This window comes from Liolophura sinensis, chromosome 8, assembly GCF_032854445.1.
Source record: "Liolophura sinensis isolate JHLJ2023 chromosome 8, CUHK_Ljap_v2, whole genome shotgun sequence".
Classification (NCBI taxonomy): Eukaryota; Metazoa; Mollusca; class Polyplacophora; order Chitonida; family Chitonidae; genus Liolophura; species Liolophura sinensis.
Genome location: NC_088302.1, coordinates 56,320,513 through 56,608,870, shown reverse-complemented (window position 1 = coordinate 56,608,870; position 288,358 = coordinate 56,320,513). Strand labels below are relative to the sequence as shown.

Here is a 288,358-nt window from a genome sequence, read left to right as displayed (position 1 = left end):
CAATAAGACGTCAAATCTACAGTCGTGTGCATAACAGCAATCACAATAAGACGTCAAATCTTTATTCTTCTTAGCTCAGCTCCATCCAGCTTATCAAGACGACTGGACTATTGGGTAGCACTGACTAACTCTATAAGGGATGGTATTTTATTCAAACTTCAACATTTCTACAAAGTCAGTCGGTGTCAGCAGTTCAAATTTTTTTCCTTTGAAAACTCCTGAATTCGTTGAATGTATACTGTACGAGGGGGTACCTCTTTTCCATCAAGGTCTTCAGCCCACAGCTTTTTAGCGAAGCCATCCCATTGTTTATTTATAATCCCTGTACTCATGAGAGTTTACAGCGATAAGACCCTGTAAGGAGAACACTGATGGATGTTTTAGGGCCTTTAGCTCAGTATAATGTGGAATATCTTCTGAGAAATTGGTGGTTTAAACCATTCATCAGTTCATCAATGATGAAATGTCAAAAAGCCCAACAATCACAGTGACACACCAACACACTTGGGTGTTGTTATACCTTCTTCTAAACAATATTTTTTTCGAAATGACGGCGATAAACACTGGGAAAAGCAGTGCACCCCGTGTCGTACCAGACAAATAAGAGACAACGACCGCCGCCGTACCAGACAAACAATAGACAGACCGCTTCCCGTCAAACGGGGCAAACAGGAGTCAGAACAGTTCCAGCCGTACCCGACAAACAGGAAACAGAACACCTACCGCAGTACGACACAAACAAGAGACAGGACACTTCCCGCCGTACCAGACAAACAGGAAGCAGAGCTTCTCCAGCAATACCACACAAACAAGAGACAGAGCCCCTCCAGCAATACCATACTAAAAAGAAACAGAACACCTCCAGCAGTACCACACAAACAAGAGACAGAGCACATTCCGTCATACCACACAAACAAGAGACAGAACACCTCCCGCAGTACCACACAAACAAGAGAAAGGACACCTCCGGCAGTACCACACAAACAACAGACAGAAAACCTCTCGCAGTACCACACAAACAAGAGAAAGAGCATTTCCCGCAGTACCAGACAAACAAAAGATAGAGCACCTCCCGCAGTACCAGATAGACAAGAGACAGATCACCTCCCTCTGTACCAGACAAACAGACGACAGAACACTTCTCATAGTACCAGACAAACAAGACACACACAGGGTAGATTCTTAACCAGTGTAGAGGCAGAGCACCTCCAGCCTTACCAGAAAAACAAGACAAATACAAAACAGATCACTTACCACTGTACAAGACAAACAAGAGACAGGGCACCTCCAGCCGCACAAAACAAACAATAGATAGAGACACCTCCCAAACAATCGAGGGCTAGTTCAGAACTCTCACCCTTACTGACCAAGGTTCAGTGGTAATTGATGAGAACTGCAGTGCTTTCTGGCGCTACTATCGTTCTCATTCGTTAATGAATAATACATCTGTATCACTGAATAAAACAACAACCAATCGATATATCAATCAATCAAACAATCAATCAACCACACTACTAATTAATCCGTCACACATCAAAATGACATGAAGTATATCTTGTTTACTCTTGATTTCCAGTCTTGCACAACAAACCATTTTGACCATTCAGCGTGACTAATGACCATGTATTCAATCAGAACCATCTAACCTCTCTCTTCTGTGGTTCAGATTTGTACGTGAGTATTACTTGAGGAATTCCGACCCTGGTACATACACACTTCTGCTAGGTACTGTAGCTAGCATGGGGGGCATACGTCCGGACACGTGACCAGTCGGGGGGCTAGCTGACATGAACCTGCAGTGTGTGTAAAAGCTGTGCTCGCCTTTCAGTAATGTCCCTTTATTGGGTCTGCTTGTCCACTATGACAGAGGCCATTGGTCACTTATAGCATTTTCCGGTTTTTTCGTCCATCATCGAGAAATTGCGGGCGTCTTTACTTTCCCATGATACTGGAGAGCTCGCACTTGGGTTCATGGGAATGGAACCCTGCTCGTGTAACGTTCTTACATATTTTCACATATTTTCGAATACAAACTTCTACCAGCAGTTAAACAGAATGTCTACGGCTGTGGAATTTGCGCCGTAATCCTATATCAAGATTATTTCATTCATTTCATGAAAAGCTAATAAATACTGAAATGAAATATACTTTACCAGTCAAAAAAGGCATGCAGAGAAAATGGAAAACAGCTGAACATAACGTTTGCGTAAAACTTGAGGACAACGAGAAGACTGGGTGCCAGTTTCGACTTGGGTGACGGCCAAACAACAGGCGTGTGGTTCAATCGATACCCTCTAACAATAATCGATACCCTCTAACCTCACTCATCTTTACATCTGTCACATCGTGATGCCCATCCGTTAACCGCAGTGGGATAAAACCTCTTTAGCCCACAGACCCGAGATGCTCATCCGGTCACCGTCCATTATCAGCGACCTCTGAACTAAAGCCGACTAAAACATCTCATACATCACACACGAGCTTTAGGCTGAAATATGCAGACATAAAATTTACCCTACTTTTTTACACACCAGACTTAGTTAGCTTATATGACAGATGTAGAGAAATATGTTAGATTTTTCATTGTGGGAGGCAATGTTGTTGTTTTAGGTTATTATTCACTTTGTATTTTAGAACAAAGATTTATAATCCTTCACAAGAGAAACCGAATGTGTGATTTTAAGCAATGCTTTCAAAAGAAAACGCCCGAGCCTGATTTGTCTGTTATCGGCTTGGTATACGACTTCGAGCCTGAATGTGCAATAGAACTGCTGTGTTATACGTTACATACAGGTATAAGATCTTGAAAGGAACCGCTCATTTTCTTGTTGACCTTTTGAAGTTCTCTAACGTCATGCCTTTATACAACATATGTATTGTGTATTTATGTATTATTTTGTTTATGTGATTGGTAGTCAACGCCAAATCCATGGATGTTTTATATTTACAACGATAGTCAGAGTGCCAGTTTTATGTTGTGGAGGAAACCTGTGGTAAACCACCGACCTTTGGCAAGTGACGTAGGCACGTAGATGTAAGCACGGTCGATCGCTTGTTGCCGCCAAGACCGTGAGAAATTCGCGATGGAGCATTATTTGTCTGCTGACGGAGTTGAATCCAAACCTCGTGCGTCTCTGTGACTGGAACTCAAGCATCTTTACCCATTCGGTCACTTCCTGCTTCCAGACACATGAAGTGAGGTCGATTGTTACCACATATTGGACACTCATTCACTAGTATAGTTGACAGAGCACCTGTATACCTTCCGGAAAAGCAGAGTTCCCGAAAATTAATTAAGTCATCAGTTATATCGCCAAAACTTTGTTTCCTAAGACCAATTTTTTGCCTAATTAAAATCTCTTGTGAACCTTCGTACATAATTTATACAGCATAATTACAGTGATATCTACATGTATACATATTCAGTTTGTCAGTGACAAGTGTAATGGCTTCGCCGATCAAGTATGATGAAGTGAGGTGATACTCTGGCATCCATCAAATAAGGGATTGTGAGCTCGACTAATCAAGTAAACATCAGGGATTCATTATCGTCCCACAAGGCTTTTTGTGAAATTACAATTTGCAAATTGTTTCAGGAAAGGTGATACATCAACAGCTGTAAGTAGATGGCTTAGCTAACCTGAGAAGAGATAAACGACCAGCGATTAACCGGCGCATTGTAGCATTTGTCTTCCTCGCATCCATTCTGTCTCACAAATCTCTTGTCTCACACGCCATTCCCTCCCATTATGCCCCTGATATTCAGCCTCTATTAACATAAGCGTCCTAATGATACGCACATACCTAATCTGAAATACCTCTAGCAACATCGTTTTATGAGACTAAATGTAATTATAAGAAATGTTCTGACTTTATATCGTTGTCTGTAGCACGTAACTTTTACCCGGTTGAGTATAATATTGATATTTTTAAAATAGACATATTCCAAATTCTCATCTGAAATAGTAATAGAATTCCACATATGTACAAGATACTGGAGCCCGGAGGTGTAGAACTTGATGGATAAGTAGAGCTCTTGATACGTGTATACCATATGCGATGTGCCAATCTCTGCGGTTAACAAAGTGCCTAGATATCACAACCTGTGAAACTTGCGTGGCTTTCCACAGGTACTGACATGTAAGTAGTCTTTATATGATGGTAAACTAAGGACGGGGTATTATAGTTCATTTTGTTCTTCATAAATGACGATAAAATCCTATCTGGAGAATATTAACATTTAGCCTATAGTGACACTGCACATTCGTTTTACAGAATAATTCATGCCTTCATCATAACAGTCTACAAGATCAAGCTAGTCGATTCTAGTTCAATCACTTATCCATTCATGTCAGTGACGTATCATGACGAATTTCAGAATACGTTAAACGATAGTGGACGGAATGTGGTGGAAACCACCGACCTTCTCTGTGTTTCTGGCAAACCCCAGAGGTTATAGCGTTACAGATATAACCTTCTCTCTGGTCTTGAGAAACCTCCAGAGGTTATAGCGTCACAGACACAACCTGGAGCTAACCACCGACTTCTTCTATGTTCCTGACAAACCACCACATGCTATAGTGTCAAAGACACAACCTGGAGGAAACCACCGACCTTCTCCATGTTCCTGACAAACCACCACATGTTGTACTTCCGCAGACACAACCTGGAGGAAACCACAGACATTTTCTGTGTTCCTGACAAACGTCCACTTGTTATGGTGCCACAGACACAACCTGGAGGAAACCACCGACCTTATCTATGTTCCTGACAAACCTCCAGATCTTACAACGCCACTGTCAAAACAGTCGGAAGTGGTTATGAACATTTGATCTCGTGGGTCCAAGGTTAGTTATGTGAACTGAGGCGGTTTTGGTAGCTTGTCAAGACCCGATCCCACAACACCTAGGATTGGGGAAGCATGTATGCACCTTTTACCAGTACTGCTACTGAAAAATAGAAACAGTTGTTAGTATCTTGTATCTGGAGTAGAGCATGGGCACGCCGTCAAAATTTCTCCCATAATTAAATTAGTCTCAAACGAATGAATATTTGGATGGAGAAATTCTCCTTTATAAATTAGCGGCTGACCCTTCATCGTGACCCTAACGGAAGCAGCAAATCATCCTGTTCCAATCATCGCCAAACATGGTGCTATGAGGAGGCGACCTTCACTCCACCTAACAGAGTAGTATTTGTCGACGTCGACCCACGACGGACTTGTTTGAATTCGCTAATGGAGAAATGATTGTCCTGGGTAGTCCCTCTAAGAACAGAGATAGAGTTTTCACCAGTAAAAGTTAAGCCCGCAAGTATCTGCTAATCCCCGTCTGAGCACAGAAAGCTCGCAAGTATGGTGAGGTGAGCGATTTCCCCGCCAATGTTTGGAGAGTCTGCTGTATACCCAGCTGAGCTTCTCTCCTCACCATTTCCATTATTTAGGGGAAATTCAGCCGAAAGTCTGACGATACAGCCCTCACAATCCACTAACCTTATAAGAAGGCACGTTTGTGCTATCACGTGACGCAAAATAACCTTGAATTCAGCTTCTATATACATGCTTTTCCTAAGATATTTAGGATATAGCTAACTTCCGTAGAGATTCTCACGCGCACGGAAGCTTAAATAAAATAACAACTTGATCCTCCAAATGTAGAAGGAAAAAAGGCTGATTCCTGAATTCTTGTGAGCTTTGATTGCAAACGTCTATTTTGGCGTCCAGTGCACATAATTTCAGTCCTTGTCACATACAATATGCTCTGTGTTTCGATTATTTCCTTAGTTGAAAGCGCAGGTTTTCAATCAATATCTATTTTCAATCTTATTAAATACGGATGGAACTTAAAAGACGAAATACCCTCGAGATCATTCACTTATTCACAACGCTTCATTTGAAGTAATACGGGGGATAGGCATACCAGTGCCTGGGCTGTGTTTGTTTCATTCAATGGAAATCAAGAAATCAAATATATGCACCTCGGTTGCATGCTATAAAACAACATATTGTCTGCCGCCTAGTGAAGTTACTTGTGACAATTCTTCTCTATCTAGTAACCCTTTAAGTGTGTAACTTACATGGTGGTTCAAGGTCTGTTTCATCGATCCAATCAGCGGACAGTTCATGCATTTTCGACATGATAGGTTGACTGTCTAAGCCAGTCACCTCCCGACCATTCACGGGAGTTGAACTCTCCCACAGTCAAGCGGAACTGTCATCACTGCATATTGATCGGAGACATAATCAACGAATCTTATAGTAATCCCTTTCGCCTGTCAAGAAAGTGCGACTGTATAATTAACCAAATCTTGATCATTTCAATATCCGGCGGAATTAGACGCCTTTGACTGGCTGCAGATGACATGTTCGACGAATCATGTGACCAGTCTGGAAAATGTAGTCTATCCAAAATTCAAAAGGTGTACTCTGTATCATTCTAAAATTTGTATTTTTACTCTGTATTAACCAACAGGAAAAAGATGTGTTTGCAGAATCCGTACATCTTTGTTTGAGGCCTGTGTGATGTCATGAATCGAAACAGAAAAGTTTAAGATCACATTTTGCAGACGGTATATATTCGTTAACATAAATATCGATAATTATGTTCATGATCAGCCATCCGCGAAATCTGGCTTGCTGTTGTTTGTCTGAATTCTGTAACTCAGGATACCTCAAGAAACCTTGTAAGCTGTCTGGTTGGACCAGTTATAGCGTATCTATAGATATCTCCACACGGATATATGCATTAACAGCCATATTTAGCCTAGTTATTTATTTGTTTCATTATAGTTAATATCCTGCTCGAAAATAACTTAGCTATCAGATGGTTCAACTTGCTTTGTGTATGGCGGTGACTTGGGTCGGATACAAGAACAAACTCTGCCTCACACAACCTGACTAAACTTCCTGATTTTAAATTCATTGACTGATTGATTGATTGATTGATTGATTTATTGATTGCCGATGATGTAAAAGTAGGTGTTAATGCAGTAGTGTTACCCATCTTAGATACACATTGTCGTTCTCTGATGCTTTGTCAGGCCGCGCGTGTAGGGGATCAATCAAAGATTGTTAACTATATGTACCGTACATAAAACAGAACCCAAGGCAGGGTTTGAACCCGCATTTGGTTTGTCTTGTGACTATAGGAATCCCAAAACACTACATGTCGTAGATGCTTCACCCAGTAAAAAGACTATTACAACAGCTACAAAAACTGACCGTATGTACAACACAGACGCAGAACAATGATCTGTGTTTTAACGTCATAAATATGAATTTTGTGTCCTCAAGCAGAAAGTGATCGGGATGCGATCGATGCAGGAATATGTAACGTGTGTGTTGTTTTTGTATGACGTGCTGATGTCTTCCGGTACAGTGACTTTGGTTTCCCGGGAGGCGGTTTATTTCCCCTGAGTACGCGGTTATCACTGAAGATGTGTGAAAAAGCCGTTATCACACAATCCCATGCTGGCTTTGATCTGTTCGCTTACCCCACACCTTTAGCCTCTGTGTTTACGATCAATACTTTGTAACGATTCATTGTACCACTGTAGGCGGTTGATTCACTTGGATGCATTTACAACAGTTTTATTTGTTTCCAAATGTCACAAAATCCTTTCAACCAGTACAGCTATTGCTATTTGCTTACAAACTTCCCTGTTTTCCCTCTCCTCTTGACGTAATATTACTTCTCATTTGTTCTCGCCCCTTTTTAATTCTATTTAACCAAGGTTCACTTCCTGGGTAAATGGTAAATCAATTACTTGTAGCGTAGTAGTTAATGCAATGATGCGATTCATCTAATCGTGGGAAAACCAAATTGTGTCGTAAAGAGGATTTGGAGTTTTAGAGAAACATACATTTTAAAAAAATATTACCGGGAAGAAAAAATCGATTAAATGAAGACGTAAAGCACACGGACAACCACTAGATCCGGGGCCACACACACGGACGACCACTAGACCCGAAGCCACACACGCACTACTATCAAATCCGCAGCCACACACACGGACGACCACTAGACCCAGAGCCGCACACGCACACTACTATCAAATCCACAGCCACACACAAGGACGACCACTAGACCCAGAGCCACACACACGGACGACCACTAGACCCAGAGCCACACACGCACTACTATCAAATCCGCAGCCACACACACGGACGACCACTAGACCCAGAGCCACACACGCACACTACTATCAAATCGGCAGCCACACACAAGGACGACCACTAGACCCGAAGCCACACATGCATTACTATCAAATCCGCAGCCACACACCCGGACGACCACTAGACCCAGAGCCACACACACACACTACTATCAAATCCGCAGCCACACACAAGGACGACCACTAGATCCAGAGCCACACACGCACTACTATCAAATCCGCAGCCACACACACGGACGACCACTAGACCCAGAGGCACACACGCACACTACTATCAAATCGGCAGCCACACACACGGACGACCACTAGACCCAGAGCCATACATGCATTACCATCAAATCCGCAGCCACACACCCGGACGACCACTAGACCCAGAGCCACACAAGCACTACTATCAAATCCGTAGCCACACACACGAACGACCACTAGACACGGAACCACACACGCGGACGACTACTAGACCCGGATCAACACACACGGACGACTACTAGTCTGGGATTCACACAAAAGGACGATTATCAGACCCGAAACCTCACACACGGACGACTAATAGACTGTAACCACATACACGGACGACTACTAGACCGGAACCACAAAAGGGGATATAGCAGACAGAACCCCAACTGACTTGATTTTAACCTTGTCACTATGACGGACGAGGAGAAAGGCATGTGGATATTTGAGGAGCAGAATGCCACTGGGGCAAGGGGGACCAAGTATCATGTCTTTAGGCGAGGGGACAGGGACAGCGTATATGGAAGTGCTGCAAAACTGGGAATCAGTGCGTGAGACATTTGTATACCAGCCATCAACCAAGATGGACGTTCCAGGTCAATAATCGCAAGGCCAATTCCCAAAACGACGTTTAACACAAACCACTAAAAAACTATAAGAAAGTATATAGAGTATACTTTATCCGATGTAGACCGCGTTCTGTAGTAGTACCTGGAGGGATATATACCAAAATACGATGTTAAACACAAAACAACTTTGTACACGGTACGGAACAGTAAACTCATCCATGACGTCATTTCTCAACAAATGAAGCAAAATATACATAAAATAAAGGGGTTATTAAGAGATAAAAAATATGACAATATGACACAGTCTGACCAATTCCAGTAACAAACCCGACGATAACTGTATTACTTACAGATATATCCAACTGGCATTACACATGCAGAACACTTTCGTGTTAATATTGTTTTCCTCACTGATCAATGGTAAATAAAGATAAATAAATGATAAACACGCTACAGATCGTGCATGGTTGAAAACGGCGGCGGATAGGCAGAACCCATGTCCACCCTTCTTCGCCCTTTTCACCTTGCCGTAAATCCGCCTTTAACTCTGTTTTTCGGTAACGATCATACTTGACGACGTACTGGCGGTGGGCATCCACAGTTATGACCGGATCACAGTCCTTTGGGAGTCTGACTACCGAAATAAAACCACTAACGTCTCAGTCATGGAGTGGATGTGAATTTATTGACCCAAGAAAATAAAGTAAATCTCATTTGGGTTTTATACCAGACGACTTCAATACGGCGCTGCCCCCGAATAAACCAGATTGTGACATCTGCTCCAATAATGACATCTTCAGAGGACTAGATTTGGCTCATCCATGTGTGACCCGAGCTTACCAGAATGACAAAACATTGGCCATCCCCTAATGAAAACGGCGCTATGTTTGAACGTGGACTGACGTTCAATATCCGGGCATTACATTGCTATCGGGTTAGCAATGAACAGTGTGTGGTACGAGCCAGACAAAGCTCTAGTATTACCTTCAAACAACCCGATAACCACAGAATCACGGTTACTGTTCCTTGACACGTTACTGTTCCTTGATACGTTACTGTTCCTTGAGACGTTGCTGTTCCTTGACACGTTACTGTTCCATGACACGTTACTGTTCTTTGACACGTTACTGTTTCATGACACGTTACTGTTTCATGACACATTACTGTTCCATGACACGTTTCTGTTCCTTAACACGTCTCATCTTTTGGCCAGACAACCACACACTGTACATTATATGTGGAACGTAAGGCTACCCGGGCTTTGTAGAGGTTATTTCACTACCCTGACCCGCTTCCAAACTGGCCTCGGCAATTAACATTATATAAGCCTTATTACTCACTTAAAGTAGTTACACCTCGCGAATGGAATATGTTGGCTCAATAAATTACACGTTTGCTGTGACGTCACACTATTGTCTGAGCATTTGATTATTATTTTAAAATGTACGCTCGGGAGTTTGTGGTTTTGTGGTGACGACTTTTTATCACTTCAGTGCGCTTTCATTTGGTGTAGAGCTGGACTCGAACCCACGCACACAGGGATCTGAAACAATGCAATATCCCACAGAGATTTTCGGGAATACCTTGCCGTCTTCCTCTTTTAGACGACTTTAAACGTTTGCCGTGACGTCAGTCCTTTGCTTTACACCAAACTGCATAATGCACCAATCTTTGCAGGGGACAGTCATCAGGCACCACCTACAATACACACTCACACAGAGCCTGTATGTAACAGCAGAGTGACAACTAAAAGTTACCAATCTGTGGCTGTCATTGTGACGAAAGAAATACGACCTGTTTCCTCATTATTTGTGGCACTACGCCAACTTTGGTTGTTTGAGTTAATTGCTTTGCTATCTGAAATTGTTGTCTACAAATTCTGGAACGTATGGATACGTTTGATTTGATTTGATTGGTGTTTTAGGCCGTACTCAAGCATATCTCACTTTTACAACGGTGGCCAGCATTATGGTGGGGGGAAACCGGGCAGAGAACGGGAGAAACCCACGACCATCCGCAGGCTGCTGGTAGACCTTCCCACTTACGGCCGGAGAGGAAGCCAGCATGAGCTGGACTTGAACTCACAGCGACTGCATTGGTGAGAAGCTTCTGGGTTATTACGCTGCTCTAGCGGGCTAACCAACTGAGCCACGGAGGCCCCTGTATGGATATAAGGTAAATTCTAACTATAAGTATAAATTCTAACGACATGTTACAAACGGCCTTCGTAGAATTATGACCAGTCCAAAAAATCCACTGAGGAACAGATCTGTTTTATTGATGTACTTTATTGCGTGCCAGAGGTCATTCACATTTTTAAGAAATGCACCGATGATGGGATTTGCGCCATTACCACACTGGGTCAAGAATAATGATTCCCGTCCGAGGTACTGCCCATAATCTTACACACCCAGTGTATGCCCATGCTGTAACCTTTATAGAGTACAACCGACTGGACCTCCACTAGTTAAAAACTAATGCTGTTGCACTAAAACTTCATGTAACACCGTCACGAAAGATCAATTTCAATTTCAAGTGTAATTTTCATTTATGCAATTAAATGCGGCTGAGTTGACAGAAAAGAGCATTCATTGACGCTAACTGTGATGTAACGCTTTATTGTTATTTGTTTGAAATGACACCGAGCAATTCTTGAAAAATAATCGATAGTTGTTACATTACTACAAACACGTTTAAGTAGGAGAAACAACTCGGAACAGTCGATTCTTGAAAAAGAAGCATCATCTGTTCCCCCTCGTTTCCCACTACTTAAAACAACACATTCCTCTCCCTTATTCAAATCTTGTCTAAAGTCGTTCGTATTATAGTTATTATTCCCAAAGTTCCTAACCCTGAGGTCGTCAAGGGTTAAACTTATACATATTAGCTTATTATTATTTACTTATCTAACTATTTTATTCGCCTATGTATGATAGTATCACGGCTTTAGACTACACTTATTTAAGGATATTACAGGCTCAATTCCCGCAACTTACATTTATATTGTCTGTGAATATGTATGCTGCATGTATTTGTGAATAAATGTTGTATTGTGTTGTATTGCATTGTATTGTGTCGTGTTGTATTGTACTGTATATATTCCGCAAAAATAGATATTCTGTCGTCTTTGTGTTACTTAACGTGGAATACCTTCACAGTTCTCTGTAACAAAGATTTAGTTGACGAACTGCCATGGGTAATCTGCTTTCTGAACGCAACCTAGTGCATTGCTGTTTTCTCCGAAAACACGAGTGTAGAAATGAGGTCACCCAGTTCCCTTGTGGAATGTTAAGTGTGCACAAAACCAAAGAACATGCAACTCTCTTGAAACCGTTCGGGTGAAAACAGAAGAAAGGGTCCTTTCCTTGCGTCCCTGTTGATTATAGCGGAAGTACATACAGTAAGGTTAATGAGCTGTGAACTACACAGAGAAACTAACGTGACGTCCACGATCAGGCGTGGTAATGATTTCTCTGTCTGGTGAAGAAAAACAAACGTGAAAAATTGAACACAAACACGAAAACCGGATCCAAACATGAAACTCGCAACACTATAAATAAATGTATCTCAAACTAAAATCTGGTGCATGTCTTTCTCAAGATAAAAAAAGGATCTGTTCCTGACATCAGCAAAAACACTATACATGCACCAAATGATACGAAATGTCCGGAATTACACAATATACCAAATGTCCGGAATTATGTATATACCAAATGTCCGCAATTATATGCAATGCACCTTATGTCCGGAAAACTAGAATTTACCAAATGTCTGCAATCAGTCATGTTTCTCTGTAAGTTTTTATAAGTAATGTCTAAATCATTTAAACAGATATCCATTATGTACATTTAAATATATATCCATGGTGTACATTTAAACAGATATCCATGGTGTACATTTAAACATATATCCATGCTGTATAATGGTCAGAACGGACAATGCGCTGACCACCTCTCGGTTCGGATAAACCACTGCTCACATGGCTGGAACAACGCGTTCGTCTGGCGCTCAGTAAAACAGTGCGTGGTAAGGAGCAATTTGGCTGAACTTATCAGTGTATAATGTATACAATGAGAAAATAAAAAGTGTGCTGATTTTTATATTCATATATGCACCTCCTTTATTTCCCGAATGTGTTTAAGTATCGCGGCAACGTTGTCATGTTGCCAAGTAGGTGCTATGATCATTCCGACACGGTATGAAATCCATAAATTGAATTAGTTCAGGCTGGCTAATTGACTGATTAAACGTGGACTACACCTCGTGGGAGCGGATCTGTGACGAGGCAACAGCTGGGGATGAATACCTTGCCTTCATCACGTCACCATTATACACGGAGTCGTACTTCTGCCCAAGTGGACAACTGTTCATTGCAGGCGTTTTCTTACAAGACCTTGCCACAAGACGGATTGTTTCAATTTTGACATTGTAAATTATCCTTACTTGGACAGCAATATACCGAAGGATCCTGCATATGGACTGTACACATCTCGCCTTTCAGCATTTGTTAGATCCCTTGTGTTATGATTACTAGAACTAGATCATTCGCCTAGAACATGCCTTGCGTCTTTGCAACATCATTGAAAACTGTTGACTGCTTCTCTTTACATGATTCCATCCTATTTTCGTACTTCATATACTTTCTTAGTTCTTCGGTGGTTTGTGTTTAACGTCGTTTTGGGAATTGGCCAAGCGATTATTGACCACAAAAGTCCAATTTTGGTTGACAGCTGGTATACGAATGTTTGTTTCGACGCATAGATTCATACCACTTTTTAAAATTTCACTTTTACATTTAATCCATTGCAAGAAAACATGGAGATGTTGTAATCTCATGAGACGTTTTTGTGTTATAAAAGTGTCATAAGATTTATTTCATTTATTTCATTGGTATTTTACGCGGCCATCATTATGGTGGGAGGAAAAAGCGTCGTAAGACAATTTGTAACCCATATAATAATCTTGAATTTTAGTTACATGTATATTCTCATTCGGTTAACTGTAAAGAACAATTTGTGGCACAAGTTAGGACGTTTTGAATGTTACGCAGGTAGAACAACACTTTCGTTACCATACCTTGTTGTCAACATACCGCATTGTCATTCTAAATAGTATCGCGTGCCTGATGTAATGCTGGACACCTGCAAACAAAAATGTGTCACTGTGGCCGTCAAAGGATTTTTTAATCATAACAAAAACTTTTATAAATAAACCCACAAAGAGAATTTGGGGCCTCCGTGGCCGAGGAGGTTAGTCAAGAGCCCTCCACCAATGCGGTCGCTGTCAGTTCATTTCCAGCTCAAGCCGGCTTCCTTTTCGGCCGTATGTGGGAAGGTCCTCCAACAACCTGTGCATGGTCGTGGTTTTCCTCCAAGCTCTGCCCGGTTCCCCCCCGCCACAGCACATCTGTGCACAGTGCCCTACATGTATGAATGTCACCACAGCAGCTCTATGCACAGTGCCCTACATATATGAATGTCACCACAGCAGCTCTATGCACAGTGCCTTACAAGTGTACATGTCACCACAGCAGCTCTGTGCACATTGCCCTACATGTGTGAATGTCACCACAGCAGCTCTATGCACAGTGCCCTACATGTATGAATGGCACCACAGCAGCTCTATGTAAAGTGCCCTACATGTATGAATGTCACCACAGCAGCTCTATGCACATTGCCCTACATGTGTGAATGTCATCACATCAGCTCTATGCACAGTGCCCTACATGTATGAATGTCACCACAGCAGCTCTATGCACAGTGCTCTACATGTGTGAATGTCACCACAGCAGTTCAGTGCATAGTGCCTTACATGTGTGAATGTCACCACAGCAGCTCTATGCACAGTGCCCTACATGTATGAATGGCACCACAGCAGCTCTATGTAAAGTGCCCTACATGTATGAATGTCACCACAGCAGCTCTATGCACATTGCCCTACATGTGTGAATGTCATCACATCAGCTCTATGCACAGTGCCCTACATGTATGAATGTCACCACAGCAGCTCTATGCACAGTGCTCTACATGTGTGAATGTCACCACAGCAGTTCAGTGCATAGTGCCCTACATGTGTGAATGTCACCACAGCAGCTCTATACACAGTGCCCTACATGTATGAATGTCACCACAGCAGCTCTATGCACAGTGCCCTACATGTGTGAATGTCACCACAGCAGTTTGCATAGTGCCCTACATGTATGAATGTCACCACAGCAGCTCTATACACAGTGCCCTACATGTATGAATGGCACCACAGCAGCTCATTGCACAGTGCCCTACATGTATGAATGTCATCACAGCAGCTCTCTGCACAGTGCCCTACATGTATGAATGTTACCACAGCAGCTCAGTGCATAGTGCCCTACATGTATGAATGTCACCACAGCAGCCCTGTGCACATTGCCCTACATGTATGAATGGCACCACAGCAGCTCTATGTAAAGTGCCCTACATGTATGAATGTCACCACAGCAGCCCTGTGCACAGTGCCCTACATGTGTGAATGTCACCACATCAGCCCTATGCACATTGCCCTACATGTATGAATGTCACCACAGCAGCTATATGCACAGTGCCCTTCATGTATGAATTTCACCACAGCAGCTCTATGCACAGTGCCTTACATATATGAATGTCACCACAGCAGCTCTATGCACAGTCCCTACATGTGTGAATGGCACCACAGCAGCTTTATGCACATTGTCGTACATGTGTGAATGTCACCACAGCAGCTCTCTGCACAGTGCCCTACATATACGAATGGCACCACAGCAGCTCATTGCATAGTGCCCTACATATGCGAATGTCATCACAGCAGCTCAGTGCATAGTGCCCTACATAAGTGAATGTAATCACAGCAGCTCTGTGCATAGTGCCCTACATAAGTGAATGTCATCACAGCAGCTCTATACACAGTGCCCTACATATACGAATGGCACCACAGCAGCTCAGTGCATAGTGCCCTACATGTGTGAATGTCACTACAGCAGCTCATTGCACAGTGCCCTACATATGCGAATGTCATCACAGCAGCTCTGTGTATAGTGCCCTACATATGCGAATGTCATCACAGCAGCTCTGTGTATAGTGCCCTACATATGCGAATGTCATCACAGCAGCTCTGTGCATAGTGCCCTACATAAGTGAATGTAATCACAGCAGCTCTGTGCATAGTGCCCTACATAAGTGAATGTCATCACAGCAGCTCTGTGCATAGTGCCCTACATATATGAATGTCATCACAGCAGCTCTATACACAGTGCCCTACATATACGAATGGCACCACAGCAGCTCAGTGCATAGTGCCCTACATGTGTGAATGTCACTACAGCAGCTCATTGCACAGTGCCCTACATATGCGAATGTCATCACAGCAGCTCTGTGTATAGTGCCCTACTTATGCGAATGTCATCACAGCAGCTCTGTGCATAGTGCCCTACATAAGTGAATGTCATCACAGCAGCTCTATACACAGTGCCCTACATATACGAATGGCACCACAGCAGCTCAGTGCATAGTGCCCTACATGTGTGAATGTCACTACAGCAGCTCATTGCACAGTGCCCTACATATGCGAATGTCATCACAGCAGCTCTGTGTATAGTGCCCTACATATGCGAATGTCATCACAGCAGCTCTGTGCATAGTGCCCTACATAAGTGAATGTCATCACAGCAGCTCTGTGCATAGTGCCCTACATAAGTGAATGTAATCACAGCAGCTCTGTGCATAGTGCCCTACATAAGTGAATGTAATCACAGCAGCTCAATGCATAGTGCTCACATGTGTGAATGTCTTCAAGCTTCCACCAAGAGTTGTAGGGTAACTGACCTGATTCAGCTCATTCCAAGCTCTCGCCACTCAGTTACATATGACGACTTACCAGTATGTTCAGGAACTCGACTTCACCGTCCGCTGATATGACTCTGTCTGTAAGAGGAAGTCCGTCAGATTATTAGCAAGAATCTGTGGTTTTGCTCGAAGCTCGAAGGAATATGAGCTTCTTCATCGACTGATGCGATTGTATCTTAGAACACAATTAATCCTCATTAGGCCTTCAACAATATTCAGATGTAATAAACCAAGCAAAATCACTATTCCTGTTTTCACAACATAACAACATGCAATTAATGCCATTCAGTCCCTAAGAAATTGGCCAAATATGCATAGAGGGGTTTCTCGCTTTTGCTGGCATTAATTTCAATAAGAGTAGTGCACATAACAACAACATAAAGCTACAGTCAGAGCTCAGACGAGAGGAAGTCAGGTTTCGGGCTGTGTTAACTTTGTTGTAAAAGCACAGGTAAGATGGAGGCGCTGATTTATTTCAGTGTATCCTGGAAGCTTGATGCTTGATGATTTGCTTGTCATAACCTTAACCACGTGGTCATTGTTCAAAGCTGATGGGCTTATTTCCCTTTGTCATGGATTCATTAACTTTGTTAATTTACATCTTGATGGGTTTCTGGCTGTAAGTATAAAAGGTCAGTTAGATCTGGCTAAGATAAGAGCTTTTTTCACGGTAATTTGCTACCACAGACAATCACAGGGAAAGAAAGGTTAAAACCATGATGCCGCGTGGTAAAAGATAAGTAACTAAAGCAATACTGCCTTTGATGCCTCCGTACAGAATTTGACCACAGGAGACAGACGGGGCATAAAACGAAGAGAGCAAAGATTGCACTGGGAGAAGTTTTGTCATAAAAAAGGCTACAAGACATTCGTGCATCGATCTTGTCAAAGGCTTATCAAACTGTAAACTGGCTTTTCATAGGTTGTCTTGGTCAAGTCATCATCAAACCCACCGTCTGCTAATAATCATACCAGTCCGCATACTGACACAAAACTATTCACAATTATGACCGGATCACGTCCCTTTGGGACTGTCACCGGATCACGTCTTTTGGGACTGTCACCGCCGTGAACTTACACGAACTTACACGGAGCGTATCATTCTATCTTGTGTTTTTTAATAAATAATAATAATATATTTTATTTCAAACTGATTCCAGATACATAGTATATTGCCATATATAAATATATACGAATAAGTTAACTTGTGATGTAGGAAAGACAATAATTACTAGATTCCGTGCAGATGCCGCATTCACTCTGCTTGGAGAAGGGAGCACACGCTCAGGTCAGAATTTCTTAGAAACTCAATAGCATATTGTTCAGATGGTCGAGACGGCACGGAAAACTGAAAATAAATCTTCGAATCAGCTGACCAAAGGACACAATACAATTGATAACAAACATTTGGCTTGCGCTACAGTCACGTCTATAGTTCACCAACCATCTAATAGAGTTGTAGTACTATATTACACGTATAGTAAATTTGCACCAAAATCGGAACAGTACAGATTTGAGCTAAAACTGCGAAAAAGTGTTTTTCAACTAAGATTGTACAATGACAAAATTTTCTCAGCAGCATATTAGCTCTCACCCACAATTTCCTTCTCTGGGCTTCAGTATCACAATTATCACAATGCTCATAGGTAAAAAGTGTTGTAATTAATTTGTGTACGGTACAATTATCAATGTACTAAGCGGCATAAGACTCACATTCATTTAAGAGCAGTTGTAGAGATTAGCGGATGGACAAACTAGACACATATCATCAGCGTTAGCTCTGGTTAGCTGAGTATCTACCTCATGTGGGTGTCTGCAATATTACAGGCGACATGAACACTGGTTAGCTGAGTATCTACCTCATGAAGGTGCCTGCAATATTACAGCCGACATTAGCACTGGTTAACTGAGTAGCAAACCCATGGAGGTGCCTGCAATGTTACAGCCGACATTAGCACTGGTTAACTGAGTATCAAACTCATTTGGGTGCCTGCAATATTACAGCTAAGATTAAAATTGGTTAGCTGAGTATCAAACTCATGGAGGTGCCTGCAATGTTACAGTCGACATTAGTACTGGTTAGCTGAGTATCTAACTCATGAAGGTGTCCTCAATATTACAGGCAACATTAGTACTAGTTAGCTGAGTGTCTAACTCATGGAGGTGCCTGCAATATTACAGCTGAAATTAAAACTGGTTAACTGTATATCAAACTCATGAACATGTCTGCAATATTACAGCCGACATTAGTACTAGTTAGCTGAGTATCTAACTCATGAAGGTGCCTGCAATATTACAGCCGACATTAGCACCGATTAGCTGAGTATCAAACTCATGGAGGTGCCAGCAATATTACAGCCGACATTAACACTGGTTAGCTGAGTATCTAACTCATGGGGGTGCCTGCAATATTACAGCCGACATCAGTACTGGTTAGCTGAGTATCAAACTCATGAAGGTGTCGGCAATATTACAGCCGACATTAACACTGGTTAGCTGAGTATCTAACTCATTTGGGTGCCTGCAATATTACAGCTGAAATTAAAACTGGTTAGCTGAGTATCAAACTCATGAAGGTGTCGGCAATATTACAGCCGACATTAGCACTGGTTAGCTGAGTATGTAACTCATGGAGATGCCTGCAACATTACAGCCGACATCAGCACCGTTTAGCTGAGTATCAAACTCATGGAGGTGCCTGCAACATTACAGCCGACATTAACACTGGTTAGCTGAGTATCAAACTCATAAACGTGTCTGCAGTATTACAGGCGACATGAACACTGGTTAACTGAGTATCAAACTCATGAAGGTGCCTGCAATATTACAGCTGAGATTAAAACTGGTTAGCTGAGTATCAAACTCATGAAGGTGCCTGCAACATTACAGCCGACATTAGCACTGGTTAACTGAGTATCAAACTCATGGAGGTGCCTGCAATATTACAGCTGAGATTAAAACTGGTTAGCTGATTATCAAACTCATGGAGGGGTCTGCAATATTACAGTCGACATTAGTACTGGTTAGCTGAGTAGCAAACTCATGGAGGTGCCTGCAATATTACAGTCGAAATTATCACTGATTAGCTGAATATCAAACTCATGGAGGTGTCTGCAATATACCAGCCGACGTTAGAACTGGTTAGCTGGATGTCTAACTCACGGGGATGCCTGCAATTTTACAAGCGACATTAGTACTGGTTAGCTGAGTACCTAACTCAAGGAGGTGCCAGCAATATTACAGCCGATATTAGTGCTGATTACCTGAGTCTCTAACTCATGGAGGTACCTGCAATATTTACAGCTGCCATTAGCACTGGTTAGCTGAGTAACAAACTCATAGGGGTGCCTGCAATATTACAGCCGACATTAGCCCTAGTTAGGTAAGTATCTAACTCATGGAGGTAGATAGATAACAAACAGGGGTAGAGAACTCCACCCTGACGGACGCCATTAAATACACTGAAAAAAGGGCGTAAACACAGAGCCCCAGGTCACTGTAAACTGATGAGTAATACACCAACAATATAGGCAGATAAATCTCTTTCGATGAGTTTTTTAAAGAAGTAAAGTGATTTACTCCGTTAAAAACTTTCGACTCACCCATAAAGCACACATAGACTGAACTCACGTTTATAAAATAAAAATTATAATTGTAAAATTAATTTTCTTTAAAACATAAATACACTGATCAATTGGGTGTCCGGGCTTGAAACCAAACTGCGAATCATACGTGTACAAGAGGGGTTCACAAACACCAAAAATCTTGACATAGCAGTTGCAATGGCTATAGGCCCATAGTTATCACGCTGGGTCATATCACAATGGTGCCTATAGGCCCATAGTTATCACGCTTGGTGATATCGCTAGATTTATTCTTAACAAGGGGAACAAAAGTCACTAACTGAGGAGGTAACCTGCCACGACTTAACATCAAATTAATAAAAAGACATAAATGAATATATATTTTGTCACTCCTGTGCTTTATATGTTCCGCATTAAGGCCTTCTATTCCCGGGTTTTAGATCGCTGATGATATCACGAATGAGAGAAGGCGATACTAGTGGCGAAAAATGTCCATGGTTCGATATAGACGACAAATAGTTTAGCACCGTATATTTGTGCCTGTTGCTATTAACAGAGTTCAGTAGAGTTTCATATTAAGTTTTCCACAGATTTACAATATCCGTTTCGTCCAACACCATGATCAATGTTTCCGGGTAACAGAATAGCTTTAATGTTTGCCCTACGAATTTCTTTACAAAAATCATCATTACCATAATTAGAGAAGGCTTCGACCATTTTGTCAGCACGAATAGATTGCTCCTCTGTTTTGACAGGCTCTGAGAGCGTATTTCAATTGACGTCTGGTGCTTTGCATGTAGTCACTAACCGGGCCGCTACGAGCACTACCTGTTTCTCTCCAAAGCCAAAATGCTGTACGTGTAGAGATCCGTGATTAGCAGAGTGACTATTTCAATTCAAGAAATTTGTGTATAAATCGCATTAGTCGTTTTGATAGCAGACGAAATCATTCCTGCAGATGAACCAGATGAAGTTTCTGAAGCACCTCACTCGGATCACAAGCCACAAGCCAGATTTCTGAAGAGCCACGGTCCGAATCCACAAATCCCTTTCTGACTTAAGTCAAAATTTAAAGACTCTGTACGAAGTTTAGTTTTCTGTACTGGAAGTTCAAATTTGGACACATTTGTGTTACGGTAACATTGATGAGGCTTAGAAAATTTTAATTTCTAAACTCAAAAACAAGCTTTCAAATCGTGTTTCAAATTTTGACGTAAATCAGAAATGGCTGTGTGGAATCGGCCCCGAATGTCTCACATTGGTTTGGAATCCGAGCTTATCACAATTGCAAAACCTCAATCATTTTCTGACATTTAACAATGGCAGATGATCCATCAGTTTCACCTATTTGATCTGATGTATGATCGTCAAAAAGATTATCTTTGGTACCAGTAAAATAGTTTGTTGTGAAAATTAACTTTTAGGGCCATCTCTTCTTTTCAAATGTTTTCCAGTCGATTCCTAATGTTAATTCGCCGAAAGAAAACCTAAAAAATTCTGTTCGAACAAAAACAAATTTCAGACAAGAATGCCTTTGGTCAGCATGACGAATTGTCGGAAATCTTAAGGAAAGGGGTCATGGATGGATTACGAGGGGTCCAATCCTTGAGTAGCTGAAATAACAGTATAGAAGGCAGCTATAAAGATCAGATATTATTTAGGTATTATTATTCATCACAGCACAGATAAGTACCATGTAAATTTAAAATAAAATGCATCCAACATAGAGTGTTTATAGATTGCGTACACCGTTTGGCACACTGTCCGTATCATCATTACGTAACACGAACAGGAATGTTCAGGATTCTTTAGGAAAACCCAGGAAACTGGGTAAATGATTTATCTGATAGCTTTATCCAGATGTTGGCTGGGTTCAAATATCATTAGGTGATTTACGAACCAAGTAAGGAAAAACTGATTGAGAAAGCGTTGTAAAGTGGCCGGAGTACATCTGGTACAAACTGATTCTAGTCCTACACTTCTACCAAGGGATACACATTGTCAGCGTGCCACAGAACTGAACAACAATTACCTTTGCTAAATCTAAATCAAACTGATAACAATTATGTTTGCTAAATCTGAACCAAACTGATAACAATTATCAAACTGATAACAATTATCTTTGCTAAATCTAAACCAAACCCAACAACAATTATCTTTTGTTAATCTAAACCAAACTGAACAACAATTATCTTTTGCTAAATCTACCAAACTGATAAAAATTATCTTTGCTAAATCTAAATCAAACTGATAACAATTTAATTAATTCACAGCAGCCAAACCAACAATGAAGTGATTAGGAATGATAACTGTATGACTGGGTGGTCAAAATGAAGGCCGGCACCACATCAATCTAGACTCATCATCCATAGAAGAACGTGTCACAGAGATTCTCCAGAATGTCCTCATTTACAACAATATCATTTGCACATGTTATAACAGGGGGAAAACACTGCCATTCGCTCGTAAAGATGAAGTTTTGCCTATCAATCGCTTCACAAACTCAATCCTGGAGACTATTTGAGATCAAATAAATATGTCCACTGAACCTGAAATTTGGCCCTTTGGCGGCATTATGTTTACTGAACGATGGTTGCCATTAGACAGCAAAAAGTATATTTATCAGCGTTTTCCCCTCATCAATCTTATCACGTTCCGTTATCCGAGAAAAGACAGAGCTCTGTGGCAGTTATTTACAGAAAGTTATGTGGGAGCTGTGTGTAGTGTTTCACGGCTTCCCGCTCATAAGATCCAGTCCAATGAATTTTTGTCATCTTTTATACAATTATAAACAACGTAAATATGGCCAAACCTACCATTGTTTATTCCACAAACATGATTTTGAAGCTCTTTTTTCGGCTAGGGGGTCACGTAAGCAAAACTTCAAGGGTCTTTGTTCGGAAATAAAATGAACAGAAGGGATTAATGATTCATATTCACAAGGTGATCGGATTTCAAAGAAAAGAAAATGTCAGGGATTCTTGACACCATATCGCCTGTGTCTGAAGCGTTATTGCTCAGTTTACTAATTTAATAAAAGGTCAAGGCCCTAGTGTTAATATTGCGTTGATCAGATAAATCTTCTACCTATGTATTCAAACTTCAACCAGTAGTTTAAGATTTGGTGGTCTGCTTAAAATGATTCCAAATCCTCAATTAAAGCTTTAGAATTGATGAAGAGAATAGAGTATTTATGTATCAGCTAGGATTACACAGTGATGAACATCTTTCAGAGTGGACTTTGTGGAGCGTTTAGTTCCCCTGCGAGTAGATTCCACGGGGATGAACACCTTCAGTGGACTTTGTGTAGCGTTCAGTTCACGTGTGAGAAGATTACACAGTGATGAACGCCTTCAGTGGACTTTGTTTAGCGTTCAGTTCAAGTGTGAGTAGATTACACAGTGATGAACAATTTGAGTGACTTTGTCCAGCGTTCAGATCAGGTGTGAGTAGATTACACAGTGATGAACACCTTCAGTGGACTTTGTCTAGCGTTCAGTTCACGTGTGGGAAGATTACACAGTGATGAACGCCTTCAGTGGACTTTGTCTAGCGTTCAGTTCACGTGTGAGTAGATTACACAGTGATGAACAATTTGAGTGACTTTGTCCAGCGTTCAGTTCACGTGTGAGTAGATTACACAGTGATGAACACCTTCAGTGGACTTTGTCTAGCGTTCAGTTCACGTGTGAGAAGATTACACAGTGATGAACACCTTCAGTGGACTTTGTCTAGCGTTCAGTTCACGTGTGAGTAGATTACACAGTGATGAACACCTTCAGTGGACTTTGTCTAGCGTTCAGTTCACGTGTGAGTAGATTACACAGTGATGAACAATTTGAGTGACTTTGTCCAGCGTTCAGATCAGGTGTGAGTAGATTACACAGTGATGAACACCTTCAGTGGACTTTGTCTAGCGTTCAGTTCACGTGTGGGAAGATTACACAGTGATGAACGCCTTCAGTGGACTTTGTCTAGCGTTCAGTTCACGTGTGAGTAGATTACACAGTGATGAACAATTTGAGTGACTTTGTCCAGCGTTCAGTTCACGTGTGAGAAGATTACACAGTGATGAACGCCTTCAGTGGACTTTGTTTAGCGTTCAGTTCACGTGTGAGTAGATTACACAGTGATGAACAATTTGAGTGACTTTGTCCAGCGTTCAGATCAGGTGTGAGTAGATTACACAGTGATGAACACCTTCAGTGGACTTTGTCTAGCGTTCAGTTCACGTGTGAGAAGATTACACAGTGATGAACGCCTTCAGTGGACTTTGTCTAGCGTTCAGTTCACGTGTGAGTAGATTACACAGTGATGAACAATTTGAGTGACTTTGTCCAGCGTTCAGTTCACGTGTGAGTAGATTACACAGTGATGAACACCTTCAGTGGACTTTGTCTAGCGTTCAGTTCACGTGTGAGAAGATTACACAGTGATGAACACCTTCAGTGGACTTTGTCTAGCGTTCAGTTCACGTGTGAGTAGATTACACAGTGATGAACACCTTCAGTGGACTTTGTCTAGCGTTCAGTTCACGTGTGAGTAGATTACACAGTGATGAACAATTTGAGTGACTTTGTCCAGCGTTCAGATCAGGTGTGAGTAGATTACACAGTGATGAACACCTCGGATCTGTCACAGATCTGACATGCACCATGAATTTGTTTGATGTCACAGGCCTGACAGATGTCACGGATCTGTGGTATATAAAGGATCTGAGGTGTGCAACGAACCCGACGCTTGGTGACGCGAATCCGAGTGTTCACACGGATCTGACGGGCTCCATACTTCTCAAGGTGTCACATTTCTGACGGGTGTCACAGATCTGACAGTACAATACTGGTTAACTAATGTACGTCGGCCGAGTAGCTTGTAAAGTAGCTGTTCCTGTGTTTATGTCATCTTCTGAGCATCGACTAGTGCATTGTGTTTGACAGAATTATCCCTCTTGAAACTTTGTACAAACGGACCGGTGTACATGTATAACGTTTTAAGTTACAAAAAGGCTCATTGTTATTACATTGAATCCTGCGTCATGAAAAAAAAAAACGGAAATCGATCAGAGAATTGTTCAATCCACACTACATAATGTTAGTATGTAATTACAACCTGTTGATATCTGCCGGCCTGATTACTTTGGATTACCCTGGGGGCGGGTTATTTCCTCTGAGTACACATCCTAGCGGTGATCCTAGCAGCTGTGAAGATGAAACAGTTGTCTGATTCAAACTCTCGGGCTTTTTTGACTTGTTGCATCTTAGCCGTGGATTTACGGGCTTTATAGTGTTGATTGATTGCATCACTTCAGACGGTTCATACACCTGACTGAATTTTCATCGGTTTGACTTGTTGCGAAAATATCACATCGCTACATGCAGCTGAGCTGATTAATGGTCATTAATCACTGATGTCCTGTTATACGAAGCCTTATCAGAGTTCCTGTTACTCGAAATGTTATGAGTGTTCCTGTTACACAAAATCTTATGAGGGTTCCTGTTTCACAAATCTTACCAGGGTTCCTGCTGCACGAAATGCTATCATTGTTCATGCTACACGAAATGCTATCAATGTTTCTGTTTCACAAATGTTACCAGAGTTCCTGTTGCTCGAAATGCTATCAGTGTTCCTGTTACCCAAAATCTCATGACTGTTCCTGTTTCACAAATGTTATCAATGTTCCTGCTACACGAAATGCTGTCACTGATCGTGCTACACGAAATGCTGTCAGTGTTCCTGCTCCACGAAATGCTTTCAGTGTTCCTGATATACAAAATGCTATCAGTGTTCCTGCTACACGAAATGCTTTCAGTGTTCCTGCTAAACTGAATGTCATCGGTGTTCCTGTTACACGAAATGCTATCAGTGTTCCAGCTACACGAAACACAATTAGTGTTCCTGCTGTACGAAATGCTATCACTGTTCTTGCTACACGAAATGCTACCACTGTTCCTGCCACACGAAATGCTATCAGTGTTCCTTCTACATGAAATGTTATCAGTGTTTCTTCTACACGAAATGTTATCAGTGTTCCAGCTATACGAAAAACAATTAGTGTTCCTGCTGTGTGAAAAATGCTATCAGTGCTCCTGCTATCAGTGCTCCTGCATGACCACAGAGGCATGAGTCATCACGACATGCTATCAGTGCTCCTGCATTGACACAGAGGCAGGAGTCATCACGACGAACACATGAACCATAACGACAGACTCATGAGCCATGAAGACATGTACATACGTCTCGACGACACATGCAGAATTCATGAAAACACAAATATGAGCCATCAAGATAAACGCACAAGTCATGAAAACAGACAAACGCTTTTCTTGGAGTATATCCCTGTAAGTGTTGCAAAATGCTTTCACTCCTTACATTAAGATGCCAATCAGAATTGTTTGCCCGCCACTATTTCTACCGATAACTACACACTGTTTGAATCGATTTCAAAAGCCTTGCGACACTGAAATGTTATGTACGATATCAGAGTGGCTGTATGGTAGCTATGAAAAAGGGTAGGTTTACCATGAGTTCTTAAATTTATAAAAAAATCTTACATTTGCCATCAAGGCTGTGAGTGTGGTCTGACCTTTATCGGTGTATACCTCCGCGTGCGAATCACCCGACCATCTGTTAAGATTACCCATCACATGGGCAGTATATGCTAACATACAATCGTCACGACGGACGTATTATCACTGTAGACGAGACACCTTTCCTTCGTCTTTGTTTGCATTTACAAGAAATCAGCTTGTCAGCTTTGTGTGAAATCGGCGATTTGGGATAATTAGGCACCACAAAGACTGCAATAGCTCAGTTAAAAAATCCAGACCAGTTGTAAAATCGATACAGTTAACAAGGTATAGGGCACCACGATGTTTAATATTCAAATCGATCAGAACTTAACGACTAGAAAACAGATGATAGAGAAAAGTTATTGCAGATCACAGACTGAGCCCAACTTTGTCATAAAACTGGTACCGTTATAGGTGATAAGCCGGCTTTGGGCAGAAAAATTACCTGTGATTTTTCCACCACGTGAACTACTCGACGGCCGTCTGCCAAGGCCATCCCTCGTCATATACTGCCAAAGGGTTACCCAAAATTATCATTGGACCAGCTTTGTATACGAATCTCACTCCAGTGAATTAAAGCCACCGAAGCTTAAATCTTGGGTTTTGTGTGCTAAGGGAAGTGCGAGTTTATTAACTCAAGTAAATCAAACTCGTCCCAACACCAGACGGTCTCGTTTCCGGGAACCTGACATAAAAGCTCTTCTGAATTACCTAATTCTTGGCATGTAGACGGACAATATAGACGTAAACGAACCAGTGAAAGACGAATCCACTTTTTGTATTGGTCTGGACGTCTAGCTTTGCAGTATAACCGAATTTAAGTCACTTTCTGATTAAAACGACGCCACATTTGAATTTGGCTAGTCGTTCATTGTTCGGTGTTTGGTGGGTGCATGTGTTAGCAGACAAACACGTGGTAACGGAATGGCCTTCAGAGCACCACAGGCTCACACCTACCCTTTGTGGCAGGAACGGCCACTGTGCCCTATTTGCCAGCTTCACTGTTACCACGTCTTCTTCTTCTTCCCCAAGACCGTCGATTTCACCCCGCTTTGTCATACACTAGTACCCAGACTGTCTTTCTAAACTGAATTGATTGGAGAAGTACACTGCAAGCATATCTTCCCTGTAACTAAACACGGGTTCTATCAATAGCTCAGCACACCATAGAAATGGTTTACAGTCGGTCTTAGGTTATTTGTTCTCCGAACAAAAGTCTCCAGGAAAGGATCAATGGAAATGCACAGTTACCGTGGACAAAGTTTGTTTGTAACTACCATTGTTCATAGTAGTTATATTCAACATAACTTGCCACTGTTTGAGACCGCTTCGATGGCCTTTAATGGATAGAGCGCCCTCTACGATGTCGGGAGACCTAGGAAAAAACCCGGGCCAGATCGTACCAGAGACTTTAAAATTGGCGTGTCCTACTTGTTGCTGTCTCGCTTGGCGCTCAGCACTGACAGGTTAGGATGTGTACAGAGCGTAATGACACATAACTCTTTTTACACTGAACGTAATGGCACATAACTCATTTTGTACACAGCGTAATGACACATAACTCATTTTGCACACAGCGAAATGAAAAACATATAACAGAAAGAAACTTCTCCAAACTTAATAAATATCGCTACTGGTAACAGTTTCAAAACAATATATTAGAACCATACATAGCCCAACTTGCACACTACTGTCATTGATTTTAGTAGCCTACCTGAAAAAAATCTCTACCCCACTGAAGACATATCACAGAAACAGTAAAACTTATATTACACTGTTGTGGGGTCGTTTCGACAACAAAGAAAGAAAACAAACATCTTTGTTGTACCTAATCATACCACGCCACATTTGGATAAGGCGCAAACCAAATGTCTCCAATCCCTTTATATTTCTGTACAGGTCTGGACAATCAAGGTCGTCAAGGTCGAGGTATCAGACGGTCTAGGAGCAGCCGGTGTACCGGAAGAACGTTCTCTTCGGGACAGGAATTTGGGACAGGCGTTTAGTCACGTGAGCAAATAAGACATGACAAGGAACACTTCCGCTGGGCTTTTCTCTATGCAAACCTACACCATTGTACAGCGTATGGATTTAGAGTAGAGAACGTGTCGACTGGTTTCGTATTCATTTATGCATGTGTTTTGTTCCCCTGAATATGTTTTATGATGGCGCCAACGTTGTCATGGTGACAAGAAAATGTAATGTTCCTCCCAACTAAGAATATAATACTCCCCATGAGATCAACTCATACTGGATAATTGCTTAAATCAACATGAAATTACCATGATGCCGTGGAGCATGTATTCTAACAGCTAACCATGTATGTGTACCTCTTCTCCGACACATACCGTGTCATTACATGGAAGTTCTGATGTTTGCCAGTCTGTTCGTGTGGTAGACGCTCAGCATAGAAAGAAAAAATAGAACAACGACGACAGTGCAATAGACGTTCAGCATAGAAAGAAAAACCAGAACAACAACGACAGTGTAACAGACGATAAGCATAGAAAGAAAAACTAGAACAACCACGACAGTGTGATAGACCCTCAGCATAGAGGGTAAAACTAGAACAAAGACGACAGTGTGATAGACATACAGCATAAAAAGAAAAACTAGAACAACGACGACAGTGTGGTAGACGTTCAGCATAGAGAGTAAAACTGGAACAACGACGACAGTGTGATAGACGTTCAGCATAGAGAGTAAACCCAAAACAACGACGACAGTGTGATAGACGTTCAGCATAGAGAATAAAACCAGAACAACGACGACAGTGTGATAGACGTTCAGCATAGAAAGTAAAACTGGAACAACGACGACAGTGTGATAGACGTTCAGCATAGAGAGTAAAACTAGAACAACGACGACAGTGTGGTAGACGTTCAGCATAGAGAGTAAAACTAGAACAACGACAACAGTGTGGTAGACGTTCCACAAAGAGAGTAAAACTACAACAACGACGAAAGTGTGGTAGACATTCAGCATAGAAAGTAAAACTAGAACAACGACGACAGTGTGATAGACGTTCAGCATAGAGAGTAAAACTGGAACAACGACGAGAGTGTGGTAGACGTTCAGCATACAGAGTAAAACTGGAACAACAACGACAATGTTATAGACGTTCAGAATAGTAAAAAAACTAGAACAAAGACGACAGTGTGATAGACGTTCAGCATAGAAAGAAAAACCAGAACAATGACGACAGTGTAATACACGTTCAGCATAGAAAAAAAACTAGAACAACGACGACAGTGTCATAGACGTTCAGCATAGAGAGTAAAACTCGAACAATGACGACAGTGTGATAGACGTTCAGCATAGAGAGTAAAACCAAAACAACGACGCTAGTGTGATAGACGTTCAGCATAGAAGCAAAACTAGAACAACGACGACAGTGTGGTAGACGTTCAGCATAGAGAATAAAACTAGAACAAAGACGACAGTGTGATAGACGTTCAGCATAGAGAGTAAACCCAAAACAACGACGACAGTGTGATAGACGTTCAGCATAGAGAATAAAACTAGAACAACGACGACAGTGTGATAGACGTTCAGCATAGAGAGTAAACCCAAAACAACGACGACAGTGTAATAGACGTTCAGCATAGAGAGTAAAACTAGAACAACGACGACACTGTGGTAGACGTTCAGCATAGAGAGTAAAACTGGAACAACCACGACAGCGTGATAGACGTTCAACATAGAGAGTAAAACCAGAACAACGACGAGTGTGGTAGACGTTCAGCATAGAGAGTAAAACTACAACAACGACAACAGTGTGATAGACGTTCAGCATAGAAAGAAAAACTAGAACAACGACGACATAGACGTACAGCATAGAAACAAAAACTAAGACAACGACGACAGTATGGTAGACGTTCAGCAAAGAGAGTAAAACTGGAACAACGACGCCAGTGTGGTAGACGTTCAGCATAGAGTGTAAAACCAAAACAACAATGACAGTGTGATAGACGTTTACCACGTGTGAAAGACCGTCAGCACAGAAAAAAAAACTAGAACAATGACGACAGTGTGGTAGACGTTCAGCATACAGTAAAACTGGAACAACGACGACAGTGTGATAGACGTTCAGCAAAGAGAATAAAACTAAAACAACGACGACAGTGTTATAGACGTTCAGCATAGAAAAAAAACTAGAACAACGACGACAGTGTAATAGACGTTCAGCATAGAAAGTAAAACTAGAACAACGACGAGAGTGTGGTAGACATACAGCATAGAAAGAAAAACTGGAATAACGAAGCCATTGTGATAGACGTTCAACATAGAGAGTAAAACTACAACAACGACGACAATGTCGTAGACGTTCAACATAGAGAGTAAAACTAGAACAACGACGACAGTGTGATAGACGTTCAGCACAGAGTAAAACTGGAACATCGACGACAGTGTGATAGACGTTCAGCATAAAGAGTAAAACTAGAACAACGACGACAGTGTGATAGACGTTCAGCATACAGAGTAAAACTGGAACAACGACGACAATGTGATAGACCTTCAGCACAGAAAAAAATTAGAACAACGACGACAGTGTGACAGACGTTCTGCATAGAGAGTAAAACTGGAACAACGATCCCAGTTTCATAGACGTTCATCATAGAGAGTAATACTTGAACAACGACGACAGTGTGGTAGACTTTCAGCATGGAGAGAAAAACTAGAACAACGACGAAAGTGTGGTAGACGTTCAGCATAGAGAGTAAAACTGGAACAACGACCACAGTGTGGTAGACGTTCAGCATAGAAAGAATAACTGGAACAACGACGACAGTGTGATAGACGTTTAGCATTAACAGTAAAACTAGAACAACTACGACAGTGTGATAGACGTTCAGCATAGAAAGAAAAACTAGAACATTAGACATACAGCATAGAGAGTAAAACCAGAACAACGACGCCATTGTGATAGACGTTCAGCATAGGGAGTAAAACTGGAACAACGACGACAGTGTGATAGACGTTCAGCATAGAAAGTAAAACTAGAACAACGACGACATAGATGTACAACATAGAAAGAAAAACTAGAACAACCATGACAGTGTGGTAGACGTTCAGCATAGAAAGAAAAACTAGAACAACGACGACAGTGTGATAAACGTACAACATAGAAAGAAAAACTAGAACAAAGACGACAGTATGATAGACATACAGCATAGAGAGTAAAACTAGAACAACGACGACAGTGTGATAGACGTACAGCAGAGAGAATAAATCCAAAACAACGACAGTGTGATAGACGTACAACATAAAGAGTAAAACCAAAATATAAGCGTCAAGTCCGACATTCATATACCATTTGTAGTGCGTAAAGGGCGTTTCAAGTCGATAATCGCAAGATCCATTTCCAAAACAACGTTTAACACTAACTCCCAAAGACAAAGGTATATAAGAAATTATACAAATAAGAAATAAAGCCGGTAACACACAAGAGAGAAGCGGTCATCAGTTTTCAATGATGCTGGGCAGACAATGAATATTCCAGGCATGAATTCCATATCAAAGTTCAAATTCATAGTCCGTGAATGAGTTCCATGTCAAATAACAATTAAACAAGTATCTCAGTCGCGCTTTAATTGCAACTGTTCATAAAAGGCATCATGCTGATATAATTAGCATGACTACCTTTACGGCCCCTAGCCCCAGGTTAAGCGGTATTAGATACAGTTTGAAAATGAAGAGCGTTACAGACCCTAACCGATCAGAATGTGATTCAAAAGTAACGGACGATTACGTCTTTCCCGTTAATATGTAAAGATCTCATGCTACAAGAGGCGCCATGTATGATGTTACACATGACATACAAGATAGACGGTTACACTAGGCAACCAGCGCCATCTATGTTGTTAAATACCATGTACGTGATAGATATGTACATAGGGGTAACAGCGCCGTCTATGTGGTAGATCACAATGCAGATCGCCAGAGATTCTGAACGCTCTGTCCATACCTGCCAACAAGAGTGTTATACTCGTTGTAAAATTTGAGAAACTTAGAATGAAAGCGTTTGATGGAGTATCCTTGACAAACTAGTTTTTGAACTAGCAACTTGTGAAGCAGATTAAAGTCATCACAATTAACGCAAGATCTGACAAAAGCTACAAGGCGAGATATGTATACGCCATATGCAGGACCCTTTGTTATATTGCTATCTAAATAAGGATAATTTACAATATTAAAATTGAAATTATCCCTTTTGTCGTAAAGGCGGCGTGAAAGGAGGCCTTGTTCGTCTTTGTAGAGATATAGATCCAAATAAGATGTACCATCAGGACTATCTGTTGTCTCCTTTAAATCCAATGAAGGCGGATTGATTTCCTGCACCGCTTCAGCAATATGGGGGTTATTTAACGCCAGTAGATCATCAATATACCGCTTGGTAAATGAAAAGGATCGAGTTTTAAAGATATTACTTTTAAGTAATTTCTGCATATAGTCGTATTCATATGAAAACAGGTATAGGCCTGCCAAAAGAGGCGCACAATTGGTACCCATTGGAATACTTATGTACTGTTGGTAAATGGTATCTCCGAATTTCACATAGATGTTATTGATGAGAAATTCAAGTAATTCAATAAATAATGTAACATCCCATGAGTGGTAACCTTTATAAAGAGCAGAACTAAAGAAAGCCTTATTGCTTCTGACGTTAATGCAACGGTGACTTGTTTTAGTAAATACCGAGACAATTAACGACGATATTCTTTCAATACGATCTTTGTGAGGAATCGTAGTATAGAGTAGAGAAATCCCATGTGGATACGCCTTTGTACGGTATATGCATATGAGCATCGAGTTCTTCTGTAAGACGTTTGGAGTTAAGAATCCACATGCAGTTGACACCTGACTTTTTGTTATGGCACAACAATACTTATTCCAAAATGACTTTACTTCTTGTAACGCTCTCGTAAGTAGGGTTGACAAGAGTTTGGTGGTACAACTTCTTGAACCTGCAATAAATCGAGCCTTGTATGGGGATTTATGCATTTTAGGAATCCAGTAAAGTTGTGGTATTTTTGTGTGACGGGTAGGTATATTTATGCGCCTTTCTTTAAGAAAGGTTTTGTGTTTGTTAAATAGTTCCTCCAGAGTACATGTAGTAGCAGAATACGTGGATGTCGTTGTAGATGCTCTTGAACAAGAATTTGATAATAATAATTCTTGCAAATAAAGATGACATTATTAGGAGCCTTGTCTGCTACAGTGATGACAAATTTACTATGAAGGTCAACGAGTGTTTCTTGCACAGTGGGATCCTTCAGAACCTGTTTAGCTTTAGGTAGAGCATCAATGTCTAGAAGGTGTATAGTTAAACTAACTTTCCTTTTGACAATCTCAAGCCAATCGTTAAGTACCGAAGAATCCACTTTCTCTCGTTTTGACCATTTTTTAACATACTCGTCAAGTGCCGAGATGATATTTTTTTGTTTGATCTAATGTTAACATTTCTCTTTTCTCTATACTTAGGACCCCTCACAAAGAGATTCCTTAGATCATGATTCTTAATAATATTAAGGTCAACAGTCAGGACATGTTTACATTTGTCGTAGGTAAAAACTGAGGATTCACAATCACAGTTATAGCCGCCAGAAGTATACGTCGCCAAATCGAACTTCTTGATGGCCTGGGAATAATTGAAAATTTTGGAAGCGATAGGCTTTGTATACTCATAGGATATGCAAGGTGGCTATTGGATATTAAAATAATTAGGCACAGCATTGCGAACGTCAGGTTCATTAAAGATGCGTGGTAGGTTAATTAAATCAAGGCCACTGTCTATATACTTTTTCTTCAGAAAGAGCCGATCGTGTTGAGTTTCAGTTGTAGTTACAGGGCGATTCAATCGAAAATACGATATGTCTTGACACAGACGTACAAGGTGAGGTGGAACATTAAAATTGTGTATGTTATTGGATACGTCTTGAACTACCTGTTTTAGCAAGCTCAATGGCAGTGCATATAATACTGTGCGTAGAGCATGCATGCTATTGGTGTCATACGACAATCCTACTAAATAGCTAACGCTAACGTGTTTGTGAATAATGTTTCTGTTGAACTTCCTCCTACCATGACTGCGAGGTCTACGTTTATGGTATTTGAATAAATTTGTTACATTGGAGTCATATGGTTGGCTAGATGTTACATTGCCGATTCCCATAACGTTATCATTCAACCCATATGGGAAGACTGAACCAATCTCTAGCATCCAGAAAAGCTCACAGTCACGGATTTTACGTTCAAATTCGACATCTGTCTCATTTGTTGATGGATAAACCGATTCTACTATTTGAATGCTGAAATGGTCCCAGTCATGGTCGGAGGCAGAGAAATGCTTGCCTAGCAATTGTTTCTTGCGCACGGACTTACGGTGCCCGTTCACCCGTAGATGTAGTTTCTGGGTGGTCTTCCCAACATACGGCTGACCACACTTCTTGCATGTTACCAAGTAAATAAAGCTGGAGGCAATACAACTTAAGTTACCGTAGGAATTAACAGAATAACATTTACCAGTCAGTGAGGAAATAAAAGTGGCGGATGTATCAAATGATGGACATGTAAGACAATTGGTATGTCCACATTTGGAAATAGTTAAATGTTTGCTTTGGGAATTCAGTGTCAAACAATCGTTCAGTTGGATAGAACACGGTTTGGTGGAAATACCATGTTTAATGGTCTCAAATATATCCGGTATTTGGATGGAAATGGGTCTTAGTGCAAACGAATCATTCATTGACTCGCCCTGGGAACATGCACCACTATTCCCAGCGTTAGTCCTATACATATTGTTGTTGTTCACAGTTATTGGTATAATTGTGGAGAGGCCTCGCATCGGGGTCAAAAAACAGAATCGAGGCATGCACAGGTTATAAATATAAGCGTAAATAAAACAACCACGATAGACATGCAGCATAGAGAGTAAAACTGGAACAACGACGACAGTGTGGTAGACGTTCAGCATAGAGAGTAAAACTACAACAACGACGACAGTGTGATAGATGTACAGCATACAGACTAAAACCAGACCAACGACGACAATGTGATCGACGTACATCATAGTCTAGGACCAAAACAACGACGACAGTGTGATAGACGTACAACATACAGACTAAAACCAGAACAACGACGACAGTGTGATAGACGTACATCATAGTGTAGGACCAGAACAACGACGGCAGTGTGATAGGCATACAGCATATAGAATAAACCAGAACAACGAACCCAGTGTGATAGACGTTCAGCATAGAGAGTAAAACTACAACAACGACGACAGTGTGATGGATGTACAGTATACAGACTAAAACTAGACCAACGACGACAGTGTGATAGACGTCCATCATAGTGTAGGACCAGAACAACGACGACGGTGTGATAGACGTACAACATACAGACTAAAACCAGGACAACGACGACAGTGAGATAGACGTACAACATACAGACTAAAACCAGACCAACGTCGACAGTGTGATAGACGTACATCATAGTGTAGGACCAGAACAACGACGGCAGTGTGACAGACGAACAACATATAGACCAAACCAGAACAACGACGCCAGTGTAATAGACGTACAGCATAGAGACAAAAATCAGAACAACGACGACAGTGTGATAAACGTTCAGCATAGAGAGTAAATTCAGAACAACAACGACCATGTGATAGACCTTCAGGACAGAGAGTAAAATCAGAACAACGGCAACAGTGTGATAGATGTTCAGCATAGAGAGTAAAACCAGAACAACGACGACAGTGTGATAGACGTTCAGCATAGAAAATAAATCCAGAACAACGACGACAGTGTGATAGACATACAGTATAGAGACTAAAACCAGAAAAACGACGACAGTGTGATAGACGTACAGCATAGAGAGTAAAACCAGACCAACGACTACAGTGTGACAGACGTACATCATAGTGTAGGACCAGAACAACGACGACAGTGTGACAGACGTACAGCATAGAGAGTAAAACCAGAACAACGACGACATTGTGATAGACGTACAGCATAGAGACTAAATCCGGAACAACGACGCCAGTGTGACAGACGTTCGGCATACAGGCTAAAACCAGAACCACCACAACAGTGTCATAGACGTTCAGCATAGAGAGTAAAACCAGAACAACGACGACAGTGTTATAGACGTACAGCATACAAACTAAAACCAGAACAACGATGACAGTATGATAGACGTACAACATACAGACTATACGTCATAGACGTTCAGCACAGAGAGTAAAAGCAGAACAACGACGACAGTGTGATAGACGTACATCACAGTGTAGGGTAAGAACAACGACGACAGTGTGATAGACGTTCAGCATAGAGAGTAAAAGGAGAACAACAATGAGAGTGTGACAGACGTTCACCATACAGACTAAAAGCAGAACAACGACCACAGTGTGATAGACGTAGAGCATAGAGAATAAAACCAGAACAACGACGACAGTGTGATAGACGTACATATTATCTGGCATAGAGAGTAAAACCAGAACAACGACGACAGTGTAATAGACGTAAAGCATAGAGAGTAAAGCCAGAACAAGGACAACAGTGTGATAGACGTACAGCATAGAGAGTAAAACCAGAACAACGACGACAGTGTGATAATTGGCACATTAATGGCTACACATTATGGGTGAATTACGTCCTCTTGTCAGTTTGTCTCAGTTGATGTTGTATGACATGTATTCGTGGTCATGTTTAATCTGCGACAAAAGAATTTCTGAAGTATGTTTTCATTATGTGTACTGGAACATCAAATTATTTTATTAGGAATCCAATATGGTTGCGAGTGCAAGTCATGTCTACCTCACCTTTTAGGAGTTCTCGTCTTTGTGCCCCTTTCTCAGCGAGGACACAATCACTGTAGCGCGTTTGGTTGAACGCCTTAACTATGTATACTTGAGGTTGAACGTCCATGTACTGACGAAAAGAAAGGTACATTTTGACAGCTGTAATAGAAGATGTTTTGGCGATGAGCTTTCTCATCCCATGAAAACCTTAGGATGGATGCAGAATGAACACTACCAGTCCGAATTCTGGCTTTTCAGTCCAAAAAAAATGTTTTCAGGAACAACATTTATGTTCTACTAAAGCATCATTTATTTGTTTACACATAGTGATGTCGTGAATCAGATCACTGCCTTTACTATAATATACGTTTGTATTTACAAGACGTTGTCTGCTGTATTTGAGATTAGGAGTCAGCGATTAAGGGCAATTAGGCGCCACAAACACTGCAATAGCTCAGGTAAAAAAATCCAACAGAGTGGTAAAATCGATACAGCTGACAAGGTAGGGGGCACCACAATGTTTAATATCCAAATCGATCAGAATTAACGACTAGAAAACAGATAATAATAAAATACAAGGGCTGAGCGCAGATTGAGCTAAACTTTGTCACAAAAATGTGATGGGTATGGAGGACTATGGAGGCCATCATCAAATCATCCTACAGTATCGTTACATCGTCCGACGATTAAATGAAGCGATGGAAAGATAGTGCGGATCGATGGGACGATATTGTGAAGCCAAGGATTAGTAGTGCCGAGCAGAGATGGAACGATATTGTTCATATCATCGTGTTTACTACATCTTGATAGAGGGTTTCCAAAAATTATATCAGTTTTCTTTGAAAACATAACCACCGAAGCCTAAATCTTCGGTTTTGTGTGCTACCAGAAGCTACTTATTCTTGGTTACTTTCTGGAGAGTGCACTGGGGAATTAATCAGCGCAGGAACCAAGTTCGGTTCGTACTGATAATCTGTAAATTGAGCTTACGACAAAACCGTAACACGCCTTTGTATCAAGTGACCACGTCCATGTCGTTCTTCCTCAGATGCCGCCATCAGACCTTCGTCAAATACCCAGGCCATCTTCTGAAAATTAACTGATAAGATATTCCGTCGCTTTTGTGTAACTAAACACGGGTCCCATTCATGCTTCCGCACTTAATTAACACAAATGGTTTACAGTTGGTCTTAGGTCATTTATTCTCCGACCACATCTGATAGCCTGGAATCTCTTGAAATGGCTACGGGAGAAATAGGACAATTAATCTGGGCTTCCTTACTTTTGGAGTTTACAGAACAAAACCAGTGTCCTGGAAGTTAAGGGCGTGGAACGTTAAAAATCTTTACACGAATATATGGATAACAGCTTCTTCTTAGCTATGGTTTGTTGTACATGTAGGTGTTAGCACGTGGCACATGATGTTTGTAGCTACACCGAAACGTCGCTGTAAACAAAACACGACGAGATGTTACCCGTCTCACTTCATCATGCTATCTTCTTAAAGTTTTAAAAGTCACTATAGCAAGTCGTTAAAAGTTTTGGTAAAAGAGGCTTCTACCTGAATTTGAGAAATGATTTGTGATTACCGTATGAAAAAGCAGAGAGTATCTTCCTTAAAATCAACTTTACTCGGCCTTATCATTTTTTGAACAAGATGCTAGAATCTAATATAATAATAATGTTGCAGACTACGCAACACTATTTCTCATTGTTGCACCTAAAACTGAAAGTTTCAAAGCCATTCATGACTTGAAATATATTGTGTATCAGGCATATACATCAGGGCCGCAGCAAAACAGACGAAACCCCTACTCTTGAATGTATAATGACAGAAAAAATGTCTGTCTTGCCACCAATAAATTAAAAGCACGGAACGTCTGCAATGGAGATCACTGAGAATCCAAAAATATAAGATCATCGCCATTCCCGAGTCATGATAGACAAAAGTCGACAACATAGCGTGGCCATTACCACAACCAGGAAAACAATATATTGCAGAAATAGGTTTTTCTAACAATACAAAAAAATCGAAAAGTCATCAGCCATGTAAGTAAGACGTTCTAGATACGAGGGGGTTATTCTAATGTCTGGAATCCAGTTATGGTTCTTTGTATGTCTTGAGAGAAAGGTCATTGTCAACGTGGTCCAAACGCTTCTGTGGTGTACCGGAAGTGCCCGGAATGATCGACTAATCACGTGACAGCCAACACACGTTCGTCTAACTGTTCAGTCACGTGAGCACGGATATCGTGACTAGGAACACTTTCACTCACCTTTGCCCGACTAACACCGTGTAGATTTGGATGGGAGAATATAGGTTGATTTCCTATTCATTTACGCATTTGTTTTGTTCGCTTGAATATATAGCGGCAAGATTGACATGGTTGCCTCCGAGGGTGATGATTTCATGCCAACACAGCATAAAATGCATAAATTAAATTACTTGAGTCTGGTTAAATAGACTGCCTAACCTTGCTGAAGTTGACATGATGTCGTTTTGGGGGTGAGATGGGAGGGTTGGGAGTCCTCCAGCCTCTGATGGAACAGTGGCTGGTGAGGAATGTATACCTCATCCAGAGGACTCTTATGCCTTTACCTGAGGAGGTATATGATCTGTTTCCACGGCTTTGTTAAGTATACTGTTTACGTTGCTTAATCTAGAAGCTGTAGGGTCCTCCATAAAATAACAGACTATGAGAAAACAAAGTAATTTACACAATTTACGTCTAATACGTGACGCTCAAAACCTTATGAGGCGTATTGCACATTCGTGGTAAAGGTTGTAAAACTGGAGGTTTGTCAGCCTGTAATAAGTAACCAAGCTGGCATGCTTAAAAAAGCATTTGATCGATGTGGGTCATCTATATCGTGGCTGATACAGGAGGATGTAAGACTTAAAGGTTCATAATTAATACTTGTCCGAGGAGGAGCAGAGAAACAGTCGTCAGCGTGTAATGAATTTGAGAGAGACATGGGTTCAACTGATATAAAATTGCCATCGAACTTGTGTGTGATTAATGTCTGAGTAAAATACAAGCAGATTATATCTTGGCACTTTAACGGCTACTCGCTATATGCACATTGTCTGACATGTCTAACAGGCAACGATGCTGATGCAACTTCTATATAACTTAACTTGTGGACTTAAAAGACATAAATAGTGTCTAGTTAAGAAATAATCATACATACCGGCGCAGTAGAGCTCTTTGCACTGGCAGTTGATGAAATAAAATCTGACTGTTTCTTTCACAAGAATACATTTCAGAAAATTCTCTTAAGCCCTGCAGAATATATAGAGACTTGACATCACTATCAATGACAAGGGATAAATCAAGGCATCAGCCGTGATGCTGTCAATATAATGGATTGATTTAGCCTACTGAGTGACTGACTTAATGGTGTTTACCGACGTGCCGGGTACTGAAGAATATTTTACTTACAAATACGACGCTTGACAGTCTCGAGAGTGGAGAGAACCGGTTTGCCTGGGGTAATTCACAGGCGCTTGACAAAGAATCTTTCTCAACAAATTATGAGCAATATTCGGAAGAGCACCTAGAGGAGATCTGGCGCCCACACGATCCAGTGTCGCGTTAGCGTTCCTTCCTGGTCCAAATCTTGTCTGAATCTAGATCAAATCTCACACAGTGCGTTGAATCTATTGCCATAATGTTTTCCTGTAATCAGAACAATACGCCGTCTCCTCGATGACGTTGACGTTTGTGTTCTAACTGATTTTGTGGTCTACACCAGCTTAGACTAGATTCGGACGAGATTCGGAAAACAACGTGACATCCTGACAAGGTAAAGGCGCCATTTAATCGACCATGTACGAGATCCTGTAAATCTCGAAACCAAATCTTGATGACCATTAGCCTCAGTTTGTACCCTAAATTTTGACCGAATCTCGCCAGAATGTCGCTTTTTCTTAAGATACTAGGGTCACGAAAAGGTGCCAGTTCTCGAGAGCCCGAGATTTACACGAGATTCTCGAGTCCGTGTCGTGGAATCTCGACAGCATGTCGCGCTGTCATCCTGCTAACACAAAATGTAAACAAATGTCGTGATGTCCTCAAATATCGCTGTCCTGGGTTTAGATTAAAGTTCTGACAAAAGCATGACTATATAGCATCCATATAGTTCCCCCACAATGTAAAGGGCAGAGCGTTTTGAATGACACGTGGTATGTATGCAGCGATAATCTGACGGTTGGAATAACCCTTTGTCCAGTCTGTCCATCATTATTTTGTTAACTCACAAGCAAGCTTCATTCCGCCCTAAATTGGGCTCGGACTAAAACAGTGTTTTTCTTTTTGCCTTGAGAATGCACGATGGACTCCATAAAATCAATATCTGCTGTTGAGTATGGAAAAACAAGGCAAAAAAGTTTTAACACACCAACACTTCATTCATTACAAAACAAATGCGCTGCTAAATATGCACAAGGAGATGTATCTGTGTTGATCCTAAGCCTGTGAGCCGAAAGCCGGAGGTGTCATGCATGTAGGAGCCTATCAAGCGACTCGAGTGAATATTGAAAGGATGGATGCATCCTTATGTACAGAAATATCGCCAGGATTTATTTTATAGATGTATCAGTATAGGCCTAGCTATCATGCCTTCACTCACTGATTACAGAGTTTGAGACAGACACACAGCACCTACTCATGAAGTAAATAATAAATTCTGCAGTGGGTTCTGATCTGTGTCAAGCATACAAAAAAAAAATACAAACAAAAAGAAAAAAACATGCAATCAGCTCATTCCCCTTTAGTAGGACACCGCAAAGGTGATACATGCAAAGGTAATGTCAAGGTGACACTGAAAAAACTCTAGAAGGTGGCGTGCACTAAACAAAGGGGTGTAATCAATGGCGTGGGAAGGTTCTCCCATTCCACTAGAATCGATACTATCAGTTCTCCAGAGTTGTTGACAAAATCAACAACCCACCCTACACCGGTTCAGTGTTGTAGCACGTACGCTGGAAATCAAGTTATACATAGTCAATATCGATCCTCGATAACTGGGGATTTAATGAATAAAAAATATATTAATGGAAGGTCATTAAGATTCTCATTACCTCAACAGATCATAATCATAATCATAATCATAATGTTCAATAAAACAGGACAAAACAGGACATATCAAAAGATAAGTATTTGAGCACACTCTTATATAAACAACTGACAGCAATGTGGAAAAATTCCCTTTTTGAATTCGGTTTGGAAAAAGTCTTTGTATGGGTAAGTGACATTGACAGTGACTCAGCAGCGTGTTCAACTTCTGGCACTCATTTGAGAAATAACAGATGCACACAATACATTCATTAATAATATACGTTTTTATTATGCAGATAGCTTTACACCCTCTTATATCATCACAAATGTCCTCTGTACGCACATATAAATACATATGTCTATACTTAAACAAAACAAGCAATTTTATCACATCAGGCTACTTTTTGGATACACGTGTGTCCAATGTACAACTTAGCAGTGACTGCTAAGGTAAACAACGTGTCAATTTGGAAAATATTTTTAACTTTCATTTTAAACCCACATGCTGATTTCATAGATAATATAACCCAGGGCCCAAGTTAGGCAGATGCATGCTGAGGAGCTTGTAGGAAGAAGTCAAAAACAGTGGACTTCTACAACCCCTTTCACTCTATATACACATACCACTGACAAATCACCCCCCTTTCAGGTTCACAAATTTACAAAGCCCTGCCATGACAACTGCAAAATCAGGGAAATAAAATCTCCACTTTGCACTTCAAAGTAGTAATAAATAAACCTGAATTGAAGCTTAATTCTGTGATGGCATCCATCGTCAAACACATTACATATATATGTATGTCAAACTTACTGCTACATACAAAACACATTACACATATATGTATATGGCTGCTTTTAACATGAACTTGACTTTCTCCCACTTTCTTTCAAGGGTTTGTGGACGATGCAAAGCAGAGGGGAAAATGAGAGGTCTTCTGTAGATGTAAGGCTGGGTCAGTTCTATGGGCGTGTGGACGAGGCAAAGCAGAGGGGAAAATGAGAGGTCTTCTGTAGATGTAAGGCCGGGGTCAGTTCTATGGGCGTGTGGACGATGCAAAGCAGAGGGGAAAATGAGAGGTCTTCTGTAGATGTAAGGCTGGGTCAGTTCTATGGGTGTGTGGACGAGGCAAAGCAGTGGGAAAATGAGAGGTCCTTCTGTAAATGTAAGGCTGGGTCAGTTCTGTGGGCGTGTGGACGAGGCAAAGCAGTGGGGAAATGAGAGGTCTTCTGTAGATGTAAGGCTGGGTCAGTTCCGTGTGCGTGTGGACGAGGCAAAGCAGAGGGGAAATGAGAGGTCTTCTGTAGATGTAAGGCTGGGTCAGTTCTATGGGCATGTGGACGAGGCAAAGCAGTGGGGAAATGAGAGGTCTTCTGTAGATGTAAGGCTGGGTCAGTTCTATGGGCGTGTGGACGACGCAAAGCAGAGGGGAAAATGAGAGGTCTTCTGTAGATGTAAGGCTGGGTCAGTTCTATGGGCGTGTGGACGATGCAAAGCAGAGGGGAAAATGAGAGGTCTTCTGTAGATGTAAGGCTGGGTCAGTTCTGTGGGCGTGTGGACGAGGCAAAGCAGTGGGGAAATGAGAGGTCTTCTGTAGATGTAAGGCTGGGTCAGTTCTGTGGGCGTGTGGACGAGGCAAAGCAGTGGGGAAAATGAGAGGTCTTCTGTAGATGTAAGGCTGGGTCAGTTCTATGGCCGTGTGGACGAGGCAAAGCAGTGGGGAAATGAGAGGTCTTCTGTAGATGTAAGGCTGGGTCAGTTCTATGGGCGTGTGGACGATGCAAAGCAGAGGGGAAAATGAGAGGTCTTCTGTAGATGTAAGGCTGGGTCAGTTCTGTGGGCGTGTGGACGAGGCAAAGCAGTGGGGAAATGAGAGGTCTTCTGTAGATGTAAGGCTGGGTCAGTTCTATGGGCGTGTGGACGATGCAAAGCAGAGGGGAAAATGAGAGGTCTTCTGTAGATGTAAGGCTGGGTCAGTTCTATGGGCGTGTGGACGATGCAAAGCAGAGGGGAAAATGAGAGGTCTTCTGTAGATGTAAGGCTGGGTCAGTTCTATGGCCGTGTGGACGAGGCAAAGCAGTGGGGAAAATGAGAGGTCTTCTGTAGATGTAAGGCTGGGTCAGTTCTATGGGCGTGTGGACGAGGCAAAGCAGTGGGGAAAATGAGAGGTCTTCTGTAGATGTAAGGCTGGGTCAGTTCTGTGGGCGTGTGGACGAGGCAAAGCAGTGGGGAAATGAGAGGTCTTCTGTAGATGTAAGGCTGGGTCAGTTCTGTGGGCGTGTGGACGAGGCAAAGCAGAGGGGAAATGAGAGGTCTTCTGTAGATGTAAGGCTGGGTCAGTTCTATGGGCGTGTGGACGAGGCAAAGCAGTGGGGAAATGAGCGGTCTTCTGTAGATGTAAGGCTGGGTCAGTTCTATGGGCGTGTGGACGATGCAAAGCAGAGGGGAAAATGAGAGGTCTTCTGTAGATGTAAGGCTGGGTCAGTTCTATGGGCGTGTGGACGATGCAAAGCAGAGGGGAAAATGAGAGGTCTTCTGTAGATGTAAGGCTGGGTCAGTTCTATGGGCGTGTGGACGATGCAAAGCAGAGGGGAAAATGAGAGGTCTTCTGTAGATGTAAGGTTGGGTCAGTTCTATGGGCGTGTGGACGAGGCAAAGCAGTGGGGAAATGAGAGGTCTTCTGTAGATGTAAGACTGGGTCAGTTCTATGGGCGTGTGGACGATGCAAAGCAGAGGGGAAAATGAGAGGTCTTCTGTAGATGTAAGGCTGGGTCAGTTCTATGGGCGTGTGGACGAGGCAAAGCAGAGGGGAAAATGAGAGGTCTTCTGTAGATGTAAGGCTAGGTCAGTTCTACGGGCGTGTGGACGAGGCAAAGCAGAGGGGAAAATGAGAGGTCTTCTGTAGATGTAAGGCTGGGTCAGTTCTATGGGCGTGTGGATGAGGCAAAGCAGTGGGGAAATGAGAGGTCTTCTGTAGATGTAAGGCTGGGACAGTTCTATGGGCGTGTGGACGAGGCAAAGCAGTGGGGAAATGAGAGGTCTTCTGTAGATGTAAGGCTGGGTCAGTTCTGTGGGCGTGTGGACGAGGCAAAGCAGTGGAAAGTGAGAGGTCATCAATAAAGGTAAGGTTGCATAAAGGAACTCATGATTATTGTTGCCATGGTCACAGAAACAATGACACAAATTCTCCGTTCATGAAAAGAAATAAGAGACGAGATTGATTTCAGAAGTGAAAGCTTCAAGTGAAGTGAAATTTCCACTAATTTTAAAGATTTTAAAGTTATCTTAGCACTGACACAACCTCAATCACACACCATGTACAGCCAGACCCTGAAGCCTACACATGCCCCAACTGACAGTCAAAATACTGAATGACTACCATGGATGTATGTTGTGCAAAACTAGAAGTTAAATAAACATATGTAAGCAACAGTGTGACAAAACAGTTCTCAAAAAAAATCTCGTTTTACTAAGCTCCTAATTTTCCACACAAGAACTCTACAACGTCATGTGTGTCCACTGTGGAATGTTACATATCTAAACAAAGTAGTCATAAGCTGAACAAAAGCGGATCATTGTGTGTCCTAACTAGATTGTCTGCAAACTCTTGAATCACATATTTACGATGGGATAGTTTGGGTTACAATTCTAGGCTCAAGTTGGAAATGCTCTATGAAACATGCCCCAGACAAGTAAGTTAAGACATGCACAGTTCCCAAATACCTATGCACCTTCTATTCAAACAGCAAACAGCAAGGCGATAACCCCTTGAAATATTACCTCATATACACACACAGCTAAATTAACTTGAAAAATCAACAGTTGACAGAACTTCACTATCCTCACCACAGCATGGTTCACATTTTCATCTCTTTGTGAAGTTTTGTGAAACGCAAATTATCTACACCTATCTACATGTGTAGGATATTGTACAAGTATGTACCTGTAAAGAAGCTGATTTATCACAATGCCATGATGTGGCCTGGTTATTAAAAATATTCCCAACATATAAAATAGACATAGATATTGTTAGTTCCCATGTGACCTTTAGTTCTAATCAAGCACCAAGTATGTAACACAGCCACGAGTACAAATTTTACCTGGCATGAAGTATGAATGAGTTCTAGACAGTCTGTTACAATAGTGACACTCTTAGCCATCCAAACCTACTACACTAAGAAATGGTATATAAAGAAATCCAATAGCAGATGTTTAATAGTTTACTGAAAATTCAAGCATGATTGTAACAACAACATACAAAATGCATGGCTATCTCAGAAAATTAAAGGAAAGAACCGCTCAAAATTGAAGTACGCATCACTAAATAGAACATTTAAATCTAGGCATGAATATACTTTCATATATTTTTTAACATTTTTGTGAAAAGAATTAAAGGCATTCAAACATTTGAATTTTAAGATGGGCTTTATGGACCATAACATTAATGGTTAGGAACTCTGACATCACGAGGTTTTCCCAACTCTAATCACGATACTGAATGGTGGAATAACTCCTTTTTACAGATGAGTAAAAGATTACTGAAATAATGTTGCCAAATATTCCTTTCTTCTGATGAACATCAGGAAAAAATGGTGATGTGACGTCAGAGTTCCTTGATACTGTCAGTTTGGCTCATAAAGCCCACCATACTACTCAAGTATTAAAATGTCTTTCAACACTCTTAAAAAACTGTGAAAAAATAAGTGGAAGTAGTTTTACCCATAATTTTCAGTTGTTTGTACGATGAACCTTCTTCACATTTTAACATTCTTTTACTTTAAAAGAAAAAAAACATCTTACTGCCACATCCCTCATTTTGAGACTAAATTACCTTTGTATAAACTGAATATATTCAGGAGTTCCATACTGGACATCATGGCTCAAAGATGCCATTTATACAGGTATGATCCACAAAGATTATCACAACACAACACAAGGCTGTTCAATCATATAATAATAAAATGCAATTTTTGTAAATCAATATTTCACAAAAAGCTGTTAATATCTTTGACTGTAATACCACTGACAACTGACAACAGATACCTTCAATATACTAAAAATCTTCTGACATGCAACTGCTTTCTGTTATTTGAATTCTTCATTTGTATTCCAAACGTATTTATCTACACACTGTGAGATCTATTCTTGACATTGCTTTCAACTGTGCTGACATGAACCTTTTGATTTTGGATATCCTGATGTTGTAGCCGAATTCATATCATCAACATCATAGAGATGTGACAGCCAGGAAGGCCAAGTTTTCATACACACTTCCACATTAAACAAACTACACCACAGACTTTTGGCCAAAAATTCATCAGTTTCACAAAACATTAGCTTTGTCATATGTGCTTGTTAACACTTGGTAATAAAGTTTTAATGAAAAAGTCTCTTGTAAAGCCTACTGAACATCAGATTTGATGGTATTTCTCAGGCTACAAGTAATATGTACAGCTTTCTATGCTGGTCTCCCAGCAACAGCCTTTGGTCCAAAATAACATTACACTGTTCCCACATCTTTACCATTTTATCTGTGTTTTCTGTCATGAGATTTCATCCACAGCTACTTACACATGTTTTGTGTGTGTTTATATCGGGCCAGTAGATTTCTACTCACAAACATCTGATATTAAACTATTCCATCACCTCTCATGTACTTAATAATATCCAAACGGCTTACACAATCTCACCAGACACAGATTGTCACTAAATACTGCAGCATTCCCTTCGTAATGCTATATTTTCAACACGGTTGTACATCACTGTTACATTCTCATAGGGTCCACACTAAAATACACTCGAAATGAAGCAAGCGAAATCTCATACATGTGTTTAACTGCTTTGGGATTACATATATGATAGTTTTCAACACTACAGGTTTTACCAGCGTTTAACTTTAATGACTATTTCAGTTTTCAACACTTACTGAAAGTGTCTTTACCAAAAGACACCAGACTTTTCACTATATGGTCTCCAGCCCAAACAATTGGAAATACAGATTTGTGTCCAAAATTTATACAAGGTGTCCATCCACTGCTCACCTGTGATGTATAGTAGAATCTCCACTTCCAATTCCAAAGTTCAAAGTTCACCTAATTCGGTATGTACATGCATTTTCAATGTAAAACAAAAAGGTCCATTTCTTGTTCAGAGTTCAAGTCCATTTAGTTCCTTGTACAGTGCACATGTGTCCTTTCAATATAAAAATAATTTTCTACTTCTTATCCCAAATAAAAAATTTTTGGCTCTTTGGCCAAAATTTAAAATTTCTGGCTTTGTTGCAACTAGTAGCCAGGGAGACACATACATGACAAACAGGAAGAACACTGCCTTATAAAACCCACGAGTTCAGACTACTAACAAAACAACATGTGCCATGATGGCTGTTCACAAACATGATTCATACACGTCCACTGGTGGATGTTTTTGTACATATATATATATATATATATATACACATTTTGTATGTGTGTATATATATATATATATATATATATATATATATATATATATATATAGACCAACATGTGGGCTTCTGTATAGGTCTACCATTATGTTTCTACCCAGACACAAGGGTCATCTGTGAGAAAAAGCCTGCACATAGCACTTAAAACCTACACTGAGGCTAAAGTCCCAGAACAGTTAGAATGCTCATAAGCTTTTGCTTTCCCCCTAAAACATCTCACACAGTGACATAGCTCAGTGATATGCACACATATATCACATGTATGCCACATTAGAGCAAGTATTTCAGTGGTGATCTACAGCCTTTAATGTAAACACAGATGAAAGTCAGTATGAAATGAAGCATACCCTTGTCCACGATGTTTGGGTTTCCACAGAATCCTATGATTAGCAGAAAGATTCAACTTCCCAGCTGTCTTATATAAAAATATAGATTTTTAATTTTTTACAATTTGGTTTCATTATTACTGGTGAGTGGCAATCACCATAGCAGTGTACTTGAATGTGTTGACGAATATACAGCTTATCATCAGGAAGTCTGTTAGCATTGTGAACATGGCGTTCTGTTGTCTGTCATCCATTAGACCATAGTACTTGAGGGGTTTTGGTCATTTGACTAAGCTGATGGACTCTCATATACAGTCCCGTCACCCGAATCTTCACATCCGCAGCTACACATACATGTACAAGGGAGAAGCTGGTTCCTCAGCCATGCCCTGGTCTCGTCGACTGTGGGTAGTTATCTGGACTGTCATGGTACTCAGATTCCAGGTCCTCATCTCGCCTGTGCGAGTCCGACCCCAGCAGAGTTTGCGTGTCGTCAAGCCGCCTAGGCAGCAGACTACCATTCACACTGGAACTCGACTGCTGGTCGTCTTTTCGAGCTTTCGGAAGATTTGCTAAAGACAGGTTTATGTCCTTGAAGCCATTGAGCAAAAAAATGCCAGCAATGATGGTGAGAAAACCACAGAGGTTTCCTACAATATCAAGCGCCTTCATCGTGTACCATTCTTTGAAGAGAATGAGGGAGGCTACCATCACAGAGGAGGTAAAGAACACGTAATAGATGGGTGTCACCACAGACGTGTTGAATATGTCTAAGGCCTTGTTGAGGTAGTTAAGTTGGATGAGAATACAGCTGATGACGACTAAGAGAAGCACCCAGGTCAGCCAGTTTGTCAGTTCACTGTGCCCACTAAACGTCTGTTTCAGTGCCACCCCCAGTCCCTTACAGCCCATCACAGTGAATGAGCCGAGGACAGAGCAGATTGTTACGTAGACCAGCACATTGCTGCTACCGTGATGAGGGGCCACGCAAAATATCAGCCCTATCGCGGAGACCACCACAAACAATCCAAACAGAATGAATGCTGAAACATTGAAAACATAATATTATAGCTTCACTATAGCCTCTGGGAGTCCTGCAGATCAAACACCTGAATCTCCAAGAGAAGACAACACTCGACCAAATGTATATATGTAGCAAAAGAGTATCGTGCCCTAAAAACCTACATTTTCATTATTCTGAATTTAGGTAAAATGGAAATCGATTTTTTGTATAATCCAAGAATGAACCCGTTTCTGCTGTGATGTCAAGCGATCACCGTTTTGAAATTTCTGCTACATGAGAATAGGGTATACGACACAACATCAAGTTTCCTGTTTTCTCTTGTACATCACTTCCAATGGCCTCATAAGGCCAGGCAAATTTTTACTGATGTTTCATCGAAAGAAAAAAACTATGTTCAATGTTGCAGGAGGGTATGAAAATAAAATGTGAAAACCAACTAATTTGTGGAAAATATAGACTATCAATACCTAACAATAACTTTTTCCGCTTGTAGACATATTTACATGATCGGAAGCCTTGAAAAGCAGGAAATTCACAAAACCATCAAAATTGGACATAATAAAAAGCCAGTAAAAAAAACAAAACAAAATTGGTGACAAAAACTGATTTATAGAGTTTCCGATCACTTGTCACTGATTTATACAGTTTCCAAGCGCTTGTCACTGATTTATACAGTTTCCCAGCACTTGTCACTGATTTACAGAAGTTCTGAGCACTTATCACTGATTTATACAGTTTCCCAGCACTTGTCACTGATTTACAGAAGTTCTGAGCACTTTTTACTGATTTATACAGTTTCCCAGCACTTGTCACTGATTTATACAGTTTCCCAGCACTTGTCAATGATTTATACAGTTTCCCAGCACTTGTCACTGATTTATACAGTTTCCCAGCACTTGTCAATGATTTATATAGTTTCCCAGCACTTGTCAATGATTTATACAGTTTCCCAGCACTTGTCACTGATTTATAGTTTCCCAGCACTTGTCAATGATTTATACAGTTTCCCAGCACTTGTCAATGATTTATACAGTTCCCAAGCACTTGTCAAGGATTTATACAGTTTCCCAGCACTTGTCAAGGATTTATACAGTTTCCCAGCACTTGTCACTGATTTATACAGTTTCCCAACACTTGTCAATGATTTATACATTTTCCCAGCACTTGTCAATGATTTATACAGTTTCCCAGCACTTGTCAATAATGTACACACATGAACGCTATATAATGCTGTTACCTGCTTCCTGTATCATGCTGAGTAGCTCCTCCATACTGGACACCTCCTGCTCTCTCGGGGAATGGATGACCATGACAGTAGAGCCTATGATGCACAACAAACAACCCATCTTACCCAGCAGGTTCAGTCTCTCCTTCAAGACACGAGAAGCCAGCATTGCACTGCAAAAAAAAAAAAAATCATTTTTTATTTCACCATTGTTTAACACCATACTCAACAGTGAGGCATAAGAAGAGTGTGATAGGAGAACAGTGAAGCATGATAACAATGAGGCATGAGAAAAGTGAGGCATGAGACGCATGATAACAGCGAGGCATGAGAAGAGTGAGGCATGACAACAGTGAGCCATGAGAACAGTGTGGCATGAGAACAGTGTGAAATGAGAACGTGACAGGAGAGCAGGGTGACATGGGAACAGTTTACATGAGAACTGTGACACGACAATAGTGTGTCCATTGGCAGGGTGCCTGGAGTAAAGCAAAACACACCATTGCGACAAAAAACCACAGCTGAACCAGAGATGTACTTTATCACTCCACCTCACTGTTCAGGTATGATAAAGGATCTTTCCTTTTGTCAAAAAGCACAGACACTTAAAAATAGACGCTGCTCAAGAAATCCTCAGCTTAAATATATTGGTCACAATGATGGGTGCAACACTGAGGGATACTACCTGTGCTTGCAGGGCAAATTTAATTCATGAGTTTTCTTCATGGTTACTTTGAGTCAGCAATAAACTCCACCTGTACATGTATTTTAAAGCTATATGTTTGTGTTAGTTAATTTTTCCTTGTTTCATTATTAATCACCATGACAAAGGAGCTGGATTTAAATGATTTTAATTGTTCACACTTAAAATAACACTTTGCTAAAGTGCATCGACAGAATGGGTAATGTCAGCCAGGTGTGCAAGGCAACATATGAATTTTTTTAAACTGAACAGAGGGAGGTCTGACCTAGGCCTGTGTCTGATGACCTGATAACCTGTAGTAGACAAAAGGTAAAAAACTGTCAATTTGGAACAGAACTTCTGAGTTTTGAAAGCCTTTCTGATGGTGATCTTTTAGACCAACATCTCTTCTGCACTTGAAGTGTTTGGACAAATGGGTTATTACCTGACAAGAACACTGAGAGCTCCAAGGGGGGTGACCAACGTAGCTGGGGCAAAGGCATAGGCGGTGAAGTTGGCAAACTCTCCAACAATCACTGCAAAGGGAGACAACCGAGTTATCAACAGTTGAAACTGTAACCAGATGTTGCATGCATTTTGTCCATATAATACCTCTTAAATCAAACTTTCAATCATTGTACACAGCACTTTATTTCATGAAATCTTTACTTGAGCTGTTTCGTGTGTAACCGTCTAACCAACTTACTCAGGATCATCCCGGCCCACCACAACCACTCTCGCAGATATCCATATCCACCAGCTCCTGTAACATCAAAGGCATTTCCATTCAGTTCCATTTTTTTATCTACCTTACAGTGTCTCTCTGATTTTCGTGTGTGGTGAAAATCCTATCCTTACTTTTGAGAGCAAAATAAAATTTGGATGTACATATCCCAAGCTCTCCACCATACATGTAACTCACCAGCTCGGGTTGACTGCTGTTTAGCAAGCTTTAGCAACCCTTTCTTCTTGAAGATAAAACTAGAGCCAATGAAGAGACTGGAGCTAACAGCTAACGATACACCAATGTAGAATTCCTTGGTACTGTTGCCATCTCCTGCCATGGTGGTGTTGGTGGTATTGGCCGCTTCACCCGGGACACCAGTTGTATTACTGACAATCATAGGGTAATGATCCACCTGCCAACAAACAGACGTAATGAACATACACATATGTGAAGTTCCCACAGAAAAATAATTCAAAAGAAATTTAGTGATGTAAGCTGCTGCCAAACTTTGTTCAATCTCCTAGTTCTGTTATACAGCAAAACAAGAGAACGATCTAATTCTCCTCTTTAACGACTTCTACTCGAACTCAGTGAATTGTGCAAAACCAACATTTGACTGCTAAAATAACTTTTACTTGTAATTTAAAAATAGTTAAAATTTAGAATTTATAATTCAATTAAGGCCTTTAGGCATTTTACAAACATTTTGTGGGAACACAACAACTGTAAATCTTCCAGTGTTAGAACATGCAGACTTGCCTTTCACAGCAACGTGGACAGACACATACCCAGCAGAGAGCCAGGAAGTGGAACACAACCCCATACAGTTAATTAATGTATACAGAACATGTACAGGTAGGTCAAGCCTAGCACCTGTCTTTATACTTGAACAGTGCATGTACCTCCAACACTGCCAGTGTACAGTGACTCCTAAACACACACTGTGTTCACTGTACTTTTTACACACTATACCTACAGTTCGTGTCTGGGAATAGCCACCAGTGAACTTCACAACCTTATGCTTCCAGTACACACCATTCAGAGTGAATTTCCTGTACCCGTGCTTGTACATGAATCCCTTCAATGTGGCTCTTGTTATATAGTGAAGTGTAGAACTGAGATCTGTTCCGGAATTCCCCAGATCACACATATACCTATCTTACATATACCTAGCCATACACAAACTAACCAGGATTTGTACAGCAGATGAACCATTAAACTCACGGAAGTGTAACTTTCACATCTTTAACATACAGATACTAGAAAATGTTGATAATTAACCGAGGGTAGCCAAACCATAATGAAGAGAAACCAACAACCTGTGAAATGAGTTTAAAACACAAGAATATACTAAACTGATGTATGACTTTGCATACATGTAAACTCATGTTAAAGCCGATATTCAAACATACATAACAAGGAATTCAGAGAATACTGGTAACTCCTCTGATTTAAGCAGTTCGCAAACCTGCATAATGTTAATGCCATGTGATATGTTGAAATATTGACCTCTAAACCAAAATAAAGTAGAATGATTGACACTGTCATACACAGATATTATTACCATAAGCACAAGGATTGCAGAGCAGTGACTTTGCATGTTATGGAGTAGCAAATCATTGCAGTGGTAAATCACACTGTGGGGAAGTTCACGTACCAATTTACCACAGAGGTCTTTGATATGCAAATCACGAACAGCATCTGACAATCCGTGTACTATCTGTGTACCACTGCAACCTTACCACTGGCCAAAAACCTAAACCAAACTAACACCGCCACCCACAACATCTGATCCCCCTCTCATAATGCTTCTCCTTACTTCATACAGGCCAGCTAAAAAGTCCATCTCTTCCTTTTTTTTTTAACTTTCACTGTACATGATATCTGTATGGATGAACAGATTCTTATTCACATCAAGGGACCTTAATGAAATGCATTGATGTGGGTTTTATTTCATAACATGACAAACTGGTCCAAGGCCATTATATTTCATAACATGACTAACTAGTCCAACGCCATTATATTTCATAACATGACTAACTGGTCCAAGGCCATTATATTTCATAACATGACTAACTGGTCCAACGCCATTATATTTCATAACATGACTAACTGGTCCAAGGCCATTATATTCCATAACATGACTAACTGGTCCAAGGCCATTATATTCCATAACATGACTAACTGGTCCAAGGCCATTATATCCCAGGACACTGACAAAAGATACCTGTCCACAACAGCACCACAGGCCAGGACACAGACAGAAGATACCTGTCCACAACAGCACCATAGGCCAGGACACTGACAGAAGATACCTGTCCACAACAGCACCATGGGCCAGCACACTGACAAAAGACACCTGTTCACAAAAGCACCATAGGCCAGCACACTGACAGAAGATACCTGTCCACAACACCACCATAGGCCAGGACACTGACAGGAGCTACCTGTTCACAACAGCACCATAGGCCAGCACACTGACAAAAGATACCTGTCCACGACACCACCATGGGCCAGGACACTGACAAAAGATACCTGTCCACAACAGCACCATAGGCCAGCACACTGACAGAAGATGCCTGTCCACAACAGCACCATAGGCCAGGACACTGACAGAAGATACCTGTCCACAACAGCACCATGGGCCAGAACACTGACAAAAGACACCTGTTCACAAAAGCACCATAGGCCAGCACACTGACAGAAGATACCTGTCCACAACACCACCATAGGCCAGGACACTGACAGAAGCTACCTGTTCACAACAGCACCATAGGCCAGCACACTGACAAAAGATACCTGTCCACGACACCACCATAGGCCAGGACACTGACAAAAGATACCTGTCCACAACAGCACCATAGGCCAGGACACTGACAGAAGATGCCTGTCCACAACAGCACCATAGGCCAGGACACTGACAGAAGATACCTGTCCACAACACCACCATAGGTCAGCACACTGAAAGAAGCTACCTGTCTACAACACCACCATAGGCCAGAACACTGACAGAAGCTACCTGTCTACAACAGCACCACAGGCCAGCACACTGACAAAAGATACCTGTCCACAACAGCACCACAGGTCAGGACACTGACAGAAGATACCTGTTCACAAAAGCACCATAGGCCAGCACACTGACAGAAGATACTTGTCCACAACAGCACCATAGGCCAGGGCACTGACAGAAGATACCTGTCCACAACAGCACCATAGGCCAGGACACTGACAGAAGATAGGGGCCTACCTGTCCACAACACCACCATGGGCCAGGACACTGACAGAAGATACCTGTCCACAACAGCACCATAGGCCAGCACACTGACAGAAGCTACCTGTTCACAACAGCACCATAGGCCAGCACAATGACAAAAAATACCTGTCCACGACACCGCCACAGGCCAGCACACTGACAGAAGATACCTGTCCACAACAGCACCATGGGCCAGGACACTGACAAAAGACACCTGTTCACAAAAGCACCACAGGCCAGCACACTGACAGAAGATACCTGTCCACAACACCACCATAGGCCAGGACACTGACAGAAGCTACCTGTCCACAACAGCACCATTGGCCAGGACACTGACAAAAAAGATACCTGTCCACAACAGCACCATAGGCCAGCACAATGACAAAAGATACCTGTCCACAACAGCACCATAGGCCAGCACACTGACAAAAAATACCTGTCCACAACAGCACCATGGGTCAGGCCACTGACAGAAGCTACCTCTCCACAACAGCACCATAGGCCAGCACAATGACAAAAGATACCTGTGTACAACAGCACCATAGGCCAGGACACTGATAGAAGATACCTGTCCACAACAGCACCATAGGCCAGCACACTGACAGAAGATACAGTACCTGTCCACAACAGCACCATAGGCCAGGACACTGACAAAAGATACCTGTCTACAACAGCACCACAGGCCAGCACACTGACAAAAGATACCTGTCCACAACAGCGCCACAGGCCAGGACACTGACAGAAGATACCTGTTCACGACAGCACCATAGGCCAGGACACTGACAGAAGATACCTGTCCACGACAGCACCATAGGCCAGGACACTGACAGAAGATACCTGTTCACAACAACACCATAGGCCAGGACACTGACAGAAGATACCTGTTCACGACAGCACCATAGGCCAGGACACTGACAGAAGATACCTGTCAACGGCAGCACCACAGGCCAGGACACTGACAGAAGATACCTGTTCACAACAGCACCATAGGCCAGGACACTGACAGAAGATACCTGTCCACGACAGCACCATAGGCCAGGACACTGACAAAAGATACCTGTTCACGACAGCACCATAGGTCAGGACACAGACAAAAGATACCTGTTCACGACAGCACCATGGGCCAGGACACTGACAGAAGATACCTGTCCACAACAGCACCATAGGCCAGCACACTGACAGAAGATGCCTGTCCACAACAGCACCATGGGCCAGGACACTGACAGAAGATGCCTGTCCACAACAGCACCATAGGCCAGGACACTGACAGAAGATACCTGTTCACGACAGCACCATGGGCCAGCACACTGACAGAAGATACCTGTCCACGACAGCACCATAGGCCAGCACACTGACAGAAGACACCTGTTCACGACACCACCATAGGCCAGGACACTGACAGAAGATACATGTACCTGTCCACGACAACACCATAGGTCAGGACACTGACAAAAGATACCTGTCCACGGCAGCACCATAGGCCAGGACACTGACAGAAGATACCTGTTCACGACAGCACCATGGGCCAGCACACTGACAAAAGATACCTGTCCACGACAGCAACATAGGCCAGGACACTGACAGAAGATACCTGTTCACGACAGCACCATACGCCAGGACACTGACAGAAGATACCTGTTCACGACAACACCATAGGCATTAAGTCATCATCAATCATTCATTCATCCTGTATATCAGCAATCTGGTTTTTTTCATTGAAAAAGAAATTTATATTGTTACAAGAATATATTATAAGATCTGACTGTGACTTTCATCTCATTTATTCAAGAGCAGTGACAATTTTGCCAGGGTTGACTGCACAACATTTAAAACGACCAGCCCATAAACAATGCACATGTGTCCTGTAATGGTTCTGAAAAAAAACACTGCCAATGGTCATGCACAAGCTTATTCACGATATCACCATTACTTAGAGGTACACTTCAATGTCCAGCTGCAATGTTTATACAGCATTGAAAAAATACCTATTTTACACTGTACACAAGAATATTTCACTTAAATATGACGATGGCCAGAATTATGTTTGGAGGAACCTATGCTGCTGGGAGGTATGGCAGTTACATGTAATTGGTGAGGTACACCTGTGCTAACTGAGCACGACCATTACTCCCCAATGGGCATGAATGTAATCATACATCACATGTCAGGTGCTGGGCAGCTAACACACGAGTACCTCTCCAATCAGCATGGATACAATCACACACCACTGGTCAAGTAGTGATCTGCTAGCATGAGAGAACCTCACCAAATACCTGCCATACTCTCCAATCAGCATGGATACAATCACACACCACTGGTCAAGTAGTGATCAGCTAGCATGAGAGAACCTCACCAAATACCTGCCATACTCCACAATCAGTATGAATGCAGTCACTTCACTGGTCAGGTAGTGGTCAGTTAGCACAGGTGTACATGTACCTCACCAAATACATGTACCTGCCATACTCCTCAATTAGCACAGCCACATCACTGGTCAGGTAGTGGTCAGTTAGCATGAATACCTCACCAAATACCTGCCATACTCTCCAATCAGCATGGATACAATCATATCACTGGTCAGGTAGCCATCAGTTAGCAAAATTGTGCAGAATACAGGTAAAAGTAACAACTGTGATGTGTTGACTGTTAGGAATCAAGGTATTTATGGGTTGTCAAATATCAGTAACAAGATTAATTAGGGGAAGATTATTACCAAACCCTGAGACCCAGAACTAATGACAGGTGAGACTACGAGGAGATCAATACAACCATAAAGCAGGTACATGTAAACCGGCAATTTCCATTCAGCTGTACATAATAGGCATTAAAGACTTAATGTGTATAACACCTGTTCTGTTACAAATATGAGCACATTTGATAATCTGTATACACATAAGAAGATAAACTTACAGAGGCCAAGTTGAATGTTACCAGACTATGAATTATGTTTATTTACTTACTTATTTATTTTAATGGTGTTTTACACGGTTTCCACCCAGCATAATGCTGGCTGCCTTCGTATAAGTGAAATATTCTTGAGTACGGCGTAAAACATCAATCAAATAAATAAATAATGGCATTTTAAGCTGTTGTCAAAAATATTTTACTCTGACATACGATGGCTGAGGACATTATGCTGGCAACAAACCTGCAGAAAAAATGCAGTAATACAACAAATCATGCAGTGTTAGCAAACACCATTCATGTACACATTATATATATATATATATATATATATATATATATATACACAATGGCGTATGTACATACTACATACATACTACATATATACATGTACACTTACCCTAAATATACATGTCACAGGGGGAAACAAAGACCATACTTGGACCAGAACAGAACTTGGAACAGGACAGGATTATTATCATGTGACAACATGTATACAGACATGGCCAAGGTTAGAGAATTATAAAGATACATACACATGTGTAGCATGATGCTGATGAGCACTAGCTGTGTGCAGTTACATTATATAGTCAAAAGTGCATGTACATACTGTTCACTACATGTGTGCATGTAGATGATGTACTGTGTGCAGGTCGATGATGTGAAGTGTGCATGTAGATGATATGCTGTTTGTATGTACAGATGATGTACAGTGTGTATGTACAGATGATGTACAGTGTGTATGTACAGATGATGTACTGTGTGCAGGTAGATGATATGCTGTGTGCAGGTAGATGATATGCTGTTTGTATGTACAGATGATGTACTGTGTGCATGTAGATGATATGCTGTTTGTATGTACAGATGATGTACCTGTGTGCATGTAGATGATATGCTGTTTGTATGTACAGATGATGTACTGTGGTGCATGTAGATGATATGCTGTTTGTATGTACAGATGATGTACTGTGTGCATGTAGATGATATGCTGTTTGTATGTACAGAATGTGATGTGTGCACGTAGATGATGTGATGTGTGCACGTTACATGATGTGCTGTGTGCACGTACATGATGTGATGTGTGCATGTAGATGATGAGATGTGTGCACATAGATGATGTGATGTGTGCATGTACATGATGTGATGTGTGCACGTAGATGATGTGATGTGTACATGTAGATGATGAGATGTGTGGCACATAGATGATGTGATGTGTGCATGTACATGATGTGATGTGTTGCACGTACATGATGTGATGTGTGCATGTAGATGATGTGATGTGTGCACATAGATGATGTGATGTGTGCATGTAGATGATGTGATGTGTGCACGTAGATGATGTGATGTGTGCAGGTAGATGATGTGATGTGTGCATGTAGATGATGAGATGTGTGCACATAGATGATGTGATGTGTGCACGTAGATGATGTGATGTGTGCATGTAGATGATGTGATGTGTTGCATGTAGATGATGTGATGTGTACACGTAGATGATGTGCTGTGTGCATGTAGATTGATGTGATGTGTGCACGTAGATGATGTGCTGTGTGCATGTAGAAAATAATCTGCATGCATGTATACTGACAAGGCTATACATTTTCATGTAGAGTTGTGAACAGCTTCAAGTTGTCCAAATACACAGCACTGAGTGCAGCTACATGTAGGAATGCTAGTGCATGTGCATATATTATGAGTATACCGTGTACCAAGTACATACATGGACGTGAACAAGAAACAAAATACTTCTGATATAAACTGTAAAAAAACATGCATTACTGAAAAAAGCAGGCTGCTGAAACAGGTTTTTGAACTTTACACACTGTTTTTTTTTTAACACAAATTAACAAAGTAGGTAAGGACACATATGGCCATAAAGAGATAAAAATTTCTTTGTATTAGTTGAACATCTGACAGAATCTTTCCACAGAGAGCCTAAAGTCTCCCAGATGTTTATAACCTGTCATCGTGCGTGTAGTTGTAGTTACATTCTAACCTAGTAGTACAACACTTCCACACTAAACACTCAGTAAGGGAGCAATCTGAAAATTTACCTTGAAAAATCTTCCTGGCTTTGTTTTAAGAATTGTACTTGATGTACATATAATTGGTATTACCAGTATTCCAAGATTAAACATAGCTACAGGCAAATACGCAGACAAAGGTGTAGTCCAAATACTCAGATGACTATTTGGGTGTGCGGGTTTTGCCATGAGTCTGTCTCCCAGCACTCCTACATGCATATGAGAGGCCTGCCTGGGTTAGGCTGTCTGCAGGCTAAATGGCCACACAAAAAGCAATCTCTCTCTGGCTTGAAACACAATAAGCTACATTCATGCCAATATTTCTCTTCCAACAAGCAGTCTTTTCAAAGTCAGACACCCACCTGACTCATCATTATTGTGCTGCAAATCTGAACAAGACCATTTCACTAGTGCGTTTCTGCCAGCCACTTTAGTGACACACATGTAGTACACATATGACCACTCCAATTTTGCTGTCGAAGTTCACAACAATCATTGGCCATGTGAACAAGTGAGTTCAGGAAGAGCATTGGTGCAAATGGGAAATGATGTAGCACTGCGTGTGCATGGGTGCAGTGTGTGGTGCTCAGCACGATAAGTATATTTATGATGATATTTTCATCTTTCCACATCAGACAGCAGCAGACAGATTTTGTATAGGAGTGTTTTTCCAATCCTGAGGATGACCCTTCTCCCATCGATACAAATCGTCTTAGCATCTGTATCTGGAACTAAGGCAGACACATTCTGAGTGGGGGAGAGGACGAGAGAAAATGAAAATATGTGTGCACTTGACAGTCAAGTAGATGATGATATACAAGAAGAAGACCAAGTTTCCCAAGAATAAAGCTATTTCCATGTGAGTTATATACATGTACATGTACATCCACTGACCCTTCCACCAGGCTGTAAGACGAGTGTGATCTTACCTTGGTTGAAGCCTTAACTGAGTGAACATCTGTGAGATAGCGCCTGCACCTGTGGGTGCCATGACAGTGGTCACTGTAGTGTCAAGGCGTAGCTGCAGGTAAGTATACACTATACAGCCTACTAACACTACTGCAAACCACTAGCACCTGTCTATTACTGGCAGAACAACAGCGGGCAGCCTTCTAAAAGCAAAGTTAAAAGTAAAGGTGTTTAATATCACATGCAAACACATACATGTTCTAGTCACACAATGCCAAGTGAATTTTAATTTGGCATAACTAGATACATGTATGTACACGGTTTTGTCTCCAGCTTGGGGTCTACTTCTTCTAGTGAGGCACTACACAGTAAATACATTAAAACCTGTAAATCTTACAGGGGCCTTGGGCATGTAGAGCTTTTGAAGTGTCAAATGTCACCAGCTGTCATCCTAAATGGTTAGGTTTTACTCAGGTGACATTAATACAGTGTATCTAAGTAGAGTAGAGGACCATAAAGTTGCACATGTTGCCAGATTCTGAGAGTCTTACTGCTGTTTTTGAGGTTTGTTTTGAGGGTTGGATGATAAAAAAAGCACCAAAAGTCATATTTTAAAACATTCATTGACTTTTAAAAAGCAATTGTTTCTTGGAAATTTTAGTGTCATTTGCCACATATGTATACATGTATATGTAATATATATAAACTGACTTGTACATGTAACAGGTAACAGGTACATGTGACTGAGTAATCTGCACTACGGTATAATTCTGGGCATATTTGCTACTGGAAACCCGGGTTAGATCAATACAGGTTTTTTTTTTTAAAACACGAACAGGTCCTGTTTATATAGCATATAACAGTAACACATGATATTTGATTATCTGTTTGATAGATGCCTCACTGTCCCATTAAGAATGAATGCACTGTACAATTACACTCATATACATGTACATGGCACATTCAAGGTGTAAAGGTAACCATGTACATATGTGTGGGAAGATCTGCATATCCCAGGTATTGACCCCTAACTAAAGGTACCTACCAGATAAATTCTAGCTTAAAGGAGCACTACAACACTTTCAATTTCTGCTAAAGTTGTTATCAGCAAGCTTCTCCTGTTATTATATTTGTAAGATTGTGGCAGTTTTTTTTTGAGAAAATAATTCAATTTTAAAAGTATCTTTAATATACATCAGTACAATAGGGCCACCCAGAATAACTCCTTTTAAGATCACTACTCTGTTTAAAAGGTATGAATGCATGCTTGGAGTTTAACAATGTATTTAACAATTTTCCAGTCGAAAGACGAACAATATTGTGTCTTCTTGTGGCAGGGTGAGTCCAAGCTGCTGAAGTGCTACTGCCACTAAAGCATCATGCTGAAGACGCCAAACACAACACCCCTCCCAGTCACATTATTCTGACACCGGGCCAACCAGTCAGGTTTACTCTAATCTCTCACTGCTGAAAGCCAAGCGAGGCAGCAGCAAGTACCATTTTTAAAGTCTTTGGTAAGACCCGACCTGGGTTTGATAAAGGCGTGTTTATAGGAGTAAGCTGTGGTTGGGTGGTGAGAAAATTGCTAAGTTTGCAAACTTTCTGAGTCAAAACAGCATGAGCTGGTTGAAGATTTTAATTTTGTAAACCTACATGTACTTGGAATGCCCGTGATAAATGTTTTATATTTTTTTTAAATCCAATAATTTAAAAAACCTGGCTCTAATAAAATAGAAGACAGCTTCGTCAAACTCAAATATATACATATATAGTCTATAATGAACTGAAACACAATGGCTTCATTTAAGATCTCTCGAAATCTCTGCGACTCACCAAGGGTGATATTGTTTTTTCTTACATTTTGTTGACATAACCTACATGTACATAGTGCATGCTTTAATAGGTGAGGTCCCACTTCTCGTAGTTTCTCAAAAACTAATATCGCATTAAGCCACAGTTGCTGTTGTGTAACAAGGGAGGTAATTTGGGGAAGACATGATCCCAATTTAACTTGTTTGTCGCTAATCTCTCTTGTTTTATTTTTTAAGAACTTTGTATCATTATCTGCAAATACTAACACATACCCTCAAGGGACAATCATAGTACAGCATAGGTCCCACAATTACAGCCCACGTACTAACATGTACCCTCTAGGGACAACCATAGTACAGCATAGGTCCCACTGTTACAGCCCACATACTAACACGTACCCTCTAGGGACAATCAAAGTACAGCATAGGTCCCACTGTCACAGCCCACATACTAACACGTACCCTCTAGGGACAATCATAGTACAGCATAGGTCCCACAATTACAGCCCACATTCTAACACGTACCCTCTAGGGAGAACCATAGTACAGCATAGGACCCACTGTCACAGTCCACATACTAACACATACCCTATAGGGACAACCATAGTACAGAATAGGCCCCACTGTCACAGCCCACATACTAACACGTACCCTCTAGGGAGAACCATAGTACAGCATAGGACCCACTGTCACAGTCCACATACTAACACATACCCTCTAGGGACAACCATAGTACAGAATAGGCCCCACTGTCACAGCCCACATACTAACACGTACCCTCTAGGGACAACCATAGTACAGCATAAGTCCCACAATTACAGCCCACATACTAACACGTACCCTCTAGGGAGAACCATAGTACAGCATAGGCCCCACTGTCACAGCCCACATACTAACACGTACCCTCTCGGGACAACCATAGTACAGCATACATGTAGGTCCCACAAGTACAGCCCACATACTAACACGTACCCTCTAGGGAGAACCATAGTACAGCATAGGTCCCACAATTACAGCCCACATACTAACACGTACCCTCTAGGGAGAACCATAGTACAGCATAGGCCCCACTGTCACAGCCCACATACTAACACGTACCCTCTAGGGACAATCAAAGTACAGCATAGGTCCCACTGTTCATATATCCCTAGTTTTAACAACTTCTGTCAAATACCTTGTTTTCCATGACACCATACTGTTCATATTTTCCCTGCAGATAGTGTGACTGAAGTTCAGAAACAGAGACTGTATCCTGTGTGATTTGGACCCAGTGTTATCCTACATCATTACCAGGTGAGATAGGGTTACCTGGTTATCATTCAACTGAACTCTGCACAATGTGCCCAGAGCACCAGATGGCTAAGCTAAACATGTCTGGGTACTAACATGTGCCTACTAGCGTTGTCACACACTGAGCATACATGTACCTACATGCTACAACTGCCTTGCTAATTAGACAACCTTTCCTTAATTTAATAATCCTTTACAGTGTATAATAGTGATTCACAGCAGTGTGAGTGAGTGAGTGCTGGGGGTTTAACGTCATACTCAACAATTTTTCAGCCATATGGCGACGACACAGCAGTGTCCATTCATTGATATCATCCTGACTTTAAAAACTGACCACTTCAAAATGACACATTTTAAACATTTTAACACATTCTTACATTTTTTTAAATGCTTTGGAGCCTGTCCAACTTTTCCAATCATGTAGCAAAAAGGCTGGTTGAATTGCCTAAGGGGAGTTGACCAATCTCCAGTTGTTTGTGATCCAACCCAAAACTGTACTAATCCCCATCAATACAGTAGTACTGATATCAATACAATAAATCATATGTAATCTCACATCTGAGATTATTTAAATTTTCAAATCAAAAAGTTATTATTTCTATCACTTGTGCAGCCAAACAAGAAAGTGTCATTGTTTTAGGACTGGCCTGCGTCCTCGTCCAAAAACATTGGACACTTTCTTTTTTTACTGCAGTTATCACCGAATATACGCAGTGAATGACTTCATCTTCTTTTTAAGTAGAATTTTGCCATTGTTTTTCGTTGTTTATACTTTGTAGTTGCTAAGTGTAACTAGATCTGTCAGAGGAGGTAAGTAATTTGCCCTTAAGTTAAACATGTACATATAGACCGCACGGCTTCATGTTGATGACGTAATATAATTTGTTTTCATACGTTTAAACTGTGTGCCATGCCAATCTATCCTAACTGCGGTTGGAACAACTCTTCTGAGCGCTATGATGTTACGCTTTAACAACAGTGTTTAGTTGCGTGAAAAAATTCACTGCATGTACATGATATATGCAGTTCACGTCTCTATTCTCTGTGTCGTTGACATTTGGCAGATGTGTTAGAATACATGATACAAGTAGCTAAGGGTAGAAATTGCAAATATGCATCAGAGTGCATAATATGTATGCATAAAACATAGCAAATTTAAATTTCTGCAAAGAATTTTAACAAAATCTGATATGCCACATTTATTTCATACAAATGTGCCCATTTTGCTTTCCTATAAGGTTGCAATACAGGCAGTTAGCAGTAAGCGGAAGCAGGGGGAGTACAAGGTCATGCTTGTGAGACAAGATATTCTTCCATGGATATTATAAAGAATCAATCTTCTTCTATGCATGTATGAACAGCAAATGATTTCTTCACCACACAAATGTATGAGTTAACGTTTCGAGAGTTGACCGTGTAACATTTTGGTGACATCCCCTTATGTCATGTTGTCCCTTTACGACAATCGAAGACTAAGCAGTGCAATTTAAAATATACACAATAATCAATATTATCTGTAATCGAAAGCTTTCTTAAGATATAGTTCAGAGGATATGAAGGTATTTCAGTAAATTAAAGTGAGTATTTGTGGATAAGTTGCTAACTTGACATTGTATATGCAAGTCCATGTCAAAATGCACTGATTAGTCTTTAAGTTCATGTTGTGTATGGAAATTGATAATGTCATAGCACTCATGGACATCACCACAATGTTGTAACATGAAATTTTGACATTCCTGTATTTTAAAACTGCGATGATTAAAACTATGTGTTTAATACACAGGACTCCATTTCAGTTCATACTGAACAGTCATTCATCAATATTTCCCCTTTGCTACTTTATCACAAACAACGGTGTACAATTCTGACAGTTTTAAGATGTTATATACTTGCCATCTGTTCAACAGATCTGGGCAAAATAGTTAATACTCACAACATGAACAGGCTACATGTGGATGGAGACATACATGTATCTCTCTTGTAGTTACCTAGCAGGTGCATGTTAAATATACCTCACACCAGGCCAGATAGAGCAAAAGCATAAAGTACATGATTGCACATGAACAGAAAGGACAGCTATAAACTTCTTCTGAAGTCTATACACATTTATATGAGATGGACACAGTATTAATGTACTACTGCTTAGCCTTGCATGTCTCATTACCCTGTTCTCTACAGTACAAATGGATTGCTAGTGCGATCCATCAATATTCTCTTTAAGCTAGTACATGTAGTAGTCAAGTCACCAAATGAAATTCACACCTGCCCAAGCTATGAGAAAGCTATACTGGTGATAAGTCTGTCCTCATCTTACCCTGGACCAACATCACAGATCCTCCAACAAAACACATCTCCTAAATTCCCAACAGACCACTTTACAATCTAACATATGAAGTGAGTCAGGAGCTTAAGGAAAATTAACAGCATGACCTCTTTTATTCCCCAATATCTATGTTACAGTTCCATTCAGAAGCAACACCTGTAAAAATTCCCACACCTGCAGTACGGTACAGAAAACGAAAGACCTCTAACTGCCAACCGTGAATCTCTGACCTAAAACTCAAGACAAGGTGGGTGTGCAAAGAGAGCCACGCCCTAGACGAATGGAATGGGTATATAGCCTAATGAATGCATACCAATGATACAATGCCTAACAGAGGTCAACTCTTAAAACCCAAGGTATCTTACCTATCAGCAGTTAAAGCCTTTGCAGGGTTTCCTACATGTACCTGAGCTTTTCCCAACAGGCAATCCCTAGCCAAGGGGATCACACTTTTGTTGGACAAATTCCAACTAGCTCTTGTGACGACCATACTGACCATTTCTGGTCCACCAGCCAGTAAAACTTTAAGCTGACTACCATATTTAAAATTTATTGCCTTTGCATCCATCAGCAGAGAGCAGAGTGAACTGTTTTTCACAACATGGATGTTTTATTTAAGTGTCATGCACAGCGGATGATGCTTATCTCTCAAGAACAGGCATAAGCATGGCAAAAATGCAGCTTAGCAAAACGTCTCCATTGTGGATAATAAGCATGTAAAGCTGTGCGAAGTTATCTGCATTTTCGTCCAATTACTTTAAACATCAGGGTTCAGGGCATTGTCCTTGTCCTGATGCATATTTCCAGGATTGGATAGACTTGCAGCATGACACCTGGCTTATCACAGCACCTCTTCTAAGTTCTTCTCGAAAATTCGGACTAAATTCATCCCACCTTAGTTCATCAGGTTATGCTGCTGTTGTTGTTGTTGTACTCAGGCAAGTTGACACTTGTACACCTGCCGTCGACGTTTGATGTCATGATACATTTACTTACCGTGTTCCAGTCTGGTTCGGAGATATCATGTCCGACTTTTGTCACCATGTACCTCAAGTATCCACAAATTTCTAAGCCGTATGAATTCGTTTCTTCTACAACTTATCTGCGAGGAAGTTGATCACTCACAGGTGAAAGTAAAAAGTAAATGCCGATACATAGGTATGACGTCATACTCAATGTGCTTCCGCTTCAAAGTGCCCGGATAGAAACAACAACAACAACACCTTGGTTTATGAATTAGATTACTGCAAGTGAAATAAGGTAAAAGTCATCATGAATATCAAACCGATGCCGAAACGCAAAGAAGGAGGCCCGTCAGAGGCTGCATTTGATCTCGAGCAGCAATTCATTCTGCGCCTACCCCCGGTGAGAAGTTGATATTGTTCTATAAATTCGAATGAGCAACAACAACAAAACATAAGCCATAGCGTAACCCTTCGTGGCCTATAGAAACTGAGTTCTGGTGAAAGGGATGTGTTAATTCAGCAAACAAGGGGAGTTGGCCCACTTTTTTTAGATCATCCTTTAGGAAAATGAGATTTTTCAATGAATTGATATCACTTTATCACGTACAGCAATGTAGCAAAATTCTCTGGCTAGCCTTAACAGCCTAGCCCTACCACCTCGCTATGCAGTTTAACCTGCTTTAAAGTTATGCTCTGACTGTTCATACATGTATTCTTACTAAAAAACCCCAGCTTGTTTGGTGGCCTGCCCTGTTAAATAGAACCCGTAGATATCGTACCCCCTATCATGTCACTATATAACCACTTTATAGGCCCAGAATCAGCAGTATGAATTTTGCGTAAGAGTAATATCAGATAAGTAAGGAACCAAGGCCATCTCAAAGAAATATGTTGTTGTGCATTTGCGTTGTCTTTATTTTTGTGGTGTTTCCAAAGTTATGTGGAATATGCAAATTAAACAGTGAGATATTATTAGCACTCAGTGGTTCAGTTCAGGTTACCAGTAGATGTACATGTGAAATGGTTGGGAAAATGTGGCTGCAGCCATTTAGTTTAATTTCCACCTATCTTTCGAAAAAACTGTAAAGTTATCTTTTTTGTTGTCTTTTTTTATGATGAATTTCATATATCCATATTCCAGGGCCCAGCAGCAGCTTTAAGGAAAGATGTCCAGTCAGGATCAATGTCTCTCAAAGATAAACTGTCCATTGAGCTTCACCCAGACAACAGAATAGGCGTTGTTCGGTATGGAGCAGACCTTTTCAATACAAAGGTATGAATACATATATGGTGCAAAGTAACAATAATTGAATGCCTTTGGATAACATACCCTAAATGACCTGAGATTTCAGCCACAAAAGTGCATTTTTAGAGGCAAATAAAAGTCACAAAATGTTATTTTTGGTGCTGAAACTTACAGTTTTCCCATAGAATATCATCCCATGTTCCAAGCAAACCTCAAAACACCTTTCTAAAATCCATAGAGCTCTCAGAATGAGGAAAAATAGGCAAGTCAGTCATGGACGAAATTTATGGTCATATAGGATACTATCCGCAATACTTTGATGTCTTGGTTCCTTGCTAGCTGAGTGGTCTACTGGCTTCTTCCAGAAATCCTGAAGCTCTTGACTGATTGGATTGTGATATTGAAGAAAGCTGTCCAGCTTCATCTCTGCATCAGGAGCTTTGTAAAATAACTGGGATGATGGTGAAAGAGTAAATGGAATAATTACTGACCATCAGCAAAATAAGTAGGGACAAGTCATGTTCTGACCAGTTTCTACTTTGTTATTTTTATCCATGATACAAGTTAGTTTTTTCTGTGATGCCAGTAAACTTATTTAATAATACGCAAATATTTACTCTAAATTTATAAGGAGTTACAATGGGATGGCACAGAATTACCTTCCTTGATGTCACTCTCTCATTTTGAAAGGTGTGTTTCTAGTAGTGAGCTGTGGTTAGGTGAGACCTCAGAAAATGGCTAATGACAAGTTTCAAAGTGAAAGTGGCAGAAACTAGTTGAGGACCTACCTTTGAGACAGATTTGAAATTTGTAAACTGATTTGGAAAGCCCAGAATAAACCTTATGATTTTTCAATCTATTCAGAGGTAATTTAAAAATCCTGACCTTTATTAAATACAGTAAACAGCTTCAGATAACATCATCATATACATATACTCTACCTAAGCGAAAACATCGACTTCAGATAAGATCTTTCGACATTTCTGCGACTCTCAAAGGCTGATATCATGTTTCTTTTTTTTTTTTTTTACATATTTTGCCAAAGAAATAGTTGTCACTGTCGTCACATAACCTACATACTACAAAAACTAATCTCATGTAACTAGTATGTCATAGTCACTGTTATGTAACAGGGGAGGTAATTCAGAGCAGGTCTCTTTAAAGTACTGTAAAATAAAGAAAAGAAAGCTTGACACTGTAAGTGTGCTGTAAGAAAGATCAGGGTCATTCTCCTGATTAAAGTTGTTTTCATGAACATGGAGTAAGAACATTCATTATTTATTGTACAACTGGAATATTTCTGAGGAGCCTAGCAGATCCTTTGTTGTTTACATGTACATGTTGATGACAGTGATGCATACATTTTTCCTGTAATATGTGAACAGCCATTTCATGAGATTTTATGGTTACAAAATCACCATTTCATGTAAATTTACTCTTGGCAGTTGCTATAACATGCTAGTTCTTACATCTGTAACATTGTGTGTTTTTATTTTAGCTGGTTGACCTGCCTTGTATCATCGAGACAGCAAAGACAGTTGACAAAAAGACTTTCTACAAAACTGGAGATTTATGTCAGGTACCTGTCTACACATAGAAGCTGCTTGGTATCGGTATAACATCTTTCCCCCTGGACTGTGTTGTTATAAAGCAGGTGTATATGTGTACCATGTCTTCCCTCGTTGGAAACATGTATTTCCTTCATGTAGCAGTGTGTCTTGACAGTCTCTTCTTGTCCACAATCTAGATATATAGCTTTGAACGAACCTTTCATAATGCATTTAATAATTCAATATTTACATATCAAGTCATTTAAGGTCTTTCAACTGTTCTTATGTGTGAGGGAAAACTGATTATGACAAATATTATGCAAGTTAATACATTGTTATATTTAAGGAAACATTTGAGATGATACAATGCATATGTTTGGAACAGATGATGGTGTGCACTACTGAAGAGGAAACACAGGAAATAGAGGAGAAAGAAAGCCCAAAGAAAAAGGACAGCAAAGACAAGAAGTACATATGGAACCATGGAAGTATGTTCAGGTTTTGTAGTTACATATATGGGTAGCGTGATAGGGACAGTGTACCAGTTTTCATCAAGTAAAACACCAACTGGGATGACCTTGATGATGACTTCTGAATCCTGTGTCCCTATCAGTCTAGGTTAATTCACATACCTGAAGGCTGTGCTTTGCTAATTTTGACCTAGATTATCCTTTTTTATGGGAAAACTGGTGAAAAATTACTACATTTAACCCATTCTGCCTTCTAAGGTGCCATTTGAAATCATAAAATGTCACTGGCGTTCAGCACTTGGATCAGGGCCTGATGTAATGTAGTTCAGCACTTGGATCAGGGCCTGATGTAATGTAGTTCAGCACTTGGATCAGGGCCTGATGTAATGTAGTTCAGCACTTGGATCAGGCCCTGATGTAATGTAGTTCAGCAGTGGATCAGGGCCTGATGTAATGTAGTTCAGCACTTGGATCAGGGCCTGATGTAATGTAGTTCAGCACTTGGATCAGGGCCTGATGTAATGTAGTTCAGCACTTGGATCAGGGCCTGATGTAATGTAGTTCAGCAGTGGATCAGGACCTGATGTAATGTAGTTCAGCACTTGGATCAGGGACTGATGTAATGTAGTTCAGCAGTGGATCAGGGCTTGATGTAATGTAGTTCAGCACTTGGATCAGGGCCTGATGTAGTGTAGTTCAGCACTTGGATCAGGGCCTGATGTAATGTAGTTCAGCACTTGGATCAGGGCCTGATGTAATGTAGTTCAGCAGTGGATCAGGGCCTGATGTAATGGAGTTCAGCACTTGGATCAGGGCCTGATGTAATGTAGTTCAGCACTTGGATCAGGGCCTGATGTAATGTAGTTCAGCACTTGGATCAGGGCCTGATGTAATGTAGTTCAGCAGTGGATCAGGGCCTGATGTAATGTAGTTCAGCACTTGGATCAGGGCCTGATGTAATGTAGTTCAGCAGTGGATCAGGACCTGATGTAATGTAGTTCAGCACTTGGATCAGGGCCTGATGTAATGTAGTTCAGCACTTGGATCAGGGCCTGATGTAATGTAGTTCAGCACTTGGATCAGGGCCTGATGTAATGTAGTTCAGCACTTGGATCAGGGCCTGATGTAATGTAGTTCAGCACTTGGATCAGGGCCTGATGTAATGTAGTTCAGCAGCGAAATCTGAACTTGAAGAATTACATTTTCCTACATGTTTAAATGTAATAGATTTATATTATGGTCAACAGATGTTCAGGTTGATTGGAAGACATCTGTGACCTCTGTACTGATTGGATAAAATGGCATGCATAGAATTAAATGTTAAAAAATCAAATTCTTCTCTTACAGTAACAGCTCCTCTGAAAAATGTAAGGAAACGTCGATTCAGGAAAACATTAAAGAAGAAAGTGAATGTGAGTATTAAAATCTGTGGTGTCTAAATGAAGGAAATAAGACACAGCTTATACGTGTGTTCCATAACATAGAAAACCTGGCACCTAAGTAATGCCCATCTACGTGTACAATCCCCTTACTTTTGTCTTTTCTCAAACTCAGCTTTTTACATTGTAGTACTCATTGAAGTGTGTGACCCCATGTTGTGTACTTGTCGTTGCTAGCAGTTTTAAGTTGTGCTATGTTGAGCTCTACTTCCATGTACTTAGTTTTTTTTTATATGAACAGGTAACACTATTAATGTCTTGACATTAAAGGTAGTTACCTCCCTTCAACATTAAAATGCTAACCGTGTTGGTCAGCCATGCTGTTATTACATGAACTTATGTTCAGCGTGGACATTTTCCTCCTTACATCTGCCCACATGGCCTGTGTGTCACCAACAGTTAATGGTTACAAGTTTGAAATTTTACCTTCCGTTTTGGAAGTTCCAGAATAAAAACCTTCTGTAGCAGGAGCCATATGTTTGTCGCAGGCAGCTGTCAGACATTTTTTGTAAGATCTGGCCATACATGAACAGCGTTGTCCTTTCAGTATATGGAGCAGCCTGACATTGAGAAGGAAGTGAAGAGACTTTTTCGTATGGACGCGGAGGCTATTGATGTGAAGTGGGAGGTAATCACAGAGGATGATAAGCCTCTGAATGACTCGAGTGGTCAGCCACAGACTGTGGTTGAGGCGTCTGGATCCACTAGCGATGACCGCCCACTCCAGCGTACCGACACCAGCACAACACTGGACATGTGTAAGATGTTTGGTGACTCTCATCTCAGAAACTCTATGCAGATGTGTCTAAACTGTGTCTATAGCCAGATATGGGACAAGTTTCAGTTGGTTTTATCTTTATTTGCTGTTCCTACACACAAGTACATGTTTTACATTTAGCATGGACCAAAATAAGCAGGTGATTTCTTGTTCCCACACAAACAGAATGTAACATTTTACTAATTCTCCAATATTCCATGTCAGCTTTGTTTTCCCCATGACTATACTTAAAGTGGATGCTAATCTAGACAGGTTTTATTGTCATTATAATAATTTTTTTAAAACTATACTATTTTAGTATTATATGTAATACATTTACTACAGTGTCACTAAAATATATGTTGGACATATTTAATAAATTTCTCATTTGATTTGTTCTGCAGTGGACCAGGACATGATCCTGCCAGAGCTGAGCAGTTCTGAGGATGAGGAAGACAAAGATGTCAACATCATGGATTCAGGGGAAGATGATACCAACATCACATCACAGGGACTAGCTGAGTCCTCACATCAAGGCTTCACCTTGTCTGATCAGGGGGCCTCACAGAGTCAGGACTACATGCTATCAGGAGATACAGGTACGTGTAACTAGATAGCACACCTGCCATACATTACATCACACGGACTAGCTGAATCCTCACACCAAGGCTTCACCTTGTCTGTTCAGAAGAGTCTGGACTACTTGCTATCAGGAGATACAGGTAACTAGATAACACACCTGCTATACATCACATCACAGGGACTAGCAGAGTCCTCACATCAAGGCTTCACCCTGTCTGATCAAGGTTAGGACTGCATGCTACAGGAGATACAGGTAACTAGATAACTCACCTGTCATACATCACATCACAGGGACTAGCTCTCCTCGCATCAAGGCTTCACCCTGTCTGATTAAGGTTAGGACTGCAGGCTATCACTGGATACAGGTAACTAGATAACACACCTGTCATACATCACATCACAGGGACTGGCTGAGTCCTCATATCAAGGCTTCACCTTGTCTGATTAGGGGGCCTCACAGAGTCAGGTCTACATGCTATCAGGAGATACAGGTACGTGTAACTAGATAACACACCTGCAATACATCACATCACATGGACTAGCTGAGTCCTCACACCAAGGTTTCACCCTGTCTGATCAGGGGGCCTCACAGAGTCAGGACTGCATGCTATCAGGGGATACAGGTACGTGTAACTAGTTAGCACACCTGCCATACATCACATGACATGGACTAGCTGAGTCCTCATATCAAGGCTTCACCTTGTCTGATTAGGGGGCCTCACAGAGTCAGGTCTACATGCTATCAGGAGATACAGGTACGTGTAACTAGATAACACACCTGCCATACATCACATCACATGGACTAGCTGAGTCCTCACATCAAGGCTTCACCCTGTCTGATCATAGTCAGGACTGCATGCTACAGGAGATACAGGTAACTAGATTACACCTGTCATACATAACATCACAGGGACTAGCTGAGTCCTCACACCAAGGTTTCACCGTGTCTGATCGGGGGGCCTCACAGAGTCAGGACTGCATTCTATCAGGGGATACAGGTAACTAGATGACACACCTGTCATACATCACATCACAGGGACTAGCAGAGTCCTCACATCAAGGCTTCACCCTGTCTGATCAGAGTTAGGACTACATGCTATCAGGGGATACAGGTAACTAGATAACACACCTGTCATACATCACATCACAGGGACTAGCAGAGTCCTCATATCAAGGCTTCACCTTGTCTGATTAGGGGGCCTCACAGAGTCAGGTCTACATGCTATCAGGAGATACAGGTACGTGTAACTAGATAACACACCTGCCATACATCACATCACATGGACTAGCTGAGTCCTCACATCAAGGCTTCAACCTGTCTGATCAGGGTTAGGACTACATGCTATCAGGGAATACAGGTAACCAGATAACACACCTGTCATACATCACATCACAGGGATTAGCTGAGTCATCACATCAAGGCTTCACCCTGTCTGATCAGGGGGCCTCTCAGAGTCAGGAGTACATGCTATCATGAGATACACGTAACTAGATCTCATTGTTTTTTCTTTTACCAGGGACTTTGAAGGCTCGATTGTCGGAGTTACAGGAGCAGATTGAAGACTTGAGAGAACGAAGGCAGACACAGGAGGACCAGGCTGCTACCACTGATGACCCCATTGCCATGGTAACCAATCAGTTAGCTCAGTATGCTGTTGAAGTTTGCGAGTAGTTCTATCCTTTTACCATCTATACATTAAACTGTATGTAGCATAAACGTACAAGTCGATGGCCTCGATGCAAGGCTCTGGAATAGCCTACAAACAGCTGTACCTTGTGGGTAGCAAAAAACACGAGTTGTCCGGCTCTGCACATCCGTGAAGACATACTCTAGGCAGGTTTGAAATGAGACTTCAGCATGTTTTTGTACACTTTGTTTTAGGACTACAAGTTCTTGGAAGTGTGATAATAAAAGAGTCACAAACAGTTCACAGCCATTGCAGGCAATTGTTACATCTATGTTTTAATAGTGGTGTGTGGACTTTGGCGATAAAGGTGAAAACTGTTTGTTTTCTAGAGCTAAAAAAAGTCCTACTGTATATTTTGGGCAAGTATTATTGATCACATTTACTATAACATAGGTGTCTGAAAGAAAGTTCACAATCAAATGATGGAGAAATTTGAGAAGTTTCTAAATGAAAGAGATATTATTTGTGCCTTTGGAGCACAATGAGGTAAATGATCGGTAAATTAATGTCAACAAAGGTTGTGTAGCATTTTTTATAAGTGACAAGATATAGTAGGGCTGTTTTTACCTTTAACAGCAAAATAGTGTGAACAAGAAACTCTCCTGTTGAATTCCCCTGGTTACATGTAGCTTATATGTGGACCAGATTGGAATGGTGACAGAGACGATGGTGGTCATATGCTGAGTGAGTTACTGTTCTATGATTTCAGGACCAGTTCCAGGCTGTTATTGACAGCCTTCTACAGCAAGAAAATGAGAAGGAAAAGGAGGTAAAAGATCTCACCATTAAGTTTTTGTACTTTCCCCTTCATTCTTTGACCTTTTTAGTACTTTGTACCCTTTGAAGGAAAGTATTTACCTCACAAAACAACCATATATATCAAGTGAATACATGATTTGGTGAATTCATCAGATCTTTCCATTCATATTTTCTGATCTTGCATTTAAGTTATATTTTGAATCTTTAATTGTTTTTTTTTTAAATCAATATAAAATCAGTAAAACCATTATTTACATCCATCATATTTTCCTTTTCTTTAACAGTACAACATACTGATGTCAGTGTTAGGCTGATGTGGCTGTGGGGTGCAGGGAGTTGTCTCCCCTACTATAATCAACTTAGCCAGATGTGCATGGCTCTCGGTTGTGAGCTGGTGATGGAGGAGGTGTGGTGGCCCCTCATTCAGGATAGCCACTATTTACATACGAGACACGCTGGGATGGATGTCTGATGTGAAGCAGCAGAGGGGCTCAGAGCAGACGGCTAATTCCGCCCTGTGGTTAGTGATCAGTTCATCTCCAGTATCCCAGAGGAGTGAATATCCTGGGTACCTGAGGACCAGTCTGGTGACAAGTCCGTGATATAACTGCTGTACAACACAAAATAACCATGGACAAGCTCATCTCACATATAAGATACTTACAGGAAGCGGGAGAGTGTTGAGGAGTGTACAAATGTCAGTGCTAAATAAAATGATTTAAATTGTATATTTTTTCATTTGTGAAAGAAAAATTGCCTGCACTGACTTACTATTACTGCAAAGTACGGTAATACCAACATTTGAAATGGCTCCACCCAGTGATTTTCATGATATTGATGTCAGTTGTTCTGGTTCAGGTTACAATAGGCTGTGTCACACCATGTAAGACTGAAGCCACATTTCTCTCTTTAAGTTAAGATGGAAGTAACTTTTAAATTCACAACATAAGCATGCATGACAGTTAAGTGAAGTGGTTTACTAGGTGAGAAGCGTATGTTGCTTGTCAGTAGAGTGTGAATGAGATACAAGTGATACGTAAGCTGTAACCTCACATGCGCAATCACTCATGTGATAAAATAACTCTTAAAGTTATCAGTTAGCCAGAAACCTTGAAGCAGCAGGCCATAGGTTATCAGTCAGCCTGTAATCTTAAACAAACAGATCTGGTGAACCTGGCCATGCAGACTCAGCCCATCTTCTGTATATTAAATGGCCACGTAGGTGTCAAGGCTTATGCTAACATATCATGCCATCAGGATTTCAAAACCAACTGTTGCACAAGTGTCATAACAGCTGAATCAAAAATGCCTTCTTGAGCTTGTTTCTTAGTCCATTAAAACAACTTTTGGAATCACAGAACCAACCTCTCACTTCCATTTTCAGTGAGCGGCCTATGACCTCATTGGTCAAGAGACTAGTATTGGAGTGAGCTAGCACTTTAAAGTACTTTTTCTGATGTGACGTGATAATATTCCTTATCTGACCATGAACCAGGCCGATATGACATCGAGTAAGGCAGTTATGCTGGAACGATGTCATGCATGTTTGCAAGTATGATGTCATTTGTGGCTATAGGTCAGTAATGAGGAACACCAAGTGCTCTTGGATGACCAGGCAAATATGGAAATGACAGAAAACTTTCGTTTCCATATTATCCTCCGAAACAACAGCAGTTTAAATGCAATGCTATTTTTTTACAATTTAAGAAAAGACTTCTGACTATCTTGATCCTTATCATTTAACTATGCTTTTTATGACATACATGTATTGACATTAAAGTAGCCCTTTAACCATTTGAGCCATAGTATTACAGCATGCAATGTACACAAAATACCATTATCTGCTGGATGGCAGGATAAAGAGCAAATTGATGACACCCTGATGTATGCATAGAGAGCAAGTGCAAATGTAATGGCAATATATCTAAATTTGAACAGTTACCTCCCTTGGTACAGGTAACCCGTACGACACCATCCTGACCAGTGCTAGAGCTACATCCACCCAGTCACTGTGTATGGGACACTGAACAGTGCTTGAGCTATGCTCACCCAGTCACAGTGTATGGACACTGAACAGCGCTTGAGCTATGCTCACCCAGTCACAGTGTATGGACACTGAACAGTGCTTGAACTATGCTCACCCAGTCACAGTGTATGCACATTGAACACTGCTTGAGCTAAGCTCACCCAGTCACAGTGTATGGACATTGAACAGTGCTTGAGCTATGCTCACCCAGTCACAGTGCATGGACACTGAACAGTGCTTGAGCTATGCTCACCCAGTCACAGTGTATGGACACTGCTATGCATAACCAGTGCTCGTGGTATGTCCATCCAGTCACAGTGTACAGCCACTGACCAGTGTTTGAGGTATGCCCATCCAGTCACAGTGTACAGCCACTGGCCAGTGTTTGAGGTATGCCCATCCAGTCACAGTGTACAGCCACTGGCCAGTGTTTGAGGTATGCCCATCCAGTCACAGTGTACAGCCACTGGCCAGTGTTTGAGGTTTGCCCATCCAGTCACAGTGTACAGACACTGACCAGTGTTTGAGGTTTGCCCATCCAGTCACAGTGTACACCCACTGGCCAGTGTTTGAGGTATGCCCATCCAGTCACAGTGTACAGACACTGGCCAGTGTTTGAGGTTTGCCCATCCAGTCACAGTGTACAGCCACTGGCCAGTGTTTGAGGTATGCCCATCCAGTCACAGTGTACAGACACTGACCAGTGTTTGAGGTATGCCCATCCAGTCACAGTGTACAGACACTGGCCAGTGTTTGAGGTATGCCCATCCAGTCACAGTGTACAGCCACTGGCCAGTGTTTGAGGTATGCCCATCCAGTCACAATGTACAGACACTACTCTGACCAGTGTTTGAGGTATGTCCATCCAGTCACAGTGTACAGACACTGCTCTGACCAGTGTTTGAGGTATGTCCATCCAGTCACAGTGTACAGACACTACTCTGCATAACCAGTGCCCTGGGTATATTTATTCTCAACCTTGTTGAGTACACTGGGCCATCTGAACCAAAACATCCTTGTTTGACACAGCCTGGCCCTATCATAAAATGTAAAGTCTCGATTGGTAGGAAAGTCTTATTCTGCCTGATAAAAGAGGAAATTTTAAAAAATTAAGAAAAAAAAAAAAAATTCTAACAAAATTCTAATCAACAGTATGGACTTATTCATCTTGAAAGGTCAGTTGAATTACCCCCAATGAACTTAGTTCTAATACTGGGCGTGACATCATTTTGAGCTTGACCTATCCTATGCTGAGCACAAGAGTATCAAATTAACTGACAATTAGCCTTGGCTACAACCTGACTGACTTGAATCAAACTTCTGAGGTGAAAAATCTGCCTGCAGCTCAATGGCTCAGGAGCCTCTCACCAATGCAGTCAGCGTGAGTTCAAGTCCAGCTCATGCTGTCTACCCTCTCCCGGTCTGCCAGCAGCCAGTGGATAGTTGTGGGTTTCTCCCAGGCTCTGCCTGCTTTCCTCCCACCATAATGCTGACCGCCGTCCTATAAATGAAATATTCTTGAGTATGGCGTAAAACACCAATCAAACCAAAAAAAAAAAATGGAAAAATCTCCGCTATCAGCCTGTGTAATGCAGACAGAGCTCTGTATGAACTGATGTACTTGTATGTTCACACACAGGGGTGAGGGCTTGGGGGGAGGGGAGCTGTGTCAAGCTCATCATTCAGAAAATCTACGAAACCTGTATAGACACAAAAAAAAAACACACCAATAATTATGTGCTGGCGCCAACATGCTGTTTATTACACAGCCTATATGCACAACATGAAATTCTGCAATAGTGAATTCAGATGATACAATACATTAAAATAACACAATTTTATTAACTGATGTAAAAACAAATAGGAATTCCTGAGCGTGTTACATCAAAACATTTACAACTCCGTCAAGACGGTCACTCATTAGGTTGATAAGCCGAGGTAAAACAGCCTGGTCTGAAGTTTGAGATCTCAAAACGATACACCCAACTACCTCAATAACTTCACACATTTTTTTTTTTAAACCACAAAATTAACCTCTAGGTAGATCTGTACCCGTCAATTTCACACAGATGGCACAATGCTGATCTAAAACACAATTTACATCTGGGAAAGGTTACCCTGACAGCAAGTCCAAAACATGACAATTAGAAATGGGAGAATATATACACAAATGTACTTATTATATATTGCATGTGAAAAATACATTGGAATCATGTACACAGTACAAGTACTTCATACAGTACATGTTCTTCATACAGTACATGTCCTTTATACAGTAGTGTACAAATAATACATGTAATTGGGTGGTGTTTAGACGGTTTCTTCAACACCCTGATGAACTGCAACAAAATAAGAATTTGCCTTCATGTATTCATGTCATATGTGAAAACACAACTGAAAATAACTCAGAAATTATGACCAAGGATAGTTAACTGGTTGATCTCAGTATATGGTAATAAATAGTCACGTTGTAAAGCTTACATACATGTACATGTAATAACACAAATACACACAGCTGTCAACCTGCCCTAGTTATCAAGGTTCACAGGCAGTTTATCGCCCAACACCCACAACTTTCCGATAAATCCTTCACCCATATTATGCCCTTAATACAGCAGGCTGATGGATATGAACACTTGTGCAGGACAGCTTCATATGCTGTCTGTGGAGAACAGAAAATCCTGAGAGAAGGCCTTGTTACATTACAGCCTTGATCTAAGTTAACTTCCAACTTGCAACATAATATATCTCCCATTAAATAAAGGCATGTAGTCCATATTAAATGTGATGACAGCCTGGAAAGTTCAGTTATTGCATTGAAGATTGACAGGCAAATGTCAGAAACTGCATAAAAATCTTTTTATTTTGTTGAACTTACAGCCTGCAAAGCCACAAGAAACAAAAGCTAATGGTTGACATAAAATATACATGTATTAAAAACTTACGTGGTTAAAAAGACATGTTTAAAAAAAAAAATGGAAAACAGTTACTGTTTGAAGGATTAACTCAACATACCCAAACATCTGAACTGATAAAACATGCTGAGCGATATAGTTGTTTAACTTATTTTCCTTACTTGCAGAAATATAGGCTTGCATAAATATTCAATAGGCTTACCTGTTACAAATTAGCTCGCATGTTATTGTTAGGTTTAGCTATGTGACAACAGTTAATTGTTGGACAAAAGGAGGTGAGACGTTAATGAACAAAGATGCCCAGAGGTTTTTCAATATAACTGTCACCTGATGAGAAAGATGTCCAACACACCACTAAACTTAACTTGTCCATAGAACAAATATAACATATCATTATGATACACAATGACAACATATAATAAATGTTAACAAGTGTGTGACAATGTCTCTATGACTGACATCTGATCATTAGTGATCAATTTCTTGCGCAGCTCCATTTTCCAGTGTTGAAATAAGCTCTTCAAAGTCTGTCACATACCACTTGGCTTTGGACTGCACTTTCTCTCGAATCACATTTCCACCAAACCCGATGAATGCATCAGCTGGTGGGCACGCTTCCAAATCTGTGGCCCCATCACCAATCATCACTAACTTCTTATACCCACATTTGTCTTTAAGCCGTTTTATAACAGCAGCTTTTCCCCCTGATTCAGATGTAGGTTGTGTTTCATCGAATCCAGCATACTCACCATCCATGAAAAACCGCAGTTTATTGGCGTGAATATGTGAGCTTGGAATCTCCAGTTCCTCAGCAGCACGTTCAATCACACTTTGGAATCCGCCTGATACGAGGTAAATGGGTACATTCCTACTCTGTAAGAGCTGCACCAGTTCTCTCACCCCCGGGGTAAGGTTAGGAGGATGGTCTATCATGAAGTTAGCTAGCTGGTCTCTTGTGGGGCGTATAATGTTCAGGCGTTGTGTCAGTGCTCTGCGGAAGGTCATCGCACCGCCCATAGCAGCCTTTGTACACTCGGCCACTTGTCTTCCCACCCCACAGTAATTTGCCAGTTCATCAATGGCTTCGTCGGTACATACAGTAGAGTCCACGTCAAAACAAACAGCATCGGCCTCACACCAAATCCTCTGGGTTTCCTCAAAATTCGCCATGACTACGACAGTGTACTGTTTACTGTTTGGCATGTGTCAAACTCAATGTCTTGCACAGGTCTCTCCTTGCAACAAAGCTTTCGCTTGCAAACTCCTTCCCTTGCTCGCTTCCCGGCTCCTTCCTTTATCAACGTCCGAAATGATGAAATGACGAAGGTGCTGGTGATGGGACCCATAAGTACACCAGCACCGGAGTGGAAAATTGTCGCATGAAAACTGCACGTGTTCACCTCTCGGGGAAAATTTTCAGACTGGCCTGATGGTGTTATCTCCCTTTGCTTGGTAACGCTGCACAGCCCAGCTGATCGAAAGCGGCAGTCGGAAACATTTGGTACTAAGATAAGCCCTATTATGTTTGTATCAGACGTCGAGGGTTTCCGAAGTATTTTGTTACACGCGTCCTTGTCGTGATACCGCTGCACTTGGCCTTCTGCAGGGTTATTTTTATCCAGGCCAAGTTGTAAGTGGATGGAAAGTGTTTCAGAACATGCTGCCTAACTGTTTAAATGCGATGCATCGGTAGTTCACAGCTGATATGTAAATGCGCATTTAAAACTGAAGAGAACTCAGACACTGTAAGTTTCCGTTTTGGAAATTTTGCTTCTAATGTGTCATGTCCACTTGACAGAGTTCCCGTCTTCGGCTCGGCTGAGCGTAGCGATAGATTTTGGTGCTTCATTATGGTTTTCTCTCTGTTGTATGCCACATGCAAATGTTATAATGTGCTATAAAGCTTCAGTGACTATTTGATAAAAGTCTCTTTTATGCTCAGTAGATTTGCTTTACGGAGTGGCTATTTTTTTTTGGAAGTTGTGGAGATAGTGTTGTTGTTGCACATCGTATAACTATGCCACAAACATCAGTTACAGGATTGATCATAAAACTATGATTGAATATGCATATAATTTTATTATCAATCCAGTATCAGGTGCATGTGAATTATTATGCATGCATTGCTTATAACATAAGCAATCATCGTGGTCATCTTTGATTGTAATATTTATTTATAATTGTTTACGAGTTAGTATTTATTTGATTGTTTTTCACCTTCGTTATGCCGGTCAGTTTTATTGGTGGAGGAGACTAGAGTGCCAGGGCCCAGCATCTCAAAGCGTTTGTAGATTGGAGTCAAAATACCATTCGTTAAACTTGATATGTTCCTTTCTGTTATTTTAGCTGAAATTAGTTTTACTATAACTTATCCAGAATTTACGTTGTCAAGCAATATTTTGACCTTATTATGTAAGAAATAACACTTTTGTAGTGATTTGTAATTTTGACTTCAGTTTAAGATCTCTTCGTGATCCTGGCCCTGATATAAACCATAGATCAGTGGCAAGATACTGATGAACATTCCCACGTATATAGATATATGAAGCTCACATTGGTGGTCTTCAACAAAGAGTACACTGTGCAAACAGCCACATGGGAGTGATCAACTCTTACGGGACTTATTTTCACTTCCACATGTAGGGTGAGAGCATGGAGATCAATCTACAAATTCTCTTGCCAAGGACAGGACTAAACAGGCTTTTCAGTGTCCTAGTGATCGGAACACAGTTTAAAGAGCTACTCCAGTGTGAAGAACCATACATGTCTTAAAAGCAGGTTTAAGTGATAAGGATAAAGATAATCTGAATTGCTTTGCTAAATTGTAAAAACTAAATGCATTGTATTAAACCTGCTGTAGTTAGTTTCGAAGTGTAATAATACTTGGCGTCACCCATTGCAGACGTATAGCCACAAATGACCTCAGACATGTACTTTAAAGTGCACATGTCACACCAGCATAACTGGCTTACTTGACTTCCATCTGCCTGATTCATCGTCACATAAGGAATATTATCATGTTACATCAAGAAAATTTTATGAAAAACTGTTCATGATTTTGTTTTTGAGGACCCTTCACTTGTGGGGGTTGTATAGTGCTATTTATTGTTATTCTTTCTGAACTGCACTTTTTGAACTGTGGACTTTTATATCATCGTAACATTTAATGTGCAAAGACAGCGCAGTGCATCAATTTGTCGGACACTTTGATTGGACATGCTTTAAAACAGTCAATCCAAACTACCCTTCTAGTGATTCTCCTTCAATACCAATTCCGGTGTCAAAATGGATTTATTTATTTATTTATTTGATTGGTGTTTTACGCCGTATTCAAGAATATTTCACTTATACAACGGCGGCCAGCATTATGGTGGGTGGAAACCGGGCAGAGCCCCGGGGGATACCCATGACCATCCGCAGGTTGCTGGCAGACCTTCCCACATGCGACAGGAGAGGAAGCCAGCATGAGCTGGACATGAACTCACAGCGACCACATTGGTGAGAGACTCCTAGGTCATTACGCTGCGCTAGCGCGCTAACCAACTGAGCCACGGAGGCCCGTATCAAAATGGAAAGTGGAGTGTCATGTCAACTCAAAAGTCAATTCTCGACTTTGTTGGCAATGGAAACAGTTCTTGGGAGAATGTCCTTCACATTTTATTGAACATTGTTATAGCGTTGTCAGCCTATTGCAATCCACCTCTGGAAAACAACACGATGGCCAGAAAGTGATTTGCAAAACTTAAAATGGGTGGAAAGAAAAAAAGATTAAAGGATTAACTATGCAAAGATTTTATTGGTACAGGTTACCTTTTTATTCATCATTGTCTTAAAGGCATGAGTAAAACACCTGGGCATGAAAACTTACCTGGAGCCCTGGGGCTACAGTAGCACTTTAGGCATTGTAACCACTCATGATTATTCTCCCATCCCATTGGCTGATTACACATGGAACAACTAAAGGATTTCCCTGTGTGGGTCACACCAGGATGTGAACTTGGAAGTCCAGAGCTGTACCGAGCCTAACAGAAATTTCCACGAGCTCTGTAAAGATGCTCCATTTCCACATGTGCATTAACATGAAGACTTTGCATTCCACTAGTTATATGACATACACGCTATGCTCAGTTTCTCATTAAAGTGAAAATCTGTGAGCATCATACGCTGCAGAGTTTGCAGTTACGTGCCAGACTCTAAGCAGTCAGTGACTGTTATGTATGAACTTGAAGTGAAATTAAGCCCCACTCTAATAAATACATTTGTAGATCAGTGGATGGGGTCCTGTAGCAATTTGCTACCCTTCATACTTCTTCCATTTCCCTGGTGGGAGCAAGCTGTGATCTAGTGGTTAAAGGTGCTTAGCTTTCAGTCGTTTTGACACACATGGTGCAGATGGCCCTTTGCAGGGAATTAGTACTGTTCTCTGTCCAGAGTACTGAACAAGGTTGTTTGCCCTCGTGTGGCTGTTGACCGTTAGCCTAATTCTTTGTTACCACTTGTCTGTTACCAATATTATGTACATAGGCCTATCTGTCACATGTGGGTAAGTTTGTCTGCGACTTTCTAAAGGTCAGTGGATTATGCCTGCCACTCCAGGTTCCTCCCCCTTTAAAAGTGACCGCCATTGTATAATCAAAGTATTTAGTACCCAATGTAGCAAACATTTGGGAATCACAACTATTTAGTTTCCTTACAACTCCTGTTTATGTCTTTTACCTTTTCAAAGAAAAAAAAATTGAGCGTCTGATAAGCTTACTAATCACTGGTACTCTAATGAGCAGTGTGACTCACCTGTGACTGATATTGCAGTCATAGAAATGGCTTATTATCATGGCTTTTTGATTAATGAAATGATTAAGATTTCTAAAGTACAAAAATATGGATACTGAAAATCTTGATATGGAAGAAATTCTCATGAATGTTTTGTACATTTCAGAATGGAGGGATGTCCGAGGACGGAGTGCCAACATCAAGGACAAAGGATGATGTGGGACAGCTGTTGTGTGAGGCCATCGAGGCGGGGAGAGTTGAGGAAGTGGAGGAACTGCTGAATCAGGGGGCGGATGTCAACAAGACATACAATGAGCTCACACCTTTAGCGCGCTCCTGTGCCCTCACACCTGTTGGTAACCTCAAGGTGGTGAAGAAACTGCTGGATTTTGGGGCAGATGTTCACATACCTGATCCCGACGGGAAAACAGCCGTTCATCATCTGTGTGGAAGCGGGAACCGCAACAATGACTTGGTGGACATTTTAGAACTTCTCCTACAGAAAGGTGCCGATGTTGATGCGAAGGACCACATTGGCAGAACTGGCTTGTTTTATGCATGCGAAGTGGACGACGTGAAAGCTGTCCAGCATCTCATCCAGTCAGGATGTGACGTAAATGTACAGACAGTGTGCGGTGAGTCAGCCATGAAAGTGGCCTGCCGTAATGCCGAGTTCTGGTTTTACTGGCATGGACGAGACTTAGAGACCAGTCGACATCCTGACCCTAAATTCTTCCCCCCAGTACAGATCACCAAACTTTTGCTCCAGGGTGGTGTTGATCCCAAGGAAGCGACTTTCTTGCCAACAGCTGTACAGTTTGGCTATAGCAGCCTGGTGTTAGAACTGCTGGCCTTAGGCATGGATGTGAATCTGTTAGATGATAGCAAGCGGACTCCACTGGGATGTGCATGCTCTTCAAACGTTGCCAATTATTCTGTGGTGAAAATGTTACTGAACCATGGTGCAGACGTCAACAAGGCAGGAGGATGGAAAAAACAGAAACCCATCATCCTGGCATACGTGCACAACTCCGTGGAGAAAATACGCCTGCTGCTTTCTTATGGGGCTTTTGTCACATCTGAGGAATTTACCGAACTTGTTAGTCTGAGTTTGTCAAAAAGTATTCTGGAGAACCCCGAGGTGATAGGACCGTGGAGTAGAGAGCTGATGGCATGGCGGTTGCTCATAGCGGCAGGTTTCCATCCTCTGACCGACCACGGACTGTTAGCCTACAAAATCCAACAGTTAAGCATATGCAGTAGTTACAAACACATATCTCCGTGGATTGACACGCTTTTATTTCCACTGAGAACATTGAAAGATTGTTGTCGCATAGCTGTGCGAAGACAACTTAATCCCAGCATTGATGATAAGATTCCGCAGCTTCCTTTGCCAAATGCCCTGAAGGATTTTCTTATTTTTAAGGAATTTTCAGTTGACACCAAATGATATACAGGTACACAGACAGATGTTGATGGTATTTGGTATACAGCGTATGTTGCTGACTGTAATATACAGTTCTGGTCTAATCTGCATTATTGCTACTTTGTGTTTAATCAGTATTAGACAGTACCCTCAGAGTGGATTGATGGAGAAGCTCTACACAAGAATTACCTATTTTATACCTGTACATTGTATATCATTCAGACTGTCACCAGCTTTGCCATTTCCCTTCTGGAGCAGAGTTCTGTAAAATGGAGTCTATTTTGTTAAATGTTAAGTGCATTCACAAAGGCATTTATAATCACGTGAAGTAATAAATGAATTGAGGGGCCTCTGTGGCTCAGTTGGTTAGCACGCTAGCGCAGCGTAATGACCCAGGAACCTCTCACCAATGTGGTCTCTGTGAGTTCATGTCCAGCTCATGCTGGCTTCATAATGCTGGCCCCCATCATATAAGTGAAATATTCTTGAGTACGGCGTAAAACACCAATCAAATAAATAAATAATTGAAAATAAATGAATTGAAGCACGTGAAAACCGTTGTCGTACATAAAGTAAATGTCTTGTACTGCTAATCAAAGAGAATTGATTGCCTCTGATAAGGAGAACCTGTATGATGTTACACAAACTTACAGCATTGTGCAAAATTATCAGTGATGTCAATGAGCACTACACGTATATGGGACAAATGTGTTTTTGTGAACTTGATGGGTCACTTTCTGAAAACTGTATTGATCAGACTTTGGTAACTTTTTAGATAGATAATATGATCTTGTGGCTCTACGGATAATCTTTGGCCCACATTGTCTACCAAAAAGTTTGAAGAATATGACTTACATGTTCCAGTGTAAATGGTCCTTGCCTGCTGCATGTACTAGGAGTGAGGGATTAAGAGCTAACAACGCAGACAAGATGAACGACCAAGAGCACCGCTGATTCACGAGTTCTAGTAATTTATGAAAAATAATGGTAGAGTCTACTCATACAGAATTGTTCAAGTATATTTTGTTGCATGTACATGCAGTACCAAAGTTAATAATCCCTGTGATTTAAAACTATCCATGTTCAGATGTATACTTTTTTGTGAATTTTTGTCTTTTATTGTTTACAACTACAGTGTCTAATCATCTAACTGAATACATGTATGCTTTAAATGAAAGCCAGAATGAATAATAGTAACTATGGTCTTTTCAGAATTTTGTTGTTAGCAAAATACTTATTACTTTCAACTTGGTGTACAATACAACAAAGAAATAACTTATTTAAAGGATATGTGGCTGTGAACTGAAGTTTCAGTAAACTTGATAAGAACACAAGCAAATTGTGTTACTGCAATGAAGTTGTTCCAAAGCATGGCCAGTCACATGCCAGAACATATTTACCATTTTACAGTTTGGGAATATGTTTTTCTACATTATGCTGCCAAGACCAAGGTTCTCCAGACTGGGAAACAGTTGCATTTGTGATTGAGCTTTTGTGTGGCTAGATCATATCATCCATCAATGGCTTCCTCTAGTCAGGTAGTTTTCTGAAACTGTAAAATGGGATTGTACTGTTGACATGCTTCAGGTAGCATGTTTCTCTGCCAAGATATGCCATACATATTGTCTGGTTTTCCTTTGTCCTCCGCCTTGATTCTGTGGAGAGTAATGAGCTGGGGCTTGCTGACAACACATACTGAAGACATGCCCTAAATGACCTTAAATTACGCCCACAAAAGTGCATTTTTAGACGCAAATAAATATCACAAAATACTATGTTTTGGTGCTATACCGATTTTCAAGTAGAATATCATCCCACGTTCCAAGCAAACCTCAAAACGTGTGGCTGAACTTAATAGACCCGTGAGAATCCGAAAAAATGCGCAAGTTAATCATGGATGAAATTTATGATGATCTTGATGCAACATTGTAAGTTTTATTAAACAGGCTGTTAAACAGACCGCTCTGACTGAGTTGAGAAAATGTCTGCTCTAGGGCAGTCAATTTCCATGAATTTCGGTTAAATTTATTTATTGTGAAGTTCAGGAACCTTTGAGGGGAGAGTGATATGAGCAGTCGCCTGTCTCCCTGTTCCACCCCACAGTAAGCAAGGAAAAGTTTAGACCGCACATTAATCACATCCATTAAATCAGCTTAATTAGTGATGCATGTGTGTATCAGATGAACAGAACAATGGATGGATTCAACACATCCGGTGTCCCACCACCTGTTCTCGTGACAATGTTACTTCTCATTACCGGTGAAAGCAATTGTGACATTTGAAAGATTAAAAATTTGTACCGATTATGTGGGACATCCGGTTGACCTGTTTGCAACAATACAGCTTATGACTGGTCAACTGCGTGTTCTTGATCGACAGTTCAGAACGGTCTTTTCTTATTGGTCCATCTTGTATCCAAGATACTGCAGCCATGTTCCAGTGCTGGGAAGGAACGTTAAGGAGCATGCATGTTGCCATGGTGATATTTCGCAGACAATCACACTTTATTATTTGATAATTCAGGCATGGGATTGACAGGAAATTCTGTCAGACCACGTAAATAACACATGCTTGTATGAGTTATTATAACCCAAATATGTTGCTATTAAATACTGCAAAAAGTTACATTTGCTTGTTATTGCTTCTTTCGGTGGGGGTGGGGGGATTTACCTGTGAATTCTTTTGTTGTCATTTCATATCTTAGATATGAGCTGTGATACATACATGTACATGTGTCTAAATAGTTAATTTTCCTGGTTTTATGTGAATTAGGCTGCATTCGGCCAAGGGTTTTATGGATGTAGTTCACATAGACTGGCTCTGAAGTTTTAGGAGTGTGGCACGTGGTGGCTACAGCTGTGTTTGGTGAACTACATCAAGCCTGTACGGATTCTACTGGGTGATGATCATAGTCACTGCTAGCTGTGTCTGGTGTACTGAATGAAGCCTGTACTGATTCTACTGGGTGATGATCATAGTCACTGCTAGCTGTGTCTGGTGTACTGAATGAAGCTTGTACTGATTCTACTGGGTGATGATCATAGCCACTGCTAGCTGTGTCTGGTGTACTGAATGAAACCTGTACTGATTCTACTGGGTGATGATCATAGTCACTGCTAGCTGTGTCTGGTGTACTGAATGAAGCTTGTACTGATTCTACTGGGTGATGATCATAGCCACTGCTAGCTGTGTTTGGTGAACTGCATCAAGCCTGTACGGATTCTACTGGGTGATGATCATAGTCACTGCTAGCTGTGTCTGGTGTACTGAATGAAGCCTGTACTGATTCTACTGGGTGATGATCATAGTCACTGCTAGCTGTGTCTGGTGTACTGAATGAAGCCTGTACTGATTCTACTGGGTGATGATCATAGCCACTGCTAGCTGTGTCTGGTGTACTGAATGAAGCCTGTACTGATTCTACTGGGTGATGATCATAGCCACTGCTAGCTGTGTCTGGTGTACTGCATCAAGCCTGTACGGATTCTACTGGGTGATGATCATAGTCACTGCTAGCTGTGTCTGGTGTACTGAATGAAGCCTGTACTGATTCTACTGGGTGATGATCATAGCCACTGCTAGCTGTGTCTGGTGTACTGAATGAAGCTTGTACTGATTCTACTGGGTGATGATCATAGCCACTGCTAGCTGTGTTTGGTGAACTGCATCAAGCCTGTACTGATTCTACTGGGTGATGATCATAGTCACTGCTAGCTGTGTCTGGTGTACTGAATGAAGCCTGTACTGATTCTACTGGGTGATGATCATAGTCACTGCTAGCTGTGTCTGGTGTACTGAATGAAGCCTGTACTGATTCTACTGGGTGATGATCATAGCCACTGCTAGCTGTGTCTGGTGTACTGAATGAAGCCTGTACTGATTCTACTGGGTGATGATCATAGCCACTGCTAGCTGTGTCTGGTGTACTGCATCAAGCCTGTACGGATTCTACTGGGTGATGATCATAGCCACTGCTAGCTGTGTCTGGTGTACTGCATCAAGCCTGTACGGATTCTACTGGGTGATGATCATAGCCACTGCTAGCTGTGTTTGGTGTACTGAATGAAGCTTGTACTGATTCTACTGGGTGATGATCATAGCCACTGCTAGCTGTGTCTGGTGTACTGCATCAAGCCTGTACGGATTCTACTGGGTGATGATCATAGTCACTGCTAGCTGTGTCTGGTGTACTGAATGAAGCCTGTACTGATTCTACTGGGTGATGATCATAGTCACTGCTAGCTGTGTCTGGTGTACTGAATGAAGCCTGTACTGATTCTCCTGGGTGATGATCATAGCCACTGCTAGCTGTGTCTGGTGTACTGAATGAAGTCTGTACTGATTCTCCTAGGTGATGATCATAGCCACTGCTAGCTGTGTCTGGTGTACTGCATCAAGCCTGTACGGATTCTACTGGGTGATGATCATAGCCACTGCTAGCTGTGTCTGGTGTACTGAATGAAGCTTGTACTGATTCTACTGGGTGATGATCATAGCCACTGCTAGCTGTGTTTGGTGAACTGCATCAAGCCTGTACGGATTCTACTGGGTGATGATCATAGTCACTGCTAGCTGTGTCTGGTGTACTGAATGAAGCCTGTACTGATTCTACTGGGTGATGATCATAGTCACTGCTAGCTGTGTCTGGTGTACTGAATGAAGCTTGTACTGATTCTACTGGGTGATGATCATAGCCACTGCTAGCTGTGTTTGGTGAACTGCATCAAGCCTGTACGGATTCTACTGGGTGATGATCATAGTCACTGCTAGCTGTGTCTGGTGTACTGAATGAAGCCTGTACTGATTCTACTGGGTGATGATCATAGCCACTGCTAGCTGTGTTTGGTGAACTGCATCAAGCCTGTACTGATTCTACTGGGTGATGATCATAGTCACTGCTAGCTGTGTCTGGTGTACTGAATGAAGCCTGTACTGATTCTACAGGGTGATGATCAGAGCCACTGCTGGCTTAGCAAAGCCACTACACACGTGGTGGCTACAACTGTATCTGGTGTACTGAATGAAGCCTGTACGGATTCTACTGGGTGATGATCATAGCCACTGCTAGCTGTATCTGGTGTACTAAATGAAACCTGTACTGATTCTACAGGGTGATGATCAGAGCCACTGCTGGCTTAGCAAAGCCACTACACACGTGGTGGCTACAACTGTATCTGGTGTACTGAATGAAGCCTGTACGGATTTTCTTGGGTGATGATCATAGCCACTGCTGGCTTAGCAAAGCCACTACACACAAGAATCTACAACAAGCTCCATGCAGTGACAATGTCATGCATGTAACTGGCATTTCTTCTTCTTTGATGTTTCGAAGGTTGTTACACATTGTGTTTGTTTGCTCTCATAAGAGTATTTCACTTATGTCATGACAGCCAGCATTATGGTTTGAGCAAACTGAGAATAGCCCGGGGGAAACCCACGACCAAGGCTGCTGGCAAACCTTCCCATGATGGGCCATGTGGTGACCATTATATGCAAATGACATAACACTGGTGTAAATAGACTTAGCAATAAAGTGGCACCGCATCACACCAACAGGAGTTCTCTGTTTTCACACAGCTTTTATTCCTGCGTTCTGATGGTAAGTCCTGTAAAACTGGATCATTTCCTCACTAATACGAGGTTTGACCGTCTCCAAGGATTTTATGAAATGTTCAGCTTTGATCACAGAACTGTGAATGTCTTCCTGAAGAGCAAACATGGCCGCCTCATGGCAAACTGCAGTCACCTGGCAAAAGATGGGAGACATTTAGGAAAAGAGAAAGGCTTGCTCCTTCGTCATAAATGCACTCATTACATTCAACATCAACGGTGTGCAAGCCACATAACACTTTACAAGCTTGTGGCTTTCATCATGCCTAACATAACTACTGTGAAAGTGGTTTCATCTCTTTGAAAAAGAACTTTTTGATCAGCTGCATTCTGGAACATCCAGAGAAATACCAATAAGCCTGATAGTGAACTATTACTGATTTGCTACATATCGTATCTTCATTAGAATCTGAAATGTACATGTACTTATTTATTGGAATGCTTTCTTGTACATGTATGCCACGGTCAAACCTATTTCATGACATAAAGCATTCAGGCCGGAGGGGACGAAACAGAGACTTCATGTGAACACATTCTGTCACAAAATTATTTGGTGAACATGGTACACCTATACTCAGCCCCAGTACACAACACACATGTATGTTTATAGTGAAGTAATCATGTCCACAACAACATGTCCTTAACTTCTGATGACACCAGCCCGGGTTTTGTATTCATCCATTTCCCAGCTTTAGCCTCCCTTACCTGTATTTCTCTACATGTACAGGTATTGCTAGACGCCCTCACCTCAGCCCCCGAGTACCGCTCAGTCTGGCTGACCAGATCCTCCACACAGACATCCTCAGCCACAGGCATTTTCCTGAACAGTATGCTAAAGATGGCTCTCCTCGTGTCTTTGTCAGGTAAAGGCACGTACAGAATTCTGTCCAGTCGTCCTGGTCTGAGCAAGGCCTGTCAACGTGAAAATGGATTTATCACATGTACTGGCAGGGTGCTGGAGTTATGGCATAAAGATTTCAGCATAAATCTAAACATTTCACACAGGTGCAGCATCCCAACAGGTCACCTTATTCCCTTACGTCTAAAGGCAAAGAATACCATGGGTCGATTCCACCAAGACATTCCGGCTTGAAGGATACATGAAAAGGAATTCTAAAGCAAATTTCTATGCAAAATCAAGAAAATTATGCCCCGGAACATTTGTTAAAAAAATTTCATTTGGGGGTATTTTTGTACCTGCAAATGACCACTCCATATGATGCATATTTTCTGCCAACGGTTGAATTTTTGCAGACAGTGTGTTGTGCCCCGAGCCCAGTGAACTGTGTAGCTACAGTTTGTGCAAAGAGACATGTATACAGATACTGCATGGCTTCTCTGGGCCAGCTTTGCGCCCCTACACCTGCCCACATTGTTTCCCACACCCGCTTCCCCATTCCGTCTGTCCCCAACAGAGTTCTTTTTAAAAAAAGGATCATTGGTGACGTCACCGCTGCAAGCTACCTAATTTCCAGATTCACCAAGCGGCCTTAAGAAAACTGTACTTTGAACCCATATTTACCCCTCACAGCAAAAGCTGAAAAATTTGTTTGTACTATTGTATGTTATTACATAGGATAATCTGCACATTAAAAAAAAACCAAAGTGTTTCATGTATCCTACAGGTCCAAATTTAAAATGCGATCTTAAAGCTTATTTTTCAGCTTAAGAAATTAGATTTTGTCCAACTTGACAATGTTACCTTAAGTTACAGGTGTCTGTTTCAGACACGTGTACGTTTCAACTCCCAGTGAGAGCAATAAGCAATGTGAAGAGGTTTCAAGTTTGGACTGAAGTCTTAAACAGCTTTGCCACTTTAAAGCCGGCTATAGCCCACCCATCCTGTGATGATTGGTAAAAAGGTTGCTATACAGTAATAAGGTGAGAAGTCTGCCCCAAAACCCCCAGACCTCACCTTGTCAATCATGTCAGGCCTATTGGTGGCAGCAACAACTGTGACGTCTTGAATTACCTCTACTCCATCCATCTCTGTCAGCAGCTGAGCTAATACTCTCTCCCCCACATTACTGCCACCTGAGGAACTAAACACACACGTAGATTCTACAGGTATGGTGTTCACTGGTGATTTACATCATATTCATCAATACTGCACTGATATGATGACAGACAGGTCTGGATGGAGAATGCATGGGCTTAGAGAACACATGAGCTGAGGGAACACATAAGCTGGGTGAAAACATGGGTTGAGAGAATACATGGGCTGGGAGAACACATGGGTTGAGAGAACACACGAGCTGGGTGAACACAGGGGCTGGGTGAAAACATGGGCTGAGAGAACACATGGGCTGGGTGAACACATGGGCTGAGAAAACACACGGGCTGAATGAACACATGGGCTGAGAGAACACATCAGCTGGGTGAACACATCGACTGGGTGAACTTGGGCTGAGAGAACACATGAGCTGAGAGAACACATCAGCTGGGTGAACACATGGGCTGAGAAAACACATGGGCTGGTTGAACACATGGGCTGGGTGAGCACATGGGCTGAGACAACACATGGGCTGAGAGAACACATGGGCTGGGTGAAAACATGGGCTGGGTGAACACATGGGTTGAGAGAACACATGAGCTGGGTGAACAAATGGGCTGAGAGAACACATGGACTGGGTGAACACATGGGCTGACAGAGGACACATGGGTTGGGTGAACACACGGGCTGAGAGAGGGCACATGAGCTGGGTGAACACATGGGTTGAGAGAACACATGGGCTGAGTGAGCACCTAGGCTGGGAGAGCTGAATCATGCAGCTGACTTAAGACCCTTCTAATCACAGGTGAGGTGTGATCAGCCAACAAACATGCACCTACAGAAAAGTAATCCATGGAATCCCAATGAGTTAAAAGGAAATGGGAAATAAAAGGAGTTTTTTGTTACAGTATCAACCTTATTAGACACTTTTGTATGTGTAGCGTGTTACTCAAACTTCAATCGTTGTACTTGTAGGAGTGCCAAGTACCTTCCTCTTTCTATTGCCAAGGCATCAATTTCATCAAAGAAGACAATGGATGGCGCAGCATTTCGAGCTTTTCTGAAGACCTCTCTGACAGCTCTCTCAGACTCCCCTACCCACTTGCTGAACAGCTCTGGGCCCTGAAACAGTGCCCTAAAAATTGATTTTCACAACAAATTTGTATTTTCCATACATGATTTGTGAAAGCTTGTGCAAATTAATAATTGTTAAACCAAAATTTGCAATCCAACAGCAGAAGTAGCCAGTAAAATGTTCAGAATACTGTAATCTACAGATTTATTGCAGTTTGTCTGTACTTGCCTTAACAGCTATAAAGTTGAGCCCACTCTCTGTGGCCAGTGCCTTGGCTATCATGGTCTTGGAGCAGCCAGGTGGGCCATACATGAGAACCCCTCGGGGCGGACTGATGCCCAGCCTGCTGAAAGCCTCAGGATGCTTCAAAGGCCACTCTATAGCTTGTTTCAGTTTCAGCTTGACCTCTTCCTGACCCCCAATATCATCCCAGCTGATCTGGAGGCAAAACAATAATGAATGAGCCAAAATAACACACATAGAAAAGCCTGTTGTCAAATCATGGAGTAAAACAAAACGAGCGGAGAAGACGCAAAATTGTGTTGATAAATATATTTATTTATTTGATTGGTGTTTCACGCTGTACTCAAGAATATTTCACTTATACGACAGTGGCCAGCATTATGGTGGGAGGAAACCAGACAGAGCCTGGGGGAAACCCATGACCATCCGCAGACCTTGCCACATACAGCCGGAGAGGAAGCCAGCATGAGCTGGACATGAACTCACAGCGACCACATTGGTGAGAGGCTCCTGGGTCATTACGCTGCGCGAGCGCGCTAACCAACTGAGCCACGGAGGCCCCTCAATTCATTTATTACTTCATGTGATTATAAATGCCTTTGTGAATGCACTTAACATTTAACAAAATAGACTCCATTTTACAGAACTCTGCTCCAGAAGGGAAATGGCAAAGCTGGTGACAGTCTGAATGATATACAATGTACTGGTATAAAATAGGTAATTCTTGTGTAGAGCTTCTCCATCAATCCACTCTGAGGGTACTCTGTAATACTGATTAAACATAAAGTAGCAATAATGCAGATTAGACCAGAACTGTCTATTACAGTCAGCAACATACGCTGTATACCAAATACCATCAACATCTGTCTGTGTACCTGTATATCATTTGGTGTCAACTGAATTCCTTAAAAACAAGAAAATCCTTCAGGGCATTTGGCAAAGGAAGCTGCGGAATCTTATCATCAATGCTGGGATCAAGTTGTCTTCGCACAGCTGCGCTAACCAACTGGGCCACGGAGGCCCCTTGTTGATAAATATCCAAATTTACACAAAACGTGTATAGGTTTCAGATTTGGATGGATGCATAGAATACATATTACAATTACAAATGTTCCTCTCTGTCCTGCTACGTACTAAACCTTGCAGTTTTATTCCATGAGACATGACCATAACCACAATTAATCCACAAGCTTCATACATTGTACAGATCCTTTACTAGCTGACTCATGAATAGGTTTACTTCAACAGAAAATCCACGCATTCATGTACAAAAAAAAATGAACTTCACTTCAATGTTTAAAATGCCTGAACACAACAACACTCCTTTGTCTCAGGAATTATTTACAGGGTCATAACTCTTCCAACAAGAATCCCAAACCATCCAATTTCTTTGGAACACTGTGCTTCCAAACCTGAAATTCATTTTTAGTTATGTGACAGAAAACACTGAGAAGGGACATAAATAAGACAAATTTACAGGTAAATGGACAGATGTTTGAATGTTCAGATCAAAGAGTGGCCGCTAAATCCGAGTGTGACAGTCATCCAAACACTCACACACCTATCCACATTTTACACAGCACCCCTATTACCTTTGCTACATCTAGTTGGACCTCCCTCATAGCACTGGGCTTGACAACTGTCATGGCATGGTGTAAGTCCTCTACAGTGACCTGGACACTGGTCAGGGCTAGACCTTCAGTCAATCGCTGCTTCACAGCATGAAGAGAACCTGTAGCAGAGTTAGCACGTCCTGTGTCACACTTGTCATGGGTGGTCAACACATTATATTTAACTGTTCATATTATAACTGGATGTTAATGTGTACCAGCCTCTTGGAACTGATCAGGAACATGTTACGTGCCTCTTACGCCTGATCATGAACATGTCACGTGCCTCTTACGCCTGATCAGGAACATGTTACGCACTCCTCAGGCCTGATCAGGAACATGTCACGTGCCTCTTAGGCCTGATCAGGAACATGTTACGCACTCCTTAGGCCTGATCAGGAACATGTTACGTGCCTCTTGGGCCTGATCAGGAACATGTTACCAACCTCAGGCCTGATCAGGAACATGTTACCAGCCTCTTAGGCCTGATCAGGAACATGTTACTAGCCTCTTAAGCCTGATCAGGAACATGTTACGTGCCCCTTAGGCCTGATCAGGAACATGTTACCAGCCTCAGGCCTGATCAGGAACACGTTACGTGCCCCTTAGGCCTGATCAGGAACATGTTACGCGCCTCTTATGCCTGATCAGGAACATGTTACGCACTCCTTAGGCCTGATCAGGAACATGTTACGCGCCTCTTAGGCCTGATCAGGAACATGTTATGCACCTCTTAGGCCTGATCAGGAACATGTTACGCACTCCTTAGGCCTGATCAGGAACATGTTACGCACTCCTTAGGCCTGATCAGGAACATGTTACGTGCCTCTTAGGCCTGATCAAGAACATGTTACGCGCCTCTTAGGCCTGATCAGGAACATGTTACGCACCTCATAGGCCTGATCAGGAACATGTTACCAACCTCTTAGGCCTGATCAGGAACATGTTACGCACCTCTTAGGCCTGATCAGGAATATGTTACATGCCCCTTAGGCCTAATCAGGAACATGTTACCAGCCCCTTAGGCCTGATCAGGAACATGTTACGTGCCTCTTGGGCCTGATCAGGAACATGTTACGCACTCCTTAGGCCTGATCAGGAACATGTTACATGCCTCTTAGGCCTGATCAGGAACATGTTACGCGCCTCTTAGGCCTGATCAGGAACATGTTACGCACTCCTTAGGCCTGATCAGGAACATGTTACGTGCCTCTTATGCCTGATCAGGAACATGTTACGCACTCCTTAGGCCTGATCAGAAACATGTTACGCACTCCTTAGGCCTGATCAGGAACATGTTACGCGCTTCTTAGGCCTGATCAGGAACATGTTACATGTCCCTTAGGCCTGATCAGGAACATGTTACGCACTCCTCAGGCCTGATCAGGAACATGTTACGCGCCTCTTAGGCCTGATCAGGAACATGTTACGCGCCTCTTAGGCCTGATCAGGAACATGTTACGCGCCTCTTACGCCTGATCAGGAATATGTTACATGCCTCTTAGGCCTGATCAAGAACATGTTACGCGCCTCTTACCCCTGATCATGAACATGTTACGCGCCTCTTACCCCTGATCAGGAACATGTTACGTGCCTCTTACGCCTGATCAGGAACATGTTACGCGCCTCTTACGCCTGATCAGGAATATGTTACATGCCTCTTAGGCCTGATCAAGAACATGTTACGCGCCTCTTAGGCCTGATCAGGAACATGTTACATGCCTCTTAGGCCTGATCAGGAACATGTTACATGCCTCTTAGGCCTGATCAGGAACATGTTACGCGCCTCTTACGCCTGATCAGGAACATGTTACATGCCCCTTAGGCCTGATCAGGAACATGTTACGCGCCTCTTACGCCTGATCAGGAATATGTTACGTGCCTCTTAGGCCTGATCAAGAATATGTTACATGCCTCTTACCCCTGATCAAGAACATGTTACGCGCCTCTTAGGCCTGATCAGGAACATGTTACGCGCCTCTTAGGCCTGATCAGGAACATGTTACGCACTCGTTAGGCCTGATCAGGAACATGTTACGCACCTCTTAGGCCTGATCAGGAACATGTTACGTGCCTCTTGGGCCTGATCAGGAACATGTTACGCGCCTCTTACGCCTGATCAAGAACATGTTACGCGCCTCTTAGGCCTGATCAGGAACATGTTACGCACCTCTTACGCCTGATCAGGAACATGTTACACACTCCTTAGGCCTGATCAGGAACATGTTACGCGCCTCTTACCCCTGATCAAGAACATGTTACGCGCCTCTTACCCCTGATCAAGAACATGTTACGCGCCTGTTACGCCTGATCAGGAACATGTTACGCCAAACAAAGTACACTGGATACATTTATATATTCATTAGCTTGTTGTTCATCACATTACTCAAAAGTATTTCACTTAAATGATGACTCTCAGTTGTATGGGTGGTGAAAACCAGAGTGCCCAAGATAAAACCATAGAACTTAGGCAAGTTACTGATCAACTTCTCCATGGATGATACACAAGTACAGACAACTACACCATTTTGGTGCAAGACAACCTGTCTTCAACAAACTGTGAGACTGCTCAAGGGGTTGGTAATGCTAGGGTGCCTGTTTCACCACTTAACCATGACCTCCTCCCACCTGACAGCATGAGAGTTGTTTGTGTGGCAGATTTCACACCTGCTATCAGAACTTATAGCACTACCTGTGCTGACTGAAGTAGTTTAGGTAGTAGCTGTCCTGCTTTTTGCCTTACTGCACACAAACACTTTCCTCTGTCAATAGTTTGTCTGACTCAATACCAGATTTAACTTCAAACCAAGTCTTCAATGTTGTACCAGTGTTTTAAATATGAACTAAAACTGCTGCTGTTATACTCTGACTGTGGACAGCAGCACTGGCTTCATATAAAATATGACTTGATACCATAATTGACTAATACACTTTCAAACAACTAGGCTAAACGTCCAACTCAAATATTGTGAACTTACAAGTTTGATCACTCAAACATTACCCTTTATGACAGATAGTTCATCCCAGTTGTGTCATGTCTTAGCACTTTATTAGGGTCTCTACATGACAATATCTTACAGCTTTCAACAATATCTTGGGCATGGTCTCCTTGATGCTAATCATGTGCACTGTTGACATACCCTGTGTTTACGTCACGTGGAAGCCACCAGACACGACGCACCACCCAGTAACATTATACTGTACAGGTGGTAGCAAAGTCACAGGTGGTAGCAAAGTCACAGGTGGTAGCAAAGTCACAGATTTAACAATGTTAGGAATGACTCACCACGGGATTAAACCCTGGACTGACCATTTACAAGGTGGAAACTCTAATCATGCCACAGCAGCTACTTAGTGTCGTAGAATCAGGCTGAATGCCGTCAGCTTGATGTACGGTTTTATGTACCTTTCTCGATGTAAGGTTTAATGTACCTTTCTCAAGTCTTGAGGCAACACGACACAACAACAAAGAATCTTATTTTCAAAGGATAAAAGAAAAAATGTTCTGTCAAAACTTTAAAATTATGTACTTAGTTATTTAATTGTACGTTAACGCCTTACTCAAGCACTGGAGGAAACAAGGCTGAGGCTGGGAAAAATCAACCACCTCACAAAGGCATGTGTAAAAATTCCCAACTCATAGCTGCAATCAAACTAATGAGAGCTGCTTTTGAATCGGCAACCTCACTGGTAAAGGGCTAGGGAACTTACAACAGAAGTCATAAGTATGAAGGGTGAGGTGTGTTAAGTGAAAACCCACCTTCCTTACAGACAGCTGCTAAATCAGCCCCTACAAAGCCATGAGCACGTTCACTTAGAGACTTGATGTCAGCATCACTCAGACTGTTTGGTATGAGTTCTAACTGTTTGGTCAAAATCTGAAAAAACAATTACAACAGCAATTCTCTATTAACAATCACAGAAATGAAGGACTGAATTATTGATTGATTGTTATTTAACATTGCTCCAGAATTGTTCATGTACATGATGACAGTCAAGTGTTAGGATAGAGTTCTCTTTAGTGAACCACAACTCTTGGTACCTGACAAACTGCCTCACATGAAGTCACTGGCTAAACACAGCTTGAACACACAAACTCATTGCCCAAGGGCTTAATAGCTGCAGTAAAACTGTGCTTTAACCAACCATGGCAGCGAGCCCTCATTTTGAATCAAAACACAAACTACTAAAACCTTACGTCCAACCTTTCTGCGGCTGTAGGTATCCCTATCTCAACCTCCCGGTCAAAACGGCCCGGTCTACGGAGAGCTGGGTCTAACGAGTCTGGCCGATTGGTCACTGCCAAGACGAGGGTGAACGATTGGCTTCTTGTCTGGAAAATGATAGGTGGAAAATATACCTAGTACAGTAGTAATTATTATTCTAACTGTTTCTTTCATGTGGAACGATTTATCTGATTTCTGTAATCTGACTTCATACAAAATTAATTAGTTGCAATTTGGTAAGTAATGTAGCTACCACTCTCTTCCCCACTTCATTACGTGTGGTGTCTCTCTTACCAGACAGCATCTACCTCATCCACCACAATGTTTTGTTCTTGTCCACTCTGACACACCAGAAACTCTCCACTCACATTATCTATCCCATCCATCAGAGTCAGTAGTGTAGCTACCACTCTCTTCTCCACTTCATTATGTGAGGTGTCTCTCTTACCAGACAGCATCTACCTCATCCACCACAATGTTTTGTTCTTGTCCACTCTGACACACCAGAAACTCTCCACTCACATTATCTATCCCATCCATCAGAGTCAGCAGTGTAGCTACCACTCTCTTCTCCACTTCATTATGTGAGGTGTCTCTCCTACCACATAAAGCATCTACCTCATCTATCACAATCAGACTAGGGGATCTGCAAAGATAAATAAGACTGACTCCATGATTAGTTGGTTGATTAATTGAACAATCAGTAGATTTAGCAGTTGAAAATGATCCATATTCTTGGCACAGCCATGAAAGTCAATTGTATTTCACCTGAAGTTTAGCAGTCTTTGCTTCATTTTCACCGATTCATCTCACTCTCTGGGCAACTTGAGCTACAATCAGGAAAACTTAAGTGATGGCATCGAATGTTCATTTTAAGGCCTTTATGATCTTGTGAAAGTTAATTTTTACATACCTGTACTACCCGTCCCTGTACTATGCATACCTGTACTACATGTCCCTGTACTAGGCATACCTGTACTACACACACCAGTACTACCCATACCTGTACTACCCGTCCCTGTACTACCCGTCCCTTTACTACGCATACCAGTACTACGCCTACCTGCACTACCCGTCCCTGTACTACCCATCCCTGTACTACCCATCCCAGTACTACGCATACCAGTACAACCCATCCCTGTACTACGCATACCTGTACTACGCATCCCTGTACTACGCATACCTATGCTACCCGTCCCTGTACTAGGCATACCTGTACTACCCATCCCAGTACTACGCATACCAGTACTACCCATCCCTGTACTACGCATACCTGTACTACCCGTCCCTGTACTATTCATACCTGTACTACACGTCCCTGTACTAGGCATACCTGTACTACCCATCCCTGTACTACGCATACCTGTACTACCCGTCCCTGTACTACCCGTCCCTGTACTACGCCTACCTGTACTACCCATCCCTGTACTACGCATACCTGTACTACCCATCCCTGTACTACACATACCTGTACTACCCATCCCTGTACCACGCATACCTGTACTACCCATCCCTGTACTACGCATACCTGTACTACCCGTCCCTGTACTACGCATACCTGTACTACCCGTCCCTATACTACCCACCCCTGAACTAGGCATACCTGTCCTTAGCAGACTTGAACACCCCTCTCAGCTTGGCTTCCCGTCCCTGTACTACCCGTCCCTGTAGGCCTACTATCCGTCCCTGTACTACCCATCCTTGTACTATGCATACCTGTACTACACGTCCCTGTACTAGGCATACCTGTACTACCCGTCCCTGTACTACACATACCTGTACTACCCATCCCTGTACTAGGCATACCTGTCCTTAGCAGACTTGAACACCCCTCTCAGCTTGGCTTCCCGTCCCTGTACTACCCATCCCTGTAGGCCTACTATCCGTCGCTGTACTACCCATCCCTGTACTACACATACCTGTACTACACGTCCCTGTAATAGGCATACCTGTACTACCCGTCCCTGTACTACGCATACCTGTACCACCCATCCCTGTACTAGGCATACCTGTCCTTAGCAGACTTGAACACCCCTCTCAGCTTGGCTTCTGTCTCACCATAAAACCTGCACAAACAAGTTACATATAAGAATTTAGAATAAAAATACCTCCCACAAGGCTGTTTCTATAAGAATTCTACAGAAAGAGTAAAATACCGCCCACAAGGCTGTTTCTATAAGAATTCTACAAAAAGAGTATAATACCTCCCACAAGGCTGTTTCTATAAGAATTCCAAAGCAAGATTAAAATACCTCCCACAAGACTGCTTCAATAAGAATTCAAGAGTAAAATACCTCCCACAAGGCTGTTTCTATAAGAATTCTACAGAAACAGTAAAATACCTCCCACAAGGCTGTTTCTATAAGAATTCTACAGAAACAGTAAAATACCTCCCACAAGGCTGTTTCTATAAGAATTCCAGAGCAAGAGTATAATACCTCCCACAAGGCTGTTTCTATAAGAATTCCAAAGCAAGAGTAAAATACCTCCCACAAGGCTATTTCTATAAGAATTCTACAGAAACAGTAAAATACCTCCAACAAGGCTGTTTCTATAAGAATTCCAGAGCAAGAGTAAAATACCTCCCACAAGGCTGTTTCTATGAGAATTCCAAAGCAAGAGTAAAATACCTCCCACAAGGCTGTTTCTATAAGAATTCTACAGAAAGAGTAAAATACCTCCCACAAGGCTGCTTCTATAAGAATTCCAGAGCAAGAGTATAATACCTCCCACAAGGCTGTTTCTATAAGAATTCTACAGAAACAGTAAAATACCTCCCACAAGGCTGCTTCTATAAGAATTCCAGAGCAAGAGTAAAATACCTCCCACAAGGCTGTTTCTATAAGAATTCCAGAGCAAGAGTAAAATGACAAGGCATACAAACATTCAATTGGAGGGCCTTGCAAATAGAGTTTCAGTTGGTTACTATTAAAATATCATATTAATATGATACACTGATTCAACTGTGTACTGAAAATAATCACACAAAACAAGGAAGCAAGAAATACAAGTACTGATAAATTGAAAAACCTTGGGATTTACCAGGCTCTTGGCTAGTTTTGATTGATTAGTGTTTAATGCCATACTCAAGAATCTTTCTCTCATATGATGGCAGTCAGGTATATGAATAGAGGAAACTTGGGGCTAACCACCAATTCTGTAACATACATGGTTTAAAGATCGTCAGACAGAATAAACAAACCTAGCAGCGCTGCTGAAGGTACAAAAATACTGACCAAGTGTTAAGAATCAAAGGACAACCAAGTGTTAAGAAGTACAGTTTCAAGGCCACAATGCGGACTTACTTGCTCCAAAGCTCTGGTCCACTGACCATGATGACGTGAGCCTGGATCTCACTGGCCACAGCATGGGCTAGCAGACTCTTCCCTGTCCCTGGGGATCCAAATAGCAGGAGGCCTTTCGGCTGGGGTAACCCTAAAACACATCACACATTAACATCCTTTTCCCTGGGGGTCCACATGGCAGGAGGCCTTTAGGTTGGGGTAACCCTAAAATGGTTTATTCGCAACTGACCTACTTTCTGAACATGCCTATTCGCATTTCGCCTAACTGGTGGATTAGGAACGGATTAACCCGACACGGCGCCGTTAGCGTCTTAGATTGAGTGACACATTTAACGATGTTCAGTGGATTACAGTGACACTTGGTGTATCTAATCACTCACAGAACATAACTATGCTTTCCATGGTCTAGAAAATTCATTTCACGTCTTTCTGTACGATGGCACGGGCAGCTACAGAGATCAGCTGTATAGCTTCCCAACAAGGTGGACGTCTTCCTGTCCAGAATGGTGATGCCCACAGACTTAACCACAGTAAAGATAACTGGATAGGATGGAAATGTACGGTAAACGGCCGAGAAACAACCTCATCTACAAAATCGGTCGAGATCATATCCATGTATCAAACAGTTTTACTGTTGGTGTGAGTAAGGTCGTGCAGATTGTTCAGAAAAGAGTCTTTGAACAGATAGCACCAATACCAACCATATATAGAGAAGAACAAGTGAATCTCCCAACAGACAAAGCGGTAGACCAGTCTGAAATAGCCCGCAACCTCTGTGACTTGTAAGTAAACTTAAAAAATAAAATATAACACACATTTCACAATTGTGTTCTGCTAGTGGCATATGTGTAATCCTGGGGTTAACCCAACTGATACCTGGTGAGAGCCTCTAATCCATGTAGACTGCTTGGGTTAACCCAACTGGATACCTGGTGAGAGCCTCTAATCCATGTAGACTGCTTGGGTTAACCCAACTGATACCGGGTGAGAGCCTCTATCCATGTAGACTGCTTGGGTTAACCCAACTGATACCTGGTGAGAGCCTCTAATCCATGTAGACTGCTTGGGTTTAACCCAACTGATACCTGGTGAGAGCCTCTAATCCATGTAGACTGCTTGGGTTAACCCAACTGATACCGGGTGAGAGCCTCTAATCCATGTAGACTGCTATTCGCACAATCGATTTTATGTAGGCGAAATGCAAAGTAGGCGAAATGCGAAGACACCCCTAAAACACATCACATATTAACATCCTGTCTCTGAGGGGCAAACAGCAGCAGGAGACCTTAGGCTGGGGTGTCCCTAGAATATATCTCACATATGATGCTTTTCATGCCAAAGCTTCAGTTTTTCTGATAAAAATATTCATCAAACCTCACAAAAAAACTTTGATGTGACCCCATAAGGCCGATGAATCAATAAATATCAAGCAAAGTGTCTCACGTGAAAAAACGCTGAAAAACCGCCCAGGCTGTTAGGTGAAATACAGTAGAATAGTAAATCTAAAAGCGATCTTGACATTACCAACAGTCACTTACCATAAGATTGATCTCGACATTACTAACAGTCACTTACCATAAGATTTAAACAACTGGGGGCATTTTATTGGTAATTCAATCATTTCCCGAATGCTTTCGATTTGTTTGGACAACCCCCCAATACTGCCAAAGTTGACTTTGTTCACCCCCGGCTTGACATCTTCAGGTGAACACTCATCCTCTTGCCATTTGTACACAGTTGTTGGAAGTAGTTTATAAAATGCCTTATGAAAAGTACTTTGACTCCTCAACACACCAGGAGTCCTGAAACTGTCTTGATCTGGTGAGGTAATTCCTTCAACTGCTTGAAACTCAGGAGAATTCAGGTTCTCAGAAATCTTTAGTGTTTCCAAATCACTGGCCAAGCTCTGTTCTGGAGAAGTGCAGGGGTTGTCTCCCACTGCCTCATATGCTGATTTGCATGTAAACGTTTTCTTGTCTCTCGAAACTGCAGTCACGTGACCCACCATCAACTCAATCTGCTGTCCGTAATAAGACATGTTGATCAGGGTTCTGTCACAAATAATCTGTCCACCTGTCAACACAGTATGGTAGACATGCAGAAAAACAGAGTAAAACTCACAAGTACATGTGGTACCATACAGTTCATTGTTCGTTAACGGTAGCTAACATTGCTCTCAACATTATTTCTGTCAGCTCGCAGAACTGTTATGATGATTGATTGTTGGTGTTTTACTCAAGAATATTTCACTTATTTGATGGCGGCCAGCATTATGGTGGGAGGAAATCGGACAGAGCCCAGGAGAAACCCATGACCATCCACAAGTTGCTGACAGGTCTTCCATGTACAACCGGAGAGGAAGTCAGCAAAGAGCTAGACTCAAACTCCAGACAAGTTAAGTGTCAAGCTACAAGGTACATGTACCAAGATTATCAAGTTTACATTCTTGGGCAATTCTTAATTTTGGATTAGTACATGTGCACTACCATGTATTGTAGTGTGATCTACATTAGTACATATGCACTACCATATATTGTACAGTGATCTACATATATATTTCTTTTAATCCTTTCACCACTGTTTAGCACTGTTTGGTTAAACCACTACACACTCACACCTATAGCAGTACAGGAGTGACAATCAGATTGCTCAAATGATGAACCCTATCAGCGTTACATTAGTTGCCTTAATTGTGTGAGAGTATTGTAACTATCAGGATTACTGAGGGTGAATTCAACCAACAGTCAAGTCATCGTAGCAAGTATTACCCATTATTAGGATTTACATAAAAATATCACTTACTCAGCTTGTGTTGAAAGTAGCCCAACAGTTCAGCTCTGTCTGCAGTCTCCATTTCTTCCCTAAAAACTCAAAATTAACTATACTTTGGGAATCCAATAAAGGTGGGGTGTCCATAAATAAACAGCAGGTGCCTTTACTTCCTGTTAAATACTTGTACATAAGATACACGATCACGTAAAACAGTTTATCTGCAATAATCTGCCCCTTGTCATCATATGGTACTTCGGAACATCATTCAAGAAATGTAACCCATGGTATTCCAATTAGATATTAATGAGCAGAATTGTCAATTAATTTATGCATTAGAAGACAGCACTGTCCTCACTTCATCTTCTGAGACAACAGGACAGGTGCAGAAGAATGTTAACTCCCACTGACTTACCTGATCATGATTTGCACCTCAGCTGCATCAGCCACATGTTTGTTCAACGCCTGGACACTGACCAGAGATTCAGGCTGTACCCCGACCTGAAGCATAAGACTCTGGGGAAGTCCGAGAGAGGCTGGGTGCAGTGAGGCACACGGCCATAACACTCTCACATAATCACCATGCACCACAGCTGGCTGGCCTACACACAGACCTAACAGCCTCATAGTAGAGGGGTGAACTGCCACAACATCATTCTTCAGAGAGCTCTTCAATTCTGTCAAATATATTACCACAAATCTTGAAATCTTTCACATCATGATATTCCAGCAATATCAGACTGCACATTCACACAATTGTGTAATTCTACTGTTAACTATTTCAAATATTTTAGTCAAGTCACCTTAAGCGTATTTTAATCAAGACATCAATGCAAATGATGTATGTATGTATGCTTTGGGTTTTACATCATACTTAACAATTTAAGACACCAGACATGACACCCAACCAGTCACATTATACAGACACTGGGCCAACTAGTCCTGTTTCCTTGCCCTAATCTCTCAGTGTTAAGTACCAAGCAAGGCAGCAACAAGTACCATTTTTAAAGTCTTTGGAATGACCTGACCCAGGTTTGACAATCAATTGCAAATGAAGTGATGACAAAATAACAAAGGGACACTGGCCTCATCACCTCAGCAACCTCTACTTTCTCGGCAGCAGTATAGTCATATTCTTTGTTGGGGCTAACCCAAATGGAATCCTATAAGGAGAAATAGGGTACCGATACCAGGGGGTCAGTGGGGAATTTTGTTTGTTATTCTGCCAAATAAAAAAGACAGGGACTTTATAAAAAAATTAATAATAAGAGATAAATAAAAAAGTAATTCAATCAACAGCCCAATAAAAAATTTACAGTACGGTAGGACCCTTTTGTGGAGGATAATTCAGTTTTACCCCAAAAACAAACATTTTACACGATGGCACCGAGATCAGAAAGATGTTCTGTGTGCTGAATTAGCTGGCTTGTAGGCAGATTATACTACTGTCTCATAAAAATTAAGGCTTGTAAGCCTTAATTTGGGTTGTTTCCATTATCATAGACAGCACATGTATCATCCATTTTGAAGTGAGTTTGGACTACCCTTAACAGAAGAAAAATAATGTCATTTCACTGATCAAGATGTCCTGTATTGATTTTAATGCGCCAGGAACAGACCGACTGTACTTTTAAGATGAAGTTAATTTAATCTCTGAAGTGCAGGCTACCAGTCAAGTAGTTAGGATAGCCGAAGCAAATTAAGAGCTATGGATATGTTTACTGAATAATTATCAATAAGCTTCAAGAATAATGACAAAACCTTTATGAATGGGTTCTAAAAATTATTTCGAATGGTCGCACTTGAAAATATTTCCTGCTTTCATTCACAATATTTCCCTACTGTGTGGCACATGTTCCAGGCCTACAATCTATAAGAAAGTGAATACCAAGTGGTGCTGTCAATGGGGAGACAACTCCGTGCAATATTCCATCTGAAATAAATCCATGATCAATCGAGTCCTCAAAACGGTTACTCGTGCACCAAACGACATGTTTAGTTGTGTCTTTTGTGCTAACAACACGTTTGCACTTGAGACACTCGTGCCATTCCGATCGCCCACTTTTCATTTTGGCAGGCATTTCGTGGTTCACCGGAGCAACATTCTTGAAGTGCAGACAGTTACTCGATATCGCCATGTGCGTAAGGATCTCGCGAGAACTAATGTCAAATTGTATCAAGATGAGACTATTTACTTAGTTTTAAAGCACAAAACACTAATATTGTACATAGTTTTGACATTAAGGGTGTTTTGTACCTAAGTCTATTGATATTAGCGAAAAAATATGCTTTTTTTTAACTCCATTTGGTTTATACCATGTGACATTCCTCGAGATTTCATCGTCCATTTGTTGAGAACCGTGATGAGATGTTTTCAGCAAGATAGATCAAAAACGTGATTTTCTACATAGTTATAGCGATGTCATCATCGTGTTAGGTATAATTAAGTGTACAGACGATATTTTTGTTCTGTATAAATGATTTACATAAATTGAAACGATAGAACCACTGCAACCGCGTTGCAATGAACTTAGGAAATTGAAAATACTGCACCCTGGGAAGTAATGCAACAACAACAACACAAGATTCTGTGAATGCGAAATATTTAAATGATTTGTATACAGTAAGATGTTAATTGAAAACCTTGAAGCGTTGAAAATATGGCTAAAGAAGACTCTAACCCCAATGTAAGTATGTTAGAATAATATAGAATATGTGGTAATATGGAAACAGGGGAGTCGAAAGGGTTGCGTTGTTGCTTCGGTTGCTCCGTCACCACATCAGTTGCACCGTCACCACATCAGTTGCACAGATTAATTTGCGTTGTGAATTTATGTTTAGAAGAACAATCAGTTATGTATTTTGTGTAGATGTATATTGACTGTAACCTGTGCACTACTCGTTAAGTACTGGGTACTGCCACTAGTCAAGTACTGGGTGTTGCCTCAAGTTAAGCACTGGGTACTGTTCCAGAACAAAGTGTGCCTTTAAATCAACTGTAAAACAGCTTTTCTTTTGAAATTTGAGTAGAAAAGGATCCTTCCAGTCACTCAAACTTGTTTAAATCAATATCAGACTGGTTATATGCAGAAATCTGATCAAGTGTTGACATTTGTGTGGTCAAAATCATGGTGATCCAAAGATCGTGATTGAAGACCAGGCAGAAAATGTGGAGAGTGAGGCTGGGACCACTTTCACAGCAAACCAGCATGCGATATTTATTTATCGTACATTTGTCGTACGATATTTTGTACATCACATTAATGTACTTATTTGTGCGATATCATACAAGTACAACGTCTTTGTGAAAGTGGCTGAGATACACAGCAACAAGCCTTGACTGAACCTCCAGTGTTAACTTTTCTATCTCGACTGGCTGGGAAAATTGTTCTTTGTATTCTACAGCAATGATGATGGATGAAGCCATTGTTAATCTTGTAATTTAAAGGAAAAGAAAATTTAAATATCAATCAAATAGCATGGAAAAGAGCATGCATTTTCTTGCAGGTGCATGCCATAAAAAATTCTAATATGTATCTCAAGGTGATAAATTATAAATATAGTCCTTGTCAACATCCGCTGTGGGCGACTCCATTTTGCCTAAGAACTAGTCCTGAAGTCTTCTGTGTTAGGAGGAAAATTGTCGTCAGAAACTGCCAAAGTGCAGTTCGTACATTTCCGGTAGAACTCTTCTCCCCAGAAGGTAGTGAACAGTACAGTTCGTTTTCCACTTGACGATCGCTAAACTGGAATGTTGGACCTAGGTTCCGGGTTTACACGAACAAGCAGGCAGTTTTAATAGTCTCATTGGCTGACAGTCAACAACCCCAGCATAAATTACAGGGTGTTAAAGATGGAGGATGCGATGGACTCAGTGATTTATACCAGCTTTGCCGTATTCAGGCTTTACATGTATGGCAAGGAAAAGTCGCAAAATTATGCAGCAGGCACCACCAGATAGAAAAAATTGCGTTCTTTTCAGCCTATAGGGTCCTGTTTTTAAGTTTTCTCCGTTAAGACTGGTAGTGTGGTCCTGATTTGGTAGGGTGATTTCCATGTATGTTGGCGTGCAGTTCGGAGATTTTCATGCACCCGAGACTCACCATGATTGCATAAAGTTAATTCGGTCATCTGTTCTTCTATTTTGTAAAGTGATATATAAACAGTCATACAGTTACTGGTATCGAAAACACAGTGTAATACACACGAGGCATTTAGTAGAATCTGTTGCAAATGAGTATTTGTTGTTAATGAGTATTGATTCTGTTTTACAGATGTGACGCTGACCCTAACACACTGTCTCAGTATGTAGTTGCGCTGTTAAAGAAGAACAAACCAGACACAGATCTCAAGGATTTTTGTCAAGACCAACTTGAAGTATTCCTTCAGCAGAGTAAGTTTCACATCCAAGTTTAGAACCTGGTGATATCCACCAAGGTAATGACAGGTTAGGTCTTCGTTGAGGAGCAATGATTACCACAAGTTCTAACTGATGTCATGATATCCCTCCCCCCCCCCCTATGAACTTGACTGCCCATTAGAGTAAAAAAAAAATTCCTGACTGTCATAAGAAGAATACTCTTTAGTACTGCGCAGTGTTGAGTACAGCAGCAGCTCTTATTCTTCACAGTCCTGGCTTTGAGAGGTTAGTAATCACTCACACTCTTGTTGTTTTCACCTGGTCCTGGGGTCATGAAACAATCTTAGACTAATGTCAAAATTTTATTCATAAAATTTGGAATTTTCATCTCCTTGTTTTACCTGAAATTAGTTGTACAATAACTTACCCAGAATTTACATTGTCATGCAGTATTTTGACCTGGTTTCATCAAAAATAACAATTTTAAAGTGATTTTAAATTTTGACTTAAGTCTAAGATGGCTTTATGATCCAGGAACCTGAAGTCCAGTCAAGATGCGTGATACTCGACATAAAATAAGTTACTTGTACATGTATATCATTATATAAAACTGTTTGAATTACTCGCTGTGATGAGTGATTAACTGTTCTCCAGCTATTTTCTCAAGGCCAGGACTGCCAGGTGGCACGTAAATCAATATTTGGGTTTTATTTGAGTGATTTTCAAGAGTCCTGTATTGCCTTGTCATTATTGGAGTTGTCATAGACGATGTTTGAAATAATCAAATTTGTGAAGTTGTACTGCGTTAAACAACACTAAATGAATAGTGGTTTTTGAAAACTTTGTATCTGAATAATTTTTTCATGAATTGTCAGTTCTGCTCTCCTTGTGAAAAAATATTAATGATAAGCTATCATTTTTGAAAACTTTCATGAGGACCACTTGCTCTGGCTGTAAGTTCTTAGTGAATCAGAACTAAGAAGGTTATGTTCTATATTTCAGAGACAAAAGCTTTTGTGGAAACACTATTTGAGACCTTGACATCACAGTCCTATCTCGCATTAACCCCAGCTGTAGCCCCACCCCCTCCAACATCAGCTCCGCCTCCATTGCCTCCATCAAATACAAATTCAGCTACATCAGTTTTGACACCAGTCAGTCAAAACCAACTGAGCAATCAGCAATCTTCTGCAGCTTCTACAGACAAAAGGAAGAAATCCTCAGAAGAGGTGGGTAACGTTTCTGAGATCATTGTGCCTTCTCTGTTGTTTTGTTTGCAATCTCAGCTGTGTTTCATCTCTTTTTACATTGACATGTATCTTTGTTTCTACTTTGCCTGTTAACATCCTGGTTATTTTACTATTCTCCATTAAAATGTGTTTAGCAAGTATAGTGATGGGAAAGACAATTGTTTCCTTTATTCCCGGTTTATGCTGTCACTACCAGCCACTATTGAATTGTTTCCATGTATTTACAGATTTCTGAGGATGGAAGTAAAAGTGTATACAGACGCCGTTCTCGTAGTCCTAATAGGAATCGAGGAAGAGACGGGTAAGAAAATTTGTCCACTAGGGTGCACTCCATAATGCATTACTCTTAACATAGCTTGTATATAAGATAGATGAGAATGCTCACTGATTTTCAAGTTAACTTCTCCCAAGTAGGTTCTGAAACCTCATTCCACAATTGAAAACACAGCAAGGTGTTTTGAAGGGAAATATGGATTGATAAATTTGAAACCTTAATGATGCGCTAAGGAACATCTCCAGAATGATCATAATTATGGTGTCATTACAGGTGTTTTGAGGCAGAGATAACTTACTGTACATTGTAGATTAGATTGGTTTTTTGTTGGGTTCTTTTGGTATATAATTTGTGCCTGGTCCAAATAAGTAATTTAGTAAGGTTACACGGGATTGTGTACAACAATTGTGTTCAATTTAATGACCAGATTCAGCCATATTGTACCGTTATCATTTTGTCAGCGACCGAGATGATCGCAGAAGACGTTTTGATGAACGAGGAAGATACCCCGCTGACAGACGGTATGGTCGGGACGAACCAGTTCGCAGAAGGTCGAGAAGCCGGTCACGGGACAGATCACCAAGAAATTGCTCACGAGGCCCGACAAGTCGGCTACGTGGGCGATCAAGAGACAGGTCAAGAAGTCCCAACTGGAGAAGGTCACGATCCAGAAGCAGATCCATGACCCCACCTAGATCCCCTCCAGGTAAGTCCTTGTCAGTCCACCCTGAAATTTGATACACTGTAATCATTCTATGTAACCCAACCTAGATCCCACCCTGGTATGTCCTAGTAAATCCACCCTGAAATTTCATACACTGTAATAATTCTATGTGACCCCACCTAGATGCCTTGTTAGTCCACCCTGAAATTTCATACACTGTAATCATTTTACGTGACCCCACCTAGATCCCCTCCTGGTAAGTCCTTGCCAGTCCACCCTGAAATTTCACGCATTGTAATCATTCTTCGTGACCCCACCTAGATCCCCACCTGATATGTGTTAGTAAATCCACGCTGAAATTTCATACACTGTAATCATTCTGTATGTAATTTTGACTGGCCAAGTGCATCACATTAAGACACAACCCCATTAAGGCCAGTTATTCTGTATGTAATTTTGACTGGCCAAGTGCATCACATTAAGACACAACTCCATTAAGGCCAGTTATTCTGTATGTAATTTTGACTGGCCAAGTGCATCACATTAAGACACAACCCCATGAAGGCCAGTTATTCTGTATGTAATTTTGACTGGCCAAGTGCATCACATTAAGACACAACTCCATTAAGGCCAGTTATTCTGTATGTAATTTTGACTGGCCAAGTGCATCACATTAAAACACAACCCCATTAAGGCCAGTTATTCTGTATGTAATTTTGACTGGCCAAGTGCATCACATTAAGACACAACCCCATTAACGCCAGTTATTCTGTATGTAATTTTGACTGGCCAAGTGCATCACATTAAGACACAACCCCATGAAGGCCAGTTATTCTGTATGTAATTTTGACTGGCCAAGTGCAATCACATTCAGACACAACTCCATTAAGGCCAGGTTATTCTGTGTGTAATTTTGACTGGCCACGTGCATCACATTAAGACACAACCCCTTGAAGGCAGTTATTCTGTATGTAATTTTGACTGGCCAAGTGCATCACATTAAGACACAACCCCATGAAGGCCAGTTATTCTGTATGTAATTTTGACTGGCCAAGTGCGTCACATTAAGACACAACCCCATGAAGGCCAGTTATTCTGTGTGTAATTTTGACTGGCCAAGTGCATCACATTAAGACACAACTCCATTAAGGCCAGTTATTCTGTGTGTAATTTTGACTGGCCAAGTGCATCACATTAAGACACAACTCCATTAAGGCCAGTTATTCTGTGTGTAATTTTGACTGGCCAAGTGCATCACATTAAGACACAACCCATTAAGACATGTTTAAATCGTACCGAGATTTTGCACATGCTATAGATAGAATTGTATGTGGACAGCCTTTTTTTTTTTTTTTTTTCGCTTATGTGCTGTGTTCTACAACATTTCTTACATTGCACCCTAATTTCTCAACCATTTTGCATATTAAAGAGCAACTTTCAGTGCAATTTGTGCTCATTTTAATTGGGTTTTGAGACAAAACACAATTGGTTGGATTGACTAGTTTCAGGTCTTCACAAAAGTATAATTGTATCTGAATAATGCTGTCAGAATATGTTTTGAATAAACACCTTGTGAGGTTGAAGAATGACAGTAGATACACAATCTTGTCTGTAAGGATTACAGGACTTTAAATAACACCCAGCTGATTGGTAAAGCTCTGATAGCGAGGTTACACCCTGGATTTAGCTTGAAACGATAGAAAAATTATGGAACCTTTAGTAGACACCTGAAAGAGGAGCCTCGCATGAGGAATGTCCCATGTCGCCTACTTAGGCAAGGAAGTCACTTTAGGAGTGTTCTTCTTCTAGAGAGGTGAATGTTACGGATTGTGGTTGGGTTTTGTGAATTGACAGAAGCTGTGTTTCTGACGTTCACCACGTTTGTGTTTTTAGTGGGCCATGTTGACATTGACAGCCGTGGCTCTACCCCAGTGCAGGACAATGGCAAGTACTCGAGTGAGCCAGAGCCTACCCCTATGTCTATCCCCAGTGCTATCAGTGTTGTGTCTCGCACAGTGGACAACCGCTATGACTGGAACTCTCACGGTCGACGCAACACGCCCCCGCCTCCCAGACCCAGGTGCAAAGATTATGACGGTAAGAAGCATGGGCGTAAAATGTAACCTTTCTAAACTGCGTAAATGGTTTGTCTTAATATCTGACAGTACTGAATAGGCTATGCTGGAGATTTTTGTTAAAAAATAAATTTTGGCTAACAAAATCAGATTTTCTGTAATTTGCCAAGAATATCTCAAATTATTGCCTCTTTATAAATATTAGTCTCGTACCCGTACTATTTACATTGCTAAAATGATTCTTTAGTAAGGAAAAGCTATAGTGTAACCCACTTTTTAAATTTTAGGAATTCTATTTCCAATTTTGAACTGTAACTGTGCACAGTGAGGCTGATATTTTGTGAAAGATTCTAAAATAACAGGCAAAATTTGATTGGATTTTGAAAAAATCTCACTTTTAGCCTCTTTGATAGAAATCAAGAGGTAAATTGGATCACAGTTGGAGTAGTTTCTCTCCAGGAATGCGCTTCTCTTTTACTTTAATACGTAAGCCATTACTCATCTCCAGTAAGTAATTCATTATACCCTACATACATGTCTTCTTGACACCTGTCCAAACGTGGAAGATACAGTCAGGGTTTCATAGAAGTCAGTTGGACGAGCCGGTATTCCATCTGTCATAAAAAAAACTCAATACATGTAGATGGTTATATTTATTCAATTCGAGGTTGTTTTTTGATAGAAATATTCAAAATTTTACATAAACTCAGTTTGGACATATCCAAAGCTCTGCGAAGCAACCTGTTCGCATTACGAGTTATCTCCCTTTCATGGAAATCTTCATGCCAGTCTGTGTTGATTTAAGATTTAAGAAGGCAAGACAATTTTTGGAAATGAAGGGGCATATGAAATCAAATATGAGACACAGTAAGCATCTTTGGCCTGTGCCAAAGTGATCCACTCGAATAATTTGATCTACTTCGGCTTCCGATCACTCTGTTTTTGGCATTGGCAAGTGACTGCATGTGACGTCAGGTTGCACTAATATCTTCAGCTTTTTTCAAGGCAAGCATGCAGTTTGCTTCCAGGTTTCGTTTTCGGGAGTCTGAAATTTGATAACTGGCTTAGCAGCCAAATTAAAACCTCCTTTGTCATATATGAATATTTACCGGAGACATTGATTCACTGCTGTTTTGATCAACGACTGAACATGGGAGATGTGTACCAGACAGGACTTCAGGCCGTTGAGATCCAGCCGTATTCGTCGTGGAAAAAGTGACAGCAGTGTATTTTTTCTCTCTAAATATGTAGCCTCTCTAAAGATCATTATAGTAAACACTCATGCAGTAATTCACTATTTGTGGGTCTTTTAATTTTCTCATTGTCGGTGGCTGATTTTCACAGTAAATTTCATGTGATTAGTATCCTGTCAACAAGTTAAATCAGACTTCATTTTGAACTGCTTTTGTTGATTAAAATCTATGTTTATTTTATATAAGTACATATACATATATATATATAAAGTAATGATAATATATCTAGAGAATTTAGATAATGCACTAAACATTCACCTGAATGCACTATTCAGGTTTCTAGTACACATGTAAGGTGTTGCATGATTTTGTGAAATGTTTTTTCTTTTTTTTTTCGATCGTTTTGAGCATACATGTCCTTTACAGCCTGAGAATGACAAGCACATATTCCATAAGCCATTAATGTTAACCATTCTGTATGGATTCTTGGCTATTAAGTATTGTTTAAAAGTGATGTCAAGACCTATTGCTCATATTGTGAGTTTGTCAGTCTAGACTGTTGCTAGAGGTTATAAGTTTTTTGGGCAGGCCTTACACTTCACTGGACTGGTATCCTGAAATACATGTAACAATAACTGCAAAGTGCGCCGATTATCAGTTTGCAGTGTCAACGAGGAGGCCAACTTGAGTTTATATATAGTCAGTCATTACTTTAATTACTTGAGATTATCAGTTTGCAGTGTCAACGAGGAGGCCATCTTGAGTTTATATATAGGCAGTGATTACTTTAATTACTTGAGATTATCAGTTTGCAGTGTCAACGAGGAGGCCAACTTGAGTTTATATATAGTCAGTCATTACTTTAATTACTTGAGATTATCAGTTTGCAGTGTCAACGAGGAGGCCAACTTGAGTTCATATATAGTCAGTGATTACTTTAATTACTTGAGATTATCAGTTTGCAGTGTCAACGAGGAGGCCAACTTGAGTTTATATATAGTCAGTCATTACTTTAATTACTTGAGATTATCAGTTTGCAGTGTCAACGAGGAGGCCAACTTGAGTTCATATATAGTCAGTGATTACTTTAATTACTTGAGATTATCAGTTTGCAGTGTCAACGAGGAGGCCAACTTGAGTTTATATATAGTCAGTCATTACTTTAATTACTTGAGATTATCAGTTTGCAGTGTCAACGAGGAGGCCAACGTGAGTTTATATATAGTCAGTCATTACTTTAATTACTTGAGATTATCAGTTTGCAGTGTCAACGAGGAGGCCAACTTGAGTTCATATATAGGCAGTGATTACTTTAATTACTTGAGTATTTTAATCAATGAAGGATATTATTGTACAAAATATTCAATTTTAGCCCCTCAAATGGTGGGTCAAAACACAAAAAAATTTAATGTCAGTTGAATAAAAAACTCAATTTCGCCAGAAAGTGGTGGTCGGCTACGTGGAAAAATGACTTCTATGAACCCCTGATACAGTACATATTCTATTGGAGTATATGTGATGATACATTAACATCGAGAAGATGTATAGAGCCTGTATGTTTTCTGTGGCTGGCAGAGAAGGGATTCTGTATGAGGGGTGACCTGTGTCCATTTGATCACGGACTGGATCCTGTTATTGTGGAGGACATCAACATTCCACCAGTTTTACCTTTCAACCCTACAGGTACGTCTCAATACATTCCACCGGTTTTACCTTTCAACCCTACAGGTATGTCTCAATAGACATGAAGCCTTAAATTGCTACGTTAGTTCAAAGACTAACCTTTTGGGAAAGTGCTTAAGTGATATGAAGCAAACTCCATGGAGCAGACATTATACCGTGTTCCAAAAGGGTTTACAAAGGATTATTGTAATCCAACAACTCAGACTATCTTGATCTTAATCATCAAACCATACACTGCTTTTAAGACAGTGAATTTTTCACACTGATGTAGCTCTTCATTGCTGTGTGTAGTTCATCTCTAATATTTCCACTTGATCATTGAATGGGGTGTGTATTATTCAAAACTAATATTGCTTATTGATTGTAACAAAGTAATAAAAATCTAAATTGACAGTCATGTTGTAGATGATTTGGCCAATGAGAATGTCCCACTTTCAGTCTTCCAAACAATAGCTCAGGAACTAGCTCTGAGATCGGTTGACCATGTTCCTAGCTTAGTGTCAACAGTAACTGCTCTGGATCATTACATTCACTCACTTGGAACTCAGCCCTGTCGCATGTGCTGTCCTCAAAGTGGACACTACAAAAACAGGTGTTCAGTGATCTTGAAGTAATTCTGAATTCACTTCACTTCACTTCATTATGTGTGAATAATAAAGACCATAACATCACAATTAACAAAACTGTAACCAACACATTCATTGAATAGCATCAGAACATGTAAGCTGCCATATTTGAATTATGTAACTACGTTGCTATGGTGGACTCTGCTGCTTTTCCCATAATTAAGACCCTCTTGTTTGTTCTCAACAGCTGATTATAGTGCATTCTGTTCATTATTAACAGACAAATCGAAACAAAAAGTCCCAAAACAAGTTGTCAGTCACTTTTGTAATGGTGTAAACACTTTGTTTCTGTCCAATTGCTCCACAAGTTTATCTTTTTCCTAACAATGCCGAGGAAAGCCAATTCAAATCGAAAATGACAGTTAGCAAAGGTTGGCTTGCTGACGATGGAACATTTGTGATAATTGCGACATTGTGGTCTTTGTTATTCACACAAATAATTGTGTGATATGAAGTAAGAATTACGACACAAGCAAAAAGACAGAGTTCCAGGCTAATGAATGGAAGTGTAGAGATGTGCATTTCTGAAAGCTACGCTGGGAAGAATGAAACAGATCTCAGAACTACTCAGGAACCACCTATTTCCCATTTTGAATATCGGGATCATTTTATTTATGTGGTGCATAAGAGGTCCATGCTACTGCCTATGACCCTGACAATAAATGGCTAAGATCTGGAATTCATCACTTTTTATCTCTTATCGGGTATAGTTGTAACTGTTCTCTATTGCCTTAAAATATGAAGCACAAAGGGGGACTGCATTGTCAACAAGTCCTCTATTCAGAACGGTATATGTGGTTGATGATTGTGGCTTCGCATTCACAGTATTACTTATATTTACTACTTTGTAAACAGCAATAGTTTCATGTGTTTCTGTTGTGAGTGACTTGTACTGGATATCTAATCTGCAGGCCCTCCCCCACCGCCTCCACCTGGTATGTCAGGGATGCCCCCTGGAATCCCCCCACCAAGGCTACCAGGCCCTCGTGTCATGGGCCCGAGACCACCCCCAGGTCCTCCCCAGGGTCCACCTCCCCATAGGCCTAATAGACCCATCAGGCCACCACGTAAGTACCTACTGCGGCTAAACTTTGTAAATTTGTGGTTCACAATAAAATCAGCCTGTTAGGTACATTTTTGTGGTACATGTAACTGTGCTTTGAGAATTAATTTTAGACGTCTTCTTATAAAAAAATTTCATTTCACTTAAGCTGTATTAACTTTTGTCTTGCCCATCTGCTACACTGACTGTGACAAACTGCCTGCTGTTTATTTCAGAGCCCTACCAGCCTGAGGGTTATAACCCAGAAGCTCCGGCCATCAATCCTCCCCGCAGTAGCTTTTGGATGGGTCCTAGAGGGCCACGCCCATCTTCCTTCCACCCCCAGCCTCCTGCCCCTCCCAGTACTAGGGGAAGGGATTTGGTCAGGGTGCAGACTGTACCAGAGGCTCCTCCTAAAAATGAGGGTATGTGTTAAGCATGTGTCTACTCATTGTTTACTTTTGCTTTAAGGATGTGTGCGTATATATCTGTATGACATCTTAGCATTGGTCACCGTGAAGAATAGAGGTAACAGTTAAGTGTATGTGTTCATCCTGAAGAGTAGATGCAACAGTACAGTGTTTGTGCACATTTCATAGAATAGATGCAACAGTTAATTGTATGTGTTCATCCTGAAGAGTAGATGCAACAGTACAGTGTTTGTGCAAATTTCATAGAATAGATGCAACAGTTAAGTGTATGTGTTCATCCTGAAGAGTAGATGCAACAGTACAGTGTTTGTGCAAATTTCATAGAATAGATGCAACAGTTAAGTGTATGTGTTCATCCTGAAGAGTAGATGCAACAGTACAGTGTTTGTGCACATTTCATAGAATAGATGCAACAGTTAATTGTATGTTTTCATCCTGAAGAGTAGATGCAACAGTACAGTGTATGTGCCCATTCCAAAGAATAGATATAACTGTACAGCGTACTTGCCCATTCCAAAGAATACTGTAAATGCTTTTTTATTCGCGGATTTGTTAAGAAGACACATTCACGGGAATCAACTTCCGCGGATCTTAATAGAATTTTTGGACAACTGAGGAACAAAAATCAGTCTTCAATACAGAAACATCAAGTAACGATGTTATCATTTAAACTAGTTTGTACCTGTGAGATGTGACAAATATTCTATACAGTACAGTGACCTGATCAGACAAAGAAAGTTGATCCTCCTAAGCTTTTAATCTTTTTAAAGCTGTTAATGTTTAGAAGACGAAGCCCTTACCTGCTGTGGGCAAATATTTGTGTCACTCACTTGGGAAAAAAAAAAGGATTAAATGTGATATAAACAAGACCCACTGTTTAATTCTCATGCATCAGCAGTGTGAATGAAACTTTGAGTGAACTGTGTATCGGGCGCGTCGGAAAGGTTATCTGACTGGAAGGCATGTACTGTCGTTAAAAAAAAAATGTATGTCTCTAACCACAGCAATAAAACAACAACAACAACTTTGTAATGTGGCAATACTTAGACGGAGCTAAGCCTTCCTAAAAGAAAGCAAGAATAACTGACGATCAATTAAGCTGGATTTGTGAAAGCCCGAATACATTTTACTTAGGTGTTTCTAATTAATGTGTTTCAAAAAGTATTAGAACTGTATTGCTTATTAATGAATTTATAACTAACATATGCTACATTAATAAATTACTTACATGGGTTTTATATTTGATGGCACTTATTTTCGCGGAAATGTGCTTGCCCTGAAAGCCATTTACAGTACATGTAGATGTAACACTTAATAGTATGTGCCCATTGTAAAGAATAGACGTAACAGTTAAGTGTATGTGCCCATTCCAAAGAATTGATGTAACAGTTAAGTGTATGTGGCCATCCTGAAGAACAGATGTAACAGTTCAGTGTATGGGCCCACCCCAAAGAAGAGATGTAACAGTTAATAGTATGTGCCCATCCTAAAGAATAGATGTAACAGTTAAGTGTATGTGCCCATTCCAAAGAATTGATGTAACAGTTAAGTGTATGTGGCCATCCTGAAGAACAGATGTAACAGTTCAGTGTATGGGCCCACCCCAAAGAAGAGATGTAACAGTTAATAGTATGTGCCCATCCTAAAGAATAGACATAACAGTTAAGTGTATGTTGCCCATTCCAAAGAATAGATGGAACAGTTCCGTGTATGGGCCCCACCCCAAAGAAGAGATGTAACAGTTAATAGTATGTGCCCATCCTAAAGAATAGACATAACAGTTAAGTGTATGTGCCCATTCCAAAGAATAGACGTAACAGTTAAGTGTATGTTGCTCATTCCAAAGAATAGATGGAACAGTTCAGTGTATGGGCCCCACCCCAAAGAAGAAATGTAACAGTTAATAGTATGTGCCCATTCCAAAGAATAGATGGAACAGTTCAGTGTATGGGCCCCACCCCAAAGAAGAGATCTAACAGTTAATAGTATGTGCCCATCCTAAAGAATAGACGTAACAGTTAAGTGTATGTGCCCGTTCCAAAGAATACGTGTAACAGTATGGTGTATGTGCCCACCCCAAGGAAGAGATGTAACAGTTAATAGTATGTGCCCATCCCAAAGAATAGATGCAACAGTTAATAGTATATGCCCATTCCAAAGAATAGATGTAACAGTACGGTGTATGTGCCCATTCCAAAGAATAGATGCACCAGTACAGTGGAGGCGCACACTGCAAAGAACAGACATAACTGTTAATAGTATGTGCCCATTCCAAAGAATAGATGCAACAGTTAATCCTATTTGTGCCCATCCTGAAGAATAGAAATTACTTCAAGGATTTACTTCATGGATCACATGCATGTTGTTTCCTCTAGGATTGACCGGCCCGGATAGCACAGTTGGTAGAGCGTCCGCTTCGGGACCAGTAGATCCAGGATCAATCCTTGATCGAGTCACACCTAAGACTTTAAAAGAGGAAGTTGTAACTTCCTCGCTTGGCCTTCAGTATGAAGGGGATAGTGCAACGACTGGTTGACCCGTATCAGTATAATGGCTCGGGCGGGACGGCTTACTTGCCTTCGGTAAGTCGTCTCAGTGAAGTAGCACTAAATAAAAGAGCGGTGGAAATCCGTCCTGCAACAAGGAGGCACATTACACGTACATGCACCCTAATGATTCCTTCGTCGTCATATGACTGAAAAATTGTTGAGTACGACGTTAAACCCCAAGCACTCACTCACTCCTCTAGGATTGTATACAAAATTTCTAAATGTTTATTTTCAGTGCTGGATACTTAAGTTAAAAACCAGTGTCATAAGATTACTATATTTTGTGAGTGAAATGCCAGGCTAATACATATCATCATCACAACCAGAGTGGAGCTGCTTGCTTTTTCTTTATATTTCAGCTGTGTGGATACGAGCTGATTTTTTAGTTGTGCTATGTGTTGTTTTGTGCAGATTCCGCTGGGATTCAGGTGCCAGGTTACAATGAGAATGGTCAAAATAACAGAACCGTCGTTGCTCCCAAACGGCCTTATCAGAAGTTTTCCCAGTCCCCGCCCCACTCTACTGCTGAGCCGGCTCCTCCAGGATCTCAGCCCTCCATGAACAAGTACCCGAGGCCAGCGCCAGAGCATCAAAAACGACACTTTGATTATAACAGATTAGGAAGTAAGTCTATTGTTCACCATGCAGCAGTAAAACCAGTCAATAAATAAAAAGGAGCAACCATAACATTGATGATGAAGATGTCAGCTTGGCATCCATTAATACATGTATAACCTTGCAGTACTCACACTTGTTGTAAGTTTGATGTACACGTTCTTGCTACTAACTCGTTTGAATTTTCGTCAAATTTCCAAGCAAAGCTGACTTTTTTTGTCGCAAAGAACTTGAGCTGAGGTAAAGCGGGAAAATGAAAATGTGGAGGACAATTTTTGCTTTCCTCTAACGCTTTGTATTGGCCTATACTTTATACATTTAATCGTGTCAGCTGTCCCATGATTGTATTGTACTTGTTTACATCATTGTGGCTGGCTGCCAATGCAATGCTTGTGCTGACAGGGCAATCAACTCCTGCGTGTACACTCAAGATGGATAACAATAGATATTGGAACTACAGTATAGCTCAGGCTAAAAGTCAGTTGTTTACCACTCGTATCGCGCTCTGAGATACTGAATAAATCTCCAGTGGCGCATGACAAACTCTCTACTGGGCTGTGTCGGAAACCTGCTGAGGCGTGCAGGATTATCATCAGAAGGTGTGAATATAGTTCTGTGCACGGGCATAGGCCTATCCTAGTTTGCAAGCCAAGGTGGTTCCCGTGTTTCAGCTATTTGAACATATACTAGCTGTGAAAAGCGGAAAATTTATCTTTCAATATCTAACAAAATCAGTTCATCAACTAGATTAAGGGAGTAAATATCCGATCAAAGTCTGATTGGTGTCTACGGCCCGCACACTAATTTCGTTATACATTTATATTTTACCATATAGAACGATGTGACAGATATTTTATAGTAAACTGGCCAAATTTTTGCATAAATTTCACAAACCAATGCAAATAAAGCATCTGCAATAGCACGCGCTTCTCACCTAGGACCTCGCTCAAACACAGCAAACACCGGAAGACAGCAGTCTAGTGTGGTCGTGCCCCTGTCTGATCCTTCACGCGCATGTCTTACCATTTGTCACGTTTGTATAAAGGTGACATCTAAATAACATCAGGGGCCTCCGTGGCTCAGTCGGTTAGCGCGCTAGCGCAGCGTAATGACCCAGGAGCCTCTCACCAATGCGGTCGCTGTGAGTTCAAGTCCAGCTCATGCTGGCTTCCTCTCCGGCCGTAAGTGGGAAGGTCTGTCAGCAACCTGTGGATGGTCGTGGGTTTCCCCCGGGCTGTGCCCGGTTTCCACCCACCATAATGCTGGCCGCCGTCGTATAAGTGAAATATTCTTGAGTACGGCGTAAAACACCAATCAAAAAAAAAAAAAAAAAAAAAAAAATCTAAATAACATCATGTATTCATATCACTGCAAGGATCGTGTCAGCCTTTCAGTGAATGTTACTTCTGGTGGATGGACATGTGAGATGAGCCCCAATTACCAGTGTTTTCAACAATTAACCCCAAAATGGCTGGTGTATTTTTTTTTCAATCTGACTGGTGTGTTTACGAAGTTTTCATGATTAGCCTACATCACTGATTGTCTATACAAGACTTCCTCAGTTGCTGACCAGATTGCCACCAGGGGAGTTGTACAGAAGAGGGATTTACACAAATACAGTGAATGTGGCCCCAGCAGCCAGTTTTGAGACATTAATTTATTCCTGCTGTTTATAGTTCTCAAGACCACATGGTGTATGTCAGTTAATAAAGTTTAACATTTGTGAGAATTATTTACTTATTCAAATACAACTTGCCTATTGTTCTTCAATTCTGAAGTGTCATTGTTGGACAGTAAGCCTGTGTGGGGTCTTCTTCCAGGTCTCTGCATGACATTTCTGTATATTCAGTAAGCCTGGGTGGGTCCTTCTTCCAGGTCTCTGCATGAAATTTCTGTATATTCAGTAAGGCTGCCTGGGTTCTTCTGCCAGGTCTCTGCATGACACCTCCGTATATTCAGTAAGCCTGCGTGGGTTCTTCTTCCAGGTCTCTGCATGACACTTCCGTATATTCAGTAAGCCTGCGTGGGTTCTTCTTCCAGGTCTCTGCATGACACTTCCGTATGTTCAGTAAGCCTGCGTGGGCTCTTCTGCCAGGTCTCTGCATGACACTTTCAAATATTTTATGTCAGCATGGACTCACTCATAAATCACTATTTAAATGAAGATTGCCACTTTGCGATCAAAAACACTCAAATCACACTAAAAAACACTGACTGTCTCTACAAGCTCTCCACAAGATGTCTATGATGACACTAATCTCCTGCCTGTTTTTGACTTTTAGCCTGAGCTGTACTGTGTATACTACTGGCTAGTCATCTTAGCAAGTGAGACCAGAGTCTATGATTTGGTTTTTAAGAGTGTGATGGTGTACATTATTACATTATGACTTAAAGAAGATCAGCCTGTCTGTTCCATGATTTGCAGATGTTTTTCTCGTTCATGTGTTACAGGTTACAGACAGTCTGGCTACAATTCTGATAATGCTACTTTAGAAGTCAGGAAAGTTCCTCCTGAATTCAATACCATTGCCAAGCTCAATGAGCATTTTGGCAAATTCGGTACCCTTGTCAATATACAGGTAGGTCTTCACTGTAACCTAACCAACTCGAAACCAAGGTGACTGAAGTACAGTAATACAGATGTAATTGACAATGTGTTTATTTAACCCTAGCCTTTGAGTCTAAATTCCACAAATTCCACAGTCTCCACTATTCTGGGGACTTGAATGACCGTTCTTCTTGTGAATTATTCTTGAGTGTAACATTGAAAACTAATCAAGAAACTGAATTTTCTGTCCCAAAGATAGGTTGAGTAACAGGACATATTTCTTAATTTCTGACATTTCTGAGAACAATAAATTATATTAAAATCCGCACTCAACCCCTGCATGACAAGCCCCCTGAGTGTGTCACTGTGCTTTTGGCCTGTAGGTTCGCCATGAGGATGCCCCCGATGCAGCACTAATCACATTCTCGAGCAATGCCGAGGCTAACAGCGCTTACCGCAGCAGTGAACCGGTCTTCAACAACAGATTCATCAAACTCTTCTGGCATAAGCCCGCACAGGCTGTGAGTAAACTCTCTTCATTTCTGATTGTTACTTCATCACAGGTTTATCTTTTGAGTTAGATTTGTGAAGCAGCTATGCAGTGCCGGTATGTGTAAGGTCATCGCGTGTTTATCTTTCTGTCAGATTTGCTGTAAATGTCCATAAATTTGTCTGGCCATTCTTCAATAAATTCTTTCGAGCCGATGCGTTGATAGCACAAAAAAATGTTTACAGCTTGTTCTTGGTCCAGTAGGAAACGGTTTAAAATTTTCAGTTTGACCTTTCTTGTGGTCAGAATTCTGATCTTGCTTGACAAGGTTATGTTGACTGTCTTTGACCTACTTTATCGAGTTTGAATATAGATTTGGCTTGTCACCAATATATCAATCAAAAATACGGAGCCAGAACAGTGAAACTTTATGATTGGTGGGTGGTCCCCAAAACCTTATCAGATAGGGAACTAGAAGCTGGACTTTCAAGACAAAGTAGATTCTAAGTAGAAGTGTTTCATGTGTTTATTAGTGATAACAGTGTTTATTTTGTGTACACAGGGGACTGGTGGTAGCCAGCCTGGGGGAAGCACTGTTAGCAGTACTGGAGAAGATCAGAGAATACCTGTCAAGACCAGGCTAGGCATCCCGTCTCCTGATAAACTTCAACTCAACAACTTAATCCCCAAAACTAGTCAACCATCAGATAAGGTAAAGTATCAAATTTGTTGTGGTGTAATAAATTCTCAGTTTCTGTTTTTTGTCATTTTCTTATTTGACTGTCAATGGGATTCAGTGGTGTCTGTACTAAATGGAGCCTGTACTAAATAATAGCACATTATTGCCAAATAAAACATGTTGCAATTGTTTCCTTGAAATTAAAATGTTTTCTGGAATATCTTGTTAGTGTAACATTGAAGCTAGTAGAAAGTGCTGTAACTGTTGGTGATTTTGTCACTAATATTAACATTGGCTTTTGATGAATCCTGTTAAGCCAGCTGCTCTCTCTCTCCCCACAGTCCCTCCTTTATGCCTCATCCGGTGGAACATTAACCAAGACTGTGTTTAACCCTGCTGCCCTCAAGACAAAGTCTGCCACAGCCACACTCAGCCCAGCCACACTGGAGGCCAACAAGAAGTCTCTGCTAGAAGAGCAACAGAAAAAGGTATACCCTGTTTCGTCATATTTTTGGGACACTTGACCTGCTCTTTGTAGGGACCGTCCCCATAAATCATTTTCTTCGCATTCAGTTAAAATGAATGCAACGAACGAACACTCAAACAATGGGGGTCGAGTTCGTTTGTTTTTTTTCCTTGGAGCCAATTATTGGAAACAGCCAAAAAGGAAACAGGCTTGGCAAAAGTAGTCCCGCTAGTAAAGCAAAGAATGTCGACTACAACAATGACACGCTTCAGTGATCAGAACTGTCAGGATTCCACCCAGCTGCATTAATCAAGTAAATCTTTTCCACATGACCCGTTGACAGGGCAGTAAATTAAATACCAAATTAGTATTAGAATGAGTTTTGGTTATTTTTTTTAATTTAGGTTTCTCACCTTTTAGTTGTTTGGTTGAACAAAATATTCTATATCCAATGAATCGTTTGGTATGAAGCATGATTAACAAGGAACCCTCTACCAGGTGTGTCTTGTGTAGCATGATTTACAAGGAACCCTCCAACCAGTGTGTCATGTGTTGCATGATTTACAAGGAACCCTCCACCTGGTGTGTCATGTGTTGCATGATTTACAAGGAACCTTCCACCCAGTGTGTCTTGTGTTGCATGATTTACAAGGAACCCTCCACCCGGTGTATCTTGAATTTACCGACCCTTTGTCTCCATAGCCTCTCTTGCATGGGATTGGAAGTCAGAGAATTGCCGTTCCATTAATGAATAGTGAAATAGGGAGGGCGAGGAGGCTCATTGGGAGGGCAGTTAGGACATCAATTCGCTGAATATTTTTTAACTTTTTCAAACTACTTTTTCAGACCAAATAGAAATCCAGAAAGATAGTTTTTAATTTATATACAGGCATTTTTGTATTCATATACAGTGTACACTTTTGTCATAATGACTTCAAAGCAAACTCTTGTATTTGGGGAGAATTTACAAAAATATAAGCAATGTTTGTTCAGTTGACAACAAAATTCGAGCAGTTCAACCTAACTAAAAAGCTTAAAGGCCCCATTTCCTGATTCCCAGGTTCCCCACCAGAACTCACTTGAAATCTGTAGAGCAAAAATGTAAGCATACCTGTCATCCATCAAACACAAACCACGTAAATTTTATATGGCACCCGCATCCCTCGTTTAGGCTCTGGAAGGAATCCCTCAATTCCGATACAACATGACTGCCTGTCCTAATGTCTGCAGTAAATTTAGAATTGTGAAGGCGCAGTATGTTGTGGAGTAAAGTTCATTTCCAGTAAAATATGTTATCTCTTCTCCCATGCCTTGGTAACCTCAGCTAAGACTTGGATTGAACTGTCTTCTTGACAAACTTGTCAGTTGAACAATAGCAACACAAACTCTACACTGTGTATGGATTACATCATACTGAACGACAACTGGTACATGTGTTTACTTAAGAAATTGTTAGCAGGTAGCAAACACAAACAGATCGCATGATTAAAATATTGTTTCAGAGTTCAGACAAAAGCTGAAGATGACAGCTTGTATGTAGTCTGTAGACATTTTAAAGCAGCTTTCCTGTATGCGTGCTGGTAGGCCCACTTATGTTTGGGAATGAAGGATTACCTACTCTGAAATAAAGACACACATCGCACAATATACTTGTCAGCATTCTACATTGGCTGGTACGAAACCTGCTGTGCTACTGCTGGACAGGGAACAATCCCCTACCAGGTACTCGTGTACTTGTACGATGTTGGCCTGCATGGATTTTTGGCATATTCTACCACATAGGTTTCACAAGTGAAACCACTGCTGCTGTTGTTTATTTGGATTTGTTTCTTGTATAGACTCACGATGGCCCGTTTAGCCAACGATGTTTAAACATATCACTATGCAGTGGCTGACCGATACAGGAATTCGTTTGTTTCCCTTAAACTAGATGGGCAAACGAAGGGTGTAGATCAAGTTCGGCTTTTGGAAACAAATGCAAACGATATATGGCCGGTCCCTTAGCTAGTATACTTGTAATTGTAGCAGGAATATTTTGTTCCTTTTTTCTCACATGGTTAGTCCATACAACATTTTCATGTCCGAAAAGGTGGGAAAGAAATATCCTATTCTGCTTTCAGCACTGCTAATATCTGTCCCAATAACCAGAGGAATTTGGTTATGGTGCATGGAGCTGAAGATGTAGTGGTACTCCCGTTATTTGGCAAGGCACATCTTCATAATGACTCAAAACGAAATCATACATATAATCATATGTATTCAGTTCTACCATGCAAACTTTTTGTGTCCAGCAGTTATGGAGGACCAATTTTAAGTCATCTTCTTTAATCATGGATTTAACTTTTCTTCCTTAGATTTATTTATTTATTTGATTGGTGTTTTTCACTGTTCTCAAGAATATTTCACTTGTACGACGGCGGCCAGTATTATGGTCTGCCTTCTTTTGAGTTCCATGGTTTGTTCCGTATGTAAAGACTACTGCACAAAATTTGTCACTGTGACATCGAAAAAGTACTTCACCTGGTGTTCATTCGCTGAAATACAAATTGTCAACCACTAAACATATATTTAACTAATGCATATGTTATTGATGAGAATACACCACGGGTGTGGGGTCTTTGGCTACAGATGAGCTATTTTCTGATCCTGCACATGTAGGCATTGTTTACCAAAATACAGGGAAGTTGATACTTAGGTCACAAAGTACCTACATTTGAAAGATAAAGTTTGTGAAGAAAATATACATATGAGTAGCCAGCTGATAGGAGTGATCAACTGTGGAAATCAGTTAGGGTGCCCAGACTTATTTACTTTAGTGCAGAACTGTGTGAGTGATCAACTGTGGAAATCAATTAGGGTGTCCAGACTTATTTACTTTAGTGCAGAACTGTGTGAGTGATCAACTGTGGAAATCAGTTAGGGTGTCCAGACTTATTTACTTTAGTGCAGAACTGTGAGTGATCAACTGTGGAAATTAGTTAGGGTGTCCAGACTTATTTACTTTAGTGCAGAACTGTGTGAGTGATCAACTGTGGAAATCAGTTAGGGTGTCCAGACTTATTTACTTTAGTGCAGAACTGTGTGAGTGTGCAGATACTTGTTTGATGCGTATGTGAACTTCCTTTCTTTCTATTACAGCAAGAAGCTTTGAAAAAGAAGTTGGAGTTGCAAAAGCAGAAACAGCAGCTACTCCAGAGATATATAGAACAGCAGAAGGTATGGCACAAACATATGTCTTCTATGAGTTCTTGTTGTTGACCTGGCAGTACTTTACTCCAGATTCTCCCACCTGTAAACCAGACTCTGCATTGCATATGTAACATTTTTTCTTATCATCAGTCATGTATGTGTCAGAAGCCATCCGTGTGCTCTGATTGAAGTCTTTCATACTGATGTGTTAAAAACATGATGCCTCATACCGATATGTTAAACATGATGCCTCATACCGATATGTTAAACATGATGCCTCATACTGATATGTTAAACATGATGCCTCATACTGATATGTTAAACATGATGCCTCATACCGATATGTTAAACATGATGCCTCATACTGATATGTTAAACGTGATGCCTCATACCGATATGTTAAACATGATCTCTCATACTGATATGTTAAACATGATGCCTCATACCGATGTTAAGCATGACGCCTCATACTGATATGTTAAACATGATGCCTCATACTGATATGTTAAATGTTGATGCCTCATACTGATATGTTAAACATAGGCTCTCGTACTGATATGTTAAACATGATGCCTCATACCGATATGATAAACATGATCTCTCGTACTGATATGTTAAACATGATGCCTCATACCGATATGTTAAACATGATGCCTCATACTGATATGTTAAACGTGATGCCTCATACCGATATGTTAAACATGATCTCTCATACTGATATGTTAAACATGATGCCTCATACCAATGTTAAACGTGATGCCTCATACCAATGTTAAACATGATGCCTCATACCGATATGTTAAACATGATGCCTCATACTGATATGTTAAATGTTGATGCCTCATACTGATATGTTAAACATAGGCTCTCGTACTGATATGTTAAACATGATGCCTCATACCGATGTGTTAAACATGACGCCTCATACTGATATGTTAAACATGATCTCTCATGCTGATATGTTAAACATGATGCCTCATACCGATGTTAAGCATGACGCCTCATACTGATATGTTAAACATGATGCCTCATACTGATATGTTAAACATGATGCCTCATACCGATATGTTAAACATGATGCCTCATACCGATGTGTTAAACATGATGCCTCATACCGATGTGTTAAACATGACGCCTCATACTGATATGTTAAACATGACGCCTCGTACTGATATGTTAAGCATGACGCCTCATACTGATATGTTAAACATGATGCCTCATACTGATATGTTAAACATAGGCTCTCGTACTGATATGTTAAACATGATGCCTCATACCGATGTTAAGCATGACGCCTCATACTGATATGTTAAACATGATGCCTCATACTGATATGTTGAACATGATGCCTCATACTGATATGTTAAACATGATGCCTCATACCGATGTGTTAAACATGATCTCTCGTACTGATATGTTAAACATAGGCTCTCGTACTGATATGTTAAACATGATGCCTCATACCGATGTGTTAAACATGATGCCTCATACTGATATGTTAAACATGACGCCTCGTACTGATATGTTAAGCATGACGCCTCATACTGATATGTTAAACATGATGCCTCATACTGATATGTTAAACATGATCTCTCATACTGATATGTTAAACATGATGCCTCATACTGATTTGTTAAACATAGGCTCTCGTACTGATATGTTAAACATGATGCCTCATACTGATATGTTGAACATGATATACTGATATGTTACCTTTCATATTCAGCTCCTCCTGGGGAAGGTAGAAAAGAGCAAGGATAAAGCTGAGGATAAAGCTAGTCTGATGCAGGTGTGTTGTTTAACAGGCACTCAGTATGGTCTGTTCAAATATGCATTTGTTTGCCAATCAGGTATATCTTTGATGTTTACATTTCCAAATCATTTGCACAAGACTGTCATTTAAAGCCAAAAATATTCTTTCATCCATCTTGGAGACATATCTTCATCTTGAGCTATTGTGTCAATGGGGCCATGATCTATCTTAGCTGACAGCATTAACAAATAATAAGTCTGAAGTGTTTCTGAATAATTTTAAGGCATGTGTACATGAATGACTTTATCCTAAATCTGTGCATATTGTGAACAAGCTTTTTCTTTCTTCCTGACAGACAATCAAAGATTTGTCTGTTCAGATTGACAACCTGAAGACTGAGCTGATGCCTAAAAAAACAACATTCAAATCTGATGTTCAGGTAAGTTAAAATAAACTAAATACCTGTCTCACCTGGGGATATTCTTTCCTCATGAAACTGGCCAATCAGTCCAAAATTTGATTTCTCAAAAACCAGCAAATAGATATTTAATGGCAAAGAATGGATCAGTTTCTTCATACTAAAAATCATAACATATTACTTTTAAGTTAGGAGAAGAAATCTTGTGGACAGAACCGGTTACCCTTTTTTTTGCGTTTCAGGCTAAGAAAGAAATACTGGATACAGAATTAGAATTGATCTCTAAACAACATGCTGGTGATGATACATCAGATCTGAGGAAGAAGCTAGATGATCTCACACGAGAGGTGAGTTTCTTGTCCTTATTCATACATTTCTAACTAACAAGCCAGTGTAATAAGTCTATTCCATAGCTTCTGAGTGGTGTCAGTATGAAGTCCTGTAATTGTTGTCAACATTTCTCACTGCTTTTGTTCCTCCCACTACAATGCTGGTCGCTGTTGTATATGTGAAATATTTTTGAGTACAGGGTAAAACACCAATCAGATAAATAAATAAATCACTGCTTTTGATATGTGTCACTTCTTTTTGACATTTCTCACTGCTTTTGAGATTTCCCACTGTGTCAACATTTCCCACTGTTGTCAACATTTCTCAGGGCTTTTGACATTTCTCATTGTCAGTATTTCCCTTTGTTGTCAGCATTTCTCAGTGCTGTACAACAGGTGAAATAATCCAGAGTGATTTAGATAAACAAACTATAAAATCTACTTCAGAAGAATCAAAATAGTACAGAGTTTCTGTTGTTGATGAGAAATGAGGATGTGCTGCCATTGCTCTTGTTTCAGGCTGCATCCATGGGCTTGCTGTCAGGCCGAGGTCGTGGGAGAGGGAGGGGTTCTATACCCCGGGGGCGTGGTCGGGGGTCCACCACTTGGTCTCGAGGAGGCAGAGGGGGGCGAGGACGCGGCTTCACGGCAGTCAGTCGACGACTTGACAGAAGACCAAAGCAATTAAAAATGTCTGGTTTTGGCCCAGACGACAAAAATGATCTCTTGTTACATTTAGCAGTAAGTAGTAAAGTGTATTTTGTACATATATGTTTTCACTTACTATCCTGCTGCAAATCCTCTGGTCTATGTGGCTAATGCTGTCTCGCTGATTAAGGTTTTTGGGAGTACATTTCATTTGAGACCACTGGCTGTATGTGAATGTGGTAAGGTGTTTAAATCCATCTGCTGCTTGGGTGGCAGAGCTGACCTTACATCAGGAGCTAGGGATGCCTATTAGGTATACGGAAAGGGTTGGGGAGTTTCCACCAGGCTTCTGCTAATCCCACCCACTCTGGATACCCAACAGTTGTAGTACAAGTGAAATCATTGTGTGAACATGCACTACATTTACCACTGAAGTCATGTATGCAGTCTCTTAGATGAGTAAATTTACATTCACATCAGACAGAAACTCCAGTTTCACTTAAAACTCTTTCTGATAAATCATTTTTGCTTTTTTCAGCTATTAACTTCATATGCTCTGTAAAACAAACTAAAGATCAATAATTTCTGTTCCAGCAACATGGTGAGGTGGAGAACGTAGATTTTGAAGGCGACCAAGCAGCAGTTGTTACATTTAAAACTAGACAGGATGCAGAGAAGGTGGGCGATGTTTTGTTTTTTTCAAAAGTTTCTAATAAAGGACATGGAGAAATGTCCGAAAATATTAGATTAAAGCTATCCGTGTTGAGAAGTAATTATTGACAAGAACATTGTTTCTTTTTCCATTCTTTAGCAATGTAATTATTAAATATGCCTGTGTTAAACTTCACTGTTAACCTGTCGTTATTTTTAGCTGGAAATGTTCTGCATCATAATTACCGAGCTGTCTGTGAACATTCAGCTTGTTGCAAATGGTGCTAGATTAAACCCTTGTGCACACAGCATCCTGGTCTGCCAGAGCTGCTGACAAAATCAGGGGACAAGATATCTTCATTTAGTTACGCCGTTCACAATGTATGCTACATCCTTGTTATCACTGGTCATGCAGACCAATGGCTTTTTCCAGAAGTGTATTATTTCTTGATGACTGAGTTCACAGCCACAGCAGAGACCTGAAGTCAGGAGGTTTGTCAAGTACCTGGTAAGGTGTGATGGTTACGTGGGAGCTGCATTGCCATCAGTGAAGTGAAACCGGTTCAGAACAATATAACACACCAATCACATTAATACATCGACAGGTTTTTATAAATCCACATACTATCCATGTGGCGTCCACATGCAATGGCAGAGATTTAGTTATCTATTGTTTTGCTGACTTTTTGTTCAGGTGGCTGCTACTGGGACAGAGTTCAAAGGGAAGACTTTAATCATGAAGTGGCACATCCCTGGTGTTCTCTCTACATCGCAGGATCCAGGAGAAGATGATGACGATGACGACGATGATGATGAAGTAATGACTGTACAGATATGTGAATATATCTGGGGCCCTCTGGCATGCTACTCCTACAGGCTGTCCTGTGCTGTGACTATCATTACAAGTGCTAGTTCCTTACCTACTTTCTTCAGTTTACAAATGAAAGGTGCCCTGTGCTAATAACTTTGTTGTCTGTAGATAAATTGTTGATTTCACTGACCATTTACCACTCCGCCAATGAGCAGACCAGTAAATGGTAAACATAGTATTACATGGAGCAATGTCAATTTAGAAGACGCTCAGCCCATGTGTTTTTGTCTGTTGCAGGTGAGTGGGATATTAGATGAGATAGATGAAGATGCCTTACTAGCTGCTGATGATGAAGAGGAGGAAGACGAAGAGAGCCGATCCTGGAGGCGGTAACAACACCAGTAACCATGGAAACAAGAGGCTCTTGCGATTCAGAACTTTCTCATAGGCAGTGGTTAACATCAGAAATTGAGAATATTTGTGGGTCCCAACAAGTGTAGATCCTCATTTCTGTCTTCTCGAAAGACATGTTGGGAGCAAGTTCATTATGCATGTAATACTAAATGGTAACAGGTGTCAGTAAACAGAGACATTGGTGTGAACACTGAGGCAGCATGTAACCTATGTGGAAGGAATGCCATTGCAGATTACTAGTTACAGAAGTAACCTCCACAGGAGCTCATTGGTCGGCCTTCATAGTTTTGTCTGATCTAGTGTAAGGTGTGTACGCAAGATTTGAATTCGTTTGAAAAAATATTCTGGCTCATCCCCGGCAAAGAAATCCCCAGAGTCACATTTTTCAGTCAGACTGGTCTCCTGCCATCCACATCATTCCACACAAATCTTAATCAGTTTTATGACAGTAGTTTGACACAGTGCAGAAGTAAGTGTTCCTACTTTTTAAGGAAAGCTTAACAATCAGAGATGGGGTTGAAGGTGTATATTCTACATCTTGTATGCAATTTTGTTGGTCACAACTAGTGAGTCCAGCAGTAACTTAACACTGTGAAGCTTTGTGGAAAGATTTGATGTGGTGTAATTTTGGTGCAGTGACATGTACATGAACCTTCAGACTTTTTTTCTTGTTTTTTTTTTCCTTTTCTTTCTTTGCAACTGTTTAAAGCACAAAAAGGTTAAGAGTTGTCCTTTTTTTAAAGGCATTAAAGCCTTTTTTGTTTAGTGAATATGCACTCTTACATGAGGTGGATTTTACATTTTACTGCCTGAATTAATACGCAAATCTGTTCAGAATTAATTGTATTGGGCTAATGGTAATGTATTTCCCTACGTCTTAAATCAACAAGCTATATTGGATTAGTATTTAATCATACTCTTTTATTTTATGGAACTGTTTTGTCTCTCATGTCATCGCACATAAATCTGGATACTGTTGTAAATCTTGTCATGGTGTTTTAAAGTTTTGTATTGGAGAAGTGCTGAAAGGTCATATCGACTACTGAAAGGTCATATCTACTACTTAACGGCAAACGTGCCTGATCCTGACGTCGAGAGAAGTAGTGATCACTGACACATAATATGAAGATGTAATGTGTGAAGTTGTTCCATTATATGTTGATTTGCTGAGAATGCAGCATGAAATTTCCGTAATTCTTTGAAGGTAGAGGCAATGTCTGACGAGTTTTGGCTGGTGATGATTTAAAGGAAGTGTAGTGTGGTGTTAGAATCTGATTTGTCACATGATGAAGTATGGTCAATGTGCCTAGGGGTTCCTGCGTACCCCATGCTGCAGCTAATGTGCCCAGTGTTTCAGCTGCTATATTGTAGCACAGCAATTCTGTTTCCCTCTGTACCCAGTGTTTCAGCTAATGTGCCCAGTGTTTCAGCTGCTATATTGTAGCACAGCAGTTCTGTTTGCCTCTGTACCCCATGCTGAAGCTAATGTGCCCAGTGTTTCAGCTGCTATATTGTAGCACAGCAGTTCTGTTTGCCTCTGTACCCCATGTTTCAGCTAATGTGCCCAGTGTTTCAGCTGCTATATTGTAGCACAGGAATTCTGTTTGCCTCTGCACCAATGTTTCAGCTAATGTGCCCAGTGTTTCAGCTGCTATATTGTAACATAGCAGTTCTGTTTGCCTCTGTACCCCATGCTGCAGCTAATGTGCCCAGTGTTTCAGCTGCTATATTGTAGCACAGCAGTTCTGTTTGCCTCTGTACCCCATGCTGCAGCTAATGTGCCCAGTGTTTCAGCTGCTATATTGTAGCACAGCAGTTCTGTTTGCCAATCGTACCCAATGTTTCAGCTAATGTGCCCAGTGTTTCAGCTGCTATATTGTAACACAGCAGTTCTGTTTGCCTCTGTACCCAATGTTTCAGCTAATGTGCCCAGTGTTTCAGCTGCTATATTGTAGCACAGCAGTTCTGTTTGCCTCTGTACCTAATGTTTCAGCTAATACGGTCCAGCCGCTATTAAATATGCCCGGTGGGTCAGCTTGTAGCAAAGCGGTTCAGTTTGCCTATGTTCTTAGAAATTCTTGGAAATTTGGGCAATGACAATAATGTTAAAACAGTCAGCATTTTTGATAATGTTCATTCCGTAGAGAAGATTGTGGCAGTGTAAATATTGTCATAAATTTCATTTAACTTTTAGAAAGCACCTATATGTTCTCCTGTGCAATATAAACATCTCGTTTACATAGTTAAACAGAGGCTACCTTGTATTGGTGGAAATTGGAGAGAGAGAATTCCTTAAACCATGTGTTAGATCAGAATGCTTGCCAACCAGTGAAAAGCCATTGGTACTGTTTTCATGTGTGCAAGAAAGAACATTGTTAAATATTATTGTTTCTTTACTATCTGTTATTTGTGTGTGAAATTAAATAATGCGAATTTGATGTATGTCTGTTTATTTACATTACTGTCCTTTTACTGATTCACTTTTAATGCACAGAGCTGTGCGGGGTTTGACTGACCTGTGCCTCTTTTGGTTAGCTTTTATCAGTGTTTCTGTTTACCTGGTTTTAATGTCCTCCTTGGTGCATATAGTCAGTTGTTGCTGTAAAGTCCCAGTGATAATGATAAAAAACTTGTAAATGGAGAACAGTTTGTTTTCATTCATGTACATGCAAATGTATATATTGTTTTCAAGGCTTTCACTGTTACACTGTATACTGTGGATTGTATTTTGACTTTGAAATCATGTAAGAGTACTGTAATATTTAAATTACTTCTTGTCATTTTGAAATTGTGGTTATCTTTGTATATAAATGTGGTGGTTGGTGAAGAAAAGAAAACATGCTGGATGGTTATGAAAATAAAAGATTCATGAAGAGAAAAGAAATAAAAGTGAAAAGAAAAAAGAAATGGCAGAAAAGAAGAATGATCAAAATATGTGAATAATAAAAAAAAAAGTGGTGAAAAAAAAAAAAAGAAAAAGAAAACTTGCAACCACCACAACCCCCAAAACTCTTCCCGAAAGGGTACTTTCAAGAAAAGCACTTTAGTTATGGATTAGTTATGATTTACTAGTTATTTTAGTTGTTTTTGACAAAAGACTAAACATACAAATTTCATTTTTTACGATGAATATAACGTTAAAGCTGGTGTAATTGAGAGTATCACACTTATAAGAATAATAAATCATCAGATAACCATAGTTAACTACTGTGAACATGATATACTACTATTAACATTTAGTTCATGTTTAAATCTCGTTTTATTCTGTTTGATTCACAGGATCAGTTGCTCAGAGACTATAAGTGCAGTAGATATCCAGCATTGATATGGGACTGACTTCAGGATTGCCTGGCTTGACCACAGGGAAGTTTGCCACCTGACATCACCACAGGGAATGTACATTGGTAAATGTCTGTTGGCCATAGGGAAGTTTGACGCCCGATATCACCACAGGGAACATTGATGCCTGGTTTGATCACGAGGAACATACATGTAGATGTCTGATTTGACCACGGAATGTTGATACCTTGACCACAGTGAATACTTAAGTCTGACTTGACCACAGTGAATATTGATGAATACTGACTTGACCACAGTGAATATTGATGTCTGACTTGACCACAGTGAACAGGGGAGTGTTGAGGTCTGAATGTTGATACCTGGCTTAACTACAGGGAACATGAATATCTGACTGGACCTTAAAGTTTGATGGCAAATCAAATTTTACATCATGAAAATGGTGGATTCTATAAGTTCTTAGTCATTATTTCATAATTAACAGAAGCTTACTCTACAATAGAAGAAAATTATCTTTCACAGATCATAAGTACTTAGTCATTATTTCATAAGTAACAGAAGCTTACTCTACAATAGAAGAAAATTATCTTTCACAGATCATAAGTACTTAGTCATTATTTCATAATTAACAGAAGCTTACTCTACAATAGAAGAAAATTATCTTTCACAGATCATAAGTACTTAGTCATTATTTCATAAGTAACAGAAGCTTACTCTACAATAGAAGAAAATTATCTTTCACAGATCATAAGTACTTAGTCATTATTTCATAAGTAACAGAAGCTTACTCTACAATAGAAGAAAATTATCTTTCACAGGTCATAAGTACTTAGTCATTATTTCATAAGTAACAGAAGCTTACTCTACAATAGAAGAAAATTATCTTTCACAGATCATAAGTACTTAGTCATTATTTCATAAGTAACAGAAGCTTACTCTACAATAGAAGGAAATTATCTTTCACAGATCATAAGTACTTAAAAGAAGCATAGTACAAAGCTTTGCTATTCGTCATTATATGGTTACTTTACCAAGTAGAAACTCCGGTCAGGACACCACATGTCCAAGTGAATCGAAAGCAGGCTCAGATTTACCAAAAACTTGCATTTATTTCGGTGATTTGAGTTTTAAGCTGTACTCAAGAATATTTCTCTTTTCCGATGGCAGCCAGCATTATGGTTGGAGGAAACTGGACGTAGCTGTGGGGAAACCCACAACACTCTGCAGGTTACTTGCAGACCTTCCCATGCATGTACCACTGGAGGGGAAGCCAGCATGAGGTGGACTTGAACTCGACCAAAAGTAATAATTTGTTTCACATCTCGAATATGTTACATCAGAACATGTTCCATGTTTATTTGAGTTGATACATTAGGGCAAGGTGAAGGCCATCTGTTCAGTGTAAAATCTGAGATAAGAGGCTTGATAAAAGCTTTAGTGTGGACTAATGTTCTGTGCACTGCACATACAGACAAGATCAGCAAGACACACTGGCAGTGCATGGCGAATAACCAGTGCACAGTCAGATACACTGGCAGTGCCTAGTAAATAACCAATCCACAGTAAGACACACTGGCAGTGCCTGGTGAATAACCAGTCCACAGTAAGACACACTGCCAGTGCCTGGTGAATATCCAGTCCACAGTAAGACACACTGCCAGTGCCTGGTGAATAACCAATCCACAGTAAGACACACTGGCAGTGCCTGGTGAATAACCAATCCACAGTAAGACACACTACCAGTGCCTGGTGAACAACCAGTCCACAGTAAGACACACTGGCAGTGCCTGGTGAATAACCAATCCATGTCTAGACGTTAAATAGGTTTTAGTAAATCAAAAATGTACTAAGATCATGACAAAAAACAAAGGAAACAAACTGAAGGCAAGCATTAGGGTTAACATGTTATTTAATATATAAACAAGTAAGATGGAGCATTTTTTAATGCATACTATTCATGAATTACACAACGTAGATATATGTAATATATTCACAAGTATGTCCCACAACAATGACATCAAAATTAATTCAAACACGATCTGCTGACCGTCACTGGCACAGGCCAGAAGTTATCAGGAGGCAATGTTATAGCCGATTCAATGTGACACCATCAAGTCCATATCCCTTTGTGATAAGACATCATATAATGGCGTGGGAGAGTTAATTGGTGCTAAACATCTGCCAGCACACACAATAATTAATACAATCTATTATCAATTTTATTCATTTTCACAAAATATTTAGTTAAGATACTTGGTAAATCAATATATTCTGGGGAATAATTTTAAATATTGCACAGACTGGCTTTCACAATGTCACCACAATTTAATTAAAATGTGTCTCCATGATGTAATGTCAAAACTTCAAATTCCTGTAACACTGCATTCATCTTTAGCTTCTATTTCTGTTCACATGGAATGATTTGCTTGTAAATAGCAACACAGGTGCTTCTTCAAGAATACACTTCAAACATGATTCTCGGTTAACCACTAACACTGGTGGCACCATTATTTGATCGGAATGTGAGTTACATGTATTTAAATCAAGAAAAAAACAGATTGCACATGTTACTACATCTGTCTGGAATGAGTTATTAGTCCTCAGTCTTTGGTCTAACCCCTTAGCTTTGTGTTTCCATTCTGATCACTTTCAGGAAGCCCCTGTTTACAAAAGACAGTGATTACCGCATACATGTAGAGCTGAACACTGTGTACAAACCTACATGAAGACCCTCAGACCATTTCCTATTGGTAGTCTTCATATATCCTCCCTTAAACCAATATTTTTCCACTCAAATTACAATTGCACAAAATATTTCCCACAATTTATTTACAGTTTAACAAAATTTCAATCCCTTTAAATTTACTTTTGATCACTGCTAAAAGTAGGGTCAGATATATGAGCAAACAAGAAGTTCTATTTTACTCAAAGAGTAAACTCAAAATTGCTCAAAGTCGAAAAAACATTATCATTTGATCCACTTTAAGTAGAGAGGCAAGTTACTCAAAAGTCCACCTTTTAACACCTCTTAATACCTATGAATATTTTATGTTAAAGACTAACAGGTCGTGGGTTTCCTCTAGGCCCTGTTCAGTTTCCTCCAGGCCCTGTTCAGTTTCTTCCCACCATAATGCTGACCGCCTTTGCATGAGTGAATATTATTGAGTACCAGTATCGCAGAAAACACCAATCAAATAAATGAAGACTAGCAAATGATAATATATCACAAAATCTACCTCTTTTATAGACTTTTGAATAAAACTGGGATAGGTGGGTGCACAGAATTGACTGTCTCTTAAGTATATGTAGCAGAGGAAATCTATACATATGACAGCATCAAAATGGGATAACTATGATATGTAAAAGTTTTGAAAAATTTAAGTTGTATATAACTGATTGTTACATAAAGATAATAAGTACATATGTACCTACAGAAGTAAATCTATCCAGCATTAGAGTACCACACTTTACTGAGGACAAAAAAATGCAGCCAAGATCCCGGATATCTTGAAAGTTTGCTAACTAACCACTAACATACTCATTCCTGCTGTTTGATTATAATGAGACATGGCAAACATGCACATAGCCCACCATCGTTTTACTCCCTATTTTCCAACCATCTTCAGGGGTATCACAAAATAAAAATCTAGACCCGACCCTTGCTTTTGGGCAACATGAAATAAACAGTGTAGAACCCAACCATGATCTATTCCCAACCCTCGTTTTAGGGGCAACAAGATAAAATGTATAGACCCACTCATGTTCTGACATGCTCACATAAAACTTGCATGACGAACAGCTAGACCTCACCCTCCTAGGGCAATTCGGTACATTAACAGTATCCTAAGGTAACATAACGGAAGGAGTCTTGGCCCCATCCTCATTACGAGGGCAACAAGACATAAATTGCATAGACAACACACGTTCTTGGGCAACATGACAGTGTAGACCCTGCCATTATTAGGTAACATGACAGTACAGACCCTGCCATTGTTAGGCAACATGACCGTGCAGACCCTGCCATTATTAGGCAACATGACTGTGCAGACACTGCCATGATTAGGCAACATGACCGTGTAGAGCCTGCCATTATTAGGCAACATTACTGTGCAGACCCTGCCATTATTAGGCAACATGACAGTGTACACCCTCTCATTATTAGCCAACATGATCTGGACAGTGCAGTCCCTTGGCAACACAACACACAATGCACAGGCTCCACCCCCTTTTCTCAGCATACAAAACTCCAGTTGAGTTTGGCAGCTTGGTCCTACAGCTGTTGTCTACCTGGGAACAGTATTGGTCTATTGGTGAGATCTGACATCAAACATGTCTGGCAAAAGATGGATACCTGTAACAAAGAAGGGAATGTTTAGCAAACCTGGGAGTCAGTTATTGTACACATGTCAAGGATTGTTACCTACAAATGTCATACATATTAAATACATTCATTAATTAATATGGTAAATTACAAATGTAGTACTGCAGTAGAGAGAATGTTTTGTGGGTGCATTGCCATTTCAAAGGATGTTTAGAAGTTGTTTTATTTTTACTTAAAGTTTCCCTTGGAGTCCTGTGAATACTATGCTGCATGTCATAAAACCATATGTACATCACTGAAACTGGCCACTTGGTAAACAATCTATTTGGATGAACTGAAAACCAGTCAACACAAGAACAAAATGGCTCAAATATTCTAGATTCATTTAAATATGTGTCACTGTTATCAGTAATCTAACTCAATAAATCAACTAAGCATAACCCGTCCTCAACCCTCAAACCAAAATTAAAAACATTGAAAATCACACAATACAACATAAAGAAATAGTGAATACTCCAAAACACAAACGGAAACAAGAGCTAAAATCCATCACCCTGTGCTGTCTGGGGTGAAATCCACTACACCTGCCATGCCTGCTGACAGCCTCTGTAGAACAAGAGTACAGCCAGGTTGTAAACCTTAACTGTTTCTTCGTATGTACTATCCTGAATCCAGCTTACAACTTAATATCCAAAATCATCATGATATGAATGAGGAAATGTGTGAATGGAGAAATCACAGCGAAGCCTAAAAAGTTATCTTTTCATTACAACCAATGTTTGAAATTCCTCCATTAGTATATAAAACAAAAAGAATAATCAATTAAAATGATGAATCAACAGTTGAAATGAATGAATCCATTATTATAAATTAAAAATCAACAGTTAAATGAGTGAATCCTCTGTTATATAGATTTGGGTGATTATTTAAAAGTACAACAACTCCTCTATTATAAAGTTATGGATCATCAGATGAAGTTCGTTAATATGTCATGCTCTAACTTTTTAACCTTCTGCTTTCTTAACTTTACCTATTTCTAAAGGACAATGAGGAATGTATAAGCAAAATTTGTAAGTAAAAATTAGCTGCAAATTTTATGTTTGTACCACAATAAACCAGGATAACCATCCATTCTGAGGTGAAAGAAAAAGTGAGGGAACATAAATAAACTGTGCATAAACATGAGACACCTAAAAATAAAGCATTCACACAAATAAATGATATGGAACTGTCCTGTTTTGCAGACATGTCTCTACCAATGAAACTGTCTCTACTGGGTTATGACCACACAGCAGCATCTGTCTCCACCAATGAAACTGTCTCTACTGGGTTATGACAACACAACAGCATGTGTCTCCACCAATGAAACTGTCTCTACTGGGTTATGACTACACAACAGCATGTGTCTCCACCAATGAAACTGTCTCTACTGGGTTATGACCACACAACAGCATGTGTCTCCACCAATGAAACTGTCTCTACTGGGTTATGACCACACAGCAGCATCTGTCTCCACCAATGAAACTGTCTCTACTGGATTATGACCACACAACAGCATGTGTCTCCAACAAGGAAACTTTCTCTACTGGGTTATGACCACACAGCAGCATCTGTCTCCACCAATGAAACTGTCTCTACTGGGTTATGACCACACAACAGCATGTGTCTCTACCAATGAAACTGTCTCTACTGGGTTATGACCACACAACAGCATCTGTCTCCACCAATGAAACTGTCTCTACTGGGTTATGATCACACAACAGCATGTGTCTCCACCAATGAAACTGTCCCTACTGGGTTATAACCACACAACAGCATCTGTCTCCAACAAGGAAACTGTCTCTACTGGGTTATGACCACACAACAGCATCTGTCTCCAACAATGAAACTGTCTCTACTGGGTTATGACCACACAACAGCATGTGTCTCTACCAATGAAACTGTCTCTACTGGGTTATAACCACACAACAGCATCTGTCTCCAACAAGGAAACTGTCTCTACTGGGTTATGACCACACTACAGCATGTGTCTCTACCAATGAAACTCTCTCTAAAGGGTTATGACCACACAACAGCATCTGTCTCCACCAATGAAACTGTCTCTACTGGGTTATGACCACACAACAGCATGTGTCTCCAACAAGGAAACTCTCTCTATTGTGTTATGACCATACAGCAGCATGTGTCTCCACCAATGAAACTGTCTCTACTGGGTTATGACCACACTACAGCATGTGTCTCCACCAATGAAACTGTCTCTACTGGGTTATGACCACACAACAGCATGTGTCTCCACCAATGAAACTGTCTCTACTGTGTTATGACCTCACTACAGCATCTGTCTCCACCAATGAAACTGTCTCAAATGTGTTAGGCTCCGTACACATACATAATAGTATGTGTCTCCACCAATGACACAGTCTCCACTGTGTTATGACCACACAACAACATGTGTCTTCACCTATGTAACAGTTTCTACTGGGTTAAGTACCATACACATACACAATAGCATGTGTCTCCACAAATGTAACAGTTTCTACTGGGTTAAGTACCATACACATACACAATAGCATGTGTCTCCACAAATGTAACAGTCTCTACTGGGTTAAGTCCCATACACATACACAACAGCATGTGTCTCCACCAATGTAACAGTTTCTACTGGGTTAAGTACCTTACACATACACAACAGTGTGTGCCTCCACCAATGTAACAGTTTCTACTGGGTTAGGCTCCGTACACATACACAACAGCATCTGTCTCCACAAATGTAACAGTTTCTACTGGGTTAAGCACCATACACATACACAACAGCATGTGTCTACACCAATGTAACAGTTTCTACTGGGTTAAGTACCTTACACATACACAACAGCATGTGTCTCCACAAATGTAACAGTCTCTACTGGGTTAGGCTCCGTACACATACACAACAGCATCTGTCTCCACCAATGTAACAGTTTCTACTGGGTTAAGCACCTTACACATACACAACAGCATGTGTCTCCACCAATGTAACAGTCTCTACTGGGTTAAGCACCATACACATTATAGTAATGATACATTTGGAATACCAACAATTAACCATGGAGGTAATAAACTGCTTACTAATGGTAAAGCTTCGAGAAATGATTTGTCTTTTAGGTCAAAAAAGTTAGACCATTATACAACTGCCCATGAACACCCAATGGCACATGTACATGTACAGGGGCAAGGTGCAGGGGTGATTGGGGAGAGGGGTGTGGAAAGGGGCTTCATAAAACTAGCCAGCCCTGGAGACTAAGTGTATTACTGTACTGTATACATGTTGTACCCTGTGTTATTAGGCTACAGTATCAATATGAGGTGAAATGTGGGCATGATGGGTGTCATCTTCCTCGGCTGAGCTGTAAACATAGGATTACAAATCACTGTTATGTAGGAATGTATGCGTACATGTACCATGAAAACACTGTTCTGATCACCATTTCACATGAACTGTGTGTTCATTCTGTGAAATGGTAAACTGTGTGATTTGGTACAGAACAGTAGATCACAAACAAGCATTACGTGGAGCCGCTTGTGATCATTCCCCCAAGCTTCCTAGGCACAAGTGAATTAGCAGCAGTTTTGAGCACCCATTTTGTTAAGATGGTTCACACTTTTTTTCGTTACAGTAATATTCCATAATCCTATATCAATAAAGACGAATCGTAAGTCAAAAATTCATAAACAATGCTGAATAGAATGTCTATGAGTTAGAAAAGTACATCACCATTTCTGGGATACACTGTCACCACATGAGTTAGCCATGTAAATGTAGAACCATTACAGTTCAATTTTGAAAGTTTCACGTCAGCATTTAAGTCAGCATGAGAGAGAACTAGAATGGATGCATGTGAATTTCTATATCAATAGTACCCTTGCTTTCATAGGTCGCAGACAGCTCATGTAAAGTACCTATCCCCACGAAATGTTTGTCTTTGTTACCAATCTCAAACACATAATTTCTTCTGATGCCACAGAGACTTGTAGACTGTAGAGTGGTGCTAGCATGATGGAAGTTTTTGTTAAACACACACTCAACCAGGACAGCTATCTTGTTGCACTGAATGACCCTAGTCAGATCCGAGTAGTAAATATCAGTAAAAACATACTGTGATTCACATGACATAATTTTGGGAAAGCGTTTTAGTCAATCTGTAATTTAAAGCGGTTAAGAAATGCATCAAGTTTAAATTCATTATGGTAAAGCAATATTTTTCCAAAATATTATTTTGGAAAACCAGAGTCCAATTGCAGGTATGTTTACTTAGATCTGTAAGAGCACAGTTTTGATAAAATGAACGAAGAACACACACTCCAACTTGAGCTGTAAGTTATCTACTGGTAGGTATAATGAGCAACTGTCCATATCGTATGACCACCATATCATTAATGTTGTACAATGTACCTGAATGTAACTGTATTATGCTTAGCACAGAACATAGATCCAGATGTACATGTAGGCAGATACAGTATTAACCATTCCAAGACTATTGTAATTCTTCAACCTTTTTGCATGTTTGCAAGGTGTTTATTCAAGCATATTCTGAAGGCATTATTCTGTGTAGACCAATAAAATTACACTGTATTGAAATTGATCATTTTAACACATGTAGTTTTGTCTCCAAAATCAACTTTAAAATGTGCATAAATTGCACTTTAAGTTGCTTTTTCATATGCAAAAAAGTTGAGGAAAAGGTACCTGGCTTTTCCAAGCATAGTTATTTTCTTGCTGCTTACACATTTTGCCTACCTGATTTTCTGAGTCGCCATCAGCCATCCCCTTAGGGTTGGGACCAGGAAACCACCTAACAGTATCTGGGTGGGGTGATAGATCAACAGCGGGATAGAGATGACTGATATCCCACCAAAACCACTAAATACAATCTTTATTATGGGTATGCCTACAACACAAGATCCAGAAAATCTTTCTTACTTGAAATATAAGACATTGCTGCAGTAAAGCGCATAAAAGTTGGGGAAAAGTTGAATAAGTCAAGAAAAGTCTGAACAGCTTCCCAAAGAGAACAGTAGTAGAAAGTAAGGAGAAACAGAAAGTATGGAAGTCATACAGTATGATATTTTAATCTGTTGATCTGTTCATGGTAAAAAAATGGAATTACAGAACATTAGAAAACAAACTTGGATGTTTCAAGTCATAATTTTACTGAGTTCTGATTGATTCATCCATCTTATCCAGCCACTTCAAAGCTTTTAGTGAAGTTTGATTAATTGCTGATGAGAAAAATTTAAGTTGGCATCAAAAGTATCATTTTCAAGACCTTTATGTAACCTGACAGTGCATTTTAAACATGCCAAACTTTAGGTGAAATACGGTATACACCATTCTGCATGCAAAGAAATGACGACGAGATATTATTCATCAGTCCTGCAGATGTATGTAGACAATGCAACTTACCTAATGTCAACGATTTATGAGTACAGCAAAAGAGAAGAGCAATTGTATCACTGGGTTTAAAATGAAAGAATGATCGTGTGCTGACAAAAAACACCAGCAGTAACAAACAGACCTGTAACAAAACAACTGCAACAAAAAACACAGATATATGTACATAGATGTATAAATATCAGGATTCTGTATTCAAAATTCCTCTAAGATTCAGATCATCATTAAATGAAAACACTTCTTGTTTATTTCAAAAGTATGTCAGCCACTGATTTCAAGAGATGTAAACTGTGATGAGATTAGATTCAAATACCACCTTTAACTTTAAATACTGTAAATTATTCGCCACAAAAAGAGCATGCTCACATGTATGTGCCACGAAATAAGGAAGTACTCACTCATGAGAATAATGGACATGAGACTTAAACTGTCAATTTCCACTTCTGAATGTGAAAACGTGTCACAAAATGTTGTGTAAATGATCATCAGAAGTATTGCACTGAAAACAAAAAGTAATGCTCAGTGAGTAAATCCTAAAATTCAGTGACATGTCTTTGGCAACGTCCCATATATCATAAGTATCAGAAATAACAGAAAGCAGACATAACACTACTGTGACCTTAATTGTGAAGATGCTCACCTCCCTATTTCACCAAATGGTATCTTCCTCCTTTCCATCGAAGACTTCACATAGGACCGTACTACTTGGCCGAGAAAGACAGGAAGGACAACTGTCACAGACAGCTGGCCGAACACAGACCAAAATGGCACACTAGCTGAGGAGCCCACCTGAAACAATATAAACAAATCCATCAAAACATATCCTCAATAAAATAAGCTTCTATATAACTGGAACATTTTTGTTTCTTGATTCATTTCAGATTTGATTTATCTACATTTCACCCTTGGAGGAGGAAGACTGCCAATAAAAAGACATGTTTATGGTATTTTAAATTTTTCAATGATTCAGTACATATTTTGCAGGGAACGTTATTCCTTGGCAGGTTAACAACTTGGCAAACAGTTTGCCATGCCAAGACACACCTTCTAGAAAAGACTTTATGTACATGTAGCATACCTGCACAAATTCTACAGTCATTGTCTAATCTACCTACACCACAGGGGGGAGATGTTCAAAACATGTAACATATACGTGTACATGTGACTTTGTGAACAGTATGAAACACTTCCCTGTATTTGTCAGTTTCTACTTACAAACAATACTTAACATGTACTTACTGAGAAAAGGAGTAAAACTGGTGTCACCATGATTCCCTGCAATCAAGTAAGGAAAACATCAAAGTTTAGAAACAAAATTACAAATACACTAGCTCCAAAAGATTGTACCATTAACTCAGTATGTATGTGGGGGCCTAGTCCTGAAAACATTCCCACAATCCCCATGTGTCCCCCATGTGTCAGTTCATCCCTTCACCAAAATAAGCTCATCACCACAAACAGAAGCAGACAGTTATATTTATTTATTAACAGCATCATTTGCTTCATGATCAAACTTGTAGATCTATTCCTTACCAGTACGATGATAAAGTTTACCTCACCTATCATTTATCAGTCCTATATATTTTGTGTTTGAGTGTCTGTAGATCTATTCCTTACCACTACCATGATAAAGTTTACCTCAACTATCATTTATCAGTCCTATATATTTTATGTCTGATTGTCTGTAGATCTATTCCTTACCAGTACCATGATAAAGTTTACCTCACCTATCATTTATCAGTCCTATATATTTTATGTCTGATTGTCTGTAGATCTATTCCTTACCAGTACCATGATAAAGTTTACCTCACATCATTTATCAGTCCTATATATTTTATGTCTGACTGTCTGTAGATCTATTCCTTACCAGTGCCATGATAAAGTTTACCTCACCTGTCATTTATCAGTCCTATATATTTTGTGTTTGATTGTCTGTAGATCTATTCCTTACCAGTACCATGAATAAGTTTACCTCAACTATCATTTATCAGTCTTATATATTTTATGTCTGATTGTCTGTAGATCTATTCCTTACCAGTACCACAATAAAGTTTACCTCACCTGTCATTTATCAGTCCTATATATTTTGTGTTTGATTGTCTGTAGATCTATTCCTTACCACTACCACAATAAAGTTTACCTCACCTGTCATTTATCAGTCCTATATATTTTGTGTTTGATTGTGTGTAGATCTATTCCTTACCAGTACCACAATAAAGTTTACCTCACCTGTCATTTATCAGTCCTATATATTTTATGTCTGATTGTCTGTAGATCTATTCCTTACCACTACCATGATAAAGTTTACCTCACCTGTCATTTATCAGTCCTATATATTTTGTATCTGATTGTCTGTAGATCTATTCCTTACCAGTACCATGAATAAGTTTACCTCAACTATCATTTATCAGTCTTATATATTTTATGTCTGATTGTCTGTAGATCTATTCCTTACCAGTACCACAATAAAGTTTACCTCACCTGTCATTTATCAGTCCTATATATTTTGTGTTTGAGTGTCTGTAGATCTATTCCTTACCACTACCATGATAAAGTTTACCTCAACTATCATTTATCAGTCCTATATATTTTATGTCTGATTGTCTGTAGATCTATTCCTTACCAGTACCATGATAAAGTTTACCTCAACTATCATTTACCAGTCCTATATATTTATGTCTGATTGTCTGTAGATCTATTCCTTACCAGTACCACAATAAATGGGCACAGGAATATTACAGTGCCAACAACTCTGGAGAGTTGATGTAGTGGGGATATTGATTTTCACCTAATGCCAGGTGTTATGAAATCAGCTCCACAGCACAACTTGAATACATCAAAGGATGCTCAGTGAGCTTACCAGAAAACTTCCAAAAGCTGAATTGAAAACAGCAGCTGCCTATAAAACAGAAGAAAACAATACTGAAATAGCTTATAAAAATGCAAATCTGAAAAACTCTGGAGAAAAAATCTATGGCAATGATCACATTATACATGTACATGTAATTAGGGCATAAAATCAGATCAATATAAGACATAAATATGTGAACCCCTTTGTTCTTATCGGTTAACATGCGGATGGCCGGCTTTGGTAGAGTATTCGATCTGAACTAGATATTTACAATACAAACTTGATAAATTGATTCAATAGTATTCCTGATAATAGCAGGGTGTCCCAAATTGCCTCAATTCACACCAATGAGGTCCTGTGCGTGAATCCGGTCATTTCATGAGGTTGTGTGTGTGGATCCAGTCATTTCACATGAGGTTGTGTGTGTGGATCCAGTCATTTCACATGAGGTTGTGTGTGTGGATCCAGTCATTGCACATGAGGTTGTGTGTGTGGATCCAGTCATTTCACATGAGGTTGTGTGTGTGGATCCAGTCATTTCACATGAGGTTGTGTGTGTGGATCCAGTCATTGCACATGAGGTTGTGTGTGTGGATCCAGTCATTTCACATGAGGTTGTGTGTGTGGATCCAGTCATTTCACATGAGGTTGTGTGTGTGAATCGAGTCTGTTCGGACAAGGTCATGTGTATGTGTGAATCCAGTAAGCTCAGATGTTGTCGTGTGTGTGAATCCAGTCAGCTCTGACCACCAGCCCTTGACCAATGAGAATGTGTGTGTGAATCTAGTCTGTTCAGATGTGGTCGTGTGTGTGAATCCAGTCACTTCAGATGTGGTCGTGTGTGTGAATCCAGTCAGCTCTGACCACCAGCCCTTGACCAATGAGAATGTGTGTGTGAATCTAGTCTGTTCAGATGTGGTCGTGTGTGTGAATCCAGTCACTTCAGATGTGGTCGTGTGTGTGAATCCAGTCAGCTCTGACCACCAGCCCTTGACCAATGAGAATGTGTGCGTGAATCCAGTCAGTTCAGATGAGGTCGTGTGTGAATCCAGTCAGCTTTGACCAGCAAACCTTGACCAATGAGGCTGTATGCGTGTGAATCCATTCAGTTCAGACCACCAGTCCTTGACCATTGAGGATGTGTGTGAGGATCCAGCCTGTTCTGACCAATGAGATTGTTTGTGTGAATCCAGTCAGCTCTGACCACCAGCCCTTGACCAATGGCGTTGTGTGTGTGAATCCAGTGTGTTCTGACCAATGCGGTTGCGTCTTTGAATCCAGTCAGTCCTGACCACTAGCCCTTGACCAATGCGGTTGTGTGTGTGAATCTAGTCTGTTCAGACCAACGAGGTTGGATGCGTGTGAATCCAGTCAGTCCTGATCACCAGCCCTTGAACAACGAGGCTGTGAGTGTGAATCCAGCCTGTTCTGACTAATGAGGTTGTGTGTGTGAATCCAGTCTGTTTTGACCAATGAGGTTGTGTGTGAGAATCCACTTTGTTCTAACCACAAACCCTTGACCAATGAGGTTGTGTGTGTGAATCCAGTCTGTTCTGACTAATGAGGTTGTGTGTGTGAATCCAGTCTGTTCTGACTAATGAGGTTGTGTGTGTGAATCCAGTCAGTCCTGACCACCAGCCCTTGACCAACGAGGCTGTGCGTGTGAAGAGAACATGTGCTCACCTCATTGCCTCCAATTGCCTTGGTTAATAAAACAGCAGAAGAAACTGGTGGAGGCATACATCCTAAAACAGTTAGTCTGCAAGGGAAGAATATGGGGGAACAATGTCACAGAAAGTTTGGCATGTAAAAAATGCAATTTTAGAAAAACATACAGGCTTTAAAATGTGGCCTTTTTATCTATGTGAAAAACAGTAATTTGGTAAGTGCAGTCCTCGCAAATAACAATTACATTAAGCAAAAGTCGTTGTAAATGCGATGCTAAACTGAATTTTGCTCAGCAAAAAAAAAGCTCACAACCACAAAATTGCGATGGATGGTGAAATGAGAGTATGTTGTACGTGTCTTACATCACAACTAACAGTCACTGTGCTCCTCGTCTGATGCCCTCTTGTTCTCAACATGAATAAATACCGTCATAGTACTTTTATTCTAGCGTAACATTGCACTAAAATTCATGTTACATTGAATGTATGCCAACCACTGCACACCTTCAATCCAACGTGGCATTCTCGAAGACACCGGTGTTGTGAAAAGTCAAATGCAAGTTAAATTATATTTAAAAAGTTAAATATAATTGACCGTTCCAAAAACTTTGTTGACTTGTCAGAGGTTCAACGTCCATGTGTGTTGGGCTGTGCACGTGTACATGCTTGGCCTTCTACTTGTATTAGGTACAGGAAATTAAAGGTTTTATTTTAGACAATTGCCTTGGTCATTACATCCAGTTTTCATACTTATAATTTACAGTCAAGAGCCAGACAGTGAGGCCCGTAAGAGAAAGGTATACATGTATACATGTGGCTTAGAGTTTGTTCATCTTGCTCTGCATGCAACTACACCTGCTTTTTTGTCCTTCTATCATTGTAAACCCTGTAAAATGAGCGATTTAAAAAGTGCAATGGTAACCCCCAATTTTCTGTGGTAGACGGGTTTCTCCACCGCATTTTGTTCAGTCATCGCTACTTTTATTATTTGCTAGGGCTGGAATGGGAAACAGGTTTCTCTATTCTGCATAATGCATCTACTCATGGATGGACAGGGTATACATGCTGTTTTAAAATTCTGACATTGACATTAATATATTGATACATCAGAATAATGATAGAAGTTTTAATTACATGTATGACATTATCTTAGTGTTACTATTATAAGAATATGGTACAAAACATCCAGCTTGTTTTGGCTATCACATCTCCGCTGACGACTTACCCATCCAGCAGTAGTGGATCAAAGGGGCTTTCCCTTAGCAGAGACAGAGTTGTCTGGATAAACAGCGGGTAGAAAATAAATGTAAAGCCTTGAACAAATATGTGTAGCTTCAACTGTAGCAAGGCTTTGGTTATTTCCTGGAAGTAAAGTATACATGTACAAAACATTTGCTGCCATCAGATAATTAACACGCAAATTATAAATAAGATTGTTGCTGAATGTTGCTAAATGTTGCTTCATTACCATCTCCCAGATTGCATGTGTAACGTGTATACAATGATATACTGTAAATCTTCAACCTTTTCAACCACTAAAGCACTTTTTTCAGTGGAATTTAAGCATACATTTATTATGCAGATGATGCAAAAAATTACTTGCGCAAGCTTCACAACATGGCGCAACTTAATTCTCTACACTCCATAGTGCTCTCAGAACGTTTCAAAATATTAGTTGCATGTTCTTAAAATACCATACAATAAATTAAGTTAAAACAACTTCATAAAATACATCGCTTTCTGAAAGCCAAAAATATGTTTTACGTTGAAAACATTATGTACTTCAAAAAAGCATAAAAACATACTGTATTTCTTTCAAGGGATTAATAACAGAGAAACAAGTATTGCTAATAGCTTTGACCTTTGAACTTTGAACCGAGAGAAAGCAGTCCAGATAATTACCTCAGTCCTTAATGACACTCCGCTGTTGAAAAATATTAAGGATACACAAAAATATTTGACTGTAATTTCCGGAATCAAGGGACCTGGAATATTGAAGATCAAGGCATTAATTATCATAAACCTTGTTTATGTTTTTAACATATAAACATACTGCTATACAGAAGTAGCCAACAAAGAATATATAAGTTTATTATGCTGATAAATCAGGAAAGTTTTTGTTATTATTAAGAATGATAATTCTCCCTTCTCAGAAAGACATGTAGGTTTATTGCTTACATCATTATAACTGAACTAGAATGTATAGTGAGGTTTAATGTTTTCATGTACAAAAAGATGTAATCGCTGATAAATCCAGGCCAGTTTACAAATACATGTATTATTCCACACATATAAAACATCATTATGCACATACACTTTCAAACTTGAAAAGTTGTTGATAGCAAATAAATTCAATGACTGGTAGGTACTGATCACAGTTCCGTATCATATATCAAACACTACTGCACGATTTTTGCACCACATTTTGGTACATAAATTTTACATGGTGGGGAGGAAAGTTGAAACAAAAGTATCTTTCCTTCATATATAGCCTCCTGCATGCCTTGTACTTCATACTTCAACGAAGTTAAGTATATACATAATTTAAATTTTCTCTTTTCAGTGAAGGACAGCAGCTTCACATAATGAACAGTCAGTTCATAGTGTAAATAGGAAAATGATATTGATTTTCTTTGCAGAATTGATTTTTACATAGTATCCTTCTGGCTATCAGAGACAGATGTTTGCAATAACATTCAAAAATCAATAAGACAATGAGAGGAATTTACTTAATACCACTGCTGCTGTTATATACACAGGTGTTTAATACTAAGTAAAAAGGGAAAAAAAAGAGTGGTGAGGAGCAATTAACAGTATCTTTACTCTGAGTTTTAAATCCTCAGCCATCTAAAAACTTGGGTGTTAATCTACTGAAGCCCCTTTACCTCAAGATGGTGCAAGTGTTTATTAATTCATACAGGTGGAATTAACAGATCAAGCTTAATACTTGTGCTGGATTTATCTTGTACTGTCACTGGCTTTGGTAGATGTCTGTTTGGCTGGGTTATTAATACATGTGGCACATGTATTCTGTATTAAACATGAGTTTTTCACACAAGCATAGTACATTTGCATTTGAGCAAATTTCAGGCATGCCAGGTGCATAACCAAATACTTATTATAAACAGCCGACAAGTTAAATGTCAATCCTGTTTATATATATGTGACAGGCACAGGAGCATCAAGAGAGACCTGGTAAATATCAGAATGCAAATATAAGGGAAGACATTTAGATAGCAGCTGCTGAAAATGATCAGTATCAGCCCTAACAGTGAATTATTGACATCAATAAAATGTATACAAAATGTATATAGTTCTTGGACGCAACATGAGCTAAAACAGACTAGGCCTACAGATAAATATGAGGCATGGAACTCACATTGTCATTTGACTGACCTAAGACTTTCAAAGAGGAAGTTGTAACTTCCTCGCTTGGCGTGCAGCATGAAGGAGATAGTGCAATGACTAGCTGACCCGTATCAGTATAATGGCTCGGGCAGGGCTGCTTACTTGCCTTCGGTAAGTCGTCTCGGTGAAGCAGCACTAGACAAAAGAGCGGTGGAAATCCGTCCTGCAACAAGGGGGCACATTACATACACCCTAAGGATTCCTTCGTCGTCATATGGCTGAAAAATTGTCAAATACGACGTTAAACCCCAAGAACTCACTAACTCACTTATTTGACTGACAGTGTCATTTGACTGACGGTGACAGATGACTGACAGTGACAGATGACTGACGGTGACAGATGACTGACAGTGACGACAAAAGTAAGGACAGTAAGTGAACAAAACATCAAAATTCGAGCAGTTCTACTCACCACCCTTTGCCCCGATAGTTGGTTCCAGCTTGGCCAAAATGATGACAACAACAATGCCGACAAGGAACCAGTTTTGTCGAATCCATCTTAGAACGACCATGCTGTCAGACTCTGCAGTTTTCCCTCTGCATAACGTGGCCGGTTTTGCTGAGAAAAAGGCGTCTGCTAGGAGCACATGCCAACGAGGCGGAAGTGCCTAATAACACTTTACACAGTTCATTCGCTATAAACATTAGTGCATACTTTAGATTGACATAGAAGAGGTTTTATCCGCCTTTATGCTCAATTTAAAGTTAAAATAGAAAAATGTTTTATTTATTCTTGAGAATTAAGGACTTAATTGATAACGTGCCGACAAAAAATTATGAGCCGGTATAACGGCGTAAGAATATCTTTATAATTGTCCTATGTTGTGACAGGCGCAGAGTGTGCGATCGTGCCATGGCGGTAAACGTAAACAATGCTCAGCGATCAAGTACTATCGCCTTTACTTTGCCTATTTCTTGTCAAATTTGTTTGGGAAAGGTGTGTATAGATGATTGATACGGGCTTTATACCCTCTAACCTTGCTTGCTACCAAACCTTTTATTTTTTTCCTCTTTGAATACCTAATGCTCCTCTCCAACCCTTCTTTGTATATCCTCTGCAGTCGGTAAGAGGTCCCGAATGTACACCTGGCAGTCTCAACATGTCAGGACGGGTCTGTCACTTGTGCATGGGGAACAGGTGATGTAAACATAACTTTCATTTTCTTCCTTTCATAATGTCAAGTGTCATTTTCATTTCAGCTGAAGAATTCACTGCATACATTGTTTCAAGAAGGATATGTAACTTTGTTGAACCGTAGCAAATCAGAAATCGTTATCTGCATGCAGTTGTTGTACCCAAAGATTTTTTTGTCAGTTTCTCCCTATAACTTCTGATTTTAACTGACTTGAACAAAGTTGCATCATATTGTGTGTAGGTATGAGAATCATATATTTAATATATCTTCGGTTTCTTTTCCACCTGGTTTTCATCTCTCTGTCAGTTTAATAACCAAGAACTAGTGAATTGTAAGATTGCATACTGACCATGATGGGAAGAGCAGGGGGAATTCTGAGATCAAGTGGTCTGTATGCAGTAGGGAACCACTCAAGGGTACAGCTAGTATAATCCTGTCCTTGCATGGCTTTCTAGCTTTCTAGCTATTTTGTGTTTTTGACATTGGATAACATTGGAGGACAGATTCATGTTTGAAAAAATTTCTTATTTTACCTTGAAAAAATGAAGCAACAAGATCAATAACTGACGTCTTTTTGCAATATTTGCATGCATGTTTGGCAATCTATTCCTTTCAACGATGGAATACAGTGAAGTCAAAACAGTAAAATAAAATAAATTGTTACCACATGAATTGTTTGCATGTTATGAATCAGCCAATAACTTATAGAATAAACCTTTGGCGCTTTGCCATTTTAATAGTGTAGCCTGTATTCAGCACTGTTACACTAGTATGTTAGGAACTCTCTTGTTTTTTATAGGTTAAACACCCATTACTCTGTCCCAACAACCATGTCTTCTGCTCCTCATGCATGGAAGTGTGGCTGGAGAGGAACAAACAATGCCCAGCTTGTCGCACTCCGATTGATGATGAGAACCCATGCAGGGAAATACGAGGTAATCCTGACAATGGGTTGATTGTGCGTTACTCGGCATTGAATGAAGAGTATGACTCAGCAATTCTTGTATTGAAGATGTATAGTGTGTGTCACGAGTGAAGACAGGTACAGGTGATTTGAGGTTCAGCTGCAATTTATCACTACACGTGTCAGGCATGTGAATAAATGGAGAATGGCTGAACGGTGTCACCTGGAGGTTACATCAGTTTTGCTTTAGGGCAGTACATTGCCTTGTGTGTAATCTGTAATACTGATATCTTTCCTGGGGGACACCTGTGTGTGATGCAGTTAACCTTTCATGTGTTACCATGAAATTTTCATTCACACCTGTGGAAGCATTTTGGCTTATGCTAATTCTGCCAAATTTAAAGATTTAGCCCGTCTGAATTGTAGTGTGTGTATAGCTGAGAGTACAGGGCTGTAATTCATGATTTGTGGACATAAAGATCACTGATTTGAAGGCTGCATATGATCTGTTTAGATATCCTCCCATCTTCACTGCTTCAATACAACTACCACAAACCTGATAACAAGGCTCAAATAAGTTGGGTGAATTTAGATGTACAAATTGATTGCACTTCTAGTCCTTAGTGAAGGGTATGATATTCAAATACAAATATTGAAGAAGAGAATCATCCAACAAAGGGGCTACTATTCAACCATATGCTAAAAGAAGCCACAACATGGCTGAGAATGAGGTATGATATGTATTTATAGGAACTTAATTTATTTTTTATTTATTTATTTTATTTGATTAGTGTTTTATGCCGTACTCAAGAATATTTTACTTATACAACGGCGGCCAGCATTATGGTGGGTGGAAACCAGGCAGAGCCCGGGGGAAACGCACGACCATCCGCAGGTTTCTGGCAGACATTCCCACGTACGGCCGGAGAGGAAGCCAGCATGAGCTGGACTTTAACTCACAGCGACTGGATTGGTGAGAGACTCGTGGGTCATTACGCTGCACTAGTGTGCCAACCAATTGAGCCACGGGGGCCCCCAGTATAGGAACTTAATATCCTACACTTATTTGTACATGAATTAATAGGATACACAAAATGTTTGATTTTTGTTTCTTAATATACAGTTTAAGATGTGTCGTAAAAGCCAAATGGCGTCTCACCTTTTTCTTCTTTGCTTAAAACAATGCAGGTTTCCTAAAGCCCCAGCGGTCTACCCGGAATTAAGTAGCCTGAAATCATGGCATCAACAGTGATAGCTGTCAAAACCACAGTGTGGACTGTGGAGTCAGAATGGGGAGCTGTTGATGGAAAATATGCATAAAATAGGGTGGTTATTAAAAGATGTAAAATACACTTAAAAATTTTGTGGTTTTATGGCTGAGATTTTTCTTCATTTCAGAGTTCCTTTTCAATGTATATTTATCCCTTCAGTTCATCTCTACGTGTGCCAAAGAATGGAGGAGTAGCGCTGTGAGGTGTAGACTTGACAAGCATTTCTAATGTTGACCACTTGTGTGTTACAGGTGGTGTCAGCATGGTAGATGAAGAAGACAGGGGAAGTATGAACACAGCTGAGTTGAGGAGAGCCAGGTTTGAGATGCTGTTTAAAGACTATGAGGTAAAATGTTCACATCTGTGTACTAGTCTTAGCCTGACTTACTATGCCTCTGGTAATAGCCTGGTTTGTAGCTTGGGTTACCACATCCATGAGGATATGCTGGTTTGTAGCTTGAGTTACCACATCCATGTTGATATGTTGGTTTGTAGCTTGAGTTACCACATCCATGTTGATATCCTGGTTTGTTACCATATCCATGAGGATATGCTGGTTTGTAGCTTGAGTTACCACATCCATGTTGATATGTTGGTTTGTAGCTTGAGTTACCACATCCATGTTGATATGCTGGTTTGTAGCTTGGTTTACCACATCCATGATGATATGCTGGCTTGTAGCTTGGGTTACCACATCCATGAGGATATGCTGGTTTGTAGCTTGAGTTACCACATCCATCATGATATGCTGGTTTGTAGCTTGAGTTACCACATCCATGTTGATATGCTGGTTTGTAGCTTGGTTTACCACATCCATGATGATATGCTGGTTTGTAGCTTAAGTTACCACATCCATGTTGATATGCTGGTTTGTAGCTTGGGTTACCACATCCATGATGATATGCTGGTTTGTAGCTTGAGTTACCACATCCATGATGATATGCTGATTTGTAGCTTGAGTTACCACATCCATGAGGATATGCTGGTTTGTAGCTTGAGTTACCACATCCATGATGATATGCTGGTTTGTAGCTTGAGTTACCACATCCATCATGATATGCTGGTTTGTAGCTTGGTTTACCACATCCATGATGATATGCTGGTTTGTAGATTGAGTTACCACATCCATCATGATATGCTGGTTTGTAGCTTGGGTTACCACATCCATGACAGTATGCTGATTTGTAGCTTGAGTTACCACATCCATGTTGATATGCTGGTTTGTAGCTTGAGTTACCACATCCATGAGGATATACTGGTTTGTAGCTTGAGTTACCACATCCATGATGATATGCTGGTTTGTAGCTTGAGTTACCACATCCATGATGATATGCTGGTTTGTAGCTTGAGTTACCACATCCATCATGATATGCTGGTTTGTAGCTTGAGTTACCACATCCATGATGATATGCTGGTTTATAGCTTGAGTTACCACATCCATGATGATATGCTGGTTTGTAGCTTGGGTTACCACATCCATGACAGTATGCTGATTTGTAGCTTGAGTTACCACATCCATGCTGATATACTGGTTTATAGCTTGAGTTACCACATCCATCATGATATGCTGGTTTGTAGCTTGGGTTACCACATCCATGATGATATGCTGGTTTGTAGCTTGGGTTACCATATCCATCATGATATGCTGGTTTGTAGCTTGGGTTACCACATCCATGACAATATGCTGATTTGTAGCTTGAGTTACCACATCCATGTTGATATGCTGGTTTGTAGCTTGAGTTACCACATCCATGATGATATGCTGGTTTGTAGCTTGAGTTACCACATCCATGATGATATGCTGGTTTGTAGCTTGGGTTACCACATCCATGTTGATATGCTGGTTTGTAGCTTGGGTTACCACATCCATGACGATATGCTGGTTTGTAGCTTGAGTTACCACATCCATGATGATATGCTGGTTTGTAGATTGAGTTACCACATCCATCATGATATGCTGGTTTCTAGCTTGGGTTACCACTTCCATGGTAGTAGGCTGGTTTATAGCTTGAGTTACCACATCTATGATAGTAGGCTGGGTTGTAGCATGAGTTACCCCACCCCTAATAGTAGGCTGGGTTGTAGCATGAGTTACCACACCTCTGATAGTATGCTAGGTTCTTGCATGAGTTACCACATCTATGATAGTAGGCAGGGTTGTAGCATGAGTTACCCCACCCAAGATAGTAGGCTGGGTTGTGGCATGAGTTACCACACCTATGATAGTAGGCTGGGTTGTAGCATGAGTTACCACACCTCTGATAGTATGCTAGGTTCTTGCATGAGTTACCACATCTATGATAGTAGGCAGGGTTGTAGCTTGAGTTACCCCACCCAAGATAGTAGGCTGGGTTGTGGCATGAGTTACCACACCTCTGATAGTATGCTAGGTTCTTGCATGAGTTACCACATCCCTGATAGTAGGCAGGGTTGTAGCTTGAGTTACCCCACCCAAGATAGTAGGCTGGGTTGTGGCATGAGTTACCACACCTCTGATAGTATGCTAGGTTCTTGCATGAGTTACCACATCCCTGATAGTAGGCAGGGTTGTAGCATGAGTTACCCCACCCAAGATAATAGGGTGGGTTGTAGCATGAGTTACCACACCTATGATAGTAGGCTGGGTTGTAACTTGAGTTATCACACCCCTGATAGTAGGCTGAGTTGTAGCATGAGTTACCTCACCCCTGATAGTAGGCTGGGCTGTAGCATGAGTTACCTCACCCCTGCTAGTAGGCTGGGTTGTAGCATGAGTTACTGCACCCCTGCTAGTAGGCTGGGTTGTAGCATGAGTTACTGCACCCCTGATATTAGGCAGGGTTGTAGCATGAGTTACCCCACCCAAGATAGTAGGCAGGGTTGTAGCATGAGTTACCACACCTATGATGGTAGGCTGGGTTGTAACTTGAGTTATCACACCCCTGATAGTAGGCTGAGTTGTATCATGAGTTACCTCACCCCTGATAGTAGGCTGGGCTGTAGCATGAGTTACTCCACCCAAGATAGTAGGCTGGGTTGTTCCATGAATTACCAGACCTCTGATAGTAGGCAGGGTTGTAGCATGAGTTACTGCACCCCTGATAGTAGGCATGGTTGTAACTTGAGTTACCCCACCCCTGATAGTAGGCTGGGTTGTAGCTTGAGTTATCACACCCCTGATAGTAGGCTGAGTTGTGGCATGAGTTACCACACCTCTGATAGAAGCCTGGGTTGTAGCATGAGGTACCTTACCCAAGATAGTAGGGTGGGTTGTAGCATCACTTACCACACCTCTGATAGTAGGCTGCGTTGTAGCATAAGTTACCGAACCCCTGAAAGTAGGCTGAGTTGTAGAATGAGTTACCCCACCCCTGATAGTAGGCAGGGTTGTAGCATGAGTTACCCCACCCCTGATAGTAGGCTGGGTTGTAGCATGAGTTACCTCACCTCTGATAGTAGGCTGGGTTGTAGCATTAGTTACCGTACCCAAGATAGTAGGGTGGGTTGTAGCATCAGTTACCACACCTCTGGTAGTAGGCTGGGTTGTAGCATGACTTACCCCACCCCTAATAGTAGGCTGGGTTGTAGCATGAGTTACCATACCTCTGATAGTAGGCTGGGTTGTAGCTTGAGTTATCACACCCCTGCTAGTAGGCTGAGTTGTAGCATGAGACCCCACCCCTGATAGTAGGCTGGGTTGTAGCATGAGTTACCTCACCTCTGATAGTAGGCTGGGTTGTAGCTTAAGTTATTACACCCCTGATAGTAGGCTGGGTTGTAGCATGAGTTACCAGACCTCTGACAGTAGGCTGGGTTGTAGCATGAATTACCACACCTCTGATAGTAGGCTGGGTTGTAGCATGAGTTACCACACCTCTGATAGTAGGCTGGGTTGTAGCATGAGTTACCACATCCCAGGTAATAGGCTACCTTGTGACTTGGTACCACACTCAGTATAAAAGCCTGGGTTTGTTGCTCATCCCTGTCTGATGTCTCTGTACTTCGCTCTTATGCAGGGTTTTGGATAATATGAGGATTTTTTCTAAACCTGAAGATAGACATATTCATTCCTAGAAATGATTGCTCACCAAATGTGAACCACCAGTACGTGTGCTGATAAGCTGTAAAGCATGAACTCAGTCACTTGTCATCAGCAAAAAAGTTGATGAAGTTTTTGAGTCAGTGATTGGTTTACATTTTTGTTTTCTGCTTACAGTTAGAGTTGTCCCGCACACAGGCAAAGATGGAAGCCCTCAAGGTTGAAAACACAGCCTTACAACAACAGTTGGAAATTAAGGCTTCTGCGAAAAACTATGCGGTGCCTCAGATAAAAGAGCCAGACATTGATGCTTTAGCAGTGATTACTAAAAAATTTGAAGATGCCAACAAACAGTATGAAAAAGTCAAGCAAGAAGTCAACAAGTTCAAAAAGGTCATTGCTAAATATTTTGTGTATGTTTTTGGCATATTCAATGATGTAAGTAGCTCCTGCGACTGTTTGAACCGTACACACTGTTCAGACTTGCCATTTATACACTCTCTGACTGTAATAATTAGACTGACATCTAGGTGATTTGACTTTTGATGGAACACTGCTCACTGTTCTTGAAAATATCTTTTGGCTTTTATCACCAGACAGCCCTAGACAATCACATGCTCAGATGCAGGTGTGTCCTGTATGTGTTTAAATTCTATTGGGTCATTGTGAAGTGTTTTGTACATGACACAAGTCCATGTTGTATTGAAAATCCGCATTGGACGACCTTGATACACTTACAGTTTCAGCTGGCCTGGAGTGGTCCTCTGTAAGTTTTTGAAATGCGGCGAGCAAACCATGCACACTGCAGCACCCCCAAATTCTTTAGCATATAAAATTGCCTGCCTTAACTGCTATTGTACAGTATGACGATAAAATGGCTCTCCGGGATCCAACATTGCTCCAAGTACAGGACGGTCATGTGGCACAGTATGACTGATTTCATATTTCAGCTATGTAGTCAAACTTGAATATTGTTGAGGGTTTAGGGTTAGATAATCATTGTGTGCCACAGTGTAAAATTATTCAGTAAATGATGTCTTTGTAGGCCAATGAAGAATTGAAGGAGGAGAATGATTTGTTGGTTAGGGAGAATCAACGATTGAGGATGGAGATATGCAGCAGGTCACCCCACAGGTTTGTCTCTGTAATGGATTGTTGGTTAGGGAGAATCAACGACTGAGGATGGAGATATGCAGCAGGTCACCCCACAGGTTTGTCTCTGTAATGGATTGTTGGTTAGGGAGAATCAACGACTGAGGATGGAGATATGCAGCAGGTCACCCCACAGGTTTGTCTCTGTAATGGATTGTTGGTTAGGGAGAATCAACGACTGAGGATGGAGATATGCAGCAGGTCACCCCACAGGTTTGTCTCTGTAATGGATTGTTGGTTAGGGAGAATCAACGACTGAGGATGGAGATATGCAGCAGGTCACCCCACAGGTTTGTCTCTGTAATGGATTGTTGGTTAGGGAGAATCAACGATTGAGGATGGAGATATGCAGCAGGTCACCCCACAGGTTTGTCTCTGTAATGGATTGTTGGAATGGTTTTCTAACACTCGTATTTTACACACAGAAGACGTAATTTTGGATGCAAACTATATACTTCATAATACTTTGAAGGGCAAGATGTTCAGGTTGAAGTCTTCACAACAATAATGCTGTTCTGTTTAAACAAAAATATGCAAAAGGCATAGCAGGAGAAGGTTCCAGATACATGTACAGAGGCTTGACTTGCACACGTGTTCTGGTTTCACCAGCAAACCTATTGTAATGTATAATAATATTTATTTATTTAATAAAGGTGATTTACACTGTATTTAAGCATTTAACACGTGTAGATGGCAGTGAGGTCTATGTATGGAGGAAACTGGAGTGCCTGCAGTATGCCTAATCATTGTCAGTGTACTTCCAACGTATACACCTGCAGTATGCCTAATCATTGTCAGTTTACTTCCAAAGTATACACCTGCAGTATGCCTAATCATTGTCAGTGTACTTCCAACGTATACACCTGCAGTATGCCTAATTATTGTCAGTGTACTTCCAATGTATACACCTGCAGTATGCCTAATCATTGTCAGTGTACTTCCAACATACACACTTGCAGTATGCCTAATCATTGTCAATGTACTTCCAACGTATACACTCTTCATCAGTAATGTAGAAGTTTATCTTCTCTGTGTTGTTCATACATTTAGGTATGGTCGCTCTACTGTGGCAGCTCTTCAGTCGCAGATTGACTCATATGAGAAAGAGGTGCACCAGTTGAACAAGGCTCTTCAGAAGAGTGATGGTTACATCGAGGAACTGGAGGAAGAGCTCTCTGAATTGAGAGGAACTGAAAGCGAGGAAGGAAAGAGCTCAGATAGTAAACCAAAACAGCCATCAGATGAACTCCAGGCAAAACCTGTAGAAAAGCAAAGTCACAAGAAAAAATTGTTCATGGATTATGATGATGTAAAGAGGGCTGTTGTTGTTGCACAGCCATCTGGTGAGAGCTTGAGCAGACACACAGCTAAAATTCTTGAAACAAAAAGTGTGAGTGGTATTCTAGTCAACAACGATAGCAAAGATTCAACAAAACCTTTCAATTCTCCAACTAAAGGTTCTAAGAAGGTGAGCTTTGCTCTGCCTGAAGACACCCCTCCTAATTCTAAAATGTCCTCTTTTGACCTTGAGATGCCTAGCCCATTTTCTCAGTCCTCTACAGACGATCCAGAATCAAAGGAAACTACCCCAAGCACTGTGGTATCTTCATCAGCAGAATTTGCTACGGATAACCAACGGAAGCAACAAGAAATTGTTAAGTATGTGCCTGAAGAGAAATATTCTACCGAAAGAAAGGCGAACACTGCAAAAGAGTCTGTCAAGTCTAGCTCCGAGCAAGGTATTAGATCATCGTCAAAAGATTTAAATGATACTCTAGATATTGAAAATGAGCTGGACGAATTAGACATTTCTGTTACTCCTGAACTCAGGGACTGCATGAAACTGTTTAGTATGGCTGAACGGAAAGTTCAAGAACGAAATTCCTTGGGAGGAGGAGCAAGAGGAGAACCCTCTGCAGATTCCCCTCTGGAACAGCCGTCACCAGTTGTTAAAGCTACTAAGAATAAATCCATAAAACAAACTAACAAAAGCTTGGCTTCATCGAGAAATGACTTCCAAACGATACCATCAGAACTCTCCGATCAAACTTTCTCCTCAAATCATGTTGGACACATCGTCAGCTCCCACATGTCTGATCAAAGAAGCACTGGTTTATCCTCAGTCGACCCCAGAAGTTGTCTGTCGGCATCACTGGACAGTTACAAACCGACTTCTCTCCAATCGTCCTCATCATTTGGGAGCAGTCTAAGAGGTGATTATACCGCCTCTGGAGTAGACAGAGTTACCACTGACAGACACCTGTCCTCTGAGAGCACCACAGCTGGTGTTTCTTGTGCACTGCTCACTGGTGATAAAACCAGTATAACTGGTAGTGTGGTTTCCCAGGTGCTGAGGTCTACTCCCCAGTTTACTCAACCTTCTGCTCCTGGGCACAAGTCTTCCATGGATTCAGCAACGTTTCTTCTCTCTCAGTCCTTGTCAAAGCCATCCACGTCATCTGTGAACCATGCTGTGTACAGGTGTCATGGAGCCATCGACAGCAGCTCACAGCCTGGCACATTTGACTCCACATCTGCCCTCAGCCAGTCTGTCGTGACAAATAATAAGAGCACCGACTCGCTGACCTCCTCACTGTGGAAATTGGAACAGACTCTAGCAGCACACCGTGCCTCTAACTCACATGTCCCTAGACAAACATCTTACCCTGCTATCACACAGATTGGCGCTATCATCTCTGGTATTGGTGAGCCCCACATCACATCAACTTCCTCGTATTCACTATCCGCCATTGCCCCACCGTTACCATCTGCCATTGCTCCACCGTTACCATCTGCATCAGGTGGACTGAGTTCCCTAAATGCATTACCTTTCACAAGTGGAAGTCATCTTCCGAGCTTCACAACAGTCTCCTTGACTTTACCTCCCCCAATCAGCAATATACCAGGAGCGACTTCTTTAGCCCCTTTATCGTACACATCAGCTGTGCCTGTTAGCAGCGGTATCTTGTATGGTCAAAGCAATGATTCGACCAATGGTTTCCAGCCAAGGGGTTCTGGGCAAGCAGGGTTTTCGAATTGGACAAACCAGACTGGCTTGGCTAAGTCAAACAGTTATCCCGCACCAGAACAATCCAGTGTCTCCTTTTCTCAATCTATAATATCTAGTGGGTCAACCCATCCAATGTCAAGTCATTTGCATTCAGAAAAAGTCAACAATTATAGTTACGTTTCAAACTCTTCTATGAATTCAAACGTGTCAACGTTGGACGGGTCTTTTCTCCCAGAGCCAAAGAAACGGCTGTTTGAGACCGATACTGACGACACAGATATGTCCTTCAGTCCTGTTAAATCATCCAAACTTAGTTTTTAGTTTCATAACCTGTGGAGCATAATATTTAAGAACATACTTTGTACCTAATAAAGAATTTAATTTCTAAATATTTCATTTAATGTTTTACGTTTTGGTGCACCCTCAAGGATTTTCTTCATTGGAGATTATTTTAAAACCTATTAGTTTGCTTTAAATTACCCGACCTTTTGATTTAGAAAGAGATAATTGTGTGTTATTTTTGTCCTTTGTTAAAGCGCACAAAGAACGAGATCCTAACCGCCATTTTAACGCATAAAAGAATTATGTTAAAGTATAAACCAATTAGCCTGGCACGTCGAGGTATCAGGGTAGAAACGAGTGATACCCAAGCGTCCATGCATTGGAACTTTATGTTTTTCTATGGAACCTTGGCTTTCAGCTTATGAAGTCGCTGCAGTTATGGCCGCGTCTGTGCTGTATTTCCCCATCCTTTGCACGAAGGCAAGGCAGCACTCTGTTATGAGCCAGTGCAAGTCCATTATCACCAGCTGTTAGTATGGACGCTTATGACTGGTTAGCTCTGCCAGACGGTTAATGCAAAATATGATAATTCTTGCTGTGACCCAACATGAGAATAAATGTCGTCACTTGAAAGGCTTTCTGATTACAACGACGTGGTGTCTGGTAATCAACAGAAATCTTCAGAAGTCCTATCATACAATCTGAATAACTGGCATTACAGTGTAGTCGTGTTTCTGTTATGCAGTAATTATCATATTGTACAAGAACTGAGTCTTCCTTACAACCTGTCCTTATTACTGCGAAGACAAGGTGATGTCTATATCTAAAATATTATATAATTTGTTAATGTTCATTGTATTTTTTTTAAGAATGTATTTGTTTTAAATAAGAAATTTAAATCTTATGCTGTTTGTAGGAAGTGTTATTTACCTGTGATAGAAACGTTTTCGTCCATAACAGTTCTGTATACGTTATAAGAATTAAACAGTATTTTATTACGTTTGCCTTTTCATGAATATAGCAGTGCATTAAGACCAGTAAGGTAGAACGTGTTTTACGCCACACTCAAGAATATTTCACGTGCATGTGTGTGTACGATGGCGGCGAGTATAATGGCGGCAGGAAACCGAACAGATCCCGTGGAAAACCAACGACCATCTGCAGGGGGCTGGCAGCATGAGCTGGACTTGAACTCAGCCCTTTAGTGGGAGGCTCTAGTCATTGTGCTGCGCTAGTGCGCTAAACACTCAGCAACACAGGCTTGCAGTATGTTGTCTTTATCCTGCCTTTAGTGCTATTCCCAGCTGTTGCCCAATATGAACTTGAAATATGACTGAACTTGAAATTGTCACCGTTCTCCGGAATTATGCTACAGTGATGCAGCATGTTACAACACATAGACTGCCACAGTTAATTATATTCTCACATTCCCGTATTCTCGCGCAAATCTATGTCAAGGCCATCCAGTCCAGTATTTATCAGACATGATTCTCCTGTCTGACGAATGAATCAGTGCAAAACCATCCAGACACTCAAATTCTTCTCACTCTGGTTTAGGGGTTGCCACATATCGGAGGGTTTCAGACACACATTTTGGATGCCGAGGAAAGACCTTTTTTTCTTTGTTATACCTCTGTCATGCAGCAGATTCGGTTTTCGGAGCTTCTGATTTCCGATAGAAATCTATGTATGCCTCCATGGTTGAACTGATTGATAGATTCATAGAATGATTGTCGCAGTACTTTCCTATACGGTGGCGGTCACTTTTATGGATGAATAAACCTGCAGTGTACGAGGTAAAACATCTGTCTTTGGCAAGTTATTTAGGAACTTTCCCACCTAGAGACATGCACACCATATTGGTGGAAGTCAGTGGTCATGGACGATCGTGAGATTGCGCAATCCGCCACATTAGCGCAATCAGCCACACTGTCGCAAGCAGCCACACTAGCACAGCCGGCCACATCAACGCCGTCGGCCACACTAGCGCAATCGTCGACACCAGTGCCGTCGCCCACCAGCGCAATGAGTCACTTTAGCGCAATCAACCACGCTAGCGCCGTCGGCCACACCAGTGCAATCGGCCACACCAGTGCAACTGGCCACACTAGCGCATTCAGCCACATTAGCTCATTCAGCCACACTAGGGCAATCAGCCACATTACGGCCGTCGGCCATACTTGCGCTGTCGACCGCGTATTGCCACCAAACCCCCTAACAGTGAGAGTCAGGGAATCTTAAAATTTCCCGTGCAATGCCAGAGTATAATCCACACCTCGTGAGTCATGTGTTTAGGACGATCAAACTATACCTTTGACGCAGAGACCAGATGGGATAAACAAACGAAGCTAAATGCTCAACTTCACACAAATAATTTTCTTTAATTTTACACCACGTACATGATAATTAGTTTCTGGAAGCGGTCACCTTGGCCATTAATGGGTTAGTTCTGAAAATGTGAAAGTATGTTGTAAATGTACAGTACAATGTCATTCTTCAATGGGTTATGGTAAGTGGTTGAAGTCATTATTCTAGCACAGGCGAACAAGCCTTTAAGCTACTTAATGACCACTGATATACTTTCGCTAAGTTGACGTTATTTTGTACTTGTAGGTTAAACTGATTAGTTATTTGGTAAGGCATGGGGGTTTCCTCTGTGCGCTGTCCGATTTCAACTGCACCTGTCAACCACCCATGAACCTGCCAATCACCCATGGGCCTGTCAACAGTCCATAAACCTGTCAACCACCCATGATCCAGTCAACCACTCAGGAACCAGTCAACTACCCACAAACTTGTCAACAACCCATGAACCTGCCAATCACCCATGAGCCTGTCTACAGTCCATTAACCTGTCAGCCATCCATGAACAAGCCAACAACCCATGAACAAGTCAACAACCCATGAACCAGTCAACCACCCATGAGCCTGTCAACAGTCCATAAACGTGCCAACCACCCATGGGCCCATGAACAAATGAATCTGTCAACCACAAATGAACCTTTCAACCACCTTTGAACCTGTCAACAACAAATGAACCTGTCAACAACAAATGAACCTGTCAACCAACCATGAACCGCTCAACCACAAATATACCATTAGTTTATGGTTTAAGGGAAATATAAATATACATATAAAGAGCAAACAAATGTCATAATTCGTACACATCCACAGTCTGCTCCGCACACATCACATATAGAGGCCCCCTCTAGCACATGGGACTGATAGAATACCGTCTTCTGGTTGTCTACAAAGCACAGTTTATGAGACATATTTAAGATCTCCTTAAATGTAATTACGTATAAAGCTTTTTCTATGCATTTTTCGGTTGTTGAGTACTTTTCTTTTACACGTAAGGTGCTACAACATCAAGTGTAACTTTCAGATATGTGACTTCCATATTAAAGAAAGACATATTTGCCAAGTGCATCGGTTTATCAAATTCAGTCAATACCCATGAGAGTAAAGCTACAATTATGATTTCCATCACATCATAAGGCATGGCGTTAAAACGATACAGGGGTATAAGTTACCGGGTTCATAGTAATCGTAGATCCTCACGGCTGCCGGTTTACTTTTCGCCACAAGCGCTGTTCTGTCCGCTCTGACCGTTATGCACGTGGGTGTCGTCGAGATCTGATTGGATAAACCATGTGCCAATACATATATCTTTGGTTGATTTCTTAAGGTGTCATGTCCCGTTCAACATCATTTAGGTTTTATTAAGGCACTGCATTCTCGACCACGTAGCAAGGGCCCACGTACAATGAAAATCTTCGAATTCGATGTTCAAGGCCGGCTTTGGGCACTCACCTCGTGGGTTTCATGGTTAGATATGCCCATCTCTCAAAGCCTTACACAGTTTTCAGTAAAACATACTTAGTTTAATTTTTTTAAATATTTAGTTGGGCTGCCGTTTTTCCATCCACAAATACCTCCATACGGATATATGCCGATATACAGTACTTGTACACGGTACCTCGTCAAAGTAGAGGAGGAGCTTTTTGTCTGAGGTTTCTATCCGTTTCAGACCATCCACCAGGGTGATGTTATCTCTGTCAGCCTGGAAGCCCGTGGGGATGCCAATTTCCTCCACCGCCATTCCACTAGAACCTTCTTGTAGCCACCTAATCATCAAGGGAGAAAACAGTAGCCATCAAAGTCACTGCTTTAGGCGGTGAACTGTAGCAACAACCATCGCACTCATTGTTGTGTGCAGCATGAAGTGTAGGTTAAATCTGTGGAAGTCCGTTAAGGCCGTCATCATACCATCATACTATTGTTTGATCGTCGGGTGATGGAACGATACTGCGATCGCGACGGAACGATAGTGCGAAGCAATGGAATGATACTGGAGGCGATGGAACGATACGGCGCAGCGATGGAACGAGACTGCTAGGCGATGAAACGACACTGCGAGGCTATGGAACGATACTGCGAAGTGACTGTACAATGACGGCGTTAACCGGCTTCCGGACTAATTCTTAAGAGCCATAATACTCTTAAAAACAAGAAAGTTAAGGTTTTCAGAGACGACTTTGTGTAAATGAAAATCATTGTGTGCAAAAGTTTCGCTCTGGACAGTTATAATTAATATTGACGATAGACACCATTAACATGAACAGCTTCCAAGATGGCAATGTTTTCTTCTACAACATTAGTGTGTAACTCTACTGAATGAAAACAAGTTAGGCCTAATGTTACACTTACTGAGCGCATGCTTGGATGGTGACAGAGTGCATGGTTTCGTGTAAAAGCTTAACCTGTACGTCAAACGACGGCGCCGTGTCGTCCTGCTCCACGTGGTAGTCTACAGACACCTACATAAACAGCAAATCGGATAGCAAGGCGAAAGATTGTTTCTGGATTTTGAAATCAGTATATCGGGAAATGACATTTAAAAATGACTGATCCGAGGATGTGAACCAGGTGTCCCGCGTCTCTCTGTTTTCTAGGTGCCACCGTAGACCATTTATAAGCAAATACAGTACATTATTCAGTCTTGCACAGAAACAAATTCCCCTTCATGAATACTTTCTTATTTCTATCCTGTATGAGACAGGCAGTCACAATGATTATGTGGAGTTACCTCCCCTTCTTACATGTGCGCGTGGAGTGAGTGAGTGAGTGGGGTTTAACGTCGTACTCAACAATTTTTCAGTCATATGACGACGAAGGAATCACTAGGGTGCATGTACGTGTAATGTGCCTCCTTGTTGCAGGACGGATTTCCACCGCTCTTTTATTTAGTGCTGCTTCACTGAGACGACTTACCGAAGGCAAGTAAGCCGACCCGCCCGAGCCATTTTACTGATACGGGTCAACCAGTCGTTCCACTATCCCCTTCATGATGAACGCCAAGCGAGGAAGTTACAACTTCCTCTTTTAAACTCTTAGGTGTGACTCGATCAAGGATTGATCCTGGATTTACCGGTCCCGAAGCGGACGCTTCACCAACTGTGCTATCCGTGCCGGTCATGTGCGCGTGGAAGATGCCGATTCAATATTGCGGATTGCTGTTTGAAGGTTTGTTGTTTTGTTATTTTCTTAGTGTTTCAAGTTTGTCTAGCTCTAAACACCATTGTAATATTTGAAATGACCTGTTCATGGTGCGAGTCATTATCGGATTTCATTGACAAAGTGTAGTGAGAGAGCGATAATGTTGTTTGGAACTTGTTTGCTCTTGTAAAGGTGTTGTTGACGGCGGGAAATCTTGTAAAATGTCATGAATGCGTAGATCCAAGAATTATGTAGCGGTAAATATAGCATGAGCTGAGACTGACCTGGAAGTATTTGTTAAATTTACAGGTGGTCTAGACCTGCTGGGGGTTTTGTGAGTGTTTGAACACGCTACCATTGCTGTGACTGTGCAGGGAATCAGAACGCTGTCAATAGTCGACACCCTGCATTTGCTTCATTGTCTACTACCATAGTGTCATAGTGAATTAAACTTCTTTTCTTAATTTGCTGACTTAATTGCTATTGCTGGTTACACTAGTTCCCTGTAAGCGTGGAACTAGTCACATATGGTTTTATGTAATGTTACTGAGTACATTGTAAAAAAACCGCTACACTGTGAAAATATGTGTGCCATTCATGATGCCATTTTTGTTCTCTTGTAGCTGTAACCAGCATTATTCTGCCTGCCTTTGAAGATTTGATCAGTCTGCATGATGAGCAGTGAGGTAATTTTGTGCAAATATTTGATGATTATTTCAAATTAAGAGACTATACAATTCATTGTATTGCATAATGATGCATTTATTGTTAACATGTATACTGTAGGCCTACATGTTCATTTTTTTGAGATAACTGAATGTACACTCAGTAGGATTTAGCTGTAATGCAGATGTGTGTAGTGTTGGTGAGACACTGGTTTAGTATAGCATTTGGATAGAGCAGGTAGTTAAACTGTTGTGGACCCATGGATATTTTAGTAAGGATCACTGTATCTTAGTGAACCCTGTCCGCTTAGAAAGTTTGGAAGTTATGGGTAATGATATTGGTCTATGTATATAGTGTTCATTATGACCTAATGTAGGTTACAGTTAGTTCTAATGGATATTGAAATGTTCTCCTTATTGACCTAGTGCCATAAGGGTTTCATGAGTTCGAGGTGCAGTGTTGTTACAGAGAACTAATTAAATCGTTCTTTCATTATACAAGCTCCATGAGGTACCCACCCCTGGACACTTTTCCCACGTTTCCCTGTCACCGACTAACCTTGACCTTGTCTTTATTACTTGGCGACATTTCCTCCACCAACCGTCATATGTATTCCAGTACTAGTTGACGGTGAAAGCAGTAGAAGAAATCTTTTTCTGTAGTTTATGATCTCAAAAACTGCCCATCGTGACATGTTCTAAATATAACTGATTATCTTACCTGAACCAGTGCCATACCACTCCCTGTTGCGCTGACAGTCACGTGATCACTTACGTTGTTCATCTGTTAAAATTGGACAAAGAGGGTAAATGTAAGTTTTTTAAATTAACAACATACTCGTTTTTGAAGTGTTGATAAACGGTTTTTCTTCTTTGTCCAGTTATTTTCTCCTGAAACTGGTCTTGCTTTATACGCGCCACTGAGACGCGACGAATCACTGCAGCTAAGGAAAGTGCCATTCTCACCTGAGCTGTCTGGAACACCAGAGAGTTTTCCCGCTGAATCCGGAAGTTGTGCTTATTGACGTCATCGGAAATCTTTACCGTGACGTCAAAGGTAGGAGAGAAAATCTTCTCTGCGAATTCTGACAGAGCCTGCAGAGCCACAACTGTGTCCTTAATCAAGAAAATGGAATGTTCATTTCATACCGTTTTAACTTTCATGGCCTAAAAATTGTCGACATGCCCATGCACCTTTCCATCTTTATCTGTAAATTTTAGATTTTCAGAGATCATAATTGACATGGTGCCTAAGATATCTGTTCTTAAATTTCTCCATACACAGGGCAGCTTTCGCATTATCTGCATTTGGAACTTTATAAAATGTACAACGCACGTGCGACGCACTCATTGATATAATTGTATATAAGTCCCTTTCCCACCTTCAAATCTTTATGTATATTAATTTCGGTAACCTGGGTAGAAGAGAATCCACCATGGGCATTCCTTTGTGAAGTGATCCATTTTAGGATGTCCAACCCGGCTACCAGATCCCTCTTCTCGGCGTAGGAAAGTAGTCCGTAAGCAGTGGTTTCAATGGCAATAGCGGGAGATTGTCTGGATGGAGCTCTCCAGAACTTCCGAATGTTTGTTGTTTTGCTGGCTATCGGACCTTCCCAATGTTTGGTGCCATCTTAAATTATACAAAGCAATGTTAGTTAAGCTTCATTGTTCAGGGTGAAGAACAAAGAACGAAGATCAATGAAGTATCATATAATGGTGTTTCGTCTTGGTCAGGATACTTTTTGAAAGGCTAGGGCCCTTCTCTCGCATTTAACATAATAAATAGGCGGCTATTTATACTTGTAGGGATTTCTTGTCTTCATTTGACGATATCTGATGAACATTTACATGAATTAGTTATAATGAACAAACAGGTGAAAAGCCGAGATAAAGTAAATCATTGAAAAATAAATGCCATACCATATTTTAGGATGAACGACTAATCTTATTCCAAGAGAACTTTAAAGTGTCAAAAGCAGACCGCATAATCTCCTTCGACAGGATGAAACAGTAATCAAATACAAATTGGCTGGACTGAGGTACGAACCTTTGACCACAGCCTCGTGGTTTAACATCATGAGCGCGGACTGGGCTCTGGAACTCTTGGCTAACATCAGAGCATAGGTAGTGATGGCCATGGTATAGTCGTCAGATATATGGTTTACCTCATTCTCCAGGTATTCTCTGCTCTTGGCCGTGGCAGCGCTGATCTTGGCCTCAACAGTCTACGGGAGATATACAGGTAAACTAGAAAGATACTCTCTGTCCTTGGCCGTGGCAGAGCTGGTCTTGGTCTCAACAGTCTAGGGGAGATATACAGGTAAACTAGAAAGATACTCTCTGCTCTTCGCCATGACAGCGCTGATCTTGGTCTCAACAGTCTACGGGAGATATACCAGTAAACTAGAAAGATACTCTCTGCTCTTCGCCGTGACAGCGCTGATCTTGGTCTCAACAGTCTAGGGGAGATATACAGGTTAACTAGACAGATACTCTCTGCTCTTGGCCGTGGCAGCGCTGATCTTGGTCTCAGCCACCTTGAGGAGATATACAGGTAAACTAGAAAGTTACGCTTTGCTCTTGGCCGTTCCAGAGCTGATCTTGGTCCCACTAGCCTAGGGGAGACATACAGGTAAACTAGACAGTTTCACCCTGCTCTTGCCGTGGCAGCACTGATCCTGGTCTACACAGCCTATATAAGACAGCTAAACCAGACAGTTATTCTCTGTTCTCTAATGTATCGGTGCAGATCTTGTTCCGAACAGCCTAGATAAAACATACAGCTGAACTAGACAGTTACTCTCTGTTCTCTAATGTATCAGCACAGATCTTGGTCCCCACAGCCTAGATAAGACATAAAGCCAAACTAGACAGTTACTCTCTGTTCTCTAATGTATCGGTGCAGATCTTGGTCTCCTCAGCCTAGATAAGACATACAGCCAAACTAGACAGTTACTCTCTGTTCTCTAATGTATCGGTGCAGATCTTGGTTCCCACAGCGTACATAGGACATACAGCTGAACTAGACAGTTCCTCTCTGTTCTCGTCTGTATCAGTGCAGATCCTCTCTACACAGTCTAGATAAGACATACAGGTAAACTAGACAGTTACTCTCTGTTCTCTAATCTATCGGTGCAGATCCTGGTCTCCCCAGCCTGGATAAGACATACAGCTGAACTAGACAGTTACTCTCTGTTCTCGTCTGTATCGGTGCAGATCCTGGTCTCCTCAGCCTAGATAAGACATACAGCCAAACTAGACAGTTACTCTCTGTTCTCGTCTGTATCGGTGCAGATCTTGGTTCCCACAGCGTACATAAGACATACAGCTGAACTAGACAGTTCCTCTCTGTTCTCGTCTGTATCAGTGCAGATCCTGCTCCACACAATCTAGATAAGACATACAGATAAACTAAGACAGATATTCTCTGTTCTCTACTGTATCGGTGCAGATCTTGGTCTCCACAGCCTAGATAGGACATCCAGGTAAACTACAGTTACTCTGTGATCTCGCCTGTATCAGTGCTGATCTTGGTCTCACCAGCCTAGGGGAGATATACAGGTAAACTAGACAGTTTCACCCTGCTCCTGCCGTGGCAGCGCTGATCCTGGTCTACACAGCCTATATAAGACAGCTAAACCAGACAGTTATTCTCTGTTCTCTAATGTATCGGTGCAGATCTTGTTCCGAACAGCCTACATAAAGCATACAGCTGAACTAGACAGCTACACTCTGTCTAATGTATCAGCACAGATCTTGGTCCCCACAGACTAGATAAGACATACAGCTAAACTAGACAGTTACTCTCTGTTCTCTAATGTATCAGCACAGATCTTGGTCCCCACAGACTAGATAAGACATACAGCCAAACTAGACAGTTACTCTCTGTTCTCTAATGTATCGGTGCAGATCTTGGTCTCCTCAACCTAGATAAGACATACAGCTAAACTAGACAGTTACTCTCTGTTCTCTAATCTATCGGTGCAGATCCTGGTCTCCCCAGCCTGGATAAGACATACAGCTGAACTAGACAGTTACTCTCTGTTCTCTAATGTATCGGTGCAGATCCTGCTCCACACAGTCTAGATAAGACATACAGCTGAACTACACAGATATTCTCTGTTCTCTAATGTATCGGTGCAGATCTTGGTCCCCTCAGCCTAGATAAGATATACAAGTAAACTAAGACAGTTACTCCCTGTTCTCTAATGTATTGGTGCAGATCATGGTCCCCTCAGCCTAAATACGACATACGGGTAAACTAGACAGTTACTCTCTGTTCTCTAATGTATCAGTGCAGATCTTGGTCTCCTCAACCTAGATAAGACATACAGCTAAACTAGACAGTTCCTCTCTGTTCTCGTCTGTATCAGTGCAGATCCTGCCCCACACAGTCTAGATAAGACATACAGCTGAACTAGACAGATATTCTCTGTTCTCTAATGTATCGGTGCAGATCTTGGTCCCCTCAGCCTAGATAAGACATACAAGTAAACTAAGACAGTTACTCTCTGTTCTCTAATGTATTGATGCAGATCTTGGTCCCCTCAGCCTAAATACGACATACGGGTAAACTAGACAGTTACTCTCTGTTCTCTAATGTATTGGTGCAGATCTTGGTCCCCTCAGCCTAGATAAGTCATACAGCTAAACTAGACAGTTACTCTCTGTTCTCTAATGTATTGGTGCAGATCTTGGTCCCCTCAGCCTAGATAAGTCATACAGCTAAACTAGACAGTTACTCTCTGTTCTCTAATGTATTGGTGCAGAACTTGGTCCCCTCAGCCTAGATAAGACACATATGTAAACTAGACAGTTACTCTCTGTTCTCTAATGTATTGGTGTAGATCTTGGTCCCCTCAGCGTAGATAAGACATACAGCCAAACTAGACAGTTACTCTCTGTTCTCTAATGTATTGGTGCAGATTTTGGTCTCCTCAGCCTAGATAAGACATACAGCTGAACTATACAGTTACTCTCTGTTCCCTACTGTATTGGTGCAGATCTTGGTCCCCTCAGCCTAGATAAGACATACAGGTAATCTAAGACAGTTACTCTCTGGTCTCTGCTGTATCAGTGCAGATCCTGGTCTACACAGCCTAGATAAGACATACAGCTAAACTACAGTTACTCTGTGATCTCGCCTGTATCAGTGCTGATCTTGGTCTCACCAGCCTAGGGGAGATATACAGGTAAACTAGACAGTTTCACGCTGCTCTTGCCGTGGCAGCGCTGATCCTGGTCTACACAGCCTAGATAAGACAGCTAAACTAGACAGTAATTCTCTGTTCTCTACTGTATTGGTGCAGATCCTGGTCTCCATGGCGTAAACAAGACATACAGGTAAACTAGACAGTTATTCTCTGTTCTCTACTGTATCGGTGCAGATCTTGACCCTCAGAGCCTGGATAAGACATATAACTAAACTAGACAGTTGTAGATCCTGTACTTACACCGTCCAGATCACAGTTTGTCTTTATAGATCCTGTACTTACACAGTCCAGATCACAGTTTGTCCCTATCGATTCTGTACTTACTCTGTCCACATCACACTTTGTCCCTACAGATCCTGTACTTACACTTTGTCCCTATAGATCCCGTACTTACACAGTACACATCACAGTTTGTCATTATATATCCTGTACTTACACTGTCCAGATCACACTTTGTCCCTATCGATCCTGTACTTACACTGTACAGATCACAGTTTGTCCCTGTAGATCCTGTACTTACACTTTATCCCTATAGATCCTGTACTTACATTGTCCAGATCACTGTTCTCCAGCAGAGAGATGAGGACAAATGAGGTCAAAGCCACGCCAGAAGCCGAACCTCCCTAGTAACAAATTGCACAACAATGTTTCTATTAGCTCATATGGGTGATGATTATCAGGTACTATTTATTTGAGAATGCAGCCCATTTCTGAAAATGACATGACAGATACACAACTTAACACACACAAATTGTGCTTCCAAGTATTACTGTACACTATCTACCTTACAACACTTAACAGCCTTACAACACTACGCACGCATGTTTACCTGCATAACTGCACATCTTCTAACATACAGCACTGCGCACGCATGTTCACCTGCATAACTGCACATCTTCTAACATACAACACTGCGCACGCATGTTTACCTGCATAACTGCACATCTTCTAACATACAACACTACGCACGCATGTTTACCTGCATAACTGCACATCTTCTAACATACAACACTGCGCACGCATGTTTACCTCCATAACTGCACATCTTCTAACATACAACACTGCGCACGCATGTTTACCTGCATAACTGCATACCTAACATACAACACTACGCACGCATGTTCACCTGCATAACTGCATATCTAACATACAACACTTCGCACGCATGTTCACCTGCATAACTGCATATCTAACATACAACACTTCGCACGCATGTTTACCTCCACAACTGCACATGTTCTAACATACAACCCTCCGCACGCATGTTCACCTGCATAACTGCATACCTAACATACAACCCTCCGCACGCATGTTCACCTGCATAACTACACATCTTCTAACATATAACACTGCGCACGCATGTTTACCTGCATAACTGCACACCTAACATACAACACTACGCACGCATGTTTACCAGCATCACTGCACATCTTCTAACATAGAACACTTCGCACTCATGTTTACCTGCATAACCGCACATCCTCTAACATACAACACTACGCACGCATGTTTACCTACATAGCTGCACACCTAACATGCATCACTACGCACGCATGTTCACCTGCACAACTGCACATCTTCTAACATACAACAATACGCACGCATGTTTACCTGTGTAACTGCAAACCTAACATACAACACTGCGCACGCATGTTTACCTGTGTAGCTGCACACCTTCTAACATACAACACTACGCACGCATGTTTACCTGCATAACTTCACATCTTCTAACATACAACACTACGCACTCAGGTTTACCTGCATAACTGCACACCCTCTAACATACAACACTGCGCACTCATGTTTACCTGTGTAACTGCACACCTTCTAACATACAACACTACGCACGCATGCTCACCTGCATAACTTCACATCTTCTAACATACAACACTGCGCACTCAGGTTTACCTGCATAACTGCACATCCTCTAACGTACAACACTACGCACGCCTGTTTACCTGCATAACTGCAAATCTTCTAACATAGAACACTTCGCACGCATGCTTAACTGCATCACTCCACATCTTCTAACATAGAACACTTCGCACCTTCTAACATACAACACTACGCACGCATGTTTACCTGCATAACTTCTAACATACAACACTACGCACGCATGTTCACCTGCACAACTGCACACCTTCTAACATACAACACTACGCACTCATGTTTACCTACATAACTCCACACCTTCAAATATAGAACACTGCGCACGTATGTTTACCTGCATAATTGCACGCCGTCTAACGTAGAACATTGCGCACGCATGTTTACCTGTATCACTTCACATCTTCCAACATACAACACTGCGCACGAATGTTTACCTGCATAGCTGCATACCTAACATACAACACTGCGCACGCATGTTCACCTGTATAACTGGATACCTAACATATAACACTGCACATGGTCTAACATACAACACTTCGCACGCATGTTTACCTGCATAACTGCACACCTAACATACAACATTACGCACGCATGTTCACCTGCATAACTGCACATCTTCTAACATACAACACTACGCACGCATGTTTACCTTCATAGGTGCACACTATCCAATCTACAACACAGCACACGCATGTTTCACCGCACAACTGTACATCTTACACACGCGCGTTCACCTGCATGTTCTTATGTATGATCCTGCCCGGCTCTGGGAACGAGCCGTCTGACTTCTGATGGCTCAGAATCCACGTGATGGCTTTGACAAGAGTCGCGTCGTCCACAAAGATAAACGGTTTAGCTTGATGGAAAGACTTGATCACGAATGCCGTTAGCCTGTGAACAGACAGAGTATTAATTCTAAACGTCATGAAAAAGAAAGAAGCCAAGAGCAGATCATTTGATGTCACTTACAAGAAATTAAGAAATCTGGACAGACATGTATGGAATCGTCAGTTTGTCAAGTGAATGAGTTTACTGACCACATGCTTCCTGAGCTGTCCCGGTCACCAAAAGCGCTGAAGGATCCATCCTTATGTTGATAGGTCAGTTCCCGCTGATACCCTAATAGGTAAAAATGTAGTAACAACAAAACATTGTCTACAGAAACCATCACCGATTTACCATACTAGGCTCGCTTATCCTGAAAATAAATTATATTAAAGAATTCTATTACAGAAATAATATTTTATCTGTCATCTACATTTCGCTACGTTTATGTCATTGGGCATGGTACATTACATAAGGATACTTTCTTGCTATTTAAGGTGTGCAGTATTCAGCATTTGTTTGATCTCAACCTTGACAATGGTGGTATAAGTACACTTTACCCTTTTCAAGTAAACCTAGCGCTTTCTGTCTGAGTGCGCCCGTCAGCTGCTGAGTGGAGGACAAGTACTTCGAGACAAAAATGTCAGGAGCGAAATTCAACATGGTCTGTTCTCCACAGCCGGTAGGCATCCTCAGCAAACTGTCCAAGCCATGGATTGTTGGTCCCATCAGATCGCCTGTCGGTCGGAAAACACAAAATACGCTCAGGTAAATTAATTTGTTGTTGTTTATTCTACAGCACTAACTAACGTATGAATGATACACATGTTTGCTTTGGGGCGACAAATATGTCTAAGAATATCTTCTACGTTTCCTCAACATCGCTGAAAACAGTTTTTATCTGTCACGTACCCAGCCAGTTTCTCCGTGGCCAAGTTTCCTTGGGAATCACGCAAATGTAATGTCATGCAATCTTGCAAATAGCGAGCAATCTTTTTAAAAATAGGAGCCTTTTATAATAAACAGCTGTGAATGAATAGACGGTACCAGACATTCCAGAGCTAAGTGACAAGATAATATACTTCTGCCAAAGCGTAATGACAGTGATCGCCAGGAGAAACTGTTCCTACATTTGGTTAAACAACAAATGGACAACGCCTTTAACCGGTAATCAGTCGGTTAGCGCGATAGCGCAGCGTAATGATCCAGCAGCCTCTCACCGATGCGGTCTCTGTGAGTTCAAGTCCAGTTCGTTTTCTCCGGCCGTACGTGAGAAGGTCTGCCTGCAACCTGCGGATAGTCGTGGGTTTCCTTCGGGCTATGCCCAGTTCCCCTCCAACCATAATGCTGACCGCCGTCGTATGAGTGAGATATTCTTGAGTATGGCGTAAAACACCAATCAAATAAATAAATAAATATAACAATTGATGGCGAAATGGGACATTCTGTACACAGCCTCTTGGCGAGAATGACAGATTCAGAGAATTAAGGATCGTTTTTTTGTAATCACAAATACTCCAAGCAGGTGACTTATCTTAATATTAGCTAGAATAAAGCTTATCGATCAAACCATTGATGCGCTTAAGTCACCGAATGATGACAAAAAGCAGACAATTATCGTTGGTCCATTAATCAGTCACCAAGAACTTACCGACAGCCGAGACCCTGATGTGCTGAGACCCGTACACGGTGCTGGGTGGGAAGGAGATGGGGACGACCTTGGAGAATGACGAGTTGTGGGTGAGATCTACCAGTACGGCGTGGTTGTACTCTCGAGGGACACCTTCTGCCTGGAAACGAAAGTGATGCGTCACGTCACTATTGACAGAGCCAGGAGCAGCCACAAAACCTTTGATGTAGATTTTCACTAGTACAATAAGTTGTCACACCTTCTGGCTGGAAACGAAAGTGATGCGTCACGTCACTATTGACAGAGCCAGGAGCAGCCACAAAACCTTTGATGTAGATTTTCACTAGTACAATAAGTTGTCACACCTTCTGGCTGGAAACGAAAGTGATGCGTCACGTCACTGTTGACAGAGCCAGGAGCAGCCACAAAAGCTTTGATGTAGATTTTCACTAGTACAATAAGTTGTCACACCTTCTGGCTGGAAACGAAAGTGATGCGTCACGTCACTATTGACAGAGCCAGGAGCAGCCACAAAAGCTTTGATGTAGATTTTCACTAGTACAATAAGTTGTCACACCTTCTGGCTGGAAACGAAAGTGATGCGTCACGTCACTGTTGACAGAGCCAGGAACAGCCACAAAACCTTTGATGTAGATTTTCACTAGTACAATAAGTTAGCTGTCATTGGGAATATGTACATGCAATTTGAGACAAAGTGTTGCTATTATAAGAAAGCTGCTAGTACAATACGGCGGCCTGCGTGTTTATCTGTCGTCACCATACAGCAGGATAGCTCTCATGATAAATATGTAATACCCATCAGTTAGGATAAAAAGCGTTCATATAGATATGTTGAGCATTTAGTAAACTGACTTCGACCAGGAGCATTCTCTGGACAGCATCGGCAGCCACTGTGGACTGAGCTCTGATTGTGATCTCTATCTGGCCCAGGACAGCGGGTATGATGGGGAAATGCACAGACTTGGCATCACCTGCCTTGATCTGTAACATGGAGATGAGAGTTCGTCCGTGATGCGGCAGTATGACAAGGACATTGTGCAGTATGAGGATATGCTAATGTCCTACACAATAAGACCACACAACCAAGGAGCTGTCTTAGCCTAAGTCAGACTTAGTCTTAACAGGCATTACTTTTAAACTTTATTCTGTTTAAAAGAAAGAGTTTAATAAACAAGAGATTCAACTGGGAGAAGATCGCGAATGTCATGATACCTACAGTACCACAAATATTCCATCCATCGTTACATAGGAAGGTCTATATTGGGGTTCTGCGTCATGGCTATTCTCTATGGGACAGTTGCCCCCTATACTATGATATGACTGAGAAACCGGTATTCTGTTCTTACGTGTATGGTTTGAGTCTGAGGAGCAGAAGTTGCCATCATATTTCCAGTCTGATCTTTGACCAGGTTCCGGTAGGAGGCAGATTTCTCCAGAGTGACCACAACCTACAGAGTAAACAATTCTCCACATTCATTGAATTTTTTTACATGTCTAACAGTATTAAATATTAGAAAAAATCTTTGTGATAGAAATAAAGCTCAGCTTAAACAATCGTCCTTTAAAAATTACATTAAAGGATCTAAGTATGACGAATATTTTATTATTTTCCGATAGTTTTTGATAACGTTTAGAACATCCATGGTCTGAGGCGTTAAACTATAGAAAGGTGTTAAATTAGGTCTAGCATGAAATGGATTGAAAAGTTGATGCCTCATTGTCAACATTGTGCTTCATTGTGTGATGATAAATCTCATCATTGTTGGTTTCGCATATTTGATTTTATCTGCATTCCTACATCCAGACGTGTTTTTGAAACACCTAAATCCCGGACTGATATCTCTTTTTATGGTCGAACAGCTGTAGGCACATGACTGTCTGTCCTTTCACACACACTAGATATGAAAGGCAAATGGTTAGTTCTTGCTTAAACTCTCGTTTTGTTAAGGTGTTAGGTCACCTTGAAACCTTATCTATAGATTTTGTTGAAACGTAGTTCGAAACTGTGAGACAACATTCTAACTTAAGATATCTAGTGTAAAGTGAAATATTTCAAAACCTACTAAAAGCTTAAGATGTGGAGATGTCAATTAAGGTATTTCAAACCCTATATTTCAATAATAAAAGTTGAGTATTGTGCGCCTATCACTTTAATTTGCAGCAGAAGTGTACAGCGACGCCATGGGCGAAGTATGTTTCATATATTTGTATACTCATGCCCCATAGGTTCCATACTTTTTAAACCAACGGTGATGTAGACGTCTAAAAACGTTCATAACTCATGTCAAAAGAATTTGTATTATTGCTTTCTTACATGACAACTGGAACAGTGTGGATTCTGAGCAGTGTATGAGGTTTAATTAAACGTGGGATTAAAATTACATTAAGTGTTTATATTTGTGTTTGCTTTACTTGAGCTTTAGTTTAAGTAAAACGGTAAGTAAGCAACAAAAGGTACATATGATTGGTTTAATCTCTCCAAAACTTCACCTGCATATCTGTTGTCATGTAGTTGAACACCATGGCCTCCAACGCGACTTGTTCTCCCCGAACAACCGAATACGGGAGATTCATACTGACAAAGAAAGGCCGGAAAGCCTGTAGCTGTTGACAAAAATAAAAAGTATGCTGGTTAATATTTCTAATGATTTCATTTTTAGCGCGTAAAAATATATAATTGAACAGTCATTTTCCCTTGTTGAGTTAGTACGCTGTATGTAAAGTTTGCATTATTGTATTCACTTTAAGCCTGGAGTCTGATTCACTTAATTCCTTTTCCATTGTATTTTAATGGCGGCCGGTTTAGCTTTTTTACACAAGTGTATATCACACTCTTAAGGTGGGTGGGCCTTGTTTTATATCTATGGTTGCCACTGAAGATATTCTAGGCGCAAGACTGTCCAGTTAGTCGGTTCATTCAGCTCCCAGCATCTTTTCAATGGCCTTTTTTTCTTATGCTCTTCCCATGTGTGTCATTTAGGACCGTCCACATTTTCAGAATCATACTTGCCTATGACTTGGGCAAACCTACAGTAAATGTTTTGGTTGATTCTTTAGTGACACACACATGCATGTCGGGCTTGGTTTGACCCCCTCCCCCCTCCAATTTCAACGACTGACGATTTGCCTATCAGTAACACACAGGCTATGTATACAAATGGCAAACGGAGAATATAGGTCTACACGACTGAGGATTTGCCTATCAGCAACACACAGACTATGTATACAAATGGCACACAGAGAATATAGGTCTGCAGGACTGAGGATTTGCCTATCAATAACACACAGACTATGTATACAAATGTCACACAGAGTCTACACTACTGACTATTTGCCTATCAGTAACATACACTATGTATACAAATGGCAAACGCAGATTATAGGTCTTCACGACTGAGGATTTGCCTATCAGTAACACACGGGCTATGTATACAAATGGCACACGGAGAATATAGGTCTACACAGCTGAGGATTTGCCCATCAGTAACACACATACTATGTATACAAATGGCACACGGAGTACATAGGTCTACACGACTGACGATTTGCCTGTCAGTAACAGACATACTATGTATACAAATGGCACTCGGAGAACATAGGTCTACACGACTGACGATTTACCTATCAATAACACACAGACTATGTATATAAATGTCACACGGAGAATATAAGTCTACACTACTGACGATTTGCCTATCAGTAACACACACACTATGTATACAAACGGCACTCATAGAAAATAGGTCTACACGACTGACGATTTGCCTATCAGTAACACTATGTATATAAACGGCACACAGAGAATATAGGTGTACACGAGTGACGATTTGCCTATCCGCAACACACACACACTATGTATACAAACGGCACACGGAGAATATAGGTCTACACTACTGACGATTTGCCTATCAGTAACACACACATTATGTATACAAAAGGCACACAGAGAATATAGGTCTACACGACTGACGATTTGCCTATCAGTAACAAACAGACTATGTATACAAATGTCACATGGAGAATATAAGTCTACAATACTGACGATCTGCCTATCAGTAACACACACTATGTATACAAATGGCACACGGAGTACATAGGTCTACAATACTGACGATCTGCCTATCAGTAACACACACTATGTATACAAATGGCAAACGCAGATTATAGGTCTCCACGACTGAGAATTTGCCTATCAGTAACACACATACTATGTATACAAATGGCACTCATAGAAAATAGGTCTACACGACTGACGATTTGCCTATCAGTAACACACACACTATGTATACAAATGGCACTCATAGAAAATAGGTCTTTACGGCTGACGATTTGCCTATCAGTACCACACACACTATGTACACAAATGTCACACAGAGAATGTAGGTCTGCATGACCGATGATTTGCCAATTTGCAACACGCAAACTTATGTATAAAAATGGGTCTACAGATGATATAGGTCTTCAGGGCTGACGATTTACCTATCAATAACACAGAGACTATGTATACAAATGGCACACAGAGAATATAGGTCTACACTACTGACGATTTGCCTGTCTGTAACACACACATTATGTATACAAATGGGACACACAGAATATAGGTCTACACGACTGACGATTGACGTAACATGAGTGATGAGTAACACACATTTTCATGTAGGCCTACACGAAATTTTGTTGTCTTGAGATATAAGTACCATATACTGGAAATAACAACAGACTCAATCCTGATGGTTTGTATACCTTAGCTGTCGTTGGAGACACACCCAATCCGCTGTTATGGTTAATGGCGAATGCGCTAGCCACCCAGGATGTGATCGTGTCTGGTACAGTTGTACTGATCACCGAGGATCCGTTTGATCTATGAGAGCAACAATATTTATTTATTTATTGATTGGTGTTTTACGCCGTACTCAAGAATATCTCACACATACGACGACGGCCAGCATTATGGTGGGAGGAAACCGGGCACAGCCCGGGGGAAACCCACGACCATCCGCAGGTTGCTGTCAGACCTTCCCACTTACGGCTGCAGAGGAAGCCAGCATAAGCTGTACTTGAACTCACAGCGAGAGGGCAACAATAAAAACACACAATAAAACATTGACGTATTATTTGACAGGGAATTTGTCAACAACCACGGCCTTTTTAGTACATCCGCCTCTTAGTTACAACAATCACGGCCTGATTACAACATTCGCTTCTTAGTTACAACAACCACGGCCTGGTTACAACATTCGCCTCTTAGTTACAGCAACCACTGCCTGGTTACAACATCCGCCTATTAGTTACAACAACCACGGCCTGGTTACAACATCCGCCTCTTGACCACAACAACCACGGCCTAACTACAACATCCGCCTCTTGGTTACAACAACCACCACCTGGTTTCAACATCCGTCTCTTGTTGACAACAACCACGGCCTAAATACAACATCCGTCTGTTAGCTACAACAATCACGGCCTGGTTACAACATCCGTCTCTCGACCACAACAACCACGGCCTAACTACAACATCCGTCTGTTAGCTACAACAATCACGGCCTGGTTACAACATCCGCCTCTTGACAACAACAACCACGGCCTAACTATAACATCCGTCTGTTAGCTACAACAACCACGGCCTGGTTACAGCATCCGCCTCTTGACCACAACAACCACGGCCTAACTACAACATCCGTCTGTTAGCTACAACAATCACGGCCTGGTTACAACATCCGCCTCTTGACCACAACAACCACGGCCTAACTACAACATCCGCCTCTTGGTTACAACAACCACCACCTGGTTACAACATCCGCCTCTTGACCACAACAACCACGGCCTAACTACAACATCTGTCTGTTAGCTACAACAATCACGGCCTGGTTACAACATCCGCCTCTTGACCACAACAACCACGGCCTGGCTACAACATCCGCCTCTTGGCCACAACAACCACGGCCTGGCTACAACATCCGCCTCTTGGCCACAACAACCACGGCCTGGCTACAACATCCGCCTCTTGGCCACAACAACCACGGCCTGGTTACAACATCCGCCTCTTGACCACAACAACCACGGCCTGGCTACAACATACGCCTCTTGGCCACAACAATCACGGCCTGGTTACAACATCCGCCTCTTGACCACAACAACCACGGCCTGGCTACAACATCCACCTCTTCATGAAAACAACCGTCATCTGATTACAACCTACTCTTCGTTACAACAGCCATTGCCAGGTTATTGACGGCGCTGTGTACTCACCCGATACTTTGACTGGTCCACAACCAAGTTTCTGGGAAGACTTTGCGGACTCTGTCCACCTCTTGAAGCTTGTTCTCGGAAGGCGGCTTGACAGGGGCCATAGTTGGTGGATGACTTATGCTAGGATGCATACCTCCCATCAAATTGTTGATCCCACCAAATCCAGACCCGGATATCTTAGCAATGCTGGGAAAACCTCCCCCAAAAAATCCGTGATGGAAATGGAAATCTAGAATCGAGCGAGGAAACATTTCATGAAACAACGTACGCAAGTTCTGAATTAAAAATTTACATTCGATCAGCCCTGAACAATATAGAGCGTTTCGAAATGACGGGCCAAGCGCCACACTATATCAGTTACCACCTCAAAAAATGCCGGAAAGACCAAATGGTCAGAAAAACATCGCTTAGACTCAAAACGTAAAGTAGGCTCATTTTTCCTGGATGGTGGATCTATGTCTTCTACAGTGGCGTTGGAACGGGGGAGCTCTCCCTCTTTTGAAGTGGTGGGGGCCCAGATATGCTTTTTTGTCAGTTTTCGGCTCCGTTTAGACCCACTTCTCGGGACATCAATTAACTTTGAGTGGATGGAAACTCGTGTATGCGATCGACTATCTAGGGTCGCGGAGCTTCAGGGGCTTATGTGGCCCCTGAGCCCACGCCTGATGTGCTCGGATATACTTTTGCACTGCCAACTCCCACCCAGCCACGATTTCTAATCTTTCAAAAGTTTTAACCATGTCGTTTTTTTCAACAGCTCTACTCTATAAACCTCGTGTCTTGGTGTCTCAACTTTGAATATCTCCCCAAGAATATGTCCATGACAATTTAGGGTTGCGGGGTGTTTCATGCCCCTCGACTAATGTGCTGGGGTAGGCTTTTAAAACACTTTCATTTTCAGCATGTCACTTTTACAACTCCAGGTCTTTGAAAGCCCAGTCTCTCGATGCTCCAGGAGAGCTGAGGTCTCATGTACGGCAATCTACAATCGTGGAGTTTCCGGGGCCTACGTTCTGTGATAGCACCCCCTCCCCCAGTTAATTTACATCCGACGGCACTGAATATACTGAAAAAATCCTCGGGAAATTTGTGTAAGCCGAAAAATGAAAATACACTTACATACTGGTTTCTTGTAATGGTAAACAGTAGCGTCTGTCATGATAATCACGCCGGCATTCTGAAAGATTACCACTGATATTATCGAGCTGTCATCAAGACCATCCAATATCATTCCATTATCAACTCTGTCACACAGAATGTCTCTGTATTTTTAGACAGAAAACGGTCAAATACATGAGTACCTACCCGTTCCTCCAATGAACAGTGGTTAAAGTACAACAGATGTATATTATACGGCAGCATATGCTTGCTTCGTCTTCGGCTATACGTGGAAAGGTCTGTCAGTAACCTGCTTATGGTCCTGGGTTTCCCCCAGTATCTGCCCGGTATCCTCCCATCATAATACTGGCCACCGCCAAATAAGTGAAATATTCTTGAGTATGGCGTAAAACAACAATCATATAAATCAATATATATTCTACGGTAGTCGTCGGTAAGAACGAAGATATAACTTCTTTTGCTAAACCGGTATTAATTCAAGTTTGTTCCACGGTATGTGATTTATCTTTTTAGGTTTAGGTAGGCCTCAAGCTAAATTTGCTGGAGCCGTCACCCACCTCGAATACTTCCTTAGCGTCGGATCCATCAAAATACACTGGGTAATATGGCCACCAAAGCATCCTTTTTCCCCGCAGAGCGATTTGCGGCCAGAACTGGAAGAATGGCGGGCGATGTTTGGAGACGTCAATGGTGTCGAATGTCTGGAGCTCATCATTAACCTACGGATAAAGCATGAAAACATTGCACTGTGCTGAAGTCTGTGAAAGGCTGGGTCATTCTCATCACAAAACGTCACTGAAGATGTATTACAATGATTGCAAAGATGACAAAAGGCTGGGTCATTCTCATCACAAAACGTCACTGAAGATGTATTACAATGATTGCAAAGATGACAAAAGGCTGGATCATTCTCATCACAAAACATCACTGAAGATGTATTACAATGATTGCAAAGATGACAAAAGGCTGGGTCATTCTCATCACAAAACGTTACTCAAGATGTATTACAATGATTGCAAAGATGACAAAAGGCTGGGTCATTCTCGTCACAAAACGTTACTGAAGATGTATTAACATGATTGCAAAGATGACAAAAGGCTGGATCATTCTCATCACAAAACAACACTAAAGATGTATTACAATGATTGCAAATGTGACAAAAGGCTGGATCATTCTCATCACAAAACATCACTGAAGATGTATTACAATGATTACAAAGATGACAAAAGGCTGGGTCACTCTCATCACAAAACGTCACTCAAGATGTATTACAATGATTGCAAAGATGACAAAAGGCTGGTTCATTCTCATCACAAAACGTCACTGAAGATGTATTAACATGATTGCAAAGATGACAAAAGGCTGGGTCATTCTCATTACAAAACAACACTAAAGATGTATTACAATGATTGCAAAGATGACAAAAGGCTGGGCCATTCTCATCACAAAACATCACTAAAGATGTACTACAATGATTGCGAAGATGATAAAGGCTGGATCATTCTCATCACAAAACATCACTGAAGATGTATTACAATGATTGCAAAGATGACAAAAGGCTGGGTCATTCTCGTCACAAAAAGTCACTGAAGATGTATTACAATGATTGCAAAGATGACAAAAGGCTGGGTCATTCTCATCACAAAACGTCACTGAAGATGTATTACAATGATTACAAAGATGACAAAAGGCTGGGTCATTCTCATCACAAAACGTCACTGAAGATGTATTACAATGATTACAAAGATGACAAAAGGCTGGGTCATTCTCATCACAAAACGTTACTGAAGATGTATTACAATGATTACAAAGATGACAAAAGGCTGGGTCATTCTCGTCACAAAACGTCACTGAAGATGTATTACAATGATTACAAAGATGACAAAAGGCTGGGTCATTCTCATCACAAAACATCACTGAAGATGTATTACAATGATTGCAAAGATGACAAAAGTCTGGGCCGTTCTCATCACAAAACGTCACTGAAGATGTATTACAATGATTGCGAAGATGATAAAGGCTGGATCATTCTCATCACAAAACGTCACTGAAGATGTATTACAATGACTGCAAAGATGACAAAAGGCTGGGTTATTCTCATCACAAAACGTCACTGAAGATGTATTACAATGATTACAAAGATGACAAAAGGCTGGGTCATTCTCATCACAAAACGTCACTGAAGATGTATTACAATGATTACAAAGATGACAAAAGGCTGGGTCATTCTCATCACAAAACGTGACTGAAGATGTATTACAATGATTGCAAAGATGACAAAAGGCTGGATCATTCTCATCACAAAACGTTACTCAAGATGTATTACAATGATTGCGAAGATGACAAGATGTCAAATACACCTTATATCAACAGCCATCTGTGTGGAAGAACTACATGGACATTCAAACTAAAATTTACGACTTTGTCACTGATAAAAATGTCGGCGAATCAATGACCGACAACTATAGTTGTCATGACAACCAGAACTGAGGGCGCCATTTTTTAAGCCATTCGTTATCTAGTCATCTGAGATCAGTGCTTTCATATAGCCTAAAAAGCCCCGTCCAAACTATCCAACATCCCTCAACTTTGGTTGACTCAGCTTGAAGATGATTCAACAAATTGAGCCGCATTGAGTAGTGTGGACGGCTTCTTCAACTTCGTTCAACAACACTCAACACTATCCAGCATTGTTGAATCGGACATGTGCATGTGTATTTTTTTGTCATCAAGTTGAGTCAAGTTGAGTGAAATTAGCTAATCAGTGCCCGTGTAGAAATAACGTGAGCGTCTTAAGGCCCGTGACCTGGGAAAAATGGCGGCACCAAGGGCGAAAGAGAGAAACTGGTCTCAAGACAATACCCTTCCCTGTACGACACTCACTCTAAAGATTACGAAGATGGGACAAAAGAAAATCATTGTGTCTCATGCAGTGGAGAGAAAGATGGAAATTTCCCTCCAATTTATCAAAAGTTTGGTTAAAATAACACAGCTCAACACACCACATCAGTTTTGGACAATGCTGACCTATCTGATTCGTAGGGTGAACGGGACATTCAACAACATTCAACTAACTGTTGATTCAACAAAAGTTGAACGATGTTGAATAGTCTGGACGGGGCTTAACTGTTTATGTCAGTCACCCTTCGGAAATCAACCTATGTATGACGTCAGAAAAGACTGACCTGCCCTTCTGTGATGTCATTTCCGGACTTGAGCAGTAGAACACTTTGGTCAACTGCCAGGATGTTCACATGAGAATCTGGGTCAGCTGTCACGTGACAGTCCACTTGATCTCCTGGTTGAGCTTTTGGGGTGTTGAAATTCACCGACACCTGAAATGTGATTTCAGCAATGATACAATTTTCTACTCAATCGAGACTGTACAACCTGAACAGACACCCATCGTGTGGTGTGGTTAAAACACAAGACTTGGGTCTGCTGTGCTTACGTCTGAAGATATTCCCATTTAGAGATGACTATTTGCCAAAAATCACTCTGTCGTCGCTATTCTAGTTTGTACTCTCCGTGTTGTACCGGCAGTGTTTTATATTCATACTATATTATTTTATCTTTTGTACAACAGACCGTGATACATGTAAAGCAACTTTAACGTCGAACATCTCCAAATTACCAACACTTATAAAAGACTTTAGACCTCCAGAAATAATGAATATTTCTAGACAAACGGTCGGATGTCACCGGATACATGTGACCGTTTACCGTATGTCACATTATCAAGTATCGCTTGATCTCGTAATAGTCATTACCTTATTTTGGAAAATACCGTCGACGTTGAATGAGATGCTCTCCGTGACGATTTCCCCATCGGGTCTGACGGCGTACACGATGATTCGGGCCGTCGGGGCCATACCAGATGTGACTGTCAGACTGAAGGTTTTGGTCAACTGACCAGAAGCGTCAACTTTCCCAGCGGATACAATAGAACCTCTAGAGAGAACCTGGAAACAGGCAGGTGGCGTAAATGATTACACCCACCGATAACATTGGTCACTGTTTACCACATATCAGTTAACACTGGCATGGTATAGACTTAATATTGGCTCTTTGTATGTACTGGAAGTTTGTTGATAGCTAGTTCATGTAAAAGTAACGTGTGTTACCGGTACTAAAACATTATAATTACAATAATGTGTACATTCGGATAAACTAAAGCAACATCTCCTCATGAGACAAAAAATACGAAATAAAAATGTCAAATGTACGAAATTTAAGATCTTTCTTTGTCTCGATACTAGGCCTAATCCATCGAAGAGTCTTTCATATTGAAGTAGGCTGATTGACATTATATATTTTATAAATGTGTTATGATTCTTCAGTATAAGCCACTATATGGGGTGCGCCTAGCTATGCCCCTACTCTGCATTCACCCTTTTTTTGTTGCACTCATTTCTTGAGGGGTAAATAGTGGGTATAAGGCATTGAGAGTCTCCTGTGATCAGTTCCATCGTTCATATCCTGCCATGACCGTGGGTATGTTCACTTCGATGTCTGGACACTGCAGACATGATACGGTCAGGATAGGCCTACTTGTGAGAGATGTTGTGGTTAAAACGTTATTGAGGTTTAGGACTAAAATAAACATGAGCAAGTAAACCAATGTTCATGTTTAAATAAGACCAGATTATTGTGAAACGTAACTCAACATAATGAACTTCGCAGACTTCAACGCAGTGATGTCGGTCAACATTATGGTGGGAGGAAACGGCAGAGAACCATCTGTAGGTTGCCTTCCAACTGAGCTGGATTGAACTCACGGCGACAGCATTTGTGAGAGACTCTTAAGTCATTGTACTAGACTGGCGCTCTAACCAGTAATTCCCATTTATAGCATAGACATATAAAAAATACCTGTTATGGTATGGCGTTTCCATTCATCTGAAACCATCTGTCGTCTATCTGATATTACCGAAAATCGTTCATTGCTTTCTTTAAATACATCATACATAACTTATATACGCTTAGGATACGTTAGCAAACAAAACCAAGGCTTACCATAAAAGGTGAGTGAACGAAAGACAAGAAGTAAGATTACAATAACAAAGGGAAAATACTTTGCCTGGTATATTACTGACGTCATCGGACTGGTAGATTTCAGATCAAAATTGGCTTCATCGCCCACCTGTATATACAGGTTAAAATGAAAAACATCTTAAACAAACACTTGAAACAGCGATTAAAAAACTGAACACCTTTGAAGAGTGTTGAAACATTAACACTTAATTAGAAACTAGTTAGATACATGTAACTTTTATAAGTGCAGCCACACTTCGTTATCTTTACAGCTAACAGTTTTAGTTGAAAGAGAGCTGAATTGCATTTACTTTGGAAAACAATATGTTCTTAACCAGTGGGTGGTCTTTAAACTTTTTTACCTGTAGCTTGTCTGACTTCAGAATTATCTGGATATAACTGTTGCTTGGAGAATGCATGCGGTCGATGTTCAGCGTGACGTCATGTGCATCCGGGTACTTAGCCTAGACAGTAGAAAATGGCTCGTGACTTCATTGATGTAAATCAGCTTTAAAGTTCAAATATTTATTTAAAAACCACACTATAAACAAATTGTGTATCCAATTCTATTTATGGGTTCCTTTTCAGATATGGATGGCTATTATTTGGACAAAATACATGGTAAACGGTTATGTAATTATGATATTTTGCGCTAGCAGAATAATCCCGATGTATAAAATGTTGACATATCTCAAGGGTATACATATTAACGCGAAATGTCCTGTGCGATTAATTACCTAGTGACTGGAATAACATTTTCCTACAAAGTTTTCCCTTAAGTATGGAATACGATAAATTGATATGACTCATTAAATTGTAAAAGTTAATATTTGTTTAAGTATAGTTCACGTACAGATGTTGCATGGAATTTTTTGTAAGTTTGTCACTCTGATTTTAAAAATACATTTTGTTCAGTTTGCAACTTAGGATGTTTTATAGTTAGTTAATACTATACCATTAAAGATTTACCTTAATGGCTATTTTGGTAGAGTATTTGTCTGTGGGTATATCTATTTCGATGGGCACCAGACCATTTTCTGGCACTGTGAAAGTCTGGGTTTGAAGACTGTGAGTAGAGACTACTGGGTAATGGAAAATGGAAACGGTGTTAGGTTTCTCATTGGTCACCACAGCGGAAATGGTAACCGAGCTTCTCGGTCCGACAATAGGGCGGCCATCTTGCTGGGACACTCTTAGCTGGAATTATACACAAAAAGCTTTCCGTCATCTCTGAGAGGTCAACTATCACAAAAATAACAGCTCAAAATTTAGAACACTACCTATGGGCTAACGATGTTACATTTTAGTGGCTAAAGGGACATACATAGCTTGAATTCCGTAACCAAGATGTTTTTTGTTAAAAATTGGATCTAAAGTGCGATACATATTTTTTCCTTCAGTCCTGTGGTGGTTTAATATACAATTAAGAACACGACTCAAATACCCAGAACATCTGTGATACGTCATTTTGAGAAATGACAAAGGCATCATCGAAACTGGTGAACAGCTAATTCTTTTGTTTTATACGTCTTAATCACACAGCCAGACACGAAGTTGTTCCCATTGACTTACGTAGGCGGTGTATTTCAGGCCTGGTTTGAAGTTTTTGGGGTTGGAGCTGCTAAAGTCCAGCTTGGTGGCGTGTTGGTGATACATCACGGAGGAGGAGCCGTTAAGGGTGACGCCCGTCAGCGTCTCCGTGACATTCGCCTCGGCTACTAGCACAGCACCGTTCAGAGTGTTGGGGGCGAGCGACGTCAGCTGAGAAAAGGCTACACTAAAGGCTTTCTCACCTTCGTCCAGCTGAAAGGTTAACGACAGAGATGAATCAGCGAGCTCATGTGTCAGGCAAGTTAGGCAAATAACTACCTTAATAGGGTATTGCCATGCGCTACACTGATGAAGAAATACACACGTGTGATTTATTCTGTTAAGCAAAGGTATCACTGGGTTAGAATGTGCATCTCATTTTATATTTATTTATTATTATTTATTCGATTGGTGTTTTACGCCGTACTCAAGAGTATTTCACTTACACGACGGCGGCCAACATTATGGTGGGTGGAAACCGCGGGGGAAACCCACGACCATCCGCAGGCTGCTGACAGGCCTTCCCACGTACGCCCGGAGAGGAAACCAGCATGAGGTGGACTTGAATCGCATTGGTGAGAGACTCCTGGGTCATAACGCTGCGCTAGCGCGCTTACCAACTGAGCCAAGTACCCCCCCCCCCTCTCATTTTATAAGTGCCTTTTTAATTCCTCACGCCCATGTTTGTGGAATTCTGTAATATCAGTGCAATTTATACTTTAATAACATATAAACACAAAGAAGAAAATAGAATATATATTAAACTAGATATATCAACAATTCCTTATATCATTCGACCATTGTTTGCCGAAAACATTTATATAATTACCTGTAGCGTCTGGGTAACTGTGTTTAAGCCAGCTTTAGAGTTTTTGAATTTCAGGCTGATGTTAGCTGTCCCTTTGACGGGTTTGCCGTAGGTATACCTACAGGAATGGCAAAGAGCAGAAAAAGATCTGATCGCCCTATCCAAGCATGTAAGACAATGTGATAGTTGGTATCTGGTCACACACAACGTTTGAGGCGGTGAGGACAGTGCGATAGCTGGTATCTGGTCACACACAACGTTTGAGGCGGTGAGGACAGTGCGATAGTTGGTATCTGGTCACACACAACGTGTGGGGCGGTGAGGACAGTGCGATAAATGGTATCTGGTCACACACAACGTGTGAGGCGGTGAGGACAGTGCGATAGTTGATATCTGGTCACACCCAACGTGTGAGGCGGCGAGGACAGTGCGATAGTTGGTATCTAGTACACACAACGTGTGAGGCGGCGAGGACAGTGCGAGAGTTGGTATCTGGTCACACACAACGTGTGAGGCGGTGAGGACAGTGCGAGAGTTGGTATCTGGTCACACACAACGTGTGAGGCGTCCGAGGACAGTGCGAGAGTTGGTATCTTGTTACACACAACGTGTGAGGCGGCGAGGACAGTGCGATAGCTGGTATCTGGTCACAACACAACGTGTAAGGCGGCGAGGACAGTGCGATAGTTGGTGTGTGGTCACTCACATCGTGTGGGGCGGTAAGGACAGTGCGATAGTTGGTATCTGGTCACACACATCGTGTGGGGCGGTGAGGACAGTGCAATAGTTGATATCTGGTCACACACATCGTGTGGGGCGGTGAGGACAGTGCGATAGCTGATATCTGGTCACACACAACGTGTGGGGCGGTGAGGACAGTGCGATAGTTAATATCTGGTCACACACATCGTGTGGGGCGGCGAGGACAGTGCGATAGTTGGTATCTGGTCACACACATCGAGTGGGGCGGTGAGGACAGTGCGATAGTTGATAACTGGTCACACACAACGTGTGGGGCGGTGAGGACAGTGCGATAGTTAATATCTGGTCACACACATCGTGTGGGGCGGCGAGGACAGTGCGATAGTTGGTATCTGGTCACACACAACGTGTGAGGCGGCGAGGACAGTGCGATAGTTCGTATTTGGTCACACACAACGTGTGAGGCGGCGAGGACAGTGCGAGAGTTGGTATCTGGTCACACACAACGTGTGAGGCGGTGAGGACAGTGCAATAGTTGGTATCTGGTTACACACAACGTGTGGGGCGGCGAGGACAGTGCGATAGTTGGTATGTTGTCACACACAACGTGTGAGACGGCGAGGACAGTGCGATAGTTGGTATCTGGTCACACACAACGTGTGAGGCGGTGAGGACAGTGCCATAGCTGGTATCTGGTTACACACAACGAGTGGGGCGGTGAGGACAGTGCGATAGTTGATATCTAGTTACACACAACGTGTGAGGCAGCGAGGACAGTGCAATAGTTGGTGTCTGGTCACTCACATCGTGTGGGGCGGTGAGGACAGTGCAATAGTTGGTATCTGGTCACACACATCGTGTGGGGCGGTGAGGACAGTGCGATAGTCGATATCTGGTCACACACAACGTATGAGGCGGTGAGGACAGTGCGATAGTTGGTATCTGGTCACACACAACGTGTGGGGCGGCGAGGACAGTGCGATAGTTGGTATCTCGTTACACACAACGTGTGAGGCGGCGAGGACAGTGCGAGAGTTGCTATCTGGTTACACACACAACGTGTGAGGCGGCGAGGACAATGCAATAGTTGGTATCTGGTTACACACAACGTGTGAGGCGGTGAGGACAGTGCGAGAGTTGGTATCTGGTCACACACAACGTGCGAGGCGTCGAGGACATTGCGAGAGTTGGTATCTTGTTACACACAACGTGTGAGGCGGCGAGGACAGTGCGATAGCTGGTATCTGGTCACACACAACGTGTGAGGCGGCGAGGACAGTGCGATAGTTGGTGTGTGGTCACTCACATCGTGTGGGGCGGTGAGGACAGTGCGATAGTTGGTATCTGGTCACACACATCGTGTGGGGCGGTGAGGACAGTGCAATAGTTGACATCTGGTCACACACATCGTGTGGGGCGGTGAGGACAGTGCGATAGCTGATATCTGGTCACACACAACGTGTGAGGCGGCGAGGACATTGCGATAGTTGGTATCTGGTCAAACACATCGAGTGGGGCGGTGAGGACAGTGCGATAGTTGATAACTGGTCACACACAACGTGTGAGGCGGTGAGGACAGTGCGATAGTTAATATCTGGTCACACACATCGTGTGGGGCGGCGAGTACAGTGCGATAGTTGGTATCTGATCACACACAACGTGTGAGGCGGCGAGGACAGTGCGATAGTTGGTATTTGGTCACACACAACGTGTGAGGCGGCGAGGACAGTGTAATAGCTGGTATCTGGTCACACACAACGTGTGAGGCGGTGAGGACAGTGCGATAGTTGGTATCTGGTTACACACAACGTGTGAGGCGGCGAGGACAGTGCGATAGTTGGTATCTGGTCAAACACAACGTGTGAGGCGGTGAGGACAGTGCGATAGTTGGTATCTGGTTACACACAACGCGTGGGGCGGTGAGGACAGTGCGATAGTTGATATCTAGTTACACACAACGTGTGAGGCAGCGAGGACAGTGCGATAATTGGTGTCTGGTCACTCACATCGTGTGGGGCGGTGAGGACAGTGCAATAGTTGGTATCTGGCCACACACATCGTGTGGGGCGGTGAGGACAGTGCGATAGTCGATATCTGGTCACACACAACGTGTGAGGCGGTGAGGACAGTGCGATAGTTGGTATCTGGTCACACACAACGTGTGGGGCGGCGAGGACAGTGCAATAGTTGGTATCTCGTTACACACAACGTGTGAGGCGGTGAGGACAGTGCGATAGTTGGTATCTGGTTACACACACAACGTGTGAGGCGGTCAGGACAGTGCGATAGTTGGTATCTGGTTACACACAACGTGTGAGGCGGCGAGGACAGTGCGAGAGTTGGTATGTGGTCACACACAACGTGTGAGGCGGCGAGGACAGTGCAATAATTGGTATCTGGTCACACACAACGTGTGAGGTGGCGAGGACAGTGCGATAGTTGGTATCTGGTTACACACAACGGCTCAGGCGGCGAGTACAGTGCGATAGTTGGTATCTGGTCACACACAACGTGTGGGGCGGTCAGGACAGTGCGATAGTTGATATCTGGTCACACACAACGTGTGAGGCGGTGAGGACAGTGCGATAGTTTATATCTGGTTACACCCAACGTGTGAGGCGGCGAGGACAGTGCGAGAGTTGGTATCTGGTCACACACACAACGTGTGAGGCGGTGAGGACAGTGCGATAGTTGGTATCTGGTTACACACAACGTGTGAGGCGGTGAGGACAGTGTGAGAGTGGTATCTGGTCACACACAACGTGTGAGGCGGCGAGGACAGTGCGATAGTTGGTATCTGGTCACACACAACGTGTGAGGCGGTGAGGACAGTGCGAGAGTTGGTATCTGGTCACACACAACGTGTGAAGCGTCGAGGACAGTGCGAGAGTTGGTATCTTGTTACACACAACGTGTGAGGCGGCGAGGACAGTGCGATAGCTGGTATGTGGTCACACACAACGTGTGAGGCGGTGAGGACAGTGCGATAGTTGGTGTCTGGTCACTCACATCGTGTGGGGCGGTGAGGACAGTGCGATAGTTGGTATCTGGTCACACACATCGTGTGGGGCGGTGAGGACAGTGCAATAGTTGATATCTGGTCACACACATCGTGTGGGGCGGTGAGAACAGTGCGATAGCTGATATCTGGTCACACACAACGTGTGAGGCGGCGAGGACAGTGCAATAATTGGTATCTGGTCACACACAACGTGTGAGGTGGCGAGGACAGTGCGATAGTTGGTATCTGGTTACACACAACGGCTCAGGCGGCGAGTACAGTGCGATAGTTGGTATCTGGTCACACACAACGTGTGGGGCGGTGAGGACAGTGCGATAGTTGATATCTGGTCACACACAACGTGTGAGGCGGTGAGGACAGTGCGATAGTTGGTATCTGGTTACACACAATGGCTCAGGCGGCGAGTACAGTGCGATATTTGGTATCTGGTCACACACAACGTGTGGGGCGACGAGGACAGTGCGATAGTTGATATCTTGTTACACACAACGTGTGAGGCGGTGAGGACAGTGCGATAGTTTATATCTGGTTACACCCAACGTGTGAGGCGGCGAGGACAGTGCGAGAGTTGGTATCTGGTCACACACAACGTGTGAGGAGGCGAGGACAGTGCAATAATGGGTATCTCGTTACACACAACATGTGAGGCGGTGAGGACAGTGCGATAGTTGATATCTGGTTACACCCAACGTGTGAGGCGGCGAGGACAGTGCGATAGTTGGTATCTGGTTACACACAACGTGTGAGGCGACGAGGACAATGCGAGAGTTGGTATCTGGTCACACACAACGTGTGAGGCGGCGAGGACAGTGCGATAGTTGGTATCTGGTTACACACACAACGTGTGAGGCGGTGAGGACAGTGCGATAGTTGGTATCTGGTTACACACAACGTGTGAGGCGGTGAGGACAGTGTGAGAGTGGTATCTGGTCACACACAACGTGTGAGGCGGCGAGGACAGTGCGATAGTTGGTATCTGGTCACACACAACGTGTGAGGCGGCGAGGACAGTGCGATAGTCGGTATCTACATGTAGTTACACACAACGTGTGAGGCGGCGAGGACAGTGCGAGAGTTGGTATCTGGTCACACACAACGTGTGAGGCGGTGAGGACAGTGCGAGAGTTGGTATCTGGTCACACACAACGTGTGAAGCGTCGAGGACAGTGCGAGAGTTGGTATCTTGTTACACACAACGTGTGAGGCGGCGAGGACAGTGCGATAGCTGGTATGTGGTCACACACAACGTGTGAGGCGGTGAGGACAGTGCGATAGTTGGTGTCTGGTCACTCACATCGTGTGGGGCGGTGAGGACAGTGCAATAGTTGATATCTGGTCACACACATCGTGTGGGGCGGTGAGGACAGTGCGATAGCTGATATCTGGTCACACACAACGTGTGAGGCGGCGAGGACAGTGCGATAGTTGGTATCTGGTCACACACATCGAGTGGGGCGGTGAGGACAGTGCGATAGTTGATAACTGGTCACACACAACGTGTGGGGTGGTGAGGACAGTGCGATAGTTAATATCTGGTCACACACATCGTGTGGGGCGGCGAGTACAGTGCGATAGTTGGTATCTGGTTACACACAACGTGTGAGGCGGCGAGGACAGTGCGATAGTTGGTATTTGGTCACACACAACGTTTGAGGCGGCGAGGACAGTGCGATAGTTGGTATCTGGTCACACACAACGTGTGAGGCGGTGAGGACAGTGCGATAGTTGGTATCTGGTTACACACAACGTGTGAGGCGGCGAGGACAGTGCGATAGTTGGTATCTGGTCACACACAACGTGTGAGACGGCGAGGACAGTGCGATAGTTGGTATCTGGTCACACACAACGTGTGAGGCGGTGAGGACAGTGCGATAGCTGGTATCTGGTTACACACAACGCGTGGGGCGGTGAGGACAGTGCGATAGTTGATATCTAGTTACACACAACGTGTGAGGCGGCGAGGACAGTGCGATAGTTGGTGTCTGGTCACTCACATCGTGTGGGGCGGTGAGGACAGTGCAATAGTTGGTATCTGGTCACACACATCGTGTGGGGCGGTGAGGACAGTGCGATAGTCGATATCTTGTCACACACAACGTGTGAGGCGGTGAGGACAGTGCGATAGTTGGTATCTGGTCACACACAACGTGTGGGGCGGCGAGGACAGTGCGATAGTTGGTATCTCGTAACACACAACGTGTGAGGCGGCGAGGACAGTGCAAGAGTTGGTATCTGGTTACACACACAACGTGTGAGGCGGTGAGGACAGTGCAATAATTGGTATCTGGTTACACACAACGTGTGAGGCGGCGAGGACAGTGCGAGAGTTGGTATCTGGTCACTCACATCGTGTGGGGCGGTGAGGACAGTGCAATAGTTGATATCTGGTCACACACATCGTGTGGGGCGGTGAGGACAGTGCGATAGCTGATATCTGGTCACACACAACGTGTGGGGCGGTGAGGACAGTGCGATAGTTAATATCTGGTCACACACATCGTGTGGGGCGGCGAGGACAGTGCGATAGTTGGTATCTGGTCACACACATCGAGTGGGGCGGTGAGGACAGTGCGATAGTTGATAACTGGTCACACACAACGTGTGGGGCGGTGAGGACAGTGCGATAGTTAATATCTGGTCACACACATCGTGTGGGGCGGCGAGGACAGTGCGATAGTTGGTATCTGGTCACACACAACGTGTGAGGCGGCGAGGACAGTGCGAGAGTTGGTATCTGGTTACACACAACGTGTGGGGCGGCGAGGACAGTGCGATAGTTGGTATGTGGTCACACACAACGTGTGAGACGGTGAGGACAGTGCGATAGTTGGTATCTGGTCACACACAACGTGTGAGGCGGTGAGGACAGTGCCATAGCTGGTATCTGGTTACACACAACGAGTGGGGCGGTGAGGACAGTGCGATAGTTGATATCTAGTTACACACAACGTGTGAGGCAGCGAGGACAGTGCAATAGTTGGTGTCTGGTCACTCACATCGTGTGGGGCTGTGAGGACAGTGCAATAGTTGGTATCTGGTCACACACATCGTGTGGGGCGGTGAGGACAGTGCGATAGTCGATATCTGGTCACACACAACGTATGAGGCGGTGAGGACAGTGCGATAGTTGGTATCTGGTCACACACAACGTGTGGGGCGGCGAGGACAGTGCGATAGTTGGTATCTCGTTACACACAACGTGTGAGGCGGCGAGGACAGTGCGAGAGTTGGTATCTGGTTACACACACAACGTGTGATGCGGCGAGGACAATGCAATAGTTGGTATCTGGTTACACACAACGTGTGAGGCGGTGAGGACAGTGCGAGAGTTGGTATCTGGTCACACACAACGTGTGAGGCGTCGAGGACATTGTGAGAGTTGGTATCTTGTTACACACAACGTGTGAGGCGGCGAGGACAGTGCGATAGCTGGTATCTGGTCACACACAACGTGTGAGGCGGCGAGGACAGTGCGATAGTTGGTGTGTGGTCACTCACATCGTGTGGGGCGGTGAGGACAGTGCGATAGTTGGTATCTGGTCACACACATCGTGTGGGGCGGTGAGGACAGTGCAATAGTTGATATCTGGTCACACACATCGTGTGGGGCGGTGAGGACAGTGCGATAGCTGATATCTGGTCACACACAACGTGTGAGGCGGCGAGGACATTGCGATAGTTGGTATCTGGTCACACACATCGAGTGGGGCGGTGAGGACAGTGCGATAGTTGATAACTGGTCACACACAACGTGTGAGGCGGTGAGGACAGTGCGATAGTTAATATCTGGTCACACACATCGTGTGGGGCGGCGAGTACAGTGCGATAGTTGGTATCTGATCACACACAACGTGTGAGGCGGCGAGGACAGTGCGATAGTTGGTATTTGGTCACACACAACGTGTGAGGCGGCGAGGACAGTGCAATAGCTGGTATCTGGTCACACACAACGTGTGAGGCGGTGAGGACAGTGCGATAGTTGGTATCTGGTTACACACAACGTGTGAGGCGGCGAGGACAGTGCGATAGTTGGTATGTGGTCACACACAACGTGTGAGACGGCGAGGACAGTGCGATAGTTGGTATCTAGTCACACACAACGTGTGAGACGGCGAGGACAGTGCGATAGTTGGTATCTGGTCACACACAACGTGTGGGGCGGTGAGGACAGTGCGATAAATGGTATCTGGTCACACACAACGTGTGAGGCGGTGAGGACAGTGCGATAGTTGATATCTGGTCACACCCAACGTGTGAGGCGGCGAGGACAGTGCGATAGTTGGTATCTAGTTACACACAACGTGTGAGGCGGTGAGGACAGTGCGAGAGTTGGTATCTGGTCACACACAACGTGTGAGGCGTCGAGGACAGTGCGAGAGTTGGTATCTTGTTACACACAACGTGTGAGGCGGCGAGGACAGTGCGATAGCTGGTATCTGGTCACACACAACGTGTAAGGCGGCGAGGACAGTGCGATAGTTGGTGTGTGGTCACTCACATCGTGTGGGGCGGTAAGGACAGTGCGATAGTTGGTATCTGGTCACACACATCGTGTGGGGCGGTGAGGACAGTGCAATAGTTGATATCTGGTCACACACATCGTGTGGGGCGGTGAGGACAGTGCGATAGCTGATATCTGGTCACACACAACGTGTGGGGCGGTGAGGACAGTGCGATAGTTAATATCTGGTCACACACATCGTGTGGGGCGGCGACGACAGTGCGATAGTTGGTATCTGGTCACACACATCGAGTGGGGCGGTGAGGACAGTGCGATAGTTGATAACTGGTCACACACAACGTGTGGGGCGGTGAGGACAGTGCGATAGTTAATATCTGGTCACACACATCGTGTGGGGCGGCGAGGACAGTGCGATAGTTGGTATCTGGTCACACACAACGTGTGAGGCGGCGAGGACAGTGCGATAGTTCGTATTTGGTCACACACAACGTGTGAGGCGGCGAGGACAGTGCGAGAGTTGGTATCTGGTCACACACAACGTGTGAGGCGGTGAGGACAGTGCAATAGTTGGTATCTGGTTACACACAACGTGTGGGGCGGCGAGGACAGTGCGATAGTTGGTATGTGGTCACACACAACGTGTGAGACGGCGAGGACAGTGCGATAGTTGGTATCTGGTCACACACAACGTGTGAGGCGGTGAGGACAGTGCCATAGCTGGTATCTGGTTACACACAACGAGTGGGGCGGTGAGGACAGTGCGATAGTTGATATCTAGTTAAACACAACGTGTGAGGCAGCAAGGACAGTGCAATAGTTGGTGTCTGGTCACTCACATCGTGTGGGGCGGTGAGGACAGTGCAATAGTTGGTATCTGGTCACACACATCGTGTGGGGCGGTGAGGACAGTGCGATAGTCGATATCTGGTCACACACAACGTATGAGGCGGTGAGGACAGTGCAATAGTTGGTATCTGGTCACACACAACGTGTGGGGCGGCGAGGACAGTGCGATAGTTGGTATCTCGTTACACACAACGTGTGAGGCGGCGAGGACAGTGCGAGAGTTGGTATCTGGTTACACACACAACGTGTGAGGCGGCGAGGACAATGCAATAGTTGGTATCTGGTTACACACAACGTGTGAGGCGGTGAGGACAGTGCGAGAGTTGGTATCTGGTCACACACAACGTGTGAGGCGTCGAGGACATTGCGAGAGTTGGTATCTTGTTACACACAACGTGTGAGGCGGCGAGGACAGTGCGATAGCTGGTATCTGGTCACACACAACGTGTGAGGCGGCGAGGACAGTGCGATAGTTGGTGTGTGGTCACTCACATCGTGTGGGGCGGTGAGGACAGTGCGATAGTTGGTATCTGGTCACACACATCGTGTGGGGCGGTGAGGACAGTGCAATAGTTGATATCTGGTCACACACATCGTGTGGGGCGGTGAGGACAGTGCGATAGCTGATATCTGGTCACACACAACGTGTGAGGCGGCGAGGACATTGCGATAGTTGGTATCTGGTCACACACATCGAGTGGGGCGGTGAGGACAGTGCGATAGTTGATAACTGGTCACACACAACGTGTGAGGCGGTGAGGACAGTGCGATAGTTAATATCTGGTCACACACATCGTGTGGGGCGGCGAGTACAGTGCGATAGTTGGTATCTGATCACACACAACGTGTGAGGCGGCGAGGACAGTGCGATAGTTGGTATTTGGTCACACACAACGTGTGAGGCGGCGAGGACAGTGCAATAGCTGGTATCTGGTCACACACAACGTGTGAGGCGGTGAGGACAGTGCGATAGTTGGTATCTGGTTACACACAACGTGTGAGGCGGCGAGGACAGTGCGATAGTTGGTATGTGGTCACACACAACGTGTGAGACGGCGAGGACAGTGCGATAGTTGGTATCTGGTCACACACAACGTGTGAGGCGGTGAGGACAGTGCGATAGTTGGTATCTGGTTACACACAACGCGTGGGGCGGTGAGGACAGTGCGATAGTTGATATCTAGTTACACACAACGTGTGAGGCAGCGAGGACAGTGCGATAATTGGTGTCTGGTCACTCACATCGTGTGGGGCGGTGAGGACAGTGCAATAGTTGGTATCTGGCCACACACATCGTGTGGGGCGGTGAGGACAGTGCGATAGTCGATATCTGGTCACACACAACGTGTGAGGCGGTGAGGACAGTGCGATAGTTGGTATCTGGTCACACACAACGTGTGGGGCGGCGAGGACAGTGCGATAGTTGGTATCTCGTTACACACAACGTGTGAGGCGGTGAGGACAGTGCGATAGTTGGTATCTGGTTACACACACAACGTGTGAGGCGGTGAGGACAGTGCGATAGTTGGTATCTGGTTACACACAACGTGTGGGGCGGCGAGGACAGTGCGAGAGTTGGTATGTGGTCACACACAACGTGTGAGGCGGCGAGGACAGTGCAATAATTGGTATCTGGTCACACACAACGTGTGAGGTGGCGAGGACAGTGCGATAGTTGGTATCTGGTTACACACAACGGCTCAGGCGGCGAGTACAGTGCGATAGTTGGTATCTGGTCACACACAACGTGTGGGGCGGTGAGGACAGTGCGATAGTTGATATCTGGTCACACACAACGTGTGAGGCGGTGAGGACAGTGCGATAGTTGGTATCTGGTTACACACAACGGCTCAGGCGGCGAGTACAGTGCGATATTTGGTATCTGATCACACACAACGTGTGGGGCGACGAGGACAGTGCGATAGTTGATATCTTGTTACACACAACGTGTGAGGCGGCGAGGACAGTGCGATAGTTTATATCTGGTTACACCCAACGTGTGAGGCGGCGAGGACAGTGCGAGAGTTGGTATCTGGTCACACACAACGTGTGAGGAGGCGAGGACAGTGCAATAATGGGTATCTCGTTACACACAACATGTGAGGCGGTGAGGACAGTGCGATAGTTGATATCTGGTTACACCCAACGTGTGAGGCGGCGAGGACAGTGCGATAGTTGGTATCTGGTTACACACAACGTGTGAGGCGACGAGGACAATGCGAGAGTTGGTATCTGGTCACACACAACGTGTGAGGCGGCGAGGACAGTGCGATAGTTGGTATCTGGTTACACACACAACGTGTGAGGCGGTGAGGACAGTGCGATAGTTGGTATCTGGTTACACACAACGTGTGAGGCGGTGAGGACAGTGTGAGAGTGGTATCTGGTCACACACAACGTGTGAGGCGGCGAGGACAGTGCGATAGTTGGTATCTGGTCACACACAACGTGTGAGGCGGTGAGGACAGTGCGATAGTCGGTATCTACATGTAGTTACACACAACGTGTGAGGCGGCGAGGACAGTGCGAGAGTTGGTATCTGGTCACACACAACGTGTGAGGCGGTGAGGACAGTGCGATAGTTGGTATCTGGTCACACACAACGTGTGAAGCGTCGAGGACAGTGCGAGAGTTGGTATCTTGTTACACACAACGTGTGAGGCGGCGAGGACAGTGCGATAGCTGGTATGTGGTCACACACAACGTGTGAGGCGGTGAGGACAGTGCGATAGTTGGTGTCTGGTCACTCACATCGTGTGGGGCGGTGAGGACAGTGCAATAGTTGATATCTGGTCACACACATCGTGTGGGGCGGTGAGGACAGTGCGATAGCTGATATCTGGTCACACACAACGTGTGAGGCGGCGAGGACAGTGCGATAGTTGGTATCTGGTCACACACATCGAGTGGGGCGGTGAGGACAGTGCGATAGTTGATAACTGGTCACACACAACGTGTGGGGCGGCGAGTACAGTGCGATAGTTGGTATCTGGTTACACACAACGTGTGAGGCGGCGAGGACAGTGCGATAGTTGGTATTTGGTCACACACAACGTTTGAGGCGGCGAGGACAGTGCGATAGTTGGTATCTGGTCACACACAACGTGTGAGGCGGTGAGGACAGTGCGATAGTTGGTATCTGGTTACACACAACGTGTGAGGCGGCGAGGACAGTGCGATAGTTGGTATCTGGTCACACACAACGTGTGAGACGGCGAGGACAGTGCGATAGTTGGTATCTGGTCACACACAACGTGTGAGGCGGTGAGGACAGTGCGATAGCTGGTATCTGGTTACACACAACGCGTGGGGCGGTGAGGACATTGCGATAGTTGATATCTAGTTACACACAACGTGTGAGGCGGCGAGGACAGTGCGATAGTTGGTGTCTGGTCACTCACATCGTGTGGGGCGGTGAGGACAGTGCAATAGTTGGTATCTGGTCACACACATCGTGTGGGGCGGTGAGGACAGTGCGATAGTCGATATCTTGTCACACACAACGTGTGAGGCGGTGAGGACAGTGCGATAGTTGGTATCTGGTCACACACAACGTGTGGGGCGGCGAGGACAGTGCGATAGTTGGTATCTCGTAACACACAACGTGTGAGGCGGCGAGGACAGTGCAAGAGTTGGTATCTGGTTACACACACAACGTGTGAGGCGGTGAGGACAGTGCAATAATTGGTATCTGGTTACACACAACGTGTGAGGCGGCGAGGACAGTGCGAGAGTTGGTATCTGGTCACTCACATCGTGTGGGGCGGTGAGGACAGTGCAATAGTTGATATCTGGTCACACACATCGTGTGGGGCGGTGAGGACAGTGCGATAGCTGATATCTGGTCACACACAACGTGTGGGGCGGTGAGGACAGTGCGATAGTTAATATCTGGTCACACACATCGTGTGGGGCGGCGAGGACAGTGCGATAGTTGGTATCTGGTCACACACATCGAGTGGGGCGGTGAGGACAGTGCGATAGTTGATAACTGGTCACACACAACGTGTGGGGCGGTGAGGACAGTGCGATAGTTAATATCTGGTTACACACATCGTGTGGGGCGGCGAGGACAGTGCGATAGTTGGTATCTGGTCACACACAACGTGTGAGGCGGCGAGGACAGTGCGATAGTTCGTATTTGGTCACACACAACGTGTGAGGCGGCGAGGACAGTGCGAGAGTTGGTATCTGGTCACACACAACGTGTGAGGCGGTGAGGACAGTGCAATAGTTGGTATCTGGTTACACACAACGTGTGGGGCGGCGAGGACAGTGCGATAGTTGGTATGTGGTCACACACAACGTGTGAGACGGCGAGGACAGTGCGATAGTTGGTATCTGGTCACACACAACGTGTGAGGCGGTGAGGACAGTGCCATAGCTGGTATCTGGTTACACACAACGAGTGGGGCGGTGAGGACAGTGCGATAGTTGATATCTAGTTACACACAACGTGTGAGGCAGCGAGGACAGTGCAATAGTTGGTGTCTGGTCACTCACATCGTGTGGGGCGGTGAGGACAGTGCAATAGTTGGTATCTGGTCACACACATCGTGTGGGGCGGTGAGGACAGTGCGATAGTCGATATCTGGTCACACACAACGTATGAGGCGGTGAGGACAGTGCGATAGTTGGTATCTGGTCACACACAACGTGTGGGGCGGCGAGGACAGTGCGATAGTTGGTATCTCGTTACACACAACGTGTGAGGCGGCGAGGACAGTGCGAGAGTTGGTATCTGGTTACACACACAACGTGTGATGCGGCGAGGACAATGCAATAGTTGGTATCTGGTTACACACAACGTGTGAGGCGGTGAGGACAGTGCGAGAGTTGGTATCTGGTCACACACAACGTGTGAGGCGTCGAGGACATTGTGAGAGTTGGTATCTTGTTACACACAACGTGTGAGGCGGCGAGGACAGTGCGATAGCTGGTATCTGGTCACACACAACGTGTGAGGCGGCGAGGACAGTGCGATAGTTGGTGTGTGGTCACTAACATCGTGTGGGGCGGTGAGGACAGTGCGATAGTTGGTATCTGGTCACACACATCGTGTGGGGCGGTGAGGACAGTGCAATAGTTGATATCTGGTCACACACATCGTGTGGGGCGGTGAGGACAGTGCGATAGCTGATATCTGGTCACACACAACGTGTGAGGCGGCGAGGACATTGCGATAGTTGGTATCTGGTCACACACATCGAGTGGGGCGGTGAGGACAGTGCGATAGTTGATAACTGGTCACACACAACGTGTGAGGCGGTGAGGACAGTGCGATAGTTAATATCTGGTCACACACATCGTGTGGGGCGGCGAGTACAGTGCGAGAGTTGGTATCTGATCACACACAACGTGTGAGGCGGCGAGGACAGTGCGATAGTTGGTATTTGGTCACACACAACGTGTGAGGCGGCGAGGACAGTGCAATAGCTGGTATCTGGTCACACACAACGTGTGAGGCGGTGAGGACAGTGCGATAGTTGGTATCTGGTTACACACAACGTGTGTGGCGGCGAGGACAGTGCGATAGTTGGTATGTGGTCACACACAACGTGTGAGACGGCGAGGACAGTGCGATAGTTGGTATCTGATCACACACAACGTGTGAGACGGCGAGGACAGTGCGATAGTTGGTATCTGGTCACACACAACGTGTGGGGCGGTGAGGACAGTGCGATAAATGGTATCTGGTCACACACAACGTGTGAGGCGGTGAGGACAGTGCGATAGTTGATATCTGGTCACACCCAACGTGTGAGGCGGCGAGGACAGTGCGATAGTTGGTATCTAGTTACACACAACGTGTGAGGCGGCGAGGACAGTGCGAGAGTTGGTATCTGGTCACACACAACGTGTGAGGCGGTGAGGACAGTGCGAGAGTTGGTATCTGGTCACACACAACGTGTGAGGCGTCGAGGACAGTGCGAGAGTTGGTATCTTGTTACACACAACGTGTGAGGCGGCGAGGACAGTGCGATAGCTGGTATCTGGTCACACACAACGTGTAAGGCGGCGAGGACAGTGCGATAGTTGGTGTGTGGTCACTCACATCGTGTGGGGCGGTAAGGACAGTGCGATAGTTGGTATCTGGTCACACACATCGTGTGGGGCGGTGAGGACAGTGCAATAGTTGATATCTGGTCACACACATCGTGTGGGGCGGTGAGGACAGTGCGATAGCTGATATCTGGTCACACACAACGTGTGGGGCGGTGAGGACAGTGCGATAGTTAATATCTGGTCACACACATCGTGTGGGGCGGCGACGACAGTGCGATAGTTGGTATCTGGTCACACACATCGAGTGGGGCGGTGAGGACAGTGCGATAGTTGATAACTGGTCACACACAACGTGTGGGGCGGTGAGGACAGTGCGATAGTTAATATCTGGTCACACACATCGTGTGGGGCGGCGAGGACAGTGCGATAGTTGGTATCTGGTCACACACAACGTGTGAGGCGGCGAGGACAGTGCGATAGTTCGTATTTGGTCACACACAACGTGTGAGGCGGCGAGGACAGTGCGAGAGTTGGTATCTGGTCACACACAACGTGTGAGGCGGTGAGGACAGTGCAATAGTTGGTATCTGGTTACACACAACGTGTGGGGCGGCGAGGACAGTGCGATAGTTGGTATGTGGTCACACACAACGTGTGAGACGGCGAGGACAGTGCGATAGTTGGTATCTGGTCACACACAACGTGTGAGGCGGTGAGGACAGTGCCATAGCTGGTATCTGGTTACACACAACGAGTGGGGCGGTGAGGACAGTGCGATAGTTGATATCTAGTTAAACACAACGTGTGAGGCAGCGAGGACAGTGCAATAGTTGGTGTCTGGTCACTCACATCGTGTGGGGCGGTGAGGACAGTGCAATAGTTGGTATCTGGTCACACACATCGTGTGGGGCGGTGAGGACAGTGCGTTAGTCGATATCTGGTCACACACAACGTATGAGGCGGTGAGGACAGTGCAATAGTTGGTATCTGGTCACACACAACGTGTGGGGCGGCGAGGACAGTGCGATAGTTGGTATCTCGTTACACACAACGTGTGAGGCGGCGAGGACAGTGCGAGAGTTGGTATCTGGTTACACACACAACGTGTGAGGCGGCGAGGACAATGCAATAGTTGGTATCTGGTTACACACAACGTGTGAGGCGGTGAGGACAGTGCGAGAGTTGGTATCTGGTCACACACAACGTGTGAGGCGTCGAGGACATTGCGAGAGTTGGTATCTTGTTACACACAACGTGTGAGGCGGCGAGGACAGTGCGATAGCTGGTATCTGGTCACACACAACGTGTGAGGCGGCGAGGACAGTGCGATAGTTGGTGTGTGGTCACTCACATCGTGTGGGGCGGTGAGGACAGTGCGATAGTTGGTATCTGGTCACACACATCGTGTGGGGCGGTGACGACAGTGCAATAGTTGATATCTGGTCACACACATCGTGTGGGGCGGTGAGGACAGTGCGATAGCTGATATCTGGTCACACACAACGTGTGAGGCGGCGAGGACATTGCGATAGTTGGTATCTGTTCACACACATCGAGTGGGGCGGTGAGGACAGTGCGATACTTGATAACTGGTCACACACAACGTGTGAGGCGGTGAGGACAGTGCGATAGTTAATATCTGGTCACACACATCGTGTGGGGCGGCGAGTACAGTGCGATAGTTGGTATCTGATCACACACAACGTGTGAGGCGGCGAGGACAGTGCGATAGTTGGTATTTGGTCACACACAACGTGTGAGGCGGCGTGGACAGTGCAATAGCTGGTATCTGGTCACACACAACGTGTGAGGCGGTGAGGACAGTGCGATAGTTGGTATCTGGTTACACACAACGTGTGAGGCGGCGAGGACAGTGCGATAGTTGGTATGTGGTCACACACAACGTGTGAGACGGCGAGGACAGTGCGATAGTTGGTATCTGGTCACACACAACGTGTGAGGCGGTGAGGACAGTGCGATAGTTGGTATCTGGTTACACACAACGCGTGGGGCGGTGAGGACAGTGCGATAGTTGATATCTAGTTACACACAACGTGTGAGGCAGCGAGGACAGTGCGATAATTGGTGTCTGGTCACTCACATCGTGTGGGGCGGTGAGGACAGTGCAATAGTTGGTATCTGGCCACACACATCGTGTGGGGCGGTGAGGACAGTGCGATAGTCGATATCTGGTCACACACAACGTGTGAGGCGGTGAGGACAGTGCGATAGTTGGTATCTGGTCACACACAACGTGTGGGGCGGCGAGGACAGTGCGATAGTTGGTATCTCGTTACACACAACGTGTGAGGCGGTGAGGACAGTGCGATAGTTGGTATCTGGTTACACACACAACGTGTGAGGCGGTGAGGACAGTGCGATAGTTGGTATCTGGTTACACACAACGTGTGAGGCGGCGAGGACAGTGCGAGAGTTGGTATGTGGTCACACACAACGTGTGAGGCGGCGAGGACAGTGCAATAATTGGTATCTGGTCACACACAACGTGTGAGGTGGCGAGGACAGTGCGATAGTTGGTATCTGGTTACACACAACGGCTCAGGCGGCGAGTACAGTGCGATAGTTGGTATCTGGTCACACACAACGTGTGGGGCGGTGAGGACAGTGCGATAGTTGATATCTGGTCACACACAACGTGTGAGGCGGTGAGGACAGTGCGATAGTTGGTATCTGGTTACACACAACGGCTCAGGCGGCGAGTACAGTGCGATATTTGGTATCTGGTCACACACAACGTGTGGGGCGACGAGGACAGTGCGATAGTTGATATCTTGTTACACACAACGTGTGAGGCGGTGAGGACAGTGCGATAGTTTATATCTGGTTACACCCAACGTGTGAGGCGGCGAGGACAGTGCGAGAGTTGGTATCTGGTCACACACACAACGTGTGAGGCGGTGAGGACAGTGCGATAGTTGGTATCTGGTTACACACAACGTGTGAGGCGGTGAGGACAGTGTGAGAGTGGTATCTGGTCACACACAACATGTGAGGCGGCGAGGACAGTGCGATAGTTGGTATCTGGTCACACACAACGTGTGAGGCGGTGAGGACAGTGCGATAGTTGGTATCTGGTTACACACAACGCGTGAGGCGGTGAGGACAGTGTGAGAGTGGTATCTGGTCACACACAACGTGTGAGGCGGCGAGGACAGTGCGATAGTTGGTATCTGGTCACACACAACGTGTGAGGCGGTGAGGACAGTGCGATAGTCGGTATCTACATGTAGTTACACACAACGTGTGAGGCGGTGAGGACAGTGCGAGAGTTGGTATCTGGTCACACACAACGTGTGAAGCGTCGAGGACAGTGCGAGAGTTGGTATCTTGTTACACACAACGTGTGAGGCAGCGAGGACAGTGCGATAGCTGGTATGTGGTCACACACAACGTGTGAGGCGGTGAGGACAGTGCGATAGTTGGTGTCTGGTCACTCACATCGTGTGGGGCGGTGAGGACAGTGCGATAGTTGGTATCTGGTCACACACATCGTGTGGGGCGGTGAGGACAGTGCGATAGCTGGTATCTGGTTACACACAACGCGTGGGGCGGTGAGGACAGTGCGATAGTTGATATCTAGTTACACACAACGTGTGAGGCGGCGAGGACAGTGCGATAGTTGGTGTCTGGTCACTCACATCGTGTGGGGCGGTGAGGACAGTGCAATAGTTGGTATCTGGTCACACACATCGTGTGGGGCGGTGAGGACAGTGCGATAGTCGATATCTTGTCACACACAACGTGTGAGGCGGTGAGGACAGTGCGATAGTTGGTATCTGGTCACACACAACGTGTGGGGCGGCGAGGACAGTGCGATAGTTGGTATCTCGTAACACACAACGTATGAGGCGGCGAGGACAGTGCAAGAGTTGGTATCTGGTTACACACACAACGTGTGAGGCGGTGAGGACAGTGCAATAATTGGTATCTGGTTACACACAACGTGTGAGGCGGCGAGGACAGTGCGAGAGTTGGTATCTGGTCACACACAACGTGTGAGGCGGTGAGGACAGTGTGAGAGTTGGTATCTGGTCACACACAACGTGTGAGGCGTCGAGGACAGTGCGAGAGTTGGAATCTTGTTACACACAACGTGTGAGGCGGCGAGGACAGTGCAATAGTTGGTATCTGGTCACACACAACGTGTAGGGCGGTGAGGACAGTACGATAGTTGATATCTGGTTACACACAACGTGTGAGGCGGTGAGGACAGTGCGATAGTTGGTATCTGGTCACTCACATCGTGTGGGGCTGTGAGGACAGTGCAATAGTTGATATCTGGTCACACACAACGTGTGAGTTGGCGAGGACAGTGCGATAGTTGATATCTGGTTACACACAACGTGTGGGGCGATGAGGACAGTGCGATAGTTGGTATCTGGTCACACACATCGTGTGGGGCGGTGAGGACAGTGCAATAGTTGATATCTGGTCACACACATCGTGTGGGGCGGTGAGGACAGTGCGATAGCTGATATCTGGTCACACACAACGTGTGAGGCGGCGAGGACATTGCGATAGTTGGTATCTGGTCACACACATCGAGTGGGGCGGTGAGGACAGTGCGATAGTTGATAACTGGTCACACACAACGTGTGAGGCGGTGAGGACAGTGCGATAGTTAATATCTGGTCACACACATCGTGTGGGGCGGCGAGTACTGTGCGATAGTTGGTATCTGATCACACACAACGTGTGAGGCGGCGAGGACAGTGCGATAGTTGGTATTTGGTCACACACAACGTGTGAGGCGGCGAGGACAGTGCAATAGCTGGTATCTGGTCACACACAACGTGTGAGGCGGTGAGGACAGTGCGATAGTTGGTATCTGGTTACACACAACGTGTGAGGCGGCGAGGACAGTGCGATAGTTGGTATGTGGTCACACACAACGTGTGAGACGGCGAGGACAGTGCGATAGTTGGTATCTGGTCACACACAACGTGTGAGGCGGTGAGGACAGTGCGATAGTTGGTATCTGGTTACACACAACGCGTGGGGCGGTGAGGACAGTGCGATAGTTGATATCTAGTTACACACAACGTGTGAGGCAGCGAGGACAGTGCGATAATTGGTGTCTGGTCACTCACATCGTGTGGGGCGGTGAGGACAGTGCAATAGTTGGTATCTGGCCACACACATCGTGTGGGGCGGTGAGGACAGTGCGATAGTCGATATCTGGTCACACACAACGTGTGAGGCGGTGAGGACAGTGCGATAGTTGGTATCTGGTCACACACAACGTGTGGGGCGGCGAGGACAGTGCGATAGTTGGTATCTCGTTACACACAACGTGTGAGGCGGTGAGGACAGTGCGATAGTTGGTATCTGGTTACACACACAACGTGTGAGGCGGTGAGGACAGTGCGATAGTTGGTATCTGGTTACACACAACGTGTGAGGCGGCGAGGACAGTGCGAGAGTTGGTATGTGGTCACACACAACGTGTGAGGCGGCGAGGACAGTGCAATAATTGGTATCTGGTCACACACAACGTGTGAGGTGGCGAGGACAGTGCGATAGTTGGTATCTGGTTACACACAACGGCTCAGGCGGCGAGTACAGTGCGATAGTTGGTATCTGGTCACACACAACGTGTGGGGCGGTGAGGACAGTGCGATAGTTGATATCTGGTCACACACAACGTGTGAGGCGGTGAGGACAGTGCGATAGTTGGTATCTGGTTACACACAACGGCTCAGGCGGCGAGTACAGTGCGATATTTGGTATCTGGTCACACACAACGTGTGGGGCGACGAGGACAGTGCGATAGTTGATATCTTGTTACACACAACGTGTGAGGCGGTGAGGACAGTGCGATAGTTTATATCTGGTTACACCCAACGTGTGAGGCGGCGAGGACAGTGCGAGAGTTGGTATCTGGTCACACACACAACGTGTGAGGCGGTGAGGACAGTGCGATAGTTGGTATCTGGTTACACACAACGTGTGAGGCGGTGAGGACAGTGTGAGAGTGGTATCTGGTCACACACAACGTGTGAGGCGGCGAGGACAGTGCGATAGTTGGTATCTGGTCACACACAACGTGTGAGGCGGTGAGGACAGTGCGATAGTTGGTATCTGGTTACACACAACGCGTGAGGCGGTGAGGACAGTGTGAGAGTGGTATCTGGTCACACACAACGTGTGAGGCGGCGAGGACAGTGCGATAGTTGGTATCTGGTCACACACAACGTGTGCGGCGGTGAGGACAGTGCGATAGTCGGTATCTACATGTAGTTACACACAACGTGTGAGGCGGTGAGGACAGTGCGAGAGTTGGTATCTGGTCACACACAACGTGTGAAGCGTCGAGGACAGTGCGAGAGTTGGTATCTTGTTACACACAACGTGTGAGGCGGCGAGGACAGTGCGATAGCTGGTATGTGGTCACACACAACGTGTGAGGCGGTGAGGACAGTGCGATAGTTGGTGTCTGGTCACTCACATCGTGTGGGGCGGTGAGGACAGTGCGATAGTTGGTATCTGGTCACACACATCGTGTGGGGCGGTGAGGACAGTGCAATAGTTGATATCTGGTCACACACATCGTGTGGGGCGGTGAGGACAGTGCGATAGCTGATATCTGGTCACACACAACGTGTGAGGCGGCGAGGACAGTGCAATAATTGGTATCTGGTCACACACAACGTGTGAGGTGGCGAGGACAGTGCGATAGTTGGTATCTGGTTACACACAACGGCTCAGGCGGCGAGTACAGTGCGATAGTTGGTATCTGGTCACACACAACGTGTGGGGCGGTGAGGACAGTGCGATAGTTGATATCTGGTCACACACAACGTGTGAGGCGGTGAGGACAGTGCGATAGTTGGTATCTGGTTACACACAACGGCTCAGGCGGCGAGTACAGTGCGATATTTGGTATCTGGTCACACACAACGTGTGGGGCGACGAGGACAGTGCGATAGTTGATATCTTGTTACACACAACGTGTGAGGCGGTGAGGACAGTGCGATAGTTTATATCTGGTTACACCCAACGTGTGAGGCGGCGAGGACAGTGCGAGAGTTGGTATCTGGTCACACACAACGTGTGAGGAGGCGAGGACAGTGCAATAATGGGTATCTCGTTACACACAACATGTGAGGCGGTGAGGACAGTGCGATAGTTGATATCTGGTTACACCCAACGTGTGAGGCGGTGAGGACAGTGCGATAGTTAGTATCTGGTTACACACAACGTGTGAGGCGACGAGGACAATGCGAGAGTTGGTATCTGGTCACACACAACGTGTGAGGCGGCGAGGACAGTGCGATAGTTGGTATCTGGTTACACACACAACGTGTGAGGCGGTGAGGACAGTGCGATAGTTGGTATCTGGTTACACACAACGTGTGAGGCGGTGAGGACAGTGTGAGAGTGGTATCTGGTCACACACAACGTGTGAGGCGGCGAGGACAGTGCGATAGTTGGTATCTGGTCACACACAACGTGTGAGGCGGTGAGGACAGTGCGATAGTCGGTATCTACATGTAGTTACACACAACGTGTGAGGCGGCGAGGACAGTGCGAGAGTTGGTATCTGGTCACACACAACGTGTGAGGCGGTGAGGACAGTGCGAGAGTTGGTATCTGGTCACACACAACGTGTGAAGCGTCGAGGACAGTGCGAGAGTTGGTATCTTGTTACACACAACGTGTGAGGCGGCGAGGACAGTGCGATAGCTGGTATGTGGTCACACACAACGTGTGAGGCGGTGAGGACAGTGCGATAGTTGGTGTCTGGTCACTCACATCGTGTGGGGCGGTGAGGACAGTGCAATAGTTGATATCTGGTCACACACATCGTGTGGGGCGGTGAGGACAGTGCGATAGCTGATATCTGGTCACACACAACGTGTGAGGCGGCGAGGACAGTGCGATAGTTGGTATCTGGTCACACACATCGAGTGGGGCGGTGAGGACAGTGCGATAGTTGATAACTGGTCACACACAACGTGTGGGGTGGTGAGGACAGTGCGATAGTTAATATCTGGTCACACACATCGTGTGGGGCGGCGAGTACAGTGCGATAGTTGGTATCTGGTTACACACAACGTGTGAGGCGGCGAGGACAGTGCGATAGTTGGTATTTGGTCACACACAACGTTTGAGGCGGCGAGGACAGTGCGATAGTTGGTATCTGGTCACACACAACGTGTGAGGCGGTGAGGACAGTGCGATAGTTGGTATCTGGTTACACACAACGTGTGAGGCGGCGAGGACAGTGCGATAGTTGGTATCTGGTCACACACAACGTGTGAGACGGCGAGGACAGTGCGATAGTTGGTATCTGGTCACACACAACGTGTGAGGCGGTGAGGACAGTGCGATAGCTGGTATCTGGTTACACACAACGCGTGGGCCGGTGAGGACAGTGCGATAGTTGATATCTAGTTACACACAACGTGTGAGGCGGCGAGGACAGTGCGATAGTTGGTGTCTGGTCACTCACATCGTGTGGGGCGGTGAGGACAGTGCAATAGTTGGTATCTGGTCACACACATCGTGTGGGGCGGTGAGGACAGTGCGATAGTCGATATCTTGTCACACACAACGTGTGAGGCGGTGAGGACAGTGCGATAGTTGGTATCTGGTCACACACAACGTGTGGGGCGGCGAGGACAGTGCGATAGTTGGTATCTGGTCACACACAACGTGTGAGGCGGCGAGGACAGTGCGATAGTTCGTATTTGGTCACACACAACGTGTGAGGCGGCGAGGACAGTGCGAGAGTTGGTATCTGGTCACACACAACGTGTGAGGCGGTGAGGACAGTGCAATAGTTGGTATCTGGTTACACACAACGTGTGGGGCGGCGAGGACAGTGCGATAGTTGGTATGTGGTCACACACAACGTGTGAGACGGCGAGGACAGTGCGATAGTTGGTATCTGGTCACACACAACGTGTGAGGCGGTGAGGACAGTGCCATAGCTGGTATCTGGTTACACACAACGAGTGGGGCGGTGAGGACAGTGCGATAGTTGATATCTAGTTACACACAACGTGTGAGGCAGCGAGGACAGTGCAATAGTTGGTGTCTGGTCACTCACATCGTGTGGGGCGGTGAGGACAGTGCAATAGTTGGTATCTGGTCACACACATCGTGTGGGGCGGTGAGGACAGTGCGATAGTCGATATCTGGTCACACACAACGTATGAGGCGGTGAGGACAGTGCGATAGTTGGTATCTGGTCACACACAACGTGTGGGGCGGCGAGGACAGTGCGATAGTTGGTATCTCGTTACACACAACGTGTGAGGCGGCGAGGACAGTGCGAGAGTTGGTATCTGGTTACACACACAACGTGTGATGCGGCGAGGACAATGCAATAGTTGGTATCTGGTTACACACAACGTGTGAGGCGGTGAGGACAGTGCGAGAGTTGGTATCTGGTCACACACAACGTGTGAGGCGTCGAGGACATTGTGAGAGTTGGTATCTTGTTACACACAACGTGTGAGGCGGCGAGGACAGTGCGATAGCTGGTATCTGGTCACACACAACGTGTGAGGCGGCGAGGACAGTGCGATAGTTGGTGTGTGGTCACTAACATCGTGTGGGGCGGTGAGGACAGTGCGATAGTTGGTATCTGGTCACACACATCGTGTGGGGCGGTGAGGACAGTGCAATAGTTGATATCTGGTCACACACATCGTGTGGGGCGGTGAGGACAGTGCGATAGCTGATATCTGGTCACACACAACGTGTGAGGCGGCGAGGACATTGCGATAGTTGGTATCTGGTCACACACATCGAGTGGGGCGGTGAGGACAGTGCGATAGTTGATAACTGGTCACACACAACGTGTGAGGCGGTGAGGACAGTGCGATAGTTAATATCTGGTCACACACATCGTGTGGGGCGGCGAGTACAGTGCGATAGTTGGTATCTGATCACACACAACGTGTGAGGCGGCGAGGACAGTGCGATAGTTGGTATTTGGTCACACACAACGTGTGAGGCGGCGAGGACAGTGCAATAGCTGGTATCTGGTCACACACAACGTGTGAGGCGGTGAGGACAGTGCGATAGTTGGTATCTGGTTACACACAACGTGTGAGGCGGCGAGGACAGTGCGATAGTTGGTATGTGGTCACACACAACGTGTGAGACGGCGAGGGACAGTGCGATAGTTGGTATCTGGTCACACACAACGTGTGAGACGGCGAGGACAGTGCGATAGTTGGTATCTGGTCACACACAACGTGTGGGGCGGTGAGGACAGTGCGATAAATGGTATCTGGTCACACACAACGTGTGAGGCGGTGAGGACAGTGCGATAGTTGATATCTGGTCACACCCAACGTGTGAGGCGGCGAGGACAGTGCGATAGTTGGTATCTAGTTACACACAACGTGTGAGGCGGTGAGGACAGTGCGAGAGTTGGTATCTGGTCACACACAACGTGTGAGGCTTCGAGGACAGTGCGAGAGTTGGTATCTTGTTACACACAACGTGTGAGGCGGCGAGGACAGTGCGATAGCTGGTATCTGGTCACACACAACGTGTAAGGCGGCGAGGACAGTGCGATAGTTGGTGTGTGGTCACTCACATCGTGTGGGGCGGTAAGGACAGTGCGATAGTTGGTATCTGGTCACACACATCGTGTGGGGCGGTGAGGACAGTGCAATAGTTGATATCTGGTCACACACATCGTGTGGGGCGGTGAGGACAGTGCGATAGCTGATATCTGGTCACACACAACGTGTGGGGCGGTGAGGACAGTGCGATAGTTAATATCTGGTCACACACATCGTGTGGGGCGGCGACGACAGTGCGATAGTTGGTATCTGGTCACACACATCGAGTGGGGCGGTGAGGACAGTGCGATAGTTGATAACTGGTCACACACAACGTGTGGGGCGGTGAGGACAGTGCGATAGTTAATATCTGGTCACACACATCGTGTGGGGCGGCGAGGACAGTGCGATAGTTGGTATCTGGTCACACACAACGTGTGAGGCGGCGAGGACAGTGCGATAGTTCGTATTTGGTCACACACAACGTGTGAGGCGGCGAGGACAGTGCGAGAGTTGGTATCTGGTCACACACAACGTGTGAGGCGGTGAGGACAGTGCAATAGTTGGTATCTGGTTACACACAACGTGTGGGGCGGCGAGGACAGTGCGATAGTTGGTATGTGGTCACACACAACGTGTGAGACGGCGAGGACAGTGCGATAGTTGGTATCTGGTCACACACAACGTGTGAGGCGGTGAGGACAGTGCCATAGCTGGTATCTGGTTACACACAACGAGTGGGGGCGGTGAGGACAGTGCGATAGTTGATATCTAGTTAAACACAACGTGTGAGGCAGCGAGGACAGTGCAATAGTTGGTGTCTGGTCACTCACATCGTGTGGGGCGGTGAGGACAGTGCAATAGTTGGTATCTGGTCACACACATCGTGTGGGGCGGTGAGGACAGTGCGATAGTCGATATCTGGTCACACACAACGTATGAGGCGGTGAGGACAGTGCAATAGTTGGTATCTGGGTCACACACAACGTGTGGGGCGGCGAGGACAGTGCGATAGTTGGTATCTCGTTACACACAACGTGTGAGGCGGCGAGGACAGTGCGAGAGTTGGTATCTGGTTACACACACAACGTGTGAGGCGGCGAGGACAATGCAATAGTTGGTATCTGGTTACACACAACGTGTGAGGCGGTGAGGACAGTGCGAGAGTTGGTATCTGGTCACACACAACGTGTGAGGCGTCGAGGACATTGCGAGAGTTGGTATCTTGTTACACACAACGTGTGAGGCGGCGAGGACAGTGCGATAGCTGGTATCTGGTCACACACAACGTGTGAGGCGGCGAGGACAGTGCGATAGTTGGTGTGTGGTCACTCACATCGTGTGGGGCGGTGAGGACAGTGCGATAGTTGGTATCTGGTCACACACATCGTGTGGGGCGGTGAGGACAGTGCAATAGTTGATATCTGGTCACACACATCGTGTGGGGCGGTGAGGACAGTGCGATAGCTGATATCTGGTCACACACAACGTGTGAGGCGGCGAGGACATTGCGATAGTTGGTATCTGGTCACACACATCGAGTGGGGCGGTGAGGACAGTGCGATAGTTGATAACTGGTCACACACAACGTGTGAGGCGGTGAGGACAGTGCGATAGTTAATATCTGGTCACACACATCGTGTGGGGCGGCGAGTACAGTGCGATAGTTGGTATCTGATCACACACAACGTGTGAGGCGGCGAGGACAGTGCGATAGTTGGTATTTGGTCACACACAACGTGTGAGGCGGCGAGGACAGTGCAATAGCTGGTATCTGGTCACACACAACGTGTGAGGCGGTGAGGACAGTGCGATAGTTGGTATCTGGTTACACACAACGTGTGAGGCGGCGAGGACAGTGCGATAGTTGGTATGTGGTCACACACAACGTGTGAGACGGCGAGGACAGTGCGATAGTTGGTATCTGGTCACACACAACGTGTGAGGCGGTGAGGACAGTGCGATAGTTGGTATCTGGTTACACACAACGCGTGGGGCGGTGAGGACAGTGCGATAGTTGATATCTAGTTACACACAACGTGTGAGGCAGCGAGGACAGTGCGATAATTGGTGTCTGGTCACTCACATCGTGTGGGGCGGTGAGGACAGTGCAATAGTTGGTATCTGGCCACACACATCGTGTGGGGCGGTGAGGACAGTGCGATAGTCGATATCTGGTCACACACAACGTGTGAGGCGGTGAGGACAGTGCGATAGTTGGTATCTGGTCACACACAACGTGTGGGGCGGCGAGGACAGTGCGATAGTTGGTATCTCGTTACACACAACGTGTGAGGCGGTGAGGACAGTGCGATAGTTGGTATCTGGTTACACACACAACGTGTGAGGCGGTGAGGACAGTGCGATAGTTGGTATCTGGTTACACACAACGTGTGGGGCGGCGAGGACAGTGCGAGAGTTGGTATGTGGTCACACACAACGTGTGAGGCGGCGAGGACAGTGCAATAATTGGTATCTGGTCACACACAACGTGTGAGGTGGCGAGGACAGTGCGATAGTTGGTATCTGGTTACACACAACGGCTCAGGCGGCGAGTACAGTGCGATAGTTGGTATCTGGTCACACACAACGTGTGGGGCGGTGAGGACAGTGCGATAGTTGATATCTGGTCACACACAACGTGTGAGGCGGTGAGGACAGTGCGATAGTTGGTATCTGGTTACACACAACGGCTCAGGCGGCGAGTACAGTGCGATATTTGGTATCTGGTCACACACAACGTGTGGGGCGACGAGGACAGTGCGATAGTTGATATCTTGTTACACACAACGTGTGAGGCGGCGAGGACAGTGCGATAGTTTATATCTGGTTACACCCAACGTGTGAGGCGGCGAGGACAGTGCGAGAGTTGGTATCTGGTCACACACAACGTGTGAGGAGGCGAGGACAGTGCAATAATGGGTATCTCGTTACACACAACATGTGAGGCGGTGAGGACAGTGCGATAGTTGATATCTGGTTACACCCAACGTGTGAGGCGGCGAGGACAGTGCGATAGTTGGTATCTGGTTACACACAACGTGTGAGGCGACGAGGACAATGCGAGAGTTGGTATCTGGTCACACACAACGTGTGAGGCGGCGAGGACAGTGCGATAGTTGGTATCTGGTTACACACACAACGTGTGAGGCGGTGAGGACAGTGCGATAGTTGGTATCTGGTTACACACAACGTGTGAGGCGGTGAGGACAGTGTGAGAGTGGTATCTGGTCACACACAACGTGTGAGGCGGCGAGGACAGTGCGATAGTTGGTATCTGGTCACACACAACGTGTGAGGCGGTGAGGACAGTGCGATAGTCGGTATCTACATGTAGTTACACACAACGTGTGAGGCGGCGAGGACAGTGCGAGAGTTGGTATCTGGTCACACACAACGTGTGAGGCGGTGAGGACAGTGCGAGAGTTGGTATCTGGTCACACACAACGTGTGAAGCGTCGAGGACAGTGCGAGAGTTGGTATCTTGTTACACACAACGTGTGAGGCGGCGAGGACAGTGCGATAGCTGGTATGTGGTCACACACAACGTGTGAGGCGGTGAGGACAGTGCGATAGTTGGTGTCTGGTCACTCACATCGTGTGGGGCGGTGAGGACAGTGCAATAGTTGATATCTGGTCACACACATCGTGTGGGGCGGTGAGGACAGTGCGATAGCTGATATCTGGTCACACACAACGTGTGAGGCGGCGAGGACAGTGCGATAGTTGGTATCTGGTCACACACATCGAGTGGGGCGGTGAGGACAGTGCGATAGTTGATAACTGGTCACACACAACGTGTGGGGCGGCGAGTACAGTGCGATAGTTGGTATCTGGTTACACACAACGTGTGAGGCGGCGAGGACAGTGCGATAGTTGGTATTTGGTCACACACAACGTTTGAGGCGGCGAGGACAGTGCGATAGTTGGTATCTGGTCACACACAACGTGTGAGGCGGTGAGGACAGTGCGATAGTTGGTATCTGGTTACACACAACGTGTGAGGCGGCGAGGACAGTGCGATAGTTGGTATCTGGTCACACACAACGTGTGAGACGGCGAGGACAGTGCGATAGTTGGTATCTGGTCACACACAACGTGTGAGGCGGTGAGGACAGTGCGATAGCTGGTATCTGGTTACACACAACGCGTGGGGCGGTGAGGACATTGCGATAGTTGATATCTAGTTACACACAACGTGTGAGGCGGCGAGGACAGTGCGATAGTTGGTGTCTGGTCACTCACATCGTGTGGGGCGGTGAGGACAGTGCAATAGTTGGTATCTGGTCACACACATCGTGTGGGGCGGTGAGGACAGTGCGATAGTCGATATCTTGTCACACACAACGTGTGAGGCGGTGAGGACAGTGCGATAGTTGGTATCTGGTCACACACAACGTGTGGGGCGGCGAGGACAGTGCGATAGTTGGTATCTCGTAACACACAACGTGTGAGGCGGCGAGGACAGTGCAAGAGTTGGTATCTGGTTACACACACAACGTGTGAGGCGGTGAGGACAGTGCAATAATTGGTATCTGGTTACACACAACGTGTGAGGCGGCGAGGACAGTGCGAGAGTTGGTATCTGGTCACTCACATCGTGTGGGGCGGTGAGGACAGTGCAATAGTTGATATCTGGTCACACACATCGTGTGGGGCGGTGAGGACAGTGCGATAGCTGATATCTGGTCACACACAACGTGTGGGGCGGTGAGGACAGTGCGATAGTTAATATCTGGTCACACACATCGTGTGGGGCGGCGAGGACAGTGCGATAGTTGGTATCTGGTCACACACATCGAGTGGGGCGGTGAGGACAGTGCGATAGTTGATAACTGGTCACACACAACGTGTGGGGCGGTGAGGACAGTGCGATAGTTAATATCTGGTTACACACATCGTGTGGGGCGGCGAGGACAGTGCGATAGTTGGTATCTGGTCACACACAACGTGTGAGGCGGCGAGGACAGTGCGATAGTTCGTATTTGGTCACACACAACGTGTGAGGCGGCGAGGACAGTGCGAGAGTTGGTATCTGGTCACACACAACGTGTGAGGCGGTGAGGACAGTGCAATAGTTGGTATCTGGTTACACACAACGTGTGGGGCGGCGAGGACAGTGCGATAGTTGGTATGTGGTCACACACAACGTGTGAGACGGCGAGGACAGTGCGATAGTTGGTATCTGGTCACACACAACGTGTGAGGCGGTGAGGACAGTGCCATAGCTGGTATCTGGTTACACACAACGAGTGGGGCGGTGAGGACAGTGCGATAGTTGATATCTAGTTACACACAACGTGTGAGGCAGCGAGGACAGTGCAATAGTTGGTGTCTGGTCACTCACATCGTGTGGGGCGGTGAGGACAGTGCAATAGTTGGTATCTGGTCACACACATCGTGTGGGGCGGTGAGGACAGTGCGATAGTCGATATCTGGTCACACACAACGTATGAGGCGGTGGGGACAGTGCGATAGTTGGTATCTGGTCACACACAACGTGTGGGGCGGCGAGGACAGTGCGATAGTTGGTATCTCGTTACACACAACGTGTGAGGCGGCGAGGACAGTGCGAGAGTTGGTATCTGGTTACACACACAACGTGTGATGCGGCGAGGACAATGCAATAGTTGGTATCTGGTTACACACAACGTGTGAGGCGGTGAGGACAGTGCGAGAGTTGGTATCTGGTCACACACAACGTGTGAGGCGTCGAGGACATTGTGAGAGTTGGTATCTTGTTACACACAACGTGTGAGGCGGCGAGGACAGTGCGATAGCTGGTATCTGGTCACACACAACGTGTGAGGCGGCGAGGACAGTGCGATAGTTGGTGTGTGGTCACTGACATCGTGTGGGGCGGTGAGGACAGTGCGATAGTTGGTATCTGGTCACACACATCGTGTGGGGCGGTGAGGATAGTGCAATAGTTGATATCTGGTCACACACATCGTGTGGGGCGGTGAGGACAGTGCGATAGCTGATATCTGGTCACACACAACGTGTGAGGCGGCGAGGACATTGCGATAGTTGGTATCTGGTCACACACATCGAGTGGGGCGGTGAGGACAGTGCGATAGTTGATATCTGGTCACACACAACGTGTGAGGCGGTGAGGACAGTGCGATAGTTAATATCTGGTCACACACATCGTGTGGGGCGGCGAGTACAGTGCGATAGTTGGTATCTGATCACACACAACGTGTGAGGCGGCGAGGACAGTGCGATAGTTGGTATTTGGTCACACACAACGTGTGAGGCGGCGAGGACAGTGAAATAGCTGGTATCTGGTCACACACAACGTGTGAGGCGGTGAGGACAGTGCGATAGTTGGTATCTGGTTACACACAACGTGTGAGGCGGCGAGGACAGTGCGATAGTTGGTATGTGGTCACACACAACGTGTGAGACGGCGAGGACAGTGCGATAGTTGGTATCTGGTCACACACAACGTGTGAGACGGCGAGGACAGTGCGATAGTTGGTATCTGGTCACACACAACGTGTGGGGCGGTGAGGACAGTGCGATAAATGGTATCTGGTCACACACAACGTGTGAGGCGGTGAGGACAGTGCGATAGTTGATATCTGGTCACACCCAACGTGTGAGGCGGCGAGGACAGTGCGATAGTTGGTATCTAGTTACACACAACGTGTGAGGCGGCGAGGACAGTGCGAGAGTTGGTATCTGGTCACACACAACGTGTGAGGCGGTGAGGACAGTGCGAGAGTTGGTATCTGGTCACACACAACGTGTGAGGCGTCGAGGACAGTGCGAGAGTTGGTATCTTGTTACACACAACGTGTGAGGCGGCGAGGACAGTGCGATAGCTGGTATCTGGTCACACACAACGTGTAAGGCGGCGAGGACAGTGCGATAGTTGGTGTGTGGTCACTCACATCGTGTGGGGCCGTAAGGACAGTGCGATAGTTGGTATCTGGTCACACACATCGTGTGGGGCGGTGAGGACAGTGCAATAGTTGATATCTGGTCACACACATCGTGTGGGGCGGTGAGGACAGTGCGATAGCTGATATCTGGTCACACACAACGTGTGGGGCGGTGAGGACAGTGCGATAGTTAATATCTGGTCACACACATCGTGTGGGGCGGCGAAGACAGTGCGATAGTTGGTATCTGGTCACACACATCGAGTGGGGCGGTGAGGACAGTGCGATAGTTGATAACTGGTCACACACAACGTGTGGGGCGGTGAGGACAGTGCGATAGTTAATATCTGGTCACACACATCGTGTGGGGCGGCGAGGACAGTGCGATAGTTGGTATCTGGTCACACACAACGTGTGAGGCGGCGAGGACAGTGCGATAGTTCGTATTTGGTCACACACAACGTGTGAGGCGGCGAGGACAGTGCGAGAGTTGGTATCTGGTCACACACAACGTGTGAGGCGGTGAGGACAGTGCAATAGTTGGTATCTGGTTACACACAACGTGTGGGGCGGCGAGGACAGTGCGATAGTTGGTATGTGGTCACACACAACGTGTGAGACGGCGAGGACAGTGCGATAGTTGGTATCTGGTCACACACAACGTGTGAGGCGGTGAGGACAGTGCCATAGCTGGTATCTGGTTACACACAACATGTGGGGCGGTGAGGACAGTGCGATAGTTGATATCTAGTTACACACAACGTGTGAGGCAGCGAGGACAGTGCAATAGTTGGTGTCTGGTCACTCACATCGTGTGGGGCGGTGAGGACAGTGCAATAGTTGGTATCTGGTCACACACATCGTGTGGGGCGGTGAGGACAGTGCGATAGTCGATATCTGGTCACACACAACGTATGAGGCGGTGAGGACAGTGCGATAGTTGGTATCTGGTCACACACAACGTGTGGGGCGGCGAGGACAGTGCGATAGTTGGTATCTCGTTACACACAACGTGTGAGGCGGCGAGGACAGTGCGAGAGTTGGTATCTGGTTACACACACAACGTGTGAGGCGGCGAGGACAATGCAATAGTTGGTATCTGGTTACACACAACGTGTGAGGCGGTGAGGACAGTGCGAGAGTTGGTATCTGGTCACACACAACGTGTGAGGCGTCGAGGACATTGCGAGAGTTGGTATCTTGTTACACACAACGTGTGAGGCGGCGAGGACAGTGCGATAGCTGGTATCTGGTCACACACAACGTGTGAGGCGGCGAGGACAGTGCGATAGTTGGTGTGTGGTCACTCACATCGTGTGGGGCGGTGAGGACAGTGCGATAGTTGGTATCTGGTCACACACATCGTGTGGGGCGGTGAGGACAGTGCAATAGTTGATATCTGGTCACACACATCGTGTGGGGCGGTGAGGACAGTGCGATAGCTGATATCTGGTCACACACAACGTGTGAGGCGGCGAGGACATTGCGATAGTTGGTATCTGGTCACACACATCGAGTGGGGCGGTGAGGACAGTGCGATAGTTGATAACTGGTCACACACAACGTGTGAGGCGGTGAGGACAGTGCGATAGTTAATATCTGGTCACACACATCGTGTGGGGCGGCGAGTACTGTGCGATAGTTGGTATCTGATCACACACAACGTGTGAGGCGGCGAGGACAGTGCGATAGTTGGTATTTGGTCACACACAACGTGTGAGGCGGCGAGGACAGTGCAATAGCTGGTATCTGGTCACACACAACGTGTGAGGCGGTGAGGACAGTGCGATAGTTGGTATCTGGTTACACACAACGTGTGAGGCGGCGAGGACAGTGCGATAGTTGGTATGTGGTCACACACAACGTGTGAGACGGCGAGGACAGTGCGATAGTTGGTATCTGGTCACACACAACGTGTGAGGCGGTGAGGACAGTGCGATAGTTGGTATCTGGTTACACACAACGCGTGGGGCGGTGAGGACAGTGCGATAGTTGATATCTAGTTACACACAACGTGTGAGGCAGCGAGGACAGTGCGATAATTGGTGTCTGGTCACTCACATCGTGTGGGGCGGTGAGGACAGTGCAATAGTTGGTATCTGGCCACACACATCGTGTGGGGCGGTGAGGACAGTGCGATAGTCGATATCTGGTCACACACAACGTGTGAGGCGGTGAGGACAGTGCGATAGTTGGTATCTGGTCACACACAACGTGTGGGGCGGCGAGGACAGTGCGATAGTTGGTATCTCGTTACACACAACGTGTGAGGCGGTGAGGACAGTGCGATAGTTGGTATCTGGTTACACACACAACGTGTGAGGCGGTGAGGACAGTGCAATAGTTGGTATCTGGTTACACACAACGTGTGAGGCGGCGAGGACAGTGCGAGAGTTGGTATGTGGTCACACACAACGTGTGAGGCGGCGAGGACAGTGCAATAATTGGTATCTGGTCACACACAACGTGTGAGGTGGCGAGGACAGTGCGATAGTTGGTATCTGGTTACACACAACGGCTCAGGCGGCGAGTACAGTGCGATAGTTGGTATCTGGTCACACACAACGTGTGGGGCGGTGAGGACAGTGCGATAGTTGATATCTGGTCACACACAACGTGTGAGGCGGTGAGGACAGTGCGATAGTTGGTATCTGGTTACACACAACGGCTCAGGCGGCGAGTACAGTGCGATATTTGGTATCTGGTCACACACAACGTGTGGGGCGACGAGGACAGTGCGATAGTTGATATCTTGTTACACACAACGTGTGAGGCGGTGAGGACAGTGCGATAGTTTATATCTGGTTACACCCAACGTGTGAGGCGGCGAGGACAGTGCGAGAGTTGGTATCTGGTCACACACACAACGTGTGAGGCGGTGAGGACAGTGCGATAGTTGGTATCTGGTTACACACAACGTGTGAGGCGGTGAGGACAGTGTGAGAGTGGTATCTGGTCACACACAACGTGTGAGGCGGCGAGGACAGTGCGATAGTTGGTATCTGGTCACACACAACGTGTGAGGCGGTGAGGACAGTGCGATAGTTGGTATCTGGTTACACACAACGCGTGAGGCGGTGAGGACAGTGTGAGAGTGGTATCTGGTCACACACAACGTGTGAGGCGGCGAGGACAGTGCGATAGTTGGTATCTGGTCACACACAACGTGTGCGGCGGTGAGGACAGTGCGATAGTCGGTATCTACATGTAGTTACACACAACGTGTGAGGCGGTGAGGACAGTGCGAGAGTTGGTATCTGGTCACACACAACGTGTGAAGCGTCGAGGACAGTGCGAGAGTTGGTATCTTGTTACACACAACGTGTGAGGCGGCGAGGACAGTGCGATAGCTGGTATGTGGTCACACACAACGTGTGAGGCGGTGAGGACAGTGCGATAGTTGGTGTCTGGTCACTCACATCGTGTGGGGCGGTGAGGACAGTGCGATAGTTGGTATCTGGTCACACACATCGTGTGGGGCGGTGAGGACAGTGCAATAGTTGATATCTGGTCACACACATCGTGTGGGGCGGTGAGGACAGTGCGATAGCTGATATCTGGTCACACACAACGTGTGAGGCGGCGAGGACAGTGCAATAATTGGTATCTGGTCACACACAACGTGTGAGGTGGCGAGGACAGTGCGATAGTTGGTATCTGGTTACACACAACGGCTCAGGCGGCGAGTACAGTGCGATAGTTGGTATCTGGTCACACACAACGTGTGGGGCGGTGAGGACAGTGCGATAGTTGATATCTGGTCACACACAACGTGTGAGGCGGTGAGGACAGTGCGATAGTTGGTATCTGGTTACACACAACGGCTCAGGCGGCGAGTACAGTGCGATATTTGGTATCTGGTCACACACAACGTGTGGGGCGACGAGGACAGTGCGATAGTTGATATCTTGTTACACACAACGTGTGAGGCGGTGAGGACAGTGCGATAGTTTATATCTGGTTACACCCAACGTGTGAGGCGGCGAGGACAGTGCGAGAGTTGGTATCTGGTCACACACAACGTGTGAGGAGGCGAGGACAGTGCAATAATGGGTATCTCGTTACACACAACATGTGAGGCGGTGAGGACAGTGCGATAGTTGATATCTGGTTACACCCAACGTGTGAGGCGGTGAGGACAGTGCGATAGTTGGTATCTGGTTACACACAACGTGTGAGGCGACGAGGACAATGCGAGAGTTGGTATCTGGTCACACACAACGTGTGAGGCGGCGAGGACAGTGCGATAGTTGGTATCTGGTTACACACACAACGTGTGAGGCGGTGAGGACAGTGCGATAGTTGGTATCTGGTTACACACAACGTGTGAGGCGGTGAGGACAGTGTGAGAGTGGTATCTGGTCACACACAACGTGTGAGGCGGCGAGGACAGTGCGATAGTTGGTATCTGGTCACACACAACGTGTGAGGCGGTGAGGACAGTGCGATAGTCGGTATCTACATGTAGTTACACACAACGTGTGAGGCGGCGAGGACAGTGCGAGAGTTGGTATCTGGTCACACACAACGTGTGAGGCGGTGAGGACAGTGCGAGAGTTGGTATCTGGTCACACACAACGTGTGAAGCGTCGAGGACAGTGCGAGAGTTGGTATCTTGTTACACACAACGTGTGAGGCGGCGAGGACAGTGCGATAGCTGGTATGTGGTCACACACAACGTTTGAGGCGGCGAGGACAGTGCGATAGTTGGTATCTGGTCACACACAACGTGTGAGGCGGCGAGGACAGTGCGATAGTTCGTATTTGGTCACACACAACGTGTGAGGCGGCGAGGACAGTGCGAGAGTTGGTATCTGGTCACACACAACGTGTGAGGCGGTGAGGACAGTGCAATAGTTGGTATCTGGTTACACACAACGTGTGGGGCGGCGAGGACAGTGCGATAGTTGGTATGTGGTCACACACAACGTGTGAGACGGCGAGGACAGTGCGATAGTTGGTATCTGGTCACACACAACGTGTGAGGCGGTGAGGACAGTGCCATAGCTGGTATCTGGTTACACACAACGAGTGGGGCGGTGAGGACAGTGCGATAGTTGATATCTAGTTACACACAACGTGTGAGGCAGCGAGGACAGTGCAATAGTTGGTGTCTGGTCACTCACATCGTGTGGGGCGGTGAGGACAGTGCAATAGTTGGTATCTGGTCACACACATCGTGTGGGGCGGTGAGGACAGTGCGATAGTCGATATCTGGTCACACACAACGTATGAGGCGGTGAGGACAGTGCGATAGTTGGTATCTGGTCACACACAACGTGTGGGGCGGCGAGGACAGTGCGATAGTTGGTATCTCGTTACACACAACGTGTGAGGCGGCGAGGACAGTGCGAGAGTTGGTATCTGGTTACACACACAACGTGTGATGCGGCGAGGACAATGCAATAGTTGGTATCTGGTTACACACAACGTGTGAGGCGGTGAGGACAGTGCGAGAGTTGGTATCTGGTCACACACAACGTGTGAGGCGTCGAGGACATTGTGAGAGTTGGTATCTTGTTACACACAACGTGTGAGGCGGCGAGGACAGTGCGATAGCTGGTATCTGGTCACACACAACGTGTGAGGCGGCGAGGACAGTGCGATAGTTGGTGTGTGGTCACTAACATCGTGTGGGGCGGTGAGGACAGTGCGATAGTTGGTATCTGGTCACACACATCGTGTGGGGCGGTGAGGACAGTGCAATAGTTGATATCTGGTCACACACATCGTGTGGGGCGGTGAGGACAGTGCGATAGCTGATATCTGGTCACACACAACGTGTGAGGCGGCGAGGACATTGCGATAGTTGGTATCTGGTCACACACATCGAGTGGGGCGGTGAGGACAGTGCGATAGTTGATAACTGGTCACACACAACGTGTGAGGCGGTGAGGACAGTGCGATAGTTAATATCTGGTCACACACATCGTGTGGGGCGGCGAGTACAGTGCGAGAGTTGGTATCTGATCACACACAACGTGTGAGGCGGCGAGGACAGTGCGATAGTTGGTATTTGGTCACACACAACGTGTGAGGCGGCGAGGACAGTGCAATAGCTGGTATCTGGTCACACACAACGTGTGAGGCGGTGAGGACAGTGCGATAGTTGGTATCTGGTTACACACAACGTGTGTGGCGGCGAGGACAGTGCGATAGTTGGTATGTGGTCACACACAACGTGTGAGACGGCGAGGACAGTGCGATAGTTGGTATCTGATCACACACAACGTGTGAGACGGCGAGGACAGTGCGATAGTTGGTATCTGGTCACACACAACGTGTGGGGCGGTGAGGACAGTGCGATAAATGGTATCTGGTCACACACAACGTGTGAGGCGGTGAGGACAGTGCGATAGTTGATATCTGGTCACACCCAACGTGTGAGGCGGCGAGGACAGTGCGATAGTTGGTATCTAGTTACACACAACGTGTGAGGCGGTGAGGACAGTGCGAGAGTTGGTATCTGGTCACACACAACGTGTGAGGCGTCGAGGACAGTGCGAGAGTTGGTATCTTGTTACACACAACGTGTGAGGCGGCGAGGACAGTGCGATAGCTGGTATCTGGTCACACACAACGTGTAAGGCGGCGAGGACAGTGCGATAGTTGGTGTGTGGTCACTCACATCGTGTGGGGCGGTAAGGACAGTGCGATAGTTGGTATCTGGTCACACACATCGTGTGGGGCGGTGAGGACAGTGCAATAGTTGATATCTGGTCACACACATCGTGTGGGGCGGTGAGGACAGTGCGATAGCTGATATCTGGTCACACACAACGTGTGGGGCGGTGAGGACAGTGCGATAGTTAATATCTGGTCACACACATCGTGTGGGGCGGCGACGACAGTGCGATAGTTGGTATCTGGTCACACACATCGAGTGGGGCGGTGAGGACAGTGCGATAGTTGATAACTGGTCACACACAACGTGTGGGGCGGTGAGGACAGTGTGATAGTTAATATCTGGTCACACACATCGTGTGGGGCGGCGAGGACAGTGCGATAGTTGGTATCTGGTCACACACAACGTGTGAGGCGGCGAGGACAGTGCGATAGTTCGTATTTGGTCACACACAACGTGTGAGGCGGCGAGGACAGTGCGAGAGTTGGTATCTGGTCACACACAACGTGTGAGGCGGTGAGGACAGTGCAATAGTTGGTATCTGGTTACACACAACGTGTGGGGCGGCGAGGACAGTGCGATAGTTGGTATGTGGTCACACACAACGTGTGAGACGGCGAGGACAGTGCGATAGTTGGTATCTGGTCACACACAACGTGTGAGGCGGTGAGGACAGTGCCATAGCTGGTATCTGGTTACACACAACGAGTGGGGCGGTGAGGACAGTGCGATAGTTGATATCTAGTTAAACACAACGTGTGAGGCAGCGAGGACAGTGCAATAGTTGGTGTCTGGTCACTCACATCGTGTGGGGCGGTGAGGACAGTGCAATAGTTGGTATCTGGTCACACACATCGTGTGGGGCGGTGAGGACAGTGCGTTAGTCGATATCTGGTCACACACAACGTATGAGGCGGTGAGGACAGTGCAATAGTTGGTATCTGGTCACACACAACGTGTGGGGCGGCGAGGACAGTGCGATAGTTGGTATCTCGTTACACACAACGTGTAAGGCGGCGAGGACAGTGCGAGAGTTGGTATCTGGTTACACACACAACGTGTGAGGCGGCGAGGACAATGCAATAGTTGGTATCTGGTTACACACAACGTGTGAGGCGGTGAGGACAGTGCGAGAGTTGGTATCTGGTCACACACAACGTGTGAGGCGTCGAGGACATTGCGAGAGTTGGTATCTTGTTACACACAACGTGTGAGGCGGCGAGGACAGTGCGATAGCTGGTATCTGGTCACACACAACGTGTGAGGCGGCGAGGACAGTGCGATAGTTGGTGTGTGGTCACTCACATCGTGTGGGGCGGTGAGGACAGTGCGATAGTTGGTATCTGGTCACACACATCGTGTGGGGCGGTGAGGACAGTGCAATAGTTGATATCTGGTCACACACATCGTGTGGGGCGGTGAGGACAGTGCGATAGCTGATATCTGGTCACACACAACGTGTGAGGCGGCGAGGACATTGCGATAGTTGGTATCTGTTCACACACATCGAGTGGGGCGGTGAGGACAGTGCGATACTTGATAACTGGTCACACACAACGTGTGAGGCGGTGAGGACAGTGCGATAGTTAATATCTGGTCACACACATCGTGTGGGGCGGCGAGTACAGTGCGATAGTTGGTATCTGATCACACACAACGTGTGAGGCGGCGAGGACAGTGCGATAGTTGGTATTTGGTCACACACAACGTGTGAGGCGGCGTGGACAGTGCAATAGCTGGTATCTGGTCACACACAACGTGTGAGGCGGTGAGGACAGTGCGATAGTTGGTATCTGGTTACACACAACGTGTGAGGCGGCGAGGACAGTGCGATAGTTGGTATGTGGTCACACACAACGTGTGAGACGGCGAGGACAGTGCGATAGTTGGTATCTGGTCACACACAACGTGTGAGGCGGTGAGGACAGTGCGATAGTTGGTATCTGGTTACACACAACGCGTGGGGCGGTGAGGACAGTGCGATAGTTGATATCTAGTTACACACAACGTGTGAGGCAGCGAGGACAGTGCGATAATTGGTGTCTGGTCACTCACATCGTGTGGGGCGGTGAGGACAGTGCAATAGTTGGTATCTGGCCACACACATCGTGTGGGGCGGTGAGGACAGTGCGATAGTCGATATCTGGTCACACACAACGTGTGAGGCGGTGAGGACAGTGCGATAGTTGGTATCTGGTCACACACAACGTGTGGGGCGGCGAGGACAGTGCGATAGTTGGTATCTCGTTACACACAACGTGTGAGGCGGTGAGGACAGTGCGATAGTTGGTATCTGGTTACACACACAACGTGTGAGGCGGTGAGGACAGTGCGATAGTTGGTATCTGGTTACACACAACGTGTGAGGCGGCGAGGACAGTGCGAGAGTTGGTATGTGGTCACACACAACGTGTGAGGCGGCGAGGACAGTGCAATAATTGGTATCTGGTCACACACAACGTGTGAGGTGGCGAGGACAGTGCGATAGTTGGTATCTGGTTACACACAACGGCTCAGGCGGCGAGTACAGTGCGATAGTTGGTATCTGGTCACACACAACGTGTGGGGCGGTGAGGACAGTGCGATAGTTGATATCTGGTCACACACAACGTGTGAGGCGGTGAGGACAGTGCGATAGTTGGTATCTGGTTACACACAACGGCTCAGGCGGCGAGTACAGTGCGATATTTGGTATCTGGTCACACACAACGTGTGGGGCGACGAGGACAGTGCGATAGTTGATATCTTGTTACACACAACGTGTGAGGCGGTGAGGACAGTGCGATAGTTTATATCTGGTTACACCCAACGTGTGAGGCGGCGAGGACAGTGCGAGAGTTGGTATCTGGTCACACACACAACGTGTGAGGCGGTGAGGACAGTGCGATAGTTGGTATCTGGTTACACACAACGTGTGAGGCGGTGAGGACAGTGTGAGAGTGGTATCTGGTCACACACAACATGTGAGGCGGCGAGGACAGTGCGATAGTTGGTATCTGGTCACACACAACGTGTGAGGCGGTGAGGACAGTGCGATAGTTGGTATCTGGTTACACACAACGTGTGAGGCGGTGAGGACAGTGTGAGAGTGGTATCTGGTCACACACAACGTGTGAGGCGGCGAGGACAGTGCGATAGTTGGTATCTGGTCACACACAACGTGTGAGGCGGTGAGGACAGTGCGATAGTCGGTATCTACATGTAGTTACACACAACGTGTGAGGCGGTGAGGACAGTGCGAGAGTTGGTATCTGGTCACACACAACGTGTGAAGCGTCGAGGACAGTGCGAGAGTTGGTATCTTGTTACACACAACGTGTGAGGCAGCGAGGACAGTGCGATAGCTGGTATGTGGTCACACACAACGTGTGAGGCGGTGAGGACAGTGCGATAGTTGGTGTCTGGTCACTCACATCGTGTGGGGCGGTGAGGACAGTGCGATAGTTGGTATCTGGTCACACACATCGTGTGGGGCGGTGAGGACAGTGCAATAGTTGATATCTGGTCACACACATCGTGTGGGGCGGTGAGGACAGTGCGATAGCTGATATCTGGTCACACACAACGTGTGAGGCGGCGAGGACAGTGCGATAGTTGGTATCTGGTCACACACATCGAGTGGGGCGGTGAGGACAGTGCGATAGTTGATAACTGGTCACACACAACGTGTGGGGTGGTGAGGACAGTGCGATAGTTAATATCTGGTCACACACATCGTGTGGGGCGGCGAGTACAGTGCGATAGTTGGTATCTGGTTACACACAACGTGTGAGGCGGCGAGGACAGTGCGATAGTTGGTATTTGGTCACACACAACGTTTGAGGCGGCGAGGACAGTGCGATAGTTGGTATCTGGTCACACACAACGTGTGAGGCGGTGAGGACAGTGCGATAGTTGGTATCTGGTTACACACAACGTGTGAGGCGGCGAGGACAGTGCGATAGTTGGTATCTGGTCACACACAACGTGTGAGACGGCGAGGACAGTGCGATAGTTGGTATCTGGTCACACACAACGTGTGAGGCGGTGAGGACAGTGCGATAGCTGGTATCTGGTTACACACAACGCGTGGGGCGGTGAGGACAGTGCGATAGTTGATATCTAGTTACACACAACGTGTGAGGCGGCGAGGACAGTGCGATAGTTGGTGTCTGGTCACTCACATCGTGTGGGGCGGTGAGGACAGTGCAATAGTTGGTATCTGGTCACACACATCGTGTGGGGCGGTGAGGACAGTGCGATAGTCGATATCTTGTCACACACAACGTGTGAGGCGGTGAGGACAGTGCGATAGTTGGTATCTGGTCACACACAACGTGTGGGGCGGCGAGGACAGTGCGATAGTTGGTATCTCGTAACACACAACGTATGAGGCGGCGAGGACAGTGCAAGAGTTGGTATCTGGTTACACACACAACGTGTGAGGCGGTGAGGACAGTGCAATAATTGGTATCTGGTTACACACAACGTGTGAGGCGGCGAGGACAGTGCGAGAGTTGGTATCTGGTCACACACAACGTGTGAGGCGGTGAGGACAGTGTGAGAGTTGGTATCTGGTCACACACAACGTGTGAGGCGTCGAGGACAGTGCGAGAGTTGGAATCTTGTTACACACAACGTGTGAGGCGGCGAGGACAGTGCAATAGTTGGTATCTGGTCACACACAACGTGTAGGGCGGTGAGGACAGTACGATAGTTGATATCTGGTTACACACAACGTGTGAGGCGGTGAGGACAGTGCGATAGTTGGTATCTGGTCACTCACATCGTGTGGGGCTGTGAGGACAGTGCAATAGTTGATATCTGGTCACACACAACGTGTGAGGCGGCGAGGACAGTGCGATAGTTGATATCTGGTTACACACAACGTGTGGGGCGATGAGGACAGTGCGATAGTTGATATCTGTTCACACATAATCGCTATATAATTAGGCCACTCCGCAAGCCTTTATTATAATGTTCCATTGTCAACACAAGATGAAAACTTATTCAAGGTTTTGGTGCTATCTTTGCATACACACCTCAGAATGTATTAAGACGATATATTTTTCAGCAAACACACACAGTATATATTAAAAAGATATATATTTTTAGCAAACACACACAGTATCTATTAAGACGATATATTTTTCAGCAAACACAATCAGTATGTATTATGACGAAATATTTTTCAGCAAACACACAGAGTATGTATTATGACGATATATTTTTCAGCAAACACACAGAGTATGTATTAAGACGATATATTTTTCAGCAAACACACACAGTATGTATTAAGACGATATATTTTTTAGCAAACACACACTGTATGTATTATGACGATATATTTTTCAGCAAACACACACAGTATGTATTATGACGATATATTTTTCAGCAAACACACTCAGTATGTATTAAGATCCAGGTGATACAATTCTTACGATGTACTTTGTATAACAAAATTCCTAAGAGGTTAAAAACACACCATATAACGTAAGGAGTAACTCACATGGCTTTTACAGTTCCTGACAGTCGCTTGTCTCTGGTCAAAGCATAGGAAGGTAACTTGACGGTTACTTCAAACTTCGGCAAAACTGAGATAAAGGAGGGTAACATTAATAAATAAATGCAAAATGTACCTGTATGGATGAACGAAAGGCGACATCTGCTAAACATGGGCTCTAACTCGCTGATCCACTGAATAGCTTAATAAATAAGCAAAGTATCTCCGAAGAAATTCAATTTGGCGATCTCAGTATTTCAACTTTAATTAAGTCATCACCAGCAGAAATGTATCAAGTGAATTGACACATTTGGCAAAGTTCTTATGATGATTCACTTAAAGTTGAAATATTGAGATCGCCAAATTGAATTTCTTCGGAGATACTTTGCTTATTTACTGGTCCTCATCTCGTCAAAAACGCTTTACTGTGGCAACAAACAACACCACAGACAGGTTACATTTCTTGACATTTACAACAGATTTTTTTACCCTACAGACAGTTTCGACATATCAGACGACATGAGAATCCACCGTTAGCACAAGTTAGACAGACGAAAGACGACGAAGAGAAGCGGTATATTGCTCGTTGGCCCAGTGTTCTGATATCCATCAGGGTCTGCGAAGAAGATCGATCAATTCATGTTTTACTTTAAGGAGATCTTCCGAACCTTTCTAATAAAATAGAGAATCCGAGATATTTTTTTTTACCGTACTCATCCACTGTGAACACTTTCTCCTGTGTCTGGCCCTGGAAAGAATCATAGAAGTAAAAAAATAATTTAAGTTAAGTATTATGTTTGGTACTCGAGCTGTCTATGAAAAATGTCCAGATCTTCATTTTCCTGTTCCATGCTATGTCGAAAGCTCGGATTTAATATAATATTGTGTATAATGAAGCTGCGGATTAAAGTCATATTAGCAGATTTTGTTAGGATGAATAATTTCAACAATTGATTTTTTGCCAGAAAATCTGTGTCGTTCAAGTAGGGTTTTACCTGGACAGTGACTTTGATCTTCCAGTCGCCCAGGACAGGCTGTTCAGACAGAGCCAGTTTGTTTTCCACCACACCTTTAGTGTCTTTCACATTCAACCATTGCTTGATCTTGTTACCTTTGGGATCCTGCAAGACATATAAGCAGAACATGGCAAGAACTATTCTAAATTGTCTTCATTACGTGCTCAGCATTTATATGAAAACTCAAATGATTTGTTCGCCAAGTGTCGGTGTAGTTATCACTATTAAGCCTTTCTTCGCACATCACCTCTCTATACTGACCAGTCCTCTCTATTCTGACCAGTCCTCTCTATACTGACTAGTCCTCTTTATAATGGCCAATCCTCTCTTCACTGACCTGCCCAATCTCTACTGACCAGGCCTCTCTATACTGACCAGTCCTCTCTCTACTGCCCAGTCCTCTGTATAATGGCCAGTCCTATCTCTACTGACCAGGCCTCTCTATTCTGACCAGTTCTCTATATACTGACCAGTCCTCTATATTCTGACCACTCCTCTCTACACTGACCAGGCCTCTCTATACTGATCAGTCCTCTCTATTCTGACCAGTCCTCTCTATGCTGACCAGTCCTCTCTATACTGACCAGTCGTCTATCTACTGACCAGTCCTCTCTATACTGGCCAGTCCTCTCTATACTGACCAGTCCTCTCTATACTGACCAGTCCTCTCTATACTGACCAGTCCAATCTTTACTGACCAGTCCTCTCTATATTGACCAGGCCTCCCTATTCTGACCAGTCCTCTCTATACTGACCAGTCCTCTCTATAATAGCCAGTCCTCTCTATACTGACCAGTCCTCTTTATACTGACCAGTCCTCTCTATACTGACCAGTGCTCCGTAAAATGACCAGTCCTCTCTATAATGACCAGTTCTCTCTATTCTGACCAGTCCAATCTCTACTGACCAGGCCTCTCTATACTGACCAGTCCTCTCTGTACTGACCAGTCCTCTCTATAATGGCCAGTCCTCTCTATACTGACCAGTCCTCTTTATACTGACCAGTCCTCTCTATACTGACCAGTGCTCCCTAAAATGACCAGTCCTCTCTATAATGACCAGTCCTCTCTATCCTCTTTATCGTAGTGATTAGTAAGCTGAAATATTGCAATGAATGTTCCCCCCCCCCCCACCCCCACCCTCCCAAAAAAAAAACAGTTTCTGCTGATATGAACACCTGGCCGACATTATCTATGTGTTTGTACAACAGTTATGTAAAGCGTAGCCTATACTCACAAACATCTCAATGTCCAGGGAGCCGATGTAAGGCCGGAGGTCAGGGTGTACGGCTAAGGCCCGGAATTGCACTGACAAACATAGAAATGTACGGCGATGTCTGATTATGGAATATCAGAGACTCTTCTGACGAATGACTGACACTGACTGTTAAGAGAGCTTAGGTAACCATCGGAGTAAATAACCGCTCTTTGTTAAGTATATAGCCAACCTTCTGATTTTAACCCGCAGATTAATATGTCAGAATTGAACTGAGGCTGGGACCGATTTGGCTGCAGATGGAATCAGGCTTTACCGGGATTAGTCAGCCAGCACCCCGGTGAACACTACAACTATGTTAGATACAGGATATACTGTACATCATACCTGGGAGGATTTGGCTTATACAGTATGGCCTGTGCAGCACCAATTCCATAGAGTCATCATTCAGTTTGTTTAAATCACTAACAAATTTGAGCTGTTTAGCTTTAAGGCATTTTAGTTATGGTTTACTGAAGTGTGTTTTCTAGTTGGTTTCTGCAAGAGTAGTTTTTCTGCAAAAGTACCAATCAGTATCAGTTAATTAATACTATCTGTAAAATGTATGGAATTAAGCAAATTACACCGTCGTCTGTATAGCAAAGCTCTTCTCCTGTACAGCAACTTCTGTTAAATGTGTCAAACGTGTGGAATTATGTAAAATACGCAGTCGTCTGTACAACAAGCTCTTCTCCTGTACAGCAACTTCTGTTAAATGTGTCAAACGTGTGGAATTATGTAAAATACGCAGTCGTCTGTTCAACAAGCTCTTCTCCTGTACAGCAACTTTAACGAGAGAGTCTTGTCTACAATCGCTTGTGCAACGAGAGAGTCTTCTCTAGTCACTTGTACAACGAGAGAGTCTTCTCTACAGTGGCTTGTACAACGAGCGAGTCTTGTCTTCAGTCGCTTGTACAACGAGCGAGTCTTCTCTACAATCGTTTATACAACGACAGAGTCTTCTCTGCAGTGGCTTGTACAACGAGAGTCTTCCCTACAATCTCTTGTACAACGAGAGAGTCTTTTCTACAATCGCTTGTACAACAAGATTCTTCTCTTTAATCGTTTGTTGAACGAGCGAGTCTTCTCTACAGCCGCTTGTACAATAGGAAAATCTCCTCTACGATCACCTGCACAACGAGAGAATGTTCTCTACAGTCGCCTGCACGAGAGAATGTTCTCTACAGTCGCCTGCACAACGAGAGAATGTTCTCTGCAGTCGCCTGCACAACGAGAGAATGTTCTCTACAGTCGCCTGCACAAGGAGAGAACGTTCTCTACAGTCGCCTGCACAAGGAGAGAACGTTCTCTACAGTCGCCTGCACAACGAGAGAATGTTCTCTACAGTCTCCTGCACAACAAGAGAACGTTCTCTACAGTCGCCTGCACAACGAGAGAATGTTCTCTACAGTCGCCTGCACAACGAGAGAATGTTCTCTACAGTCGCCTGCACAAGGAGAGAATGTTCTCTACAGTCTCCTGCACAAGGAGAGAATGTTCTCTACAGTCGCCTGCACAACTAGGGGCTCCCTTAGTTTTAGTATTAATTGTGTGTTCGAATCAATTTAATTTATCAATATGACACTAATTGTTTATGGGGCTATGAAGAAATTAGCGGTGATAACAGTTTGATGCAATGTTTATGATCACAGGACACGTTATGGTGGTATCATATCTGCCTTGCTATTGATTTGTGATAGAATCTTAACTAGGGATAACACATGTACGTGCCATGCTCAAACAGGCACATGTACAAACATTGTAATGATGGTACCTCATGGCGACACTTGTACCTCCACGCTCAGTCAGGCACATGTACAAGCATTGTAATGATGGTACCTCATGGCGACACTTGTACCTCCACGCTCAGTCAGGCACATGTACAAGCATTGTAATGATGGTACCTCATGGCGACACTTGTACCCTCCATGCTCAATCAGGCACATGTACAAACATTGTAATGATGGTACCTCATGGCGACACTTGTACCTCCACGCTCAGTCAGGCACATGTACAAACATTGTAATGATGGTACCTCATGGCGACACTTGTACCTCCATGCTCAATCAGGCACATATACAAACATTGTAATGATGGTACGTCATGGCGACACTTGTACCTCCACGCTCAGTCAGGCACATGTACAAACATTGTAATGATGGTACGTCATGGCGACACTTGTACCTCCATGCTCAGTCAGGCACATGTACAAACATTGTAACGATGGTACGTCATGGCGACCCTTGTACCCCCATGGTAATACACGTATCTTTATGGTAATATATGAGACACATACCTTTATGATGAGACGTGTACCTTTATGATGAGACATGTACATTCATGATGAGACATGTAACTTCATGATGAGACATGCACATTCATGATGAGACATGTAACTTCATGATGAGGCATGCACATTCATGATGAGACATGTACCTTCATGATGAGACATGTACCCCCAAATTCCTTGTGGAATTAACAAGCAGAACAGAATAAGTATATACACTAACATGTCATGAAACTAACATGAAACATTTCCTTGTAGTAGTTTTACAATGCTTATACCTATAGCCGAAGTGCGCACCTGTCTGAGAGGGTTTGTAGACGGCCTTATCTGTCTGTACAAATACAGAGAGACTCTTCTGCTTGTAGCTGATGGCCGCCTGGCTGCTGAAGTTTGCACCCCCCGACCCCTGTACGGACACTTTATAACGGCCGACAGAGAGACCTTGAGGAATCTGTGTGTCGTGTTAAAACAAAGAAATAATCATCAATCACTGTCCCACCAACAACCACAATAAGGTATTTCAGGCAGTTGCCAATTTTTGTAACCCGTTACCATCGATTTTAACTTTATCCTGTGAAATATCGAAATTCTTGTAGTCAATAACATAAGATATTATGTGGGTTTCCCCCAGGCTCTGCCCGGTTTCCTCCCACCATAATGCTGGCCACCTTCGTATAAGTGAAATATTCTTGAGTACGGCGGAAAACACCAATCAAATAAATAAAATATATAACTAAGATATTATTATTATTATTACATACTATTCATTATATATATATATATATATATATATGTAGACAAGTTTTACCTCTAGTTACCCCAATACATACGTTTTATTAAAATGTTGGATAATTATTTTATATGGGAAACATTTGAGCTGTGAATTTTAACTCTTTTACCCGCTGTGACTTTTACTCTTCAGTTGAACTGTACTCTATGTAGCTATGTATATGTGTTTCCCGTACATGTGTTAACACGGCGCTATATATGCCATTAGTTGTTCCTCTTCTCTGATGTACCTAACCTGTCCAGACCTTTAAAACATGTGTGTGTGTGTGTGTGTGTGTGTGTGTGTGTGTGTGTGTGTGTGTGTGTGTGTCTATATATATATATATATATAGCATAGGTATATATCGTATAATAACAAAAGACAATTCAAGTTGTTACGTGTCTTTACATTCATCACGTATTGAAGCATATAACTTAAAGGATTCAAAATTAAATCTCGTGTCAAATTTTGCCTTACTTCATAAATTCTCTGTGTGATAAAGTTCCTAGGCCGAAACCTGGAATCTCGCAAAAAAAGCAAGTATTAACCGAACACACCTCCAGTTTGATGTTTAACGGCTCCCCCTTACGGACAATTGCAGAACTATGAGCCACTGTGGCGTCGCCGTTGTCTGATGTCACTTTAGCCTCGATGTGGACATCGCCTGACGCCTGCAGAACGTTGACACTGACGTTAAGGGGTAGACCAGGGCGAATGACCTTCGGAACCAAAACCACATAAGTGCTGAAATAAAATTTACATACGCATGTACTTTTGACAAAAATACGCGTAGTTTTGGGCCGAAAAATATGTGGAATATGTTGTGTAAGGCTGGATATTCAGGTTGTTGAATATGGGTCTGGCTGAAACGAAAGGCGTAGTGTTTGGATCTGGCTGAAACGAAAGTCGCTGTGTTTGGATCTGGCTGAAACGAAAGGCGCTGTGTTTGGATCTGGCTGAAACTAAAGGGACTGTGTTTGGATCTGGCTAAAACTAGCGTCAAATCCATCATTAGCACAGCACGTCTCTGACAAGACGGATTATCCCACCTCCCAGCAACCATTACTACCTGTCCACGTGAACACACGGTAAAAAAAGGGAACTGCGTGGAAACTCGGTGTAAAAAACAGCTATTAGAAACCTTTACTTACAAGTTGAAAATTGTAACTTATAGCTTCAAACTAGAAAAGGTAAACTAATTCTGATTTGAAGTTATCAGTTTGTACTCATTTGGAACTGATGTGCCGAACGGTAGAATGGTTCTTGTGGAGGATGATTTTTGTTTTCATGAAACGGAGAACATGAAACAACTTAATATCCACTGCCATATATCAAGTGTGCCCACTCAGTTTAAAGTTTCGTTTGGGTTTCCTATACCCATTCGTGTTTCATGCAGCGAGCTGGAAACTTACTTTTTTGCTGCAGCACAGGAAAGGACGGCCAGAAAGAAACACAGCCTCAATACGGTCAGAAAGAAACATAGCCTCAATACGGCCATGATGGCGGATTGGTATGGCAGCGTCGTCTGTCAGGAAACTCACACTGCTTATCTGTTATATCGTGTAATAAATGTGTGGTTATCAGGGATCCTTCCGTCAACTGTGTTAACCCTTTTCATTCTACCAATTTATATATATGCCATAACCTCCAGCATTCGACAAAATGACCTTCCCTACGTCTTCAACTTCAACGTTGGTATTGTGAAATAACAAGTTTAAATTGTAATTTTCTTAGGAAATCCGTTGGTAATTAAATTAAAACAAGCGAATTATAGATTTATTTATGAGCTTGCACATTGCATACATTCTTACATTATTTACGGGCAAATTACTGCCACGTTTTTCTGTAATTCTTGCATGAAATATCCACATAGTATCTTTTTGTAAAGTTCCCAGATTCTTTCATATGTACAGTCTGTCAATCTACATCACTCATTAACTTTTCAACACGAAGCCACAGCCTAAGTAGGATTCGAACTCACAAGCTGACAAATTAGGTGAAGATATTGGGCGTGAAGTATGAATGGGAGTACACATAAGCTTTACAATGGTGATAGCCAGGTGGTTAACGTTGGCCTCGTTCTCATGTGGACCGTTTGCATACATAATATATAGGTCTATGCTGGGAGTAAGCATCTGGGTTGATAAAGTTTAGACAAAATGTTTTAACCTTAGACGTGATGTCGTGTACACACCGAGTTTACAACAAACTATTGCTAGAATTACACATGAGATAATATCCCAATAAATTATATCCATTTTGAAGTATACTGTACCGACTGGAATCGGAAAGATTAGAGAGTTTAGAGAGAAAGTCTGTAGCTTTGGTGTTCTTATTTTGACTCGAGGCGATCACGTTATATTTACAAGCGCAACTTACATGCCGGTATGAGCAACCCTGTGAATGTTTATGGAAGTGACAACAACACACTCTAGTCAAATTACTTTATTGCTCTTTCCATACATTTATGAAACATTGGTGCTTATATTAACTCTTTAGATTACTGAAATGTTGAAATAAACATTTAACTTAGGAACTATAGGCCTAAAAGACAACGCCACCTGAAGGAAACGGGTGCATGCTGCTCAACAACACGCTTCACTGACTCCTCCATTAAGTTGCGACCGTAAAAAGTCTTAACGGTTGGGTTAGCTGGTGTTAAAATAAGTAAGTATTTTACATGTAGGTATTACATGTTTCAGATTATCTTTGATTCATGCAAAATGAAGCGTTAGTAGATGAACATGGAGAAGGCCTGAAAGAGGACCTACCACTGAGGATCCAGTCACTGATGACCGAAATCTGAGAGTGCATCACTACGAAATCATTATGAGCTGAAGAACCCTAACCATATTGAATCGATATAAATAAGATTATGGAGGAAATTAATTCAAATGACATGTTAGCTAGGCACTTAAAGCTGGGTGAATGTTATCTCAGATGACTAAATTCCAATCTTGAGTATTACCGGTTTGGAGTGCATCTGCACGTCTTATTCCAATCCTGATTATTACCGGTTTGGAGTACATCTGCAAATCATACTCCAGTTTTGAGTATTACCGGTTTCGTGTGCATCCACGCATGTCTGACACTAAAAGACTTAATCAGTTAAACTTAAAAGAAAGTTTGTTGTCTTAGTGATGACAGAATATTAATTCTATTAATATAACACAATATTGTGTCACATTCAGCATAATAGTCAGTGAGTCTATTTTTGAACGCGACGTTGAACATCAATCTTTCAAATGAAATCAAATCAAGGAAAAATTCCCATACACTTTTAATCAGCATACCTGTGACAACTCATGGCACTTGTATGTAATATTGTATAGAACAGAAGACGTGTGGAACTGGAGGACTGGTAATGTGAACAGGAAGTTAACCATGGTTAGTTCACGCAGAATGGACGGTAGTGTTCCGAAGCCTTCAGTACACTACATCCTTCATAAAATACTCTGCTTTAGTTGTATTTTGTCAGTCAATGTCAAATGAGTTTACATCTTTGTGTCTATGGCACTCGAGATACGTTCCACATCAGAGTTACCCATGAATGAACCACATCAGAACTACGCATGAACGTGCCACATCAGAATTACCCATGAACATGCCACATCAGAATTACCCATGAACATGCCACATCAGAACTACGCATGAACGTGCCACATCAGAGTTACCCTTGGACGTGCCACATCAGAATTTTCCATGGACATGCCACATCAGAACTACGCATGAACGTGCCACATCAGAGTTACCCTTGGACGTGCCACATCAGAATTTTCCATGGACATGCCACATTAGAATTACCCAAGAACGTGACACATAAGAATTACGCGTGGACGTGCCACACCAGAATTACCCATGGACGTGCCTGATCCGAATAACGCACGAATGTGCCACATCAGAATTACCCATGGACGTGCCACATCAGGATTAGTCACGCGCGTCCAGTTTCTGTTGAACTCCGCACCTAATGATATACTTGTCATTCCAAATTAAGGGTGTCTTCTGACGGATATATCGCCACGATATGGCTGAAATATTGCCGATGTGGCGTTAAGCCATAATCATTCATTCTGACGGATATACAGCGAACTTTAAACACCAACAAATGAGACTAAATGGAAAACGTCACATGGGGAAAATTTAGTTTATTTTTCAAAGCAAAATATGGTATTCACTTCCTGGAAGAGGTAATCTTGGGTTTTCAGTCAGTTCTGAAAATTTAAAGGTATTTTGTGAATGTTAATAGCAGAACGACTCTTCAGAGATACACGATAGTTCGGTATAGGAGAGCGATATTTTACATTTCAGCACAAACGGAAAAAAACATAATAAATGCCCAAGGATTCATTTGAGTTAATTAAATATACGTTATATATTTTTCACAAATAAACAGTGGCTTTCCGGAAATTACAGGTCATTTGCGATGGTTTACTCCGGCACTCCGCTTTCTTGTACGTAAAAAAAAAAACTATGGCATACTTGAAATTGTAGTGAATACGGCCTAAACGACAAACTAACACAAAAAGATGTCATCAATACATACACATCCGCAGTCTGTTCCACACACATCACATATAGAGGCCCCCTCGAGCACATGGGACAGGTAGAATACCGTCTTTTGGTTGTCTACAAAGCACAAGTTTGAGGAATGTTTGCGTCATTACAAATGAAAATCGTTATTTCTGCATCTTTCCGACTACAATTTACATTCACGTTTACTGGCGTTAGCACATTAAATGTAATTGCCAAATATACTGAAATTCTTCAATGAATGACATGTTTGCCACGTGGGATAACTTCTGGCACCGACCAATATCCATGCTCGATTACAAGTTACATTACAAACCGTCACCATTAAGCAGTAGAAGTTACCGGGTTCATAGTAATCGTAGATCCTCACGGCTGCCGGTTTACTTTTCGCCACAATCGCTGTTCTGTCCGCTCTGACCGTCATGCACGTGGGCCTGGTCGAGATCTGATTGGATAAACCATGGCATGTGACATACATGGTTGACAGGTTCAAATGGGTTCAAATGTTGATGCTTTACAAGGTTAGCTACAAGCTTCACAAAAACTTTCCTGAAATCATAAAAAAAATGCTTTAGCATTGGTTATATCTGATTCCCAATACGAGTATACAGTACCTCGTCAAAGTAGAGGAGGAGCTTTTTGTCTGAGGTTTCTATCCTTTTCAGACCATCCGCCAGGGTGATGTTGTCTCTGTCAATCTGGAAGCCTGTTGGGATGCCAATTTCCTCCACTGCCATCCCACTAGAACCTTCCTGTAACCAACTAATCAAAAAAAGGATGAATTTAGGACTGCAGTCAATGGTGCAGGTTCGCTTTTTGTACTATTTCTGTGTCTATACTTTATAACTGTCGCCTTAAAAATCGTGAGTTAACTTGACCGCACATTCTTAAAGACATCACTCGTGACTTATATATACGATATTCCTATCTGCTCAAATGCGTGAAAAGTATAGAATAATATCAATTTGAACACAAGTTAATTTTACACTTACTGAGCGCATGTCTGGATGGTGACAGAGTGCATGGTTTCGTGTAAAAGCTTAACCTGTACGTCAAACGACGGCTCCGTCTCGTCCTGCTCCACGTGGTAGTCTACAGACACCTACGCGTACATATACAACAGCCAACGGGTTCGCAATTAGTCTTCTATCTAATGATTGATTTTGAAATTAATACACCAGTTATTTACTTTTTAAAAATTATCCATTTATTGATGTATACTATAAGGATTCCACTTTTCCTTTTCTATTATCTTCTATTATCACTGTAGACTAATTATAATCATTCAAGGTTTTTAGTTCTGCCTTCCAAAGAAAGGTATTCCCATTTCATTTATAGTTTCCTGTTCATATGTTGTACTTCATCCTTGTTGATGCTAGAAACTTTTCCCAGACTTTGTCGTCACCACTTGATGGGTAGACAAATCCTTCTCAAAAAATAAAACCACCATCTTGATATTTTCTGAAAATGAGGGACATATCAAAATAAAGGTATCTTACCTGAACCAATGCCATTCCACTTCCTGACGCTCTGACACTCACGTGATCACTTACGTTGTTCATCTGTTTGACATACAACAGAAAGTTGACTTGTAAATCATTTTAGTAAAACAGCGGTGTGCTGATTTTTTTATTGAACTAAAGACAACGCATTTCTTACCTGAACTATCTGGAACATCATAGAGTTTTCCCGCTGAATCCAGAAGCTGTGTTCAATGACGTCATCAGAAATCTTTACTGTAGTGTCAACGTTAGGAGAGAAAATCTTCTCTGCGAATTCGGACAGAGCCTGCAGAGCCACAACTGTGTCCTTTTATCAAGAACAAAAATGGAAAGTTTATTTTACATCGTTTTAAGTTTTATCGCCTAATAATTGTCTATATGCTCACGCCCCATTTCATCTTCGTCTATATTTTTCAGATTTTCACGGATCAGATACTTAAGATATCTTTTCTTAAAGGTTTTCGCTGCAGGGTACTGTGAAGTTACTTCAAACTAAAATATCTGCTAGGAGAACTATATAATACGTACGACATACGTAACACACATTCATAAGAATAACTATTTAAATCCCTTTCCCACCTTCAAATCTTTATATATATTAATTTCGGTAACCTGAGTGGAAGAGAATCCACCATGGGCATTCCTTTGTGAAGTGATCCATTTTAGGATGTCCAACCCGGCTACCAGATCCCTCTTCTCGGCGTAGGAAAGTAGTCCGTAAGCAGTGGTTTCAATGGCAATAGCGGGAGATTGTCTTGATGGAGCTCTCCAGAACTTCCTATTGTTTGTTGCTTTGCTGGGTACCGGACCTTCCCAATGTTTGGTGCCATCTTAAATTACACAAAGATTCAAAATGCAAATGTTTCCTCGGTGTTGTCTTCATCAAGGATAACCAATGCATTATAATTTAACCATTATCCTGCGCATAACAAGGGGAAATTTTCTGTATCGTTTAATACAGTTAACAGAAAGCCATTTAAACATAGATGCCAATAGTCAACGTCTTAAAATAATACTTTTTTTTATTCGCCTTTGTATAAATCAGTCAAATAAAAATCTACCGGAAAAATTGAGCTGACGTCAATAAACATCGGAAAGCATTTTACCGTTCACCGATTTAGCTTCATCTTAGATTATTTCATATCAAGAAACAAAATATCAAAACAGACACCAAATAATGTAAACAAATTAATCAAATGTGGGTTGGTGTGGCTCTACAAATTGGCTGAAGTGAGGTACGAACCTTTAACCACAGCTTCATGGTTTAACATCATAAGTGCGGACTGGGCTCTGGAACTCTTGGCTAACATCAGAGCGTAGGTAGTGATGGCCATGGTATAGTCGTCAGATATATGGTTTACCACATTCTCCAGGTATTCTCTGCTCTTGGCCGCAGCAACGCTGATCTTGTTCTCAACGGTCTAGGGGAGATATACAGCTAAAATAGATACTCTCTGCTCTTGGCCGTGACAGCGCTGATCCTGGCCTCAACAGTCTAGGGGAGGTATACAGGTAAACTAGACAGGTACACACTGCTCTTGGCCGTGGCAGCGCTGGTCTTGGTCTCAACAGTCTAGGGGAGGTATACAGGTAAACTAGACAGGTACACCCTGCTCTTGGCCGTGTCATGGCTCATCTGGCCCCATCAATCAAGGGAAGATATACAAGTAAACTGGGAGGGTGAATCTCTAACATAGTTTTTTTTTATGTTTGTATCCGTGGATAAATTACTGGACTAAGCATCCTCGGCGCCAAGTCCCACGGCAATGTTTTAGTGTAATTGTATATTAAATGTGGTCACACCACAGCGTTCTTAGTAATTATAGGCCAGTGACGTCTAATAAACTGCAACTAACATCACTGCATATTTGTCTGCTTAATCTATCCAGCCAGAAGGCACGGACGTTGCTACTTCCTGAACATAAACACAAACTGTTGACATAACATTGCTACTGAGGTAAACTGACAAAAGGCCGGATTTCACCGGCAGTAGGTACCAACTATCACTGCCCTGGTTTTCTTATGTATTTCTTATATTTCTAATTCGTATACAATTTTTATTGTCAAAAAAACCGATCAGCTGGTAACGCAGGACATATCTTTTTGTGAGGTAAGGAACACAGCTTCTCTACCTCTACCCATTAACCGGATCGCCGATATATAGGTACAGGCCCCGGTTTGTCCCTACAGATAATGTACTTAAACTGTTCAGATTACAGTTTGTTCCTACAGATGCGGGACTTACACTGTCCAGATCACAGTTTGTCTTGATAGATCCTGTACTTTCACAGTCCAGATCACAGTTTGTCCCTATACATCCTTTACTTACACTGTCCAGATCACAGTTTGTCCCTATAGATCCTGTACTTACACTGTCCAGATCACAGTTTGTCCCTATAGATCCCGTACTTACACCGTCCAGATCATAGTTTGTTCCTACAGATCCGGGACTTACACTGTCCAGATCACAATTTGTCCCTATAGATCCCGTACTTACAATGTCCAGATCACAATTTGTCCCTATATATCCTGTACTTACACTGTCCAGATCACAATTTGTCCCTATAGATCCCGTACTTACAATGTCCAGATCACAATTTGTCCTTATATATCCTGTACTTACACAGTCCAGATCACACTTTGTCCCTATCGATCCTGTACTTACACTGTACAGATCACAGTTTGTCCCTGTAGAGCCTGTACTTACACTTTATCCCTATAGACCCTCTACTTACACTGTCCAGATCACTGTTCTCAAGCAGAGAGATGAGGACAAATGAGGTCAAAGCCACGCCAGAAGCCGAACCTCCCTGGTAACAAGATAAACTCACTATGTGAGTAATTCTCAGTCTTACTACACTGCAATAAAAATGACACCACAAGCAATCCTGTTAAAGTCTAAATCCCTAATCCCTAAAACTGCTAAAACTCGAAGCACGAATAATCTAAACAAGTGCAAGAGATTTCACTACCTAATATTCAAAAGTTAATTGCTTGAAAGTATACTTAGAATAAACTTGGTAACTTTAGTGTAGACAAGAGATTCTTTTTTCCCCAGGTAAAACTGTTATTGATATTTAAATTAGACTTACGTTCGGTGAATTATATTTAATACATTTGTGAAACAGGGGTCTCTCAACAAAGCAAGGTTTAATATAAAGGAGCAGAGAATTTGAAGACTTTGGAAAATTGTATCTAAACACATGCTACTTATATTTTACTATTTCTTTAACCGAGATAAGTGCAGTTAATTGTCCTGTCTATAAGGTTGTCTGTATCTAGTCTGTGGCTTGTCTGTATCTTGTCTGTATTTTGTCTTTATCTTGTCTGTATCTTGTGTATATCTTGTCTATATTTTATCTGTATCTTGTCCATATCTTGTCTGTATCTTGTCTGTGTCTTGCTTGTATCTTGTCTGTATTTCGTCTATATCTTATCTGTATCTTGTCAATATCTTTTTTGCCTTCACATCATTATACCAAACTAAGGCATCTAAAGCCAAAAACATGTAAGTGCACTTTTTTGAAAAAGATATAATAAATAAATTTTAGATACAGTTTTGTATGCCTGCCTTATGATGTTGACTGTATACTTTGTTTTGTTCATCTTTCCGCCTCAATTTAAAGCTTCAATAATAACACGTGACTTTTGGTTGTAAAACAAATTGTGATAGAGGCGTCGTAAAATTAAACATTGTGGTCGTTCTGAATGGTATGTAATTCGGATTTGAATTCCAGGGTTAACACATGAGCAACTGGGTCACGTTACAAATGTTTGATGATCTGTCTCTAGGAACGAATCATAAACAGTTTTACGCATGATCATTGTACACCTCCTAACCGCACACTTTGCAGCTGCAAATCTTTTAACTGCACAGCCGTTTAACTGCATAGCGACACACTTTGTATCCTAAACCATTGTGCAAGCGCGTTCACCTGCATGTTCTTGTGTATGATCCTGCCCGGCTCTGGGAACGAGCCGTCTGACTTCTGATGGCTCAGAATCCACGTGATGGCTTTGACAAGAGTCGCGTCGTCCACAAAGATAAACGGTTTAGCTTGATGGAAAGATTTGATCACGAATGCCGTTAGCCTGTGAACAGACAGAGTATTAATTCTAAACGTCAGGACAAATGTGCCAAGACGACATTCGGAATATGTTAGTACAATACAGGAGAGAAATTAAAGAGCAAATGATATTACTGATGTCGCTTAGAAAACTTCAGGAAATTAAGGAATTTGGATAGACATGCCAAATTAGGTATGTATCACTGACTACGTAACGTGTGTGGGATGGTCAGTTTGATGGAATTTGGATAGACATGCCAAATTAGGTATGTATCACTGACTACGTAACGTGTGTGGGATGGTCAGTTTGATGGAATTTGGATAGACATGCCAAATTAAGTATGTATCAGTGACTACGTAACGTGTATGGGATGGTCAGTTTGATGGAATTTGGATAGACATGCTAGCTGGGTATGTATCAGTGACTAAGGTAACCTGTATGGGATGATCAGTTTGATGGAATTTGGATACGCATGCTGGCTGGGTATGTATCAGTGACTAAGGTTTCGTGTATGGGATGGTCAGTTTGATGGAATTTGGATAGACACGCCATCTGGGTATATATCAGCGACTAAGGTATCGTGTATGGGATGGTTAATTTGATGGAATTTGGATATACATGCCATCTGGGTATGTATCAGTGACTGAGGTAACGTGTATGGGAAGGTCAGTTTGATGGAATTTGGATAGACACGCCATCTGGGTATGTATCAGTGACTACGTAATGTGTATGGGATGGTTAGTTTGATGGAATTTGGATAGACACGCCATCTGGGTATGTATCAATGACTAAGGCAACCTGCATGGTCAGTTTGATGGAATTTGGATAGACACGCCAAATTAGGTATGTATCAGTGACTACGTAACGTTTATGGGATGGTCAGTTTGATGGAATTTGGACAGACATGCCATCGGGGTATGTATCAGTGACTAAGGTATCGTGAATGGAATAGTCAGTTTGATGGAATTTGGATAGACATGCTAGCTGGGTATGTCTTAGCGACTAAGGTAACCTGCACGACATGGTCAGTTTGATGGAGTTTGGATACGCATGCTGGCTGGGTATGTATCAGTGACTAAGGTATCGTGTGTGGGATGGTCAGTTTGATGGAATTTGGATAGACATGCCATCTGGGTATGTATCAGCGACTAAGGTATCGTGTATGGGATGGTCAGTTTGATGGAATTTGGATAGACATGCTAGCTGGGTATGTCTTAGCGACTAAGGTAACCTGTATGGGATGGTCAGTTTGATGGAATTTGGATACGCATGCTGGCTGGGTATGTATCAGTGACTAAGGTAACCTGTATGGGATGGTCAGTTTGATGGAATTTGGATAGACATGCCATCTGGGTATGCATCAGTGACTAAGGTAACATGCATGGGATAGTCAGTTTGATGGAATTTGGATACGCATGCTGGTTGGGTATGTATCAGTTACTAAGGTATCGTGTATGGGATGGTCAGTTTGATGGAATTTGGATAGACACTCCATCTGGGTATGTATCGGCGACTAAGGTATCGTGTATGGGATGGTCAGTTTGATGGAATTTGGATAGACATGCCATCTGGGTATGTATCAGGGACTAAGGTAACCTGTATGAGATGGTCAGTTTGATGGAATTTGGATAGACACGCCATCTGGGTATGTATCAGTGACTACGTAACGTGTATGGGATGGTCAGTTTGATGGAGCTTGGATAGACACGCCATTTGGGTATGTATCAGTGACTAAGGTAACCTGTATGGGATGGTCAGTTTGATGGAATTTGGATACGCATGCTGGTTGGGTATGTATCAGTGACTAAGGTATCGTGTATGGGATGGTTAGTTTGATGGAATTTGGATAGACACGCCATCTGGGTATGTATCAGCGACTAAGGTATCGTGTATGGGATGGTTAGTTTGATGGAATTTGGACAGACAGGCCATCTGGGTATGTATCAGTGACTAAGGTATCGTGAATGGAATAGTCATTTTGATGGAATTTGGATAGACATGCTAGCTGGGTATGTCTTAGCGACTAAGGTAACCTGCATGACATGGTCAGTTTATCAAGTAAATGAGTGTACTGACCACATGCTTCCTGACCTGTCCCGGTCACCAAAAGCACTGAAGGATCCATCCTTATGCTGATAGGTTAGTTCCCGCTGATACCCTGACAGGTAGAAGGATACCATAACAATTTTGTTTACAGTAATATAATAAATTAGTTTTATCATTAAACAAGTAATATTTTACCAAAATATTTTGTCAATCTCATATGCAATTTGTCTTCGTGTACTTTATTGTGATTTAATAAAGTATAGTTCACTAAAACACACTTTAGCTGTCACAGTTCTGCTTGTAGTGTAGAGATTTCTGACACTGGTAACATAAATGCATTATACCTTTTTCAAGTAAACCTAGCGCCTTCTGTCTGAGTGCGCCCGTCAACTGCTGCGTGGAGGACAAGTACTTAGAGACAAAGATGTCGGGAGCGAATTTCAACATGGTCTGTTCTCCACAGCCGGTGGGCATCATCAGCAAACGGTCCAAACCATGAATTGTTGGTCCCATCAGATTACCTATCGACCAGCAAACGCAATGAAATACCCCCAGGTTACCTAATCTTCCAATACTGTAGGAGTCAACAGCTCTTCTCTTGCGTATTCGCCGGGATATAGCTCTAACAAAGGGTATGTAAAACGCTAGGGTTTTATTTCTTAATACCAAGCGTATGATCTGGTGTTTTCAGCTTTATCTTGAGGCGAAAAATGGTTTTAAACCAGTTTTCTATAGCACCAGGGGTCATTCAGTAAGTTCATCGATGACGTCATGTCCGACCATTGGAGGAAAATATGCTTAATATAGAGGGGTTATTAAGAAGTATAAAGTATTCCTCCAAAACGAAATCTTTTTTCTCATTTTTTTTATCCTATCTTTCTCCATTTCCCTTACAACCACATGGTCGTTGTTCTGTACTACCTTTTCATGTATCCTTTGAGCCATCATTGGTTTTATTGCATTTGTGCGAGTAATTCCTGATGACCTTTCCCAGAAGTGACGCGCAAACATTGTACATCATTTAACTGAATTTAACGTTTATTCACCATTAGTAAATATATATATAATTACATATCTCGTAAATGGCGGGAATGATGTCCGAGGGACTTGTTCTATCCCTGACTCATTATTATCAAATAATAATAATAATACATGCCTGGCGAGAAGCGAGAATTATTGAACAATTGTATTAACAAAAAACAAATTTACTTGGGAAAAACTCACATAGGAATGTAACATTACAAAAACCTAAGTTAACTGCACAATTGTGTGAATAATATTTTGTGTGACACCTTCTGTCTCGTAGATTGTATGACTAATGTGGATCAAATATTGCAAATTAAAAAATCTTTTAACCTGGATTTGAATAAAGATGTATATTGATTACTTTGAGGTTTGGAGGAAGCCTACTCCACTCCCTTGGGGCTGATGATCTGATGAAATGTGTGGATAGATTTGAAGTTAGAAATGGTACATGGAGATTGAAAGAATAGGATCTGGTTGGGTAATTGTGGACGTCAGATTGTCTTTTGAACAGCTGTTCACCTGTTCAGTGTATTTGTGCAAGTGGGAGGATTTTGAGGTTCTTAAATATTTCAGTCGCATGATTCAGTCTTTGTGAGAAAGTGATGAGGCGGAAGATGCGTTCTGAAGAATTACTAAGGGATGGAGATAACTCATGTATGTGTTACTCCATAAAACATTTGCATAGGAAAGATAAGGGAATATCAGAGAGTAGTACAAAATAAGCAGTGTTTGTTTGTTGACATTTGCTCGAATGTGTTTGATGATGCCAATATTTCTGGATACCTTCTTACCAATAAAGTTAATGTGAGATGTCCAGCCTTGAATTAAAATAAACTCCCAAGAACTTGTGTTCTTTAAGGCTGGCTATTTCAACGCCATGCAAATATAACTGTGGCGGAAGTGCCTTTTTGGATACATTTATGTGCATGCATGTTGTTTTGTTTTGTTTTACTAATATTAAGGGACAAGCGGTTAGCTGTCAGCCAATCGGAAATTTTATGCAACTTTACAGACATAGTGGATACAGCCTCGGCGCTTGTAGGCGCATAAGTGCAGACGCTTGTATCATCATCAAATAATGTCAAATCCAGGATATCTGATGATGCTGTGATGTCATTAATGTACAATAAAAATACTATAGGACCGAGAATGGAGCCCTGGGGAAGACCACAGTTTACTTAACGGTCCAAGCCTGGAGCTGATGACTTTAAACTGTCTACAGTGGTTTCAAGAAGACCAGGCGAGACGGGAGAAAATTGAAAGTTTTCTTCAGGCTCACCTAGAAAATCTCAAAAAATTTAGGGCTTGGGGGTATCTTAGCATCAAGACTGGAAACCATAGTCGAAAAAAGTCATTAAATCTATTGGAAATGGCACTTTTGTCTGAAACAAATAACCCATCGATATTAAAACATTTAGGCATATTCTTGCATTTACCACGTCCCATTAGATCATTCCATACTTTCCAAGTTCCTTTTATATTGTGATTTTGGTCGTTTAGTTTGTTTTTTTGTTTTTTTTTTTTCCCAAGTAATCCTTTTGCGAAAAATGGATCAAGTTGTTCAGTTTGTTCCCGTACGTCCTATATTTGACGCGAGTCGGTATATCAGTAGATTTCAAACACGTGCGATAAAGTTTGTTCTTCTCTAATACAGACTGTAAAATACCTCGTGTGACCCAAGGTTTGCGAGTATGTTTCGATGGGCTGTCTATGGTCACAACTGGAAAGCATGTGTCGTGTGTTATGGATAATTTCACAGTAAAACAGGATAAAGCCTCATTAACACTATCTGATGATAGAACGTCATGCCAGTTTATATTTTGAACATTTTCTCTAAACAGATTGACTTGTTCTGGAGTCTTTTTTCGAAAAGAGTAAGTTGATGTTTCTTTCGAAAACGCATTAGTCGAAAAGATATTGAATATAGGGAAATGGTCAGATATATCTGCTAAAAATATACCGGAGAAATTGTGTTGAGCATGCAAGTTTGTGAAGATGTTATCTATACAGGTAGCGAGTAGGTTTTGTAATGGAAGGAAAAAGGTAAATGGCTATCACATATGAATGTCTATATTGAAGTCACCCAAGATAATACATTTTTTGTTTGCGGGTATATTACGAAGGGCTTAGTTTTTCATTAAAAAGACACACGTTTTTGTCTGAAAAAAAAACTGATGGAAGACTGTTGGAATTTACAAATTGCCTGCCCAGTTCCAGGCTTGAACCCGCCCCTCGTCTGTCTTAGCCATGCACGCGTGTAAGTCCAGTTATAACCAACATGTAGTTGGTATAGATTTGTGCATGCAGTAAATCAGGAAATCAGTTGAAGACTACGAGTCAAAGAATTAACAATCGTTAGTCGTTTCTTCAAAATCTTGACATCTTAATAACAGCGAAAATTATCTTTGAAACAATGATTTACGATCGGCGCAAAGGAAACAATCGAAGGACAGAAAAGAAATGACAAATAGCTTGTTTCAGGGTTCAGAGGCGTACCTACAGCTGAGACCCTGATGTGCTGAGACCCGTACACAGTGCTGGGTGGGAAGGAGATGGGGACGGCCGTGGAAAATGACGAGTTGTGGGTGAGATCTACCAGTACGGCGTGGTTGTACTCTCGGGGGACACCTTCTGGCTGGAAACGAAAGTGATGCATCATGTCAATGGAATCAGGAGCAATAGCGACAACTTCGTTTTCAGGATAGAAGACGCCAGTGTGTAAGCACATATGGTATTTACAGCCGTATATAGATGTATATGGAATTGTAGGCAAAGAGTCAAACAAGTATTTCTCAAAGAAAATGACACCGCCTCTTTTCCAGAACGCACATAAACGTGCATAGATATGTTGAGTATTTGATAAACCAACCTGGACCAGGAGTGTCCTCTGGACAGCATCGGCAGCCATTGTGGACTGAGCTCTGATTGTGATCTCTATCTGACCCAGGACAGCGGGTATGATGGGGAAAAACACAGCCTTGGCATCACCCGCCTTTATCTGTAGCACAGAAATGAAAGAGATAACTGATGCCCATCTGCGGCTACCGGTTGCTATGGATTTATATGGTCGAATATGATGCCAGGTACTAAACATATGAACATCTTCAAAGCTTTCATCTAACAAGCTATTAGCAGAACATATAAATTTACTAATATTAGTTTTAGATTTAAAAAACACTGATGCGGGTAGGATAATAGACGAATGTTGAGAAATCTACAGATATCACAATATTTAAACACCGCAAATATCCCATCCATCGGTGCAAGACAGTTGTATATTGGGATTTTGCTTCGCGCTGAGTACGACATGAATCACAATCTGGTATTCTGCGCACGTTTACAAGCCGGTATTCTGTACTTACGTGTATGGTATGAGTCTGAGGAGCAGAAATTACCATCATATTTCCAGTCTGATCTTTGACCAGGTTCCGGTAGGAGGCAGATTTCTCTAGAGTAACCACAACCTACAGAATAGGCAAACACAGAAAGACGGATAGACAGACAATAACTCTCGGCAGCAGATTATCCTTATTTGGCCATAATAACACCACTTAATTTTACAGCTTATAGTGCTACCGGCCCGGATAGCACAGTTGGTAGAGCGTCTGTTTCGGGAGTGGTAGATCCAGGGTCAATCCTGGGTCGAGTCACACCTAAGACTTTAAAAGAGAAAGTGGTAATTTCCTCGCTGGGCGTTCAGCATGAAGGGTAAAGTGCAAAAAAACTGGTTGACCCGTATCAGTATAATGGCTCAGACCTCGGCTGATTGATTGGCTTCCCCGACCAGGCATAGAAGCCAAGAGACACTACTTTTCACCTTTCACTACTTCGCTACCTGAACCTTCTAATACGAGGGAACGAGGCAGCGAAGTAGCGAGCCACAAGGAGGGTGCAAAGGAGAGGTGCTGTCCTACACTGATATATGCAGTATGGCGAATACAAGTCAATGTGATACGCCTGAACTGTGCCCATAAACCTGTCGGAAGTAGAATATTCCGGTCTAAGAGCAGAATAATATGGCTGCATGCTTGTTGACTTTTGTTTGTTTTGAAAAGGAATATTCTGCTGTAACAAATATACATGTAAAGGGAGTTAATTGCATTACTGTTCATAGAACCTCGTGGGAGATTTGGGCAAAAACAATGTAGGTTTCAACTTACAATCAATCCGATTATCACATTAAATCCTTACATGAGCCCCAATGTCATGGCCGAAGTGTGTGATTATCCACTTGGAACGTCCATTCAGTTTTTGAGTGACATAATGTTGGGCTAGAGGCTTGGATTCCACATTTTTTTTACCGGCAGAAATGCTTTCCTTATATAGCAGATAACTACATACGGGTGAATTATCGATTTCTGGGAAGACTTGTGTTTTAAAATCTGTTTTATTTTGTTGATTCAGCTCAGAGGTACGTGTAGGTTGTGATACAGCTGTGATGCAGCTGTGATACTGTTGTGATACCGTTGTGATACCGTTGTGATACAGTTGTCTTTTTATTCATATTATTCTTCAGGTTCACGGTTTTGGTGTTTCGTTTGGTTTATAAAGTATACAGGTAAATCAGCAATAAAAGGTGATCGGTTTAATCTCGTCAAAACGTCACCTGCATGTCTGTTGTCATGTAGTTGAACACCATGGCCTCCAAAGCGACTTGTTCCCCCCGAACAACCGAATACGGCAGATTCATGCTGACGAAGAAAGGTCGGAAAGCCTGCAGCTGTTGACAAAAGTAAAAAGGCATTCTGCTATATATGACAATTTGAAATGAGCTATGACGCATACTGAAAAACAAGAGCACTTCGCAAAAACTGCGACATGCCCCAAAAAGGCGAGAACTTCCGTGTCGTCGTCTTGCACCTAAATCCATATAGACGGCAATACATGGCTAAACCCTTCTAGAAGGTAATACAAGGCTCATGTTTAAAGATTCGATGCTCGCCCACGGGTCCGCAGACAGTCAGATAGACAGGGGCTGTTAGGACTGCTTATCGCTGATACAAACGGAAGGAAAAATCAAACCTATTTGTAAATGGCGTGTCAGTAGCTCAAATATGCATATACATCGCATTTGTGATTGAAATGTACTAAGTATATATTTCTGACGAAGATTACAATAGAATCAGTCTTGATGATTTGTGTACCTTGGCCGTCGTTGGAGACACACCCAATCCGCTGTTAGCGTTAACGGCGAATGCACTAGCCACCCAGGATGTGATCGTGTCTGGTACAGTTGTACTGATCACCGAGGATCCGTTTGATCTATGAGTGCGACGATAAAAACACACAATAAAACACTGACGTAATCATTCACTTGTTCACTTTGCCCGTAACTGTGATATTACTTCACAAACCCAATAACGAAACCAACCACCATGAATAAAGAAACTCTAGGTCTCAACATCAACCCAGAAGACTCTCACAAGACAATCTGGTCATCTGAGCTTAGTTTATATTATGCGATATCCTCAGTCCAGTCAGTCAGGTAATCGATTACTCGATCCATTCATCCATAAATTAATCAAATCACTAATCAATATATTGACCAGGAAATCAATCCACCTAACAAGGGAGTAAAGAACCTAATATGCGGTTGGTATAAAGTCACAAACACCTGGTTAATACAACCACCGTATGCCTGCATACACGAACCCCTGCTTGTTGACAACAACAGTCACTTGGACACATTCAAAACAGGGTAGTGAAAGCAAACACCGCCTGGCTACAACCACCGTCTCTTGGTTTTACCAACCACAGACGGGTTATTCACGGCGCTGTTCACTCACCCAATAGTTTGACTGGTCCACAACCAAGTTTCCGGGAACACTTTGCGGACTCTTCCCACATCCTGAAGCTTGTCCTGGGCAGGTGGCTTGACATCGGGCTTAGTCTGTGGTATGCTGGGTTTGCTAATGATATGGCTCACACCTCCACCAAACAAATGGTGGAAGTGAGGTAGGTGGAAATCTAAAAAAAATTAAGGATTCATATTGTAAAATAGCATACGCTAGTTGTGAACAACAATTTCCATTCAATTGGAAATATTACACGTTTTCTATAAAGCAGTTTACCGAAAAAATATAAAGTTGATCAAAAAAAATATGAGACTGATTGAAGGTAGAAGGCCCCATTTCGTTCTGAGATAAATACATGGTTGGTGTATTACGCCATGCCTAACGAAAGCTTGTATGAGTCGAAAGTCTAATACACTTACATACTGGTTTCTTGTAATGGTAAACTGTGGCGTCTGTCATGATAATCACCCCGGCATTCTGAAAGATTACCACTGATATCATCGAGCTGTCATCAGTATTGTATGGTTCCATTGTCAGTTCAAATCAAACAGAATATCACTATATTTTAGACGGAAAAACGGCCAAAAGGATAATTATAACAAGTATCTACCAAATCCGGTGCATGTACGGTGCTTTGCTGACATGATATAATCTTCTTCACGGTAAATGGCTTACGTACTTTTTGCTTTTGGGTTTTGTATATTGTCTGGTATCATGTAGTTATGTTTGCTTGACTTATTTATTAATTTATTTACTTGAGTGATCCTTAACGGCAAGTTCAAGAATTTTTCACTTCTACGATAACGGTCAAATTTACCTTATGTTACTCACCTGGAATACTTGATTAGCGTCGGTTCCGTCAAAGTACACCGGGTAATGCGGCCACCAAAGCATCCTTTTCCCACGGAGAGCGATGTGAGGCCAGAAATGGAAGAATGGCGGGCGATGCTTGGAGACGTCAATGGTATCAAATGTCTGGAGTTCATCGTTAACCTGCATGAGGTCAGAAAACAGCATGCAAACAGCTCATAACAAAGAAAAGAAAAATAAACAATTGCTTTGTTGATAAAAATATTAAACAGGGAATTCATCTTTATCACCTTGATGTTCTTAAAAGTTTTAACCGGTATACTGCCACCGGCTAGAAAAATTATGACTTATGTTTGAGCTCTCATGAAATCCTCCCATTTCAGACAACTGAACAGCATAGTTATTATCACGTCAGAACAGACTGACCTGCCCTTCTGTGATATCATTTCCGGACTTGAGCAGAAGAACACTTTGATCAACTGCCAGGATGGACACTTGAGAATCTGGATCAGCTGTCACATGCAAGTCCACGTGATCTCCGGGTTGAGCTTTTGGGGTGTTGAAATTCACCGATACCTGGAATGTAACTTCAGTAGCTATAACAATAAGTAGAAACTTGCTTTGCTACAATGGTTTCTGATACGTCCTTTCGCAAGGGTTTCGTTGAAATTCAAAGTAAGTTTAACTTCGAATATCTTCTGTGCCCTTCGAACCTACAGGAATAGTGAATGGTTCCCACAGTAGCTTATCAAACTTTAGATGAAGCCAATAACTCTTAAAACCATTTACCTTATTTTGGAAAATACCGTCGACGTTAAACGAGATACTGTCCGTGATGATTTCTCCGTCATCTCTAACGTAATACACTATAATTCGGGCCGTCGGTGCCATATCGGATGTGACGGGCAGACTGAAGGTTTTGGTCAGCTGACCAGAAGCGTCGACTTTCCCAGCTGATACAATCGATCCTCTGGAGAGAACCTAGAAACAAAAACCAGGGCGTAAATTGTTACAAGAACACCGAAGTTCAGACCAAGTTTGTCATTGTATTTAAAGGGACAGTGATAACTTTATCGAGAGAGAGGAGCAATGTAGATGTTTTTATATTGCTCAATGATTTGTTATTTACTTAACTGACAATATTTTCCAAAAACCAAAAAGACATCCTCTCGTGGAAATATAAAGTGGCGTATTGGTGGCGATAAACCTGTGATGTTAACATTGTGCACAGAAATAGAATAGGAGACTGGAGAATCATGCATTCTCTTTACCTGGTATATTACTGATGTCATCGGATTTGTAGACTTCAGATCAAAATTGGCTTCATCGCCCGCCTGGACAGAAGAAAAGTTCAGGAAAATAAGCGAGTGAATGATTGTGGCTTAACGTCGCATTTACATCCACATGAAAATATTCGACAGATAGGAGTGAAGATGTCGACTTCCTGGTAGAGAAAATATGAAAACAAAAGCTTCTTTCAAAATATGTAAGATACATATATTTATGTACCCAATATGACACATATTGTATTGCATGTGTTCCGAGAATTTATATCCTCAATGTCAAGTCTGTTTAGCCTTTACCTGCAGCTTGTCTGACTTCAGAATGATCTGCATATAACTGTTGCTTGGAGAATGCATGCGGTCGATGTTCAGTGTGACGTCATCTGCATCCGGGTACTTAGCCTGAGAATACAGAAAAGTGAAGCGATTGCAGTGCATTTCTTACGAATAGCGCTTTTCTGTTCAAATAGATAAACCACGGAGAAGCGAATTATATATCCCAGCTTTTCGATACATTCCTACTTAATATGACTTGTAAACATCGATGGCCACTGTTTGGGAAAATGGTATTTGTTCACTTAATTATTTTATTTGTATTAACACGCTAATCTTTTACAGAACAGTTATTATGTTCATTAATTTAAGTGCAGTGCAGTTTAAATTTCAATGCTTTATAAACTGTCAATTTTTTTACAGTGGTAACATAGATCGGTTGTTATTCCAAGAGAAGAGTTGGCATACCTTGATGGCTATTTTGGTGGTGTAATTGTCTGTGGGTATATCTATCTCGATAGGCACCAGACCATTTTCTGGCACTGTGAAAGTCTGGGTTTGAAGACTGTGAGTAGAGAACACTGGGTAATGGAAAATGGAAACGGTGTTAGGTTTCTCATTGGTCACCACAGCGGAAGTGGTAACCGAGCTTCTCGGTCCGACGATAGGGCGACCATCTTGCTGAGATACTCTGAGCTGCAATTATAGAAAAAAATTTTGTTGACCGTAGGTTAATGAGACTCTGTATTACGTGTTCACGTACATATGATAGTGTGACGTTTGTTTCTTCGTAATTGTGCTCTGATATTGAGCAAAGTGGAAAATTCAAATATTTTTAGCATCTTATTCTGATAAGACGCCATTAATTCTAAACCATCAACAATGGCATAATTCGCCAGTAATGTGTAGACTACATAGTTTGGACCCAAACTACCATTACCACAGGTTCTTGCTACTTCATGGGTTATGAGTGGCCAGATACCAACTTTTGGTGGTTGTCGCTGCTTCATGGGCTATGCGTGGCCAGATACCAACTTCCGGTGGTTGTCTCTGCCTCATGGGTTATGAGTGGTCAGATACCAAATACCGCCGGTTGTCTCTGCATCATGGGTTATGAGTGGTCAGATACCAACTACCGCTGGTTGTCGCGGCTTCATGAGTTATGAGTACCCTGATACCAATTACCGCTGGTTGTTGCTACTCCATGGGTTATGCTTGGCCAGATACCAACCGCCTCTGGTTGGTGCTACTCCATGGGTTATAAGTAACCACATGCCAACTGCCGCTGGTTGTTGCTTCTCTATGGGTTATGCTTGGCCAGATACCAACTGCCTCTGGTTGGTGCTACTCCATGGGTTATAAGTAACCACATGCCAACTGCCGCTGGTTGTTGCTTCTCCATGGGTTATAAGTAATCACATACCATTTACCGTTGGGGGTTCTAATGTATCACTACTACTCTTCTGTGGACAGGGCACGTGAATAGGCTAGTTCGGCTGACGGTAATTCCGTGTGAACATCACAACTAGGGAGCAGTGGATCAGTTAATCCAGTAAGACTACATATATTAGAACATATTCCTATATCCAACTGAGTTTATTCAGACAGATCTAGATAACAGTTACTACATCAACTCAGCGTCAGATCACATCGACGAAACGATATACATGTAGTACACCCATCCTCACTGAGCAAACATAATGGAACATAATCCCCCAAGGACTTATGTTAGCAAAGTTATCTCCCGGTGACTTACGTTAGCAAAGTTATCCCCCTGCTGACTTGTATTAGCAAAGTTATCTCCCATTGACTAACGTCAGCAAAGTTATCTCCCATTGATCTACGTTAGCAAAGTTATCTCCTATTGACTTATTTTAGCAAAGTTGTCTCCCACGGACTTATGCTAAAAAGTTTTCTCCTACTGCCTTATGCTAACAAAGTTATCTGCTACTCACTTAGGTGAGCAAAGTTATATCCCAATGACTTGCGTCAGCAATGTTATCTTCCTCCTACATATGTTAGCAAAGATTATTGACTTACGTAGGCGGTGTATTTCAGGCCTGGTTTGAAGTTTTTGGGATTGGAGCTGCTAAAATCCAGCTTGGTGGCGTGTTGGTGATACGTCACGGAGGAGGAGCCGTTAAGGGTGACGCCCGTCAGCGTCTCTGTGACATTCGCCTCGGCTACAACCACAGCCCCATCCAGAGTGTTTGGGGTGAGCGACGTCAACTGCGAAAAGGCTACAGTAAAAGCCTTCTCACCTTCTTCCAGCTGAAGAGACATCAGAGGACATTCTTTGTTAAATGTCCATTTAAAAATGCAAGCTTTACGAAATACATGAACTTGTGATGGGCCGAGGCAAGAGAAAGAAGCACTCAACCAGAATCTAAAAACAAATTTAAAATTTCTTGCGCATTTGTTTCCAATATCGAGGTTCAACTGCAATGTAAAGTTAAGAAACATATCGCATTAAGCTGAAACACGGAAAAAGAAAGATTAAACACAAAAAGTCTCGTACATAACATGATTTCAATGTCTCAACAGACTTTTGCTTGAAAAAAGTTTTATAATTACCTGTAGCGTCTGGGTAATTGTGTTTAAGCCAGCTTTAGAGTTTTTGAATTTCAGGCTGATATTAGCTGTCCCTTTGACTGGTTTGCCGTAGGTATACCTACAGGGATGACAAAGAGCAGAAAGAGATTCCATCCTACCAAAGCAGCTTAGACAACGTAATAATTTGTGTCTGATCACACATAACTCGGTAGTGAAATTAGATATTTTATTATTATTAGATATTTTATCTTGAAAATATTTATGATATTTTTATGACAAAGAAATTGAATCGAAATTTTGGTTGTTGTTGTGAAGTTTACAACTCAACATATTTTTTCTCAACACAAGTGTTTTTGGTAGATCTCATATACAGAAAAAATGCACGCTATTTATTAATTATATGAGCCAATATTTTACATTGAGTTTTGAGTAAAAACACTGCCCCGGAAATCCAAGAAATGCACTATTACGTAGCGAGTAACTCACATGGCTTTCACAGTTCCTGACAATCGCTTGTCTCTGGTCAAAGCATAGGAAGGTAACTTGACGGTTACTTCAAACTTCGGTAAAACTGAGGTAAATGAGATGGAGTAGGTTTTCAGATATTAACCTGTGGTAAAATGGCCTACTACAAAAACTGATACCATTGACAGCCGCCCCACCCAGTCGAGTGCAGCTGTATATCAACTGGGAATACTGCATGACATTGTCTGTTCATTTTAAAACAATCCAAAATGTTCGTCCCTCATTAGCGCTGCAAACCCGTTCGTCCCTCATTAGCTCTGCAAAATTGCAGGATATGAACAGTATTTTATCTGGACTTGAATGTTAATTACGAGTTGCAGAGACGGAAAAGTTTGAGTTGCTCAACTATCTACCTGTTAATTCCTAATCATGTATAAACACTTTCAAGTGTTTCGTCAAATTTAATCCTATATATTTCATCTTTACCAGGACAAGAACTGGGGTAGATGTCCACAAAAATGTCTTTGGAACAGTTTGATGAAATCCAGGTGAGTTTAGTTTCTTGTGTGGGTTCGCGAGCACCTACATAGCCTGGACACGTCATGTTTTATAAAATCATATATTTATACACTTTACCAGTGTATGCTGCAAACTGAAATACAATGTTATGTGTGCAAGGTTTGTGCATCGTCTCCTAAACATTAGCTAATCCTGAGCGAAGGATTACATTTCTGGGTATTTGTATTATTTCTTTTATATCTGTGTCTAGCAAGCATGATAACATCCACACACTTTCCAGTTTACAGACAACCTTATACCATAGCGGATGCTTTCCACAAGTGAGACAGTTGATGAAAGACGAGGGAGAGCTTTTATCATCCCTTTGTCGGAAGCTGAGAAAGCTGAGCAAATATCGTTATAAAAGGATAGTTTACTCTAAGAAAGGTACTTTGTTAAAGTGGGGCAATTCCGTAATCATTGTTTGTGTATTTACCGTACTCATCCACTGTGAAAACTTTCTCCTCTGTCTGGCCCTGGAAAAAGCAATGACGAAAAGACTTATCACTAAATTCTGTTATAAAACAACACGTTTTAGCTTATTTTGAAATCGATCACTCGATAACACGTTCTCCACTGATGGAGGTAACACTGATGGGATGATGTTCCGATGTTATGCAATGTTCATCGCTCGATAACGCGTTCTCGATGTCCAGGTATGTCAGTTACCTTTTCTTTGGCCATGAACGTCGATTTGTAGGTCTGTAACTAAGTAGGGTTTTACCTGGACAGTGACTTTGATCTTCCAGTCGCCCAGGACAGGCTGTTCAGACAGAGCCAGTTTGTTTTCCACCACACCTTTAGTGTCTTTCACATTCATCCATTGCTTGATCTTGTTACCTTTGGGGTCCTGCAACATACATGTGTTATCAGGTAAATAACAGTACACGGTAATACTTACATCTTACATTTAGGTTACTCGTACTTAAATGACAAATCCCAGAAAGCCAAAGAGATTAATAGCACTACTGATCGACTGCTTCGAACCCAGGACACTTGTATCAAACTGCCTACGAACTAATTCTTCCTTTAATACTTACTGTCTGTGTTTAACCACCCAGATGAAATCACTTACGAGGGAAAATATGACAGTGATCACATTTACATTGTAAAACAATGTTTAGCTACGTGATGTGGGTATATAAAGTTTACTCACAAAGATTTCAATGTCCAGGGAACCGGTGTAAGGCCGGAGATCCGGGTGTACGGCTAAGGCCCGGAATTGTACTGACAAATACAGGAAAGGTATTACTATACAGTCCTATACATTATAGTTTTGTTAGGAATTGTTAAGACACTTTGCTCCAAAGGATGTAACAATGTTTAGACTTTAATTAGTTCAGCTTTATTGTGATATAAAGCAGGCGAATTTGCAATAATTTGAGTTTAGAAACTTTTATCTTGATTAATAAACACATTATTTATTTTGATTGGTTGTTTACAAACTTCCACGGGATCAGAATCTGTATACTCAGGTCCTGACACTAACGGTTTTTTTTCTTCATTATGTTTTTCATTATGGGACAAGAAGTATACAGGCATAATCTGCTGGCCGACCCGTGCGTACCTGTCTGTGATGGTTTATAGACGGCCTTATCTGTCTGTACAAACACAGACAGACTCTTCTGCTTGTAGCTGATGGCCGCCTGGCTGTTGAAGCTTGCACCTCCCGACCCTTGTACGGTCACCTTGTAATGGCCGACAGAAAGACCTTGAGGAATCTGTAAGTCGTGTTCAAACATAGAAATATTTATCCATCAGACATGGTTCATTTAACAAACAAATCAGCCAGGAATGACTTTCTACATGTCATACACGATGCAGACACGTCAAAATTAAAACATTCCAGTCCTACGTGACAGTGGTGTGTCTTGGTATGTAAGCCGGATTCACACCACACGGGGCATGTTTCGCTGAAAATAAGTTTTCACTGTTCATGGAAATGTGGTTGGGTATAAGATATACATTGTTCATTTTCTCTTTAATTACGTACATGTACATGCTGTTGTGTTTCCGAACTTAATATCACGAAATCTTTCTCAAGGAAAGGGGTATTTCGCTTAGAATCGATAATGAAATTTTGCCAAAAATATGCAGAATACCCATTATGTAGGAAACATCATACAAATACAGGCTGCCGGGTGCACTCTTCTCCACGTTGTTAGCAAAAGATCTATTGGAAAATAAAAGATTGGGAGAAAGATGTTCTTCAGTTTCTCTAAAAACCTCCAATGGACAATACTTGTGGATACTAAACATTGACCGATCAATGAGATTTGACAGCTCAAATGAAGTGTAAACACACATCCACAGGGGACTTCTCAACTCTTTATAATACCATCCCTCATCATTTATTTACCTTATTTATTTATTTATTTATTTATTTATTTATTTTATTGCAGCTTTGTGCCTAACTCAAAAAACATTTCACTTAAATTTTGGTAGGAAATTCAGCAGAGCCTGGGGGAAACTCACGACCATCCGCAGCATTCCTCTACATCACTTAATTCAGTGCCTCGGTAAACTGATTGATTTGGTTTCATAATTGTCAGAACACACAAGTCAGTATCAGGTTACTATTCTTGGAGTTTTGCACGGTTTGTAGAACTACTCAAATTTATGATCAATTTGTGTATTTGTGAAATGTGGCAGCGCGATTTATCCACAGCACAGGTATCACACTGGAATCTAAGTACGCTGCTCTGTATGTATACGACTGAAGGCAGAATATGTGATCAACTTCATGAAATTCCGCTCATTTACAATCACCACACCTTATATGGACAATCTTCTGGTTGTACATAATCTCTAAATACACGAAGCAGTGAAGGAAGTGTATCCCAGTTCACTGGACAAACTACACTGAAAAAACAAATGAAAAATCAACGTGCTTAGTGTTTAATCGTAACATACTTAAAATGCTTATCCCACAACTGATGATAAAAGTGCCTAATGTTTAATTGTAACATACTTAAACATGTTTATCCAGCAAATGATAATAAGACCGCCTTATAATGTTGATCATGTACACTGAAAACTTTAAATTACTCCGTTTAAGCAATAAACCCATCCAATTTACTACATTAATGATTGCATTTATGCAATAAATGTAAGTACAGTGTGTTTGTAAAATACTCCATGTATTTATAAAATAAATCCATGTATTTATGAGACAAACACGTGTATTTAATAAAATAAACTCACCTTAAGTAAACATGTTAAACGTTACCAATTATACCGTAACAGTGTACCCATTCCGTAGATAGCACGTTTTATATGGATTTGTATATTTATAAAAACGACCATTGCCTCCTCTCGCGTCGATTATATGACAAGAGAGATGGCTTTAATTTCGATATTGTTCCATTTATGGATGGCAAAACCCAGCATATGGGATATAAATGACTCGCCCAGTTGCATATGCTAGACAGTGTACTTAGCTCGACGATTTCAATAAAAGGTCATATCGCTTTGCTGGAACTTTTTACTAGATTTTACTATCAAGGGCTTCTATTCAAAGTTTAGTAAACTTTGCCAAAAATACCAGGCACTAATTACTAAAGTAGATTAACTGAAACTCAAATATTAGCCCAACATACCTCCAGTTTGATGTTTAACGGCTCCCCCTTGCGGACAATGGCCGAACTATGAGCTACCGTGGAGTTGCCGTTGTCTGATGTCACTTTAGCCTCGATGTGGACATCGCCTGACGCATGCAGAACGTTGACACTGACGTTAAGTGGTAGACCAGGGCGTATGACCTTCGGAACCAAAACCACATAAGTGCTGAAATAAAGTTTACATAAGTAAGGTGGTTTTCGGCTAAATATACTGTACAATGTTCGTAGCATTTACACCAAGTGTCAGTCGCTTCACTGCAAGAGTACGGAATACCTGATTGTCCTGGACCATGTGGAGTGTTCGTGTATTTCCAGTGTAATTCCGCTCGATTTGGGAGAGAGGTTCCCATTCTCATACACTCATCGACAGGCGTATATTGATGATCTGCTAGTTTTAAAGAATTCATTTAAACCAAAAGCTGTGAAAGCTGACTCCACAGGCTCTCCAGGTGGTAAATCAGTACCTATATTTGTTCAAAGACGAAAACGATCTCTTCTATCGCAGACTGTACGACAAGAGGGATAGTTTCATTGCATATCACAATATATCAAAGGGTCCTGTATAAGGCGTATACATATCTGGTCTTGCAGCATTATTGCATTCTAACACATAGAATGCCTCTGAATCTGCCTGAAACCAAAGGAACTTCGTATGCATTTGGCTGAAGCTCTAGGGAATCCAGTGTGTTTGCATCTGGCTGAAGCCAAAGGAACTGTGTATGTATATTACCTCACTAAAACTACTAACACTACCAGGAATGCCTTTGCATCTGTCTAAAGCCAAGGGACTGTGGATGTATATTATCTGGCTAATACTATCAGGAATGCCTTTGCATCTGGCTGAAACCAAAGGAACTGTGTTTGTATATTATCTGGCTCAAACTAACAGGAATGCCTCTGCATTGGCTGAAGCCAAGCTGTCCATGCAACTGGCTGAAGCCAAAGGAGCTGCCCCTGCATCTGGCTGAAGCCAGCTAATTGTGAATGTATATTCCTAAAACTAAATTGTTCGATTGTGAATGTCTATTGCCACAACTGAAGGGACTGCATATATATATATATATATATATATATATATATATATATATATATATATATATATATATATATATATATATATATATATATATATATATATATTGCTAAAACTAAAGGAATTGTGGGGCCTCCGTAGCTGTGGCCAGCGCGGCACGATGACCCAGGAGCCTCTCACCAATGCGGTCTACGTGAGTTCAAGTCCAGCTCATGCTGGCTTCTTCTCCGGTCGAACGTTGAAAGATCTGTCAGCAACCTGCGGATGGCCGTGGTTTCCTCCCACCATAATGCTGGCCGCTGTCGTATAAGTGAAAAATTCTTGATTACAGCGTAAAACACATCTGAAATAAATTAAATGAACTAATTTAGGAATTGTATATGTATATTACTAAAACTAAAGGAATTGTATATGAATCTGTCTGAAGCCAAACTAATTGTATATGAATCTGCCTGAAGCCAAAGGGATTGTACAAGAATCTACTTGAAGCTAAAGTATTGCTTATGTTCAACACTCTGGCTGAAGCTGAGTGGGGCGAGAACACATCTGTTCCTTTGTGTATGCATGTTGGTTTGAGCTCTCATTCGAGGCTCTTTTACTAGAAAACGACATGTAATTTAACAACCCCAACTAAGTAGTTTACCATGTCACCATGCGACTGTGATGCCTTCACATCTTGTAAATGTTCTAAGGGACCTGTGATCCTTCCACATACTGTAAATACTCCAACGGACCTGTGATGCCTTCACATAATGCAAATATTCCAAGGAACCTATGATGCTTTCACATGTTGTAAATGTTCCAAGGGATCTATGATGCCGTCAAATATTGTAAATGTTCTAAGGGACCTGTGATGCTTTCACACGTTGAAAATGTTCCAAGGAACCTACATGTAGGCTTTCATAAAGGAAGAGTTTTTTTCATAAAAAAAGCACTAAGAACGTATCTTAAAAGGGTTTCGTATACCCATTCGTGTTACATACAGCAATCCGGAAACTTACTTTTTGGCTACAGCACACGAGATGACGCCCAGCAGGAAGCACAGTGTGCAGGCGGCCATGATGGCGGATTGGTATGGAAGCGTCGTCTGTGAGGAAACTCACACTGCTTATCTGTTATGTCGTGCAAGAAATGTGTGGTTATCAGGGATCCTTCGCGTCAACAGTGTTAACCCTTTTCATTCTTGAAAAGTGAAGTGGGCACAGTGAAGATACCTAAATACCTTAAATTACAACGCTAATGTACACTATCCACAAGGTTTTCAAAGAAAGGCACAATCTGGGTCAGGGCGGGATTCGAACTCACGATCCTTTCAATGATGGGAGGCTACTGCACGCGAGATATATAACTTGGATGAGAGAATATACAAGGTCTATAATACTGGCAGTAAAACGGTTAACGGTGGTCGGCTTATCATGTGAATCTCTCCCGCCTTCACAGGCCGGAATATGAGTCCACAATGGGAACTAGCGCATGGGTTGATTAAATTTACACTAAATAGTTCACCCTAGGAAGTAATCTCTTGAACTGTAGACTAATAATGATAATATTAATAATAATATCTTTATTTCAGACAAACGAAGTCCATACTTGTATATACGAGAGAGAAATTGATGAATAAATAAAAGAGGAATTACAGGAAAATCATGTAATCACAGTGTACTTACAGTACAGTAGCTACACATGCATGTGCGGCGCTTTAATCATCAAGCTTGAAACTTTGATTCCTTTTAATTGTGTAATCATAAATATCATTAACAACATATAACAAAAATCTTTATCGATCTTGAGTTGGCCATGAAGTGGTTCAAGTTCCATCGCTTGTTGTAAAGGCAACATGTGATGCTTAACCCTCTGTGCATTGCTGATTTGCGCATAAGGTCACCAAAGGTCGGAATCCTGTGAATACAACTACAACTAGCACTACAATCTTTTTTGTAACAACGTAACCATCTTGGTGAATTGTTGTATGTCACACGAAAGGCTTTCATGATTTCTTCTTATACGAACACCCCAAATAATTACAATACATGTCACAGCAATATGACCTCATGCGAATCAGAAAACTTTTCACATTTGGAAAGAATTAAAGGGGTTGAAGCGAATTAGCATGATTTACAGATAATACACGTCAGCGAATGTGAGATAGTGGAGGGGAAAGTATCCCACCCTATCTAACACCATTCGAGGGACAAAAAACCTCAGGAACGCTTTAACTCATTGAACAGAAAATATAACCGTTCTTGTGACCAGTTCTACAGCACTTTATTAGTAACGACAATACATGACTCAGGAAAAATGTTGAAATATACGCCTAGGTAATGCATTTAATTTGTAAAAATAATAAAGAGACATGCCACAAATATCGTTACAGTATAGAATTGCCTGTGTCTCATGCATCTGGTATCAAACAAAGCCACCTGCAGGGAGCTGGTGCGTGATACTGAGCGTGAAGTTAATCTGGCTACAGGTCGATCTCGGTCATGATGAGAATCGTCATCCGTGTTCACAAAACATGCTTCACTGAATCTTCCACGCATTCAACTATGAAGACACAGAGTTCTTAATTGACCAGTTGGCTGGTAGTATCAATTAAGTAAGAAGGCATGCAGCCCTGGTACTAAGACACACGACATTAATCGCAGCGCAGTCGCGTGTAATTTATAATAATGCTAGGGGTGTGTAAAATGAAAACAACTGGGAGGTTAAGAAACTTCTCACTGCGCAAAGTTAACTAACCACGTTATACCACCCTGCGGCAATGTTTTAGTCAAAGTGTGCCTGTCTCAAGGATTTTGCAAACAAATCAATACACAAAAATAAATAATCCACGCTACTTCTAACCCCCCCCCCCCCCCCACTCCCTCACACACACACGATAATGGCTTGTAGAGGTAGCGTGAGTACCAAACATTGCTCCCAAACCGAAGTCAAATGCGTTTTTTCTCAAAAGGGTAATTCGAGTATTTAACACCAAAAGACAGTATTACATGCTTACACATAATCAATTTAACGATTTTTTGAAAAGCAAGCAAAAACTGTGGTTTATAAACTGGGTAGGAAGTGTGTGGGATTATTTCGTGTTAACCGGCCCGTGTGCTCATATCAGGGAGAGATATCCATCTGATCAAATCGCCCGCAGAAGATGATGCTCGTGAGCTTGATGTTGCTGGCCTTGCCTGCCCTTACACTGGGTGAGTAGACAGGTAACACAATGTACAGGTGACCATTTACAGGGAACACAATCTACAGGTGTCCTTTTAAACTATAATGAACAGATAAAACAAACACAATGTCCACTGCATTTTGCAGCTTGAAGCCTTGCTTTAGTTTTTCGTGAGTTCGACTCCGCTTTGATGTTTTTTGTCAGTGTACATGAAGTTTGGACGTTGTCACTTAAGGTTGGGTATTTACAGTACTGTATTACCAGAGAGACATGGGTTTTTTCTTACTTCAGATTTGCGATTAAGCTCAGACTTTCTTCAGAGGTCTGTATCACCTGACATCGTAGCCTACCCTGTATCTATTACAGTGTTACACTCGCGGCCATGAGAATATTTGAATAGTAAGCGTGCATTTATGACAGCTTAAAATATTTGTTCCGAGGGAAATGTGCTGGTTGTTGACTATTAGGCATTGACTGGTGGGATGCTCTGCTTTCTGTTTTATTTATTTATTTATTTATTTATTTATTTATTTATTTATTTATTTATTTATTTTGGTGTTTTAAGCAGTGCTCAGGTATTTCACTTATACGACGACGGCCAGGATTACGTTTATTTTTAATAAGCGTTTAAATATAGGCCTACACCTGTAGCAGTTTACAATGAGGTGACCAGCTGGAATGTGGAGGCCTACGTATGTTATCTGTGTGCCAGGAGAGCTGCCATGCTCAGATACCGGCCACGAGCTGGTGTTCCCAGACTGTCAGGTTTCCGCAAGTGATAGTCATTATACATTATAATGTCACTAATGAACCAAAAACACCAGTAAAGTTAATCTCACATTTTATTCGGCACCTTTGATTGAAGTTTTACTAATTAGCTCGATGTCTTCTCGTTTCTCGATCGCAAGGTCGGTGGTTTTCTTCGGATATTCTGGTTCCATCCAAAGTTTTGTCACCAATCGTGGAAGCAATAAAACTTCTGGAGAAGAGCATTAGACAGCAATGAAATAAATAAGTTGTGCCTTTCGCGTATTTATTGTGCTAATATTATTACTTTCTTTTCAGCCATGCCTTGGTATTACCCACAGCCAGCTCCTCTTGCCCCCAAGCTTGCCTCGCAACGTCAACCTCCCCCTCACCCATACCCAGCTAATCCTCAGCCTAAATACCAACCCCTGGTCCCCGTCCAACACAAGTATTCACAGCGGGGTCCGGTACACCCAAAACCCGGCCCGATACACCCACAGCCCGGTCCGGTATACCCAAAACCCGGTCCAGTACACCCAAAACCCGGCCCGATACACCCACAGTCCCGTCCGGTATACCTAAAACCCGGTCCGGTACACCCACAGCCCGGTCCCTTACACCCACAGCCCAGTCCCGTATACACCCATTACGGTCCTGTACACCCACTACCCGGTCCTATTTACCCCCAACCCGGTCCCAGTTACCCTGAACAGGATCACGTTCAGCCCGCTCCTCATCCCAGGTACCCTGGACCGAGCCAGAAGCCCGGAGGTAGCGGTGGGTGTCTTAAGCACTGTGCCTACGTGCCCGACGGTGACTACCAGTCTTGTAGTGGCTGTAACTTCTACGTGAGCTGTGTAGCGGGACTGACTTACGACTACAGGCCCTGTCCCGCCTACCTCTGCTGGGACGACTACAAGAAGAGGTGTGAGTTCTGGTCTTCGACCTGCGACTGTAAGGCGAGAGGTGGCTACGGGCCATTCAAAAGCGGCAGCTACTGATGTACTGACGGACATAACCGAAACCGCCTACTGCATCTGTAGGCACGGGACATGGTCATCGATATATCTAACAACGCTTTCTACCGAAGATATTACTGGTGTAGAAATATATTTAAAGTACATTTATGAATTTTTCAAATATTTACCGTGTGTGTTATTTATGCCTTAATGGCTGTATTTTATATGTATTTTAACCAACAGCCAAATTATTTCCCGTTAAGTATATTTCCCTTGCTGTACTTGCAGCGTCGTATCGCAAGCGATACAGAGAAGAGTAAACTGTCTATAATGTACCGACTTATCAGTATGCTCAAGCTCAGCAACTCTCCACAAACAATAGTAGGCCTACATCTATATTAATTGTAGCAAATGGAAACTCATCACTGATGGAAACTGTTCAACGTAACCTGTTTATATACCGCTAATTCTGTTTTTCTTTTTTTATTTTATATGTACATGTATATTTTCTTTACCTAATCAGGGTCTATGGGATATCTAAAACTATGCATACTGTGTATTATTGCCGTTACCTAATCAAGGTCTATAGGATATCTAGAACTATGCATACTGTGTATTATTGCCGGTACCTAATCAAGGTCTATAGGATATCTAGAACTATGCATACTGTGTATTATTGCCGTTACCTAATCGGGGTCTATGGGATATCTAGAACTATACATACTGTTCATTATTGTCGTTACCTAATCAGGGTCTATAATATATCTAGAACTATACCTACTGCGCATTATTGCCGTTACCTAATCGGGGTCTATGGGATATCTACAGCTATGCATACTGTACATTATTGTCGTTACCTAATCGGGGTCTATGGGATATCTACAGCTATGCATACTGTACATTATTGTCGTTACCTAATCAGCGTCTATGGGATATCTAGAACTATGCATACTGTGTATGATTGCCGTTACCTAATCAGGGTCTATAGGATATCTAGAACTATGCATACTGTGCATTATTGTCGTTACCTAATCAGGGCCTACAGGATATCTAGAGCTAAAATGTACCCAGTGACTGTTCAATTTAGCGACTGTCCAACGAGGTGATTTAATGAGTGGCCAATTTGGTTACAATATTTGCCTATATTCGTGTCAACTACTTACTAGATATTGATCTTTTGACTGATAGACATGGACGTGGCAATGCATGTGTGCCGACCGCCCTACCTGAGAACACTCATTTACCTCTACTCGACTACTTTATTTTATGTTCCGATTTTCAGAAAATACAGGGAGGGATTAGTAACTCATTTTGTATGTTTGCAGCGTTTTATGCTCTTTGCCTAAGTTGGTGTAGTATTCATATAGGCCTATACCAACATTATGGGATGCGTGAACCTACAGGCTGTGACGGTCTTATATGGTTCCAAGCTGTCCAGCTCAAGTGAACACTTTCTGTTGAAGTTGCATAGGCAGCGGCGCACATGTTGTACGTTCGTGACCCTTGGCAATAGGTACATTGTGTCGTTGATGAATGTCGACCATAAACCAAGTCTCCAGTTTTCGTACAATTACTTCGGGCGTCACCTGTTATATATGTAAAGACAGGATTAACAGTCGCTTTACCTAAAATGTTCTCCAGCATGTTAGAATTGCCAGTGTTGTTTTCACATATATGAGCGTAATGTACAGCACATTTTGGAGGCTTAGTTCAAGACCAACATTATGGTGGCTAAAAACTAGAACGTGTGTGATTTATGGGGCTAAAAACTAGAACGTGTATGCATGATTTCTGGGCCCAAAACAAGAAGTTGTATCTCGTTTCTGGTGGCCAAAAACGTGTAAGCATGGAAGCTTTTTTGACTCTTCCTAGTTCAGTTGATATTACCAAAAGAATATAGCGCAGAACATCGGGCTCCTATTACCAAATACATGGGAGTGCCGAATGATTATAGACAAGATATGGTGAAAATTCTAATGTATTTTTAATGTATGTATAATGACCATATTTTTATTGCATGTTTTACAATACATCTGTGAATGTCATGGAACTCTTTTCCTGTATCAAAAACATTTTTCATTCATATGAAATATTTCATAACTGTACAGCCCTTTAAATAGTATATGCAACGGAGTATTATTACACTCAAATAAAGAGTTTACTTGTTCATTTATCCTTTATTCATACATTTATTATGTCCTTGCTAATCGAATTCATATTCGACCTTACCATTGAGGTCTCGTGATGCACATATACCTCCAGCGGACGGGGATCGAGCTGGGCATGTGGACTATTTAATTATTTAATTGGTGTTTTACGCCGTACCCAAG

General features: G+C 42.8%; 11 protein-coding genes across 12 annotated transcripts; 5 read left to right on the top strand and 6 right to left on the bottom strand.

Annotated features, from left to right (window-relative positions):
* Positions 1-49,379: 49,379 nt before the first annotated feature.
* Positions 49,380-68,928, bottom strand: LOC135473176 (magnesium transporter NIPA2-like). The gene is made up of 6 exons (XM_064753018.1): positions 68,804-68,928; positions 53,492-53,708; positions 53,276-53,332; positions 53,015-53,105; positions 51,900-52,060; positions 49,380-50,681 (listed from the first exon to the last, which is right to left on the bottom strand). Exons 1-6 carry the CDS (start codon positions 68,849-68,851, stop codon positions 50,017-50,019), a joined length of 1,239 nt encoding a protein of 412 aa, XP_064609088.1. The 5' UTR covers positions 68,852-68,928; the 3' UTR covers positions 49,380-50,016.
* Positions 68,929-69,021: 93 nt separating this feature from the next.
* Positions 69,022-78,723, top strand: LOC135473786 (transcription initiation factor TFIID subunit 7-like). Its single transcript, XM_064753679.1, has 10 exons — positions 69,022-69,172; positions 69,914-70,045; positions 71,517-71,597; positions 71,954-72,056; positions 73,386-73,450; positions 74,025-74,235; positions 74,639-74,833; positions 76,334-76,443; positions 77,214-77,273; positions 77,548-78,723. Exons 1-10 carry the CDS (start codon positions 69,080-69,082, stop codon positions 77,575-77,577), a joined length of 1,080 nt encoding a protein of 359 aa, XP_064609749.1. The 5' UTR covers positions 69,022-69,079; the 3' UTR covers positions 77,578-78,723.
* A 2,305-nt stretch (positions 78,724-81,028) lies between these two features.
* LOC135473008 (phosphoserine phosphatase-like) lies at positions 81,029-83,547 on the bottom strand. The gene has a single exon (XM_064752775.1). The coding sequence runs from the start codon at positions 83,405-83,407 to the stop codon at positions 82,673-82,675; it is 735 nt and encodes a 244-aa protein (XP_064608845.1). The 5' UTR covers positions 83,408-83,547; the 3' UTR covers positions 81,029-82,672.
* Positions 83,548-83,811: 264 nt separating this feature from the next.
* LOC135472606 (putative ankyrin repeat protein RF_0381) lies at positions 83,812-88,429 on the top strand. Its single transcript, XM_064752185.1, has 2 exons — positions 83,812-83,949; positions 87,141-88,429. Exons 1-2 carry the CDS (start codon positions 83,881-83,883, stop codon positions 88,422-88,424), a joined length of 1,353 nt encoding a protein of 450 aa, XP_064608255.1. The 5' UTR covers positions 83,812-83,880; the 3' UTR covers positions 88,425-88,429.
* A 2,280-nt stretch (positions 88,430-90,709) lies between these two features.
* Positions 90,710-111,359, bottom strand: LOC135472605 (ATPase family gene 2 protein homolog A-like). Its single transcript, XM_064752183.1, has 16 exons — positions 111,120-111,359; positions 109,647-109,908; positions 109,265-109,323; positions 108,038-108,535; positions 106,463-106,592; positions 105,167-105,223; positions 103,680-103,803; positions 103,130-103,264; positions 102,692-102,809; positions 98,914-99,053; positions 97,307-97,516; positions 96,992-97,125; positions 95,926-96,052; positions 94,758-94,922; positions 93,951-94,146; positions 90,710-90,842 (listed from the first exon to the last, which is right to left on the bottom strand). The coding sequence occupies exons 1-15, from the start codon at positions 111,310-111,312 to the stop codon at positions 93,970-93,972; spliced, it is 2,529 nt and encodes an 842-aa protein (XP_064608253.1). The 5' UTR covers positions 111,313-111,359; the 3' UTR covers positions 90,710-90,842; positions 93,951-93,969.
* Positions 111,360-111,594: 235 nt separating this feature from the next.
* On the top strand, positions 111,595-141,376 carry LOC135473938 (RNA-binding protein 26-like). 2 transcript variants are annotated; one of them, XM_064753894.1, is made up of 22 exons: positions 111,595-111,918; positions 113,506-113,624; positions 114,594-114,820; positions 115,069-115,142; positions 115,577-115,821; positions 117,673-117,876; positions 120,623-120,730; positions 122,268-122,423; positions 122,635-122,823; positions 125,790-126,002; positions 128,445-128,572; positions 128,925-129,062; positions 129,594-129,743; positions 130,052-130,198; positions 133,315-133,392; positions 135,092-135,154; positions 135,474-135,557; positions 135,779-135,883; positions 136,385-136,606; positions 137,108-137,191; positions 137,859-137,981; positions 138,273-141,376. In XM_064753894.1, the coding sequence occupies exons 1-22, from the start codon at positions 111,860-111,862 to the stop codon at positions 138,366-138,368; spliced, it is 3,012 nt and encodes a 1,003-aa protein (XP_064609964.1). In that variant the 5' UTR covers positions 111,595-111,859; the 3' UTR covers positions 138,369-141,376. The 2 variants fall into 2 exon arrangements, with proteins under 2 accessions (XP_064609964.1, XP_064609963.1); XM_064753893.1 differs by lacking the exon at positions 138,273-141,376 and having other exon boundaries at positions 137,859-138,247.
* Positions 141,377-144,622: 3,246 nt separating this feature from the next.
* Positions 144,623-159,924, bottom strand: LOC135473940 (sodium/bile acid cotransporter 7-like). The gene is made up of 12 exons (XM_064753896.1): positions 159,777-159,924; positions 157,859-157,941; positions 157,182-157,318; positions 155,973-156,048; positions 154,299-154,337; positions 152,678-152,713; positions 152,079-152,227; positions 151,837-151,937; positions 151,451-151,576; positions 150,785-150,935; positions 146,561-146,613; positions 144,623-146,037 (listed from the first exon to the last, which is right to left on the bottom strand). The coding sequence occupies exons 1-11, from the start codon at positions 159,874-159,876 to the stop codon at positions 146,586-146,588; spliced, it is 1,026 nt and encodes a 341-aa protein (XP_064609966.1). The 5' UTR covers positions 159,877-159,924; the 3' UTR covers positions 144,623-146,037; positions 146,561-146,585.
* Positions 159,925-160,210: 286 nt separating this feature from the next.
* On the top strand, positions 160,211-172,067 carry LOC135473939 (ORC ubiquitin ligase 1-like). The gene is made up of 6 exons (XM_064753895.1): positions 160,211-160,301; positions 161,300-161,435; positions 162,927-163,021; positions 166,871-167,086; positions 167,739-167,827; positions 168,896-172,067. Exons 1-6 carry the CDS (start codon positions 160,218-160,220, stop codon positions 171,174-171,176), a joined length of 2,901 nt encoding a protein of 966 aa, XP_064609965.1. The 5' UTR covers positions 160,211-160,217; the 3' UTR covers positions 171,177-172,067.
* A 1,434-nt stretch (positions 172,068-173,501) lies between these two features.
* On the bottom strand, positions 173,502-253,098 carry LOC135474022 (CD109 antigen-like). The gene is made up of 35 exons (XM_064754003.1): positions 253,004-253,098; positions 252,149-252,335; positions 251,120-251,273; positions 248,518-248,588; positions 247,261-247,386; positions 246,974-247,013; positions 246,272-246,356; positions 201,705-201,801; positions 200,858-201,088; positions 200,255-200,482; positions 199,648-199,749; positions 199,332-199,394; positions 198,022-198,213; positions 197,437-197,586; positions 194,809-194,970; positions 194,252-194,309; positions 193,133-193,361; positions 191,627-191,744; positions 189,374-189,487; positions 188,230-188,331; positions 187,736-187,864; positions 186,884-187,022; positions 185,793-185,969; positions 185,445-185,526; positions 185,142-185,298; positions 183,066-183,140; positions 179,352-179,529; positions 178,717-178,934; positions 178,268-178,417; positions 178,023-178,085; positions 175,848-175,957; positions 175,117-175,264; positions 174,671-174,773; positions 174,302-174,384; positions 173,502-173,586 (listed from the first exon to the last, which is right to left on the bottom strand). Exons 1-35 carry the CDS (start codon positions 253,087-253,089, stop codon positions 173,581-173,583), a joined length of 4,413 nt encoding a protein of 1,470 aa, XP_064610073.1. The 5' UTR covers positions 253,090-253,098; the 3' UTR covers positions 173,502-173,580.
* A 2,624-nt stretch (positions 253,099-255,722) lies between these two features.
* LOC135473703 (CD109 antigen-like) lies at positions 255,723-282,216 on the bottom strand. Its single transcript, XM_064753569.1, has 35 exons — positions 282,158-282,216; positions 280,103-280,289; positions 278,071-278,224; positions 277,660-277,730; positions 277,228-277,353; positions 276,940-276,979; positions 275,967-276,051; positions 275,502-275,598; positions 274,968-275,198; positions 273,396-273,623; positions 272,955-273,056; positions 272,643-272,705; positions 272,161-272,352; positions 271,798-271,947; positions 271,393-271,554; positions 270,981-271,038; positions 270,553-270,733; positions 269,911-270,028; positions 269,373-269,486; positions 268,129-268,230; positions 267,636-267,764; positions 267,263-267,401; positions 264,085-264,261; positions 263,771-263,852; positions 261,562-261,718; positions 260,362-260,436; positions 258,870-259,047; positions 258,239-258,456; positions 257,784-257,933; positions 257,624-257,686; positions 257,117-257,226; positions 256,739-256,886; positions 256,467-256,569; positions 256,138-256,220; positions 255,723-255,805 (listed from the first exon to the last, which is right to left on the bottom strand). The coding sequence occupies exons 1-35, from the start codon at positions 282,214-282,216 to the stop codon at positions 255,800-255,802; spliced, it is 4,338 nt and encodes a 1,445-aa protein (XP_064609639.1). The 3' UTR covers positions 255,723-255,799.
* A 3,173-nt stretch (positions 282,217-285,389) lies between these two features.
* LOC135473702 (uncharacterized) lies at positions 285,390-286,070 on the top strand. Its single transcript, XM_064753568.1, has one exon. The coding sequence runs from the start codon at positions 285,390-285,392 to the stop codon at positions 286,068-286,070; it is 681 nt and encodes a 226-aa protein (XP_064609638.1).
* Positions 286,071-288,358: the final 2,288 nt, after the last annotated feature.

Excerpts from the sequence above, each read along its gene's own strand:
- LOC135474022 (XM_064754003.1), bottom strand. The coding sequence starts at position 253,089 with ATGGCCGTATTGAGGCTATGTTTCTTTCTGACCGTATTGAGGCTGTGT. Across the intron at positions 185,970-186,883 it reads CATCAGGGTCTCGGCTGTCG|GCGATCTGATGGGACCAACA; the intron begins GTAAGTTCTTGG and ends TCCGACCGACAG. Across the intron at positions 175,265-175,847 it reads ACCATCCAAGCATGCGCTCA|GTGGCTACAAGAAGGTTCTA; the intron begins GTAAGTGTAACA and ends CTTGATGATTAG.
- LOC135473176 (XM_064753018.1), bottom strand. The coding sequence starts at position 68,851 with ATGGTGACAAAAGTCGGACATGATATCTCCGAACCAGACTGGAACACG. Across the intron at positions 53,709-68,803 it reads CCGAACCAGACTGGAACACG|GTGGATCATTACCCTATGAT; the intron begins GTAAGTAAATGT and ends GTTTGTTGGCAG. Across the intron at positions 50,682-51,899 it reads CAGCATGATACAGGAAGCAG|CATTCATTCTGTTTGGATTG; the intron begins GTAACAGCATTA and ends TCAATGTTTCAG.
- LOC135473703 (XM_064753569.1), bottom strand. The coding sequence starts at position 282,216 with ATGGCCGCCTGCACACTGTGCTTCCTGCTGGGCGTCATCTCGTGTGCT. Across the intron at positions 269,487-269,910 it reads TGTCTCCAACGACGGCCAAG|CTGCAGGCTTTCCGACCTTT; the intron begins GTACACAAATCA and ends TTTTGTCAACAG. Across the intron at positions 263,853-264,084 it reads GCTAGGTTTACTTGAAAAAG|GGTATCAGCGGGAACTAACC; the intron begins GTATAATGCATT and ends TCTACCTGTCAG.
- LOC135473008 (XM_064752775.1), bottom strand. The coding sequence starts at position 83,407 with ATGCCAAACAGTAAACAGTACACTGTCGTAGTCATGGCGAATTTTGAG.
- LOC135473702 (XM_064753568.1), top strand. The coding sequence starts at position 285,390 with ATGCCTTGGTATTACCCACAGCCAGCTCCTCTTGCCCCCAAGCTTGCC.
- LOC135473938 (XM_064753893.1), top strand. The coding sequence starts at position 111,860 with ATGTTAATTGAAAACCTTGAAGCGTTGAAAATATGGCTAAAGAAGACT. Across the intron at positions 111,919-113,505 it reads AAGAAGACTCTAACCCCAAT|ATGTGACGCTGACCCTAACA; the intron begins GTAAGTATGTTA and ends TCTGTTTTACAG. Across the intron at positions 133,393-135,091 it reads GATATATAGAACAGCAGAAG|CTCCTCCTGGGGAAGGTAGA; the intron begins GTATGGCACAAA and ends TTTCATATTCAG.
- LOC135473786 (XM_064753679.1), top strand. The coding sequence starts at position 69,080 with ATGAATATCAAACCGATGCCGAAACGCAAAGAAGGAGGCCCGTCAGAG. Across the intron at positions 76,444-77,213 it reads CTGATGACCCCATTGCCATG|GACCAGTTCCAGGCTGTTAT; the intron begins GTAACCAATCAG and ends CTATGATTTCAG. Across the intron at positions 77,274-77,547 it reads AAAATGAGAAGGAAAAGGAG|TACAACATACTGATGTCAGT; the intron begins GTAAAAGATCTC and ends TTTCTTTAACAG.
- LOC135473940 (XM_064753896.1), bottom strand. The coding sequence starts at position 159,876 with ATGGTCGTTCTAAGATGGATTCGACAAAACTGGTTCCTTGTCGGCATT. Across the intron at positions 152,228-152,677 it reads CAGTTTTACTCCTTTTCTCA|GTGGGCTCCTCAGCTAGTGT; the intron begins GTAAGTACATGT and ends ATATTGTTTCAG. Across the intron at positions 146,614-150,784 it reads ATGGCGACTCAGAAAATCAG|AGGCTGTCAGCAGGCATGGC; the intron begins GTAGGCAAAATG and ends CTTGTTCTACAG.
- LOC135472606 (XM_064752185.1), top strand. The coding sequence starts at position 83,881 with ATGCGATGCATCGGTAGTTCACAGCTGATATGTAAATGCGCATTTAAA. Across the intron at positions 83,950-87,140 it reads CTGAAGAGAACTCAGACACT|AATGGAGGGATGTCCGAGGA; the intron begins GTAAGTTTCCGT and ends TGTACATTTCAG.
- LOC135472605 (XM_064752183.1), bottom strand. The coding sequence starts at position 111,312 with ATGCCTGCCAAAATGAAAAGTGGGCGATCGGAATGGCACGAGTGTCTC. Across the intron at positions 102,810-103,129 it reads CAGCCGCAGAAAGGTTGGAC|ATTTTGACCAAACAGTTAGA; the intron begins GTAAGGTTTTAG and ends TTGTTTTTTCAG. Across the intron at positions 94,923-95,925 it reads GGCCTGACATGATTGACAAG|GCCTTGCTCAGACCAGGACG; the intron begins GTGAGGTCTGGG and ends TCACGTTGACAG.
- LOC135473939 (XM_064753895.1), top strand. The coding sequence starts at position 160,218 with ATGGCGGTAAACGTAAACAATGCTCAGCGATCAAGTACTATCGCCTTT. Across the intron at positions 160,302-161,299 it reads GTCAAATTTGTTTGGGAAAG|GTTAAACACCCATTACTCTG; the intron begins GTGTGTATAGAT and ends TGTTTTTTATAG. Across the intron at positions 161,436-162,926 it reads CCCATGCAGGGAAATACGAG|GTGGTGTCAGCATGGTAGAT; the intron begins GTAATCCTGACA and ends TGTGTGTTACAG.